At 38.8% G+C, this 288358-nt stretch overlaps 2 protein-coding genes across 6 annotated transcripts; one reads left to right on the top strand and one right to left on the bottom strand.

Moving 5' to 3' along the window:
- The first annotated feature begins 61666 nt into the window (after positions 1 to 61666).
- Positions 61667 to 153319, top strand: CLVS1 (clavesin 1). Its single transcript, XM_005152517.2, has 5 exons — positions 61667 to 62055; positions 88674 to 88848; positions 137097 to 137207; positions 138296 to 138531; positions 153232 to 153319. The coding sequence occupies exons 1-5, from the start codon at positions 61667 to 61669 to the stop codon at positions 153317 to 153319; spliced, it is 999 nt and encodes a 332-aa protein (XP_005152574.1).
- A 1140-nt stretch (positions 153320 to 154459) lies between these two features.
- ASPH (aspartate beta-hydroxylase) lies at positions 154460 to 266741 on the bottom strand. Of its 5 annotated transcripts, none has more exons than XM_034073132.1 (27): positions 266533 to 266741; positions 247619 to 247768; positions 245556 to 245624; positions 224494 to 224583; positions 223088 to 223162; positions 222443 to 222598; positions 221164 to 221223; positions 219698 to 219754; positions 219155 to 219199; positions 218258 to 218296; positions 216671 to 216709; positions 214876 to 214920; positions 214702 to 214743; positions 214060 to 214110; positions 212911 to 212955; positions 203400 to 203441; positions 190496 to 190584; positions 188415 to 188501; positions 186737 to 186887; positions 185545 to 185681; positions 180437 to 180535; positions 179750 to 179839; positions 176377 to 176514; positions 169209 to 169344; positions 168135 to 168226; positions 163384 to 163517; positions 154460 to 158708 (listed from the first exon to the last, which is right to left on the bottom strand). In XM_034073132.1, the coding sequence occupies exons 1-27, from the start codon at positions 266591 to 266593 to the stop codon at positions 158558 to 158560; spliced, it is 2370 nt and encodes a 789-aa protein (XP_033929023.1). In that variant the 5' UTR covers positions 266594 to 266741; the 3' UTR covers positions 154460 to 158557. The 5 variants fall into 5 exon arrangements, with proteins under 5 accessions (XP_033929023.1, XP_033929046.1, XP_033929078.1 ...); XM_034073155.1 differs by having other exon boundaries at positions 218258 to 218293; XM_034073187.1 differs by lacking the exon at positions 214876 to 214920.
- Between the last annotated feature and the right edge of the window lie 21617 nt (positions 266742 to 288358).

Raw genomic sequence — 288358 nt, 5'->3', positions numbered from 1 at the left:
AGTGCTTCTGGTCAGTGAATATCACATAGGCTGAGTATGTTTTTGATGATGCCAATGCAATCACATGGAATGACAATACCAAAGAATTAAATTTTGCCTCCTTCAACAGCACCCCTAGCTCAAACCCATCACTACCTTCATGAGAATCAGTCAGTGCTACATTCAGACAGGCATGTCTCATGCCATTTTAAATCCTCAGAGTCCTGGCACAGATGGTATTGGGCCCATGGGTCTCCAACCTGCTTGGACCATGACTGGAGGCAGTCTAGTATAGCCTGTTGTCTCTAAAATGATGCTGTACTCAGTCAGTTAAGTCCCACTATTGGTATCTTGCTTCATTTCAGTGAACTTCAACAGGGACATGAGCCATTTTCTGAGCAAACGGTTAACAGATTTATAATGCAAACTAGCTGTGCTTAGCAGAAAAATTAGTGATTCTGTACGTAAAATATCTCATATCAAAACATACATCAGTCTTGGAAAAGTACAGGGTCACACATCAAGGAAAGACTTGGAAGATTTTTCCCATAGTTTCTCAGGTGGATTAAGTTTTTGGATCATGGCATTTGATTTCCAATTCCCAACATGCAGCTGTTTCACAAAAATCCATTCTTACCAGGATGGGCAGGGAGGTGGAGGGTCAGGGTGGCAGCCTGCCTTGGATTCCTGTTGTGAAAGGAGCTTGGATTTTCACAGTATGGTATATCCTACTGTGTAAATCATGTGCCTCAAGTTTTGCCTTTGGGCCTTCTGGAACCTCTGTGTGTCCCTGAGTCAAGTAACTCAGCTTCAATCATCAAGGTACCTCAGAGAAAATTATAATAGGCCATCATTTTATAATTAAGAATGGAAATTCAGTCTCCCAAATGGTCGTGAAATTAATCCCTTTTCATCTAGCATCCTCAGAATGAGAAACCTAGTCTAATGCATCTCTTGACAGTAGCAACAAAATCATCATCCATCATTTTGCACCAGGGAAGTCCCTTCATTTGCTTCATTTTCAGTCTGGGAATACCATCTTCCCACAAATGAACGAACACCAGAAAAACAGCCCTTCAGATAAATTGCCTCCTGAGGATGTATATCTTTAGATACTGCATTGCATTCATATATTAGCGTTATATGCATTATCTTTCCCATAAGATGAATAAAGTTCTGTACAGCAGATATCACCCTGTGTATATTCACTTTATGATCCAGATAAACCTGCTACATTACTTTTAGTGTGGGAATTCTAATTGGAGACCAGGAAACCACTAGAGTAGAGGAAAATCTATTGCACTGCAAAGCAAATATAATGGAATGTGCAGCTGACAGCCCTGTGTAGACAAAAAGCTACTGTAACAGCCCTGCAGAAACACTAAATATACAATCCATTTTAAATAACCTTGATGTTGTCTCCATATGTTGAGTACAATAATGCAGTGATAAATGATATTGTAGTTGGGAATTTTTCTAGAGACACAAAATCAAATATCCTTCAACAGAGATTCTTAGCATTCATTCAGCAAAGAAATTTTGCTTCATGTTTATGAGGCAACTTATCACTCACTTTATTTTTGCTTTTGTAATCTAAGATGAGTACCAGTAAGGTCTTTGTTCCCCCAAACAATAGTAAGTAACAGATTACTGCAGTTGTAATTGGGCTTCAAATAGTCTTGGATTAAGGCAGAAAGGTGAATGAGGCTCAAGACTATTATCTCTTATTAGACTGTAAGCATTGTGTAATACAATACTGTCCATGAAGGGACCATGGCTTCAGTTGTATCACATCATTTCAGTAAAAATGCATCAAGTTGGAACACTTAATTTAGAGGAATGCAAACATTACTTTAGAGCAAAGAAAATTCCATAGCCTGTCCTCAGTGTTTGCTGAATGTATTTCTCCTCCCCTCTTGCAAGAGTTAAAAAAATCCTTACTGCTAGAAAAAAGAACCTTTTCTTCATACTGTATCTAGAAACAAGATGCTTCACCATATACACCTCTCACCACCATGAGATTCATTTTACTTGGCACAAAACCTCTGAGAATAAATTTATCTAACTGCATCCTTCCTGTTTCAGAGGCAGAAAAAGTCATTCTTGCTTAGTACCTGCCATAAGAGTTTCAGGCGTAAATAATATGCTGGAGATACTCAACTTCACTCATCTTAGAGAAAAGCAGGAGCATGTAGAAACTTATGTCCAAACACGTGGCAGACCTTGTTCATGTCAGCAACAGGGCTTCAGAGCTCAAATGCTTGCTTGTAATAGGTGGGTCAACATGGTCCTTGGGAAAAACAGATGAGGAAATGTAAATAGGAGGAATATTGTATTAGAGTAAAAAGTTTTTCTCTCCTTCATTCTATTTTATTAAATACCAGCTTATTAAACACGTGTACTGAATTGAATAAAAGAGACTCTAGTGGAGAGATTTTCCACATGTGGAAGAGAAAATCAGCATACAGTCAAATAATTTATCTTTCTAAAATGGGATGAATTGTTCTATGCAGTTCTATGCCATTGTTCTATGGCAGTTTTGATGCTGTGTCCTAGAGTTCCACTGCTTTGTTTGACAGTTGTAATGAGGCCTGTGGGCCCAAAGGGTACAATATTCACCTATTACACCCTCTCAGACAACCAGAATGCAAACCAAACATTTATTTCAGCTGTGGTTTGCATTGGCAGATACCAGGCTACATTTCACATTACACTAAGGGAATCTGGTTTCATGTATTAGTGGGAAGTCCAGCAGGGATGGATATATCACAGTATGAATTTGGTAAGCTGGGTCCATGGTACCTGCAGGACCTGAGTACATGGTGCCTGCAGGAGTGGGGTGGACTCTCCACAGTCCAATCCCTCCATCAGTCAGTCATTTTGCACTGGAGTTCAGTACAGATTTGGTAGATTGCATTATTTTTACAAGCAGAAATACAGGAGTGAACACCTCCATTCCTGTATAGAAAACTCCTCCTGCATTGAGGAAAATATTGCCTCTTCAAAGCCTTTATGTAAGGCATTGATTGCAGGGACCAACAATAAAACTCAGCTTCATCAGTTTGTGCCATGGCAATGATCTCTGATCTCTCCTGCCTATCCATATATAATTAAATGGTAACACCATTAATAATCTCGTATCAAGGAACAAGGTCTTCAGGTTTCTCATTCTGTAAGGGAGAAATAGATATTAAGTATCACTGGTTGTCTGAAACCCACTAAATCTTACAATTTACATAAGGAAAACCTAACTCCATGCCTCACTGGGTGTTGGAGAAACTCATGCATCACTGTAGCTGGGGAGAGGTCAGCAGCTGCTTTTTATACTCTTTCTTCTGGGGAAACATTTCTCTAGGCATCACTTTGCATTAAAGATACTTGGCCACATGCAACATTCTGCAAAATGTAGAGTGGGTATAATAAATCACATTACCAGAGGGAGATGCCACCACACATTACACTAAAGAAACGCTACCTCATAATATTGTTTAATATTGAGGACAGGTAAATCTTTCACATCACTTAACATCACAGGAACGCAGCCTGGCAGTGAGCAACTTGGACTGGGAGAAATATGAATATTTCATATCCTTAGCTAGAATAGCACAAGAATAAAAAACATGTAATTTTTTAGGTACAAATCTTAGTTAAATAATTTATTACTGTTACCCTCCTCTCAGTCTAAACAGTTAGCTCTGTTACACACTCTTTGTTATTCCTACCAGAGGTGTTTCTGGCGATAGTATTTTCTAATTAAACCATGTAATCTTGCCATGCTGATAGGGCACAGGGTGAAGTTTTATTGCCCAGAACACAGGAACATTTTTGTCAGCTTTCTGATCCTAGCCTCCTTCCTTTATAGGCTCTATAAAGTTTTGGTTCTTACTCTAACTGAAGCCAGCAAAGTAATTCAGGGTTTATATTAGGGCAATGATACTAAAAAGCTTTCACTTGGCATCTGTATCCTGATGAGTTGCATTTGAGAGGTTTGTCTTGAACATTTACAGATTTTCCCCACTCCCATTAACTCTCAGATCTTTGAGATAAGCCATGATGTGATACAGTCACCTGTGGAACACCTGAAAGAGATGTGGTGACAAAGTGCATTCACATATTGGCTGAAACTTACTTAATTTTTTCATATAGGTTATAGCTTGTCTTCAACCTTCCAGCAACATATAAGCCCAAAGCTAAGTCAGTTGCCACCGGCAAGGAAGTGGTCAAACAAAACTTGCACTGCAGTAATAGCACCTTACAGCCAGTAATGTTCACTTGCACCTTAGTTCAGACAATACCTAAGCCTTTTCCTAAGAGGGACAGACCACAGGTATTTCTCAACTCTATTCCTTTGCTTACACCTACTTCTTTGTATAACTTCGACCTCGCTATGAAGCTGCTGAGAAGGAGTATTCAGTGAAGAAATGTTTGCTTTCCCCAGGGTACACTTCAGACCTCAACTGTTATTCAGCAATACCTGATGGCCCACATTCGTGGCCATGTGGGAGATGGTCATAGATGTCTGTTAATGAGTTTATGATTTCAGATTTAGTTTCCATCTCTTACTTCTCTATCTGCTGTTCATAATAATGAGCTCTGGGACATGATTCACTGGGAGGAGGGGGAGCCCTTAACATTTTTTTTCTCATTCCCACTAACAGAAGTAGTACTGGGATGTAATTGTGCATGTAATCTCAGAGGTGCTCCTGCTGCATTCTTTCAAACCAGCGAAGAGATCTTCAAAGATATGAGGAAGTCTCTATTTGTTTCCCACTATGAGAGAGGCAGAATGGTCTGAAGTCAAAAAGTTTTTACATCGTCCCTTTTGGGACACTTAAAGTAAATCTGAAACCTCTTTGAAGTTATACAAGTGTCTTTCAATGGAAGAGGTCAAAACCAGCAGAGAGCACGAACACATCACCAAAGTATAAATTAGACACAACTTTTGCTAAGGTTATACAGGGGAAACACACAGCTCTTAAAATGACATTAATTACTTCTTGCTTCAGCTAAGATCACTTGTATCCCTAGAGGGAAGAATGCCTGATATAAAGAGGAGGGCTAGCTGTATTTGTAAAGATTGCCATTGTTCAGAGTGATTCAAAAGATGAAAAGGAACCCAGTGTGAGAAAAACAAGAGAGATCACGCGGTCTAACACCACCGAAAAGGCTTAAGGAGGCGAAGCCGTGATCTCTGGGCATCATGCAATTTCTGAAATAACATCTGTTCCAATTAACCTCTTGTCCCTGAGAATCTGAGCTCTCCATGAGGTTGAAACACAAGGTAGTTATCAAACTGTCCCCTGGCTCACAGTCTGTGAGGTGCACAGCACAACAGTGGCCAACTAGATGGGCCCCAGCAAGGTGAGGTACAAGGCTTGCTATCAGTGGAGAAAGACAACAAGGGAAATAACAGCAATCACTAAATCAAACAGCACTTCTGAAGCATAAATCATCCAAAACCATGCCCCCTTAACAGGGCTCATTATGTGTCAGAAGAGCCTATTTGAGACAAGGCAAGACTAGATTTTTGATGCTATTTAAAAAAAAAAAACAACACAATGAACATTCTTAATTTTAGGAGAAAAAGGAGAAAAGCCATTTCTAAAATTAACTTTTGTCTCCTGTACAGTTTTGAAACATCAGTTTCAAAAGTACAAAATCCAAGGAAGAAGAAATGACATGCAAGAGAAAACTCTAGATTATTCAGTGTTTGACACAGAGGAGGCATTTAAAGGTCATCAGCAAACATGGCAGACTACAAGCATCTGAGAATTAAAAGACAAAAAAGCTCAATATGCTTAAAAATTCATGTTAGAGGTCATGACTAGCATCAGGATAACTGATTTATCAAATAGACAGCTTTTACAAGAAGATAGTGAAGGGATATCTAACTCATCTAGCACAGAATATAACCCTCTGAAATTTTTTATGGCTGCTCCTGTAATTACTTGGGAAGCCTTGGCCTTTACAAATACAAACTCTTGGTGTGTACACATGCTTAATACAAAATGTTAAAAAGGAAAACCTAGTATCCAGGTGTCTGTGGAAAGTTTCACATAAATTATGAAGGTGAGTGAGAAAGAACCTTTCCAATTTGGTATAATAATCTTTGAGTCCCCTGTTCTGAGTGACCATCCTATGGACGTCCTTCTTTTGTTCTCCTGCATGCTTTAAGCTTATGTGGTTTATGGTGTTTTGTGAAGACCCAGGCAGTTTCTCTCAGATACCCATCTCTAGCCCCTCAAGGAGGTGTTACAGGGAGTTTGTGAAGGAACATCTTGCCATTATTTGCTGTTTTTCGATCATGTTTTTGCTTCCAGACAATGTGGTTTAAAAGCACACTCCCATGATGTTGGCTCTCTAGGTGCTAGGCAAAACATGCCTCATGTGAGTCTATCAACTGTATTTCAGTAAGTGCAGTAGAAAACCAGGCCTGCTTCTTGCTGAATAACCATTTTCAGTCATGAGGATCCTGTCCTGGTGTGGTGTTCAACTTTGTCTGACACAAAAAACCCTATTGTGTGCCTTTGTTGAGGCAGAGAGGAGTTGCTATCCCCCTCCACTGACATGTTATGTGCAGGTTCTCACCATTGTGGAGATAACTAATGAATTCCAATATCTCTAAATGACACCTAAGCTGGTAAATGTCTTGTCTCCTTCAGCTTTGCTGCCTGGGATATGCAGCTGGGCTACTGTCTGGGCAGATTCCTTAGTCAAGACATACTAGAATGATGTAACAGAATCACAGAGTCATAGGTTAGAAGGGATCTCTGGAGACCATCTAGTCCAACCTCCCAAGAGATTTGCCAAACTGCAGTTGTGCTTCAGCATCATTTTGCTGTAACCGAAATGATAACATTTGCTCTGGGCATGCGCAGTGACAAAGAACTTCTCCCCAGACCACAGGGTTAAATCTGTCCACAAAGAGCACTTAAAAGTGACATTCACTCAGCACTTCACTCAACACTTCTTTCCTGCCTTCACTTCAGTACACACATGACCTGTTTCTGTTGATTTCCAGGTAGAACAGGGGTGATCTTGCTGTCTTGTTTGTTACAAGCATCTCAGGAAGAAGAGGATGCATATTTTAAGAGCAGTAGTAGTTTACCACAGGGACACCTTGCCCCTGTGATTAAACCAGTCATTGCAAATTCTTCCTTTTCCTGTTTTAAATCATTTTAATCTGGCTAGATCTCTGCATCCATCCTGCGGGTTTAGGTCCACTGGATGTTTTGCATCTCACGAGTTCTTGAATTTGCATAGGCTACTAATAAGTCACAGGTAATTGTTCTTGGTATGTTAACTTACAAATGTCTCTGAAATACTGTGTCCACATTTAAAGGTTTGGTATTGACTATGTAACTCATTTCTCTGGATGAAAATTTGAATGAACTATGTTAAGTTGCTATAATTGCTAACGCTGTTATTTTTACAAGTGCTAGTGAGCCATTGGCTGATGATAAGCAATAGCTTATGCACCACACAAAGGTTTCTGGGAACTGATGAGCTTCCTCAGGAAACATTATTTGGAGTCTGACAGAACCTAAGTGGAAAAGATTTCTGCACAATGCTGAACTATGGAAAAAGCGTAATGCAGATTTTGGCACCCCGACTGACCTTAGATAGCTGCAGCATAAATAACCAATGCATAAAAGCAATAAAAGCCAGCTCTCTCAGCAGCTGGTAAGTGTTCTTGTTGCTTAGCCTAAAGAAGTTAAGAGTGCCTGAAGCTCACATCCTACCTACATCTGAGACTTGAGTTTGATCATCTCAAATCACTCCCCCTATTCCTCTCAGTCAAATTGGCAGGGTGTTGTCTGCCCAGAAAGTGATTCTTCCTCCTTGCTTCTTGGCAGCAGTGCTGGATTTTATGTACAATATGTAAATACTCATTGGAGCAGGGCTGCACAGCTAGGACTTCTCCTTCCTAGCTGAGTGCTCTAACCTGTAGACTGTGAAGTATTTTCACTGGCACCATTTCCAGCAACAAGGCTATTTAATTATGCTGTTCAGACTGGAAGGACTTCAACCGGAAGACAGAGTCACATTCGTGAATGTGTTATACAGTCTGGTGATGAGACCATTTGCTTAAGAGAGAAGAGATATCAGATATCTGGAGGTAAAAGAGGGAGTTGAAAATAAGTGTGTTTTGACTCATGATGTTTCAGTGTCTGTCTAACCCAGTATCTACTAAACCGCTTGGATGAAAAAGCTTTTAATCAGTTCTGTCTCTTTCTTTGTTATCTGTAAGACCAGATCTGAGAATTCCTATCAGTTTTGGTCTACAAGCATTATTATTAACTTTTGACTGCTGTGGCTTAGGTATGAGTTAGCACTGAATCCTCTCACACTAATTTCAGGATTTCTGGGTATGTAAGTAGCTCAGCTCTGTATGTTCTGCACCTAAGATGAGCATCTAAGCATTTGGCACCGCAGCCCTGGTCCCCACAGTACTGAAGCCTTGTGGGATCTTTTTTGTCACCCTCTAAATAAGATAGTTGTCTGTGTCTATCAGCAGGAAATGTCTTTGGCAGAAACATAGACGTTAGGCAACTGAGAGGTATTTTTCAGACTTCAGATCTTAAAAAGGCAATGAGATGCCTATGTCCTTTAGCAGCATTAGACTCTTCAAACACAGCCAAGGACTGCAGAGCACAAGGAAGTGCCATGACCTGGGTCCCAGAAAAATATGTTTTGAACAGATATCTGATGCTTTCACTCAAGGTCAGAAAGTGTGAATAAAATCACAGCATCTTCTGCTAGGTGGAGAAAAGTCAAGCTGGAGTGTGAACTGTATACAACACAACTATATTAGAATCGCCCAGTGTGAAAACATAAGGATGATTCAATGGTGCAACAAGAGCCAGCCCTTAAAAGAAAGGAAAAAAAAAAGCAGCCAAAAGCCACAGAAAGGGGCAAAGCTCTCAAATGAATTTTAAGAAAGGTATGGCTTTAAGTCTGTCTGATTTCTGCATTTGAGTCACATACTAGGATACAGATGCCCTTGAGCTATGATGCTGATGATTATTCTTCCTGCTGCTATCAGCACATCCAAGATCACTTGCTCTGCTTCATCTCAGCTGGGTCAGGAAGGCATTGCTGAATCACCATGCTTCAAGAAAAGATAAGGGGGTGGATTAGTGGCAAGTGAAGTCATATTATCCATCACAGCAGCCTAAACCAAGGCCCTAAAAAAAGGTGAATGGCCAGTGGGTCCTTATGTCACTACCTAGAGCTTTGAGAGATCCCCCGGTAGACTTCTCCAATCAGTCAAGGCAGACAACCACCCAGAACAAAGATGAATGAGTATGCACAGCCCTACTGTGCCACTGCAGCGGGACAGTGGTTAGGTCTATGACAAACAGCATAACATGCTGTAGTTTTCTGCTGGGCCCAAACTATACAGGATTGGTCTGTTTTTAGGACTATAGCACTGAATATACACTGAGGACAGATCCCACTGCTGACTCTAGTGCTAGTGCAATATGCTGGAAAGATGGGTGCAGAGCAACAAAGGTTCCTTCCTGTTTTGCTTCAGTTTGGTTTCCTAGGTTATTCCCATTTCCTCCCATAAAATACCAGTGAAGCCTTGCACCAGGATCAGTCATAAGCAGCCAGATTTTTTTTTCACAATTGCATTCAAGTTCTTGTAGTTGATACTAAACCAAGCCTGTACAAACAAGTGGCTTATGCGGTTAAATTATCTCCTGTAGAGTGTTAACTCTCCCCAAAGCTTTTCCCACTCATATGACTCTCTTGAATGTGCTCTTAGTAGATAGTATTGCACATTTGCACTGCAGCTTTTCCTTTCCTTCACTAATTTGTCTGCCTTGCCTTTATTCAGATGCTGGCTTTCACAAACCTTGTAAGAACAGAAATGTAGTTGAGACTTGTACCCTTTTTTAAATCAGGTTGAAACTAGTGAGGGGTTTTGGTAGTCCTTAGGAGGACAAAGAACACAGAGATAGCAGGTCCTTGGAAGCATCATTGCCCTAGGAAGGCAGGTTAAAGGAGAGATTTTTTTTTCCCAGCAGTTCTTAAGGGACTTCATGGTGAAAGGACAGGCCTGGAAGGCTAAAGAAGAAGGAAGGCATCATGAACAGCAATGGCATTTTTCAAAAAATACAAGGTGAAAGAATTCCCTCTTTCAATCAGCTTCCATCTGATTGGTGATGTGTCACATTTATGCAGGGAAATAAGTCTCTGGAAAAAGGATTAGGCACACATATGAGTGATTTTTATAAATGGCTTCTTCCTACAGCCTCTGTGAGTAGATGATTAGCCCTCTACATACCATAAATAGAAGGAGATCTCAGATCTCTCAGGTAATCTCTCAAAAAAGGGACAGAGCAGGAGACAAGTGGAGCCTATCTGTGTGAACGGGCCACATACCTGAAGTTTAGAGTATTCACCCCTGAATGAAAGCAAATTAAAGCAGAAAACAGACAAATGGAAAAAACATTGATCTAATATGTGGTTTTAGAAGATTTTCAACCAAACAGTCTGTTTCCAGGTAATTATGTTGTATATTTCATATTCCCATCCTGTTGCAAAGGGAACAGCCAGACTCTTTAAGGTCATTTCCTTCCTAGTAGAGCCCTGGTTACGGGGTCTTGCTCTAAAAGTAGGATGTGTTCACATCTTACCACAAGCTTAACAATGTTAGTACCTCTGGCATAGAGGTCTGAAAACAGACCAGCCCTGACATTCATTTTTGTTGAGCAGGAAACTCAATCTCAAACCCAGCAGTATTTAATCTATAGCTTGGTGTCTGTGTGCAGAAGTGAGAAATTTTGTTTGCCAATGCATGTGTGTATCCATGCTCACAGGAAGATCAATATAGCCAGAGTAAGGGTACATTACCAAATTCTGGCACCAATCTAAGCTTTCATGCCGACAAAAACTGCCCAGGAAAATAGAACAACTACCTGCTAGGGATGAAAATAGACCTGAACAAAAATACAATGTTCTCCCATAGTAATTCAATTTCACCTATACCCAGCTTTCTTCTCTGGGATTTCACACCCCTTTCAGTGTCCCAGGACTGCAGCTTTGGCTGACCTCTGTCTTTGAACCAATGGTAACACACTGGAATAGGTTGCCCAGAGAAGTTGTGGATGCCCCATCCCTGGCAGTGTTCAAGGCCAGGTTGGATGAGGCTTTGAGCAACTTGGTCTAGTAGAAGGTGTCCCTGCTCATGACAGGGAGGCTTGAACTAGATGATCTTAAAGGTTCCTTCCAACCCAAACCATTCTATGCTTCCATGATGATTCTGTTTTGTAATTGACTTGTGAATAATGCTATAGGCACATGCTGATAACATCCATAGGGAGGACAATGCTCCTGGGGCTGGTGGGTTTTGCTTACTAAACCAGAGGTGCCAGAATAGCTTCCAAGCTCCTGAATCTGGATATAACTTGAACCATGGGACAAGACCAAAATAAAAACAGGCCCTTCCTTCTTTTGCTTCCTGAGGGAGCAAAATGGGCTGAGGAAGTCCAGCAGAGTCTGTGATATCTCCTAACTCAACCACTGGACACTTTAGCTCAAAGGGTTGTCAGCTGCAGCAGCAATGAATGCTAGTGATTTCACCCAGTGGTGGATCTGGAGTTTAGTCAGGCAGCTTCAATCACACCTCTGTCAGAAGTCCTGTTGCCTGCTGCCACTTACATTACTTGTGACTGGTCTCCAGGATTCCATTTTCCTCCGGAAGCACTCAGATTGAATTCCCTGATTTTTCTAAAAAGCATAGAAAATGCAGTGGAGTTTCCTGTACGGTGGCAGCTGTGAACCATGGGTTTAGCCATACAACAAAGAGTCAGATTTAGCTCTGCCTACCATGTCAGGATAAGTTTCAGACCTGTTAGAGAAAGTGACTGAAGCAGAGGCATGGTGACCTCCCCTTCATACCAGGCCTCATATTGGTCCCTGATACAAGCAGTTTGCATAACTTCCTAATTTTTTCACTGATCTTTCCAATGAATTGAACAAGAAAAGAATTAGATCAATCCTGAGGACTTGTGAAAATTGCACCTGCAGCATTGTGAGGAACTGAACATCCATTATGACTTAGAGAAAGGACAAATGACTTGAAATCTTATAGCCTAAATCCTTTTAAGACATAACAGTTCACTTTTCCTGTGTAGCTTGAGAAGATAAGAAGATTGTAGACAGCAAAATACATTTCTAAGTGTTTTGTACTTTCCTTTATCGATGCCATTTTAAGAGCTTTAGAGAGAAAGACCCAGGAAAGCCTAAGGGGACAATTTTGACAGAACTCCAGCTAGTAATTCTTTTAGGCTTTATACACTAGCCCTGCACTTCAGTGTTTGTCTTATCTGTGTGGAGGCTGGGGTATTATTATTCTATCTTCACATTTTGCTTTCCTCATTTAGATGTATTGATTTTTTTCCTGCTCTTCTGTGTGATTGAAATTACCATTCCACTCTTACCCCCAAATCCTAACACCTTTGACTTCTGCATTTGCCAGGTGTGGGTTTATGGGCCCATGCTGTTGAATTCTGACAGACGTTACAGAAACAGTTGAACAGCAGTTGCTGATCTATAAGAAGCCAGAGAGGTCAAGCTGGAGAGAAGAAAATATTGCAAACCCTATCCTGTAGGGGTTGCAGTAAGGGTTTAGCTGTAGGAACCATGGAGTCTAATCTACGGGGAGCTGACAGCTCCTTTTAAGGGGAGGGGTTCACTGTCACACCAAGTGCTCCACAACAGACACTCAATAATGCTGTGGTGGCTGCTGAGCTGGTGGTGACACCACTCATTACTACCTCCTTTTTACCATCTGCTGATTTTATGGATAGCTTGTCTTTTGCTTTCCACTAGGTTAGGAGTTTGGGGGGGCTAATTATTCTTTGGAGCCATTCTCCCTAACACCAGCAGAGAAAATTAATATTGATGGTACCTTTGTGGAGGGCAGTCCTCTGACTTCCATGGGATCTTTGCCAGAGGACAAACATTACCATTTGACTGTTCATCTTCAGATCTGACCAGAGATCTGAAAGTTAGGAAGAGCCTTGCACAAAGTCTGACACTAATGCAAGACTACAGGGTGGCTGGTCCAGGGCAGACTGCCCTTCCAGGATGGCTCCTGTTTCCTGACAGCTGGAGAGCTGCAGGCAGTAGCAGTGTTCTGTAGTAGTGTAGTATTATATATAGCAGGCATAATACAAAATGAATGAGTGTTTATCTTGGAGTGAGCTAATGAATTGTAATCCCAGATCCAGAAAATTTGGAGCTGGAGAGCATGCTGTGAAACTGTTAATAAAGAAATATGTTTGCTGCAAATGGCTTCATAGCCTTTCTTTAAAATGGAATGCTTGATATATTTGGGGCTTAACCGGATTTCAGATACAAAGCATACATCACAGCTTATCCTGTAAAAGCAGCTGCTAAGCCTGCCACATGTATACACAGATGCTGATTTTACAACACATGCAGTGATAGGCACCTGAGAAACTGAGATCAGTGAAAAACTGATAATGTGTTCTTAACACCACAGAGTGTGAAGGGAATTTACAGTGAATAGAGACAGTTAAAGTAAAAATGTAAGTGAATGCAGGGTTCTGAGTTAATAGCCATAGCATCTTCAGTCCTTTATTCTCCCCGAAGTAAGTAGGTAAGGAAGCAACAATAAGATGCTTGCTGGAGAGCTCATTAACACTAATGGCATTATGATATCAAGCAGAGCTGAAGGATGAACTTCAGAAAAGTCACCAGTGAAGGTGACTGGAAGGCAGTTTCGTTTCCTGGAAGCAGAATGAAACCTGAAAATTCAAAACTGTTTTCAGACTAAAAATCCCAAGATATTTCCTTCTAGGGAGACAAGAAACTGTGTTTCCCCAAATGAAAAGCATTCCCTGGGATCTCAAGTACTTCATATGTATGAGTGGAATAGAGCCAAACATCCCAGAAACTCTTGACTTCAGTCCATGTGACACCTGCCATTTCAGCATCCCAGCAGCAGAATCATGGGTGGACAAAAGGCATCCTCGCCTACCTCATCCTTCTCCTGTCAACCCAGCAGGAGGCAGGAGGGGTTCATTAGAGAGCTATCAGGGCTCCAGGCTCCCCAGTTTCAGGATTAGGATAGCAGATGGCTGTGGATGCAGAGACCCAGACACCACAGCATCCTTGATGAAGGCATCCAAGCTCCCAATGCTACAGGCTCCCAAACTTTAGGCTCTGATTTCAGGCTGCTGTGTAGCTAGATTTATGGAAAAAGCCTGCCAAATGTCCTCTCTCTGGTCTGCCTACCCTCCAAAGCCTGCCTGAGGTTGGTTGAAATAATGCAGGTTGATTTTGGTGAACTAGATCATTCCAATGAATAGTAGGATTGAGAATTTTTCTTGCCAGCTCTGCTTTCCAGCTCAGTTTGAAGACTCTAGGTGTGGTGCTCTGGTAGCTCTGAGGAGTCTGCAAGCAAAAAATATCAATGGATCTTTTGTTTAGACTTTATTTAGGCACATCTAGGATAAAATGAGAAGCTTTAGGGATATTGAGGTAAACATTAGAAAACAAGTTAGAATAGATTTATGGATCATGAGGTCTGGAGGTTTGCTGTGCTACAGGTTACTACAGGTAATAATTTAATCCTTTGCAAATCAACACACCTATACTGAAAACAACACCAGAACAGAAGAAGCAATACTACAGCTCTTAGAGACAGTTTGAGTACCAGGATGGCACTGGAATGATGACTACCTAGATACTGAAATATCTCTAGAAATCCAGGTTAAAGAACTTACTGGATTTACTGGTAGCAGGTTTTTGCTGAGAAAAGCAGCAACAGGGATTAAAGGTGTGACTGTGTTTTTTTTTGTGGGGCAGTTAGCTAGATTGAATTATTAAGGGCATTGGACTCCAGAGAAGAATGAAAATTACTTTGTAGTAAAGGTGATCTAAATGGAGAACTTTAATTTTAAACCCTTTGAACCACAGGAGTGGATTAAGGTCATGTTTGAAAGATTAGATTCTGCTGCCTCAGTTTTGGCTTTGTTTCAAATGACAGACCCAAGTATAGATAAGTTTCAGCTCTGGGGTCCTCTTAGAAGGACAGGCGTGAGTTCAGATTCATGGTGACTGACCACAACACTCATTGTGGAAAGAATGAAACAGCTGGTTCATCTCTTTCCCTGGGGGCCTTTGTCCCTAATATGGGGATGAACTCAGGTTTTTTTAAATCAGGCTGTTGTTTATAAAATGTGAAATACCTCTTCAGGCACAACAAACAGCACCAGCTACAGCACAGATTGAAATCACCTGAAATGAGCCAAACCTGCATGTGCTTAGTTTACTGAAGAGAGAACAGGCTCTGTTCTTCCCCCAGCATTTCTCAAGATGACAGAAGGAAATTCACCTTTACATACTCACCTACGGAAATCAAAGCTCATGTTCTATCATCTTCCATAAATTCAGAAACTTTTTGAGATGGCTGTGTTTGTATGCATCCACAGATATTTCCTAATGTTAAGGCTTTTATATCAATTTTTATGCTACAGAACTCATATTTTTTTGTTTTTAAATAATTGAAGGCATTGATTTTTATTCTATTAAGGAATGAGCTGACCTTTTTTAGCTCCTGTTTTTAATACTTCTGATTTGCTCTCTAGTGGCAAACTATCTTGAATAAAGTTTCTGGGGCTACTTAGTCCCTCATTGTGAAGGAAGTAATTTTAGATATGAATTGCCATTTTAGTTAAAACTCACTTTATTTTTTTTTGTTTGCTTGTTTTCCTTTTAGACCTTGGGTTAAGTGATTTTACTCTAATATACGATAACCCCACAAATATATTTTCTCTCAACTATGAAGAAAATCCCATGTCTCTTTCAACCCTTTTGAATATGTGAAATAATGCATTTGATAGCAGGATTGGATTTTAGGTGCCGAGACTGTACATATACTGCATTGAAAGGGAAGTTATATAGAAACTGTTGCTGGAAACACAGAAAGGGACCTTTCTTGCAGACTCCTGGGTAGTCTGTGGAAGAAGGAACTTATCTAAAAAATGAAGGAAAATCCCTTTCAGGGCTTTTAAAATATTTAAGGTGATTTAAGAAAATATAGCAACTTTTAAGCATTAACACATTAACAAGCTCTGAATGCCACTAGAGAGTACATTCAAGAGTTAAATGTGTCTTTCCCCTTACCTTTGTGGTCATTTAACAGAGCAGGGTAGGGAAGCAGCTGTGTAAAGGGAAAAAGCTTTTCTCTGCTGCAGCAGTGCTCTATGGGAGAGCTCTGCAGGCATCATCTGCTGGACTGAAATGAAAGAGGCCCCTGGCTTGGGAGGAGGGGACAAGGAGGCAGTTTCCTGAGTTCTCAACACATAGCACTCTGGGGAAGTATGTACTGGAGGTGAATCTCCTTTTTCAATGAGAAAAGGATGAGCTGGATGTCATGTTGCCAAGATGAGTGTTTTTCCTTTCTGGACTCTTCAGCTGAAATACTCTGTATCTATATTGTTCTGAATATGAGGGTCTTGTATCTAAGGTGACCATTTCTTTTCAACAAGCAATAAAGAAATAGCGAGATTATATGGGTAAGAAAAGGAAACGCCCAAGCACCCTACATTCACGCTTCATTGATCCCTAGCACAGCTCTGCAGCCCACTCAAGCTCAGAGACACTTGTGCTTTGCTGATCTACAAAAGAACTGTCCTTCCCCCAGTCTCCTCCTTCACACTTCGTTAACTGGAGATGCTGATGCAACACACCAGGCATCAGCATGGGTACTTCTGTGCCCAGCTCTGGATTTAAGAGGTGGTAATAAGGATATACAGATCCCCTAGCATCCTTGATCAAGCAAAGATTTAGCCAAAAGCCAAACTAATTGTGATGCTCTCTAGTCACACATGAGGATGCGCCTGCTCAGCCAGCTGCAGGCAGACCCCTCAGCATGCTGAGCTAGCCAGGTCAGTGCTGTGTCTGAACAATGTGTTCACTTACTTGGTTTCCCAAATCTCTTTCCTTGCCCTGTCAGAGAAGGGCAGAGCAAGCTTTGTTGTATCAGCCTTGAACTGATTCAATTTGGGTTCTTTTTCCTGCAGGTTCTGGAGCTTCTGTTCTAGCAGATGTTGATTCTGTGGGACCAGACATTTAGCTCAGGGGGTTCTGTACAGACTTGTAATTCATACATCACAATTTCTAAAAATAAATGCCATATTCAAAACTCTCAATATTCCAACGGGTTACATGCAAATGGTTAGTCTCATGGGTTCATTTTTTTGTGGTATGTAATGTGCGACACCTTTTAGCTTTAGAAACTAAGGTGGTATTCCTAATGTACTGTATCCCAGGACATATGAGAAAATATAACAACATTCTGCCAGTTCAGTAAAAATCAGCTGATGAAATACTATTGAAATACATGTTGAAACTAGTTCCTAAATAGTCCACGGGGCTACATCTTAAAATAAATCAATAATGAAGCAGATATGATGGCCTTTATCCAAGTGAATTGATTTTCAACTTAAAGCAAGCAGTCTGACTTATGTCTTCTTAATACAGTTGCAAAACCAAACACTATTCTGTGATCAATATCATACATGTAAATGATTTTTTGTATCTAAATGTGTGGAGTAAACCTTATATCTAGTGTAAATGCATAGATTTACTGGTGGGGGTTGGGAAGTGTCTCCAGGTAGGAACCTCTACAGATAAAACAAAGAAAGAAGCCCTGTGCACAAATGTAAGAGTGATTGAAACCTTGACTATATGTAATTATTCATATTCACCTGGGGAGCTAAATTCTAGAAATTACTATTAGCTGTAAGACATAACTAAATCTTACTATGTGAAAGCCAGATATAGTTATTAGAGTGTCAACACCATTTTTCTAGTACAGAAGATATGGAAAGGAAGAGCAGCCAGTATGCAGTGCATTTTTTAAATCATCCTTCATGACCTGTATCTTCAAGTAGTTTTGGAAACAAAGCAAGGTGAATATACTACTTTTTCCATACAAAATAAACAGCAATGAAAAGAACTAGCAAAAAAAGCAGAATATAGGTAATCTAACGGGCTGAATTTTAAGACAGAGTCCAACTTGAGCACATGAACCTACGAGAGCACCAGTAGCAGCTTGAACCCAGCAGCTTTGCTCACCTGGGCTGAAGAGGCGGAAACCTGCTTGGCAGTACACATTATTTCCAAACTTGATAAATTTTCTCCTTCTTCTTTTTTTACTTTCTACAGTCTAAGAGGAAAGCAATTTCATTAGTAGCAGCTCTAAGCTCCGTGCTCCTGACACTAGTAGTCTACTTTTTTTCTACTTCTACTGTAATTAGAGAGAAGACAAAGCAGACTTACTCTTCACAGGACTACTGGAGGATCAGAGAGCTCACTGGGGACACCTGTAGGGTGTGTTGGCAGGTGACATACGCTTGATGGCCTCCAGAGCCAACTTTGATCTTTTTTTCTCAGCTTTTTCATACTTTTTTATCATTCTAAAAAATACTTAGGTTAACGTCACAGAAAGAATGAGAGCCCAAAGTCTCTTCCATCAGAGTTTAAGACAGCCTTATGCTTTAGGGTGAGGGTAGGAGATACTCAGCTAGTCAAAGGCTCCCTGCACATTCCTCTGAAGACGTAGTCCTCACAGACATTTCCTTGGAAGCAGCAGGGCTTTTCCCTGTTGGAAACAGGATGCTGTGAGGGATTAACCTGGATCTCATCCACCATGGGAGTTTTTGTGTTCTTTTCTGCTCCAAGGATGTTTCAGTAAACTGTATCAGGAATCTGGGGCTAAATGAGACAATGAATCCTAAAAAAGATAATTCTGCATAGATATGCTACAGAATTTGCCTGTGGCCAGGAACACTGAGTGTGTTTCCTAGCATATAAAGATGAATACTGGTAGTGTATAAGAGAAAGAGGCTGATAGGGCTTGCAGAAGAAGCATCCTGAATAGAAGCACCACACATAGAATCATAGAATAGTTAGGACTGGAAAGGACCTCAAGATCATCTAGTTCCAACCCCCCTGGCCATGGGCAGGGACACCTCACACTAAACCATATCATCCAAGGCTTCATCCAGCCTGGCCTTGAACACTGCCAGGGATGGAGCATTCACAACCTCCCTGGGCAACCCATTCCAGTGCCTCACCACCCTTACAGTAAAGAATTTCTTCCTTATATCCAGTCTAAACCCCTACTGTTTAAGTTTCAACCCGTTACCCCTTGTCCTATCACTACAGTCCCTAACGAATAGTCCCTCACCAGCATCCATGTAGGCCCCCTTCAGATACTGGAAGGCTGCTATGAGGTCTCCACGCAGCCTTCTCTTCTCCAGGCTGAACAGACCCAACTTTCTCAGCCTGTCTTCATATGGGAGGTGCTCCAGTCCCCTGATCATCCTCGTGGCCCTCCTCTGGACTTGTTCCAACAGTTCCATGTCCTTTTTATGTTGAGGACACCAGAACTGCACACAATACTCCAAGTGAGGTCTCCTGAGAGCAGAGTAGAGGGGCAGGATCACCTCCTTCGACCTGCTGGTCACGTTCCTTTTGATGCAGCCCAGGATACGGTTGGCTTTCTGGGCTGTGAGTGCACACTGCTGGCTCATGTTCATTTCCTCATTAACCAACACCCCCAAGTCCTTCTCCGCAGGACTACCAAGAATTTCCTTTTTGCCCAACCTGTAGCTGTGCCTGGGATTGCTCCGACCCAAGGGTAGGACCTTGCACTTGGCATGGTTAAACTTCATGAGGTTGGCATCAGCCCACCTCACAAGTGTGTCAAGGTCCCTCTGAATGGCATTCCTTCCCCCTAGCGTATCAACAGAACCACACAGCTTGGTGTCATCGGCAAACTTGCTGAGGGCACACTCAATTCCATTGTCCATGTCAGCGACAAAGATATTAAACAAGACTGGTCCCAACACCGATCCCTGAGGGACACCACTGGTTACTGGTCTCCAGCCAGACATTGAACTGTTGACCACAACTCTTTGAGTGCAACCATCCAGCCAGTTCTTTATCCACCGAGTGGTCCACCTATCAAAGTGATGACACTCCAATTTAGAGACAAGGCATCTAAAAGGAAGGAAAACAAAAAAAAAGGGAAAATGAGTCTGAGTAAAATGTAATTATCAAAGGCAGAAGTTAAATTCTCTGTTTTAAAAAATATGTTACAATATCTTAGTGCTTCATGCCTTCCAGAACTTTGTTCTGTTTCCTTAGCTGGATTTGAATTTGTTTTAGATAAGTTATTTTGCCTCTGTTAGTAGAGAGAAGGTGAAGTCTTGCATTCAAATAAAATTTTAAATTATTTTTAAACTGGTATCTGCCTCCAAATACATAGTTTGCTTTTACGTGTGTTAATCTTAGGCTAGCATCCATAGCAACTGATAGTATTTAACCCTTGTTAACTGCCTAGCCTGATGTTATTTCTGCAAAAGGCTCTTCCCCAGGCTTTAGTAAATGGACTTTTTCTTCAGGAAAATGAACCCAAATTGTACTATTCACCTCTAAATCTCGCATATTGTATATAAAGCCTACCCTTTCACTTATTAGATAAAGCATGCTGCAAGCAACGGCAATCTCTGCTGTTACCCCTCCAGCACTGTTCTGTAGTAGGGATAAATATCCAGGCTCCCAGTACAGCAGCCTGTGTTGACTCTCACCCTTTTTTGCAAGTGTCATGCTACCTGGGTTTATAGGAAAAGCCCAGCTCCTGGATCCGCATGTTTGTGCTTTAGATGCCATTTAGGCCATTCAGAAAATATTCTCTCTCCTAGTCAGACAGCAAAGTTTAAAATGATGAATAAATATATTTGGAAACAAGAAAGATTCAATAAATGTAATAGGCATAAGGTATAGCCCTCCAGGCACTTGAAACAATCTCATACATATACATAACAGACACTGGATGGATTTCAGGTTCTAGACCAATAATACTATATATTCAAGGATCATAGACAATTTGTTTCCTTCTCTTTTTTTTTTCCTGTACAACATGGCATCCCAGTATGCGTTACATACATGATCTTGGTGTCATTGTGTACACTTCCCCAGGTTTTCTACCCTGAGTGATGGTACATGAAATCGTGACTGCACTGCTCCAAACATTTTCACATATGTGAGTATATTGGAGGGGGAAGGAGAGAGTCTATAAGGCTTGATCTGTCAACATTGGGACTTAACAGGACAATTGGATGCGCCCATAGATATGGTTATTGGTGCTGCTGCCATGCAGTAGGCAGCAGCTTCTTTGCAGGGTAAGCCACTTTGCAGAATTAGCATGTTCAAAATTTACCTAGTAAGAGTACCACAGCCAATGCACACCTCAATTATTTTTATTTTTAGTGAACCCCATCACAAAACTACACAGTGATGATGAATATATGGTACCTGAATATTATTAGAAGGAAAAAAAACCTAACCCTTTTCCATAATTCATTTTACCATTTCCATGATATTTTGGTATCCCATTTCAGTCATCTGAGATTCTGTCCTCACACACGGGGAAGCGGCACCATGCCCAGGAAGGCAGTCACTGTTGTTTAGTCTTTTGCTTACATGGTTTGGAGTAAGGCCACTAATAAAGCTTGCTAATTTGCATTTTGATATTTTTCCTTCCCCCATCCCTCTTTTCCCCTCCATTCCCCTTCTACTTTTCTTTCTCAGATGGAGAATTTCAAGATAGCTTTCAGGGGGGATTGTTTTCCATGCTTTCATCTCTACCTCCCTCAGCTGTGCTATTGTAAATGGTTTTGTTTTTCTTTAATGGATTTTCTTGTAGTGGTGAATAATTGTTTGGTTCACTGCTTCATTTTTCATGCTTCATTTGCTTCATGCTCAAACTTTTGCCCTCCCTTGAGCAATTCACTTTTGTTGCTTCTGCTTTGCTCTGCAGCCTGTGGCTAAGACAAGTGCTCAGCCTGGAGTTCAGGTTGGGGCTTCTCAAGGCAGCAGCTGTGCCTTGCTTTACTTCTAGTTTGCTGGTTTCTGTAGCATTAAAGCATAATTTTCCCAGCGGTGTTTTGTACTTCTGGCTGGTGAGAAAGAACATGGAGCAGGTGAGCTGTCCTGCAGCAGCTCAGGGGATTGGCAGCTGATGGCAGTAGAACAGGCAGAAATTTCTTATGTGAAAAAAAGCAGAGCATGAGCTCAGAAGACAGGGTAAGACCTGTGTGCTGATTGCATCTCTCTTCTGCTTGTCTTTAGAAACTACTTCTTTCAAGTATGACTCAATGTTTGCAAGCCCTTTCTAACATAAATGACCTTAATTAATATGCCACCATAACGTTCACTGGAACAGGAGAAAATCTTGACTTGGTGATCTTGACTTTCTAGATTAATTGAAAGGTTACATCTAGATGACTGGAGTGTGGGAACTCAGGGTGATTCTGGCCTCCACAAGGTGACCACATCATGGTCCAGGGTAGGGTTTGCACCCCCAGTTCCTTCCAGGCCATGTGCTGGGCACTCCTCCAATGGAAAATGGGGCATAGGAAAAAGGGATATGATCTTTGGTCATAATCAGAGGTAGGGCTGGATTCCTGATGTCTATGGTCATCTGGGCCTTGGGTGTGTTTCATTTCATTAAAGGCAAGCCTAGTTGATCCAACACAGTATGTAATGCCTTCTCTAAAATACAGTATTTTTCCATAAGTCACTGACTACTTGAGAATTTGCTCAGGTACTGCAAAAATGATTACAGAATGACATTTCACCATCAGCTTTTGCCCTTTTCTCCACAGTGTTTCTTGTAGCAGATGCCAACTCCAGGGAGAGTTATAGGTACTCTGTGTATTTGTTTCTTTTCCAGACACCATAGCCTAAATCATGCAGTTTAATCACTCTGAAGGGAAACAAAATAAGGATAAGATTCCAAGTAGATTTAGGCAAAAAGAACCAGCTATATGATTATAATACAGTACATTATGTGCCTGCTATTTTCTCCTCTATCATTAGCCTAAGTGTGACCACATCAGCGATTGTATTCTTGTATCTGTTCATTGTGCAGCACAAAGATCCATATTTTCATTTTGTAAGAGCAAAATGAAAATATGGATTTTTATTTTAACATTTGAGTTCAATGGTAGTATATATACAACAGGAAAATCCAATATTATGGTACTTTGGACAAATAGAAGACTTTCTAATAAACTGAGCAGTTGCTGTGATTTAGACTTTCTTATGAAAATGTCTGCATTTCAAAGTGATGCTTTGGTTGGTTTTACTTTGGATAAAATATTAAAACAACTCCCTGCAGTAATGTTGTCCCCAGCAAAATATGTGTCTTAAATCTTTCTGAAACAAATGAAGACAGCTAGAGCTGGCCATAGCCTGTGACCCACTGAGCTGGTAGAACCAGCAGAGAAGCCCAGATGGTAGTGGAATTGCTGCGTATGTTACAGGACTGTAAACGCAGGTGACTTGGGGCTGCTAGAGGGTGAATGGAAAGAAGGCTAAGTATCTCTTCAGTCCCCCTCATGAGCTGGCTAGAGAGTGGCATGTTCACTGTACTTCACATTCCTGTACCCAGGCAAGGTCCATATTAAACTGAACAGGTTCAAAAGCCTTTTTCTGACCCTGAGAGCAAATGCACAGATCACATCTGTGTAGCTTGCCCTCCTTCTATCCCCAGACTAAACCAAGGAAACTGAAGGGAATCTTCATCTGTTTATGAATATGGAGTATCCTAGGGTCTGCATCATGTTGCAAAGCCTTTCAGCATTGTATAGAGACTGCAGTTTTCATGGGCCAGTCAGTGCCTGAGAAGACAGAGCACATGTGACAGAGAATTAAACAGTACAGGGTATTACAAAAGTAGCTTGAGCCTGTGCCCTGTCTTGTTTCATTTCCTAGTGCACAAAAACCTGTATGTCCCCCAGCCAATTTAAGAGGGTACTTCCAGTCGGGACCAAGGAAACTGTAGCACCCAGCTCTGCCAGCACTTTGTGCTTGGTAGGGGCTTGGTGAGGCTTTGCGTGGAACTGAAGAAAGTCTAAGGGTAGGAAGATTGATTCTGTTTTGAAGTCGTTACATATTTAGGTCAGTGTGTATAAGATATAAAAACTATGAGGAGTGAAGAAATTAGTGTGTTAAATACAATGACTACATTCTTGGAAATGCTCAGGGTGCTCTGTTGTTCATACGAAGTTGGCTACTTATTTTTAATGAAGGACATTTTGGGAATAGAGATGTAGCATATTTCATGATATGGGAAGTTAGAAGTTTACAGAGGAGAAAGTCATCATTTTATTACCTTTCTGTTAATCATCATGGAATCATAGAATAGTTTGGGTTGGAAGGGACCTTCAAAGTTCATCTTGTCCACTGTTCATGCAATAAGCAGAGGCATCTTCAACTAGATCAGGTACCCAGAACCACATCCAGCCTGGCCTTGAATGTCTGGTTTCTTCTGGTTTCTTAGGAAATTTTTTTGTACTTTTTCATTAAGAACTCAGCCAAAACAGTAACAATATGTAACCTTTGATCAAAGAGAAATAGGACTGCTGACAGAAAAGCATATTTTCTGCCATACAAATCAAGAGAGAAGGAGGCTGAAGGAAAAGATAGGGAATAATGCAAGAACAATTGAATGTCTAAAAAAAAAAGCATCAGATAAATGCAATGTATATGTGTTATTCTGGAGAACTCCAAGATAATATTGGTGATATCATATTAGGCTAGAAAAGGGAAATGATGTTGCCTTAGTCATAATTTGAACATTATAGAGTGATCCCATGTTTCCAAGGGAAGCACAAACATATTGTCTCAGATCTTATCTCATTCAGCAAACTGACTGATTTAATTTCAGGCCAGACTGTACATCAGTTTAGTTAAACCAGAGATAAGGTTTGTTCAAGCACTCTTTGTTCAGTTTATCATGTGGTTTTGTAGACATAGTCTAAGGTGATATACAAGATTAAAAGAAACCCAAAACCTAGGTGAGATTGAAACAAATATCTAAACAAAATTTAAATACAGCTTTAAATTAAGACCCAGATGCATGATTGACTTACAATGGTATACCCATTTATAACCTATTGGTATAGTAACCCACCTCAGCAGCCACTACATCTGCCAATACACACTCCACTGTAACTCAGTTATGTATATGCCTGAACCAAGTTGGCAGAAATGAGTACCCATGTAAAAGATCATCTACCTTCAGGGTTGCATTTCTTCATGATTAGCTTTATTTCCACCAGGGCCATAATGCATAGAAGTTAAGGCCATAGAAAGATTTCCTTTCCAACTTTTCTTTCCTGACTTTTTGTTGAGGTTTTTTTCTTTTTTTGTATCTTGCTGTTGAGAGTGGAAGGCAAACAGGAAAAGGACAGAAGCAAGAATAGGGAAGGAAGCCACTTGTGTTTCCCAGAGTGAAGCAGCTGCAATTCTTCTTGACCTTCATGTGGAGCATGCAAAAGAAAGACAAAATTACCCTCCCTCCATGCCCTTTCAATGTTGTCAAGGTGGTGGTCCAATTAGTGCTATGTGCTAGGCATACAGAATGGCAGGGTTTTATTTAGTCACAAACATCTTCATCTCTGCTGAATGAACAGCAACTAATTCAGACTTCCTGAGACTGCATAACCAGTTCCTATTAACAGTAATTAGAGTGAAGTATGTGCATTGAAGGAAAACAGCTGTAAATGATGAAGCCTCATCCCATTCCCTCCCAGATAGTTATCCTCACCTTACAGCTTGAAATATCTGCCTGCAAAACATTTTTGAAAGGGTTTGGAACTTGCTTTTGAGAAGGAAAATCTTCAAAGAAGTGACACATCTGCTGTTGCAAAGCATTTGAATGGACTGGCTATACTAGATTCAAGGGAATCTTCAGAATATGTCATCATAAACAAACAAAAGAAGTTAAAAGACCCTGAGAAGAAGAAAAAAACACTTTTGAAAGCCACAATGTAGGGTTACGAAGTTTATTTAAGTAATGGATACTGCATGATTTCAGAAGTAGTCAGAAATAAGATGGAGGCATAATTTTTTGGGGAAACTTCTAGAAGTCATACTATAAAGTTGTATTTCAGCTTGTTCATCACCTCTGTAAATGCATGGTGCACATTTAAGGGTCATATTTCCCTGCAGGGTGGTAGCAAATTCTTTCCTCAAAAATATTTGAGTGGGGCACAGTTGAAATTTTTACTCGGCAAATTTGGTTATGACTTGATAATAGCTGTGTTTATTGATTGTCAATACAAAATTATGTCCTCTGGAAGAAATACTCTTCTTGTTTCTCACTTGGAGTTAGCTCAAGCCCACAAAAGTTGACAAAAAGGAAATAGGAGATAACTTCCAAAATAGGTTTCATTTTTGGCCATTGTAATTGCAGTTCTGAGAAAGCTCTCAATTAGTAACTATTTTCTAAAGGAAACTCCAGTAAACCACTACTAATGTTTCTATTTTTATCACTGGAACTAGTCAATGTTATCCAAACAATAAAAAGATTGAGTAGCCTTTACTAACTTTATGACAGTTACAGCTCATGGTATGATAGAAAATAAAATATTTTCCTTTTTCTCTTTTCAGGGCACTACAAAAAAACTTCATTACTCCAAACCCAAGGAAGAATTTCTGCTGCTCTCAGTAAAAATTACTTTTCCAGGCCAACGTGTGGTGTGAAAGATAGCTAATAACATGAAAGATGTTGAAAGGTCCACAGAAGGATATTTAAGATGCTTTCTTGTCCTGTCCACACTCCCATCCTCTTCTCAGCTTATAATAAAATGGTTAGAAAAGAGAGGATACCTACATGATGGAGAATATTTAGCACCTTAATAATAAAGTTCTCCCTTTTACAACTTTTTTACTAAATGTTTGGTATTTGTCCTATTTAAGACAATGTTGTCTTGCATGTCTGAATATAAGAGACAGGTATTTTTTATACAAAATGTCCATGATACTTGCACTAATACAAATTTCAGAGAAGATTAAATATTTCATTGGATTTTTTCTCAAATTACTGCTTCTGTTACCAAAGTGATTATATAAAAAACACTAGTGTGAGCAAAACTTCTTAGCCTCCCATAACACAATTAGTTTATTTCACTAAGTCTCAGTAAAATGCTGAAGAAACTTGATTCAAAAGTCATTAACCAGCTAAAAAAAAAAAGTCACAGGTGTGGCTGCATTTCAACATATGAGAAGGATAAGAATAATGATAACAACAAGGATAAGGATAATCTCACTATCTAAGGTGATGATGGAAGGATAAATCACCCTCTGGACATGATAACTCAGAATTCATGCTTAGATTTTAGTTGCTGCCATTGCTTCAGACAAATACCAGCCTCAGTTTTTAGAAGCTGGTATCAAAGGATGTATACATGTTTGATTTTACCCCTGAAGTGCATTTGTCTTTAATCTTGGTTAGACTTTCTGCATGGTCTTTGGAGGAAGAAGCATCCACATGTGCAGTTACCTTGAAGTCCACCAAGAAGACAGTCTGACTTACATATTAGCTGTATATTATGAATGAGGTTCTTTTCTGTTGAAGTAAATGATCATGTCTATTAACATCAACAGGGTCAAGATTTCATCCTAAGCCTGTTCAATGCTGCACTTTTTCAGGGTTACTTTCTTGAAACAAAGAGGAGCCATCTGGTTCAGAGTCCATTTTTTGCATGTTTCAAATAAAAGGGAACATAAACAGACGTGCTGGACAACTGCAGCAACAGCACATGAATAGGTTTAAAGGGCACCTTCTTACCTTGGGTAATCATGTTGAGTACTAGGATGTCCTCTAGTAAGCTAACAATAAAGTCTTTTATTGACATCCATTTTTATCCCAGTAATGGAGGAGGTAATTTGTAGACAAAATTCGCTCTCACCTTACACCTGCATAAGAGCACAATGTTATATGACAAAATAAGACTCAGGCCTGCTTTTTGAAAAAACACTGGTCTGCTTCTTTGCTCTTGCTGTCTTCTAAGTACTATAATTCAACAATATTTTTACAAAAGTGCTGTTTCACACAAGCTCTTAGTGCTTGAGGATCAATGAGAGATGCTGGAAGGTGAAATTTAGACTGACAGAAGAAAAAGAGGGCTTTTGCAGCACATTCCATTATTTTTAAATAAATGACCTTAATGCATGCGTTAAGCAGGAGCTGGCCTTGAAGAATGGCAATGGTAAAAGCACTGCCAGCTGGACTGGAACATGCGTCCTTTGTTCCAAATATTGCGTGCTTATTCTGGATCTAAATGAATATGGGATTCTTTTTCCACTCTTCTAATAATGAAATGAATGCCTGTCCCCCCGTGTCCCCCCCCCCAGGGAACTGTCACTGGCCAAGAGGCAAGCAGTTGTCAGACACTGCCTGCAGCAAAGCTTACAGCTGCTCCAGATCAAGCCACACTGAAGAAAAGACTATTAGGTCTCTGGGGACATAGATAATAGACAAAAATGATAATGTATGTGGACAAAAGTAGAGGACAGTAGTGCTTTCTGGGATTAAGATGCAGGGGAAAAAATGGTTTTGTTGTACCCTGCAAAATGATTGCTGACTCTCGTTTTAAGGTGACCCCTGACCTGAAGAAAAATAATGGATGGCCCATCTGCTTGATACACAGGGATCCTCAGGCACCATTTTGTCCAATTATGTCAAAACTGGTGCTAGAATTATGAATTTGTTACCATTTGTCTTTCTTTTTTTTCATGAAACAAAGGTACCAGATACTTAACAAAACTCTCCTTCCCCCTTCCAAGTATCCCTCTCCAGGCACAGAGATGAAATAGGTCTTCCTCATGCAGTTTTATTTCTCACTCTGTTTCCATCACAGAAGTGGGCATCCATCTCAGCTCAGAGAATGCATTTCTTCAATGAGCTGTGGATGGCCTGAGAACTAACCTAATAGGATATGGAGACTTTCATTACTGTGTTGGTCATCTGAACCTGGGCCAGCTGGGAAGAGACTGAAGGACATTATTGTTTATCAGCTGTGTGAAATAGTTGGGGGAATCTATTCTACTGCCCACCTCATATAGTCAAAACCATTTCCTGCTCTCAGCATCTGAGAAAAAGATTTGCAAGAATCTGAACTGCTTCCCCAGTAGTGGCACTGTTCAGGCTGAGGCTGGATTATGCTGATTGTGCTGGTGTTCCTATGTTTTGACTCTATTGTGCTAGAAGGAATATATACAATTCTGGGGCCATCAAACCTTGGGCTCGCATGAGATACTGGAACCAGAATTTTTGAACTGGTGCTTACATATAGCATTTCTTTCACAAATTGGAGTAGGGTGCCTACAATTCCAAGCAACTCCACTGATGTTAAAAAGGATTGTTTAGTTTATCTTTATAGACATGAAAATACAAACCTAGAATTAACAAAACACTTATCCTTGGATAGTAACATTTACCAAAAGCAGGAAGCAGTTCTTGTATCGGTGTGGTTTTCAGAGCATTTTTGTACTTGCTTTCATTTATTATGGAAAAGTTTTTTCTCTTCGCCTGATCCAGGACACAAGGAGGTGGTAACGCTCATACAGAATAACAGTGATCTGCAGTTGCACATTGCTTGAAGCACATTGCCTGAAGTGTTCCTATGTTTGTACTTTCTACACAATCTGTTCCTGTTGGTACTGTTGCTGGGCACATTTATACTGATTATCTCTTGCATGCAGACTTCATCCTGTCCTTTGCCCTGGAGCAAGCCTGGGCAGATAGAGGTAAATTGGCTCACAGATGTAATCCCAAGCCTTGTGAGTCTCCACCTGGTTGCCCAAATGCACCCTCCAGCATCATCCAGCACCTGTGAGGAGGCCGTCAAAGATTTCTCTCTAAGGAGAAGAAGAACCAGCATGGATTTGAAAGACATGGCAGCAAGGCATAATCATATCTTCCTAGTAACAGAGAGAATTATTATTTCAATTTGCTTTTAATTGGGAGCAGACATGTTGCAGAACACCTTTGCGTGATGCATAATGCTAAAATCATCAACACTGACACAACAGCGCTTGCTATTAAGAAACTGTGTTGGCTGTTGATGGGAAAGGGAAGGCAGCATAGGAATGCAGCTCCTGGATTGAGCTCAGCTAGCATCTGTGATGCTGCTTCATCAATGTGAAAACAGCACTTTGTAACTGGCCCAGTGATCTTTGAGAACTGTTTGTAGATGACCTGAGAGGTTAAAAGAGTAAGACACAAAAAAAAGACCCTCAAATAAAAAAATGGAGAACTTCAAGGAATGGTTCACCATGCTACAAACCTGGGTAAATATGCCAAGCTGTATCTGGGATACCAGATACAACTGTAGGAGAATTTATCTGAGATAAATTTCCCCAGCTATGATGCCACTATGTAATTACATTTATTTGATGACAGATGACAGCTAGAGAAGTCTGACTCACTTGTAGGAGCTTCAGAACAGAGCTCAGTAATAACATCTTGCATTTACATAGTAGTTTTTCATGTCTGGAACACAGAATCCACTTTATGATTTAACATCATCTTCATTAGGCAGATCCATTTTGCAGGTGTGGGGATGCATGGAAGTTAAATAGCTTCTCTGAATTCAGACAGGAGCTCTGACTCAGAGCTGATAATGTAATTTAGAATATCCAAAACCCCATCTTGTTTTTAACCACTAAACTAGAATCTGTTTTAAAATACTTGTTGCTTTTGGATTAAAAGATACAAACTCAATTTAATTTATGATATGTAGCTAACTTGATTTCAGTGAAAAATCCACAGTGTCATTCAGTTGTTCAACTGCCTGAGATAAATAAAATGCTAAAAATACTCCTGTCTTTCTAGTGATCTATAGGAATATGAATCACAAGCACTAGGAAGGCGTGACATGCGTGCTGACATTTTAATACATTTCCCAGTAAATACTGAATCCTGTCCTCCAGATCTGTGAAACCACAGACAAAAGCTGTGAAGCCATTACAAAGCAGCAGTTCTTCCATTGTAACATCTGCCCTTCGACTGTAGCTCTTCACCTTCTTTCTCTGTTGGTCCACAAAATAAGAACTTTTCCCCAAAACCCATCTGGCCTTGGATTGATACCTCAAAGCATGAGGGTTCATAGTTCTTATCATGTGGTCATCTCAGGCTGAGCTGCAGATGCTGCTCTTTTTGGGATGTCCTAGCCTACTTCTCTCAGTAGTATCCTGTGGCGATGAACATCATGAGTTAATTGTAAATGGTAGAAAACGAAGTACTTATTTTAGGTCTGTTGTGTTGCCTGTCAGTATGGGTATTTCTTGTCTTTGTGGTAATCTAATGGCCAAAGTAGGCTCAAAGATCTGTTTTTCATGATATCTTTTATTTTTTTATGTATTCATCACATTGCTTCTTTTGGTTGTAGCTTTTCCTTTTAAAATGCACCTAGTCCTCCTCATAGCTTTAACCTCTACATTATTTTACCATAGACATTTTCAGCATTTGATAGGTCCTTTCTGAGAAAAAAAGTGATTAACAGGGATTATAATATTTACTATAAAGCTCTATTGATGCAATATCATTCTAAAAACTGCCATTGACTTCAAAAGGGCTTTGTAGTAGGTAACTGTGTATTCATTGAAACAGATTTTTTCTTTATTTTATCTGGTTATTTACTCTATATTTGCTTTTCTAGGGATTTCATAATCCTCTATAACTGTCTTTTCTAATTTAAATAATGCATGATATTTGATAAATTTCTCTTTCTGCATTTATTATTTCCCATTTTCTGGATACTTAGCAGTGAACTCTGAACTTATCTACAGAGCATCACAAATGATCTCTGGTTCAAAACTGGTTATTGATTCTTACTCAGATGCTTTTCAACCTTTATGAAAACATATATTTTGCTTTTCCAAAATGGTGGAAGTCTTTAAACCTAGCATGTAGATGCCTTAAACATCAGCTAGTATTTAGGCAGCTCTGTTCAACAGCACACAAATGTAAAAGCAAAGATAATTGACAGTGTCTATGTGAGAGCATACATTTGTTCTTCAACATGGTCAAAAAGCAAGATTCACTTACCCAAAGGTTGAAACCATTCTTATGTCTTTTAAAATATGATAACTGTATTAACAATCTTGGCAAAGAGTACTTCCCGGGGATTAGTGGCTGACTGGGATAAGTGGCCTTGGCCTCAAGTGTCAACTCTTCCCACTTCTCCACCAATTCACTGAACTTGTCCTGCACCTCTCCTGTTATTGCCAAGTAGTAATTATTCTTTTAATGTTAATATATATAACTACTCATTTACAATGTACTAAATTCATGACATGAAGCATGCTCCAATTACTGTTTAAAATAACCACACCATAAAAGTGATCTTTCCATAATAATTAATGACTAAAATATTTCTACAATGAGAGATAAATGTTCGTGTGGTTACATGAAGTAATATGTTTCCTTTCCTCTTTTAACGTATAGACTCTGCAAAAAAACAATATGAGAAAATGGAACAGATGTTCTCACTTTTGATTTACCATTCACTCCAGATTTATGAACAAATCAATCACTCTCAAGTGTAAAACTGGAATAACACATAAAGGAACCCATCTGAAATCTTCAAGCTCCTCTGTTCTTGTTTGTTTGCATTTGTTTTGTTTTGAAATTATTTACATTATCCCCAAGAGCTTTCATAATGAAAGCAAATTGATTTAATGCTCACAAGAAATCAAGATCTAGTTAACAGTCTTATCATAGATAGGAAGAAAACTGATTCCTCTCAACATAAGCAGATTAGCGAATGTAAATAAAAGTTGTCTTTTAGAACCCATTTCTATATCTGGTTCTTGTACCTTAGGTACAATGACCTAAGGGTTTATGCCTTGTTCTGTGAAACTCAGTGTTCATAAGATCCACTGTGAAACTGAGGGAGCAGAGGTGTTCACTGCTGCTACAAGCAATTGGGCAGTTCTTTGGAGCAACCTGTGATGTCATTTGTTCCCCCACCTGCCCCTATCCGTGAGGCCACCATTAATAACACACCACGTTGAAAACGGCCTGGTGCAATGATATTTTAACACAACATACCAGAACAGCTCTTATTTTAGCTGCTGAAAGAATGATAGTGCTTTCTCTTCATTTATCATTCACAGTGAGGACTGATAAGCAGCATTCAGAAGATTCTAACTTATCTCAGCATAAATGTTTCTGTAGTTTTTGGTGTTCCAAGTCATGCTTAGTTCTGTGTGCACTGCTATACACATCCCTGCTCAGTGCTTTTCTGGCAGTTGTGTAAATTTACACCATATTGAACAAGCAGCACCTCTGTATAATACATGCCATACTGGCTGGTTAATTGACTGTTATGAAATAGCTAAAACTAGATAATGATATAGTTAAGACTGCTTCTTATAGTCGCTTTGGTGCTAACCCAAAGGGACAGCAAGCTGCTCATACTGCAATTTACTGACACTTCACATGGAAAAAAACTGAGAACAGGAGGCCTGGAGAAGTCAGCAGGGCACTATCATGCTTATATGTTTCATATAAGATAGAAATTTCTAGTCTGCTTCCTGTCAGACTTGTGAAAGCTGTCAGAACTCATTAAGTTTTCTTTTTCTATATTTAAGAGAGAGGTAGAGGCATCCAGAATTTCATAAATGTTTTTAATTTAATCATTAATTTCTGTAGTGAGTGTGCATGCCTTATATCTTCATGGCTTCTGCTAAGGTGTATATGCTTGAATATTCTGAATTACACATTACTCATTACTTCATGCTGACAGCTGGGTTTGATCACCCCAGTATTTGTCAACAGTCATCTGAAATCAATTCAACAAAGATACACTGCAGATGCAGCTGCTTTTCAGCTGTTGAGAATAAGGATGTTGGCATCACATGGGGAATGGCACATCAGCAGGAGTCTTTAACAAAGCAAAGCCTTTTGTGGCAGACAGGAAGGGAAAAAAGTGTTTCTTCTTTGTCCAATCCATTTATGTGTTGTACCATGACTATGTCAGGGAAATAGTGGTATAAAGCAGGGATTTTTGTAACAGAAGGAAGCAGTCATGAGCAGGCTGGTTACCTGATCCAGTTTTTTGCTATATTCATGTCCTGCAGTCCATTTGATCAGATGACACTGCACTGGTGCTGTAGTAGGTTTTAATGGTACCTCCCAGGAGATGTTTGATCTTCTGAGCTGAAAGCTTATCACCTAATTTAGTTTCAGAATCTGCTGTTGCCTTTGTGAATGCACCATCAAATTCTTCTCACATATTTTTCCATGCTCTTAAGAAAAAAGTATATGGAGTTACGTTATTCCAGGAGTGCATCTAGAGGCCATATCAGACCACCCCTGCCTGCTCTCTACACTGGATCTTAAGATGCCTTAAAGGTTATGTCTTAATCAAATGGCTCTCCAGATGTTTGGTAATGCTGGATTTGGCCTTGGTTTTTAAGTAAGTTTGCATTGCTGAGCAGCCCCATCTGAAGTCTCCTGCTACCTCCATTAGGCCTCCAAATAAAGGCTGTGCCTCCAGAGTGACCACCCATCTTTCAAAACATCGCTGGATCTTAAGGGCATGTAAAACCTACAGCTGACTTCTGGTCTCCACTTTGGAAGTCTTCTTCCTAAATAAGAAATAGTTTACACGGCTTTATCATTCATCTGGCCTTCTGCCATTCCTAGGTGTGTTGTCAACCTTAAACCACTGCCTGCCATTAATCTGGTTTGAAGATTTCTCAGTTCTACCAAAACTTGTCCTGGAGTTGAGCAGTCAGGCCAGCAGAAAAAGTAGTTCAGCAAGAGCAGCTGAATCAGGCGGGTTGTTCAGCTGCTGTACCAGGTGTTCCAGCAATACAGCAAAACAATCCTGAGACAAGATTCAAGTTCTCTTGACAAAAAAAAGGCTTGTTTGATAAATATATGTAAGAGATTCAGATACACATAAGTGCAACAGTGTCATCAGTGCAAAGAGACACTGCTGAGCTGATTTGAGCTGAGTAACAGCCTTCTGTGATAACCTGCCTAGGTGTTCCCAAATTTTGTATCTCCTTTCCTGTGTAGAATACTAAGGTGTATGTTATTTTTAAAGGTGTTTTTATTCTTCACTATACTTTCCTCAAGGCCAGATAAAAAGTGCAGGTCCATTCAGAGAGATGTCTCCTAGAGATGTAGACAGGTAGCAAAGCATCACATTGTAAGAGGAAGCCTCATTCTCAGGGTGTAAATTTTTAGTCAAGATGTAGCATGGCATTAACTCAGTGCCCTGATATGCCAACACAAGGTCTTTGTTAACCAATGAACATCTTTTTTATTTGTGGGTTTTGATTTGGTTCAGTTTGTTTTCAGAAAAAAATAATAAAAAAAAAACCAGAAAAAAAGAAAAAGAGAAACTTTTTGGTTTGTTTTTTTTTTTTTCACTGTGGTCTTTTAAAAGATGCAATTTTCTTTAAAAATTTTCATTAAATATTGTTGTGCCTTGCTTCAAATAAGCTCCATAATTTTGTATGGTGGTGGTATCAGGATAACCAGATTATAGATGCTGAAGTCTTCAAACCCCTTTTAAATATGAGGACTTGACTGATAATTCTTCCATCTTTTGTAGTGCTACATTCTTTGAGTTGTTTAATCATTAATGTGCTGAGGAAGATCCGTGGCCACTTCCTCTTTAATTTAGATTATCTGCCCTTCTTCAGCAGATTTCTCATCTTTCTCTATCAGAGACATCTCCTTTATCCAGTGTATCATGTGGGATGGAAACATGCTCATGCCTTATTCCAAGTGCAGAAAAGAAACAGCTATCAAGTATTTCCCATCTCTCTGAGTCAGTATTTATGATTCATTGAGTGCAAAAAATAAGGTAGAAACTGAATGTGCTTGCCTGAAATGAACACAGCCTACATTTGGGAAATCCAGTGATAATATTAGCTGTAAATGTCTATTATATAAGATTTTTAGCAGTTTCTCACTCCTAGCAACAGTCTGACTGTCATAGTCTGAAGTACCCAATATGACACTGCGTTTCTGCAGTAGCAGTTTTTCTTTTTTCTCTTCCCCTTCCACAGATGCATCACTTGCTCTTTGGTATTCAGTGTTGGTCTGGTGTTCAGTGCTGCCAGAACCCTAAGAAGGATTGCCACTTGCCCTTCAGAGAGGTTTGCCTGGTATTCTCCAAAGCAATGCTGTCTCCTCCTGAAAGAGTAGCTGTAAGCTTGATTGTTGACTTGACAGTCCCTCCTCAGGTTCTTCAGCTATGTCGATCAGGTCCTGCAGCTTCAGCAAAAGCCACCTCTGTGTTATTGAAATCTGTCACAAAGATTTCAGAAAACAAAGTGTCGTGGAGGGTTCTGCCTGGAGTATTTACATTAGAAAATCTATAGGTGAAACTTCCACTTTTTTCCTTCTTACTATTTTTCTAATGCTCCAAACCTCAGCTGTATCAGTCTGCTGTAAGCCCTCATCAAAAAGAAATCAAAAGTAAACTCTGAAGTTCTATGATTCTTAAAAAGAATAAAGCAGCATTTAGTTATTTCTTTAACTTAACATTTAATGGAGCATTTGAGCAAAATACAGCAATGACAAATTGGTAAAATATGCCTTATAACCTATGACAGGAATACAAGTGACATTTGGCCAATGCAGTCTTTTCTCTTCATTCACCAAGAGATGTCAATCAAGTTGCCTTGCTCCCTGACAGATCGTCCATCTACTGCAAATACTTAAGAAAATTTGGATCACTCTTTTCCCTGTGTTAGCAGCATCAACAATGAGTTCTTTATTTAAGGGTCAACAGGTCACTAGCCTGTCAACTTGGATTACTTGTTGTTTCACTCCAGGGTCCTGTTTCCCTAACCAGCAGCACAGCATGCAGGCTAGATTTGTCTGGGGATCTGTTCTGGTTAGTAACAACTGGGTATCTCTCAAACAAAACGCATGAGTGTTTTGATGCTTAGATCAACCAAAGGCAGTTCCAGTAGGTGCTATGGCGAGGGTTATGCCTTTCTGCCCAGCTCAGGCCTCCAGCAGGTACCCAGTATGATGGATCTTTTTATATGTTGTAATTTCATAGCCTGCTATATACAGCCCAAACTCTCAGCAGTCTGCTGGAAAGGTATAAATGTACCACAGGTGTCTCATTCTCCAAGCATATTAAAAAAAATAAATAATTAAAAAAAATTCTGTTAAAAAAATCACCATCAAACCAAAAGTGAAGTGTCCAGGACAAAACAGAAGCTTGACATGGCCCAGAGGAAAACTCAGACTCTCATATCTGAAGGAATTAAGAAATCACAGAAATGAGGGACTGGAAGAATTTCCCTATTTATCTAGGGGGAGCAGCAGTGTCACTTCATGGTAAGAGGTTTGAGGCTCAAACCAGGCTGTGTGGCTCAAAATTAGAAAGACTAAAAGTGACTCATGATGAAAAACAACAGAAAGCAGACAAATAATGTCTGTGTTAGAGAGGCCATGGGTCACTAGACACAGGTGTGTGGGCACAAATGCTTATGGGACAGTATTTGAGCCAGGGAACTGTGAAGGGAGCAACCATGGATAGCCATGTAAATGAGCAACTATGGCACAGTACCAGAAGTTCAAAGTCACTCTTTGTAGCTTATGACTTGGCATCCTCTTACTAGGTACTTGAGGGGGGAACAATTTCTTAAGACTTTGGCACCATCACCCACAGTGTACTTCTTTGGAAGACGAAGCAGTGTGGGCTGGAGAGAGGGGTTTGTCAGATGGGCAGTCATGTGGGTTCAAAATTGGCTGGATCATCAGCTTCATAAAGTAGTGTTCAAAAGCTCAGTGTCAAGATGAAGACCAAAAAAAAAAGCCAGAATAACCTAGGGGCTGATACTGAGGCCCATTTGCTGTAAAAAGGAACATGGGTTTATGCCTTCCAAATGCCAGGGAGAAGCAAGAGCAAGCAGCTCTTCAAAGGAAGGGGAGATAGGGGCAGAGGGTGATGACAAAGCAGGCAGGGTCTGTGGCAAGAAGTCAGGAAGTTTAGACAGCCAGGGTCAGGATCAGGTCCAGGGACAATGATCAGAGTCAACCTTAGTCCAGTGACAGTCCTGCAAATCCATTGTGATGTGGCTGGTCCAAGGTCAAGCCAAGAAGTAATTCAGTCTGTAAAGATTAGGAACAGGGTAGGGGTCAGGATTGAGGAGGTATTTGGACCAGAGGCATAGCCAAGCTAAAGAGCTGCAGCTTGAAAACAGCTCCCAGGGGAAGACTCAGAGGACAGGACATTGCTTCTAGTGGTTCTTCACAATAGTTCTCATTAGTGAGGGAATTGACTTTGGATTCAGTCAAACTCTTTAACTTAGTCTAATAGAATCCTGCCAGTGTGGGGGGGAAGTGTACTCAGGAACCCGAGACCAGGGGGATTCCTGCCCAAAGCTCAGCAATCCAAAGCTGGAGGAGGAGAGCTGGGAAGAGAGCTGGCCCATAAGTCACTAACCACATCTCAGTAACAAGGAAAACATCAATTCAAGTTAACAGGTGTACATCTTTTCAGTAGATATTTTAGCAAAATGAATGCCTAAAATCCGTTAGAAATATCTCACACTAGAACACTGGCAGATCCACCCCATCCATCCAGACTCTGTCATCTGTGGCTGTTTAATCTTTCTGACACGTCAGCTGGCTTGACTACCCCCTCATTTCACAACAAACATAGCAGTAGTCAAGGCTTAGCTAAATATCACTGATATTGAAAGCATTTCCTGAACTTAAGCTTTCTTTTCTTCTCACTTTTGCAGGAAGGAGTTTTTGGTGTTGTGCTTATTAATTTCCTTTTGTGCATGTGGGGTGCCTTTCTCCTAGCTTTGCAATATAGCAGGTTTTATTTTTTTAAAACATGTATTATTATTTAATACATACTTGGCTTTTTATACATGCTTAATGTAAATAACAAAATGAAAAAGGGCTTTCAGTCTGCTTTAATGAAACAGACTCTTTCCACCATTTTTATGGGGTTTTTAGGGATCCAGGGAACGTCACAATTTCCAGCAGCCGGCATTCATGGGTGTGAGATCCTGCAGGTCTTCAGTCAGAGTGTGTAAAGACAACAAGGGGGAGCTGAAACACAGCAACACACAGCCATTACACTGGCCTTTGCTGGAAAAAGCTGATGAGCTATACAGGAAAGGCTGTGTCTTGTAGTGCATGGAATACGACCAATGACTCAAAACTGGAAGTAGGCAATAAACCCCTGCATCCTAGCTGCATCCACAACAAGAAGGCAATCCAAAAGCAGTGATTATTTAAGAAACTTGTGCTGTTGGTTGTTTTAGAGCATTCACACTTTCAATTAACACATGTTCAGTTGGCCAGTAATTGCTGGCTTTGTGTATTTGTGGTCATGGTTAATTACACCATGTGAGGAACCAAAATATTCCCACAGAGTACAACTGTATTGATCCACAACCTACTTCTAAATGTCATGGAAATACCTTTCAAGGGGCATCAATGAACAACGTTTTTCTGGAGGAAATTTGGTTTGATTTGGCAGCATTAAAAGTGTTTAAAAATGACTCACTGAGCAATCACAATGTTGGCTGTGCTCATCTTGTTGAGGTTGAAATTTGTTCACCTAAGGAATGATACACTGAGCTTGCATGTGTAGCTGGAGGTTAGTCACTGGGATAGTCAGTGGGGCATAGGGGCATAAAAGTCAAAGGATGATTGTTTTCTTGCAGAATTATTATTATTATTTTCTCAGGACCATATTCCTCTCAGTAGAAGTATGGCATTGTCTGCCAGGGCCAATAATTCCAGGAGACAAGCACCTTATGGCTATGTGGACTTGTGGGGAAAAGCTGATTTAGGAAAATCACTGTTTAGTGAAGAAACCTCATTCTGCTCACTCAAAGACTATATGCAATGGAGCCTTTCATTTCAGTTTATCATGCTCGCTGCTTCATATATCTGGCCTTTATTGCCCTTCCAGCACAAGCTCAATAGACTTAAACTGGCGTTCATCACTGTCCTCTCACTGGAGCTTTAGCTTGACAGCATTATTGTGAGACACCTTCTTCTGTACTGCCAGGTGAGCAGGGATGATGTGAGGCAGCAGAAACTTGTCAGATCCCATAGCTAAGTACAACTCAGATTTTAAAGCCAGAAAAATAAACTCCTGAATGGCTGTCATGCTTCGAGGCTGAGAAATTCTCAGTTTAAAGCATTAGAAATGATCTTGGCTCTGTCTCAAACCCTTTTTTTGTGGTGTCACTTCTGACTACTATAAGACACAACAGCATTTGCTTTAGAAAAATGGTTGTTTGACAATTAAAACACTGTGTTTTCAAAAAGTTAAGTATAATTGAATCATCAAACATTTGTAGCCTATTTGCTGCAATAATATTCTGGTCATCTTCTACACTTTCTTTGAGTATTCAGAAAACACATTATCCATAATAAAGTATTAGGACCTATAGCATTTCCATGCTCTAAGCTAGAATTACCATTGTCAGTCTACAGAGCAGAAAATTTAAGGCAATCACAGTAATGATTTTGTTCTCTGTCATCTAGCAGATATGCGAGATGAATGGGAATAAGACACAGATCTCCTCAGTTGCAGAACTCCAGTATCAGTACTTCAGGATTCTCCTTTTACTATCAGAAACAGTAACAACTGGCACTGAATTAGCAGAAACTATAATGAGGACTCATGCACTTCCTCAGACTATGCAAGGTAGCAGGATATTGAATCAGTCATGTGTGCATTCTCAGAGTGCTGCATCCGTGAGGTGTTGCTCTTCTATTGAGCCTTAAAATCAGTGCAAATAAGCTAAATTAGTACTGAGTATATTCATATCCCGTATGTTAGGGTTCCTCTGCTGAGAGGTGGCAACTTTATATGTTTGTGGCATATGTTCAGCCATCCCTCTCAGTCTTGAATATAAACCAGGGATTTAATTTTGCTGCTTCAAATCTGTCACACCAATGGGTTCCCCCAGCAGTTTCCAAATGCCCATGTAGTAGCTGCTGTACATAACGTGTTCTCATGCACTGTAGTGATATGTCTGCGATAAGTAACTTCATACCAAGAGCAGCAGAGAAAAAATGTTGATTCTGGGATACACTTTACAAACCTCAGACACGCTGACACGTTTGAAAAGGTTTTGACTGATTTCAATGAGACCATACTTCTTGTCATCCCATCCTTACCCAGAAATGCTTGCTCGCTCTGCCCCACTTCGGAAACAACAGGGTGACAGGGATCCATGGAATCTGCAGTTCCCTGCTCTCTGTTGTGACAAGGCAGTGACAACTGCTTCTGAGATCGGACGAGTTTTCATATGTCTTCCTAGTTCTAGCCGCATGAACAAGGCAGACCACTGATCTCACTGAGGATTATTAAAAAAATTGATGAATGAAATGCACTAGAAATAACAATGGAGGGAAGCACTGTCTGCCATTTGGAGCTGGCAAAGGGCTCTAATCCATGCTTTTTGTTAAAAATTAAAGCACAAGATTTATGAACTGCTAAAAATCAAGGTTAAATTTTTGCAACTAAAATTAGAAAAATTAGTGAAAATCTTTTGCTGTGCAAATAAATAAGGAAATGAGTCCACTGTGTTAGTGAGGATGGGTGAAAAATGAAAGATAATAATGATACATTTCCAGATCCAAAATTAATGCTTCCCCTCATTTTTCAGTAAGAAAAATGATGTTGATATGATGGAAGCAAAAGCCAAATGGTTTATGGAAGTGAATGCACAGTGATAGAAATGACCACATCTGGGTATGAGAATTCTCACTATTCTCTTTAGAAAAACAAGGTAATTCAGACACTGAAATCTGTAAAACATCCTGTTTTTTTAATGGAGCATGGAGGAATACCATCTGACTAGAAAACAGCAAGCACACTAAAATAATCAAGAAATTAATCCAGAAACAAGAAATTAATCTGAATTAGATGTAAGATTAGCACAGATATTTAAATTGTGGGTATTTAAAAGCTGGAAATTAAGTAAAACCCAGGATAAAATGTAGCATAAATTTAACAGTGGTAAATTGATCAGATGGTTGTTATACTTTCTGATACCACGGATTACTGTAAAATATAGAAAAAACACCACTAAAACCCAAAGCTAAATATCTGTACTGTAGCTAGCTACCAATACCTTATAGGAAATTATTACATGTAGAGGTTACATGAAGAAAATAGCAAGAAATAGGAGCTCAGAATCAGCAAAAGAAGAGAAAAAATAATTGGTCTGGAAAGAACTGCCATTAGTGGAAAACCTTAAACATTTGGGATTGATTTTTTAACATCTTCATTAATGACTCTGGGATAAGAATTTGGCATGTATTAATGAAGTTTGGTGATGACACAAAGCTCAACAGACAGGCAGACTGTAATATTGTACAGGAAAAACTAAATGACCTTGAGAGTAGAGTATTAGTAGTGGGACGAAATTTAATTGCATAATGTGCAAAGTCATGCACTTAACGAGCTTATAACATGAACTTTTGCAAATTGGGAGTTTCAGATGAAAATGACAGTGAAGGCGGGAGACCCTGGGGCACTTACTGATTACAGGAGAATTGTGAGCCACCAGTGTAGGGTTGTCATGAAAAAAACAAGTGCCACAGCTAGAACATACTTTTCCTGGTATAGCCAGTAAAGCCAGAGATGTGTTTGTGTCACTGAGAGATAGTAATCAGAAATCATGTGAAATGTCACCTATTTCCCTTCTTCGAAAAGGACAGATTTAGTAATCCCTGGTATCAGCTACTGGGATTTTCTTAGAGCTGGAGATGGATTTTCTTCCATGGGAATGAAAGGCAACATAACCACGCGAACGTCCCTATCCTGCCCCTGGGCCTGGATCCGTTCCCTGCACAGTGCTGTGCCCTACCTGATGGATTCATCAGCCCCAGACAGAGCAAGCCCAGCATGCAACAGAGAAGTGTCCTCCCAGATGTAGTTTTCTTGGTTGAAAAAAATAAAATTAGCTAGAAACTTGATCACTTTCTATAAATAAACACTTGGGTTTGTAGCTGCCCTGTCCTCCCCAGGGGCAATGCTAGGAAAAACAACCAACACAGCAAACATGGAGACCAAAAAAATAAACTGGGGCTGAAAATAAAGAGAGCTTTGTAACCGACAGAGAAGAGAGATTTAGCTGCGAAATTATGGAGGAAAATAAACCTGCTTTAAAATGTAGCTAAATTTTTTTACTATCCTCTATTTACATTTTTTTCCCCAAATGAACCCAGAAAAAGTTCTTAGCCCCTGATTTGTTCTGTACCAGCATTACACCAACTTCTTGGCTTAAATCTACTACTTGTTAGAGAATGTGCTATTTTTTAACAAGTCATCTCATCAGTTCTTTGTGGATAAAACACATATTTAATTCAAGCTTTGGGTGTCAGTGATTTTTTTTTAAACAAAACTTGGCACAGTTGTTATAGAAAATGAAATTGAATTATTGGAGTTATTTTCTAGTTTCTGCATCATTTGCAGTGATCATCCATTGTATTTGTAAACATTTGTCTGTAGGAAGGAAAGTCAGCAGACTCAACTGGGCATTCAGAAACATGGTGCTAATTTCTAATGTGAGGAAGTATTTTCTCCCTAGACAGACTAGTCTTTTCACACTGAAGATGGTTCAAACGAGGCAGAATAAATTTTCCACTAACTGCTGTCAACTACTGATGCTTTCTTTACTAGAACACCAATTATACTGACAAATGTTCTTCATGGGTCTCTTTTGGGCACATATACTTCACCAGTTTTCTCCTTCTCCATGGCTTGGAGTGGAGTAGTTTCTTTGGAGATTTAAAGTACTTGTCTTCCTTCTGATCCTGCTAGAGACAAGTTACTGGCTGGCAATTTATAACTCCTCGCTAACAAAGTCCCTTTCTCTAAAGTCTCTGATCACTTCTCTCTGAAGACATTTAATTTCTTTGTATTATCTTTGTGCTCCATCCCTGGCAGTGTTCAAGGCCAGGTTGGACAGTGTCTTGGGTAACATGATCTAGTATGAGGTGTCCCTGCCCATGGCAGGAGGCTTGGAACTAGATGGTCTTAAGGTCCTTTCCAACCCTAACCATTTTATGAACCCCTGATTCTAGCTCTCATCATCATATGTGATTATGGAGATTAGTTTGGAATTCAGGAGGGTTTTTTACAAAATATACTTTGAATCCTACATGCCCTGCTGTTTTTCTTCATGTTTTATACTTGTCTATAACTTTCCAGAGATGCTGAGAAGCACATGGTTTTCAGCAGTGTCTAGGACAAGTAGATACTTGCCGTCTCTTCACATTCTACTGCAGCACCATATGAAAAAAAATACAGGCAAGAGGAGAGAAACTGCAAGTCTCTCACATACAAGTGCACATGTTGAGCTACTCCATCATCTGATTATTCAGCCATGCAGAGTATGTGACACCTCCTGAAGTGTGCTGTGGGAGTGGCATGTAATTTTCAGCAGCAGGACTCTGCTCTGCAATGAGATATCCAATGTTTGGAAAGGGACAATTCAGTTTAATTGCTGTTTCTAGGCTTTGCCCAGCACAGACAGGGTGTGCACCACATCGTAAGAGTGGAAGCCAATAATCTAACCTCAGCATTAGTGTGGAGCAAACTGCTGCATGCTCTCATGGGACTGATCGTAAGTCCTGTAGCAGGACTGGCCAGACACAGTCCTTGCAGCCCAAAGTTAAATCTTGAGCTTTCACTAAAGGGGAAGCAAGTCTAATTATGCCCAGCTAGTTAGGCAATAACTGAGCCTGAACACCTTTTTGAAGAGTTTCTGGGACTTTATGCCTCTCCCGAGATGATCTGGCAGCTGTGATAGACTCCAACAATATCTGAGAGTGAGGACTTGCTGCCAGAATCAGGTGTCCTTTCTAGCACTTTTGCAGCTGGTTACTGAAACCCTCTTTCATGTGTATACATAGGAAAAAGTGGGTATTTGCAGTAGTGTATTTTGAGACATGGAAAAGTGGCAGGGGAATACATTTTCTCTCTTATATATACACATATGCACACACACACACACATGCAGACATTTCCCAAAGCCATTAAAACCTCAGCTGAAGGGGAGATTTCTCAGGATGTGTGAAGTGACAGTCCTTGGCACTTCTCCAGCCAGCCCTCCTGCAGGTCTCTGCTTCATGAGAACAAGCTGATTAAGTTTTCTGTACCCTGAAGCTAGGGACACTTTAAGGGAAAGGGCTGTTTCTTTTATCCTACAGCTGCAGAGAGGGTACTGCTGCAGACAAGGTAATGAGAATTTTCCAATAGTCTCACCTTCCCCCTCCCAACTGTTTTTCTCACCCTTCCCCTGCCCTTCCTCCCTCCATCTCCAATGTACTCACTCATTAATGATAACGAACCCCCTATCTGCTACACCCAGAAGTGCAAAGCTGCTGCTGAACACACTCCGTTTGCCTCAGGATCGGTTGCTGCATCTCCTTGTGAGGCTGCCAGTCAGGACTGCAGATGATTTGAGAGGCTTTCTTATTGGGAGTTTAGTTAAACCTGCTGTTCACAGCCAGGTCTTGGGAGAAAGGAGATGAATGCACATTTTAATGACTGAATCAGCATATATTGGGAATCAGGATGGCAGCAGCCTCACCTCCCTGGGGGCTCACCAGCTATGACAACTGAGAAGCCTCCTGCCTTTTAAAAAGTACATGATTGCTGCATGCCCCTCTGCTTGATATATAATCTAGATGGATTGTGCTGGGGCTCCCCAATGGCATTAAACTACACCCAGTGTTTGCAAGATGATGGTGATGCTGTTTACACCCTGATTCCAGTGCTGCATCCCAGGAGGGATAAAACTCTACTGCAGAGTAGCTTCAGCAGATTGTTTCATCCTAACCTTCTTGTATGAAGTGGTAATGTAAAACATCTGCCTGCTGACAGGTGTAATAGTTGTTTTGTATACACACACTTACGCCCGTACTGGCTAGTGTAAATTAGCAAATCTGAACCACCGTTAGTGGAGTTATGTTGATTTATGTCTGCTGAGGACTGCAGCCATGATACTTGCCTCTACTTTTGTACATGTATGCCTCTCCCGAGATGGTCTGGCAGCTGTGATAGACTCCATTGAAAATACATTGAAAATACATTGAAATACTTTGGTTTTCAATAGTCTTCAGCTATCCAGAATAAGATTGTGTCCTCCATCTGTTCTGATTTCCAACACAACTCTCTGCAGCTATTGAGTCGCAAATGTGAAATTATTCTATATCCTCAGTGACATTAAGATAATTGAATTTATATTGCACATATGCTTGTTTACACATGCAAGAGCTCACAGTCATTATTACTGTTGCTGATTTATCTTATTGCTATCCCAAGCTGTATGCATTTATATACATCATTCATTTTAAAATATTTCAGAAATAAATCATCACATAACAAACTAAGCAATCAGATGAGTATCCTATTATTCCTCTCATCTCTAACTATTCCAGTCAAACTACCAGCCTTCAAATCCTTTTTTATCATTTCAGAAGTTATATTATTGCACTTTGAGCTCCACATTTCGAGCTATTTTGAACAAATGCATAGGAGAATGTTACAATTTGAAGAAAACATACAACAGAGTTTGGGAAGTTAAGGAATTAACTGGAGACTTAATATTAAACAGTGCATGTATTTCAAGCTTTTAACAAATCATGTCCAAGATCAGTATGTTGCATTCCTTATGTGCAAACTCAATTGATCCCAATATAGTAAGGCACCAGAAAGCAGCCAGGTTTTTCCTGAGAGGATTTTTCTGAATTAATTCTGTAACAGCCATCCTACACATTCTTGCTAGACCCATCTACTTTCTGGACCACTTGCCTCTCTGTGAGGATTTTTCTTTGTCATTCCTGCCTATCTCAAGTTGTCTTACTCTTGAATAGGAAGAACATTAGCTCTGACAGTCACTTTCTCCAGCAATATAAGTTTTTATGTGTTATTTTTAAAAGGTTATATCATCAGGTGCTAGCTATGCAAAACATGACATCTCATAATTTATTTCCCTCTGCAAAAGGACACTTAATGGTCTAACAAGGCAGCACCATTATTGTTTAGACAGAGTCACACTGACTTTGTGAATGCTTGAACTCAATAGAAGCAAGTCTCCAGGTGGTTTAAATCACAAGTATCTCACTAAAGTCAGCACAGTGAGTGCTGTCAAGTAAAAGCAAGGCCAAACCTGCACCTGACTTATACAACACATCTGGGCCCAAAGTCAATGTTTACAACACCCAAATGATTAGGCCACCAGAGAGACACTTGTTTTTTGAATGCTGATTGATCTTTGGTACCAAGCTTCTCAGGCTGGATCTACATGAGGAACTTTATGATCCCACAATAAGCCAACTATGGGACTTAGACCAGTTCAGAGTTAGGCAAGAGATGAGGGGGGGAAATTCTATGTCACAGTTCTGAAAGCTTGACTTGTCACAGTTCTGAAAGCTGGCCTCCAGTTCTGTGCTGGTTCTCCTTGCCAGCTCCTGGGACTCCTATGGAGATGGAAACATTTCTGCTCCAACCCTCTACATGCACAGTGCCTAAACTTTGCTTGTGTTCTAGTTACACGCTATTCTGAGGGTGTCAGAAGTGGCGATAGCTTGTGAACTCAGCAAAAGAATTAATTCTCTCCATCAAGAGTGAAAATATCAAAAACTGGACCCTTCTCGTTGAATAAATCATATGAACAACCCATTTGCATATGTTTTGCATTCTCGGGTATAAATTATTAAATATTTTAAAGGTTCAGAAAACCTGGGAGGATTTATAACATGAATCCCTCTGAACTGTGATCTAAGAGTTACTTCTCCCTTAAGAATAATGATTTATTGGGTCTAAGCAGTTTTAGCATTATTATTTTTTAATCTACTGGGGTTTTCAATGCAGTTACTTTCAAAGGAAATAAAACCAGATGGTAATTGTAGATTAGGGAAAAAGAATGAGCTGCCAATTAATTATTAAAATTAACTGTTAATTTTAGAAACTTGCAGCAAATTGTTCATTAAAGAAAATTTAAAGATACAGGAACATCCTATATTATTTCTGTTTTCTCAAATACCCTATTCACAAGGTGTAAAGAACATTTTAAATATTAGAGAAATCATGTTGAAAAAGTAAGTGATGCTAGATATATACTGAATTACACCAAAGATTTGTTTGTCTCCTTATATATGCACATCATTCACAATAATTCACACCATCACCTGTAAGATGCTGAATATCAATATGCTTTTGTGTAATGTAGATATAGATATGAGTTTCAGTCTAAAAGCAGTGACAACAGTTTTACACTTCTTTACTGTGATGAATTAAAATATTTCAATAGTTTTGCACTTTGTATCAAAGAGAAAAAAGTATCAGAGCTGAAAAAAATGCAAACTAGCTCCTAGCTTCATAGCACTTCTTGGGAGTCAAAAATACAGCAATGTCACTGAGTGAAAACAAAATGTTTTGCTGCAAAGACAGTGGATTCAGTAGAAATTATTTATCACACCTACACCATGGAGCAACCAACCACTCTGCTCTTCCATGGATCCTTTCTACTGGTGGTGAAAATATTCTCTATCCAAGTTTGTTATTTCACTGCTCTTCATTAAAACAGAGAATCAAGATTTGTGATGACAGGGAGGGCCAGGTTAGAATAAATTTAATATCAAAGTTCTAGTTCACTTTCCCAAAAGGATGCATAAAATATCCTCCCCCTTCCAAACTGATCTGTTCTCTCCGCACGTTCAGTCAGTTCTAATGTCTTCTGTGACAAACCATGATTACAGGCACATTTTTCTCCCCTTAGCTATGCATATTCAACACTGCAGATGAGAAAAGGATGCAGCTCCAGCCTGTGCACATCAGCAAGGGAGTTTCTAATGTCCCTGACATACCTTTATGAAACTGAAGGTTTTATACCTTCAGCACTGCTGTTTCTGAGATCATAACTTCAGGTGAGTGTAATGACTAGGGCAAAGAAAAGAATGAGAAGACCTGAAGCATGACCTCAGCATACAGAGAAGACTTTGCAGAAAGAAAGTGATGAAGTGGTGGTAAGAAAGAAACCTGAGAATATTTGCAGTGGGATCAATATAAGGCCCTGCTGTAATAGACTTGCTTCTACCATAGCATTGTGCTACATGTCAATCATCCAGTGGATCAGCAGGCACTGGTCACCTAAAAGCAACACAAAAGGTAAAAAAAAAAGCCAACAACCCCAACTTCAATTAACAAACCAAATAAAAATATTAAATTCATAAATATTAAGCATACATCAAATTTGGCAAGTCATTTGACTGCCTAAGGAAGCTGGTTTATAGACTCATGTTCATTCCACTTAATATTATTAACAATTCCCAGGGAAGTACTGCATAGTTACAGTAGCTAGTACATTAATCTTTATCATATGTTCAAGAGTGGAAGCTTGCAACAGGATTATGAAAACGGAGTGCTTGTTGTTTTATTTCCAAACTGATCTCTATGCAGAGAATAATGGTCTAATCAGACTACTTGCTAACTGACTACAAACTTCCCTGGGGCTAGAAATGTTCTCCCATCAAGTGCTGGGACAAATGCTCTTGTGAGAATGTTGAGCTCTGCCTTTGAGCTGTTGCTTTATCTCTTCCAGTCAATGTGATTGAGTCACAGGATGCAAACACCTTGTATGCCAGTTTCAGACCTGGTGTGGTTTAAATTAGTGGTTGTGTATGGAATTCATTCTAAAATCACAAGGCAACTTCCCCACAGATTCCTTTTGCCTTTGCTTATGAATATTGTGGGGTTTCCTTTAAAAATCAAGTGACTCTGGATGTATGCTCTTTCAAATAGGACAAAACCACTGGCTCTTCCCCTTTCGAGGTAGAGAAAAGCTGTAAAGGGCTCCTGTTGCGTCTACTTTGTATGTAGGAATATAAGAGCAGCCAGTACAGGTTCAGATCAAAGGTCCATCTAGCCCAGTGCCAATCTCCAATGGTGATTAGCAGTGGACAGCTAAAGCAAAGAATAAGAGCAGGGCAAGGATACAGCAATTCTTTCCCACATATGACGCCAGCCTTCAGCAATTTGTGGAACAGGGACTTCCTGAGCCAGAGGTCATGACTTCACGTTTAAAAGCCCTTAATGTATTTTTCTTTCATGAATATGTCCAACAAATCTCTGAAGCCTGAGTTCCTGTGGAAATGAGTTCTACAGCTTCACTGAATATTTTGTGAAGTATGCCCTTTGGTTTGATTTAAACTGGCCCCTTGTGAGTTTCTTTTCTCCTACTCCTTGAACTGGAAATGAGATTGAGTTATTGATCCAATTTATCTTCCTCATGCTGCTCATTATTATGAAATATTGTAAATTATGAAAAAAACACACCATCCACACTTACTTATATCTTTTTTTCCATGCTGAAGAATCCTACATTCAGCTATTTCTTATGTAGAAGTTGTTTCCTATCTTTATTATTTATCACCCGGTTCATTGCTATGCAAGATCTTTCAGTAACTTGCACAAGAGAGCTGTCCAAAGCAAAGAGACCAAGACAGTCAGATGACATTAATACACCACTTTCCAGGAATTATCCTCCACAATGTGGAACGAATTGGGGTAGCAGAAGAAATGCACTTTGCTGGTACATTTGTTTGCTGTGTTGCTAAGAGCAATTGCATGTGAATTTGGTTGCCAAAGCCATTAAGTCACCCAGTATCTTCCAAGTACAGCTTAGAAGAGATCTTATGAGGCTCATACAGAAAGTGATTTTTGGGACCTAACTTAATGAGACACCTACCCCTCTCCTGTCCTTTCTACCATGCTAGCTAAAGCTTAACAGATCTCTGTCATGAAAGTGATAGTTTGTGGAGTAGGCAGATGGCCTGTGGAGATCCTTGTCAAAGGACATTACAGAAGGATGTTCTAGAAATTTGTAAGTGTCCTAGGAGACCCCGTGAAAGTTCAAGGAGGATGAACTCACCCTAAAAACACAGGCACTACATTGCTGGGGAAATCCCTGAACTTAAAATGCTTGGGAGAGGGGCTGAGAAAGTGCAGGGGTGAAGCTTGTCCTGGTTTTATATTCTTCACCAGTTCTTTTTTGTGTCTGCTGCTGGTGATGGCACCCTGAGCTAGATGTACCTGTAGCCAGACCCAGCCAAACTTCTCTTACAAACGCTGGCTGCCATGTTCGTTAAGGCAGCCCATCTATAACACACGGTACATTAGGATTACCCTTTCTGTGGCTGCTGTAAATGCCGCAGGAGGTTCTGCTCCCCCCGAGTTTCGCTGGGAGAGGGGTGATGTGAGAAAACAGGCGGCGGAGACCATGCCACGAGGTGAAAGCCGTCGCTGCTAAGCAAGCAGCGGCCGGCTGTGCTGCTGCTGCTGCGGCTCTCCGGGCTGTCAGCAGCCCGCAGCTCCTTTGTCACCGTCCCTCGGCCGGGCAGCGCCGGGAGGCAGCCGTGCGGGCGTCAGGAGGGCTTAGGACCCAGGGGGACGGCAGCCGCCGAGTGGAAGGACCCAGGCTTTGGTGCACACGCCTCCTACCAAAAAAAAAAAAAAAATCATACCCGTGGAGCTCCGCTCGCTCATTCACAGTTTTCTAGAGAGATCTGAGCCTGAACCTGGGAGCCGGGAGAGCTTCTTACCCACCCAGCTCGACAGCAAGGACACCTACAGGGGGACAAAAATCCGACCGTCCCCCGCAGCCCCACGGCAGGCTGCCTGGCGCTGTGCAGGTATTTGCATTCGTCTTTTCTCGGTTTGCAGCAGGAAAGCTCTTCGCGATCCCGGACCCCCCCCCCCCCCCCCCCACCCTCCCCACCCCCCTCCCACCTCCGCGCCGCCGGGCCCGGCTGCGGCGTTTCAGCACCGCCGGGAGGACAGCTCCGGCCGCAGCCCCGCTGCGCTGCGGGCAGGGGCCACTCCCTGCCCTGCTCCCTGCCTGCCCTGCTCCTCGACTGCTCCCTGCCTCCCTCCCTGCCTCCCTCCCTGCCTGCTCCCTGCCTGCTCCCTGCCTGCTCCCTGACTGTCCTGCTCCCTTCCTGCTCCCTGCCCTGCTCCTTTCCTGCTCCCTGCCTCCCTCCCTGCCTGCTCCCTGCTTGCTCCCTGCCCCGCTCCCTGCCTGCTCCCTGGCTGCCCCTTGCCTACTCCCTGCCCGGCTCCCTGCCTGCTCCCGACCTGCTCTCTGCCCTGCTTCCTCCCTCCTGCCCTGCTGCCTGCCCCTCTCCCTGCCCGGCCTCCTGCCTGCCCTGCTCCCTGCCATTTGCCTCCTGCCTCCCCACTTCCCTGCCTGCCCTGCTTCCTGCCCACACTATCGCCTGCTTCCTGCCTGTCCTGCCTGTTTTTCTGCCTCCTACCTGATCTTCTTGCCCTGACCGCCTCTTTCCCCTGCTCACCACCTCCCCTGTCTCTATGTCCCATGCCTTCAGTTTGCTTCTCCTGCCTGCCCTGACACCCTGCTCCCTTCCTGTCCTGCTCCCCGCCTCCTCTGCATCATACCTGGCCTGCTCCCTCCCTGTTTCCTTATCCTGCTGCCTGCCTCCCCTGGCTGCCTCTTCTGCCTGTCCTACCTCACTACTCTGCCTCCCTGCCTCCTTCCCCTGCTCCCTGTCTGCCCTGCCTCTCTTTCTTGCCCTGATCCCTGCCTTCCCTTCCTGTCCTACTTCCCCTGCCTCTCCTGCTTCTCCTCCCTGCCCTGCCTGCCCTACTTCTCTTACTTCCCCTTCCTCCTCTGCTTCCCTTGTTTCCCCTGCCTCTCCTCCTTGTCCTGCTTCCTGCCTCTTACCTACCCTGCGTCTTCTGCCTCCACTTCTTGTCCTCCTTCTTTGCGTCCTGCCTTCCTGTTTTCTGCCTTTCCTGTCTACTCTCCTCCCTACCCTAGTCCCTTGCCTCCTTTCCTCCCCACCCCTGTTTCCCCCATTCCTCACTTTCCTGCCCCTTCCTCCCCTCCTGTTTTCCATCACCAGCTGCAATTCTTCCTGAAGGTGGGCATGAGGGCTGGAAAAATCAGCTCAGCAGCCCGGGATCAGGGCAGGCAGGGAAAAGAGTTAAAGTTGGAAGGGAAAGTCCAGATACAGTTTGAAAGGGGGGGGGGGGGGGGGGGGGGGGGAGGGGGGGATGGAGGGAGGTGAGAGGCATGGAGTGGAAAGCGTTAAAAGTTAAGGAGTTAAGGAATCAAGTAAGGACTCCAGCCAGGTGCCGGTAGATAGGAGCTTGCTGAACAGAAGTAGACACCAGTTGTGCTCCTCAGCAAATAGGTGTATATTTTGACCAGGTATATTCAACCCAAAGAGGACTGAGGGAATGTGCAGGGTCAATCAAATGTTTTGTTTTTCCAGTGACAAGCAGTGATGAATAATGGGTGTAGGGAAAAAGGTGAATTGTGCCTACCGTGTGGATCTTTTGCTGCAGGAAGTCAAGAATTAATTTGTGATCTCTGCAAGCAGTGAGGGTGTTCAGTGATAACTTCATACAGACAATAAACAGAAAGCAAATAATATCTGGAGAAACACCATGTGCGCTACTGCCCTGTACTTAGTTCTGTTTGCAATGGTTTAATCCTGGGAGCATGGGGAAGGTCATAGGAGAAAGGGAGCTTTCCCTTTTCAAAATTCTGATTCCTCAATCTAAACAAGCTCCAGGAATAATGAAGTAAAGGATCAGACGATTACTCACTGTCCATCACAAAACTGTGATAGGATCGTATTTGGAAGATAAAATCAAATTACAGAAAGGCTGCTTTCGTGTGCTTTCTGAGTAATAAAATGGTGACACGGATTTTCTTGAATACTAAAAGTTAATGCAATGGCAACATTTAAATGACATATTATGTAACAGTATTATTGCATGCGTTGCATAGCAAAAGTGATATAACGATCAGTCAGATAACCTTATAGAGCTTTCCATGGTTTGCAGCCTGTATTCCAGCTCAAAGTTTATAGCGGCAGCTTGTGCTGTTAACATAATCAGGTCTGATGTGTATCTGCTATAAAATGCTGCTGATCATTTTAAGAATTCTGTTGATTCATCCAACTGAAAAATATTGAGTATTTCCTAAAAATCAGGCTCTTGTAAGGCATATACAAACCAATTAAAGATATTACAGCCTTTTCCAAAAACCTTCTTCCTCTTTTACATCATCATTTATAGCTTATAATCCACTGCAGAGATCAGGTACTCAAACTGAGTAGCACTGAATGCTGCTGAGTAGTAGTGTAAGCTGTGTAATTGAGCTGAGCAATGGAGAAACTGTAGAATCCACCCATCACAATGGGTCATAATTCCTTAAGCTCTATGTGATTTAAACACAGAGGTGGCTTCACTGGAAGAACATGTAACAGCAGCCTCCTCATATTCAAGAAGTGGACTATGTCAGTTAAAATGCAAATAAGCAATGTCATAAAAGGCTGGAGAAAAATTTCCTTCAAACTAAGATTGTAAATAAATGCAATTGTTGATGTAAATATGCAGTTACTGAAGCAATTGTGCTATTGTTTGACAAGTGAGTATTATTTTCTCCCACAGCCCATTGCTGTGGTGTCTGCTACATACACAGACAAGATAGGACAATCAGGTCCTACTAGTTAAAAAAAACAGACCCAAAGCAACAACATCAGTCTTATGGAGTCAGAGATTCAGTGAGCAGAGCTCACATAGCTTTTGGCAGATGAGTTGTAAGTCCTTTCCCTTCTTGAGTGCTCTGAGGATTCAGTTGGAGTATTTCCAGACAGGTTTGGGGTTTTGATTTTTTTTCCCTTCAATAGGATTTATAGAAATAAACTCCTTAAGTCTGATATGTTCCTTCACTGAGAAAACAAACCCACAAGGTATCATCAAATTATATTAAACTTTATTTCTACAGTTTTGGGAGAAGCATCTGTGTGAGGCCTTTGTGCTCAGACTTCAATAGGAAGGAAAGAAAAAAACAGAATAATTTCACAGATTCCTGGGTGCAGAAATCTCTCTCTTTTTCATTTCTAACCTTCCTCCCTTCTTCCCTCCCTCCTTTCATTCCTTCCTTCCTCCTCTGCCTCCCTCCTTCCCCCCTGCATTCATTTCCTCCTTCCTTCCTTTCTGCCCCTGACTTTCCCTCTTTGATTTCCTCTCCCACTGCCACTCCACAGGATGCCATGGATGCCTTTCTCTGACATCATGTATAAAGCAGAAATAACTTGGTCACTAATAGGGCACTAATACAACACCATTGCATTTTACATTTTAAAAAGGAGCTTAATCTTTAAAATGGGGAGCAAATTACGTAAATGTCATTTTATTAAGAATATAGGACTAAATGCCATGACAATATGTTTTGTTTCTTCTGCATATATCTTTGTGCAGATGTTGTAACACAACTTCTACAGTGCATTTAGGGATTTTAAGGCACAATGTTATTATCCTGTGCTATCAGATTTCTACATACAGCTTAACTATGAGGCTTGGGGGGATCAGAATTAATGTTTTGCATGATGCTGATAATTTCTGCTGCAAGAAGCTTCTATATTATTGGAGAATTTTTTGCATGGTAACCTTTGGAGTAGTGTGATGACTGACATGGAAGTCCTTTGAAGCCTGCTGTTTCTTTAACATGCCACAGGTCAGGCCTCATGTTCCTCTAGGGCTTTGCAGTGGCTAGTGAATACTTGACTTTAAAATTGTGATCTGGATTAAAATCGAAGCAATGTTATTAAGTTCACAGATGTTTTGTTAAACCTTTTTCTTTACAAGTTAAGTTACTCTCCTCAGCATGTGGTCCTGTTTCTTAATATCCAGGTAGGCAATTCATTTTGCACATTTCAGGTCAAATGATAATGAGGCTCTTTTTACATCTATAAGAAAACCTTTTTGGTCTTTCCTTATGCCTGTCAGCTTGTAGCAACAACAGGACAATTGCAGGTTGGTGTTACAGACATGCCTGTCCTACATACTGTGCAGAGCTGCAAAGGCCAGTTGAATTGCTGCTGTGATTTGTGCTGTGCCACAGCTAAATTACCACCACTGGACAGATAGATGTGGCCTGAGGGTAGACTGTAACTGATTCAAGATAACAAGAAGACTGTTATATGAGGGGAGTAGGAATGTGCAATGTATTGTTTTTAGTGAGCTGAAAGAAATGTTACACTTTGTACTTGAGCAAGGAGATCGCATCCTGGGAAAGTGTGAGAAACCATCAAATTCCCCATGCAGCTGTTACAGTCACAAACATTCACTATTTTCATATTGATGAGAAGTAATAGCTCCCTAGTGAAGGTTTACAGGAGCACCAGGACTTGAGTGAAACAAGCTTATGATATTTAACTTGTTTAGATTCACTGGGAGAATATAGTACCTTAGAGAAGGGCTATAGGGAAGCAGGAGATGTTCATGATAGTCAAGACTGGTAAGGCCTGCAGTACTGCATTCAGGTATGGGCTCCTCAGTACAAAAGAGGCATGTACATATGGGAGAAAGTCCAGGAAAAGGTCACAGAGATGAGTAAGAAACTGGAGCATCCCACACATGAGGAAAGACTGAGAGATGGGACTATTCAGCCTGGAGAAAAGCAGGCTCAGGGGGATCTTATCAGTATGTACAAATACCTGAAGGGGCAATGCAAAGAGGTTGGAGCCAGGCTGTTTTCTGTGGTGCCCAATGACAAGACCAGAGTGAAAAAGCACAAACTGAAAAGAGGGAAGCTCCCCCTGAACATCAGAAAACACTTTTTCACTATGAGGGTGACCGAGCCCTAGGGTGGGTTTCCCAGAGAGACTGTCCCTGTTGGAGAAAAACTACTCACAAGCTGTCTGCATATAGTCCTGGGGAACCAGCTCTAGGAGGCCCTGCTTGAGTGGAGGTTGGACCAGATTCTCTCCAGAAGTCCTTTCCAATCTCAGCCATTCTGTGATTCTATAATAATCTGTGTGAGGCTATTTGACTTGGGATATGATAAAGACTTGTTGGGAACCCCCATAGAGGGATTGTTCTTTACAAAAACATAGAGAAATAATACACTTTTTGGGTCCTGATTGTGATCTTGAAGCCTAGGGGAATTATACTCAGGACACTGGGAACATTGCAGTCTACCTCTCAGTTTTCTTGTGTGCAACATGGCTTGACACCTTTCTTAGGATGCAGAGCATTATACACAGGGGGAAAGATTGCCCAGATGTTAACGTGTAAGCTTGTGGCTCAGGAGACATATGGTCTGTTCCCAACTGTGTGAAATGTGTCCTTGATAATCTCAGGCAAATCACTCCAGGCTGTACTTCTCCCCACTGTCTATGGAGGATGCCGGGATGCTGCAGCCAAGGACAAGAGTCAGTTTTTTCTCATCACCCTTTTGACATGAGTTCATGGAGCTGAGTATGTTCCTTTCTATGTTTGACCACTCCGTTTCTAGTGTGGGTTCCTACTAAGGTACCCCAAGGCCACAAAATGCCTTAAGAACCATTCCTATAAATACATCTACAGGTTCATCTTACCCTACCCTACTAAGCATAACATAGCTCAAAGATGTTTTCCACAGTTAACATCAAAATATTTTTTAAAAAGAAATTTAATGAGATGACACCCACACTGAGATGAAATCATTCTTGATTACCATTTTACCTCCCTCCCTGCCCACTCCCTTCTTTTCTGGCACGATTTTGGCAGCTAATATCTGTATGAATGCTAGGAGTTTAGGTATTATATAATGATACAAATCATAACAGTGATGCGTATCAATAGCAGGTGAGGATCAAACCCTAGTGCCTTCCCATTTAACTTTCACATGACATATAGCTTTAGATCAAATGGAAAACACTCAGTAGATAGAGGAAACAAAAATCTTTCTGGAACTGAAGTTGATGGGGAAGGGCCAAATGGACATGAGGACAGTGCTTCAAGAGGCAAATGGTGCTGCAGGGACAGCTAAGTGGGCAGGGACAAAATGATTCAGACAAGCGCCATCATTACTGAGAGAAGGTTTTGGCCAATTTTCCAGGGGACATAGAGCAAATAATTAGGGGTTGAATCCTAATCCAGAAGCTGTCACTGAAGAGAGAGCTGTAAAGCGTATTAAGATCTTCAGCACTGGAAAGTGCTGTACATGTTTCCTAAAGATATTATTTTAATGTTATTTGGTTACTAAGTATTATTATATATTTTATTATGAACTAAATTTTATTTTTGAGGGTCAGGCAAAAATAGAAGCTGTTAGTCCGAAGATTTTCAGTGTTTTACACGTCCTAAAGCTACTCTCTGTCCCTTCTCATTCTCTTCTTAGGAGTGCCATTAATAAACCAAACTGATAGGTGACATCAAAATTTCAGTGAAATTTCCTTTTTCTTTTTTTTTATTAATAAGTTGTTTTTCAAGCTTTTGTAATTTTCCTTGTTTAAAGCTGTATTTTCCTTTAGACAGATGATTCATTGTAAGTGGCTGTGGAAAGACGTTAGGAGAGCAAATAGTCCTTTGGGAACAAAGCCACAGCACAGAAAAACAGCTGTTGAGACTAACAGAGAGTCCAGTGTGCCAACATGCTGCAACAAATATTCAAGATAGGGGATAAAGGCCGACATCTTCATTGGAAAAAAAACCCATCAAAACAGAACAAAGATGTAAACATCTGAAAAGCAGGCAGATGGGTCAGAGCTGAGCATGCCACCAGAAGAGAAAGTGAAATTGCCATGTGTGGGAGGGGGTGAAAATGGAGAAGGTGTTTCTGTTGTACCTTTGGGAATCAGAATAAATCAGTATCATTTGGGAAAGCACAATGACAAACTGGGTAGCTATGGAGCATTACATTTGCTGTCAAGGTAAGCAGTGGGAGAACCATACTATCTACTGATGTAAATCAGATTCTTTGAAGTCAGTGGATTGCTAACCCCGTGATCTGGGTTATTCAGGTAGTGTCAACACTGCTCTCCTGTAAGCTGTAACCCATGGCTATAACTCAGCTCACTATCAGAAAACTCTGAAATGCATTTAAAAATTTTGTTTTTTTGTTAGACTGAATATTGGTAAATTGCTTTTTGACAGCAATATCTGACAGAAAAGGACTGTATCTCCCTCACCTTGGGGTCATCCTGGGTCATAAAGTGTGGTAATCCATTTAAATACATTAAAAAAAGAGGAAACTTTAATGAAAATAAATAGCATAACTTGTGACATTAAATGCTTTGGGATCCTATGAGAAAACCTGAAGGGACAGATTTTATCTCCTTGGTCTAATTCCATTTTCTCCTAGAGCAGACTGCAACTGACCTTTTGAGAATTTGCCTTATTTCCAATGAAGCATCTTAGTGGAGGCTGGAGTCATAAAACGAGCAGCAGAAGGGACAGTTTAACTTCCATAAACTTAGAAAATGAAGCTGGCAGGTCACAGCTACCTACCACTTGTCCTTGGACCTGCCACACGTGCTCCAGAGGAAGGTTACAAATGGTCAGAGAGCTGGAACACCTTCCCTTTGAGGAAAGCTTGAGAGAGTTGGATTTTTTTAGCCTGCAGAGCAGAAGGCTCCAGGGGACTTATTGCAACATTTCAGTGCTTAAAGGGGGCTTAAGAGAAAGATTAGGACAGACTTTTTACTGTAGTAATATCACAAGGGCTAATGGTTTTAAACTGAAAAAGGATAGATTTAAAGTGCATACAAAGAAGAAATTTGTTATGATGGGGTGATGAGACACTGGAATAGGTTGCCCTGAGAGCTTGTGGGTACTCCATCACTGGAAGTGTTCAAGGCAAGGTTGTATGGGGCTTTAAGAAACCTGACCCAGCCAAGATGTCCCTGCCCACAGGAAAAGGAAGTTGGATCAAATGACTTTTAGATGTCCATTCCAACCGAAACCACCCTCTGATTCCAAGTTTTTGTGATTCTATGTCACAGGAACTCCAAAGCTGTTCCAATTCATAGTGGGCCCTGAGCCAGAGCCCATGCAGACCCCAGATAAGATCCTTGCTTCCAGTCTTCTCCTGACCACTCCTGAGCACAATCTCCTTACTGTATGACCTACTGTTAAAGCTAGGGAGGCAACCAATCCTTACACTACACTGCCACAGTGACAGTGTCACACTTCAATACAGCTAGCTCCCCTAGCTAGCCCATAGAAGCAATTGTAACTAAAACCATGATTTATGCAAGAGAATGCTAATACCACCATTAATTTGAGATCTTAAGCATAAAATATTGTCCTGGTTTCTCAATGGCCTACATCAATTTTGCATCACTGGAGTTCAGTTGATATCATCAGAGTTACCCTAATATGGTCTAGTAAATGCAAGAGCAAAGGAAATAGCAGTTACTTGATTGTTATATCTGAATTCCACCTTTAACACAACTGTAATTTGTTTGAGAAATTAATAACCTGGACCCATAGATTACTCCTCAAAACTTCAGGACTTGTTTTTCTGTAGTGCTTTCCTTTTCCCAGGTTTTCCTAGGCTGATCAGTCACCAGATACTCTGCCTTGCAGGTAGCTCTTCTCATCTCCAGCTCCACAGTGAATACAGAAGGAGACTCCTTAACAAACTCTCCTTTGTATCACCTACAGACAAGTATAATACACATGAAAAGCTTATCTCTTGTCACAAATGTCCTTTAAGCAAATATGCAGAAACTCTCTGTATTCAGATTTTGGGATCTCATCCTGGGGTTGCAACTGTGCCATCTAAAATGTAGCTTTTATCAATGCATGAAATGCAAGCTCACAAAACAAGGAACTTGGGCATCCCTTGTGCTGATTAACATCCAGGTCCTGCAATGTGACTTTGAGCAGCCCCTGGACAAAGGAATGCTCTGGCTGCTGCTCTCCACTTTGTCTAATCTGAAAATGCTGAACCCAGAGAGTGGCTGAGTGAAATAGTTGTTTTGCTATAAATAGTTCATAACTTTCCAAACAGCTTTCTTTAAATGCAGCATGTCATTCACTGAGGGATTTCCTTTTAATTTTTAAAACCATTTTTTCTTTTTCAGAAGTTAGAGAGATCAGTTAAGTGGTGTTTTTTTGATAGCTTGTCTGTTTTTGTGATAACTGAAAAATTGGATGGTTCTTGATCTTTCCTCACACACATGTCTCTTTGGAACAGACCTTGATCTTAACTCACACAAGTGTAACTATACAGACATCGATGACAGCCTCTTGCTAATTATGTCACTGAAATGTAAGAGATACACTGTACCATTTTGCTCACACATAACAGCTTAAGCAGCTTTTCTTCCAGCACTTCTAAAAACAAGTTCTAGGTAAAGTACAGGAATAAAAATTAAATTCAGAACTAGGTATTCAGGAAAGCAACAAGATCCTGAATACTTTTATTTCCTCTTTTGTCATCCTGGCCTTGATGTTATGGGATACTGGAACTCCCACACTTCAGTAAGATAGCTTTGGAAACTGTAATCATAAATTGATGCAGCTTAGTATCAACTGACAATTGACCAGATTTTCTTTCTGAAAGCTTGAGCATATACATTCAAGATGCCAGTGACTGCCTTATCTTAAATTCACCCATTCTGAAATAATTTGACTGGTATACTCTTACATATGAAGCACACAAAGTAATTTTATTGCTATATAAATTTCAGAAATTCATTCCTGTAAGCTTTACATACATATTTAATCTTTCTTTTATATATTTGCTTTTTCTTTTAGTAAGTGATGGAATAAACAGCACTTTCCTTTGGATGGATTACACTACATGTGAACTGCCTGTTACTCTTACTGCAAGAATAAGAAAAGCCATTTGCTTTCATTTGTTAAATATCAGCTTGACAGCAAAAAGCTTCTGAATGGTTCCCACTCACAGCAGACCATCAATTGAATGGGATCAGCACTTCTCCTACTGAAATATCTGAAGTTAAGGATTTGGAAAAGAGGTTTTTGCAGAGATGACCCATTTACAAGCTGGACTTAGTCCAGAGACTATAGAGAAAGCCCGCCTGGAACTGAATGAAAACCCAGACATTTTGCATCAGGATATCCAGCAAGTCAGGGACATGATCATCACAAGGCCTGATATTGGGTTTTTACGTACAGATGATGCCTTCATCTTGAGATTTCTCCGAGCCAGAAAATTTCACCAAACGGAGGCCTTCAGACTGCTGGCTCAGTACTTCCAGTACCGCCAGTTAAATCTGGATATGTTCAAAAACTTCAAAGCTGATGATCCAGGAATCAAACGGGCTCTGACAGATGGGTTCCCAGGAGTACTGGAAAATCGTGACCACTGTGGCAGGAAGATTCTTCTGCTTTTTGCAGCCAACTGGGATCAGAGTAGGTAAATGTAGATAGTGTCCTTATCTTTTTACATACACTCACACTCAACTTGTAATGGAATATTGGTGGCCAGACTTGAAGCAGCAAGGACATTTTCATTGAAACATTTTGTAACTATGAGTCCATTTCACTTAAACTTTCTTCTGATCTCACCACCTCTCATTCTTCATCCATAACACCATTGATGCACCATATAAAGGGCGTATCAGAGTGTCAGATAAGTAGCTCATGGTTTTTTTTTCCATAAATATTTCCCAGTTTTAACCAGATAGTGTCTGTTTGCTATAAATACGTTAATGCTTATTGTGTGATTACTTCAGCAATATCACAGCCCAGCCAAACAGGTTGACAGAGAGCAAACATCTCAAAACATATGGGGGTTCTCATAGATCTTCTGGTGCAAAAGAAACTGACCATATTTATTTTGCCTCCAGACTTCTTAACAGATAATCTGTTTTTTAACCATTTCAGGACTTACAACCTGTGTTATGAGATTTGCAGACACTGGATTACAATTTCTACACATTCTTGATTACTGTATACGTCATGTATATAGTCTGATAAATGGGAGTTTCATGCAAAATGTATTCTCTGTTCAGGTCATTTCTTCACAGAATGGTATGAACAAAGATATCTCCCAGCCATTATTATAAAATGATGTCCTTAAATGTTAATGTGATTAGTCAGCCTTCACTACCTATTTGAAATAATACAGAGAAAAGGGCCTAGTCCAGGAATATCGTGTTCACATTGTCCTTTTCACCAGTAGTCATTCTATTTCATTTCCCCTGTCTTCATGGTGAGAGGGAGAAATGGAATCAGCTGTAGAATTGCCACGTGTTCTGCTGAGTTTTGATAAAAATCAGATCAGAAAACAAAATTCAGATTTAGGTTTGCAGTATTACAAATTCTGTTGAGTTCCAGATAGGGTTTTGTCTTGGCATGGTCTAAAGTTTCCAACAAAGTGTCTCATCTTTAGGAGTCAATTGATTAGAACTTTGAATTTATGTTATGGAAATTATTACAGAACAATATACAATATATGCAATTTTTCATATTAGTTGTTTTCTGGGAGAACATTTCATTTCCGTGTGAAAACAGAGTACAAAATTGTTTTTGATATTCATTTTCATGTACAGATCTGGTAAATAAATATACAGAAAAAGTTACAGAAATGTAACTCTGCATATACAGAAGCATTTGGTGAAATCTAGAACTGAAGACAGTGATAAAAGTCCTATTGACTACAAAGGGGCTAGCAGTTTATCTCCTGTCTTTTTGAATTGTGAGCTTGCTTTTCTTCCAACCTCAAACCCCTTCCTTTAGCAATTTGCCTGTAAAGAAAGACGAATGAACAGGTATCTTGAATTAATAGAAAGTATCAGCTTTAGACGACAGAAGCTCTGTGGCTCTGCTGGTTGCATTAAGGGATTTAGGTATTACATAGCGCCAGCTTTGGGTTTCTGATCCCTCAACAAAATGAGTCCTTGTGATTAACCTCAAACACTGCCTTACTCTTTGGAAGCTGAGAGTGCTGCTGTCTAAGGCTCCTGTAAAGAGGTTTTGACAGAACATTGATTCCTGGAAGATTTTGGCTCAAAAATTTCTGTGATGCTTTAATATGTGTCCATGTATACGTGTGTATGTGGGTTCAAAAGCCAAGGTGATCATGCCTGCAACATACCTCATTTCTGAAAATGTAATTTTTACCTTCAAAGAAGAAAAGCTGAGGCAAATAGGATAGGATATACATTCCTAAGTCTCCTCATTGAAATTAAAATTCACATGCAAATTTTACCTCCGCTGAGCCACTGAAGCTTGACTCCTCTATGGATTCATTTAATTTCTGTGGGCTTTTGTAGCACTCCAAGTGCAACAGGTATTTGGGACAGGATTTGGACTGTAAGCAAATAGAGGGATGACCTTTTCCTTTTCCACTGTTTAAGGGCATTAAGAAGAGAAAAAGCTTTTAAGAAACAAAAAATGATGAGTGCAACATCTTGTTAAGCAGCTGGGAAGCAGTTTATTGGCCAGAGGAAATGTATATTCATATGCCTTTCACAAAACCCCTCAAACAAATAGGCACTGTGTATGTCTTGCATACATGTGTCTCAGGCAACCTTTCTGTACATGTGTCTTCAGTGATGGCAAGATATGTACAAGCTTGTATTTCAGTTGAATGCTAATGCAGTTCATATGAGGCTGTGATGCTGACATGCATATCATCATGTAAGAGTGACATGCACATCACCATGTAGGAGCTCAGTCTTCAGCATGCCTTTCCTAACTTTAATCTCATTTTCAGCTAGCCATGCCTTCTCTTTCTGTATCATTAAATCATAATTTATAAAAAAATAGTAACTGTTGCAAAAAAATTTGCAAAAAGAATTTCTTAAAATCAGCATGGCTGTAATCCAGAAACTGATTTTCAGTCCAGACATTCTGACTACCAGCTATACTCCTGGGAGTAACAGTGGCAGGTCAAGGAGGCAGAATCAGCCTCAAAACTTTTTGGTCTTTCAAATGTGTTGACTTTTAAAAGGAAATGTCATTATTTGTGTAGTGTGACTGCTTGGACAAATTGAATCAATAATGTTCTTAAGGGATTCCCCATACCAAAGTTAAAACTTCCACGTGAGCTTTTAGAAACACTTGTGATTTTATCTTCAAGAATGTAATTTGATAGATCAAACATCTCTAGAAAACTAGGTTTCAGATACCAGTCTCCATATTTTCAGCTTCAGCTTCCAGCTGCTGGATTCTGTTAGCTTAAAAGAAGCATAAAAATAAAAATGACAGCTTCACATGTTTGTACTTTTGTGTCCTGACCACGTCATCTTTTAACCTACTTTTTAATTCACTGAGGATGCAGCACTGTAGGGTAGTTTACTGTTAGACAGCAAGAAGATAATACATTAGCTACTCTACAGCAGTGATACTTGTGTTCACTTGGGTTCAAACTAAAACAGGGGAAGTTCAAGTTAGATACAAAGAAGCTCTTTACTGTGAGGGTGGTGAGGTACTGGAATGGGTTGCCCAGGGAAGCTGTGAATGCTCCATCCCTGGCAGTGTTCAAGGGCAGGTTGGACAGAGCCTTGGGTGACATGGTTTAGTGTGTGGTGTCCCTACCCATGGCAGGGGGTTTGGAACTAGATGATCTTGAGGTTCTTTACAACCTTAACCATTTTATAATTCTATTCTATAACCAGGGTAAATGCAAAACAGCTGCCCTCTTTTTTGTTGGGGAAAAAACAACCTTGTGCTGTCTAAAAGGTAAAGAACATACTTGTGGACAGACAGGAGAGCAAAGATAATGTTCTGCAAAGTATTACACTAGCTTAATGTCTTGCAATACATTTATGCTTCCAAATCTTAAGTAGATTGGGCTTCTTTACTCTCAGAATTAGGAAGATTTTCCAGCTTGCTAAAACTTTTTGTCATTTTCTTCTGGATCTTTCCCATAATTTTAACATTGTTGCTAATGTACAGATGGATGAACTGAATATGAACTTTCATTAATAAACCATCTTTTCTGCTCAGTAGTCCCTCTTTTTAGATATAAGATTGTCACTGTTTTCTTAGCTACTCTATCACATTTTGAGCTCATGTTCAGCTCAAATCTGCTTCCAAGTCACTGTTGCCTAAAATACAAACACCACTGTTAAATGTGTCATACATTCCCATCCATAATGTGGGCATAGTCTAGCATGTGATTCACGCTCTTCTGCAGTGCTAAACCTGTCCTCCTCATAAATTATCATTGCATGGGGTTTGTGACAGCTGCAAAGTTCACTGGCAAGACTTTAATTTTTATCTCCACATCACTGAAAAATATAATGATTATTGTTTTGATCAAAACCTCCTTGATGACTAGGAGAAAAAAAAGGAATGATAATTCTTAATGCCAATCACTAGCTAAGATCTATTCATGATGCCAGGGTTTCATTCATTTAGCATGTGCTGCATTGATTTGATTTTCTACTTTTTTAGACAGATTTTTTAGAGATGGTGTTAACACTTTCTATCTAGGTCCTGCATAGTATATTTTGGAACTCTAATCACATATGATACAGAACAGAAAACTTCAGAGGTATTGAATAAGTTAAATGAGCAGATGGATAGAAAAGGATCAGATTGGTTCCACACTGAGGGAGAAGAAAAATGTTGAGCTGTATTACTGTATTGGGCCATCCACCCAGGGGATGGTCATCATTCACTTCTTTGATCAGAGCTCAAGGGGTGAACTCACTCGAAACCCACAAAGGCTTCACATGTATCACTGCTTACAGAGCACCTTATTTTTAAATGGTAATTGTGGAGTAATACAGGTAGATAAGGATGTCAAACTGATCTTGTCAGGAACTTTTTTAATGAAATAATTTTCATCATAAAATATCCCAGTTTGTAAAACAAATACACGTGTGCATACAAATGTACAGTTTTGATGAGACCTGGATTTCTCATAAAAGCAAATGTGCCATATGCTGCATTGCACATACTTTTTCTCCCAGTTTTTCATTCCATCAGTCTCACCAAACCTAAGCCTTCACTCATCTGATGCACCTCCAGCAAAACTGAAGCTTTTAAAAAAGTCTGATGAGAGGGTCTTTTTGACTGTTGGATTGAGGAGTCTTCACTATCACAGCTGTTCCTAGGTCTGCTATTGCCTTCTAATACATCCTGCTTGTACACTGGGGAAATGGAGATTTGGGTGAACAAGTAACTCAGCAGAAGGTGTTCATTAATCTTTCAAGTAAAGATATTTCCTTCAAGGTTGTTCAACCAGAGTAAAATTTATTTCTGTGCAGGGAGGCAGCAGAAGGGCTACCTCCAATCATGATCATCTGGGAATAGGGGAAGGGGGCAGGGGGGCAGAAGGTTGCCATTGTCATTTGCAGTAAAATGGTAGTTAATTTCTGTCTTCATGTTTGCACTGTTGTGTCTTAGAAGCTGTCACATAGCTCCAAAAATTCTGTAAGTCAGTCAGATGGAAAAAACCTGCTGCTGTGTATACAAAATATATTCCCAATATATCAGCTTCTAGCCATAAATTCTCCTTTATCAGCCAAGAAATCACAAATGCCAGATACTTGCCATTCTGTAGGAAAGTGTATTGAGATAGGCTAAAGGGCAAGGAAATACTCTGACATAGTGGTAAACCAACAGCTATAAATATTTTCAAGGATCACAATAGAACAAATGATGTCCTTGCTGAGAATGTTCATAGTTGTGTAACTACAAGGATATTGTCATCAGCAGATGCCGTTGGCATAAATGAATATGCCTCAAATGCTGATTATTCCAATATTTTTTTTTATTATCTCAGATGTTTAATAGAATATGAAGGAATAAACATCTGTTTAGACTGATATATAGTCACAGACAAACTGGCAATAACTCATCCTCACAGCTATTTATTATGAGAGATTGCAGCTGAAATACAGCCAGCCCTGAGACAAGGATTTTTACAGAGCAAGTCTTTGGGTTTGGTTAGGAGGCAGTGCTTCTGTGTTGTGAGATGCTTATGGTAATGCAGACTGAGGTTGTGTTTCAAGCATTGCATTGACCAATGAATAGCATAGAACCACACTGTATTAAAAAATAATTCATATTACATTATTACATTACTGAGCTAAGTCTGAAATGGTAGCTGAATTCAGGGTAGGAAGCATAGCATAAGAAGAGTACTCATTTAGAGGAGTAACAGATGTGCAAATTAAATGTTGGACAAAGAAGGCGAAAAGGAGCTCTGTCTTGAAATGTTTTAATTTGCTTGCAGGCAGCGACTTAATTTGGCTGGTGCCATTTATTATGGAAGCTGCATTTGGGAAGGCAATTGTAGTCCGTAGGAATGGCAGAAGGATGACATGCACAAATGACAGTCCTGGGTAGGGCTGAGAAGGGAATCAGAAGTAAAATGTCTGAAAAAGCGAAAGAAAAACAGCAGCTGGGGAAGTTATGAAGCATATGTTGAAGACTAAGAGAAGCCTGACTCAAAGGGAAAAACAAAAATATCAATGGGGCCTGTGGGATAACAAAGGGAAATGAAGGGCAGACTAGAATGTTGTTCTGTGCCATCTCCCTGCTGTGGAGAAAAAACAAATTCAATGCCCAAGTTTTATGAACCAGAGTGAAGAACAATTGATTAAGAAAAGTACACACAGTCAAACATGTACACACCAAATACACACACACACATGCACACACCCCCCTTTCCTTCCCAGACTCTCAAAAGACCCAAATTTTGTGTGAGGTTTATGACTAGGTGGCAGAAAAGACAAAATGCATAGTGTTGGTAGCACTTGTCCCTTGTCCTAGAAAATAACCCATGCTCCTACGTGGCCTGTATATGTCATCCTCACAGCTGGGTTCTGCAAAACAACATTTGGACAGATCTATAGCAACAGAATAGTACGAAGTCAAACAATATGACCTCCCACTCAGCTCTTTGTCCCGTTGACCCTTAGGAACAACTAGTAACCATGACTGAATGCTCTTATAAAAAGGAAGTTTTTTTGAGGCAAGACTTTGTAGGGAGAGGTAAGAATATTTTTTGTTGGAGTGTTTCCTAAATCAAGTTTTCTAACTATCCAATATACCAATCAGTTTCTAGCTTGCCAACCTAATTAAAAGGAGCTAAGGCAAACTCATGCATCGCAGCAGGAACAGACTGCATAGAGTCAGTAGAGGAAGAAACCATAATTCTCTGACTAGCTATTTAATAGGCTGCATACAGTTGGAATGTCAGAAAAGAGTGGAGATATTGAGATGGAATCATTAAATACATTTTAAATTTTAAAATTACATTTTCTTGATACATTATTTCCCTAGGCCATGATTCATTTTAGATTCTTTCCTCTGAACTCTGAGCCCTCTCTATCAACTGCATTATACATAAAAATATTTGTCTTTTTCAGCACACACTGGTAGGTGTTCAGCGTCTTCTGCTTCCAGCACCCTTAGATAAGCACAAGGGATATTTAGGAACTGGGACAGGTCAGTAGGCTGAGTGATCCCAGAGGAGTTACAGCATGAATTTGGTTAGGATGTTCATGGTATGTGGGCTTGATCTCTCTAAAATGGCTGAACAGCATGTTGGGGTAAGTTCTACCCTGCCACCATGGTCATACTGCTTCAGAGTGCTTGTCTGCTGTAGTGAGGCTGGAGGATGAGGGAGATAGATAGATAGATAGATAGTACCCATGGTTGTACTGGTGAGAGTGATCTGACTGTGTATCTCTGAGATGCTCTTGACAATGTGAGGAAAGAAGTAGTACAAGCACCCGTCTGCCACAGGCACCTAAAAATTTGACAGAGCAGACAGAGGTGGAGACCAGAATGGAGGAGTAAAGAGGAAGATGAAGGAGTAAAGGCATTGCAGTAAACCAGCCTAAAAATTGAATTGTTAAAGCTCTTTCATAAGAGATATTTTACATATTTTGACATGGGTAAGCCAATAAAAGAGGTGGAGCATACTAATTAATATGCCATGACTTGATTCCTAAGGAAAAGAAAACAGAACCACTCCCTGAGGAAAACGATATTTTTTGTCTTAAATTCTGACTGCACTCTCACAGTTTTAGTAAGTGCAGCAGCCACAGAGGCAGTAAAAGCAACTATCATCTGCTTCCAGGCCATGATAATCTCAACTCTGGAAGCTTCCTGAAGAATCCATTTGTAGCAGGGAACAGAGGGCAAAGCCAACCTTGTTAGACTCCTACTGGAACTGTTTCCTATGTAACAGCCTATTTTATGCCCATGCTGAGCAATTTTGTGTCAGTAAAGATTAATTTTTTAGGGAAAAGTAATATGCAAATGTTGTCATTGGTGCTTTTCCTTTATTGAAATATGATATCACTTTTCCATTGTTCTATTGCAGACACACAGTGGACGGTACATGCCTGAGCATGCATTAACATGTGTGGTGCCAATTATATATGTATGTAGTAAAAATCACAGCACCAAGTAATGTTATGATGCCATGTGATCAATAACGACGTATTTGAAAATTATATGGATTATCTCTACATTATTCCATGATGCATCTTTAAAGGGCCAAAAGCTGTAAGATTCTAAACTACTGACTACCATGTTTTTGAAGTTAACATATCAATATATATAAGAAATCTGTGTTTTTCAGAGGCAAATCAGTATGTTTTCTGTTTTAACCTTGTCAACCAGCTGTGTGTCAAAACTCTTGTTAGGGACTTGCTGCTGGCCACTATCACAGTGAGGACTTGGGGGGAGAGGAACCCTTGGTCTGATTCAGTAGAGCCACTCTCACATGTATTTTGCAAGGCACATACTTTCACATGCTTAACAAGACACGTAGCTGATGGTCTGAATTAACAAAGCAGGAAGCTGAAGACTTTTTTTACATGTTCAGACCAATATGGCTTTCTTCACTGAGTTCCAGTTGTAAGCCACCCCCATGCCTTCCTTGTTCTTTCCCATAGAGAATGCTGTGCTACTTGCCACAAAGCCTCTTGGGTTTATATCACGTCAGTAGAGGAACTGAATACTGTACATTCAGATATGAATGAAGTAATAAAGGTGGTGACAAGCACAAAGCCATTGCTATGGTGTGATCAGCAGCTAGCAGTCCCCACACCAGTGCTAAACCTTTCACTCTTTCCTTCCTTCTGGCTTCCTTTCTCAGCAAATCCCAGAGATGCCAGTCATGTATATTAAATATGCACAGATCGATCTACTGAGTATATGTGGTGCCTACACCCCTTTAGAGTGCTAGAGTATGTGTTAGCACACAAAATTTATTTCATATAGGTATTTCTAAAAGGGAAACTTGACACCAGAGTGTGATGACCTTATCTAAGGCATCTCCACCCTCCACTGTTATCTTGGACCTGTGATCCTCTAAGCTGTTCTCACTTTGAGAGGTTTCTGAATAAGAATGCATTGCCTTGTTTTCCCAGGGATAATCCTACCCATCTGTTGTGTAAGTACAAAAGAAGAAATGTGATTTATATTGAAAAAGAGACTGCTGAAAAATCCTGCTTCCAAATGCACAGCAATATTCATTTGAAAACTAAGATAAAAAAGGAGGAGGAATAAACTCTGACCTAGGAAGAGATGGTAGGAAATCTTTCTGTTTCTTAGGTTCCCATTTACATGTAAGCCACTCTAGCTGGCCACTGCAATTTAAATTCAGTTTCACTCTTATAAAGACTTCAATTCTTTTTGAATAATAGAGCTTTGCAAGTTTAGAGAAAATGTCAGTTTGTGTATGCCTTAGCTGGCACTGAATGCCTTTCCTTTTTCCAGCATCTTATTATTATTCTCTGCTAAAATGTATGTGCAGGTAGATGTATATTCGCTTTCTTTCAGAGAACATTTTCCATGATTCATCTAAAAGTAATCTAGGTTCATTTGGGGGTTTATTTCATAAAGGCATATCAGATGTAGGCTCCATGTTAAAAGCCAAGGAGACTTGTGAGACACCAGATGTAGCCCATTTGGAAATAGTTCTCCAAAGGGGTCTTTCTGATATGACTTCAGTAAAAAAGTTCTAAGAATTAAGGAAAATATTGGTGAGCAAATACTCTGTCAGGAGTGCACAGATGCAGCGAGTGAGAATGGTACTTTCTGGTGTTTGTCTTATTTTCAGACATTTTCAGAGTTTTCCCATGGGAGGAAGCTTGTGAAGTACTGAGGTTGGCTGTGAAATGTCACAAAACAGGCATAGTGTTGCCTACATGTTCATGGAGAGAATGCTCTAGTTGATGCACGAGCCACATGGGCTGCCTTGTTGGCTGCTGTCAAGGAGAATAGCACAAGTAGGGCCCTCAGAGCTCTTGTTGGCCCTGCTGATCAACAGCCACAGGAAATTTAATTAGTGTAAGGCAACTTTCATCTTAGCTCTGAAACACACGGGGGTATGGTACTGGCACAGCTTACTGAGCATGTAGTCTCCAGGACATTAAATGCTGTTCTTGAACACTAGTGGACCTACCAAGCCCAAAATACTGTCTTAGCAGAGTGGGTTTGAATTTTAAGAGGTTTACTGTGCTATCTCATTCAACTTTATTAAAGTCAGGGAAAGACATCAAGTAGCAAAGGTTATATTAACATATAAGGCAGAGAGTTAACCTACAGGCAAACGACAAACATAATAAAATGCATAGATTTAAAATGCAGCCGCATCAAAGCTTTTACTCAGTCAATCCAGACCATGGTTGTTGAAGTGGCATGATGTATCTAAGTGGATATTGCAAGAAACTGAACTGGCCTCCACTGACCCACAGAGACACTGCAGTCCTGGTCCAGTTCTTGGATGAGGCTAATCAGGACAAGCCCTTCTACCTACTTTTTTCTCCCCCAAAGAATCACAGAATCATAGAATAGTTAGGTTTGGAAAGGACCTCAAGATCATCTAGTTCCAACCCCCCTGCCATGGGCAGGGACACCTCACACTAAACCATATCACCAAAGGCTTTGTCCAACCTGGCCTTGAACACTGCCAGGGATGGAGCATTCACAACCTCCCTGGGCAACGCATTCCAGTGCCTCACCACCCTAACAGTAAAGAATTTCTTCCTTCTGCCTAATCTAAACTTTCCCTGTTTAAGTTTGAACCCGTTACCCCTTGTCCTATCACTACAGTCTCTAATGAAGAGTCCTACCCCAGCATCCCTGTAGGCCCCCTTCAGATATTGGAAGGCTGCTATGAGGTCTCCATGCAGCCTTCTCTTCTCCAGGCTGAACAGCCCCAACTTTCTCAGCCTGTCTTCATACAGGAGGTACTCCAGTCCCCTGATCATCCTTGTGGCCCTCCTCTGGACTTGTTCCAACAGTTCCATGTCCTTTTGATGTTGAGGACACCAGAACTGCACACAATACTCCAAGTGATGTCTCACGAGAGCAGAGTAGAGGGGCAGGATCACCTCCTTTGACCTGCTGGTCATGCTCCTTTTGATGCAGCCCAGGATACAGTTGGTTTTCTGGGCTGTAAGTGCACACTGCAGCTGGCTCATGTTCATTTTCTCATTAACCAACACCCCCAAGTCCTTCTCTGCAGGGCTGCTCTGAATGCAGGGCTACTCTTAATAAAAGAAGCTCTACGTCTCGCAAAGGCCAAAGGTATGGCTTACTGTGTCTACAAATGCATCTTCAATTAAAAACTGGTTATTTTGTTATCCTGAGGTACTCAGAAAGATAAGGAGTGTTACTATACTAATGGTATGTTAAGAAAACAATCATTAGCCAGGCTGGTGGTGCTGAGCAGTTAAGAAGGGCACTCAGGACTAATTTCTGCATGCAGGAAATTGCTCCAGTGTGACTACAGCCGGATAATAGAAAATGAAACAAAGGATGAAAATGGAAATAGTTATGCTGGAAGAAGTGCCCAGCATTGCAAAGCACCTTAATTAGCTGTGTCATCTGAGGAGAGGCTCTGGCTTGGACCATAGTAGTGGCAGGGTACAGGGTGAAGTGGTGCAGACACTCAGAGGGAAGGATGGTGTTCATCAATGCCCTGCTCACACAAGGTCCCACAGTGCCAGCGCTGTACTCTGTCTTGCAGTTTCCTACTTCTGTAATGAAAAATGGCTTAATTCATGCCTACAGTCATGTTGTGGGGCCTTTAATAAAAGTAGTGTACATGAGTATGTCAGAATAGGTGGACTTAAATTCTGTTTATGACTTGCCTGAAGCTATGAGTTAGAAGATTGCATGACTGAAGCCAGAGAACCTCCTTATCTTATTCTTTCAAGGTATATATGTTAAAGGCTTCACTCATTTCCAAAGAGCAAGAAGAAAAGTTTCTTTCATGAAATCTGATCCAGCAATGTATATGAGCAAGCAACCCCAGGAAATTCAACTATGGAGACAAAATGCAGCAATGAGAATATTTAAATGCTTCACATTGGGCATTACTTAAGTACCTTATGGCTTAATATACCTATTGTGCAGAAATAAACCCAGTGAATTTACTTGGCTGTTGAAGATTGTTGATTGATAATAAAATTGAAAAATAGTAACCTAAGTTAAGTCAACTGAATGTAATGGAATGGAGTGTTGAAGAGTTCTGCCAGATCAGGGAGAAAAAAAACAACACAGAGAGACAGGAATCTCTCCACTTTTTGTGCATTTTTGTGGAGTGAAACTAACTGCAGCATATTGGGATTCATTTTGCGAAGACTTGATCACTTGTGGTTTTTCCTCTGATATTGCCATAAGGCCTTCTTAGTAATGTATTTGTGAAGTCAAAGCATTGAATAATAAGAAGTATGTACTAGTATTGTTTGTAAGCACACAAATTCTGCTGTTTTAACAAATGTAAGGTTGTGCTTTCAACACAGTTTAAACTGTGAGACAAAAACCAGACAAAAAAGGACACCTGATGTAGTATTAACCCTGTAATTTCAACAAGTCATCCCTTGATACCAAATTGTAGCTTTTATTTATTAATTCTTCTGAATGCTTTGTCTTCCCTTCCTCCTTTCTGAACATAAAACCAATTAGATCTCAAGGAAAATTATTTGTGACTTTTGCGTTTCTTTGTAAACAAGCTTGTACCAATCACTGCATGCAACTTTTTTACAGAAAACAAAGAGGATATAAATAACAAGGAGTGACATATTTGTTTCAGGCTTCCCCATATTCCTCAAATATTGAAGTTTTCCTTCTGGCATTTTTCTCAAGGCCTTGTAACTAGCCTTGCTATGTCTGCTGATCCTTTTTTGGCCTTTTTCTTTCTCTTTTGACAAAACAGGGCTTCCCTACTGTCTGGATCTCTATTCAGTGATCCCTACTGCTTGTGTTTGAAGATCTTGGTTGTTCCAACTATCTGGTTCCAGAGCTGCCTCCTACAACACTAATGTGGGGTCTGGCAGGATGCTATTGTGTATTGAGTTCAGAAGCACTAAAAATTTGTCTATTATTTTCTGTACTTAATTATTACATATGTCACTCCATGAGCAATTATATAAAATTGAATGAGTAGTTCAATTAATCAAGTTTATTCTCTGTACTATGTCAGAATTCTTATTAGAAGTATGAAAAAAGTTTTTAATTAATTACATTAGCTTTACAATAAAAAGCAATACAAAGGGAAATAGAAGAGTATAAATCATTACATTATCATTGTACAGTTTCCAGTTGTTTAGAAGCCTGTACAGCCCTTGCCACAGAAACAGCAAACCCTGAAACAGTGGTTTCCGGAAAACAGAGAAGAAACATCCAGACATAGAAGCATACTCTGTTGTACAGAGGTTAGATTGATTTGGGAGGTTGCTGGTAACTTCTGTAATACGAAATTTATGAAACTTTTATTTCAGAATCCCTAACATTGCAATTCACATGAAATTCTGTTTTCAGCTCAACTGATTTTCAATGGTTTATAAGCCACTTAGATTGTTTTTCACTGGCAATTCCTGAGAAAATTTGATAATCTGCCAAAATAATAACATAACACTACTACTCCAAGGCAAGGACCACACTGTACCTGCAACACTAATCTGCACCCTAATGGGAATTTCTGGCACATACCAAAAAACTTGTACTGGCTTTAGGGAAATAAGGGATACCATTCTGGACTTCCTTTTTCCATGACCATATATTCAATACAATTCTATTTCTGCCATATGGGATTTCAACTTCATCCCATCCAGGAAAAAGCCTTCATGCTGTTAGGTCACAGAATTGGCAATCTTTGTTAAAAGGCAGTGTTTGCTTCAGAATCTCAAGGTTTCAAATCCTGACAATAGAATAGAAGTAAAACATTGATTAAAAGTTTACAGTAGATTGCCTATTCTTTCCTTTTTTCTTTTCTTTTCTTTTCTTTTCTTTTCTTTTCTTTTCTTTTCTTTTCTTTTCTTTTCTTTTCTTTTCTTTTCTTTTCTTTTCTTTTCTTTTCTTTTCTTTTCTTTTCTTTTCTTTTTTCTTTTCTTTTCTTTTCTTTTCTTTTCTTTTCTTTTCTTTTCTTTTCTTTTCTTTTTTCTTTTCCTTTCTTTTTTCTTTTCCTTTCCTTTCCTTTCCTTTCCTTTCCTTTCCTTTCCTTTCCTTTCCTTTCCTTTCCTTTCCTTTCCTTTCCTTTCCTTTCCTTTCCTTTTCTTTTTTCTTTTTTCTTTTTTCTTTTTTCTTTTTTCTATTTTCTTTTTTCTTTTTTCTTTTTTCTTTTTTCTTTTTTCTTTTTTCTTTTTTCTTTTTTCTTTTTTCTTTTTTCTTTTTTCTTTTTTCTTTTTTCTTTTTTCTTTTTTCTTTTTTCTTTTCTTAAATGAGGAAATTATGTACCATGCTGCTGCATTCACAGAAATTGAAGTACTCGCAAATTATGAAGAATCAGTCTGGAGTTTTAAAATACGCTTTCCCTTTTCCCTTTTCAATCATGATATATGAAATCATACTTTACAAATTTATTGGAGTGTATTTTGTCCACTGATCCTGCACAGGGGGCATTTTGAGAACAACTGTAACCCTGGTAGTTTCTAATTTTCAGTTTTCACCCTGCATTTTAATATTTTTGTTCCATGATTGCTTTATCTGCTTTGAGAAAAGCAGTCTAAACACACTTGTATTTGTAAATGAGCTGCACCATTCATGTTAATTTGTTCAGGTTGCTCCTTTGGAAGAATTTCAGGGGAGTCCTTCCAAGGTCACCTCTTTTCCTTTTGTCCTGTAATTCTGTCAGAAAACCATATTTTGCAGCTTCAAGGGAAAAAAGAAAATAAATAAATAAATAAAAGACCATTCCAAAGGACTATTTTGTCAAAGAAACCCCATACATCCAAGGAAAGTCTCTGGATCTGAGCAATTTTTGTTCTCCTTACCCAGCCTATTCTGCATAAGTGTTAATAAAATACACAGAAAAGGAGTTTTGTCTTCCTTTAGGCAGACCTCTTTTGCTCCATTGCTGTCATCCACACAAAAATACACTTAGTAAAAAGCTAGTAATGCTACCTAATATAATGCTGATGACACTTGATTTCTGTGTTCAGCAATTGCCCTTTAAAGGGAGCAATTACCTCACTCACTGGAGTCATTACAGAAGCAGTTATCATTCATACTCCCTATAGAATTAAATTTCTAAGGTTTCTCCTACAATGTAGTATGATTCAGACTCATGGAGTCTTCCATAACTTCTGTTTTCTACTAGCTACTTATAAAATTCATTCTATATCAGTCTTTTGTTGACTGACATACTAGAGAGTCATGTGTTTGTGGAATCCAGATGTCCCAAAGAAACTGCTGTCATCTGTTTTCCACATGGGAGGTCCAAAACCCAATGAGGTCTGAGACAAGCCTGGACAATATGAGTAAGAAGACATACCTTTTTCTAATGCCATTGGTGACATTTGACCAAACTCCTTATTATTGCTTTGGTTGCATCATGGTTTTATCCCATTAAAGATTCTGTAAACTCTGGGTTCTTCAACAGATTTGGTTCTTTTGCACCTTCCGTATGATTTCTGGGAACGAACAAAATCTGTTTTCTTAGGAGGAATGGTTGTTGCTATTCATACCTTCACTTTCTTCAATGAAGTTGCATGAAACACGATGCACTCAAAAGTGGCTAGGGTGAAAACTACTCATTTTTCTTGAGCTTCATGGCACTGCATATCCTTTTCAGCATAACTGCAAAGAAGTTTCTTTGTGTCTGGCAGCACCATGATCTAATACACATTTAACAGCCTATTTCATAAATCCACACAGGTTCGTTTTATTTTCTGGTTCTTCTCCTGTGCTCAGTTGAATCATTACAGCAAATTTTCTTCACTGTTGTTTCTGAAGAGATGTGCAGTTAATTTTACCTAGACTGCTGTCTTATGAATCTTCATAGCACCTCCTTGGAATTCCCCAACGACCATTTCTACACCAATAATACAAGTTCCTCCATTTTATCAGCTATATCAAAGTTGCCTGTTGTTTTAGTGGGAAATCTCTTTGATATATAATGCTTGACAGATCTTTTAATTTGCTTATAAGAAATGATTAGAATATGTCTGTCCTTTATATACCCTGAAGGGCTTCAACTAAAATAATTTATAACCCTTTTTGAGATTGATATCACTTTTATACACCTTTTTAATGTCAACTATTTTCACTGTCTGGATTTAAGTACAAGCATAAGCACAGATATATGCTTATTTGCCTGATTTAATAGCCTTTTTAGATATTTGATATGATGTGCTTGCATTTCTTTTATTTGTCACTTCTTCTCATGTCTTGATAATCTCTTATCCAATATCTCTAAAGAGATTCAGCTTTGATTATTTGCCATTGGTGATGACATCCAACATGGCTTCATCAGTCTGTTCTTGCTGTTCTAGTAAAACCCTATTATGCTCTCCACCAAACAGGCACAGGGACTGCTGAGCTTCTCCAACCTTTTTAAAAACATCATTTTTACATGATATTTTATATTATGATAGTTAAAATGTCATTTTAGCTGGAGACTGTGATTTAACTTAGAGACTGTGATGTTTCTGATTGATTGTTTTCTTTGCAAATTAATCCTTATTTTCACTGTGGCATTGCTGCTTACTACCCATACTTGCTCTGTTTTTCTCTTTTATTCCTTCTGAAAGGAGAGACAAAACATGGTTTCTCTGGTTCTCCATTATACCTTGTGGTGATAACAAAATTACTTTATAAATCTGTACGTGGAGATACACATTATTGCCACAGGATGATTTTGCTGATGAAGATGCACAGGCCATTTTCCAACATCTTCATGTGAACCATTTCTAGACCTGCTACTGCTGAGAGGTCTGCAACAGTCTGTGTGTGTATTCATTTCACACAGGCCAAGGATGATGTCACACTGACTGAAAGGCCACTGAAATATTGTATTTTTCTTTTTCTTCTTCATGTTCTGCTTTTGTTAGGGAAATAAGAGTGCACAACTGTCACCTTCATGCACAGTGCCTGAAAATTCATGTCCAGGGCACTACCCATAACTAAGTCTCAGTTTATTGTGGTTTTTCACCATAATCAGCTCAGATCTGCTCTTTCTACTGGATAATCATTATTTCTTGAGCCTGATGGAACCTGCTGACAGACCAGGCTCACTTGATTTTCCAGTTTTCCTATGAGTTTTTCTGACTTTTTTTTCATACTGTAGAATCAAATGTACCTCCTATAGTTCCAAACACAAGAAAAAGGGACTGTTCAGTAAAATTTCTTGCAAAATATGAAATGCTTTCGCAGACATGTTTTAGCTTTAATCTTTCAAGCACACCAATTTTACACTGGCTTTGAAAATCTGAGCTTCAGATGGACCAGATTTCTCCTCTGACCTTAGAGCTTCATAGAGATTTCAGATTAGGTACTAGAAGGATAGAGGTGACTTTGCACAATACCTTTGGGTTCATTGTCAGTTTAGGATTACCAACTGAAAGTTCATTACTGTAACTTCAAGTGCACAGAAGGAGTCTTTTTATTAACTGAACAGCTAAACTTTCCAATGGAGATAGAGAAAAGTGGGTTTCTGAATGAAATTCCAGGCATTCTGCTACATTTTTCAAATCTTTCTGGATTGGTAAGTGCTGTGTGAATAACCAGGTGCCTTCTGAATAGCCACAAGCGATTATATGATTTTTGTAGTTCTGAACTCAGCAATCTCAGAATATATGCATTGGTAAGCAGTTATTTGGTATAACCTTATGATTTGATCAAGTTATCAGTAAGGTTTGCTGTAAGAATGACTGGTGTTAAACAAAAGGACAATTAGATGATTTTATTAGCACTGCAGAAGTAAAAGGCTTAAGTATTCTATCTAGTTAGTTAATAAAAAATCTTCCCGTGAAGTTTGTTTTAAACTCTTTTCAGGGAAGTTAATAAATATGCAGATGAATTCTTGCCTTGCACAAAAAAACGGCACTGATACTTCAGGTATAAAGCAGGATTCGTAAGGGGCAAAATTATGTTAACATAATATCCAGCAGTAATGTTCTTTGGGTGGTGATGTGACAAAAAGTAAATGGAAAGTTGTGTCAATTAGTGAAGATTAGCAGAAGTTGTGGAGAATTCTAGAATGACCTATAAAAGCAACATTTAATACGCAAAGAAGTCTAAGTGCAGTGCAAGAACAGGTTGGATTTTAATATGTTGCCAAATCTAGCATGCAGATCCTCTCTTAACTCTATGCAGTTTCTTCTGGGTTTTCAATTACTTTTAACCTTTTAAGAAAAACATCATGTCATTATAGATAGCACAATTAAGAAGCATACTTATTGTGCAGAGGTGGTCAAAAAAGTTAATTAGATGTTAGGCTGCACTAAGAATGAGATGGAGAACAAATAGGAAAAGATAACACATTCTTTCATGTATGTTGGTATTCCAAACTCACCTTGAATACTGAATTAATTTTACATTGTATTATCTCAAAAAGAAGGGGATATAAAAAATAATTGTCAAAAAAAAAAGAAAAGGACAAGGCAAGGAATTCATTAACATTATGAACAAGGGAGGTAATCACATCAGGAGGAAGCAAAAAAGTCCAGGGTTAGTTCAGATGGAAAGATGTTGAAGATGCCATAGAGTTATGGCTAGAGGAGATATAGTGGAATAACATAGAGAAACGTGATAGCAGGGAGACTGAACCAGTGCTGCCATTTGTACCTTCTAATAACAGAACAAAGCAGCTGTGTAATTGCTTTCTGTGATTAAACAGTAGCTTCATAATGTTCAAAAGAACATCCTTTCCCTTTCAGTAATGAAAAATTAACTTGTGGAACTCAGTGGTGCAAGAAATAGAGCAAATAGCTTAGTATGATGCAAGGATGGATTGCAGTGCTAAGAGAGAATAAGGCTATGCAAACACACAGAATAAAGTAGAACAACAGAGGTCATCAATCCTAATGCTTCTAACCATAATCAATTCCTGTACCAGCATTCATTTTCTTCAGTATTACTGCAGATGTGTTTACAGGGGCCAGTATCACAACAGTAAAATCTCAATAGGAGAATAAAAGTTACCTCTCTAGCAGTGTCTTGAACTGTGACTAATCAGTCTGTTCCCACATGTCTCCAGTAACAGCGGAGACCACTAACCTGAAACTCCCACAGACTCCCTGACAGTGCTCATTCTGGAATGCATTCTCTTCTCACCTTTCCCATGCTTCTTGCAGGGGACATTGCATTTGGGACTATTCAGGCAAATTATTGCACTGGCTCTGCTGTAGAACTGATTTATTGATTGGATTTAGGGGTTGTAGCATAGGGCTTTTGATAATTTCCACAGTATTATAAAACACTGCCTATGATTGTCATTTACACCTTCTCAACAGAGAAATTTGCACAGTTTGCAAGCAGGACAGTGCTCTAGGTACAATAAAGTCCAGAAAATCACTGTTGTGTAGCTCAGAAATACTTAACTCTTGAAGGAATAAAACAAATCCATGGCTGAAGGAGCAGTTATGTTGCACCTGAGATTCAGTTCCTGTCTTTCCTTTCAGCAGCAGGTTACAAAGTAGAGCTGCACACTGCTCTCGAGAGGCTTCACCCTGCAGGGCACTGAGCACTCAGACTGGAGCCCAGCCAAGCCGTTTGCCTGATGGCTGAGCAGCACTACTGTACCCGTGTGGACCCCTTAGGAGCAGTCTGTGCTCTGACAGGTTGCAATCGTTTACCTGCTTCATTTGGGATCAGGTCCCTGGAGGGCTCAAGTAGGGATTTTCTGAACTCTCAGGAGTGCTTTATCTTGGTCCAATTCCCTGCTAGACAGGGTGACACCTCCCTGGGCTGAGGTGAAACAAAGAGCAGGTGTCACCTCCCCGTCCCCTTCATAGTTCTCTGGTGGAAGCTGGTCCTACCATGGGTGTTAAGAGCCCCAAGCACCTGCACTCTCCACCTGCAAGCACAGGGGCTGTGAAGGTCCCTGTTTTTCAGCCAGATTCCACATAAGAAAGGGTCCTTGCACAGTCACATTAACATCAGGAACAAGGTATTCATTTGACAAGGATGCCCACAATATGAATGAGTGTATGTAGGAGGAGATTCATAACGCAGACTTGAATGCAGAGCATTCAATTCAGGGGCTATTGGTTGCTATGGAGTTCAATTGAAGTGGAAAGTGACAGCAAAAAAGCTCATAATACTTGTATATAGAAGAACCTCCAGAGAAATATAACAAGAGAAATAATTTTATATCTTTAGGAAAGACGCAGAGGCAAATTTTGCATGATAAAAGAATAAACCGATGCAGTTTCTTTTTGCAGGCTGGTACATTTCCTCTTCACTGGCAATGACAGAGGCTTCCAGCTCACTCCAAACACTGGAATAGGCTGCCCGGGGGGTTGTGGAGTCTCCTACATTGGAGATATTCAGGGCCCGCCTGGACAAGTTCCTGTGTGATGTACTCTAGGTTACCCTGCTCTTGCAGGGGGGTTGGACTAGATGATCTTTCGAGGTCCCTTCCAACCCTTGGGATTCTGTGATTCTGTGAATTCAAGGCCAGACAAATATCTGTGGGTGACTGGCCTATGTTCAGTTATAAGCTAAGCAGTAGCTTTCTAATGTTAAACACAGTTCAGGTCTCAGCTTAGTCTATGCTATTCTTTGTATCCAGTGCATTGTTGCATTAAACACTTCAGAAATAAAAAAATCAGTACACTTATCTATCCAGTCTGTTATCCTGGATGTAAAGTTACTTGGGAATTTTATTTATAGACTTACACAGATGCTGTGGGGAAAAACTTGTTATCTTTTCATTACAAAACAGGAGAGATGCCTGTCTGAAGCTGACATACTGGAACAACCAAAGATAGCTACACTGGATGTGACAGAAGAATAATTTGGAGCTATGACATTAACTTGATGCAACCTGTGCTTTACTCAGTAGGAGTTTTATGTGCATATATTCTGGTTCTACAAAGAGATAGAAAATTCTGTAAGTTAACTTGGCCGTGACAAAGAAGAGGTTGGTACCCTACCAAATAAGACAAAAAAATCTCATAGCATTGTGTAAGAATTTCCCCATTTTGGCTGCTAGTGAATTGTTCATATTTTTGCAACTAACAAGTTTAAATGGCTTTGGCTTGTTTTATGAAGGATGTTACCTGTGGCTGGTCAAAATACTTGTTATGAATGTTTGCTGTGAATTAAACCCATTTTCTCTGTGAATCGCAGAAAAGCCCTGCTAATTTCTGTGCACATACGTGCTATTCAGACCTCACACAGATGACACAAACAAGCCCTTTTCAGTGCATGAGTCAGCTGTGAGCTCCTCTGAGACATGCATCCCCAAGGACTGTATGTCAGTAATTTCCAGTGCTTTTTTTCAGCTGAGGTGAGTTTTATATTTCTAAAATAAATACATGCATTAAAAAAACCCAAATGTTTTCAAAGGACACATTAATAGATGTTTGGATTTTCTTATCAATATTTGATGAGTAGAAAGGAGAATTTAATCTGCTGGAATAAATTACTTCATATGAACAACAGATCAAAACCCAATACTGACTGGATTCCAAGGGCTTTTCCATGAATAGCATAGCTTGTCTTTGTGTGGGAGCAAGTTCTATAATGTGAGGGTGGTGAGGCACTGGAAAAGGTTGCCCAAAGAAGCAGTAAATAGTACCTCCCTGACAGTGTTCAAAGACAGGTTGGTGGACCTAGATGATCTTAAAGTCCTTTACAACCCGAACTATTCAATGACTCTATGATTCTATGATTCTATGAGATATATTCCTTCCTGGCCTCTCTCTCATCCACCAGCACTGATCTGCTGTGTCCTTCACATCTCTCTTTCTAAGGCTTTCACAGAATCATAGGATCATTTAGATTGGAAAAGACCACAGAATCCAATTGTAAACACTGCAAAGGCCATCATTAAACCATGGCTCTTAATTGTTGCATCTACACGTTTTAAGTATGTCCAGGGATGGTGAGTAAACCACTTCCTTGGGCAGCTTGATTCAATGCTTCATAACCCTTTCAGTGAAGAAATTTTTCCTAGTACTCGATCTAACCTTCCTGTGGTGCAATTGGAGGCCATTTCCTATGGTCCTGTCCCTTGTTATTTGGGAGAAAAGACTGACACCCACCTTGCTACAACCTCCTTTCAGGTAGTTGTAGAGACATATAAAGTCTCCCCCCAGCCTCATCTTCTCCAGGGTAAACAATCCCAGTTCTGCCAACTGTTCATGATACTTGTGTTCCAGATCCTTCACCAGCTTGTTACCCTTCTTTGGACATGCTCCATCACCTTAATGTTTTTCTTGAATGAGGGGCTCAGAGATGAACACAGGATTGAAGGTGCAGCCAGCTTCTTCAGCTTGGATTAGCTCAAATAATTTGGGCAACCAGAAGGTGTTTTCCTAGTCCTTCTGTTTTCCTTTTCCTCTTATGTGCTTTACTCCCAGTGGGAATCCTCCTTGCAGGGCAGTATCAGCTCTGCCTCCACTAAAAGCTCTTCATTGGTGTGATTTATTTTCTGGAGAAGAAACAAAGAGAGAGGTGGACTCTTACCTGATTTGCATCTCTGCCATGTTTGCAGTTTGCTGAATGTTATTCAGCTTTGGCCACCTTTTAAGTACATATGGGGAAGAGACTCTTACTGCATACTAGCTCAGGAATGTTCAGTCGACTTTTCTGCAGCTGCCAAGATAATGACACTGGTCTAAACTTTGTTAGCCTGCTGTCTTGTGGGACAGTCAGGATTTGTAGTGACAGTTTGTTTTTGCTTACTGACAGACTAACTTAATGGCTTCAGCTGCCAGTACTTCTGTATGTTCATACTCTTAACCATATGAATAATCCAATTAATTTCCCTAGCATGCCTAAAACAAAGCCTGCATGAAACTGTTCAGAGTAATGTCAAAAGCCTTTACTAATGTCATCTTCTCCCAAATGTATTGCTTTTTTGCAGTATATCTTATTTGACCCTTTATTTTCCAGCAGTCCCTCAGCTTTATTATCCATGTATCTCTTCAAAATGACTGGTGGCAGAGACATGCAGATAGATCATTTAATTTCCCTGCAATGTCTTTATCCCCTTTAATTGTTCCCATTGCTCCCTGGTACTCCACCGAGCCTTTTGATTCTCTCACAGCCTGCTTATGCCTCTTATAATTAAGTAATTTCTTCTTATTTATTTTCGTGTTATGCCTTTGGCTAATCTCTCCACCAAATCCCTCAGCTAAACCATCTTCATTTTTGTTTTACATTATTGTTCCTTACCACTAGCTTCTGTTGGTCTAACTTCCCATTTTCCAAAGGATATTTGAAGAGCTTCTTTTGTGGTACCTTTCCATTCAACCAAGGCAGATAGGCACTCTCCCTCCCTCTTCCTTTTTGTCTTCCTGGAGCTTGTGCAAATCTTTTGTAACTCATTAGTGGCTCACTCCAGTAGGCTCCATGCTGAATCCTTATAGCACTTTACAGATCTCCCTTTATGTAATAGTAATTTATTTCACTTTTTTTGTGTGTGAGAGAGGGTTAAACTGGTGGAGAAGGGTTTGGAGGAGGGAAGGGAATATTAAGCAAAGGAACAAAAGAGATGGACTAATAGAAAGTGGTTCTGTGTTCATGCATAGAAAATTATTTGGATGCAAATCAGTCACACAGCTGAATGATTTGTCTCAAAGCCTCAAGATTAGGGTGCAGAGGGCTTCAACCTCAAGTGGCACTCTTTCTGATTTCTATCCAGACCTACATTCACAAAACAACATGCCTGCAAACAGCCCACCTGGAAGACCTGTGTGCTGCTTTCATGTCTCCTTGTCCTCATCTGAAAAACATCTTTGTGTTCACTTTAAATTATTTCCTACATCATGTCTTAAAACTGCAAATACTTGTGGGATTGGGGAGGAACCTGGGCAGGCCATAGCCAAATAATTTACACACTAAGAGAACTGAGTGCCGTATCTCCTAGGCAAATAATTTCTACTGAAAGTACAGGTGAGTAATTGATTCATATAGTGGTAATTTATGTAGACACCCAAATAAAGTCTGGAATTCCTCAGCATAGAGTCTAAGAGGAAGATTTTGCACTCAGTCAAATAAAATATTTCATTGTGATTTAGAGTTTAAGCACATTACATAGGATGCCTTGTAAGCACTGTATTTATACAGCCCTATTGAAATCATTATACAGCCTTTAAAAGTATGACGAATAGCAGGATCATGAATATGAGTTTGAATGACCTATCTAGGTTTTTTCAGTGATATCCAGTGGTAGGACAAGGGGCAATGGGTGTAAACCGGAGCATAGAAGGTTCCATGTTAACATCAGGAAGAACTTCTTTACTGTGAGAGTGACAGAGCACTGGAACAGGTTGCCCAGGGGGGTGTGGAGTCTCCTACATTGGAGATACTCAAGGCCCGCCTGGACAAGTTCCTGTGTGATGTATTCTAGGTTACCCTGCTCTTGCATGGGGGTTGGACTAGATGATCTTTCGAGGTCCCTTCCAACCCTTGGGATTCTGTGATTAAGAAAACTTCTTCCCACAAATGAAGGATGAAACTTTTTCTTATTACAGTGTGACCTTCAGTAATAACAAGTGTTCAGTTCATTTTCAGGTTTGCAATTGTGCGGTTAAATTGAGCTCTGGATTAGTCCATCTTCCCCAATCTAGCCAGAAAGCCAATCATGAATGATGACATCATTGTGTGTTGATGCCACTAAGAGGGTAGAGAAGGCTGGCATGTGTGTGATGACACTTTTGGAGCCACTGCACAACCACTGGGAGCTTCCCTAGGGCAGTTCTTGTGGAAGGGTGACCCCCTTGTATAGGGATGCTGGGTTAGAGCAGCATAGGATATATTAAGTAAGGTCTAGGGGTGCTTTCACTTCTACCATCACTGAAATCCTAGTAATCTGGTACTGCTGCTTGAAAATCATCACCAGCTGGGTGATGGGTAATATATCCATATCATAGTTTTTGGAAATAAATTTAGAATAAAAATAAATATAATTTGCCAATCCAATCAGTACGCCCTCACCTTATGTTGCTAAGGAAATTACTTTCAGCTTGTCTGTTTGGCACAGTTTCCCCACAGCAGTTGAAAAGGTCAATCTTGTGCTGTTACTGCAAATGAGAGAGGGGTAGCCTGGTACCCATCAGCAACAAAGTTAAATCTTTAAACTCTGTGTGTTGCAAGTTGCTTCAGCAATTGCACTTCAGAGGAGCTTCTAACTTTTGCAGAAAGGCACAGTTCAGAAACATGTTTTTCAAGGGACCGCGTCTTTAGACAAAGGTTCCACTCAAGACCTGATGAGAGAAAAGAGAAGAGAAAGAACAGGAAAACACTTCACTCAAGGCCAGGTTGGATGAAGCCTTGGATGATATGGTTTAGTGGGGGGTGTCCCTGCCCATGGCAGGGGGGTTGGAACTAGATGATCTTAAGGTCCTTTCCAACCCTAACTATTCTATGGTTCTATGATTCACCATTTACTTCTAATAGAAATCTCTCCTGTGTTGCTGCTGTTCAGGAAGAGTTCTTGATGGTGGAAAAGTTTGCTTTGACTGCACATAGGTTTTTTCTCTTGGGCAGAATTTGAAAAACCACTCCTGAAGGCTTCAATGACCTGTTTCAAATTAAACAACAGAAGAGGATTAAATTAAAATCTCCATGGGAGAACATGGTGCAAACCTCCCCTGTAATAGAGCTCAGGCCTCATCAAAATTTGAGAATTATGCAGAAGTAAAGCAGACTGCAAAAGCAGTATGTTACAATCTCATTTTAGACAAGGTTAAGCTAAACTTTCTGAAGCTTTCTTTTCTTGTTCCTTTCTTAAAGACTCTGTTATTTGTAAATCATCTTAGTGAGAAGGACAGATCCGGAGACAGCCTGATTCAGCTTACTCAGGTGTGAATATGGAATTAGTCATTAAGTGTCTACCTCTTGCTTTTGTAAAATGCATGAGATAGAAGTAGAAAGCGGCCCAGGCTTCTCTGTACAGACTTCCACATGAAAGTAAAACATTTCAGTGTTTTCTTCACTGTCACTTTCTATCTCCTTCAGGGCCTCCTTCAGGGCCTTCTAATTATTCTCCCAGAGCTGAGAGAAGCCTTTCAGCCAGCCTACTGGGAGCTGCTAATTAATAAAGAGTTCCTATTTTGAGTGGATGCAGCTATTTTTCGTATTGAATTTGGTTTGCAGAAATAAGGCAACAATTAAAATTTGTAGTGTAAAGCCTTGAATCATTCCCTCCACTCAAGCAAGAAGCCAAGGAACCTGGCTGTAACCATACCACTTACATTAATATGACACTGATTTATTTCCTTTTCAGATTTTCCTCTTTCTTATAGAAAGAAAAGAAGGAAAACAAACAAATAAGCATATTGGTAAAGTATATCCAAACGAGCAGGGATTTAAACTGATAGCCTGAATCTGTTTCATGTCACCACAGACAAATATTTCCATGAAGTAGCTTAGCTAGAATCTATTGTAAGGAATGCCAGAAGAATCAAAACAATTTCATTCAGGGTTTATTTTATCCACCAGTGTGCAGGACTTATCGCACCCAGCAGAAGGATGTGAGTTTCAGGGAAGGAGCTCTTTAGTGACACCTCTGAAACAACTCTCTTTTCAGGAGAATTCTACCAGAATAAATCCCCATCCCTCCCTCACACCTCATCTACAGCAAAGCTGCGTATCGTGAGGTTTGACGATAACTGCAACCATTGATCACTTTTTTTTCTGCTTTGGCTTTAGGAACTCCTTCATAGATATCCTCCGAGCTATCCTGCTGTCCTTGGAAGTGCTCATTGAAGATCAGGAGCTTCAGATAAATGGCTTCATTCTAATTATAGATTGGAGCAACTTCTCCTTCAAGCAAGCCTCCAAGCTTACGCCATCTATCCTCAAACTGGCAATTGAAGGGCTACAGGTAGGTGGAGGGTAATACATGTACTTGCAACTCTTATTGCTGCAGACATTGATTTTTGCCTCATCAAGCGGTGGGCAGAGTGAAGGATAGAGAAAACCCACAATGCTTTAGTGTCCCATCCACTTTCAAAATAGATTGATTTTCAAATGTTTCAGTTTGACTGTCTTCCACTTTTATTTCAACTGTAAATCAGTGTAAGCAATATATGTGTTGCTTACAGCAGCATTAAAAGGAGTGTTAGAGATTTAAGACTTAATCCATCAGAGAATTCAGGATGATTAAAATCCAACAGTGTCTGCTTTCTGGGGTGTGCAGTCCACACACAAGCACATCTGCATGCAGAGAGAGGGTGGCAGAAGAGAGTAGCTCCCTCAGCAAATGGAAGTGTGCTGTTGTGTTCGTGTGAGCACATTTTTGTTGGACAGAAATAAGGAAAAGGGAGGACAGGCTCCCTGTTGTGCCCTCATTCTGACTGCCTTCATTTGTCACATAAGATCCTGCTACATTATGATTCAGACTCTTCAGGGGCTGTGCATACAGTTGGTGCTTGCAAATAAACAGGAGCAAGCTAAACCACGTGGTGTTACAGGGTTAGGATGAAAATGAGGACCAGGTATCTGGGGCCTGATGGGGTAAGTTGAGGGTGAGGGTAAGCTGTGGTGCTCAGAAAGCACTTCAGCCCTTTCCACTAGAGTCTGAACCCATATCTGCTACTGGACCCAAGATGGATTCTTAGGTTTGAAGCAGCCTGACACAACCTTATTAATTGTGGGCATATGATGGGATACAAAGACTATTTATGTTGGAAGGATGTCTGGAGATCGTCTTGTTCACCTGCCTGCTCAAAGTGGGGCTGACATAGTCTTTGACTAGGTTGCTTAATGGCGACAAGTTTCATGTTGTAGCTGCATACTTAAAAGGAGAGATTATATAAGCTGTTGGGTTTATTCTTTTAATTTTATTTTTAGTACTTTTCAGGTATCTTGCAGTCACAAATACCTCAGGAATAATCTTCCCTGGAGTGTGTGTATTCTAACTTTAACTTACAGACTAGAAAGAACAATTTATTCAACTAGTTTTTTGACTAACAAATTGTCTACAATTAGATGAGAATTGTCTCTACTTTGTGTTGTTAAAAAATGAGGTAGAAAAATCTGCCAGCAGTTTGAGTCCTGTGCTCCCCTTCTAGGGGAATTTTCGTCTATTTAACAAATTAGAAAGTCAAGCTGGGCAATTAGTTTCTAGGACAATACCTTATCTTCTCCTGCTGATACTATCACTTCATCTGCCTTCGTTCACAGAATAACATTCTGTGGTTGAAAAAACCCTCCAGTCAGAAAGAAGATAAGGCCAAGTCACATTCACAAAGAAACCAGATGCCAGCAAGGTGTCCTTGTGCCTGTCCAAATTTTGCACTTCCAGCTCTCCAGTAAGAGGCCAGTCCAGCCTACATCCCATATGATTTCTGGACATGGCACTGCAAGGTTGTCTGCCTACATTTTATTTGCAGTTCTTGGCATCAATATGTTTCTGAAAGTACCAAAGCTTGGGAGTACCAAAGCTGATTTTATGATTAATCATTAGCCTGACTTCCTGTGCTGGCAATTTAAGGAGGTTTCCTTCTTGTTGGTGGGCGGACATTTAATTTAATTTTATTCTTCTCTGTGATAAACAAAAATATAACTCACTCTCTAAAAAGTATAGACTGGGATAATGTGCCCTAGATTTTCTAACCACTGGCTGGCTTGAAGAGCTGTAGGAGTTGTGAATGCTGTACTCCAATTTGCCAGGTTTAGAGGAGCAAGTCATTCATGCTTAAAAAGCTCATATTTAGCAAATAATATTGGTGTTGGTTTATATTAGGGGTGAGTATTTTTTGCTCTCATAATTGCTGTTGAAATGTGTTCATTAAGACTTCTTTCTATTATTATTTTAAAAGAACTACTGCTATTCTAATGCAAAATTAATGTAAAATGTTGAAATGCAAGAAAGACCTGCACACGGGAAAGGAAGAGTCACAATATGAGTTGCATTGGAGGTCACTGGAAGCAAAAACGTCAGGTTCTACTCTCATGAGATGATGATGTCTGAAAATAAAGGAGATTGTTTTAGTTCCTTATTATTTCTCACAGTTAAGGCACTGTGCATGTACAGATCCTCAGACAGGCAGATTATATGGCTGTCTCAGTCCTCCATTCTAAGGAAAGCTTTTGCGTCATATTAAGTCCTGTGTAAGTCTAGTGAAGAGGATGGTATGAAGATAGTTCTCTCTTACAGTTTCTAGTGGAGTTGAACCCTTATTTTCACATGTTGGTATCTGACCCAGGAACTTCTAGTCTCTCTAAATGTAATAGTAATTTTAATGTCATAGTTGAATAATTTTCCCATAGCTTTGTTTAGCTCTCATCTGATTCAGTGTCTTAGAACATAACTTTCTGAAATATAGAACTGCTAAAAAATAAACAGTAGTGTATTAAAAAATTCAAATTTATGCATTTGGGTTTTCTTTTTTTTTTACTTTCAAATTGCTTTAAGCCAATTAATGTATTGGCAGCTTATTTTTTTCATTTGTATTTAATTTAATTTTTATCCTCAAATTGCTGCTGTAGTACATTTTCACCAAACTCAGAGAATAAACATTACACAAGTGCATATATTAATTCATCCTGCGTTGTAAGACCAGCACTAAGCAAATCTAATAGACTTGTCTGTAGAGATTAATATGTTCTGATTATATAAGATGCTTAGTTCCAAACACTGTACAGTCTGTGAATGCTCAGAGAGATGAAGTATGAATTACATCACCATGTAATATACTCCTCTTTATTCTGTTTGGATTTCTGCATGTATAACATAACACAAGATAGGTCATTATAACTATGCTGTTTTTCAGTTATGTTATTTAATTATCTAAAAGTAGCCTTATGTCTCCACTTTAAACAAAAGTTCTGCAGATGCAAAGCAAGTATTTGTACAGCATGGCAATTTACATTATGCCACAGCAGTGCAGGAACAAATGTTTTTGTAGTGACTAAACCATTTCTGACTACTGAGTTCTTTTATCACAAGACAGTTGCTACTGTATGCTTTGAGCTTATACCATACTCCTTTCTACATTGCATTGATGTTTTGAGTTTTAACACACTAAAGAAAAATTTATCGTTTGGATGGAAAGGTGGGGAAAGACATGTATAAAAGCAATCGATTTTGCCAATAACTTAATGAATTTTAACTTCAGATCCTTATTCTTTTAACATGAACAGCTTTTCCCATTCACAGTGTGTTTCTCCCCTCTGCTCTCTTCATCTGTGAAGTTATAATTCTCTGTATCATGCTGATCTTATAATTATTTTATGATGGCAGTCAAAATTTAATCATAGCTTAAGAGACTAACAAGATGACTACAGACTAACAAGTTAACAAGACTAACAAGCTAATAAGATACTGATCGTTTGGTGTTTTATATAACAGTTTAGAAGCATCAAAGTCTAATATCAAACGTAAGAAACCCATGTTCCAATTTTGAAGCAGGTAAAGCATGTAAAAATGGTCCTTCTTAGTATGCAAGATGTTTGTTACTGACCACTGCATTTGATGACCTCTGATAAACATGGGAATTAGGGCTGAAGTGTAAGTGTTACATGGAACATAGCCTCGGTGTCCAGTGAAGTCTAGACTACTTTCTTAATGCTAGTTGGGTTTTTTTCCAAGAATTTAGTTGCTTTGCCTCCAGACAGGACTTTTTATTTTAGGGTGAATACAGAATACCAGTGAATACAGAAAAACGCTGTTTGCTTCTGCTTTATCCAAAGCAGGATGTATACAGAGCTATGTCCTGCAGTCTGTGCGCATGCATGCACATATCAATTTAGAAATTCCCCCAGCTAGCACTATGAGTTGAAATGCAACAACTTCTCCAATAGCATCCAGAAAGAGTTCAAAACTTTCAAAACAGCAAGAGGTTGGATCTCTCCTGTCATTGCTTTAGTGAAAACAAAGCCAGAAGGCCACTGTCTACCAAGACTCAGCTGAGTGACTTATGGCCTAAATCAGGAAGCTGGAATCGAAACTGACCTGAAGATCAGGTTTGCACTGCAGCATACCTGGTACTACCTTACATAAAGTCTAACTTTCCCCAGGGCTTTCTCAAGGTACTAAAACAAGTAGGGTGAATGGTTATATCCTGGCCATATTCTTCTTTCTCTGATGATTCTGTAACATGTAGTTGTACTCACATATGCAAGGACAGTGAGTCTTAAAGCCCTATACCTTCTTCGTAACAATGATGAATCACTGCAGGAGTGATCTTTAGTGTTCAACAGGGCTTTGATTCAAATTTCACAACCATTGCAGCAAATAGCAGTAACAGTAGGGAATAATCAAGATCTGCAAACAGGAATTTGTCCCTAGATTTTCACTGCTAATAACTTGACAGAATTTATGACCAGCAATGTCTATTAAGAGATCTATTAAAATTCTTTTATTTTTTTTAATTACCTTCAATTTATCATCATCCAGTGAAAATCCAAAACTGGCATTTCTCAAAGGAGAGGAAAATGGAAAGAAATCAATGATGTTTGGCTTAAAAACACCTTTATCAGATACTGGTACTGATAAAATTCTTATGGGAAAAAATAAATCAAATAAAGGAAACTTGCATAAGCTTCTCTTAGAAAATTGCTCAAGGTACACTTGTCCAGAATAGCTCCAATGCTGAGATCAAGCCAGCTAATCAAACTAACAGGGTTTTTTTGACATTATTGGAGGTTATCCCATTTCAAAATCTGAAATGAGTTACCACGTTAGAGAAAACTCAGCCTGCTTAGAATTATAAGCAGCTCTTCAATATTTAAGATGAGCAATAGGTTTAAAAATTGTTTTGGGTTTTTTTTTTAGTTTTGTTTTTGTGTATTTTTTCTTATTTTCTTCCCTCTGTAATTATGTGGGATTGAGAAACCTAATGTCAGTTAGATTATAGCAGCAGATTATTTGTCTCTTGACACTGTCTTGTGCAATCAAATATTTTTCTTGTTGTGCTTCAGAAGGAAGAGCTAATATAAAAATTATACTCAAAATGCAGGCTATAATGTAAGGCTTGAAAGAAAAAAGTGTAATTCAATATTATATCAAAGTGTAATTCAATATTATATCAAAGTGTAATTTTCTGGGGCTGTTTCTTTTTCCAAATCTTAAACAAAAGATATGAGTTTTCAAGCTGATAAAGTTCTCTAGTTGAAAATATCTTTTTCTGGAACAATGCCATTTTTTTTTAGAATAAAAATATTATGGTGAAATATATTTTCAAAATGCCCTTGGAAAAAAAAAAGTCTGTAAATGTGCTTGTTTTCAAAATTTTCATCTGGAAATCTAAATACTTACTATTCCGCTCTATTATAGCTAGTGAGAAGCACTTGACTTCTGTCTTAATTGTTAGAATTTCTTGCTTTTTCAAACTTGAAATCAAACTGAGATAATGGAACATATTTCAGATCAGCATAACCTGGGTTAACTGGTATGATCAAATATTTGTTATGGTCAAACTGTGGATCTGAACAGAGCCCAGGCAGGTCTTGTGCATCTGGAGACTTTGCAAACTTGATCTTTCCTTCACCAGCCTAGACCATGGGGCAAGGAACTGACTCTTCTTTCCTTTTTTAAACACATCTGTACTCTGAAACCCGAGGTAGATGTGATCTCTTTGACTTAGTACTTCCAGTTGAACTCTTTATTAGTCACGTGAAAGATGCAGGATATGAGATGCAGTAGAATAAGATACAACCTTTCTTTACATAGAATTTCTGAACGTAATACTATCATTACTTGAAAAGGTAAAGTGAGTAAAAATCCACTTTATAACAAACTGAAGAACACTCTAAAGCACACTATTCTAGCTCAACCTTTCTGTAGAAACCTGTAGTATAGGGAGAATTCTGTCTGTGTTATAAATATCCTATGATACTGTTGTGTCTCATCAGGTATTTATAACAGGTCGTATTAACAGAAAGAGAGCTCTGTCATTGCCTACAGAAGGCCGAACAGATCAAATATTTATAAATAGAAGCTAGGCAAGTAAAACCATATATAGGCACATCTATATACCAGTCTGGACAAGGACAAGTGAAAAAACCCTAGCACCTAGTGTAAAAAGCCCCTCAATGTAGACCCTAAAGCTGTTTATCTCTGGGAGACTAAATGTACTCAAAAGTCACTCATTCATTGCTTCAAGTGCTCATCAGTCCTTCAGGTTGAAAATCTTGAAATACAGAATCAGCAGACAGCTGAGGCCAGTTGCTGGAGTGGTATAAGTGGCTGGGGCTCTGTGCACATCTGCAGAATAATACTGATTTATGACAACTGAGAATGGGTCTCTCTTTCCCTTCCCCTGTTAGAAAGAACCCTACTTGAAGGCAGATTTTATGTCTAGAATTTAAAGATATATAAAAGATTAAGGGAATATTTATGTTTTGAATTTTGTGCAAAAGTCTTTCCATTATCTTTCCCAGGATAGGGAAACTGAAGAGAAAGGGATATTCTAGGCTGGGTTCTTGAGAGTAGATAACTGTTTCTTTAGCAGTGGCCTACCAGAAGATAGGCATTTCCTCAGAATATAAAAGCACGTGTGTTGCTGTCCTGTGTCATAATCATTGTGTGTTGATAAGACCAAGAGGCGTATTATAGCTTCCCAAGCTAGAGTCCCTGCTAATAACTATAGAAGATCTGCTAATAACTCAAGCTTCTGTTCATAGAGTCAAGATTATCTAGAAAACATAGGTTTACTTGCAGAGGGAAACAGATCAGGTCTGTGAAGAAAATAGAGAACTCCTTCCAATAAGAATGATTTAAGTGTTTCTAAAAAGAGACAGCTTCAAGATCTAATGATATTCAGCATCTGAAGATGGCTACAGATCAGAATTTAGCAGATGCTATATAATGCAATGGGATACTCTTCTTCCCAAACATCTTCAGCAAAAAACTTCCTTGATTTCAAATCTGCTACTTGTAAGAGATGTAAGTCTACACATTTACACAGATATCGGGATTAAACCGTTTGCAGTATATATACAGAAAAAGCGTACCAATTTTTTTTCCATTACAGGTTGTCTCAAAAGTTCCCATATCTGTTCTGTAGTTATTTGTTTCCTCAATATTGTAACGTGCTTCATGTTAGAGACCTCTGTTGAACTGCTGAACACGAAGTCGCAGCTAAAGATGAGCACTTAGTATCCATTGGAAGAAGGTCAGTTTGAATCATTCCATAAATGCTCACGCTATCTGTCTCCAACAGCTGTTGTGATATGTAGAGTGAGCACTTTGAGCTGTCAGCAAGGGTGCCTTTGCAATTATAAGAGACAAGAAAAGGGATTGGCTCATTATATATAAAATTAAAGTAGATAAACAGACTTTGCTGTCTGTAAGAGAAGGCCTATGCTCATTGTGTGCCTATCGTCTCTAGGGATTTCACTGGAACAAAGAAAAAGAAAAGCATAGTATCTGTAGACTTGCATTTGTCATTTGAAAATTGGAATTAGCTGCATAGTAGAATTGATCAGCCCAGTCATGTTTGCCAGCTGGAGGCTTTGGGGTTTTTGGCTGCGAGTAAAGGATAAGCTGCAATGTGGACAGCCTGAGAGACTGGATATGTTAAGTAGAAAGTCTTTTTTTAATGCCAGTTATTGTATTTTGGTAAAGATCTCATTAAGTTGCTGAGTTAGACAGGAAGAAAAGAAATTAAAAAGTTTATTGCAATAAGTCTTAGAACAGAAAGCAGCTGTTTTTTACTGGTAGCCAGCAAAAAAGCATCTATAGCTAAAACAAGTCATCCTCAAACCTTCCCACCAGCAGATGTGTAAATAGCTCATGTTGTATCATAAAATGTGAACGTGGCCAAATGTACGTGCATTAATTTACATTATTCCTGTCCTCCTTAAGTTTGCAGAACTTCGGGAATGATGCATCTGCAATAACTATGTAATTTCTTTTACAACCCCAAAAGTCTTTTCCTTTTTAGCATAGAAACTGAGTGAAAGCTTCCTGAAGAGTGTGTGTACTACAGATACCTTCTTGCTATGAGAAACATAAAAAGTAATTATGTAAAAATGTTAAAAAGACTGTATTTACAAGACTAGACCAAAAAGATACAGTAATGACATTTCAGTGACAGTTATGTGTCAACAGAGGCGGAATGGGTACTATTTTGTTTGTGATGTGAGGTAGTGCTGGAGGTACCTGTGGCTAGGGAGGTGAAGGCAGTCACAGTGATAGTAGGAGTGATGATATCCCTGTACACTGTGCTATGCAGCATGGATTATCTCCAGAGCACAGGCAGGTAAGGTCTTGGGTTTGGGAGAGGGCTCATGCTGAAGCCTTGTTGACAACGTCAGCAGTGAAATTCATGCCCACTGGGAAACCAGCTGTGGCAATATAGGACCAGTTGTCCCTTTACACCTCTGGCTCACAGTCCCCTTTTTAGCACACACCTTCGAGAGTGTGCTGCATCAGTGGAACTGGCTGTGGGTCTCTGCTGTGCAAAAGCAAGCAGCTCAGTTTGTGTGGAGGCAGGAGAGCATTCTGGCCAGGACTCTGTGTTCACACTGTCCACTTTGCTGCTCTAGGCAAGGTCATAATTCCTGATGCAAGTTTTTAACCAAGAGCTAGAGACAGTAACATTTTTACATTGTGCATAGACAATGACTTTGAGAAATGTTTGACTGCTTATTCTTTGACTCCTGTTATGTACAGAAAACCAGGACTTTTCTACCACACACAGCAATTCTCTTGAAAACCTCTATTATTACTATTTCCTCCTAAACAAAGTAACTTCTAAATTCCTTCATACTTTGTATGGTCAAACATATTTCTATGGTCAGTAGGTTTATGATCAGTATGGTCAAAAGGGAGTACAATGTTTTCAATGTTTGAGGTGAAATTCCAACTGATGTGAACATGATTTTGCCATTGCCTTGATGGAGCCTGTAATTCCAACCCTATTACACCCTGGTAGGAAGTGATTATCCACTTTATAAGTTTACCAGACTTGCAGAAAATTGCCCTCAACATCCAAGAACTTTCTGGAAATTTTGCACATTGACTTGAACTTTTTGTCTGTTGATCTTGTAACATTCAAACATTTTGTTCTCAAGCATTTTTATGTCTCTTCTGAACTGTGTAGAGCTTAACACTTGAAACAAGCATTCCTGAATAGCAGGGGCTCCTTGATGCAAAAATGTCAACATGAAACATCTCAGTCTTCCAAGGAAAGATAAAAACATCAAGTGAAAAATTCATCCTACTTCCTTCTCCCCTCCTCTCTACCCCTTGCCCCCTCCTAAGCTTTGATTTCAACAAATGGGCATTTTCAGAGGAAAAAATTTCAGTGGAAATTCCTCCAGAGGCTGTACTGCCCTGTAATTCAAACCTTCCTATGATTCTTTCAGGATATGTTTTACATCTCTTTCTGGTAGACACGTATTAGCCCATTTGAATGTGCATTCTGCTTTTCATTCTGAGCACATTCCCACTGTTTCAAACTATTTGCAGAAGAATCAGTTTAAAGCATGGCTGAGGTGCAATAAAAATAATTTCCATTTCAGAAGAGGCTTTCTGATCAACTCCAATCTATATGCAACTAAAATGAGGTTAGGAAAAAGCATCGCTAACACAAATAATTAAAATGCAAATATTCTACAAATAACAGGTACATTTGGAATGTCATCAAATTGACAGTTTTTCAGAACAAATGCAGAAGCATGAATATATATGTGATGAGTGAACTACTTGGTTGGTGTTTAAGAATTATGGATGATAACAACAGAACTTTCAATAAATCAAAAATAGAGCTCAGGCTTGCCTAGGCTTATAGGGTAATATAGATCTTATTCTTCTGTTTTCCAAGAGAATGTAGGAATATCTTTGTATCAGTAGAAGTAGCATGTGTGCTCAATGTCTGGAAGAGATGGTTTCTGGTGGGTTGGTGGGAATGTTTATGTAAATGGACAGCTGCAGTAGTTACAAAGAGTCCTACGCTAAATTCTGTGTGAAGTTTCATGAAGAGTACCTCTGACAATCCTAACTTTATTTGGTTTCATTTAGAAATAGAGAGAACCTGAATTTAAAAGTTTGTCTGGAAATACCATCTCCTCAGTATAGCACAGAAAACATTAACCTCCTTGTGATAGTCCTTTCCTTTGTCACAGCATTTGACATCAGTTATCAAACTTATTGCTAAGTGTGAGGAAAGCTGCAAGCAGACACTCCTAAAAAGATAAGGATTCCTGAATCTGTACTGTAACTGAAATTAGTGAATGCTTACAGATAAAGATTCTGACTTAAACTATGTAAGTGGGTTTCTGCTAACACTGGAAACAATGTTTACTACTCATTCTCTCTGGAAAAAAAGAAAAAAAAAGTTTTTTTTAACTATGCCAAAAAATTACCTTCCATTTTTTCAGACAAATTCTGAATATTTTTTATCAAAAAGAGAACATTTGTGCTCAAAATCAGTCAGGCAAACCTCAATTTCTGTTGTTGAGCACTATGCCTAATCTGAGTCAATGATCACTGCAGCATGGAGACTGTAGTCATCATGTGTGAAAGAGCCACTTGGACAACCAGGTTTAGAAAGGACTAAGAAAGCAGAAAACAGTCCTGGTCCTGCTTTGCAGCTAAGCTTTCTTTATGAAAAGTCAACATTTTCAATGAGAAGGCCATGAAATAAACACAGAAATTTTCACACAGAAATAAATGAATAGTTTGGCCAGAAGAGCTGTCTCTTGTTGAAGTTGAGAGAAACTTGGTTTCTCTGCAAGATTCTACCTTACATTCAATAGTCGTATCACCCCACGTATTCCTACCCAGTCTCTGCCATGGATATGTGGAGCTCTGGTCATCTAATGGAGCTCTGCTCATCTAATAATAATTGCTGTCCATAGCAGAACTACTGCAAATATTAGATTTGTTCAACCACAGCCATCAGATCAGCTGGCTATTATCTAGGTTTTCCCACTTCCCAACATCCATGCTCTTTCTCTGTGTTTGATATTGCTTTCTCCTCTAAATATTAAAAGATGCATAAAGCTGTGAGGGAAACCAGGTGTGCTAGGTGTGCATTTTGTGGTGCTGAGCTCACATGGTTTACACCATTAGATATTCAAACACACAAAATTTAATTAACTATTCAAGAAATTTCCCTCTTTCAATTTGTTATACATGCCTGAGTGAATGTTAATGGGGTCACATAGCTCTTTGAACTGCTGCTGACAGAACAATAAAGAGTTCCTGTGGTTTTCAAGAAACAGCACAGTATAATTTTGCTTGCTTTGCAAGGGCATTTCTTAATGATATCATTATACACTCTAAACTCCTGGTCCACTCTCAGAAACTCACAACACTTCAAATGACAAGTTACCTTCTCTTCTCCCTGGGAGAATTGAATCTCAATTATAATTTATAATGTGTTACTTACTCAGTGAATATTCTTTTCCTGTGCCTCTGAGAGGTGCCAGCTCTGGTATTTTAATGAAGCACCCCCGTTTTATAGCCTCTCTCCTTTAAAACTGGAACAACAGCATTTAAAGGGCTAGTACTCTTATCCAGTTTGCTGAGTAAAGAAAGGAATAAATTTCATTTGAATTGCCTTAAAAGACAATGAAAATAACTTAGATTTGTTTCTGTTCCAGAGAGAAGTTATGCCTGAACAATATTGCCTGTGAATGTAGAAATAACCTTAACAAATTCCTGCCATCTGTGATAAAATTAATTTAAATGTTTGAAATATTTACTTTTACTGCTTACACAATTTTTAGTTTTGTGTGGGTTTTTTATTTATTTGGGGTTTTCTTTTGGTTGATCTTGTTGGTTTTTTTTCCAAATATATTGTAGGCAGAAAAAACCCCAAACAAATAATTGAGTGTTGTGATTAACTTGAGTAGATTTATTTGGTATCTACATCTAAGGACTGCCCAGCTTTGTGTACAGGAAAAAAAACAAACAAAACCACCACAAACCTTTGTAGTACTGCATTCCTTTTCTTTGAAGCTAATGCAGAAAGTACACCTGTAGGATTACAGATATAGGCTAAAAGAAAAAAACAAACAGAGGAAATAAGTAATCTTGTATGCTTATAGGAGATTTTGAATTAGTCCTCTGCACTAATTTTCCTTAAATTTGAAATTACAGTTAATTCAATTTCAATTAAATTACAGTACAAGTTCTGTAATAATATCAGAACATGCTTTTCAGAAATATGCTTTTAACAGCAGAGAGTTTTGTTGGGCTTGCACATGCTTGGAAATTAGTACCTAACTTCAGAGTGCGTCTATACAGTTAGTTGTCAGGCTGCAGTTTTCCCTCAGCAGCAGTAAGCTCAGATACTGGGTCTCCTCAAATTGCCCCAGACCACTCAGGAAGTATGCATGCCACTGATGTGAACAGGAGCAACTGAGCAAAGATTTCAGTGTAGTGAATCTCCAAGTATGTTACCAGTATTATTAGCGTGTCTGTGTAACCACAAGCGAAAATCAATGTCTCCCTTGTTTTGTGTGTATTTGTGAGGTTGTATCCAAGCCCAGAGAGCAACTTCATGCCACCACTCCCTAGACCCTTGTCGTGGTTTAAACCCAGACATACAGCTCCTTCACTCACTCCCCCACTTTCTCCCTGAACTCCCGAAGAGCTGGGGAGGAGAATCCAAAGAATGTAGCTCCCACGGGTTGGGATAAGAACAGTTTAATAACTAAGGTATAACACAAATCACTACTGCTACTACTACTAATAATGATAATGATAAAGAAAATAACAAGTGAAGAGAATACAACACCTCATCACCCGCTGACCTGTAACTCACCCCACCCTGCCCGACCGAGTACTGACCGATACCTCCTCCAACCCCCCAGAGCACCAGCCCTTCTGGGTAACTCTCAGTTACATCCTGGTATGACGTGCTATGGTACAGAATACCTCTTTGCCTAGCCTGGGTCAGGTGTCCTGTCTCTCCTTCCTCCCGGCCTCCCTTCCTCCCTGGCAGAGCACGAGGCTCAGAAAGTCCTTGGCCAGAGTAAACATTTGAGCAGTAACTAAAAACATTGTTGCTATCAGCACCGTTCCCAGGCTGAAAGGCAAAAACACAGCACTGCACCAGCTAGCAAGAAGGAGAAAAAATGACTGCTACTGCTGAACCCAGGACAACCCTGGAGGTCATGCTTTCAAGGCAAAAACCTCTTTGAATCTGGGTTGGTTGGCATATTGAAAGAAGATATGAAATAAGTCTTGGCAGGAACATATCACTAAAGATGAAACATCTGTTGATTTTTGTGTGTATTTTATCTTTTTGAGAAACCTGCCACCTCAGTAGGGAACAGCCTTGGAAGATGCGAAAAAGGTAAACCCTTCTGATTTTCTTTGCTATTCAACTGTTGGAGCATGTGAAGCAAATATTGAGTCCTTTAACTATTTAAAAATGTCGTTTGCACATGCTACATGCAACAGACCAACAGCTTTAAATTAATTTATCTTTTTGTTTTGATCTGTTTTTCTGCCCTTTCGGTCAAGAGCTGACATTTCCCTTGCATTTCTCCAATTGCTAATGCACAGCAGTGCTTTAAAAGCTGAAGAACTTTCACACTGCCATGACGGGAGGTTTTATGAAGCAGAACAGCTAGTGCTATATCTCTCTTTTCTTTTGTCTTCTATTTTTTAATTCCCCCCCGCCCTGTATCAGAATTATGTAGATGATCTCAGCACCACATGTTACACATTGAAAAGCTTCTATTCAGGAGGTGGTACTGGAAGGATATTTACAATCATTTGCTTTGCTAAATATATCAGAAAACATGCCTTTTCACTGTTTCTTTTGTTGCCACATCTCCCATGTTCTTTGTATTATGCCCTTTCTCAGATAATTTCTGACTGAACTTCAAGGTACTGTCTCTTTGTAGATGTTTCTATCTACAACAAGCAAAGCTCAAATTGTATTTAATACTTTTACTATCTTTAAAAGCTTTATAGTAGTTGTAACGTGGGTGGGTGGTCACTTTTTCATACTAGACACTTTTCCAGGGTTGGTATACAACCAGCACACGCTGAGATGCTATAGGAATGCAACAGAAGAGCTCCACAAAACCCCATTCATTTCCAGCCTGCAGCAAAAACTAAAATAAAAACGGGGACAAATTAAATAAAACCCGAGTTGGCCTTTAAAATACAACTGTCTGATTTTTTTTTATATCCTGGGGTTGCAGGCAGAGAAGCAATAAATATATTTGGGCTCGTGAAACAAGAACAATTCCAAGGGGTATGTGATGCCCCCAAGAAGTCCAGTTGTTGATGGTGCATTTAAAAGCTAGATCCAGCAGAAGTAAAGCTTTGAATGAGAATTCATGGCAAAACCCTTCTCTATTGCCTTGATGCTAATAGCAGGGCAGTAACAACTGAAGTCTGGGAACTATTGCTCTAAAAAATTAAGGAGGACAAGGCTGATAATTTGCCACTGTCATTAGTGACACACACTACTTGTCACTAGCACAAGGACAAGGAGGTAACAAATGAAGCTACTAAGAGCCAGGTTTGGAACAAATGAAAGAAAGCAACACTTCCTATAGTGCACTGTAGACCTGCAAGTCCTTGTCTTGAAGGATATGTGGATGCCACATGGCTTCAGGAGACACTGGACAGGTTATTTTGAGAGAAATACAGTAGGGGATTCTGAAAATAACTGAAGGCTGAGACCATGCTGAATGAAGACCTGCTTACCTGTCAGTCAGGCTTACATATTCCTCCTCTCCCTCAGCAGCTGTATAGGATAGGTGGTCTGGAGGAAGGATACAAGGCCAGATGGGTCTTTGGACTGCCTGCATGGCTGCTTTCTGCTCCAGAAGCAGCAAATTTTGCATCTATCCTCAGTGATTCCTTCAAGTACTGCCTAGTTATGGTAACAGTTATAAAGCATTTGCCTCCAAGAGTCCAAAGACACTAAGCAAAAATGGTCCTAAATTTTCCACTGGCATACAACCAGTATAATTAAGATAGTGGGCTGCAGTCATGGCTCAGGAGCAGTCCTTGGCACTGTAGGACTTGGTCCTCCTCTTGTCAGTGCAACTCAGTGGTGTCAGGATGAGCGTTACTGGTTTATACTGAAATTAACGAAAACAGATTAGTATTGACCGCTATGAATTTAGAAACAACAGTTTTCTCAGCCAGTGGCTCTGTTACTGATGTCACTGGCAGAACAGCATATACATTTTTTCTTCAAAAACTATTTATCTTTAACTATCTAGCATGAGAGAGGAATTTATAAATACGATCTTCCATGTTTACTAAGTAAGTAAAAATCTGATTTTGTTCAATGTGGTTAAAATGAGCAACCGACCAACCTTCATCTCTCCCTGATCACCTTGAAAAGAGGGAAAAACCACATCCCAGAATGAAATAAAATTATCTGAGCCAATATCATGTAAGACAACAGGAAATCATTAGATATGTACTGCCCACTCCTTCTACCTCACCCCCCAAGCTACAGGTTTCATTTTGAAACAAATCTGTACTTGGAGGCATCGGTAACTATTTCCATTTATTTTCCACTTCAGTGATATGTAAAGCTGCAGTTCTGATATGGTTTGCCAAAAGCCTCCATTGATTTACATAAAAGGTTCACAGGAGGAAGAAATATTTGCCTGAAGGATAAAAATAAACATATTCAAGCAAAAGAGATGCTAGTAAAAATGCAGTGAATTATGAAATTTAGTGGAAAGCTGATTGTATGTCTCCCTGTGCTTATCTAAGCATGACCTCAACAGAGTTTGGTGGATCAGAAGCACAGAACATTCAGCTGTTCACATTGATCCATCACCTGTTCCTAACCAGCACTGTTGCCCTCCTGGTGGGCTGACTAAGGTGGGTGAGGGAAGGAGCTGCTGAGTTGAAAGTCTGTTTTCTCCTCTCGTGATGCTGAAGTGAGCACTGCTGGTGGGAAGAGCAGAGAACCACAGAGCCTCTTTCTCCACCCTCTGAAGGAAACCACCCCTCATGCTGTGCTGGGGTCAGGTGAAACAGTGACTGTGAGGATGAGATAAAAGCTGGACTGTGACACTATGGCTCCAGTGTCCCACGGAGCACCCAAAGCACAGCAAGAGTAAAGGACCCCTGGATTCCCCAGCTGTGCTCTGGCACAAAACCATGCAGTCTTCCCCAGTGGTTTTAATTTTCTTTGCAGGAATTTTGCATAAACCATAGGACTCAAAGGGTTGAGAGTTTCATCCAAAATCCTTGTGCTCCACCTGGTTCTCTTTGAGGAGTGCATGGAAACCTCACAGAAGGTCCTCAGGTGGGCAAGAGACTGCCAGTCAGGGCAGCTGCTCCATAGTACTGCTACAGCCTTCCTCTGGAAACATCCAAAACCCCCACACTCCTCCTCTCTTTTATCTCCTTAATGTCATGATTTATCTTTTTTATGGAGATGTAAGTGCAAACTGAAAATTTAAGACTCTTTTGCATTTGCAGTCTAGGTTTTGAGTCTCTGAGGTACATTCAATTAATGTCCGCAGGATTTTGTCTGCTACTATGAAGCCTAGAAACATTTTCATTTTAATTTTAATGAAAACTCAGCTTTAAAGCAACACCACAGGAACAGCAGCTTGGGCTTTAAGGGAAACTTTGAAAATCACAATATGATTGATTACCAGTGCTGCTTCTGTGTCTCCACAAAACAGGAGGCTTACATATGCTCTCATTCCCTTTCAAGCCTCAGTTGCGACCTGGCTGCTGCTGCTGCCCTTACAGAAGAGACAGCTGTGTTGAATATGGCTGTGATGGCAGTAGAATGGTTTGGCTGGATAGAGGAGGGATGAATGAAAAGGCACTAGCTCTCTGAGCCAAATGACACATAGCATCTGTTGCACTAAGCAAGGTTTGGTAGCAGCTCCAACACCTCCCTCCTCACCGAGTCCACATCTAAATGTTTCCCATGGAAATGCTGTTTATTTTCAGCTAAAATGATTAATTACTAAAGACCACCTCCCTCTTCCTTTAGATACAGTCAAATGAATTCTTTGTGGTATACAAGATGCACAGAGACTCTAATTACTTAATTTTGCACAGTAACAATGTGGGATCTTTTTTTGCTCAGAGTGAAAGATGTTATTTGAGAAATCATATTCTTCCCCTTCGAATCAGAGTAATGAGGTCTACCTTGAGGCTGAAGAGCTATGTTGCCACTTGTTCCCACTAGCACTTCAGAATCAAGCCAGAAAGGGGACAGCAAGCTTGATTTTACTACCACTCCACACCCCTGAACTCCCATGAAGTGGGGAAGAGTGAGTGAGGAAAAGCTTCACGTTATTACTGATTACAGGTTTTAGCTAGAAACACCCCCCCCCACCACCTCCCCATCTTGTCCATTGCAAAATGGCCACAGTTTGATTTGGAGACCATAAATTCAGAAAATTATTTCAGTGATTATTAGAGAGCCCTTAATTGAGTTGTCGAAAGACCAGTTCTGAGCAGGAAACAGGTCTCTAATTAGTGATGTGTGCTAACAACTACTACAGCATCTCATCTAGGAGTACGGTAAAACTTCCACTATCTGAGGTATGTTAGTGAAGGCTTGATGGTCTTTTTCAAGTTGTGGGCTATCTCTAGCTGCATTTCCTGGAACAGTTTGCAGCAATCACCTGCTGAAGATTTAGTGCCTTTTGCTAAACAGTAGCCCAAACCAGATTTCCACCTTGCTTCATTCTAGTCTTTAAAGTTCTGCATGGCTGAAAAATGGGGACTCCTATTTGTCCCATTTCACTGAGTACCTTTTCAAACTCACAATGTACTTTTACTGCTCTAAGTTCCCTTGTAACTTGATTTTTGGTCATCTTTTTAACACTGGCATCAGCGTGAGTCTGTGAAGCAAATTAACATGTACAGTTTACAAGGAAGCACACATGTTTCTGTACTGGAACAAGGAGGTTTGAATAGGAAAAGGTGTAAATAAGGCACCTAGCAGGGTTTTGTTATTCAGATTGTCCTTGTGCCTCTTCACCCAGGTATTTAATCACAAAAAATGGATGAACAGAGAGTGCTGATCCATAGCTGCATCTTCACAGAGTCTGGCAGGAATTAGTGCACTATAAATGTAGGAGAATTAAGTGTTTTTTTTCAAAGGTGAAAACAGGTTTAATAAAGTGATTAATTAAATAACCTCCTATATTTTGATTGCAATAAGAAATCTCAATGGAAAAAGAGCGGTTCAGTGAGAATGAAGCAACTAACACTGCTCCATCCAAGAGAAGGGAAGAACAGGTAAGCACAATAGAGGCAACACCCCTGGTGCAAGTGGGTAGTAAAACATAGTTTGAATTTGGTGGAAAGTGACTGTGTGTCATCAAGGATTGGTAGCGAGTTTTTTTGCGCTATGCTTTGTATTCAACCCATGATGGTTTCAAAGACTGCTGTAAAAGGAGATGATTTTTTGCTGATGCAGCAGTCTGTCAGCAGCAGCTGGGCTTCAGGGCACTCAGTCAATGGTACTGCAATTATTTACAAAGAAGAGCGAGTAACCTCTAATTCTTTGGATCTTAGTCCCCTTTCACCTCCCCCACCTTCATTTCAAATACATGGCTAAAGAGAGGGAAATAAAGGCAAAAAATGCTGTCTGGGGTTAATCTGTTTGCCAAAGAGAGGTAAAGGAAAGATTTAAAAGAGGGGAAAAATTACATGTGCATTTTCTCTGGTTTTATTTGCCAAATCCTATAAAAATGGAAGTTCCAGATCTAATTGCAGAGTAAAAAGTAAAGAAATAAAGGATCTAAATATATCTGGTTTTCCTGAATTAGATCTTTTTTTTGTTCTTGTTCTTTGTATCCTTTTAAAATGCATTGCTGGGAACTGCAGCCTGTATCTAGTTTTCAGAAATCCTTGTGAGACGCAGTAGCTGGGCCTTTCCCTTAGGGAAAGGGAGGATGACGAGGAAGGAGGTGCTGTGATGAAGGAAGGTGGGCTCAGCTCATTGCAGTGGGTGCAGATGTTGGCAGATTCTTCAAGCAAAGATGATGGGGTCAAGAGATGTAGAGCTGAGCAGCCATCACTGCTGGGAGATTAGCGTTTGGGGGTCCTGACCATGGAACAGTGAGAGGTGGCACCAGAGAGCCTGTGACAGAAGAGCAGGGAAAGTGGGGAGTTTGGGCAGAAGGATGTTTGGGGCATGACATGATGAGATTTGGAGTTGGGTGGTGTTCTGGATGGCTTCTGGGGACAGGGGATGGGTGGTCTGTTACGCACTGTGAAGTTTTGGGAAGTTCTGATCTGAGACAGGTAACTGGAATTAGAAATAACCATGACTGGGATTTTCAGAGTGACAAGAGCTGTGGCTGCTGGAGAGGGCAAGAGGTCTTCAAGGCTGTTAGATCAAAAAGGATGAAGAAGCTTTAGAGGTTGTGAGGGGATAACTATTGGGCATTCTTGTGGTGATCCTGGTTTGGGATGAGGAGCATACACAGATGTCTATAATACCACCCTATATCTTTCAGCAAAGGAACCCACCTTTTGCATACCACCAAGGCCTGCAAGAAGTCTGCAAGTTCAATTAAGCATTTAGTCAGCTTTAATAATTCATAGCACTATACAAGGCCTGTATCTATGCCTTGTTGATAGGCCAAAATATGGAAAGCAGTGTTTTATAAAACAAGGGTGGTTAGCCTCCCTTTCTTACTCTCTGTTAACATGTGAAGCCAGATGGATCTTATCACTACATCCAAAGGAAAATACCAGTAGTATTTTAAGTAGGTAGCATCCATATGAAAAGTAAATTCTTCTCACTCCCCAAAGCTTTTTCTGGCAGGAGCACTTAGTACCAGCTGATCACTTCTGGGAGTCTCTTTCTAGTACCAAAACCTTAGAGGATTGTATTTTACCGAATCATCATTTTTAGTACAGTTTGTATTCAGAGTATTCAGACATGACAGTTCTTTTTAAGAAATGTCAGGGCTATGATTTTGAGTTAGCTAATTGGAGTTGAAGGCAGTGTCAGCTCCAGAGTAAGTTCCGAAGATAACTGTGCGCATGCTTCTTATCATTAAAAAGCCCACAACTTTGCAAGCCACTTAATGTAGTAAGGTACTGGTATTTCTCTATATTTTACTTTTCGCTTAATGAGATTGAAAAAATTCCCCTTTGAAATCTCAAACCCCACAGTAATTGGCTATATATGCTTCTCTATTCTTAAGATATTAGTTTTCCTCACCTGCTGGTCTGGAGCCTTCTCCAGGTGGTGGTAACATACAGGTTAAAACTTTCATCTGACATATGTTTATTGTAGCTGCAGCTGTAAAATACAGAAACAGTATTCTGGTTCATTGTTTAATCAATACCCTTAGCTCTTCATCTACATTTGAATTTTAGAAGTAGAATTGTCAGTACTTTGGTGCAGCAACATTTCTTTAAGTTTATTAGAGGATTTGATGGCTATTTTAATCTAAACTTGTTAATACTCCTTGTGTTACAAACAAGTACTGTATCAGACAGAGCTTTGGGTGACATGGTCTAGTGTGAGGCATCCATTCCCATAGTAGGGGGGTGGAGCAAAGACCCACTATGATCTTAAGGTTCTTTCCAACCCTAACCATTATATGATGCTATGATTTATTTTGCTCCTCATATAATTCAACACAAATCTCTGAAGTCTCTCTTTATCCCTCTCTTTTTCCCTCCCTCCCAGCAGTACTCACTGCAGGGGTCTTTCACAGGGAGCTTGAACATGACTTTCTAAGCTACACACATACCCCAGACTGCAGAAAAGATGGTCACCACATAGACTTGTGAAGTTTTGATTTGCCTTGCAATGCTGGAAAGAGATTATATTTTCCATCTTGTGAATTAATAGTATGAGGGGTAAAACTCAAGATCCATTTTACAGTCATGGTCATGCTGCAGGAACCCTACTGTAAATTTAGTATTAATCTCCCATACATTTTTAAACCTTCCCACATGGCTCATGAAATGACACTATAGCAGTAACCTTCCTGACAGCAGTAGATATTGTTTGAATATTTCTGTTTAGATATTTTTGCAAATATAGGCATATGTACATATATACGCATATACATAAGGTGATGGTGGCTAAATGGAGGTCTCTTCCAGCACTGCTGGCTTTTTTTTCCCAGTTGAGTAAGGTCCTAATTTTGGGACAAGACCCGCAGATAATTTCTATGTATGTATGTTTTGTTTAATAAGAACTGCAAGGTTTTGCCTTCTGAAGAAGCAGCACAGTGGAAATTTTGCAATAGACTTTACAGTACTTACACAAATCTGTCTCAGATACAGTTTTAGCACAGCCGACATAATTTTCAGTGAATCACAGCTTATGATTTTATGTATATATTGAAACTAAGAATGATATGCACCCAATTTTCTTCAGGCCATATATAATTCATTCAGTCATTTCCCAGTTGTTTTCATTTTAAAAGTTACAGGTACTCCATTACACTTGGTATTTTAGGCAGCCCTTTTCTCCTTCTTTGAAAAGATACCCTATAGGGAAGGAGGCAATATACTTTAATTTATGAGCTATATTTTGTGATAGATGCAGAAATATGAAATAGAAACTTCCTATTTTTTAGTTCCAAAAATCAAGGGCCATTTTCTCCTGGGCCATTTTGTCTTATTTCCACTAGCTTAGAGATTTTGCATCTATTTGAATTTTGCCAACAGCAACATCTGATGAGTGAGTGTACTGCTTACATGAATTCCCAGAACTGACAACAAGGGTGAATCTTTTGCTGACTTAAGAACCAAGAATTTCAGCCTAGTGAGTCATATTGAAGTATTTGCTCTTCTCAGAGTTTGTAATCACAATGGTTTGGACACAAAAGTGGGAATCCAGAAAACTACCGCTACTGTGGTTTTGAGCTGCAGGTACTCATAATTTCATTGAGTGATGCATTTATTACAAGAGGAATATTTCACATCTCTGGAGTTCATGAAGTTCAGGCATTTTTTCCTTTGTTTGCTAATACCTGTCTTTCTTTCCAGCTATAAATGACACAGCAACTTGCAAATACATGAATATTTCTGAAATATTACTATTGTTATTTTAGCTACATTTACAGCTATTCAAAAAGGAGCAGGAAAAAACCAAAAGCAAACTCAAAGCAATTCCATAGCCAAACTTTTTTATTAATGAAGAATCTTTCACCCTAATCAGATAAGTGCTCTTTCTGCTACAATGTTTTGCTTCTCACCCCCTTACCTATTGATGTCTTATAAGGGCAGGGTAGAATAGCAGGGGTGGAGATGTGCATGAGAGAGCAAAGTAAAAGGGGAGCTGTAAGGCTGTAAATAGTTATTTCAGAGATCGGATTGTCCCTTTTCTCTGTCTCTATTGAGTCATCCTATAGGAGCATGCGCCTGTGAATTTAGGGCTGGTGTTTTGTCTGAGGGCTGTCTTCCAGGGGAGGCAGGTAGCTTGTTGCTTATGTTCAGCACCACAAACTGGACACAGAATGAGGTCTGAGAAGGGCTGTGAGCATCTTACTGGGAACAGAGGTGTTGCCAGTTCCAGGGTGGAAAACAGAAGGAAACCCCTTTAGGGAAACCCTGAGGGAAGTTTCTAGGGCACTTCTTAAGAGACACCCACCACATTCACTGCCTCTCAGCCTTTCCCCTTGTTTGTTGGTGCACTTTCTGGGGTATCTACCTCTCCTCAGAGACTTGGAGGACATGATTAAAAAAAAATGTAACTCCTGAGAACACCAATGTTCTGTTTTCAGCATCATTTGCTGATATTCCTACCAAATGCTTTGTCATTTCCTGGGCAGATCTCGAGAGGGCTGAGTTCTGCTCATGCAGCCTCTTTTGTGTTCAGTCCTCCTCTTTAGCTGGACAAAACCCCTCATTTTTGCTTGAGGCTCATTAACCTGGGTTAATAAACTCTCATTATCCAAGGTTTCCTCAGTCGACTGCTGAACTGATGACGAGCCTTCCAATACATGGCTACATCAGAGTGAGAGGTTTAACAACATGTAATTAAAATCCCCATTATTCTAGCATGAAGGTGACTGAACTGACACAGAAAATAATGATGTAGAGTGAAAGCAATCAGCACTTCTCCCATGCAGAGGGTCTCCCATCCCTGTGCAGGGCACAGTTTAAGGAACTTCAGATGCTGGGAGGAACAAACAAACACTTTAAAATTGGAGACTGAGTCAGAGGAGGTGCATGGTATAGCTTACGTATAATGCAAGAGAAGGGGCAGAAGATGTATGTGAAAATCAATTTTAGAACCAGTAAGGAGCTAAGAGAGATGTGAAGGAAGTAATACTGCTTCTGGTATGATGTGGCACATCCACTCTGCAACAAGTGGACTTATTTGGTTGCATGTAGTCCAGGCATGCACTCTGTCGTGAGGTGTAGGTATGACTTTGGTACCTTTAGACTTGTTACGTTGACTCATTTTCTTTCCTTTAACAAGTTAAATTGTTTCTCTAAATATCAAGTATATGGTACTGTCCTGGGCATGTGTCATGCTTTTACTAGTGAGGTTTGAGGAAAACCTTCCTTTTGGAGCTGTCTTTGAGAATGGCATATTATAAAACATTCAGACACAAATAATTAATTTAACCAGTACCTCTGTTACCTTTTTCTCCAGATTTTTAGGTCTTTGTGTCTTAAGTAAAGACACATGGAAAAATATTATGAACGTATTAAGTTTCCCAAGCAAAATAGTTTTTAAAGCAAAACAGCCATGACAAGAAGGAAAATGAAGATGTTTAGACATGTGTTCATTATATCAGAAACTGAACTCAATAGGGGATGGTACAGTTTTAAAATTATAATAACCAGCATGATTAATTTAAAGTCTTCTTATAATAGTGATAACAAAGGCAATATTTCTGCACATGTCTGAGCAACTGATTCTGGTATCAACAGAGAGCTTTTAAGATTTTTAAGTGCAAGTTTGCATTCATTTCTAATCAAGGTTATTTGCGAATGGGATTATGTGATTGCTCAAGTCAATTCAACCAAGCAACTCTAAAATAACAATTTAGAAACTTAGACCAATTTAAGAATATCAGTTTATTTCACAATTAGTTTGTCCAGGTAACACAGCAAAGCTGTGCTGCTTCTACACATGGGACTACTGTATACTGAAACAAAAGTGGGACTTTTCAGGCAGGAACAATTCCAACTTCAGACCAATCTGTGCTATAGCTTTCTCAGATAAATGAGATAAACAGGGATAAAAATCTTCTGACAATTTCTTATCTATGTGGCTTCCCAGTTCCCTAGGTCCTGATGTCTCCCTCTCCCCTTGTATGACTCAATATGTCCCTGTCACACAAGCATACTGAAGCTGCCTTTATTACATATTTGAATGAGAAGAAGATGTGGCATTTGGTCACATGAAGCCCACATTTCCAGCCATTAAACAACACAAGGGTAGGTCTTATACTCTTCTGGGGTCCCTATAGAGGTTACATGGCATACGCTTTTCTTTTAATAATTTGGAACATGCTAATGGATTCTTCAGTAAGAGCTAATTTCTTAAGATAAATGCAACATTTGAGCGTTGAGTCTTCCCCAGCCTTATGGTCTTGCCACATTCCATTATGGTCTCTCTCTGCCTGGGTATATGGTATAAAGAAAGTTTTATATTTTTTATTCAAGTAAGAGGATCTGGCTCCACTTCATAGCAAATACAGTTTCCAGTGGTGGTTTACAAATGGGCTTGAGGGCCTTTAGCCTGGTCCTGTGAGGAAGGAGGAAATGATTTGGAAATTTGTTTATTTCAACCCTCAGCCAAAAGATTTGGGTCAACCACTGACACCTGACCCTGGCTCTGCCTTCTCAGTCACACCCAGGCTGCATCTTCACATGTTTCCAGATTAGTTTTCAAATTACAGAAGTGTTTTCTATTCAATTTCTGTTCACACTCACTTCATATAGGCCAGCTCTTGTTTAACACTTTGTTTTACAACACTGAAAACAAAAGGAGGAATAGGATTGCTTTCCACTTTCAGAGGTGTTCAGTTTTGCATGTCTGCTTAGCACCAGTGATTCACAGCCCATGGCACCTCTGTGTTAAATGTCCGGAACAGCACTTATCCTTTGACATGCATTCAAGTCATACACCTTAACTCTGCTGAGGGTTTCTGGTTTCTGGATGGATTGCAAATATATATCAGTCATACAGGTGTGAATAATAGCCATATTTTTGGTATCATTACTAAAATCAGTAAATGAGAGACCTTATCACAGAATACCAGACAAGGCATTTCACAGGTCCAGTCTAATTCCCTCTGTGCTACTGTGGAAAAAGTGATCTGGAACACAAATAATAATTTTATGCAGTACATAGCAATTTTTTTTCATGTAAAATATATGATCCTGAGTTTAATTATTAACATTATTCTATACTGTGTCTAATCAGAATTCATTCTTAAAGTGACAATAGGATGCCTGCAACTTTTTAATATGGGAGACATCTTTGTAATGCAGAAGAATCACACAACTGACAGGATGATGCACACACACCCTTCTCATATACCTGCTTTTTCCCCATTACTTTAATGGACAGTTCCATACAATCCAGCAAATGTTCTTTGTCTAGACAGTTTTGATAAGATTTTGCCATGAAGAAATATTTTAGGTGCTCAAGAAAAGTTGAATATTATCTTGAATTATGAAACTGGTTTCTGAAACACTGAAGGCATCTCACCTGCACTGCAGTGATGAGTGTTATTGGATGTTCATTAGTTCACAGGCTGAAAATGTAAATACCATTGAATAAGTTGTTTATTGAATGTGCCCAGAATCACACTGAATGCCCTGTTACCCACTGAAAGACTGGAGACAGAAACTGATTTTCTAAGTCTTTGTCCCAGTTTTAAAGTTGGAACAGCAATCACTGTGGGTCAAACCAAAACAGAAAACATCCAGTTCATTCAGAAAGGCTTTGTGTAATTCTGAAAGGTTTATTTCTTCCTTTTCATGTCACACCGAAGTTACATATCAAAACAAAATCAGAGTTCAAAATAAAAGCTGGAAATGCTTCCGTTTGTGCATTTGCTTTATTTTTTCCTTCATTCTTTTTTTGGTGAGATGCTTCGTCAAATAAATACAAGTCATTTCAGTCCATCTTTTGTTTCTTCAGTGAATAAATTGCTTTCTTAATTTTTGGCCTCATGGGCCTCACCTCTATAATTGAGGCAGACAAGATGTCGTGTCACCCTCACTTGCCAGTACTAGCCTGAAAATTGGGTGACTACTCTGGTGACAAGCACCTGAGCTAAGAAGCCTTCTTGACATGAGCTTATATACATTACTTTAAATATATCTTCATGTCAGTGTATCTGTGCAGCTTTCTCAAGCAAGTTCGGACTCAGAAAACAAATACTTGATATTGCCAGAACTTGTCCTCCAACAGAAATACTTTTTCTGCTGTAGTCCACCTGTTATTACCTGAAATAAATGATAAAAAAAATTGTCTTGTCTTCAAGTATTAAAAACTAGATAGCACTGGATGAAAAGCAGACATCCCTCACCGGGGGATGTAGGGTTTCAATTTGGTCATGTTGTCAGCAAAATAATTTCTTGTTTACCTATCTAAACAATTAAATGGTCATGTAAGAATGCTTAAGTGTTTATAAAGGGCTTCCTGTGGTTTCCCAGTCTGGAGCTTGTTTACTTCACAGAACAGATGGTGTTCCCAGAGCCAAGGAAGAGGAGTATTTAAGTGCTTCCTGCAGACTAGGCAACAAAGAGAAATCCCTAGGCAGGGGGTTGGTCTATGGTGAGGATATTCACATCTTGATTCTAAGGGAAGGCTGTGCACAGGTCTGTATACCTTATGCAAGCAGAGGAGACTATACCTCTTCCCTGCTTTTAGTCACTTTTTTTTTGTCAGGGACTTTTACAAGCATTGTGACTTTCCAGCATTCTGGATAGCTGCAGTGAGTTGCTTCCACTAACAGGCTGAATTAGACTTCATAGATTTTGTGAGTTGTAGATTTTTTCCTTAAAACCAGAAGGCGTTATGGACAAGACATTCTGTTTTACATGGACAGACTTTTTTTAATGACTGCTTGTTTCTGTCTTCACCTGTTTTGGTACTGCCCGGAACATATTTTGAGTAGCTGTAAATGCACAGTGTTTATTAGTTTGATGCTGTGGAAGTTTTAGAACATAGGCTTTATTGCATTCACAGGAGAAAAGACAGCTACAAAAATAAAGAGAACAGGAATGAGGGATATATTATACCTGCTAGAAGAAGCTTTAGTCCTTGTGATCCCTTCAGAGTCAGTGTTTTACTCAAGCACTCTAGACAGCTAAGTATAACAAATTGTAAGGGATTCTTAAATATGTCATATTTTGGTAAACCAAGATAGCTTTAATACCCTTTTTATCACTTCTACTCTACACTAGCAACTGCTAAACACTTGGCAATATCAGGAGATCCAGAAGTACTGCTGCAGAATGTCATAGAATAGCAAAAGCTTCTGGATGAGGTGCTACTGTTCTCATCTTCCTTGGAAATGGTTTTCTTATTATCAGTCATCGCCTTTTATTCAACCCTTTTTCACCTTAGAAATCCCACATGCCTCAGGCTTAGAGGTGAAGCTAAAAAGGAAATGTCGACTTAATGAAAAAAAAACAAGTGTTTTGGGAAGTCAGGAATTTGTACTTGGAAGTATTCAACATGAGAGAGTGCTGAGCCAGGTCAGGTTCTCAGGTAGTCCAAGGAGATCTGCTAGCATATGGGTCCTTAGGTCATCATCACTCTGCAAAATACACTCAGCAGGTCTCAGCTGCAAGGATGACTTGCAAAGTTATCTATTGTATAAAGCAATGTAACCAACATGATCAAAAAGATCCTGCTTTTGTTTGTTTGTTCATTTTACAAGTCTTTAAGCCTTGTTGCTTAAGTACTGCATGAGAAAGCAGAGCTCCCACCATATTCCCTAGTATCCAAGAAGTGCATGTAAAACCTTCCTGGCTAGCACTGAAATGTTCCTGGAGCACACATGGAGTTATACACAGGATGGTACCTGATCTGAGACATGGAGAGGAAGCAGCTGGAAGGACATTTTGCTACAATCTTTGGTATCCTGATTCATGGTCTCAGGATAAAATAATAGATGTGACCCCTTCCACAACAATATTTTTAGCTATTTATCCCAGTGGAAAATTCTCCTGCAAGACACAGAGAGTCCCCAAAGAGCCTTTCAGTGAAGCAAGTAATGAGCTATTGACTGTGACAATGCTAAAATATGCTGAAAAAGCAAAACCAGAGAAACAGAAATCATTATGGTATCCTCTTCTTATAATAAAACCTGACTTCTAGAGACAGCTTTGCATTTGGCAGGCTCCTTCCTGTTTTAGTAAGGAATGTTTTGATAGGAGAAAGCTAAACTTTGCAATCTATTCCCAGGCAGGCAAGTTGGACATCCAAGCATCAAAGTTCCCAACACTTTAGTTCATTCTTTGCTTTTTTTACCTATAGATTGGAGAATCATGATTGAATTTTCATTATAAAAGAGATGGCTTTGGGGACAGAAAGATCTTTCAGAAAAAGAGCAAATTCAGGAAGCTGTTAACTGGAGATAGTGCTCTGGGAACATACCAGATTTTATCCTGTTTTTCTACTTCTTCCTGGCTGTCCATCTGTGACCATTGCCAGAGACAGAATATTGGGCTAGCTGGATCTGACTCAGTAAGGATCTTCCTATGCTTTTAAGAAAGGTTTTTCAAAGATGGAATTTCAGCAAGGAAGTGTTGTGTTCCTGAATATTTGTCCTGTTGTTAATAATTCAGATGCAAAGAAAAGGCAAACAGAGTTCACACTGGTGTCAGCAACCAGTTATTAACACAGGCAAGTGAGGTCAAGGGATGGAAGAGAAGGAAGTGATGTTAGGTCCAGTTATGGGATTTGGGGAATTTCCTGCTCCCCCATTTCCTATTTTCACTGATACAAAAATACGAGGTAACATTCACGTACCAAACCTGAGGGCACCTGAGTCATCAACCAGATATGGAGGTCCACCTTCAAGTGTTGTCAGAGCAGCATGTCCGCTGAAGGATATCTCATTTGAAGAGCAAGGAGGAAATGTGAGGGGAGAGGAAGATGGTAGGCTTAGAGAGGAACCTCAGAGAGTTACCCTGAGGTGTCTGCCAAAACATGGCCTCACATGAGACCTCACATGAGATCACTGAGTGCAATGGAGAGGGGTTGGGATTGCTAAAATTGCAAGGCCATGTTCAATGTACAATTTTATTCAATGGAAACCAAAGCAAAGGGTGAGCAGATTCTCATGCAAATGTCCAAGCTGTCAAATCACTGTGAGACTCACCTGTCAGGCATGTTTGATGCCCTTTCATGCTGTCTGATGAATATTCCCCCTTGAGACCTCACATTAAGGTGAACTGCCAACTTCCCTTTGTGGGCTTCCACTTATAAACACAGTCCTTCAAGATAACACACAATCAGCATTCAGTATTACTTCCATTTAAATGTCAGATTGTTTCATCATCTCAAACCCATGTCAGTGAAGGCAGCTTTTAAAATACACTGCACTTGTTTCCGCAAAGTCTGATACCATAGAGTATGAAAAGAAGCTTCGGGTTCTTTAGGGGGGGTGTGTGTGTGAACCTTTTGCAGACACAGCCAATGCAATATGTTTAAAACACAAAGAAGTATCTGCTGTCTCTCCACCATTGCAAACCCATCTGCTTGCTGGCTGCATGTGTCAGCATGTCTGGAGTCAATGCACACAATGCTGCATGGCACAGCAAAAGTGAATGGCTGAAATTTTCCCTCTTGTGCTGCCTGTTCCACGGAAAACATACCTGAGTTGTACTAGGTATTACAAAATAAGTGTGACACAAAGCTGAAACAAAGCCTAGTGTGGAAAATTAGAATTCATGGAAAAGTTCCTAATTCTCTTCAGTGGAATCAGACCCTTGAGGCCAGAGTCATTCAGAACTTTGTCGTGTGACAGACAGTTCTGTAATCTGAAGCCATTGGAGCTGGGACTGTACTTTGGAGCTACATTTTCTACTGACACGAAAATCTGCTGTAAAGCCAAGACACTCATCGGACAGAAAAAAAAGCTACCACACAGCAAATTACAGTTCTTCAGATACTCACAAGTGTTATATTCAGAGTCTCTTCGAAACAGAGAAAGCATTGTCCATACTTTTATACGTAGAATGCACAAGTGATAGGTTTTAACCTTATCTTTAATTATGTGGCTTCTAAAAATCTTAAACACATGAAAAGGTATTTTCTAAGCAACTGAGAGACTAAACATATGATTGAAAGGGTATATACTAATAAGGCTTTACATGTTACCATGTTTTAATTGGGGGAGGTAAAAATTGGCAGTATACCTGCTGTTAATCCACCACAATGCAGCAGGGATTAATTTAAGAAACTCAAACCTCATGAGTGTACACATGGAGGAGTACTCAGAATGGGCAGATGGTAGTATCCAGCTCTCATCTTGTAGTTTTCCACAGCTGTGGACCAGAAATACTCTTTGATGTCTCAAGGTGAATATGTCAGGTTTACTTAAGGCATCCTGGAAAGTTTTATTTGTAATGAATGCTACAGGGACTCTCACAAGGTCCAGTTCCCAAAAGGATGGCAACCAGCAGCTTGAAGGACATTATTAGCAGTGACAGAACAATAACCTCTCTTGCTTGTTCAGAGCTACACCCCTGTTCTCATGTGTTGAGTTTCAGCCCACAGTAAATTTTCCTGTGTCTCAGCAGAGGCAAGGCTCTTCATTTAGTCTCTATGTCTTTAGAATCACTCAGAATTGCTGTGTGCAGGCAAGTGCTGTTTTCTTCAGCTTCCAGCTGGCATTGCTAGTTTCATGTTTTGCTAGAACAATCAGAGATTTCTGTGGTATGTACTATTTATTTAGAATACTTTATAAGCAGCAGGGAGCAATGAAGCTTTTGACCTATGGCTCTAAAAATACATGAGAAGTCAATCGAAATGAAAGAGAAACTGCTTATTGTCCAGGATTTTGCTTCAACAAACTTGTCTGACACAGGAGAGGACTATGGGTGATGGGAAGAGTGAAGGAATTGCAACAACAGGGGAAAAAAAGGCACAAAAAAGGCAGTTCAAGAACATTAACATCAGATCATGGTTTGCAGTCTAAATTGTAAAGCCTTGCAGCACAACAGAAACAAATATTCCTTATCTGCTATACAGGGACTTTCTTGGAGGAGGAGAAAAAGGCAGCAGAAAGCAGAGCAATGGAACTTGAGTGTCCCACTAACCTGCACCTCTGCCTCCAGCTCATCCACATCACACTGGCAGCTCAGAGACAAGAGGCCAGAAGTGGCCAAGGGAGAAGGCCAGAGAGAAACTGTAGGATTGTAACATGCAAATGTATGCATCCATGAGCATAGGACAAGTCCAGCCACACAGCTGGAGCTGGGCCTGTGTTTTTAGCCCACATGAGTCCATAACCTGGGATGTGTCCTGTAGAGGGTCAGACCTGCCGCAGGGAGCTGAGTCCTGGTATAAGCACCAGGGTTGTGTATTCCCCTGTTACTGGTATTAAACATGGCTGATACTCTTATAGCAAAGACCATATGAGTACTTTAAACTGTCTTGTATTGTATCTGATTCCAGAACACAGTAATTGCAGTTGTGCTTTATTGTTCCTCTTATTGCTGGTAGCTTTAAACTTTTGCAGGATGCTTAATTATTTGTCTTGTATGTCTTTTTTTTTGTTCTTTTTATAAGAATGGACAGGCTAAACTATACAAATTTCATCAAAATGTTTTTAAAGAATGGAGAAACAGGGTTGAAAATGAAACCCTGTTTACTAAAATAAAAGAAACCCTGCAGAGCTGTGATGTGACTGGATGACTAAACCAGCTATATTTTCCTGAAGTGTGCTCTTTCCATGAGCAGATTGTTTCCTATTATAACCAGGGAATCTGAAGCCAGAAAAATTATCCAGTTGTGAGAATGCCATTGGGGAGAACACGTTTCCTACCTTCTTCTTCCTCCTTCTTGTCATCTCTTCCATATTCCTGTTTCCTATCAATCTCGTCTCTGTAAACAGCGTGGGAGACCTTATACTATACCCTGAAAGGGAAAAGAGACTGCTTCTGCTACTTTTAAAGGATATGCAAAGAAAGTGGTGTTTCACATTTCCACTCCAAGTTGTGAGCATAGCAACAATGTGGGTAATAAACTTTTCAGAGCTAGACTAATGGAAGAAGGGAAGGGATCAATAATCATTTATTACCAAATGGCTTTTTTAAAGTCCTCCTGCAAGTTCTTCATTTTCCCACAACTTCTATTTCTAAGAACACCATCACTGATTTTTAATGCAATTCAGAATCTCAAAGACCATCAGTTATCACTGCTCAACTAACTCCTGAGGTGCGCCGTACTATGACATGGAGCTTTGGATCTCAGCTGTAATATCCATGCTGACATTTCTGCCATTGCCAGGTCCCTCATTTCCTACTTTTGCATGTCTGGGGCACAGCTGCTTCAGCTGAGAAAGCCCACTCCACCTTTGATTGTGTCCATCTGGTGCAGCAGTGTCTCTTGCATCTGGGATGAGTCCACTGCACATTGGCATGACTGCTTCCCACCTTCATTACTCCTAACATCATTTCACAAGCCACACTGGACTTGCTGCTTTGCTTTATCTGTCTCAAAACACTTTTGAGGCCAAAGCTACTCCGACAGCTGGCTGACAAGCACAGGCATCTTGTCTTCAGAGTTCATGTGACCTCCAATACATCACTGGTGCCACAATGTTAAATACAGACCTGGTTGTGACCTACCCTTTCTGCATGTATCTTTTCAGTATCCTTCTCCAGTTGCTAATGCAGGCAGCTTGACTAGGTGAAAATTTCCTTATATATCCCCTGTTTGAGGGGTTTGCTGGGGGAGGCTTTCCCACGGGGTTCTCTGGAATATTCTGTACACTTTACATCCAAATTTGTTTAGTTTGTGTCAGAATTTGTTGTGCTTTCTGAGTTTCTTGAAGCCGCCAGACAGGATTTTTTATACTTCCCCCCTATATCTAGCATAATTTATGCATAACTTAGTACTGTCTGCACTGTCAAATGTGCTGGATTTCCAAGCACAAATTTTCTGGCTCCAAGCACAACCCAATGGCATTCTGAGAAAATGGTTTCCTAAAGAGATAATGATCATGCACAAATGGATGTCCCAGTTTCATAAAGGTCACCTCCCGGAGTGTTACTGTCCTTTCAGTTTCTCATTACAGACATTGCAATAGATGCCATTTTTTAGGTCATTCATATGCAAATGTAATATTTCAATGTTTTTGCTTGATTTTTAACTGATCTGTAAGAGCACTACTCTCACTTATTCTTAGTTATATTTTTCTCCCTAGAGCAAAACCCAGATTATTGTAGCCTAGATTATGGAAACATAACTTTCCTGGGTAGATGAGCCATGTACTGTCTTGACCCTTTTGTCTCTATTCCATACTCTGTTGAGGGTTCCTCTATTTTCTAAAAGCATCTTTAGTATCTCTTGGGTTGCTATCAACAATTGTCTGAACACTGAATTAACTGACTCTCTTAAATTCAGAAGCTGATATCTCAATAATATGCATCTTTTTTCCTTCTGGTACTGTTATAAATTTTAACCCATATTTTTCGTTATCACTTTCGTTAACACTTACTGGCATCAACCTATAATGGAATAAAATTTATCTCTATAAGATGAGAGTTTTATTGACTCCTACCATCAGTGATTTGCCTGTTGATATTGCTGTCCCTGATGCACCTAAACACCATGGAAAATTAGTTTGTGTTCTATGGGCCTTCAGGTGGACAGTCCACTCAGCTTCTCCTGTTCTGTTTTGCATGACTACTATGAAGAAGTCTGCTTTTTTCCTTTACAGATCTCTGCTGATGCTTGTAAGAGCCTGTTCAGTGTTGTGATCCTATTACAAATTAAAGGTATTATCTTGTGTGAGTTGTTTGTCCACTCTGGATTTCTCAGAGTCTTGGGCTCTGTGGACTCCCATACTGACAATGTTATGCTTCCCTGCCTCAGACTCAGTCAAAGAAACACTGTGAGTTTATTTCCATGTCCACAACATCAGAACACCTCCGCAAACTTCTGGCAAGTCCTTCATTGCTTTAGCAATGCTATTTCTTTGCTGTAAGTTGATTCTGGGTATTTCAGTAGACAATTCCTTGAATTAATCTTCTCAGAGTCTAACTGTGATCTTATCACAAACTGAATTTGATTTCAAAAACTGAAAAAATATTTTTACTTTTGATCAGTCACAAACGTGCTTTTATTCTTGCCAATCTTGTTTGTAACGTCAGTTTGAAAACATACATCTGACATGTCTCACCTTACCTTGACAGTAGTGGTCAAATTGCTGTGATGACCGTTGATAATTAGCCTCATCTCCCTAAATTAATGGGAAAGTATTTTTAACAATCAAGGTGCCTCAGAACTTTTCTGTCAGAAATTAAGTTACCCTTCCAGTGACACTTCTGGCTTGTGGATACAGACTGAAGTACTAGGAAAGTTACACCACTTATGTTCTGCAGTCTGAAGAATTTTTGGTGCTGGAAAGGCATTTAACACCTCTATTTTTCTGTTCAGGATATTTTCTTGTTCTTTATTCTTGGGAAAATTAGTTGTTCAATAACCACCTCGAGTGAAGAATTCACTGTGTTCAGTCATGGATTTCACATGGAGCAGGCTTTCATAACCTGAACTGATTCACAACTCAGGTAGTTCAAACAGCAGGGCCTATTTAACAGAGCAGTCTCTCCCAGGTTGTGCAACACAGTGTGCCTAAGCTTTATTTTAACCTCTATATTGAAACAATATAGAGCCTGGTGCAAAGAATTATGGAGAAAAAACAACAAAGTTTTGCTAAAATTTATGGGAGAGGATGGTGCCAATAGGCAGTGAGATGACTTTCCCAGACAAATCCCTAACAGATATTAGTGCAACCTCTGCATTAAAAGTGTGCTGTCAGTGGCCTTGTCTTGAATTTTTGTGCGAAGATGTACTGTACGTGCACACTACTGCATTTACATGACAAAGTTGTGTCAGTGCCAAAAGAAAAGGAGAAAAAGAATCCCAGGCCAAGCATCTGTAAAACGTTCAGCAGTACTATTAACTTGCCACTAACGTGTGCAGACAAATGTCTTCTTTGGTTGCAATCTCCAAATGTTTTCTGAATTGCTGGATTCCCAGAAGAAACTGTTTATTTACTGCCAGAAATAACCTATCTCTATTGTCTATTATCAGTGGACAGCATAAATGAACACTGTTTTCTAAGCTCTGACACCTTTTTGTGCTATAGATTTCAATAACAGAGAGGCTTTAATTAAATTGATGGACATAAATGGGACCAATAAGCATTGGGGGATGTGCATAACAATGTAGCAGTTAATAGGCAATGCAGCTTTTCTGATGACTTCTGTTCACCCAGCATATTCCTGATAACAAGGAAATTCTTCATTCTTGGAACAACAGTTGAATGCAGGGAGTTAGTGATACAGATTTTCTTCTGGTCTGAACAGATTATTTTATTTCATTTATTGCTGTCATTTATGCTCCTAATATGAGTTTTGTGATAAACCATATCATAAATAAGACTTACCTCCCTGCCCATTAGTCTGTAATAAATTCTGGGGCATATTTTAAAGGTGATAAAAGCTGTAGCTTTAAATGGAAACTGCAACTTGAAGCCCTGGAGTAACCAGAGATCAGTCAGCGGTAAGTGTGGAACATGACTAAGTAAATTACAGGGCAGGAACAGGCTGACAAGTTCAGATGCACACATAGAAAATGCAGTAGAATCCAGGGATATTTAAGGTTGGAAAGCTATCTCTGAAAGTCATCTGATCCCATTCACAGCTTAAAGCAGGGCAAAATTTGGAGTTAGATCCAGGTCTGAGTTTAGATTGGGTCACTCAAGGTCTGCTCCAACTGAGATATGAACATCTCCGCAGGTGGGGTTTCCCAGCAGCTCATCTTTGCAGGCAGTCACGATCTGTCCCTCTAAACAGGGACTCTCTGTCTTAACCTCCAGCATATCATCTGTACTCCACAGCCTGGTGCCATTGGCAAAGCTTCTGAGGGTTAGTTAATCCCTAGCATCACCCAGGTTATTTATAAAGACATCAAGTTGTACTGGCTTGGTATCAACCCTAGAGAAAATATTTAAGTCAATGACCACAGGGGAGACTTTGTACCTCTTATCTCAACACTTGAATCCTAGCATCCTGATTGATTTTTCACCCACACTGTATACCACTTCTCCAAATAAAATCTCTCCAGTTCACTAGCGGGAGAGCCAATATGAGCCAATGTGCCTAAAGCCTTGTTAAAATCAAAGTTAATGATACCCACTGATTTGCAAATGCCCTGGTAGTGAAGCAAGGAACAGCAATAAATTGCTTGGATTTTAAAGAGGAGGATATGCTGCTGCATGCCTTCAGGTGGAAACAGTTCTCGATGGGGAGCCTTCAAAGGAGAAGGTACGGACTGACTGCATCTATCTAGCAAATGTAATGACCTCCAGGGATATGACACCACATACTCCAAGCCTCGGGATTGAAAAAACCCCTAATTCATTTAAGATTCTGTGTAGCAGTACTTAAAGTGTGACTTTAATCCAATACAAGATGAAAAAGGAAGAGGGAAATTTGTATGGCTTTTTAAACTGAGGTGGGTGAGATAGAGGGTCACACCTTCCTGCTAGCTGTAGTTTTAGCAAGTTCAGTGAAGTCTTTATCATTTCTGCTCTTGGCCTTAGCAAACACAATCAGAACAAATTTTTAAGAGTAGAACAGGAGAATGGAGGAATCATTAGCTTGCAGATTGATGCTGTGCTGCCTGAAAACACAATTAAGAATAACCTTTCTGAGCAGGCAGCATAAGCACTAGTTGGCCAGTATTCTTAGCTGGTAACCCTCAGAATCCTCTTGTTCAGGGACTGTAGTGGGAGCAGGTGATAACATAGAAGAGGTCAAAGGACTGAAACATTGCCCTGGAATTATCCCTGTAGCCTGATATCAGTGCTCAGCTGATGATAACGAAAAGGCTGGGATGCTACACTGATTAGGTTCCTGCTTTCCTTGAGCCTACACAGACAGCAGGAATATTTTTTCTACCACTACCTGTTAAAGTTGTTCTGAAATCATATTTAAATTTAGATTAAAGCAAGGTAGTGAGGAATGAGAAGTGTGAACTGAAGGGAAGTTGTGTCATGGAAGTGAGAGAGCTGTTGCAGTGTATAAGCATGTATTTTGTGCAGCAATGAGTACAAAGTTTATGCAGCATTTAACGCTGACAGACTAATAAAACCCTGATTCTGAGTGATTATGTGATGAGCAGCACTGACTGTCACCCAGCATTGTTTTAGGTGGTGAATACAGAGCAAAAAGAACATTAAAATGGCAAAGTCATGCACTTAGAAAAGGAGAAATCCCAGAATTAAATTACAGCTTCAGGGAGCCCTGACTATACCATATCTCTAGGAGTGGCCACTGCAGGGAGAATTCTGCCTCCCATCAGTGGGTCAGGGCTGCAGCTGCTCTGGTGGGAGAATATAGAATCATAGAATCATAGAATAGTTAGGATTGGAAAGGACCTCAAGATCGGTTCAATGTCTGGCTGGAGATCAGTAACGAGTGGTGTCCCTCAGGGATTGGTGTTGGGACCAGTCTTGTTTAATATCTTTGTCGCTGACATGGACAATGGAATTGAGTGTGCCCTCAGCAAGTTTGCTGATGACACCAAGCTGTGTGGTTCTGTTGATACGCTAGAGGGAAGGAATGCCATTCAGAGGGACCTTGACACACTTATGAGGTGGGCTGATGCCAAACTCATGAAATTTAACCATGCCAAGTGCAAGATCCTACACCTGGGTGGGAGCAATCCCAGGCACAGCTACAGGTTGGGCAAAAAGGAAATTCATGGTAGTCCTGTGGAGAAGGACTTGGGGGTGTTGGTTGATGAGAAAATGAACATGAGCCAGCAGTGTGCACTCACAGCCCAGAAAGCCAACCGTATTCTGGGCTGCATCAAAAGGAGCGTGACCAGCAGGTCAAAGGAGGTGATCCTGCCCCTCTACTCTGCTCTCGTGAGACCTCACTTGGAATATTGTGTGCAGTTCTGGTGTCCTCAACATAGAAAGGACATGGAACTGTTAGAACAAGTCCAGAGGAGGGCCACGAGGATGATCAGGGGACTGGAGCACCTCCTATATGAAGACAGGCTGAGAAAGCTGGGGCTGTTCAGCCTGGAGAAGAGAAGGCTGCGTGGAGACCTCATAGCAGCCTTCCAGTATTTGAAGGGGGCCTACAGGGATGCTGGGCAGGGACTATTCATTAGGGACTGTAGTGATAGGACAAGGGGTAACGGGTTGAAACTTAAACAGCAGAGGTTTAGACTTGATATAAGGAAGAAATTCTTTACTGTGAGGGTGGTGAGGTACTGGAATGGGTTGCCCAGGGAGGTAGTGAATGCTCCATCCCTGGCAGTGTTCAAGACCAGGTTGGATGAAGCGTTGGGTGATATGGTTTAGTGTGAGGTGTCCCTGCCCATGGCAGGGGGGGGTGGGAACTAGATGATCTTGAGGTCCTTTACAATCCTAACTATTCTATGATTCTATCATCAAGTTCCAGCCCCTTATCATGGTCAGGAACACCACACACTAAACCATGTTACTCCTTCCAGCCTGGCCTTGAACACTGCCACAGATGGAGCATTTACCACTTCTTTGGGCAACCTGTTCCAATGCCTCACCATCCTCACAGTAAAGAGCTTCTTCCTTATATCTAACCAAAACATAGCTAGTGATCTCTAAGAATTCTGGCTGATCGTAGGTTTTAATGAAAGAGGATATCACTATGACTAATCCATCTTATGAAGCATCTCAACCTCCAAACTTCCCTGAATGAGTTCTGGCATATGAACACATTGAGCTGCAAATTCATACTGTGCCAGTAAAACCATGTGCAGTAGGAAAACTTTATGTGAAAGGTTGGGTCCATGTGCCACTGTCTCCAAGCTTTAAATCTCCAGCCTCCAGTATTCATAGAAATATGTTGAAGTGCAGAAAACAATACTTTTTCCTCCCACACCCACTGAGAAACACTCAAATCGTGTCCTTACCTCCACCCTGCAGCCCCCAAAAGTGTCCCCATGGAAATATGTCTAGCTCCGTGTTGAAACTTCTGGGCCCAAACTTTAAACCTTTGGCAAAATTGTAACAAATTGCTAATGGAGCATCAGAAATGTCATGAAACTTAAAATGCTTATGTCACTGTAAAAACAGCTTTCGTAAAGATGTATTTTTTACAATGCATCTTTATATCTTTCCACATGCATTACTCATAATTTTATTTGTTCTCAAAGCTTATTTCAAGGACATTCAATTAAGGTCAGGTTTATCATTACCAAGGTACTCCTCCATTGCTAAAAAAAATGAAAACAGGGAAAGAGATCACAAAAGGGCAGACACAGATTATATTCTATTGTAGACCTGACACTTCGGTTTGCTCCTGCCACGTCACCCTTGTGACTATGTGGGACAAATACATTAAACAAGTTTCCCTTCAGCATGGAGGGATAAGAAAGTTAAGAAGTCTTGCTGAAATTGTAACAAGGACAGAAACTGAATCATGTGACTAATAAAAGGTATTTTTTCCCCCAGGCTTCTATTTTGAAGAATAAGAGGTTGTACATGAAGCAAAGGTGCTGCTGCTGTCAGGCATTTATCTAATACATCCCGAGTTGCCTCGTATTGAATCCCTGAGACTTGGGTTTCCACCGTTGTGCAGTCAGCAGCATTTTGACTCTTTAAAACAAAGGATGTCACAGGGTTTCCTCACCCACTTTCACAGACACACCAGATTAAAAATAACTGAAAAAATATCTTTACCATGAGGACATACGTCAGAGCACATTTGTGTTGTGCGAGAGCTAGGTGAAGGGCATCCTTCAGTTTTAAAATGAGGATTCAATCGCAAACAGATTAGGGTTAAAACTTGAGTTCTTAGTGAAATAAAATGGGAATCTGGCTTCTGCTTAACAGATAGCCTTGAGAAAATGGGTGTGAAAAACCAGTGATACCTTCAAGAAGATGTGTGGAAAAGGCAACACAGAGATTTTTCTTGACTTCTTGCTAAATGCAGAGAAATTTACTGGAAAAAGAATAATCTCTGCCAAATAGTTTATTTCAGTCAGTCAACAAATGCCAATAAAAAAATTGCTTGATCATCTTTTTCTGATCCTCATCACAATACTATTTTATAATCTCCTTTACATGCTGCTCTGCATGTGAATGCACATGCACAAGCTTTAAGATGATTCCATGCTTTGTTCAAGCCAAGCTACAGCAGACTTGTGTTCAGCGTCAGATAGGTTGCCTAGCACTATAAATAGCAAAATCTCTTTTTCTCCATCATCAGCTTTCAATCACAATGCAAGTGTAATAAGACTGTATGATTTCTGTGTGACACCTTGGCACTTTCATAGGCAAGATGAAACGCTTTTCTGCAAAGTCAATAAGTCTCCCGAGAAGAAAGGCAAGTGCCACAAGACCTTTTTTAATTGCTTTTCTTTGGTTGACTTTAACTAATGCTGTGGGCATTTGTCCTCACCATGGCAGTTTGGCCTTTATTGCCCCTTCACTCAGACACAGGGCTATTTTGGCAGAGAGCAGATACACAGATACAGCAAGTGGTGATGTGAAGAAAATATAGAATAAATGTCTTACATACAGGATGTATGCATAACAATGCATACCAAAAGAGGCAGTCTTTGTACTGGGTTTTTTGTTTAAAATCCCAGTATCTAACAGGAAATCAGGTTCTGTACTTCTTCCTCTTCAGGGCTGTCTTTTTGCATGCACTTGAGAGTCTCCTTTTAATAGCCTTTTAAATCCTAGTGGGCTTGCCTCAGTGTGATTTTCTTCTCCCTCCTGTCTCCTTTAGTCCCTGTGCTTTCCACCACAATGTCCCACAGATCTATTACCCTTCAGGATGGGTGCAAGGCAAGTCTATGGAAACAGAAATAATCAGGGAGAGGTTTAAGTCAGGCCAGCTAAGGAAAATAGCAGATTTTGGCTACAGTGGTTAATAACCCTAATTAATTTTGTTTAGAGATTAGCTTTGAAAAAATACTTAAAAATAATCTTTAAGTTGCTCTTTTTCAAAAAGTGCATCTTAAAAAAATTTAACATTTTAGGGGTAAATTTTTCCATGCCAAACTTTTTAACCCCAGTGTGGCTGGGTGGATTCTTTTTCAGCTGCAAGGGAATCAGGGTGGTCTTTCCTTAAAGCTGTCTTAATGCTAAATTTTACTTCCATTTCTGGACTTGTTTACTCGGCTGTTGACCGTTTTGCGTTAAAATCTGACTACAAAAATACCCACTTCTTTATCACACCCCCAAAACTGAGAGCAGCTCACACCACACAACCCACCAATGGCTCAAGCAGACACAAACAGCATTGCTTTAACTTTTGGTGGTAGGGAAAGGGTTGGAGAGAGGTCACTTCTTCTGGAATCCTGACATTTGCATGGAGACTTTCTTCTCATGATGATTTTGAATGAGCAGCTCATAGGTCACAGCCAGCCAAGGGAGTGTGAAGCATCACAGCTGACCTGTGGTCACACACTTCAGGCAGCAGCACCTGTGTTCATCCAGCAAGCTTCCAAGCCAAGCTTGCACTATGCCCATCACATTTTGCATTTCTAATTAAACCCTAAACTGTTTTCAGCTTTGGTGATCTTTCTGCTGCTTTTTCTTCCCCCACAAGTAATTTCAAACGTTCATGTTCAGTGAGATACAGGAATAGAAGCAACTCAGCTTGCAGTCACCCTCACTTCAGGAAGCTGGATATAAATGTGTTACTGAGCTATGGTTTACACCAAAATCAGGACACTAGAGACAATTCAACCCACTTTGCTAGAGGTGGCTGCAAAGATCATAGCAATTTCCTAAACTAACTGTGAAAATTAGCCTTCAGCTAATTCATGCTCCTTCCCATGGTGCTGCCTGTTCCTGTGATCCAATCTGCCCCTCCTTAGTTTAGCATTTAATTCACTCTTCCTGCTCCACCAGAAGCCTGATCTGGCCTTGCCTAACCTGACCTAATCTAGAGCAAACTGTGGCACCCCAGTCACACACATGTGTGGGTTACTTCCAAATCAGTGTATCAGTGCTCTTTGTATTATTATTTTTTAGTCACATCTTGAGTTCCTCTCTTCTCTGCATACCTCCTCAAGCAAGCCCCTGCATGAGCCTGCTGTTTCTCCATCAATATAATTTATTAACCTTTTGCTTTGGAGGGAGCCTCAGTCTGTATCTTAAGTGTGAGAAATACTTTGAAATCAACGGGGGCACATTCCAAACAGAAAAGCAGCACCATGGTGTGGAATGTATCCAACAGAGTCACTGCTTATGGGAAATTTTCTGTTCCTCAATTATTCCAAGCTGGTTTGGCAAAGGGTTTCTTGCAAAAAGGTAGTGAAGAAATCCCCTTCTTGCCCGAAGGTTACGAGTTTCTTTGTTAGACCAGATGATACAACAGCATGATTCTATCAGGACAAATCAAAGTTTACTGAGCAAATCTGTGCTCTATAACCTGATTTATTGGTGCCATCTGCCAACACCCATGAGCAGATTCTCTGTAGGACCTCACTAATGTGCAGTAATGACTGGAAGGAACCCACTGTAAATGGCTGGATTTTAAAAGTTATCGAGTGTAGCAGGAGAGATAACAAACATAATGAAAAATGTCTAGGAGAATGCATCCCAGTGTTCATTTTACAGTTCCACTTCCTTGACAGCAGTACTTCAGAGTGTACTCATCTACATGTGTGGGTATGTGGTGCAAAAATAAACCAAGAACTCATATTTTCCTGTGATTTTGCTCCAATCCTTTGCTACTGTATGCTTCAAAGAAAAGAGAGCATTTTGGTGCGAGCAGTTACAGTCACAGCTTACTCAAATGAATGAGCTCTTCCCGACAGCAAAAAATCATTTTTAAGGTCGTATTTGAGCAGGTCAGGATTGCCATATTGCTAGCACTAAAGTCATTTTTTAAATGGTTTTCCACTGCTCTGCAGTTATTTCCAAGCCCTGTGTACTCTGAGGGCATGCCAAGGTAGAAGCAAACGAGTTTGCAATTATTGCCACCAGCAACATTAATTTTGCATGCCCATCTTTACAAAAACACGGGGGAGCAGAAAGAGAACAGAAAGATGAGCAACTCGCCCGAATAGAGGTTTGAAATGTGCCTGTGCTCAGAGCAGGGACCACAGCAGGTGAGCAGGAGCAGCCCTGACTCCCGCAGCCCCATGGACTCCTCGGAGAGGTGCGGGAGCATCCCAGTCCCACAGTCCCCATGGTTCCCAGGCCTGCTGCTGCATCCCACCTCCTCCTGCCTGTGGGATTTCCAGAACTAAGCATTCATCTCTTAGGAGCTGCATTAAAATTAGAAGCTGAAGCTGTAGCGATGGGGGAGACACTTTACCTTCTCTCCTAGCACACACTGTATGACAGCCTGCTCTGTCCACATCAAGGGCATTACTTGGTATTCACATCCTCAGGAATGTGTTTTTGATAGGCACAACCTATCCAAAATCTGACAAAGTTGTAAAATCTGGGGAAAACAACTTTCAGTCACTGCCACTCTTCATTTATAGTGCCAATCCATTAAAATCACACACTCACGTAAACTCTCTGTGGAAAAACTATCACTGAACTATTAATAAAATCTTCCTGAACTATTAATACAGTCTGTGGGAGCTTTAATCCACCATAGGGACTGGTTATGTAAGTGCACAGGCACAAAGATGCTGTTTTTATCCTCAATTTAAATGACCTTTTATTTTCAACAGTTTTGTTTCTGAGTGAAGTCTTCCTGAATCTAAGGGAAATTATTTTCTTTCAAAGGGAACTATGTTTTGATTTGCAGTAAACCGGCAAGTATGGTTGAGATTAAAATGTATTTGGTTGGCAAGATGTGTGTTTGCTCTTTTGATTGCAAAGGGTATGATTTATGAAAGGATTTTTAAATCTGTGCCACAGAATTCAGACATCACATAACCTAGAAATACGCTGGAATTTAGTTTTTGATCTTAGGTCATTGGTCAAATGAAAAATTGTCTCTCATTCACCTCCTAAGCTATAACTCCTGAGCTGTTTAACAGCACATTATGTACTGGGAGGCTTCAGTCCCATACTGAGTTCAGAAATTCCCTTGCACAGGATGTCTGAGCAGAGAAGGGAAGCTATGACCTTTGTAACATTTTGCTTGGATCTGCAAGCTTGAGGGTTCTCCAATATGAAATAAAAGATGCACTGAGGCCTGTATTGGACTTAGGGATGCCTGTGACAGCTCTTCTGTGGCACTCAATTGTTCATTTCTTCGAGCATAGGAAGGGAATAACTGAAAACAGTAAAGAAACAGATATATAAAGTCAAAAAAGACAAATCAGGCAAAAGAATAGTCTCATCTATGGCACAAATTACATTAAATCAACATGAACAACTAAAACCCTGTGTTTGGACAATTTTCAATCTCTCTGTTAGCTTACACTGCTTTGGGAAGGTGCTACTGCAACATAGTTAGATATAGTCCTTGCTTTAGTTCACTTCAGGTCCCAGTGAAGAAGACCTGATCTGATTCTGGCATGATCTAGCTGCCCAAGAAGGTATGTGGAGTCCTTTCACTATTTCTTCTCTTCTACTGCTGAGTAGAAGTTGGCTAGATTAGCACTGGATTGGATATATTTCTTCATGCTGCCATTTCATCTCTGAGCAACATTGTATCATAGAATCAATTAGGTTGGAAAAGACCTTTAAGATCATCAAGGCCAACCATTCCCATGCTAGTATGTCCAGCCTGTTTTTCAGAGAAAATGACAGTAGTGCCCACAGATAAATAGAGCAATTCCTGTGTGCTGTATTTTATTTATGCCATTGGAATAAAATGTAAATATATCCTCAGGATTGGGTATTTTTAACAAGGAATCAGGTTAAGGGAAGGCTCCATGATCCCAGGGTCCTTTTCACAGTAGGCTCCAAAAAATGTACCTCATTATAAAATACAACTTCCCAAGGAATCACAAGACATGAAAAATCAAAAGAGAATTCCTAAAAGCAAAAGCTCTCCAGCAGAAAATCAATTTCAGCTACTTTCACCTTGCCCCAGGGAAAGCAGCAAAGACACTAAGTGGGGTGTGGGAAACGTCTCATACATCTTCCTGGAACTGCACAAGGCAGACCTCCAGACGGGAGCTTTTCTTTCCAAGGCAGCTCTGCTCTAATTAGGGACTTGTGCAGGATTGGTGTGTTGCAGTTCCAAACAGTGTCTGGATGATTCCCAGATCAAATTTCTTTGGTTAAAAAAAAAAAAAGGAGAAAAAAATTGTCTTTGTCCTTGCTCTAATTGACAGCCTTACAGATGCAGGTGGACTGAGGGATGAAGGTCAAATAGAGCTTATTGTGCCTAATAGGGCAGGGAACAAAAATCAGCAGAAAGTTGCACACAAAAAAAACCCTGTTATTTGGTGGTTGTTTTTTTCCTTGGCCCTCATGTTCCCTTTTCAAGGGTATTTGTGCATTTTCGGGTGTACCTTCAGAATGAAAAGAAAGTAATTGCCTTTAAATAAAATGGTTATATGAGGGACTTGCATGTAACAATTAGTCTACTGATGTACCAGACAGAATCTAGTTTATGGGCTAAACAATCTATGTTGGGTGGACATAAAATTAATTTTCTATATAGGAAAGTACATCCTGCTCCTTAGCTAACCTTTTCCAGGGGCTGTCTGACAGTTTAAACCTCTGTCTGCTTCCTGTAATTCTCAGCATTCAGACCTTTCTGGGTAATGTGCCATCATTAGGCTGGTCTACATGTTCTAAAGACAATCCCCACAGTCCCCTTGGAAATGAAGTTTGACTGACATTTCTAACTGAAGACTGTGATTATCATCTGTGCATTCCAGTGAGAATGCAAAACAATTTTTCTTTCTCTCTCAGGTATAAATCTCTTTGTCTTAAAGTTTTTCCCCTGCTTCTCATCTTTCACTTCTTTACTGTCCTTTGCTTCAGACTCAGACTTTGTCTTCCTTGCTGACCTATGCTGCTATGGTACAGCCTGGGACAGCTGTGGCAGCTCAGCCCCAAAACAGAGTCCAGAACTTCTCCCTTAGTGATACAGCTTGTGGGATGGCAGCCAGCTTGACAAATTAGAATTGAAAATTTAAAAAAGGCAAATATGGAACATTCCAATAGTTCTTAATTATTTTTTCTTTTGGAATTTTCTGTGAAAAGCTTCAGATCTTCAAATTTTCATTCCCATGTAGGAGGAAAACAACTGAATATGTGAATTTTGCATGACTTGGGCATTTTTGGCTCTAGTCTGCTCTACACCCCAATTCTAGGTTATCACAGGGTAGAAAATCACTTTGGGCTTCACACTTCTGTTGATCAGTGTTTTTTTATTAGGAAGTCTCAGTCTCCATCTGTTTCTCAGCACAGCCCGGCTGAAGTCACTGCAACCTGCAGCACTGCAGTAGTTTGTGTCAGTCAGAGTTGCGCCCTTAAACTCTAATGAATATTGCAGCAGCAATGGAAATACGGTCATCTTTATTGTGAGTGAACACCTCAACAGAGCACATACCACCTTTAAAAAGCTAAGTTCATTGTTTATTGAGATTTAAACTGCGATCACTTGTTACACTGTTTGGCACCCTGCCTGCTGGCTGGGCTACCCACTAGTCTTGCACAGAGCATCCAATATTAAGATTTGTAATGATTTCAGGTCAGCTGATGTACCTGAGGTGTGTCTTATCCTACTGTACAGCAAAAGAAAAAGGTATCACTTAATGCCTGTGGCTACTCACGAGCATTACCTAAGCATGGTTTAAAATGACTGGCAGGGCAATCCATGGCCAGTGCCGAAGAGCATGGTAAGTCCCGCTAAACTGTGCAGGGTGTAGGAGGTGGTGGGACACCTAGACAGATGTGAAATCTGGGGGAAAAATGACCTTGAAGCAGAGCAGGATCCATACCAAGGAAGTGTATAGGGGGATTCTCCATACCACCTCACAAATCCACTTCATATCCTCACCAGCTGTGTTCAATCTCTGATGCTCCAGAAGAAGGTAAGAGAAAGCCCCAGGATGCCCTATGCTAATTGTGGGGGGAATGAACCTGCCTGAGTCCCAGAGCCAAAGCCCTGAAGGACAAGACCTGATTATGCCCTGTCTTTCCATGCTGAGCCATAGGGGTTAGAAGCACATGCAGGATGAGGACGGCCTCATCAGGATCTCCCTTCACGAGGGAGAGACAGGTACCTCTCCTCTCACTGGAAGCAGATTTGCACACAGGAGCAGCCGTCGTCCCCCGTTTATGCAATGTGAAAAAATCCTGGGCTCTTCCCTGCCTGCCCGACGTTGTTAGATGAGAGTGTAGGTACAAAATACCCATCACAGTATACAATAACCTTTGAAGACACGCCAGCAACCTCCTCTTTTATTAAAGCGTGCCAGGCTGGCTGAGCTGAGTAGGACACTATTGCAAACACCTCCCCGCGGGACACTACCTGCATGCTAATGCCGAGGGTGTTTGTGCACAGCCCGGCAGCGAGAGCTGGGCTACGGCAGTTTCCATGGTGCTGTCATGGTGTGCTCTCCCCACACCTTCACTTATCAGCATTTCCCACCCATCCTCCTCCCCATAATATGCTGCTTGCTCACCCCGAAAGGTCAGCCATTGTAATGATGATTTTAGCAGGGGGGAGGCAGGGAGGCTGAGGGGTGAAAAGGTGAGCTGTGTGCAGCTATGTGCGTGGGAACCGGGGCTTGCCTTATGCTGCACAATGAGAAATTAGAAAGCTTCCCCTCAAGGGAGCAGGGCTCATCAACCCCCTCTCTCTTCCCATCCCAGGCAAGTCGGATGCCCTTGATGGAGCTAAAAGATGTTCATGCAAAGTGGCTGGAAAGCCTACTTTAAATCATCAGCAACTGATGTGTTATTGTGTGAAGGGGAGACGAGCCTGCCTCTGCTAACAGAGGAGACTGATACAAACACTTCCAGGCATCTTTCTTTTTTCCATTTCCCTCCTGCCCCCTCCCAGTAAGCCCAGTTCTTGTTTGCAGATGGAAAGACGCAGGCTCCTTCCTCTGACTCCCATCCTTTTGACTGCTGGACTAAAGCACTGCATCTGTTAACTGCCTTCCTTTTCTTTCTTTCTTCCTGTAGGACAGCTTTCCTGCCCGTTTTGGAGGAGTCCATTTTGTCAACCAGCCCTGGTACATCCATGCCCTGTACACGTTAATCAAGCCGTTCCTCAAAGACAAGACAAGAAAAAGGGTAATTAGACAGGGATTGGGGGGGGGGGGGGGGGGGGGGGGGGAGGGGGTAGGAAGCTGCAGCAGCAAAGTAGCCTTGTAGCTGCTGTTTTTTCTTCGTTCTTTTTCTCTTTGCATTTTTCATATGGCCTCAGAGAATTGCTGCTGTTATTAAAACTTGGAGTTTGCAGTGGTCTGGATTGAATCAATAACTCAGCCAGAGATCAGAAAGCTGTTATCACTAACAAAGTTTAGATACATTTTAATGGGACATGCTCAGGGATAGAGAGAATAGGCAATGTGGAGGAATTATCAGGCCTGGCTGAGGTCACTTGCAGCAAGACAAACTTCAGCTCAGCTCTTTTTGTGAAGGTAAAATTGCTTATTCCTTCAGCAAGTTGGCTGTTTTCACATGGTGAAAAGCCACCTGAAGGCTGTTTGCTCACACTGCAGAAGAGGTAGGGCTTCCCCACTGAAACCCATGCAGTCATCTTAGCCATTTGACCTCTGCAGTCTATCAACCAAGCACTGGGTCATCCCTCAGGAAGCTCAAATCCCACGCTGGGGTCTGTCTGACCAAGCAGAGACAACAGTAGTATCAGTCCAAAAGAAAAGATGGATCAGATAGGCAAATGTCGCTGAAGCAGTGCAAAGTGGCAACACAGCCTGATACACCCCTGGGAAATATCAGTCCTGGGGAGCAGGGCTGGATTGCCTTCTGGACACTGAATGCCTGCTCTTCACATCTTCTTTCAGTAAGCTGCATTATCTCCCTGTTCTTGGTACAAGCCTCTATCTTCATACAGTGGTCATTATTACTGACTTTCACTTTCCCTTATCTGGTACTTAAGAAAGTGAAAGTGTCATGTGCCAAAAGCATGTAGTTCCGAGTTTTCAGAAGTGTTTATAATGCCAGCCTAATTCCCCAGCTGCACACCCCAAAACCTATCTCCACCCTGCTCCCCACCCCAGCCAGCCCTGAGTACTTCAGGAATTCCCACCTGAAACTCCAGTGTCAACTAAGAATGTTGCACACCTCATTAGTACTGTTGTTACTGTACTTAACGGAGTAAGGAATCTATGATGACTTTGAATTTTCTTTTATCTAAGATCTTTCTTCATGGTAACAACCTGAACAGCCTTCACCAGCTAATACACCCTGAATGCCTGCCCTCTGAATTTGGGGGCACTCTTCCTCCATATGACATGGGGACATGGGCTCGAACGTTACTCGGTCCTGACTACAGTGACGAAAACGAGTATACCCACACCTCCTACAATGCCATGCATGTGAAGCATGCATCTTCCAACCTGGAGCGGGAGGCCTCACCCAAACCCATGAAAAGGTCAGTACTGCCTTTGAAATCACCTCCTACATTGGCTTTCTGAGCAGGTCTGCATGAGTCTAGCAGGAAGGGCTCATCTGACTCAGAGAGGCTGTGATTTGGCAAGTGTTGACGGTAAGGAGCATTTCACTCTGGACTGGGTTCACGGTCTGGTGGGAGAAGGGAAAACTCTCTGTGGAACCGTAATTATTTCTCTGATTACTATGCATGACAATGAGGGGAAATTAATGAGCCCCTGCACAGAGCATTACAGAAAGTATATCAGAGTGAGACACCCTTTGGTACGGTATAGTGAGGCAGGCAGCACCACTTCAGTGCTGGTCCCTATTGCTTGCTGCTGCTGACCCCAGTTAACAATAAGGGTTTTACCTCATCGGAAATGCAGCTTTTGTACGATGAACACCACTGCCCTCTAAAGGGAAAATGGGTTAGTCTCCTCAGCTTCTGCTCCTGCTCAGTCCAGCCCTGCTAAAGCAGCAGAGCTGTTCTGTTAAGGTCTCTGGGTTTAGATCTAGTGGTTGTGCATTCAGCTCTGAATGCTTAAAATTAAGCTTCTCGAGAGTATCACCCTCAGTAATTTGCATTGCTTGCAGGGATGGAGGGAGGAGAGCTGTATACCAGGCACAGGTCTGTGGGTAGTATGGCAGAGGACCATCTGCACCATCTGCAGTGAGTGATGGCTGCGTTGCCTTCTCTGCAGGAGTGCAACATCTGCACTCACCTCACCCTCTGTGCCCCACTCGGCAAAACTGCTTTCCACGCAGATCGCAGTGATGCTTTCACTCACTGCTGCCACTTGATGAGTATGGTGCTCACAGACACAGTGTCACTCTGTGTGACAGGGAGCGGCCATCATTTTGACAGAGCAAAATCAAAGCTGACAACACAGACAAGCCATAATGCCATGCAATTAATTTCAAAAGTCTTTCATCTTCAGAGGAAAAAGAAATGCGCTCTTGATTCACAGTTCCTTCTCAGGTCAGAGGGGTGCCAAGCTGCTGGAGCTGCAGAGTGAAGCCTTGTGCTGGAAACACAGGACTAACAGGGCCATGCAACTGTAGAGCTATGGCCCTTTGCAGGGTTGCAGGCATGGCACAAAGAGAGGTGGTCATCTACATAGCAGTTCTCACTACTGACTGCCAGCCAAGATGGGAAGCAAGGATGAATTTACAGAGCTGATCCCAGAGAGCTGCTTTTAAATCAAGGTTGTTTTTCTTTAAATATTAGCAGCAGAACACGCTGAATGATTTTAGAAAGATGCTAACTAAATATTCCATTCTTAATAGAATGTGTATCAAAATCAGACAATTTATAGTTTTATAGAAAGAAATCTGCAGTTTTTAAAGCTCTAAACTGTTCTTAACACAGGTATGCACAAGTAAATCTTTGCTGAGGATCAGATCCGTGGCTGTAAAGAAGGGACAGTCTTATCATATCCTCAGGAGAGAACCTCAGCTTGAAATTGAGTTCAGTGCCAGAAAACCCTGCCTTGAGGCAAAGCCTTCTCTTATAATCTGCTCACTAATACAAAAGTGCATTAATACAAATATAGCGAGTGGATGAATCTAATTTGTCATGTTGCCTCTGGGCAGACTAGGTCTAACTTTTAGCTTAATTTCGTTACTCGGCAGTTAAGTGAACCATCTGATCTTGTACCCCATGGTCATCACTAGCTCTTAGAGGTGAAAAGTTCACTGGTTCAACAGATTTTCTCCTATGAGTATTTGCTTTGATTCTTCTTCCCCTGAAATTAGTTTGGCCTAACGAGGTAAAAGCCTATGCTTAAGAAGCATAATTGTGTGCTTTATTGGATTTATTAGACCAGATTTATCTCTAAGGCCTATTGAAAGGTCTACAGATTTCTAACAGCATTACCTGTCTTTATATATATCCCCCCTTGCCTCTTTAGATTCATACATCACAACAAGAGTCTCAGGCCATGGCTGAGATTCCTGGATACTGCAGGAAGGTTTATGCTAGGCATAGGAGATTTCCTAGCATTAGTTTTCATCTCAAGTATAATTCCCTCACAAATGCCCTATAATCTTTTCCCTTATTAATGCGATTTTGCAGTTTCATTAGAAATCTCTCCTTCTTCACTCACAGCATAAAAATCTTTACATGCTTGAGTAAATGTGGTAATTTTGTGCTTCTACGTAGAAATGTTTGGTTTAACAAAAAAAAGGTGTCTGACCTTTTATTTGGCATTTATGTTCCTCTGAAAGGGGTAAATATATGAAGACAGCCTTCTTGGATTTCTGCAATTTAAGGATGAAAAGGCTTGCTGAACAATTGTGGGTCTTCCTCTCTTTGACTTCCCAGGTATCACTGCAGGTTTACCTGCCCAGTAATTAGCTTCAGAAGAAGGTAGTTCTTATGAGAGGTGAATGCACCTCAGAGGCTCGGGGACAGTGGTTGTTCTACTCTCCGACTTGAGGCACCATCCTGCTGTGTGACAAGGTGTAGGGTTATGGGTTGCCCCGCCTGGCTCTGCATCCCCTTGCTGTACAGCCATACAAGCATGTCCTTGCTAGAACTGCCACTGGACCAGTGCTGTATTAAAGCTTTCTTAATGTTGGAGCTCAGTGCTGCTAAAATAGCTTAGAGTCTTGTACTGTGACCGCAGAGAAATGCCCTTGTTAAATGCAGTACTGCCATCCTACACTCAGAGACAAGCTCACCATGTGCACAAATACAGTGTCTAGTGATTTCAGTAGTGGAGATGCTGAGAAATCAAGCCAGGTATTATAGATCTCGAAGAAAAATGACAGTAAAAGGACTACTTTCATGGCCATTTAATCTATGTTTGAAAACGAATGCAGAAGGGAGAAAGAGGGCATTTTAAAGATGCGCCTGAGACCAAACTGAAGGCATCACCTGAAAGTTAAAATAAGTCTCCAAATGCAAACCAAGAGAAAATGCAGCACCCAGCAGCAGTAGGAGGGAGTGAAGCTGGAACGAGTATGTGCCCATACTTTGGCTTCGGGATGGACAGCACTGCTTTGGCTCCTGTCATTAGGCAGAAACGGGTTCACCTGAGAATTGTGAGGAGGCTGAGAAGAGTGGAGAGCATATTTTTCCAGCAAGAAGCTATAGAACATAGTCATTTATTCAGTCTCACAGAGCAAAGGCTGAAATGGGTATGATCATTTTCTACAAATACAGGAAGGAATAAAAACTGGGGAGAGAGAACAGTTATTTGACAACCTAACTGATACACGAGTGAAAGGTCTGATATGAGGTGGCTACCACTGATCGTGGGAGACCGCAAGAGACTTTGCCCCTCAGATTCTCATTAGATTCCAATTTCTGCTTCCCTTAACAGCAATGGAATCAAACATTATCTTCTCCCCAACTACAGGCAGGGGTGTTTTTTTTTCCCTGTGACTTGAAATTGCACAAGATTTGTTCTCAAAAAAGAGTCCTTGTTTACTTCAAAAAATGGAGGCATTGTAGATAGGGAACAGATTGAAAATCCTCTTAGAAAAAACCTGGCACTGACTCTAGTTAGCAACATGATCCTGAAAATCTTGAGATTTGACAAGTTTCTATAATATGGAAAATCTGTAATCAGAACCATTGCAACTGGCATTTTCTCACCAGTGGCCACATGAAGCTCCACTGAGGCAAAATCAGCACAGTGGAAATTGTACTCCCATCTGCAGTATTATCACACACCCTGGGAAAAATCCCAGAACCCAAGTACTGTATGAACAGATGGGAAACAAAGCAAACAAGCTGATGACTCCACATAATGAGTCTTAATGGCCAGGGGAAATAAAACCCACAAAAACAACGATAACAAAAATCCATTCAGAATGTATCTGTTTATTAAGATTCAGCTCAGTGAAGTTTGAAATGGGCCAGGTAATAAACATGCAAACCAGCATTAATACGGTAATAGTAAAGCTGGTTCAATCCAAGGGATTGGCTACATCCATTTGATATTCGTGGGAGCAGCAATGCAGCAGACACTTTCTCTGCTTGGGCCATGTCTTCTGAATGGTCTGCATCCATGCAAGGAGCCTGTCATGAGCTGTGTGATTTGAGAGCAATGTAGATGGTGTGAAAAATTCACAGCCCAGCGAAGAAAATCACCTCCCTTTCAGCTGTGGCCAAACCTTCAGCGAGATCTGATGGTCAGAAAGGGGCCTTGGGTTGCTTCAGTCAAGAGGGAGCTGACATAAAAGCAAAACATTTGCCTGAGGCTTTTGTTGACAAGCTGTTTTTTTTGGAACAGCTGGAGGTTTTATCTGGATGTGCAGTGTAATGAATAGCTATGGTGGATGGCTGAGCATAGCAGTTAAAGAGGCAGAGACTGCTCTCAACATATCACTGTGCAATAGGGCATAATCTTTTGGCCAACCACAGTGGGAGAAGCATGACTGTAGCTATTTGGGTACCTAACCTCAGTGAGCGAGCATCCCTGATAGGAGAGATCGATTTAGTGACTAGAGAAGATATGAAGGAGTTCAGTTCTTTGAAGAGTTTCCTTTTTCCCTAGTATCACCCTACTCTTACTCTTGGGTCCAGCAGCAGCAAGTAACCTGCAGTAGCACATTACCTCCCTGTGACTTGCTTTCCCTTAGAATATCTGCCCTTCTGCAGCTGCATCTGGGTCACTTTTTGATGTCTGAACTTGCAGTTCAAGTAACAAAGACTGTTCTCTGCCTTCTCTTGTTCCCTGCGCAGTCACCAAGCACAGCCTGGGAGCTGAATGTTCCTTCTCTGCCCTCCCAGGTATCAAAAGAGTGCTTGCTTTTAAGCTACTGCTGGTGCAAACAGATCTGAAAACCTAATGCAATTTAAAATTTCCCTGCAGAGAAAGGAGATTTTACCCAACAGTTACACGTATGTTCTGGCCAAACAGCCTGTGCTCTTTAATAATATTTATTTAATCAAAGTTTAAATAAGAGTAACTTTAATCAAATTTAGGGTTCAAAATTACTTTTAGGATAATATGGATTGAAGAGAATTGTTGTCACCAGGTTGGGCTCATTAGATACTCAGGAAATGCAGAGTAAAACTTAAAGTAGAGCCAAGCAAGCTAATTGTGAAAATACACAATTTATGCATCGAGACACCATTACCTTTACCTGCTATGAGGTAGAAACTTACAGAATCATTGAATCATTTAGGTTGGAAAAGACCTTTAAGATCATCAAGTCCAACCATTAACAAAGTCCATCAATAAACCACATCCCTAAGCTATACATCTACATGTCTTTCAAATACCAACACGGATGATGGCACAACCACTTCCCTGGGCATCCTGTTCCAATGCTTGACAACCTTTATGGTGAAAAAATCTTTCCTAATAACCAGTATAAACCTTTCCTGGCACAACCTGATGCCATTTCCTTTCACCTTAAAGGACTTGAACACCTAAAGGTGCAATGACTTGCCTAGTGGTTCATCAAAAGCCCCTGTATTTAGGCATTCTGAAAATGCAGTGAAAAAAAAAAAACATTGGAATGCATTGCCCCATGTTGTTGAGCCAGAGCATATGGGATTTTATGCCCTAGATTAGAGTGAGGATTTTAAAGTACAGGTTAGGGTTTGCCATTATTGCCTCCTGATGTGTGTGCTTTCAAAAGGATTGATCTTCGAATGAACTTGCCTGCTGAAACTAATTGTTGGTTCTCAGAAATGGGATCCTGCTCCCAGCAGGAAGGGTATCCCAACTGATACACACCGATGCTGACTGGAACAGCTTTAGATCCAAAAGGGGCCATCCATTGGGGTGACTTATGTGAGGGTTTTATTTATTCAGACTGGTTTCTCCATATTCCTGGCTGGGCTGTGCAAGGCAGAACTTTCTAGTTGTTATCCTTGTTGTGACCTTAATGTTTCTTCACCATATGTTTCTGCTTTTATGGGTCATGTTTTATGCTGGTTCACAGTCAGCACCAATTTATTGCAGAAGTAGTAAAATACCAGCAAATAAAAATCAGTATGAAAATGTGTGAAAATTTCTCACTGCCCCCAGATGGCACCTGCCTTGCTCTGCTTGCAGCTGGGGTGCATTTCCACATGTGTTGGGGAAAAGGAAAATACTCCTTGTTAAGCTTTCAGTTAAAATATCTCACTGTAGTATATGAGACCTATGGTGCAAGGCTTATATTCACTATTTTATTATGACTTACTTATTTTGAAAAACAGAGAATTCTTGACTGCTTCTGCAGAAATGCTTCCCCCATACACAGATTATGAATGAGACATGCCTTGATAGTAAAGCAGGTGTCCTGGGGACATGCATATCACATAATGTATGCATTATCTAGTAATATAGATCATTAGCTGTTGAATGGTTTTATACCTTTTGATTGGAGTTCTGCTAATACATCAGAGACAAATGGAAGGGAGCCAGTGAATCTGGCATGTTAGCAGGTCCCAGGGGGATGATGCAGAATATCCTCAGGAGCCCGAAGCGAGAGCAGCTGAAGGGGAGATCAGTTGCAAAGCCACAGCTGACCCAGTTACAGGAAGGACAGGCAGCTTGGTGCTGGTGTCCTCTGGGACAAAGCAGGAAATCGGTTGCTCTCTGAGAGAATTGATAGCACAGGTTTCATGTGCTTGCAGCACTCAATTACCAGTGCATGGGTGCACAAACACAGGCTGGAGGTGGGAACTGTAGAACCAGTGCTGCTCAGCCTGCCTAAAGTATTGCATTGTAAATTAAATCTTCAGCTGGCTATAAATTTGCCAAAAGTTTTGTAGTTTAGATTAGAGACATGACACTTAATAAAACAAATGGTTTTACAATGCTTATGTCTTTTGCTGTCCTGTGAAAAACCCACCTACATCTGGCTGAATTACAAGCCTTTGAAAAGGCAATTCACACATGCTCTGTAGGAGCATATTTAATTTCAGCATTTAATGACCTCAAGGACTGCCTTGTGTTTTAGCTCGGCTTCCCAGCATAAATAAACTTGTTCAGGTTGGGCTGATGGTTCAATGCCCACAACGTGCATCTCCTGCCTAGGACATAGGGTACAGAGGGTTTTTGAAATTACAACTTCTGCTTGTGATCACAACCTTCCCTGCACTAGCCCAGGCTTTAGCAAGGCAAGGAGCTAGGATGTGAAAGACTGACAGCCCATGCTCTGGGAGCTGCATCTCTTCACTGTTGTCAGGAGAACTGGAGAGGATTTAGTACTGAACCCAGCTGGGATACTGGGAATTTGGGTCACTGGGATAGGCGCCACAAGGCGGACTGAAAGATAAGGCAGGCATAAAGGAATGGAAGCAGCTGGGCTAGGAAGTGCACTTGATGGACCAGCAAACAAGGATGGTAGGGGGAGGGCTGATGTAGGCCAGGAATGGAGCTTTGGTTAAGCCTGCTGGGTGCAGGCCTGGAGAGGCAGATCCTGCTCTCCTCCTCTCCCTGAACCCCTACATCGGCCTGGCAAATCAGTTTAGCCAACCTTCACACAGATGGTGGGATTGAACGTTGCTTATTTTCAGCTTGCCAAGCTAGAGACTCTGGGGTCTAATTTCCAGAAATACTCAGCGCTCACCTGCAACACAAATCAAAGGACATGTGCTTTGAACACAGAAGCTGCCACATAATGCTGAGCACTCTGCAAAATGAGACCCTCTTGGCGCTGGGAAATGGGCACCCCACATTAGAGGAATACTTGGATCCTAATCTAACTGTGCTTCAGCTCTCCACATGTGAAATGGAAATGGAAAAAAATGCTCACTGTCGTGCTATGGCAGTAAATGAATTTGCATTTAAGAGGCACAAAAGTACTGTGTTGATGAACTCCACAGAAAAGCTCAGGAGGGAATTAACAAAGGCTATCTTCAGACTGAGGCTTGGAATAATAGGCAGCAAATGTGTCACAGAGCCACACGCTGAACTGCTAGGAGAAAGCAAAATAAATAGCCACTTACCAGCTTGGCACTGAATACCCTGAGCACTGGGGGAGGAAAGAGCCCTCCAAGAAAGAATAAGGAGTGCTCCTGGGGCTAGGGCACACTCTGGAGGTCACGACACCCCCACATACCTGGCCATTTTGGCTCTTTCAACTGTGTTGGTGCTTGCTTTCCAGCCTAAATCATAGATCTGCAGGGTTGCTTTCGTGATGCACTGCTGTTCTTGTTAAGGACAGGAAATTTCTGATGTAGCACAGGAGGGTAAGAATACTGACAGCATTTGCTCTTGGGGTTTCTTCTTCCCTTTTATTGCAGAAGTGAGGAGACTGTGATTCAGTGGCAAATCCGGTTGAGGTACTGGGAACTGGAGTCACTGGAATGGGAGCAAAAAAGGCAGAAAAAATATGAGGCAGGTGTAAACATCTAGAGTGTCTAAGCAGAGAGACTGGAAGATGTTAGGCTAGAAAGAGTGGTTGGTGAGCAAAGGAATTAGAATGATCAGGAAAAGCAGGAATGGTGATGGAAAATGCATGTGTGTGAGTAATACTGATAATGTGGGAGAAGAAAATTCTCTTCATTAGTTGGCCTGAACTTTGCTGGGGTGTCATATTCTGTACAGCTTTTAGCAGCTCTCACTGAATCTGCTGTAAATCGGTGCTGACTGCTGCTGCTGTGCTGTCTTTATTTGGCCCCATAACTAGGCTTACATACAGCACCCTGGGGGATTAAGGGTTTCCAGGAACTTCTGTCTGAAGCAGGTGCTCCTATTCCTTCTGTGTGAAAAAAAGCATGTAGATGAGTCAGACTACAGCAGAAAAAACAGGCTCCCACCTGTGTCTTTCCCATCTCCTGGTCTTGGGATGTGACCAAAGCAATATATTGACACAGAATTTCAGAGCATTTAAGAGTGAGAGATATCAGGTACAACCATACTGATGAAGAAAAGCAGGGTGGCACAGACTGGCAATTCCTGTCTGTACTGATCAGGATTAGCATCTGACAGAGTAGCCTGGCTGCATTTGGCCTACATAGTGCCTGCTCTTGCTCTCCTCTGGGTCTCAGAGGACAGGGTGCAGAGCTGGCTGGGCCATGGTTAGAGCCAAATGTGGTGTAATATCATCCTTACCACTATTTGGTGCACAGCCTGCAGCGAGGTATGCCCAGGGTTTGTGGTCAGGAGAAGCAGCTGGGGCCAGCTGTTGGGGAAGGAAGGGCCTGGAGAGAGCTGAAGGGCACAGAGGATGAGGGGTCTCATGCTGAGCTTCACTCTGCAGCAGTCACATCTTTAGCAGCACAGATGCACTCACACAGACTTCACCACACATGGAGTTAAACAGAGATCTGGACCATGGTCACCCCTGGCTGTGATGTGCCAGGGCAGACAGAGACCTCTCCCTAGGATGTGCTAACCATCAGCACAAAGATTGTCACTACTGCCATGGTGGCCACAAAACCAGCTCCCATTTGGGAAGTGCAGCAGCTTGTCACCATTGTCCTGTGGGCTAAGCACTGGGCTGGCATAAGGTTAAGTCAGAGTTTTCACACTTTGATTCACCACATTGGTGTATCACTTAACCAGCTCAGCTGTGCCCCTAGACACAGATGCTGCTTCATCTCCTTGAAGTGCTGTGGTTTGTATATCAAAGCTGCCCCTCCAGGCAGGTCTCTGCTGCACAATGCCACGCTGCCTTGACATCGAGCTGTGAGACAGTGCAAGTGCAGAAGCTGCAGAGCTGCATTAGCAAGAGATTTGAGCAGGGCTTATTAGCCGGGGCAGAGAGCCACACTTCATTGCTTCTGGGTTGGAGTTGTGCACTGCTGAGCAGAGCTTGCCTACATCTGCCTGCACCACTCGCAGGAGCATATATGTCTTTCAAGATGCCTTCTCTGTGCATTTCATTTTCAGGTGCTTTCAATAATAAAGGAGTACCTTTAGCACAGTTACTACACACATACACATCTGCATTGTTTCTGTAATACTGGGGGGAAATCCTTGGTTTTGCCACCTGATGAAGGCATAGTCTCGAGGTGTGTTGCAGAGCACACACTGGGGTGCTGCACCCACTTCTTTAGGCTGATGGGGAGTGAGGAAGGTGAGAAAGAAATGCCAGTCAGACCTTGTCATTACAAACATTTACAGGTGTGATCTAAAAAAATGCTTATTATGATCTATAAAGGCAATGAATAGTTTGGAGATGAACAGCCCTGAGTTGCTGCTGAAATGGGAAAGGAATTAGAGGGAAATGAGCAGATGGGAGGTGAGAAGTGGATGAATAGAGTCACACAATGTGGTCTGATTGATTGGCTGCAGTGTGTCACTCTGACAGCTTGAAGCCTCCTGCACATGGGTAAAAAAGCATGCCACCCTCCTCTTTCCTCCACAAAACCCTCCAAAGGAATCCTAGCACAATGTAATATGTCCTTGCTCCTGTGGGCTGCAGCACATCAGCATTGTTGTGATGAAAAAAGCATAGAATGAGGAATCAGAGAACAGGAAAATGTCTTAAGGCAAGCATGGCATGGTATGCTGACAGTAACTGTTAGCTCAGTGCACAATTTTAGCATTTGATTTTTTATGGGAAACAAAACTGATACCCAACAGACATCAGCTCCTGTGAGCTGATTTGCTCCAGCTGTACTTTGACAGGAGCCTTCTGAAATCAGCGCAGCTAGAAGACATGCATCCAGTCTTCTTAAATGTTTTCTGACTGAATTTGAGATACTTGCATTCAAATGGCCACCCACATAAAGCCATCTACTCTCTTAGATATTGATGTACATACCTATGCAGTGCTGTCATTTGAAATATATGGCTGACCTGCTGGAGAAACAGCTGGGTAGTGTTGATTTTCCAGACTTTCAAATATTCTTGCTGAACAGTAAAAACAACCATGGGGGGTTTGATTGACACTTTAAATGGAGCACACTCAAATGGTATTTAAGGCTTCAGAAAGAGACTGAGAATTCATTTCTCTTTCCATTTTCACTTTGCTCTCCTAAGCAAGGTTACCTAGCCTTGGAAATTTCACTAGGAATATCTGTGGGCATTGACTTGTCTATTTATTACTTCAGAATTAGCCAGCTCAGGGCCTGGCACAGTGACTGTGATATGTGATACAATTATCTACTTGTGTTTAACTCAACCAAACCCTCTACACCCAAGCATCTTCCAAACTGATTATTGAGAATTTTTAGCTGAGAAAGGAGGAAAACCAGAAGGCTTTGAACTCAAATATACTAATTTAGAATTCCAAAGTTGCAGCAAACACAGGGAATGTGCCACATACCAGTGTATGTAGCACATACACTGTAATGAAGTATTACTGGGTATCACTGAGAAGAGTCTGGCTTCAGGTTCATATTTTTACACATTAATATTTATGATTTTAGATCAAAATGCCTTAAACTGTAGTAAAAGAGGGTGCTTTGGTGTTTTTAATGCAAAGATGGCTGCAAATTAAAAGGACTAGTCAGGGGAAAGGTGCTTAGGTGCCTGACTGCAGTTTATTTTCCTATGGGAAATTAAGTTGGAGTTAGATACCTGAAGACCTTCCAAGCACCATGATCAGATTCTACTTAAAAATTAGAAACATAATTGTAAAGTTCTCTGAAGAAAATGTTAATGCAGTTAAACCAGGGAGCAGCGTTTTTATAACAGAAACTAGTCTTAGTCCTAGGGTCAATACTAGTCAGCATACAAATCCCACTAAATACTGTGTAAACTTGCACATACCTAGAATATGACCGCTTCCCTTGAACCAAACGTGTGTTAGATGCAGAAAGGCAACATATAGGGTGCATTCTTTCAAATAGTATTTGTCTTATATTAATTTCTACAACCACAAGATATAGTTACTGGTCAGCTGAAAATGGTTTCTGCAACAGCGGCCTATTGCAAATCATCTTTTCTCTGTCATTAAATAAAGTATATCTATGGAATACATATTCCAGGATATTCTAGGCCCATAAAACATATCTTTCACATGGAGTTATTACATTAGATTGTGATCTGCATTGATATATACTGCCAAAAAGCTTTTCTGAGCATCTACATTTTTAATACTTACCATAAATGAAGAATATGGAAAAATTGTATTCAGATCTTGTTAAGAATTAAGTAACTTTCTCTTTTTTCCTATATAAACCTAAAGTTTAAAACAAAACTGGGAACTTTTTTCAGCAGAGCAAAAACTGATGCATTTGGAAAACGGAAAACACAACAGTAAGTCCGTTATTGTGAGGTCTTAGAAAATACCAGTGATTGTTTCAATCACAATTGTGACCTTCAGATAGAAGTCTGAACTGTTTACTTTAGGATAGGGGTCTCAGAAGCTTCTAGCAGAAAAAGATGAAAGGTTGTTGGTTCAGAACTTGGGAGATAACTAAAATCTCAGCTGAATCTCTCTATTATTCACAAGGGCTGAACATTGCATTTGAATCATTTGGCATCTTGAGCTTAGATTTCAGGTGGGCTGCAATGCATTTATTTGATGCTCCAGCCATTTTGTCTCTGAATGAAAAGGAACAGTGTAGGACCTGCATACAGAGTTTGGGACTATGTTGCTCCCAACGTGATGTGCATCTGAGCACCGGTATGGAGAGAAAACTGGTATCTTGCTATTATAGATGCAAGAATATATTTTTTTGTGTGTGTAATTATATGAGAGAGGTAATCAGCAGTCAATATAAAATGTAAAACTGAGATTTTCACGTGTCTTAGAACAAAATTTCCTGCTGTTCAGCCTGGAGAAGGCTGTATGGAGACCTCATAGCAGCCTTTCAGTACATGAAGGGGGCCTATAGGGATGCTGGAGAGGGATTTCTTATAAGAACAAGTATCAATAGGAAAAGGGCTTCAAGCTGAAAGAGGGTAGATTTAGATTAGACATTAGGAAGAAGTTCTTTACTGTGAGGATGGCGAGAAACTGGCACAGGTTGACCAGAGAAGCTGTGGCTGCCCCATCCCTGGCTGTGTTCAAAGCCAGGTTGGATGGCGCCTTGAGCAATCTGGTCTAGTGGAAGGGGGCTTAAGTATATGATCTTAAGGTTCTTTTCAACCCAAACCATTCCAAGATTCTGTGCTGGCAAATGCTTCAATGGATCTGCATTGTAGAGCAGTGGATCAGACAGGAACAATACATTGGTAACAAGCATTAATAAGGTACTATTTAAAAAAAAATTAAACTGGTTGTTCAGAAAAGAAAATAAGGACCTGTTGATGTACAATTTGTATCCATTCTGTACCAGTTTCAAAGCCACATGATGTTTTTGCTGCCACATACTAGAAATATGTAAATTGCCTTTTTGCCTAATCTCCTGAACCAGCTGCCTTTCTATATTAAAATGCAGTCATAAACATCACGCATGTCATGTTACTGTAAAAATACACTGCAAAAACATTTGAGCAAACATATTTTCTTTGAAAACTTTGGCATAAAATCTTCCCATTGAGCATCCAGTTTTTGTTATCTCTCTTTGGAGACATTTTTTCAAATGAAATTTTTTTATTATGCTTTAATGAAAGCTCCAGGCATAAGAATAAGAAAAATAATCACACAAGTTATTCACAGTCATGGTATTCATTCCTGATCAAGTGCTGCAGTTACCAAAGGATGCAATTTATTAATGATTCTTATCAAAAGAGAGGTGATATCTAATCTCATGAAATAGCTGAGGCTTAAACTGAGGATACCAGAATGAACAACTGGGAATTACAAACAGATCCTATAGGGAATGAGAGCTACCCATAATTCTAAAAGCTATCCATGAGAAAACTGACTCTTTAAAAATATATTATGCACTATGCAAATGCATGGGCTTGAAAATGCTACCCCTATGTTTGAAAAAGTTTGCTTTTTAAATCTTCCAGATACACATTGCAATTTTGCTCTAAAGCTTATTGCCCACTCCAAACTGGGAGGCAGCTCCTAGCCTAAGCCATAGAAAATGGAGGATAACAAATCTCTAGCAATAAACTCAACAGTTCCTCCTTTCACAGCACAATGAGCAAATACTGGAGCACACAGACCTTCAGAAAATGAAATAGTCTTTAATTTTCCCACTAGTTTAAACCTGTTAAGTATTTGTCACTACAAGAAATCATGATGCTCCACTTTCTCTAGTGTTTATTCATTTATATACTGGGTCTGGTTTATAGTTTTTTCGACCAGTAACAACAAAGGGTAAATAATGCTTCCCATCTTGAAGACAGAAATTAATTTTAAAGAGACTACCCCTGTATAAAGTTCTTCAAGGGCATAGGCAGGGAGATGGATAAAGCACAGGACTGGGCACACCAGAAGCTCCTTTGTTATTGTATTAACGTTGGCTTCTTCATTGATCTTGGGTAACTCATAGATGTTTTGCTCCTTAAACCTCTACATCAGTAAAATGTGATTTATCTGCTTTAGGTCTGTAACAAGCATGAGCTGAGACTCACTTCTGCAAGCATTTGTACAGATGTCTTTGCTTTCTAACAAGCAGTTGCACGAGCAGTTTTGCCTAGGAAAGTCATTAAGCGCCAACAATCTCATGGTATCTCAGAATCAGGCCTTTAAATTGCTAGGTCCGTCCAGTATTATGTATGGTAGCTAAGCACTAAACTATAAGCATTTGAGATCTGCAAGGAGTCATATCCCTCCCTGCTCATATTTAAAGGAATGTTTCTCAAATTCAACATGAGTTCCACAGAAAAGAATTAAAAGGCCATTAAGATGAAAATGGACAAAAGCAAAAACCATAAAATGAAGCAAAGGGACTCCAGGAAGGTGAATACTTCTGCAGCAGCCTTCACTAGCATGCATATCTTCTTGCTTTCAGGTCCCAGTCTGTGGTGGAAGCTGGCATGCTGAAACATGAAGACCAGGGAGAAAGCGAGAACACCCAACCACTGCTGGCTCTGGACTGAGCTCCCACGTGCTCAATATGAACATATACATCAACAGACTTACACCATACCAGGAACCCACAGAGCACACAACACACATACTCATGCCCGTGTTTTGCTTGAGAACAAGTCCTTCATGTTTCTTGACAAGTAACAACTGTCACCAGCCATCTGTCTGTGAAGCCAACACTGAACAAAAACTGAGAAGTTTCTGTTGACACAGGAGTCTGTCCATAGAAAAAAACCTTTCTGTTTTTGACTTATGACATTAAAGCATTGGAAATTATGGGACTGCATTCTCTGTTCAAAGAAACCAGGGTGTGTCAGTAGCTTTTCTGAAGACTCCAGCAGGGATGCTCAGTTTTACAGAAGCAAAGGTTAAGTGTGTTCTAAAGAGAAACTATTCAAACTTAAACTTTGCACTGTAATCATCAGTTTAATCTGGCATACAGGGCAGAAACAGCAGCATCTACAGAGTACTCAAGTTTTACAGGAAGATTTTGCATTAAGGAAACAAAATAAATCAGTGCCAGCATAATGCCATTCAACATGACACTTTGTGACCCCCTCATCCATGCTGCTTACTGGGGGCCACATTTCAGCATCTAGCAAAAATTACTGTTAACTTTCAAAGCCCATATGAAACTGTCGGCTAAGTGGAATGAGCTGTGTGGGCAGCAGACGCACGCAATCTGAAATGCAATTATTTAATTTAACGATGTGTTTTTCCAAAGGCAACTCGGGAGCCTATTAGAGAAGTGTGTGTGTGCACGTCTGTGCGTATGTGGAAGGCGGCTGCTAGGGAGACCCACTGGACACATTCAGCAGTGATTAATGGTTCAATCCAGATTGTTTCATTTAGGTCACAACAGCAAATATAAGCTTGGCAGAGCCATTTACCCCCTCCCATCATGCAGTGTAGTGAAAGGTGTAGCCAGAAGGGTATGGTTATTGCAGATGCGGGCCATTATTAAAATGAAAAAGGAAAACTTTGAATTTATTATTCAGTACAAGCTTCTGCCAGAAGGAAATGTGGATGAATAGAAGAACTGAAATGCCAAAGATCAGTTTGTTATTTCTCTGTTTGCTCTAGCTGCAAAGACAGCCCCATCCCTTCATTGAAATGGAAACCAGATTAAAGAAATAAAAGAAAAATCGTTATCAAATCGTATGTGCAGTGACTTTATTTCCTAAAACAGTTACGACCACTGTACACACCTTTAGTCTTCAATTAAATTGACATATTTTGACAATTTACTAGAACAAGCGGTTGACAACAACATATCAAAGATAGCAGTGTAAACCATATATATCAATGAGATGATAACGGGCACAAGAATTTTTAATGTGCCTCTGGAACATCCATTGAATTCCTAAGTGATACACTGAAGTGATCATATAGTTCAACTGGAGACAATCAACCCTAAAAATGGACTAACAAAATACTGCCTTTATCTACAACATTTTATGCCTGTACAGGGCAGAAAGGACACCCTGCCAGATCCTATCAACACGCCTGGGATTTACCCTCCAGTATTTGTACTGGATAGCCTCATTCAGGCTAACCCTTCTTCTGCAGCAGCATGTCATTGACACAAAGCCTGGCCTCCACAGTAGACAGCGAATCTGTAAGGCAGTGAATGGTCCCAGTAAGGCAACACAGGAGTCAGAAAAAAGCAGCAGAGGCTTGTGGGAACATTAAACAAATAAGACAACTGAGCCCATTTATCTTTGGGATTTCTTCCATTGACCCTCCCTGGGTATGGTGGCTTTACCACCTATTACAGAAAACTAGATGGCAAATCCTGGTAAAAGGACACAGCTCCACCTCCCTTGGCTCATGAAGTCTCAGAGGCATTTGGATTTGTCATAGAGAACTTGCCTAAAGCAGGAAGTAAAAGACCAAACAGACAATAAAAGGTAGACACTGATTATTATACTGCAGCATTAATGAAGAACACTTTGGGTTACAATTTTTCTCTGTTAATACACTCACCACTGAATCTTTGTGATGACCTGTTACAATCATTGTTCATTCAAGTGGGACTTGTTCTGCCCAGGAAGTGCAAATATCACTGAAATCTTGTCCTTGAGGATTAAACCTTGCAGAGGATTATTTATTTTCTTTAGCTGTGACATGAATACATACATATGATGCCTTGTATGTAACTGTATGATGCCTCTATTTAACTGTAGGATCTTGTACAGACTGTGCTTGCAAGCAAGGTAACTACAGGCAGGGAGGAATCTAGCTCCTATCATTGTAATGAGTATGTACTGCTTTTAAAGAGGAGACTATATTGCCCTTTTCTGGCATTTCCCTCTGCAAATAAATCTAAAGGAAAGAAGTATTTAAATCGCAATGGTTCTCCATTTTAAAAAACATTTCTATTCACTTCTTCTATTGGCATTTCCAATGTTGAAAAGCTTTTTCAAGATGAAATATTATTTGGCAAACAGGAATACCTAAATAATATATGACTTATTCAAGGCATGATACCTGTAGTTTTCTATATCATCCTCCATGTATATAGCTAATCCTACAACTGTAACTAACAAACAGATATGCTCTCAGCTCCTTGACAGGCAGGCACAGACTAGATTCACTTCAGTGTTGCAGGAGCTATTCATAATAAACTTTGCTATATTCAAGGCACTTAAGATTTTAAACGGCCAATATATCACTACACAATTTAATAAACAGTGCTACTGCAGCACACACACATCTTGGGTAGATTACTTTTATCTATTTGCCAATTTTATCTTTTTGCCATTTGCAACAGGAAAAGATAAAGTATAACCCTTCAAAGGAACAATGAAACAATGTGAAGGATGGCATGGATTTTCATAAAGAAAGTCCCAAAGCTTTTACCGCTCATTTAGTATTTCCTCTGAGCTATAGAAACTAAAATGCAACATTAATAAAAATATTCCTAAACCACAAATTCTGATTTAAACAGTTCTTGATTCCTTCTTTACAAACTATGTCTTTATTATAGGGAACTACAAAATACTTTATAATTGGTACTTCTTGATCACCTTACAAAGATACACCCTGTGACTATACAACTACCAGGAGATTTAATTTCTTATAATCTTTCTAATACTTTACCCCCCACAATAACAAGCACCTTGTTTCCACTTTAGCACATGATTCTCCTAAAGCTCTGCAAAAGCATCTCCAAATATTTTATGTTTTCATTATGATTAAATGGTAACTGTTACTTTCCTGTATATTGTGCATAGTCTCAGAGTTATTTTTGACACAGACAACTTGTTAAAGCTTAATTATCACAGCTGTCTAAAACTGACTTAGACCAGAGAGGATTTTTCAGTTTAATATTCAAAAAGGAAATTAAAGTGCACACCTCCAGAAACCGGTTACACTAATTTATGGTGCATCATAATCATCATGTGTTACACAGTACTACAAGATTTAATTACCTAGCAAAATACAAAATCTGAAAAGCATTCACTTTATGGCAACGCAAAGCTCTTATCTGTATTTTGCTCCCTCAAAGGTGGCATTCTGGTTGTGATACTTAGGTACCGTGATGTAGTCTCAGTAGTACAAAACCACTGAGTGTTTACAAATATGATGACTGTTCAGTGTCTTTTGGGCAGCAAAGCTGAAGCTGTGGAGACTAAGTCACCTCAGTGTCTCCTTGCTTAGTGTTTGTCTCTCAAAACCCTCAGTAATGTTGCCACTGCTCATGACAAGCCCTGAGCATCCTAGCACACCCATCCACACCCAGCTAGTTTTGTGGGAGAACAGACAACAGCCAGTCATAAGCATCAACTGTGCAACCTCAGGTCTCTCTTTCCTATTAGTGTTCTTAGAAATTAACAGTGAAGGGTGCTGCACCCTCCATCTCCCATTTAAATAGTACAGATCCCCCCAAAACCAGCTAACTGCTTAAATATCCAAACAGTTCTTGAAAAGAGGCCTTTTTACCATAGTGTAAATGCTGTTATGGCAAGTATAGAACATACAGTGAACAGTACTGGGATAAGACTACTTCAGCAATATGTCATACACTTCAAGACAAGGAAAACACCATTAGGTCATTTAAAGGATCTTTCTAGCACTCTGTAGGATGCTGGCAGCAGAAGTTAATAAAAGTTAATAACCTGAAGCTCTTTGTCTGCTCTGCATTCTGGCAGAAAACCAAGCCAGATCTTGTCCTTCTCCCCAGAGCACAAGGAGTTCTTCATGTACATTTTTTTTCTGCTGAATGAACACCTAAGGACAGCCTAGAAGGATCCCCTGGAAGGAAGCGTCCCAGACTTCTGCTGGGTACAAAACAGATATCACAACACACACTTTTCTAATGATAGGAAAAACAGCAGTTCACCACATAATCCTAAGAAGTTTAAGGTCTGAACCTACGGATGTCACATTTGCTCAGTATCTTCCAAAGTCACATTATCAAACTGAAGGTTGCTGCTAAATAAGAGAATGATTTTGGTTTAGAAGGACAAACCTTCCCTAAGCAGCTGGTTATGCAAGTTTCAGTTTGCATTTCCAGGTAGGCAAGAGAAGGCTACACAGGACAAACATTAGATCTGATCATATGTAGTGTTTTCCTTCTGCTAATAGCTAGAGATGCACTTACATATATGTTGTTCATTTTAAAAAATAGTGGTTGACTAAAGAAGATTTGTTCATAATTATGCTAGAAAAATACAGTCATTATTTAGAAAAAAATACAAACACATATAACCCATTCACATTATCTACAGTTGATAACATAGGGACATGTTCTAGGCCTAAAGCAGCTAATGTTAAAACTGCATACTGATTTTCAAAGTCGGTTGTGTGCATATGTTTGTAAATATCTTACATGTCACTTCCAGGATAAAAGCCTGGGAAATATTTCCCAGATAGAGAATTGCAAATATTGTGCCTGAACATGGTTGGGTAAATAACTGACTGGTTTAGCATGCATAATACAGGCATGGCAAAAAACATCTGCACATTCCTTAATTTGAAAATCCAGACCTATTGTTCTTTGGCTGACAAGATTCATATTTTCAAACTTCCATCAGTGCTGTACCAGTATGAAACAAAACATGGCTTTTTTGTTTTTCCTTTTTTTTTTTTAAATCAAGTCCTTCATGACTGCAGGATGTAGTCCTTATCTCTGCTAACCCTTACAATACTTGTATTCTTTGTATGCTGGATAAATTAATCCTATTCGCATAGGACAACCTCTCCAAGGGGGTTAAAGCTCCTCTGCTCTGCACATCAGGAGCCCCTTAAATAGCAGGAAGGGTGCGTCTCTGTTGTGCTGTTAACTCAGGATGCCACACATCCACAATGAATATCAGGCGATAATCTTCAGCATCCTGCCATACTTCATGTTCAAAAGAGTCATCAAAAATAAGAACTTTCCCTTCTTCCCAGGATCTGCAACACAAAAAAGAACATGATTTTGTGTAGTATTGGAAGTGCTATGGAGAAGACAAGCTATATATCAGCTCTGAGGATGCTCTTTCACATACCAGAATGATTTAAACAGTATATATTGCACAGTCAGGACTTTACTACCTAATATAGAGACTGAAGGATCAGGGTTTTAATTAAAAGAAACTACAGAAAGATCAGTCTAATGGACCTTCTTATTACTGAGGGATTGTTTCCTCTTACTCTGCCCACATACACATTCAGACATTTATAATATTTGTTATTTACATACTTTTAATGAGTTGAGTCCAATAAACAGGAAGCAAGTATTAATAACTAGTGTAGTAATTGACTTTTCTCCTTTTCTAATCAGATACATACATAATGAGCGATGGAAACTGAGGGAATGACCAGTAATCTGATTTTATGGTTCAAAACCAAATTACATTGAATCAATCTGCTTTTTCTGAAAATCAGAGCAACAGAATCGGATCACACTAAATATTTCAGAGATTTGAACAGTCTTGTCCCATAAATCCATTCAAAGCACTGAGCCTAAAGATTTTTCTTCAGAGGAAGGTTGCAATGCCATGGTGTACACTGGGTTAACTACATTGTCAAAATGAAACTGAAAGGATGAGACCATGTAACTCAGCAAGCCCCTCTGCTTGCTAAGTATTGCTTATCAGAGCAGATGTAAAATGATGTAAATACCCTGGGTGATTGTTCACTACAGCATGGAAGAGCTAAGTTTTAACAGTGATACTCTTCCAGGATCTGTATCTTTGTTAGGCACAAAAAGGAATACACATAATTTATTCAACATGGCTCGATTTTGAGCACCTCCATCTTCTGATAAAATAACAAAATTACCAGATTTAACAGAAATGGCAAGAGGCAGTTTAGAAGGGAGATATTAATTGTTGGAAGAATCAGCGTTTCTGTCAATTTTAATTGATATAAGTATAGAACCACAGAATAATCTAGGTCAGAAGAAACCTTGGCAGGGCATGTGGTCCAAGCCTCTGCTGCCAAGTTAGCTCCAACTTTGAAGTTAGATGAGATCTCTCGGGTTCTTGACTAGCTGATTTTTGAATATCTGCAACCACAGACATTCCACCATCTCTTCCTGTGTTTCACAAATCCCATTGTAAAAATTTCCTTTTATCTAGACGGAATTTTCTTCACTGTCACTTGTGTCCATTACCTTTGATGCCATAACCTGGAGACTTCAGAGGAGCCTGGCTTTGTCTTCTGCACAGTCACTCACTAGTAACTGAAGACAGTAATTAGGCTCCTCTTTGGCTTTGTCTTTTACAGACTCCAGCTTTTTGAGATTCTCCTCATGTGTTACATGTTCCAGTCTTCTATATATCTTTTTCCATCCTTTGCTGAAGGCCCTCTAGTTTATCAATGACTTTTTTTTTGTACTGAAGAGCCCCAAACTGGAAACAACACTGCAGAGGCAGCATCATGAGTGTAAAAGAGAGGGAAAACAATTGCTCCCCTCAAACTGCTTCCCGTGCACAGCTAGGCTTCATCAAGACAGAAGCACATTAGGACTCATGTTCAACTTGTCCCCTAGAATCCTCAAGTATTTTGCTGCAAAGCTGCTTCCTATGCAATCATCACCCAGTCTGTTCTGTTGCAAGGTGTTGATCTGTTGTTATCAGTCGTAGGGCTTTGCATTTGCCTTTGTTGAATTTCTCCAGCCTGCTGAGATCTGGATTCATAGTTTTGAAAAGAGGTTTAGTGTCTGATTAAATGTATTTCTGACACTGCAAAAAATAAGCAACTCATCAGTGACCACTAGTGATAATGTCACAACATGTGAAAAAGTCACCGTGCTAGTCATTTATCACTGCCCTCAGATCTCAACCTTACCCACAGCATTTAGACACTGCAGCCAATTCCGTTACATGGTTTGTCTATTGTAGAGACAGGCAATTTACTTTGCATTGCAGCAGGACAAAAGCACACCTCTCGTTATCCCCCCAGCTGAGACTGATGAAGCTTCTCTACGATGACCACATAAGATTTTTAACGGGATTCCTTAGGAGCTGAAGCAGTGCAAAAAGACGGATGCTCTTTAAGGGAATAAGAACTATGAAATAAAAGTCTTGCCATCAAACATGGAAATGCATTGCTTAGCTTATTCAACGGTGTTCACTCACAGAGAAAACAATTTTCTTTTTCAAAAACAGGGTGCAAATGAAATTTAGTATCCCAAGTAATGTCAGTATTTTTAATTCCACAACAGCAAAAATTAACCATCAAAATTTACAGGGTTGAGCGGTAATGTTCTGAAGAGAAGTAGAAACAGAAATTGGATCATTTCAACTGAAATGCTCATCTAAACATATTTTAAGTAAGAGTACATAAACCATAAAGCATAATAGAGTAAAAAATTCACACTGGCTTGCACATAGACATCAGCCTTGAAGGTTCACATAATGAGCCTTTTGCAGGCTCCAGCTATAATGATGCTAGTTTTCTGCTACCATATCAATTATCTGATAATGGGAACATTTTGTGCCTTATAGGCTCTGAATCTCTGCTACTGCACTGAAGTATTATCCAACTCAAAGGGAATCAACCACTTTCAATGCTGTAATGCAGTAAGAAAATCAAGTTGACTTTGGGTTTTTTTTTTGGGGGGTGGAGGTTTTTTGTGGTTTCGTTGGTGTTTTGGGGGTATTTTGTATTGGTGGCTTTTATACTTTTAATGGGGGTTGCTGGCTTATGGGGTTTTTTTGTTTGCTGTGTTTTGGCTTCAGTCTGAGAACGATGCTGATACCACACAGATGTTTTTAGTTGTTAGTAATGCTTACCCTGATCAAGGACTTTTCAGTCTCATGCTCTGCCAGTGAGGACAGGCACAAGAAGTCAGGAGGGAGCAGAGAGAGGACACCTGACCCAAACTACCCAAAGGGGTATTCCATACCACAGCACATCATGCCCAGTTTATCACTTGTGTTTATTGGCAGTAAAGGGAGAGTGAGTGAATGGCTGTACGGTTCTGAGTTACTGGCTGGGCTTAAACCATGACACCCCTTTTGAACAGATTACAAACCCCACCATTAGCATGCAAATAAATATTTTCTAGAAGCCTTCATGGTGTGAGAAACACTTCACAGTGGGACTACAGGGACGATATTCTTCTGGCCTAGTGTTAAGCCACTTTGGGAGTAGTTTCTATATCAGCTGCAGGGCTCTAGTGTGACCTGTTACAGGTGAGATCTTGGACTGGCTTCTGAATAAGGCTGTAATTCTGCACTTTCATTTTAAAACATGATTACTTTGCCAGACATGATCAATTTTGAGAACTAGATATTATTTACCTACCATTTTTTGTGCATTTTACCCTATGCTTTACAGTGCTGGGACTTCAAAATGTCCCAACAACCTAAAATTACTATAGCTGTACTGAATATTAGTGAGGTATACGGCTCCCAGCAGCTGCAGAAAGACTCTTGTGCAGGTGAAGGAGTAGAACACAGTACTAGACAGAGCTCAGCTGCCTGTCCATCAAAGGATGAGTAGCATTGTAACACTGCCCTTCTAAACACCAGCACTGGGTGACACAAAGGTAACCAAGCACAAAATTCTCATTGTTTCTGTGTTCTCATATACACAGCAGTGGAACAGAAGGCCAGAAAAGGCATGACCTACAATAAGCTTCATATTTGAACCAGAACTCCTATTTGAAACCACCAGTTTACCATGGCTCTGAACCACCAGGAGGAGAGGAATGACCAAAAAATGCCTAAGGTAGGATTTCCTCCTGGCACCACTCTCTTCCACAGTACTTCACCCCACTCCTCTTTTATGGAGGAAGTGACGTAAAAAAACCCCTTTCATTGCCAGCAGTAGACACACTTTCAGTGCTTTCAGGGAAAATCCTGCCTTTGATTCTGAATGTACAGCTCTTGCCAAAAGCAGCTAAAGTTAACACATTACAGCACAGGCTTGAATGTTTTATCCTTTCTTACATCTCCTCATATTTCTTAGGGGAGCACATACCCTGACTGTAAATGTATAAGCTGTTGAATCTTAATTTGGTTTTTGTGCCAAGCAAACAGAGACAGAACTGGCCTTCAAGTCAACGTAACTTTTCCCTAAGAGGTAAGAACTCTTACTTAAAATGCACTTTAAAGAAATCTGCTACCTCTGTAACTAATTGGGCCAAACACTTTATAGATGTCTTCAGACTGAAATCAGCTTCAACTGGAATATTTTTAACTGAATTAAAACAAATAATACCAGCTAAGAAGGAGGCTTCTGACAAAAATACAAGAGTGTTCCATCATGGTGGTGAGAATGGAGGTACATACAATGAAATCTAAGCCCCCTCAAATCAAAACAAATAGAGGAAGTCTGCTGACACTCTATTAGACTGGCACTGTAAAAGTAAACACAGAATCTGTGGACTAAACCCACTGTTATTTCCATGCCATAGCAAAGAAGAGCAGCTCTGTCTCTGAAGATTCTTCTGAGAACTGATATTTATGTTTGCACTAAGAGTTAGAGTGCAAGTTTCTGGTTTAAGGAAACACATTACATCTCCTGAACAGTCAAATACCCCCTACTTTTTTTAATTTCTTTAATTACATGCAATCCCATCCCCTTTTCAGCCTTGAGAGAGGTAGAAAGAAAGAAACCAACAATCCAGCCATACCTGTTCTCTTGGGCACACCGAATCCTGCAGCCTTCCTTAGGTATCACCAAGCCCAAATGCATCCTTAGCCGACAATTGGTGGGCCCTGTGTGTGGCCAGACGTGAGTCCCCGGGTGCATGATAGAATATTTGATCTGCAAGAAGAGACAAGGCAGGCTTTCAATGCATTCAGCTTCACAGCCATACTGCTAGAAGTTCAGGACTTCATTGCATCTCATCCTTGATGATGGGCCAAAAGTGCAATGTCATCTTTTGTTATGGTCTTAGCAACAACTGCTCATTCTCATATCCTAACCATATTCAATACTATAGGAAAAATGTCTTGTGGTGTGTTTATGCATCCAGGTGTGTGTGTGAAAGTCCATATTTTTCATGTTGCTTAAAATAAACATTATTCATATTTCAATCTGGAAATAATTATCTCCTATCTACAATCAGAAGAATTTACCTTTTTTTTTTTTTACTATGGGAAGGGTTACAGCCACTCTTGTTTAAAAGAATGGAGTACAGGAGAAAAGGCCTGTCTTAGCCAGACTGGCCAGCCCTTCTCAGATGACAAAAGTGATGTGAAGGAGACTGTAAGCCTTGTCTGGAGGAACCATGAGATGGTGGAATTCAGGATCTTGAGAGAAGGGAGAAAAGCAAAAACAAGATTACCACCTGCAACTTCTGAAGAGCAGACTTGGGCTTATTCAGTGATCTGCTGGTAAAAATCCCATGAGATACAGTGCTGGAGAAAAAAGGGGTCTAGGACAGCTGTCCTAGACAAAGTATCACTTTGTCCAGGCTCAAGAATGGTTCATCCCCATGTGCAGGAGTCATAGAAACTCAGACTAAATTGAAGCACAAAAAAAGAAGCATACAAGAGGTGGAAGCAGGGTCAGGTCACCCAGGAAGACTGTAGAAACATTCCCTGAGCATGCAGGGATGACATTAGGTAAGTCAAAGCTTTCCTGATGTTGAATCTGGAGATGGAAGTGAAGGGCAACATGTGTTCTACAAATACATCAGGAGATCTGATGATAAAGGACATGACAAAGGCTAAGGCACTATATGCCTTCTTTTCCTCAGTTTTTACGAGCATGACTGACTTCCAGGAATTCCAGGCAACTGAGACCAGTGTAAAAGACTGGAGCAAAGACAGTTTACCTTCTGTGAAGAAAGATCAGGTTAGGGCATGTTTAAACAAACTCAAACTGGTCCATGGGTCCTGATGGGATCCACACTTCAGTGCTAAGGGAGTTGGACAATATTGTGAATCCACACTCAATCATCTTTGAAAGGTCACTGAAACCAGCAGAAGTTCCTGAGGACTGGTAGAGAGTAATGTTGTTCCTATCTTCAAGAAGGTCAAGAAGGAGGATCTGGGGAACTATAGGCTAGTCAGCCACACCTCAATCCCTGGGATGGTGATGGAGCAAACAATCTTGAAAATCATTTCCAAACATGTAAAGGAAAAGAGTTTGACTGGGAGCAGTCAGCATGGATTTATGAAGGGGAAATTGTCCTTTACTAGCTTGGTAGATGAGGAGAGATTGGTGGATATTTTTTATCTCATCTTTAGTAAGCCTTTCAACAGCCTGCCATGAACATCCTTATTGACTGATGAAATAGAAACTTGGTCAGGTGACAATGAAGTGTATTGAAAACTATCAGTTAAGCCAGGCTCAAAGAGTTGTGAACAGATGCACGAAGTCCAGCAAGAGGCCACTCATCAGAGGTATACTTCAGGGCTCAGCGCTGGGTACAACACTGTTTCATTGCTTCACAAATGACTCAGATGATGGGACAGAGTGCATCCCTTCAGCAAGTTTCCAGATGATAGAAAACCGGAGAGCAATGGCTGATACACTAATGTTTTTCCTCCTGCCATTCATATGGAACTTGTCAGGCTGGAGAAAGCAGCAAACAGAAATCTTATGATGTTCAACAAAAAGAAAGGTAAAGTTCAGCAGTAGGAAGGAAAAACCCCATGTACCAATACAAGCTGATGCACAATTGTCTGGAAAGCAACTTCCCAGAAACGGACTGTGGGGTCATCATAGACAACAATCTGAACATGAGCCAGAAATATGCCCTTGCAGCAAAGCTGACCAACAGCCACCAGGGCTGCAGTAAGGAGACCTTTGGCAGCAGTCTGAAGGAGGTTATCCTTCCCCTCTACTCAGATGTGGTGAGATTTATTGAGTGCTAGGTCCAGTTCTATGCTACTACTATGAGACAGACATGGACATACCAGGGCAAGTCTAGTTAAGGGCTATAAAGATGATTAAGGGATTGAAGCATGTGACATGCAAGGGGAAGCAGAGAGAGCTGAGACTACTCAGAGAACAGAAAGCACAAAGGGGGGATCTTATCTATGCATGTAAATACCTGATAGAAGGAGCAAAGATAATGGAAGCAGGCTCCTTTCAGTGGTACCCAGTGACAGGCAATGGACAGGTATTGAAAAACAGGAAACTCCATTTAAACATTAAAACCAATTTTCTTTTTTCTGTGCACTGGAACAGGTTGCCCAGAGAAGCTATATCTCTATCCTCAGAGGCATTCAAAACCTGACTGGTCCTAAGTAACCTGCTCTTCTAGTTCATCAAGCTTTGAGCAAGCAGTTGGACTAGGTAATCTCCAGACATCCGTTCTCATTCCTTCTTCCTGTAATTCTACAACTAGATCAGGAGGAAGTGCGAATAATGTACAGCAGTGGTGAGAAGCATCTTTTTAACTGAGAAATCTGCACATCTGGCTGGGATAGGGTAACTGATAAATCTTAGGGTTTAAGGTGTTACTTGCTCTCCAACTGTGACAAAATCAGTAGAAGACAGTGTGTGCCTAATGTTTTAGCTGTTCCCACCATCAGAGAATGGTTCAGCTTACCTGAACCTGATTTCACCTTTCTACACTGAGGTGCATTAACTCGATTGCCCTGTCAGACCCATAAGTGGCTAGGCAGGATAGTTACTAATATCCCAGAAAACCAATTTTCTTAATGCTAATATACCAGCACTTCAGAATGATTACTGTCATGTATTTTATCTGTCCACACAGATCAGCCTGGATATGCCCATGGATTAAATGTATGCACTGTCCTCAAGTACTATATATAAATATATATATATAGTCCTATTTATAGGACTATTTGCCAATCTACCAATAGATTACACTATGGTTGTAATTTAAAACTCAAAAGAGATAAGAAACAGTCAGAATTAAAACTCCCTGTGCTACTTTTATTTTACTGTTATTTTTAAGAATGACATTTTTTAATAATATGATCACTTGTTATTGTTCTACACAGTCCTCAGCAGCACTAAGCAAGTGATTATTTTACATTTTGTTAACCTTTGTCAGTACATGACATGCCCAAAGCATCCTAATAGTCAATCCACCACACAACTCCCAATATCCTGATTTGTTCCCATTGTTTCTGTAGGTGAGTACAGACTAGGTGATATTTTAAACTTAATTTACCAGTAAGAATCTGAGGTATGGATACCATAAGATCAAAATTGTCCTACGCACCCCCCAATAGTGTATGAACTCAAGACTTCTAGAGCACCATTTTTCATATAATCTTACATTTTATATGTTCAAAACACATGACTACAGATATAACTGCAAGTACACAATGTCTCTGAAAATCAAATCCTGGTGATAACGTGTTGGGTGCTAAAAAACTATGAACAAAATAGTAGCTCTCAGAGAGACTTTGCTCCCTTGGATAGGTAAATTTTGGCTATGGATGCCACAGAAAGCAGTTTTCCTGCTGTCAGCCACACCGTGTTAGGACCTCTTTCATCAGTTATATTCACAATAATCAGACTTTGCAACAAATCAATGAAACAATAGCCTTGTTAATTCCCAAAACAGTTGCCATCTAGTGCACTTCTGCACATCAAAGGTACTCGTCTGGTGAACACCTACTCCTAAGGCTCTGAACTAGGATTATGCTAGCACTGTGTATTCCAGCTTTTGCATCCTTAATTTTGCAACGTGATGGTTGTTCTCATGTAGTTATTACATATAAAATATAGCAATCTGGAAAAAAAATATGAAAAATTCTGTCCTACAGATTCATGTATCTGTGCTGGGCCATTCATTCAAACACATATGTATTAATCCATACCATATAAGTCTACAGCATGATTTAACAAGGTTAATTTGTAGCCAAATAGACCAGGCACTTGGGTTGGTACCCAAGGCCACAGCTCATGGGTGTGAAATTTCTTTCCTTTACCTTTAGGAAAGAAGCATGTGACAGCATACTCGTTTGGCTTCCGTGAGGTGATTCTCCTGTCTAATACAACCAAGCTGGGGTAGACAGAGAGAATCTGGCTCACTGAATGAGTCTTGTAAAGTTAGGTTCAGATCAGAAAAGAAAAAGAATTAAGGTTAGAAAGGACCTAATCCAACCTCCGCTCAAAGCAGGATTAGCCATGAGCCAGATCAGGTCACTCAGGGCTGGAGTTTAGTGAATCATTACTAACTACCATGGCAAATAACTAACTACCATGAGCTCTCAAGAACTACAAGGTAAAATGGCTTAGCTAGAGTCCATAGAAAGGTTTCAACTAACATATTTCATCCTACATTTACTGAGGGCTAAAACTGGGCATATTTTTACTGTTAACTCCATTGTGTGCTTGAGGCATAATTAAACATACCAAAGTCATACATCTCTCCATACACATTCCTCAAAATCCTCTGCTCCCAGTATTAAGAATTAGTAAAAAAAGAAGGAATTTGACAGGTACCTGCCCTCTTCTGCAGCCAGTAGCTTCTGGGAATCTTTCCAATAAAGCACATGTATTCGGAACACTTTTACAAGCATTCTCATTTTTTCTTCCTAGTGAAAATAACAACCAGAGCATTGGTAAGGGCAACAACCAAATATTTCCTTGTTTCCTGCTTTGCAGAAAATAACAAAACAATCAAAGAGCTGACACTGAAAGACAGGTAAATATTATTATTCCCATTTTACAGATTGTGAAACAGAAGTAGTTGAACATTGTAATATCAGAGCAGGCTGCACATCTTTGCTTTTAAGTTATTTGTGAAGACTAGGATTTCCATCATTTTTTAAACATTACTCAAACTATAAACAATAACAAGACTGCATAGAAAAAACAAATGCTGCCAACAGCATACGTTTTCGAAAACAGATTATATCTGGACATAAGTTGCTTTTAATATTTTAAGCATGATTCTAAAAGTATAAACAATAATGAGACTGCATAGAAAAAAAATTATGGAAAAAGCCACCAACATTATTCTGTTTCAACTCCAGATTATATTTTGATATAAATTGCTTTTAATATTTTATTTTACAGAACTCTTTCATATGCAGTCTTATATAACATTATGATTATAAAAATAAGTCTCTTAGAAGAGACTTAGAAGTCTTGGGCCTCCCTCTGCACAGCTCAGGGATAGGGCAGCAAGCTTGTAAGTCATATTCCTTTGCTCATACAATTCCTCACCTCGCTGACAATACAATATTGAGGATGTGTCTTCTCCCACACTCCCATCTTCCCTGAGGCTGCTCTTTACTATGCATCACCATGCAAAATGTTGGCAGCCTTGTATCACTTGAAGGAGTATTACCTTCAAGCGATTCTTAGAAGTGCTTCAAGACAACATGGTTTAGAATAAAGAACTCTTGTTCACTGTCACAGAGATCCCAGATGCTATTTTATTAGTTCCCTTCTTCTGCAGATCCAGTGATTACATAAAAGGTTCTGGAAAAAACTGTGTTGCTACTCCTTATTACACTGTATTAATCTGAGAAAATGAGATGGTCGAAAGAGAAGAAATACAAAATGTTTCACCTTGTTGCCATAAGGTAAACTGGCTCCAGTCTCCTTTTTCTCGTAGATTCTCATCTTCAGGCAGGAAAAGGCTTCTTTTCTTATCCATCACAGCAAGCCCCTCATCTCGAATGAGCTTCCAATTTTTCTCTAAGGACTGTAGTGAAATCCAAGTTACTGCACTGAGAACTTACTGCGTTCAGTTTTAGTACTGTTTTTATTTTTCCCTGCCATTATTAACATTTTTTTTTAATTTAAAAGCACTAAAAAAAAAGTGCTCATCATCATTATCAAGTTTCTTTATCCTCATTTCCCTTCTGACATATTAAAGCAGTAAAGCCAACTGTCACAGCATTCCTCAGATTCAATTACATTTAGATCGTAAAATTTCAATAATCCCCAGCCTCTTTGCAGGCTAGGCCTCACTTTGACTTGTTTTCTGATTAGCCTAAGGGCTCTTTAACAGCTCATTTAGTACTGCAAGCTAACAAGTGTATTAATCTTCTTAAACACTGTAGACCTTACCTGGAAGCACTCCTGCAACTACAAAACCACTCATAACCTGGAACTCCAGGCTTTGGCAGAACATTCCGGTTCAAAGAGGACAAAGGTAAACACGCCACTTAAGCTGAAAGCTATGATTTAAACCTTCAAAAAGGTTTGCAGAGATTCATTTGCACATGCTGATGCTATTGAAGAAGATCAAATAGGACTTGAAATGTCAGGTAATGATTTATGGACACAACCATTCAAAATGTGTAAGCTGCCTTGTACTTCATACATACCAAAACCACAAAATAGTACAATTAAAATTTCTGTTCTCTGTTGCCTCAGGACATTACATTTGTAAAAATCAAATAGATTAGAAAATCTTTTCTTCTACCAATTATAAATCATTTTAATGTTATAGCAATATAAATGAAAAATCACAGTGTAACAACAGGTCTGGATAAAAGTAACTTCCATTTCCCAGCTGCTTACTTTGCTTACTAAACCTTATTTGTGTGAATAGCTCTTATTTTCTCTTTGTGCTCTTGGACAAAGCATTTCTGCTGCTTTGTCACCTCTAATCTTTCACTAAAGCCCAGGCTGAAAATTAAACTGCAGAGATGGGTGTTTGTCCTTGCACTTTAAAGCTTCTTCCCCAACCTACTGGCTACAAAGTGATTTGAACACATCATTGGTTTTGAACTAACTCCTCACTGGTTTTAGACATAACTTCCCCTGAGATCAGCAGCATCTCTGTACTCCTGAAAACCTGATCCCGTCTATAAAACACACTGATAGTGCTTTACTATGAGCAATAGGTAGCTCCTAGGTAGAAATGAATCCAGAAGATCAAACACAGCTCAGCCTTGATCTCCCTGATTTTACAGACTCTTAAACATACCTTGGATGGTTAAAGAATGCAAAACACCATTAAACCATAATGACTAAGTCCATGTCTTGGACTTACAGCTCTTGACCTGAGAGCCGTTACCTACAGCAAAAAGTTAAATATGCTTATGCTTCATGGTATGTAGGGGTACATGCCTCAGGTTAGAACTACAAATTTGTATTATATTTGGTGCAATATCCTGATTCCATATGAAGAACTAGGTTGCAACCAGCATTGAGAACATACATGCTGGTTTCCTAGCAGGTGATTCCCATAAACCTCCATATGGCTTTTTAAACACAGTTCCTAACAATAATGGAAGTTCACAGTTGCTTTACATCTGGCAACAGTGTAGATTTTATTGGCAAAGGCATTACTACATTTAAATAGGGATTTTTTAATATTGGTTTATTTTTATGAGTGACTATTATATTAAAAGAATCCTTACTCTGTGCTGTCAAACCCTTTCAATGCATAACTACTGACTGCACGTCCATTTTAATCCACTGGACTATAAAATTAAAAAATGGTGTAGATTTTAATCTACTTCTATTTGTTACTGAAAAAGAGGAGGAGAGTATTCATGATCAGTTACTGTGTCTCTGCTGGGGAAACACTGACAACCTCCAAGTAAAGAGCAGTATTTTAAACCTTTCAAAATAGATTCATTGCACACATTAGGTCACTTGCAATGCTTACGCATCAGCACTTGTACATATCATCTCTGCTCTTTCCAACACAAGGCTCCCCTTAAAGCATCCAGCCACACTTTAAATGCACATTTCAATTTAATTTCTCTATTAAATATGAATGTTTAGCTATTATTAGATAAACCATTAAGCCCTAGCTGTCACTTTACAGAAAATATTATGGATATGTGGTGCTGCCAGTAGCTTAATTCTTTCGGGCTTTTCTTGCTGCACTTGAAACTTTCAATTAATAAAATCTAAGCCATCAGAGAAAACTGACAATACAAGATCTACTTTAATCAATCATCTGTTCACTGTAGTACATTATTGGCAAAGCATCTTCCAGGTCCTTTCCAAAAGTCAAAGGACACAGCATGAGGAAAGGACAAAGTTACCTAGGTCATTACCTATGTATGAATTTCAGGCTTGTGAAAAGACTCTAGGATCCAATAGCATTTTATCCTTTCATTATTTTTTAAAATGAGCACCAGAATAGAAGAGTAATGCTGAGGTTCTACAAAAAGTACCAGGGAACGATGCAATGACTTGGTAAGAAAGGAAAGCTAATTGTCCCAAGGGAATAGGACAGGTTTTCAAAGGTAAAAGAAAGGTTTTCTTTTAGCTGAGCTCAAACAAGAAATTTTCTTGACTCTCCGGATCCAAAGGCCTGAAATACCACAGATCAGAAACATCAGTAGAACATTTCTATATACATCACTTGACACTAAACTAAAGGTTTGTATTTTCTGCTCTCTGTGAATTGCTAAGGCATAACACAAAACCCCTACTGCCATTCACTACTACAAATAATAATGATACAGCAAACAGCAAGTGAAAAGAATACAACACCCCACCAGCCACCGACCCATAACTCACTCCACCCTGCCCGGCCGAGCACCATGTGCTCCCTCCTCCATTTTCCTCCACAGCTCTCCCCTCCAGCCTTCCCTTTCCCAGTATGCATCCTGGGCATCACGTGCTATGGTATGGAATACCTCATTGACTAGCCTCGGTCAGGTGTCCTGTCCCTCCTTCCTCCCGGACTCCCCCTGGCTGGAAAAAAAACCTTGAACAAAAACACCCTCAAAACATGCTCAAACCATGACATTATCCACCCCTTATTCCATACCATTCACGTCATGCCCAGATCCCACATTTCCAATACACAATCACTCTTAAGTCCACCCCTCGATCATGAGACATCTCTATGTTGCATCTCTGGACTGATAGCTTGAAGTATCTGGGCCCACCAAAATCATTCACCGTCCCCTTCAGCAGTTCTACAGCTTGCTGCTGGGGACTCCATACAGCTGCCTTCCACCTCCAATGCTTCCAAAGCACTGGAGGGGCCCAGTGGATCAGATACCTGGCCATACTGTCCCACATGCCCTGCCACTCATGACTGTCCAGCCTTGGGAACAGTCTACTGGTGCTCCTATGTACTTGTCTAAACTTAGACAAGACCCAGACCTGACTCTGCTTAACTTTTGGGATCAGACAAAATGGTTGTGGGTAGAACACACTCTGTGTGTGTGCCACCATGCCGAAAACCATCACAATCAGCAGGCAGGTCCCAAGGGCACCCAAAAGCCATTCATAACCGTCAGAACTCTCAAATGATGCTGCTGCACTTGTCACTGGGGCTGATGTAGCTGCCGTGCTTGCCAGCTCTCCCACTATCAGCTTCTCTTCTCCCGAGTCCAGATCTTCCTCCTCTGCCTTGCTGGGAAGTGCTGCCTGGTCTCCTGCCTCCTGCTGGGGCTCGGCGGGCGACTTCCGGGGGACACTCTCGGCCGTCGGAGGGTCGGGAACGGCGGCGGGACTCGGTTCCTTCACTGCCTGATCCTGCTGCTCAGCTACCGCCCTGCTCCGCTCCTCCCCCGCCTGCTCCCGCTGCTCTGCCACAGCCGTTTGGCTCCCCGTGCCGCTCTCCCTGGCAGCCTCAGCTGCCGGCAGCTCCCGGGGCCGCTCCTTCCTGGCTTCACGCAGCTCCACACAGACGACGACGAGGATAAGGACAAGGACGGCGAAGAGCAGCGGGACGGCCTGGTACAAGTCCAAGTCCACGGCCACGTCCATCCCCCCCTGCTGCCGGAGCCCCACCGTATTACAAGCCTCCGACACAAACACAAACACATCCAATCCATACACCAAGTACCCGGTAAAATCCCGAAACAGCGAGATCCAGAGAAAAACCTCTAAGAGCCAATAAATCAGCATTGTGACAAGAGACCATAAATCCGCTCAGATCTGTTCTTATCTCAATCCCTCGGGCCCCACGTTGGGCGCCAAAAATGTCGTGGTTTAAACCAAGTCCCCCAACTCCCAGAGAGTTAGGAAGGAGAATCCAAAGAATGTAGCCCCCACGGATTGAGATAAGAACGGTTTAATTGCTAAGGCATAACACAAAACCCCTACTGCCATTCACTACTACAAATAATAATGATACAGCAAACAGCAAGTGAAAAGAATACAACACCCCACCAGCCACCGACCCATAACTCACTCCACCCTGCCCGGCCGAGCACCATGTGCTCCCTCCTCCATTTTCCTCCACAGCTCTCCCCTCCAGCCTTCCCTTTCCCAGTATGCATCCTGGGCATCACGTGCTATGGTATGGAATACCTCATTGACTAGCCTCGGTCAGGTGTCCTGTCCCTCCTTCCTCCCGGACTCCCCCTGGCTGGAAAAAAAAACCTTGAACAAAAACACCCTCAAAACATGCTCAAACCATGACTCTGTGAAACCAGGGAGAAACCGTTCCTATTCTTTCAAGGAAACTACAACAAAATTAAGCCTTAATGGGTCACAGCTAGAGAGAAGCAAAGTACCACTAAGCAAGATTTACCACTATCATACATATCCTGGTAAGTATTACTGACATATTCCCAGTCTCCCCAGACATCCAGGCAAGTATGCAATAGAGAAGGAAATAAAGTATGAGACTGTCATCTTTAATCTTACCCATCAGACAGTTAAACATCAAGCCTAAATTAATTGCCTAGGCTTCATTTTTTAGTAAATCAGTGGGAAAGTTAACACCAGGAAGGGAGACACGGCATCCTTAGACAGTTATTTAACATAGTAAAAATTAATCATCCTCTAGAAATACTTTGATACCTATATACTAGATCACTGGAAGACAATATGCCTCAGAAGGAATATCCTCAGAAGGAATTCATTAAACTTAGAACACTGAAAAAGGACAATCTTTTCTTCAAGCTTTTGGTGGAAAAAGCATTGTCAAAATTCACATCTCTGTCTCTACCACCAAGAAACTACATGACCTTTATAATAAAATCAAGCCAGCTCTGTGCTATAAGATGCCACTGACCACAGGTGTGCTGCTTAATAGAATGAACTGAACAAAGCTGCAAGAGTCTGGTTTTAGAGCTGTCTCGGTTAACCACAAACAAATCTTCAGTTAGCATTGTTAAACTACGAAGATATTGAGAATTGTCCATCCACATTTAATAACAAGCAGTGAAACACGGGGAGAGATGGTCAGGGCCTTCAATACTTCATACAACAACTTTCCATGTAAAATTTTATCATAGGAATTTGGTAGCATTTCCTACACAGATGTAAGAGGAATGTAATGAGATGAAGAGGTAAGACATAATGTTGCTTTGTTGTTTTTTTGTTTTCGTTTTTTTTCTATTAGGACATGTACAGAAGTTGGAATATTTCAGAAATTAATAAATCCAATGTCTTCAATGATCTTTTGCTATTTTCTGGAGAACACTGCTTCAAATTCTGCTTTCAGCATTGTTTGTTACTAGAGTCAAGCCTGCTTTCCTCCAGAACTTTCTTGAGCTATGGGGGAAACACAGCAATAAAAATATTTTTTCCTGATACATTTAACTTACATTTTAGGTTTATACTTTCAACTGTGAATGTTATCTTGCAGAATGCAAATCTTACCATCCCCCAATTATGACACATATGTAAATAAATTTGCAGCCACAATTTTGACCAGATTCAATGACACATTGCTAGTAACATAGCTAAAAAATATATCACAGAATGGCTGGACTGAAGAGGTATATCAGGCTTTCAGATAGCCAGTTATGCTGTGGAGGTCAGGGGTGAATTTCCATCCTTGTTTGTCTTCTGAACAGCTCTTCTAGGAGCCACACAGGATGCTGATCCAGATCAAGAGCTCCATATATTGACTGATCCATCTGAAAAAAATCCCTTGCAGGTGGAGCCCTGGCAATTTTATAACAGGAAACTGAACTCTTTCAGCCTTCAAAGCTGACTTGTCTCCTCATGCCAAGGGTAAGGAGACCATTACCTTCTGCAATTTAAGAATTTGAATGGCTTACTGTAAAACATGACTGCAGATAGCTCTAAAACATCAATAAAGTAATATATATTCTTTCCTTTTTGTTTGGCAAAAGTATAAGAAGTTCCCCATTTCTCCATCCCTCTTATGGCAGGAAGTATCTATTCCTACACATACTGCAAGAATGAGTTCACTAGATGACCATTTCAGATCCTCCCAAATACCAGTCCATAAAGGTAATTGCTTTTTGTGTGCAACTAAGATAACATTGGAGAATCACACTTTAATATAAATTTCCTAGCCTTATTTATGCTGCCATCAAAATTATAACAAAGAATAATCTTCCTTTTGTAATTTCTTTTTAATAAAATAATCTTTTTATAGGTTTTTTTATCATGTTACGTAACTAAGTCTAAAAGAAAAAACAACCACTGAAAGAACTTCTCTTGCAAATAAATTATTTGTGTAGAATAATTTTGCTAAGCCACATACCAATAATTAAAACATACAGGGAAAAATGTTCTTCCCCCATTTTAATTCTTACTTTTTAAAGACTGTTATAACCATTATTAAAATATTAAAAACTTTGCAACTTGGGAAATGAAACCTGTTATTATGAATAACAACCAGACTACTTGCTTTGCACTAAATAGGAAAAGAACTTTAAAGAACTGAAATTCTATGTTATCTTTTGTTAAATCCACCTCTGGGCATCTACACTTGCTTTGCCTACCTTACAGATTAGCATTTTCTCTGTTTAATACCTTAGATAATAGTTATCATTATAAAAAAAAAACAAATAAATTCAAAGCATATAGAAACAAACTGCCTTACCTTCACCAGTTCTGTATAACCAGTTTCTCTTGCTGTCCACCAAGGCTGAGCTTTCAGTCCCTTGACATTGTAGAGGGAGCGCTGCCACACTGATGCGAAGTGACCTCTTTGGTATCCAAGTTCATACCACTTGTATGCCTAAAAGATTACAATTGTTAACAACCAAATTCATATCAGCCAAGCTCCTAGACCCAACTAGCATTCCCAAAATAGATTCATTGTCCAAGGCTGTCCAATCTATAAGCAAGCTAGGATAATCTTCTCACAACCATTCACACCAAATATGGGTCAATAATCTAGTTGCTCCTCTTGGATTTGGGACATCCAATTGTTTCTCATTTTGGTCAACTCTGTTTCCTCTGTTTCAATTATCAACCTATGAATTAAAGATGACTGCCTTCTGCTGCTAGTAGAGATGCTGTGATGATGAAAACGTTGCTGACTTTGTGAATCTAAATTGTTATTTAATTATTTAATACATATATGCACTTGAATTTCTTCAAATGTTAGTTGCCACACCAGAACTGATCACATGGTAGAAAACTACTGAGGTAAATACTGCATTTTCCTTTGTCTTACTTTCCCTTTCCACAAGTTGGTTTACCCCTGTATAGCAGCAAAACAAGTTTCTGCAAAGAAAGAAAATGAGATGCTTGGAAAGAAAAGATCCAACATGAGTAGCACTGTGAGGAAACATATACAGAGAATATTATGTATAGCTGCCTTCTTCCTGTCCAGCACTACTGCTAGACCTGAAATATTTTAGAAAACACAAAAAACAAAAAGGAGATGACAGGACAGATAAGGAGAGAGATATGAAGATAAGTCCAGAGCAGGCAGACTGAAGCATGCAGCAATTCCTGCCTCAAACAGAAACAGTCCAAAATCCTCTTTACTTGGAATCATGCACAGAGTCCCTCTCTAGCTACAATGCTTGAAATTCACTGTCTACCAAGCCTGCAATGTATGAAATTCACTTCCACGTAAGCATCACTCACCCAAACTTGGACCATTTTCTCACACTCCTTTACCCAGCCTAGTATCAGTTCTTACCTCACTCTACCTCAAACAGTGTATCATTTCACCCTTGTGCTTCCAGTTAGTAACACTCTCCACATATCTTACCATTAGCTTCTTTTCCTGGCTGTGCATACCTCCTTGCCAAGTTCTCCTCAACAAACCAAACCTTCCACTTTTGTTTCCAGCAGGAGTACAGAAAATCTGAAGATGAACACTTTCCCCAGGAGCATCCTGGTATGGTAATTTCCCTGCATGACTATTTAAATCGGGTTTTGTTTTTTTCAAAGAGAGTCATTTCTTCTCCTATAACTCATCAGCATATGACAGTTGTCCATCTATCTGCCCACATTTAACATTAAATCAAAACCAAGTGTCTTGCTGAGAGAAAAACCACATTGCTAACTCTTAAGATGAAGAAACATTTTATGCATGTGGTTTAATAGAAAGCAAAATATATAATCAAATAAACACATCTTAGAGCAACAATTCATGTCAGCTTATTATTAATGTTTACCTTGAAGCCAGTACACTAGAAGGAAGAACAAATTTTTTTTGATACAAGTTCACCATGGGAACAGTTTGTGACTTACTAAAACAAACAAAAAGTGATTGGAAATTCTTCACGTAATGGATTATTCTAAAAATGTCCAGGTGTCATCTCAGAGACCTTTTATTTCGCAGATGTAAGGTAAGAAACCATAGAATCATAGAATAGTTAGGGTTGGAAAGGACCTCAAGATCATCTAGTTCCAACCCCCCTGCCATGGGCAGGGACACCTCACACTAAACCGTACTACCCAAGGCTCTGTCCAACCTGGCCTTGAACATCGCCAGGGATGGAGCATTCACAACCTCCCTGGGCAACCCATTTCAGTGCCTCATGACCCTTACCGTAAAGAACTTCCCCCTTATATCCAATCTAAACTTCCACTGTTTAAGTTTTAACCCATTACCCCTTGTCCTGTCATACAGTCCCTAATGAATAGCCCATCCCCAGCATCCCTATAGCCCCCTTCAGGTACTAAAGTACTGTAAAGAATGCTGACCTCTTGAGTACCCAGTCAGCAGAAAGTTCTCCAGTATGAACTGTGTAGATAGCTATGAGCTATAATGAAGTCTGTGTATGTGATTTTTCTCAAGCCTAGTCCATCAGATTAGCTTTCTTTTTCAATAAATCATGGAATTTTTATGGCAGTAACCTATACATACAGTAGATTTATAACACTGAAATGTAGTAATATCTGAATTTTGTAAGCTAGAGTGTTTTCTCTGAAATATTCTTCCAATTAAGTTGGGATTTTTTTTTTTATTTAAAAGTTCATTAGTGTAAAGTGGGCCTCACTTTACACTAATACACAGAGTCTGCTTGCACATGTTCTGTCTCTCTGACTATCCTTCTCTCAACAGAAAACCAAAAAGGAAGTCCCTGTATGCTTCCTTTCCAACCCTAACTATTCTATGATTCTATGACAAGATAACTAACTAAAAAGAAGTCAATTTCATGGCTCTTTTCCACTATGCTTTTTTATGCTTATTCTCTTCCCATTTCCCATTGAGGAACCTGAATGGGTTTGGGTTTTTTTTGTGTTGTTATTTTTAAATTCATACCCATACTGACGTTCATTAATAATAACATTCTTTAACAAAACCCTTTGATCCCCTACCATAACAGGAGGGCTAATTCACACATTCAAATTTGGCTTTAAAATTAAATACTGTTTTAAATTAACATATTAGATATTCATATGGCTTCCAGTGGCATATGTTTGTTTTCACTGGGCACACAACAGATTTGTTCACAAATTTCTGCTTTTCTGATTTCTTTGCTAATTTACTTATTGAACATATACCATCACTCAGCCCACACATTCAGTCCTCTCATGGTCTTTTATTACATACTTGCTGGTGCTCAAGGTCACTTTGGGAAAGAAGAAAGGTTTGTGAAACACTCTTACACCAGAGATATGACAGAACTTCTATACAGTGATATACATATAACTGTATTTTTCGAAGTCTGGTTAAAATCTTTGTTTTAAGTGGTAGGAGCATAAAACAGTCTCTAAAAAAACTGTCACTGAATTGCTGAAAGATTTCTGCTCCCTCAGTTCAAACTGCTCCATGCAAGCTTCAAAAGTTTGGGTTAGTTCTAAAGCAAGTGATGCTAAAAGGTCTTATTGCCACAAATGGCAGATTTTTTGCTGTTGCTCATCTTGACCTCTATACACATATACCAGATAGCTGTTGCAACGAACTACTCATGTTTTCAACATTGAGTCCATCACTGAAGGTTGTTCTGGATTCTGCAGTCTCTCAGAGGTTTAGACTTTGAAGCAAGAACACATTAAATACATACGTCTTTGTCTCCTATTCTCTGCAAGGCATCACCCAGATGAAAATAAAAGCGTCCATCATCTGTGCCAGGATCACCAGACTCTAGTCCTTCCTATTAACAGAAACAAAAAATGTGTTAGAGAAACTTCAATAGGACCTCCACAAGTAACCTGGAACTTAGGCTGTATGAATACAATACTTCAGCAAAAAGCTATTGAGAAATGTTTTCCAAATTCAATGGCCCCTCCGCTCAGTCCCTCCAAGACAGAGGCGAATTCAAAGATGGACACTTACCCCATACCCTATAAACATATACACAAGTGTTTTAGAAAGCTGAATTAAGGCTTTATTTTGTAGCACTGTCTTCCCAAACACCTAGAAGTATACACAAGCCCTCTCTGGATCTTTCAAGAACCTGAGGTTTGCAGCATACTGCCAACCTCAGCACAACCACAGCTCACAGTACACAGCTCACAGCTGTGTACTTTGGGTTAACAGCTAATAAAACAAATACATAATACTCAAGAATTGATGAGTCTCAATGTACAAGCTTGCTCCAGCTCACAGACAGTGATCCAGCAATGTAACTCCAACAAGTAAACTTACACTGTGATTTGTAATTCATATGCTCCTAGCTTGACATGTTACACATTTCAATTATATTTTTTTACTAGTAAAACATTTCCTGTGGGTGAGAAAAGAAAAATACCTTTAGATAGGGTATGCTCTCTGCTATCTTGTTTTCTGCCTTCAGGATGAAGCCATAATGTACTTTGGCAAAGCCATTATTTGGAGCCAGGCTTAGAACCTGCATGAGATCAAATGAATTAAATTCACACATGTATGGATCTATGCAAATTAACACACCTGTGCACATATTACTATTTAGTAATGCAATGACATTTTCTTCCATCGCTGACTCTTAGATGAATTCTTGGCTTGGCTGTATTTTTTCACCATTCACTTCTGTGCTTCTCCAGAAAAATCTACTACAAACTGAACTTTAAAGTCTCAGAGTAAAAGTATTACAACCAGAGTCTCTGAATTGCTTTTTGGGTTAGTTGTCTGTCCTTCTCCACCCTCTCTTTTGGTGTACAGCATGCTACATTACACAATTAACACCATTCATGATAGTTGTGTGCTACGCTCTTTGACCAAGACCAAGACCTCACAAGCTAAATCAAGCTAAAAGATTTTGTACCCTGAACAAGATTTAGACACTATTGGAGTTATAACCTAGCTTAGTTTTGCAGGAAAGGAAAATGCATAGACAAACATCTAGAAAAAGATATTTCATGGGGACTATGCAAGAGAAAGATGTGAGTAGAGGGACAGCTGTAGGAAAGAATCAGTTTGTGAGGGAGTGTTTCAGGGAAAGGTGTGAAGCTGGCTGCCCTGAGCTCTGAAAACATGTACTCCCAACATTACTGGGGTAATTCAAGTGCATTTGGTCTGCCTCATACAAGGTGGAAATTAGAGAATGTCTTGATCTACTTTCCAGGTCCACATTTCTATGATGTATATATTCAATATCATTTGCAGTTCAATGTGATATCAATTACAAGGTCAAGTTAATCTGTTACCCCTCTTTTCTTAAAATAAGGGTGGATGGTCTTATCAGGATCTGTGAGGATCATCACAAGAGCCTGGTAGTTGGTGCAATTACAGAGGCTGATACCTGCTTAATGTCTAGCACAGCTGCTAAATACAAAACAACAGACAGGTGAGCAATTGCTCTTGCCTGAATCTGTTTTTGAAGCTACTAAACTTATGCCATGGATAAAATGTCTGCATGCATTTTAGCTATTTCCCTCTGCCTTTTCCAGTTACTGCCTAACCTAATCTTTCAATCAAAGTAGTTGATTGAAAATAACAAGTTCTCTGGGCCAAATTCTCTGCTTTCTCAAACCTTACTACCACATCTAAGCAAAACCAAAATCAGCACAATGTGGGTATAAAATGTTGAGTTAAAAAAGCAGCATTTAACTTTCTTTTTTTGCAGAAAAGAACTATTATGAAGGATCTATCAATTTGGGAATCTATCTGAAGTCCATAACATGACACATTATTTGCAAAAAAATGAACCTGGCAAGTCAAGAGTAAGGATGAACTTGGCCCCTAGTACAAGAATAGCATACCACCTTACACATCTTCTGCCTTTTGACTACAGCATTCTGTGCATAATTATTTTGATCCAGGAATCTGTACCTGCAGGGTGAAATAAAATGACTGACAGAAATATTTATTAGCCATATAATTTTGTTACAGCTTCTTTAACTATAGGATAAAGCTATGTGATTAATTAAGACAGAATAGAATTTTCTGTATTACGGTTCATTTAAACTATGCCGAGTTGCATTAAGGCATGATCTACATTCAGAGCCCCTAAAGAGAAGTGAAGAGATACAATCAGCAGAAATTACACTGGAAGTATTTAATGTAAATTGTATTACTTTGTTGCTGTTGCTGCATGCAATATTAATTATGTTTAGAAATAAGTTTTACTAAACTGCTCATAGCTCATTAAATATTAATCATGAATATAGAAATTAACCTCTGGGGCTACCAATGGCTAATTAGCCAGGGCAAAGTACTGTGCTAATGTGGGTATTCTGCTTTTGGTACCTGAGATAGCTCAATCAGAGCTGGCTTATGTACATCTGAATAATGCTGCACTGAGCCATGCAGACATGCCTCAGCATGGCAGGCAGAAAAAGTGCTATTAGCAGAGTAACTGGTCTTACTATATTCTCTTCCACTATATTTTATCATTATCTGTAGATCCTTGGAAACAAAAATAGCTCTAAATTCCATGAGGACTACTTTAAATATAACGTTTTCTTTGAAAATAAAAATAGCTCTGAATTCTAGAAGGACTACTTTTAACATTATGTTTACGTGTCCCTAAGTGTAATGTTCAAAAGAAAATGCTCTAATATTAGAGGCAAAACTGAAATTGTCTCCAGCTGGACACCATTTTCCATCTGTGGTTCAGCATAAATTCTGGCAAATGCATACTAGAAAAGTGTATTTGTGTTAGACTATACCACATTATAGCTCTAAGTACAAAACTCTCTTGATCTGAGGTGCAGTGTTTATACACATTACTTTCGCAGCTAAAAGAAGGCACATATTTAGAATTTTGAAATAAAAATGTGATTACAATACTTCAACATCTGCTAAAACATAACAGATTTGCAATAGAAAATAACAACTGAATAGAAAATAAGTAAACTGGCTATTAGATGTAAAGAAGGAAGTTTCATTCACTAGGATTTGTTGTGCATTTATTCCAGTTCCTTGGAGATGATGCAAGCTGGAGTTAGTCTGGTCTGAAATGGTATATCCCAATGTAGGGGACAGTGCTCATGAAGGGTCCAGCTAGTTGTGCGTGCTCAGCCCAAACTTACACTGAATTAAGATCAAAATGTTACAGCAGGAAGCAAAGGACAAAACTGGTATATTTTGCCCACGAAATGGGAAATTTGGAGTCCAGATTCTCCTGCACAGGAGAATGTTAAACTACTTGGGAACTTGCCTGAGGAGCAGAAACAAGGACCACACACACAAGAAGTTAGACATCCATGAGGAATGGAACCAGAGGGAAATCAACAGAAAGCTGAGCCTTTAGTCAAACAAGGGATGTGTTTTCTTGATGACAAGTCCTGTGCTCTGCTCTCTCTTTCTAGATGTCCATGCCTTCTGTATTAAAGAACACTCACATAAAATGTACAAACATCCTTACAGCGGGCACCAGAACCCAGGATTTATAAATATTGGAGGCATCTACTGTGCAACATTGAATTCCTGCTTTCGTCTGTGCTCTCTCATGTTTTTCTGTCAGAAGTCTAACTTGTCCTACACTAGGGAGAAGAATTCAGCCACACTACAGAAATCTCCCTGTTTTTTTAAAAAATCATGTGAAGAGGAGATATCTCCTGAAAGCCCCCATAACCACCCTTCACAGCTTGTCCTTCTCCTTATTGACTATACAGAGAGCTTGAGTAACTATGGCTGGAGCTCCAAACAACATATCAGTCAGTTTCTAAACATGTATTGCAACAGCTAAGCGAAGCTGTTAAGAGAAGACCATACAGCCCCTGAGCAATCTGCCCAAAATCATGTAAGAAGCCTTCAGCATAACCAAGGATAAAAGCAGGTACACATGGGCTTCTCTCTGGTTCTTTGGCTATGTCTCCTTTCTTAAAATTCTTCATGTAAATTTATCCTGAACTACAAGAAAGAAAAAAAAAAAAAAGACATTGCTGTGTTGGAATTCAGCCTGACAAACAGCCAGAATGATTTTTAAATGCAATAAATCCAGCTCCTTTTAAAAGGTATTTATTTGTTGCTCTTTTACAAGGACAGAACATCACTATGATCTACACTATTTCAGCAGTTAGTGAACTGCAAACCAGAGTAATTACAGTGGATAAAGACCATGGAAGCACGGAAAAGAACATATTAAAAGCAGACTAGTTCTTATTTTGCATATCTGTTCTTAATCAGAGTAGTTCTGAAGTATATAAAACTTGATATCAAAGTAATTATATAGCAAACTCATTACATTCTTACACTTACAAAAATTCCTGTGTTTATCTATACTGAGAAATTCTAATAACTATATTGTTTGCGGAAAAATAGCGGAAAATTGCAAAGGAAAATCTTGCTCAAGAGGAGTATGGTTTTGTTTTCAAGTTCCTTGCAGCTTAAGGAGCAGGTTCTCTTAATATAGTCTATCCTTAAAAGCTGATGCTTCCAATCCTCTGAGAAATTCTGACAGCAGGCCAAAGATTATCAAACAGAAATGTTTTATGGAGGGACCTACAAAGTAGCCAAAGGAGCAAAGCAAACACTATTCTGGCAACATCTGAGGAGCTTGAGGAAAAAAAATGGCATTATCAGAGTTTGGCTTCTGCTTCCAACCATGTGGCCAAACATCCTCTTCCTCTTTGAGAAACCACCTGAGATGAGAATCCCCTCAGACTTGATGTAGGGGATGGGTTTATATTCTCAGAAGGTGGTACTAATCATGCTGACTCATATTTGGTCTATATAACCAGTCAATAACAGTATCGTGCCTGTACTAATGAGTGCTGCAGCAAGTGTGCCAACATCAAGATCATCTCTGATCAGGCATTGACAGCTTGTGCTCTACCAGTGACATCAAGCTCCACATCTGTCAAAGTTTCCAGATGTTAACAGGGTTTCCAGATAACAGGAGCAGGGTGGCCATTCCTGGCAGTGAAGTTTCCCCAGCCCAAAAACCATAGTGTAAGATGGGAATACAAATCCAATGAACTGTCCAAACTACAAGCATCAAGAAAGAAAAACAGAATTCAGGCTCCCTACAAAACTCATGAAAAAACAAAGGTTAAATGCTGTGTGAGTTCTGAAATACTGCATCATGTAATGAGATGGAATGTTTCTGTAATGAAACACACTCACTTTTGCTTTCCACATCTAAGATAGCTTTTTAATACTATATATTACATCTGTGTTGTCAATATATTCCAAACCTTGCTACCACAAGGTATAAGAAATCAAATATTATAAAGCATATGAAAACCATCTGCATTTCTCTATGAGGAAAAACATGTAGCATGGCAGTATCAGGAAATCTGAATTAAAATTAGAAGACATTTAAAAATGGCACTAAATAAAACCCCAGAAAACCAACAAACCATATATCTATATCAACCTTTCAAAACCTGACATGCAAAATGTCTAACAACTAAAAACGTTAAAAGCAGGCAGTCTTTAGAATGAACATATGAGTGTAAATAATATTTTTCCTTAGCTAGAATAGCAACTCACCTCTTCATACACTTTCTTGGCATTGCTGTTATCTCCTATCAAGAGGTAACCAACACCAAGATCATTCTTGAATGAAGTATCACTGGGAAACAGCTGAACTAATTTCTGCAGAGTAACCAGGGAACCCCTCATGCGACCTAATTTGATTGAACAAGACTCAATTACAATTACATATACAGGTAACGGTAGCAAGATGCTTACACAACATCTAAGAAAACATAAATCAGAGGCAGGTGTTGCACTTTCACTAATGATCAAGAAGCAGAACTTGAAAAAACCCTTGTGCAGATAGGAGCAGATCTAGCTGCTTGGTTGCCAGTGCGGGTGTAGTCATACGCGGAATATTTCAGGAAAGCAGTGCAAATGCGTATCAGGTGGTGTTATGGTAACCTCTAGTGGAGAACTGTTCACAGTGTAGCAGTAACAACATTATTGAAGCTTTGGCTGCTCTTTCATACACAGATCTCAGAGTGCTCAAAAAAATTAGGTAAACATATGAAAATAAATGTAATCTTAACTGATTACATAATTAAAAGCATTTCTACTGTTATGCGATAGTTCTACCATATTTCCATTATGGAATTAACTATGCTTTACACACTTAAAATCAAGTCTGCTCCTCGACTTCCTAGATGAGGTCTGTCTGAGGAACAGCAAGATCAAAACAAGTTGATAACACAAATCCCACCGACTGGGACAGAACTCTTTTCTGCAAAGTTGGCTGTGCCTCATAGTTCAATCAGCATTTCTCATACATCCCAGAATTGAGATCTAAACTTCCAGATGTTATCTCCTGAGTTCAATTTCATTCGTCTCCCTGTTCAAAGAAAGTTTCCTCTGGGTATGTCTACTCTGTGTAAGTCATTAATTTCCTCATAAGTTCTCTCAGCTTCAGTAGAAAAAGAAGATGATTTTCTTCTTCCTCTGTCAATAAAAGGTTTTTGAGCACCTCCCATCATAGTTTCTCATAGGACCCAGTGAACTGCTGTCCACAGGCACTATCACCACACAAGTAATTACTTCCCTAGGAAACATTTAAAGAATCTTAAAATATTTTTTGTAAGCATTTAAAAGCTTAGGATCGCAAATCCTACCAAAACCAGTGCAACTGGCACTTAATAAATCCTTGGGGATCATCTGAAAGTCTTGCTGACACAACTTCCAAAACATTCACACCACTCTTGAATCTTACCAAGAAACTGCTGCCTGTCTGCTTCTCTTTTCAAGCTGAGTTTTATCAGATCTGAAGGGACATTTGGCAGACTAGCCACCTCATCATAGGTGTTGATAGCTTTTTGTAACATCTCATTACTTCTCATTTTCTCAGCTAAGTCATCTTCAGACTAGAAAGAATCACAAAACCTTTATTAGAACACATAATAATCCATTAGGCTTAAAAATGACTTTGCTCTCTTAAAAGACAAACTATACAATTGTTAAGATTATGGGAATAATTTTAGAACTGCCTTTAATCTGTATAATTTTGGCACAACTATGAAAAACTTTTTTGGTTGTGCTTTATGGTATGGAAGATCAGAATAACTGTTATTTCTTGTTTCCTATGGACTGTTTGAAAGCATGAGAAATTTTGCACCTAAAACATATATTAACATGGAATTTTGGTTATTGTTCATAGAATTCATAATTTCTGCTTTTGAAAATAGATGAAGCAATCTATTTTAATAATATAGAAGATGTGCAAATTGGTGACTATGGATTATTCGTATGCTAAGCCTCACACTGGCAACAAGACAAAGATCAAAACACATCAACAAATATTTCTTTCATACATTCTGACACTAATTTATTTACACCATTTCTTACAAAATTAATTAGGAGTTGACTTTACTTTTGCATATGTTGACAGAATATCTACCTTACAAGTCTCTCAGAACATAGATTTGTTCAAGTTGAGGAGCAGACTGAAGGATACTATGAGATCTCTACTGTGAAATTACAGCTTTGGTGAAGCTAATGGAAGCTACAACTGTTTTCACCTGTGGTATGGCATTTTTGTTATTGGTTTCTGAAGCTGGAAAAGTAAGACTGTACCTCAAACGACACATTTTTAAAGCTTTAGTTTGAATTGTTTACACAAATGCAGGCATTTCATATGTTCAATGCATTTTTCCCAAATACTTTAAGTTTTTTGGTTTACATTCATTCTTATGTCAATTAGCAGAGCAAGGTGTAGATGCACTGCAAGTGCAGAAGGTCTTATTGGTCTGTTTAAACTCACTGTTGCATCAGTCATACACTTTAATGAAACAGCTTCAGCTGTGTTAGCTGCATCTGCTGTAATAAGCCTCTGGAATCTTTTTGTACTTCTGTCCTTTACCTTTTATCCTTGAGCTACTTTGAAACTGAATACATGAAAAAACAAACAGCATGGTTACTCAGCCAAACAGTTGATCGACCGATGTTCTTTATCCTTTTAATACTCACTCTATAAAAACTCCAAGTCTCCTTCTCTACTCCCACTAAGCAAAAAGCAGCATTTAGCCCATAGATGACACGCTGATTTACCAGCTGCAGCAAACAGTATGTAACAGCTAAGTTCTGTCTGTTGTTCCTGCACTGGGACATTAGCTGGGATTTATCACTTACCATTCATCTGACAATTTTCATGAAATATACTGGACGGATCTTATTTTTGTGTTATTTACAATACTTTCCACTAAAGTTAGACAAAAGCTCCCAAAGTAATTGGAGAAGGATAGAGGCCTGAAATAGATACAGTATGACAGATCACATAATTCTGTTTTTCCCTAGGAACATCCCTAACATTATAAATGAAGTCTGACTGGGGTTTAGAACTCCATTGTTAAAAAAGGTTTATCTTTTTTAATATTATAGGGATTTTTTGATACCTGTGCTTTCCCGTATCTTGCTCGAGGACTCTGTGGGTATTGATTCACTAAAGCCTCAAAGGCCCTTAGAGCTTCTTCAACTTTTCCCTGGAAAGTAAAGATATTTATCAGCACTTTTATCTAAGAAAAATGCTGAAGGATGTACAGCGTAACAACAGTTCCCCCAGTTAAATACAAAATAAAGAGATGGATACAATCAACAGTTTTCATTCATATTTTTGTTGGGATTCATGCTTACTTAAGACAAATTTGTTATTATTATTTATGAAACAATATTATCTATTTTCCATGGTTAAAATGAGTGGCTTTGTTTTTATTTGACTTGCTTTCCCTTTGTTGACTGGAAAGAGAGCTGAAATGACAATAACCTGTGTATATAAAAGTGTAAAAGTTCTATTGTTAAGAACGAATTCCAAACTGAATGTAACAGAGAATAAAACAGAAATTCTAGACATGTGGAAATTTCCTCTCTGCATACCTGACATGATGAACAGTATTGTAACTACAATTCTTTTAGAAGAAATACTGTTTTGCAGAACAGTGCTCCTCAGGACACCTCACAGGTGCTCCGTGTCTCTTCCCTGACTCATATAAATTCCAAATGTAACTATGATATATTCTCATGACTGATGCTGGCTAACAACTAAGGATGGAAGTTGAGAAGAACCAGCCATGTTGTTTAAATGGGAGCTATACACTGCTTGGCAAAATTTGGCATCATATCTTGCTGCCATTTCCAATGCTTGCAGCTTTATAAGTATGATTAGACTATCATAAACAACTGTCTTGCTATCTTCAAATATTCCATATCTCTTATTTGCTCCTAAATTTATCCTGCTTCCTACAAGACAAGCATGATTGCCTGCAACTCACTAAGAGACACAGGCAGGAAAAGAGAGTCAGCCAACTGACCCTACAGGCTCATCAGAAGTTTCTGTTGTGCCCTTCTCTGATCAACCAATTGTTTTAAGTCACAAGAAGCACGAAAATGCTTTTTATTTTTGTATTCTAACACATAAACAAGGCTCCGAGTGAAGAGCAGCAGCAGTGGCAGGCTGAAGTTAGTGCTCTCTAGGTAGTAGCCCTTCAGCCTCGTCAGACCCCAGGGCTGCACAGACAGCAAAGTAAAGCTAAAAATGCATAGTCAGTCTTCTGAAAATCAAGACTATTCCTACACCTGCAGTAACCAGAATAGTTTTTATTGTACTGTACTGGAAATGAGTTCAAGCCATGTCAAACCCAGGGTACAGACCTGAAGGTGTTCTCCATGTGATAGGACTGTACGTGAGGCATATCAGTTTTTACAAGATTTACATCCAAAAGACATAAGGTCTCTCATTTCTAACAGTCACATAGCCTTGCTTCACTATTTAACCTCAAATCTGTAAAAGGGACATCTCTGCAAAAGTCTTTTCTGAGACACTCAAATAATGAATAAAGTTGGAAGTTATCAGAGGAGATGACTGGAGAGTTTTTATTGTTGGGGGTTTTAATTTGTTTTCATAGTCAAGTTTTTAAATTCATAACTACTAAAACTGACTGATGTTAATGCCTTGCTGCCTCTGGTGACAGGCAGGAAGATCTGCTTCATGCTCTAAGGAGCTCAGACACAAAGGACACACACTGAATTGCAACAGAAACAATGGCTACTACAAAGATATGCACCTAATGCTCATGAAGCATATGAACACTGAGAGAATAACATGCTTATATCATTTAAGTTCTTTGATAATATTTGACTAGTCAAAAGGACAACAAGTGATAGGACAAAATTAACCCTGTTCCATGAGATTAATTTAAGCATTTTTTGATGAAAGGAACTCAACAGTTATGATAAATACTTTCAAGGTCAAAGGTGAGCAAACATGCATGAACAGACATGCATTTTTGATTTCAAAAAAATTAAACTAAATTATGCAGCAGAAATGAAATTTGAAGGACAAATACGCACTGTTCAATTTTAAAAAGCTAATTTCACAGAAACTAACCTGAAAGTAATTTTTTCTTTTTCTAAGTTATTTTTCATTTTATTTATTTTTGTCCACTGTCTACGGTCCTGACTGAAACATTTCAAAACTTACTTTTTTACGTAGTTTTTCTGCAGCATCTAGTTCAGCCTTAATGGTCTTATCAAACTTGTTTAAGAGCTTTGGCTTCTTCTTCTTTTTAGCTAGAAGAAATTTAAAAACCACACAGTTCGTTACCTTTTTCATATTTCACATCAGTTGTTTAGAATAATGCTTAATTACTGACTAGTACTGTGCTGGTAAAGTGCGTGATTTTCAAATAAGGCAATTGAAATTGATTTTTTTACTTATTACAATCACAAACTCCTGTATGAAAAAGCAATCTTCAGTCATTCCAACTGAATAACTTTGCAGTTGAGTTTTTGATAAAGGATTTTTCATCTCATATATTCAATGACATTTTTTTTTTCCAATTAATACAATTGAAATGGAAGAATAAAGAGAACAGGCATTTTTTCACATTCCTATGGTATTATGAAAAACATAATTACCAGGACATGTTAGTAGTTTCCAAAGTTGTGTCTATATATGTCTACTTCCTCATCTATAGCAATTAAAAGAGTTTATAGAAATCATAGTTACTTCAGGTAGGAGGGACTCAAAAAGTCAGGTAGTCCAAATCCCTGCTGAAAACATGTTCAATGCTGAAATGCCTGATCAAGACCTCTTAAAAGTGATCAAGTTTCCACAGTTCAGCATGCTACCACACAGTAGCAGAGCAGCAGCAGTATGTAGCAAACCAGCCTTGAAGTAAATTGGTTTTGAAGCAAATTGAAGTAAATTGTGTCAACTTAAACAGTCATTTACTTCATAGCTGCTCACTCTTATACAATGTCTATTTGGTTGCATTAAGTAGATTAGATGTTAAAAAAATGCAAATACACTACTGAAGGATATGACAGTACACAAGTGCTTTTCTCCACATTTGCTATAGCTAAACTCGGTTTCATTAGGAAAAAAACCCAACCTTTTCTGACATAAGGAAAATACATATTGGTTGATACAGATGACTACTAATTATGTATATCTGTAATTAGTAGCACATATTGTTGCTTAAATTATGCATCACTGTTTTCTTTTTCCCCTGTATGGAAAAGAAGTCATTAACAGCATGGAAAGAGATAAAATTATTTTCTTTGTAGAAGTTTAAACAGGGAATGCTTTAACTGATACGTGTAAAGTTGAACCCAAACACCATACAGCTTCACATCACAAGACTGCTGCAGTGCTGTAAGCAAGTATTTTGGATAACAAGGTGTTGCAACTAGCCATGTTTTATTCTGCTTCCCAAGTCCTTGGGTGCATGCTTCAGGAACGACGAGAGCCACCCACATGCTACTGGAAGCTGTGGTCATGATTCATTAAATGGTACTTTCTCTCTGAGACTCTGATGTTACACAGAGCTTTAGGCAGACAAATCACCTCATCTACTTCAAACCCCAGAGAAAAAACAATGCCTTAATGTCCTGTGTTCATCAGTAGCAGTCATTTTCCTTCTTAGTAGCTGGTGCAATGCTGTGTTTTTGACTTTCAGCCTGGGAACATCACTGATAACACTGATGTTTTCAGTTGTTGCCAAGTAATGATTACTCCAGTCAAGGACTTTCTCAGTCTCATGCTCCATGAGAGGAGGGGAAGCCAGGAGGAAGCAGAGACAGGACATCTGACCCAAACTAGCTGAAGAGATATTCCATACCACAGCACGTCATGCCCGCTATATAAACTGGGGGCAGTTACCTGGAAGACCCAGACTGCTGCTTGGGTCAGGCTGGGTATTGGTCGGCAGGTGGTGAGTGGTTGTATTCTCTTCCCCTGTTATTTCCCTTATCAGTATTATTATTGAAGGTAGTAGCAGTGGTTTGTGTTATACCTTAGTTACTGGACTGTTCTTATCTCAATCCATGGGAGTTACATTCTTTCCACATTCTCCTCCCATCCCTCTGGAAGCAGGAAGAGGAAGAACAGTGGAAGTGAGCGAGTGGCTGCATGGTTCTGAGTTACTGGCTGCGTTTAAACCATGACACTTAGTTATTGCTAAACCAATGCTAACCCCATCCAAGACTAGAGGATCTCATGATCTCATGAGTCCCGAGATGCTTCTGTACCAGATGAAAAAAGAACCAAAACCTGAAGCAAAGACAACCATCAACTTGGGTACCTGTGGTTCTTTCTGTGCAAGACCTTACTGTCATTATCAACACTGAATTCAGACAGCTCTGCATGAAGAGAGGTTTTTACATTACCTGTATAAACTACTCTGCATCATTGGTATGCAGTTATATAGATGCTATTGCTTTTCAGGGGCAGGGGGTAAATAGAATTTAAGCAGGATTGAAGTTATCCTACTAAATTCCATTTACTTATTCACACAAGTTGTATGAAGCTTTAAATATAAAAATATATTAAGATCTATAAAGGAAAGGTACTAAAGAAGCAATGTATAAAGATTATTATATCCCTGTTGATCCTTCTTATAGCAGAAATTACTGTAATTTTCCAAGGCATTAGCTACCAAGAAGTTTAGAAGGAAAAAACCTCCTGGCATACAGGGCTTTACTCCTTTTTCAAGATAAACTACCAAATAGCACACTTTAATATATTGGTTTTGCTTCCCTAAATACTTTAGGAATTTAGTTATCATGAAGTTGAACTGACCGAAGAGATGCTTTCTTTGATCCTTCTTTTTTTTTCTTTTTTTCCCCCAATATAGTAATACAGATGCCTTTAATGTCCCTTATTCATTCCCCACAGATAATACAGTAGAAATGCTTTTCAATCTGTGGTCAATTCCAGTCTTGCTGTGTCTTACTTTAATATTATCTGTTTCATAGGAAATTGATGTCTTTACTGCATTTTCATGCAGTTGATGAGAATCAGAGTGGTTGAGGCTGGAAGGGACCACTGGGGGTCACCCAGTCCAACCTCCCTGTTCAAGCAGGGACATCAAGAGCACATTACTCAGGACTGTGTCAAAACAGCTCTTGAATACCTCCAGAGAAGAAGACATGACAACCTATTCTGGGCAACCTATTCCAGTGCTCAAGTCATCCTCACAGTAAAGAATTTCTTCCTCATGTTCAGCTGGAACTTCTCATGTTTTACTCTTACCTGTTGTCTCTGGTCCTGGCACCACCAATAAGAGTCTGGCCCTGTCATCTTGACACCCTCCCTTCAGATACTCAAATACAATGACCAGATCCCCCCCAAGCTTTCTCATGTCCAGGCTGAACAGACCCAGCTCCCGCAATCTTTCTTCATTGGAGTGATGTTACAAAATCTTCACCATTCTAGTAGCCCTTCACTGGACTTGCTCCAGGAGCAACATTGTACTGGGTAGCCCAGAACTGGACACAGCACTCCAGATGAGGCCTTACCAGGGCTGAGTAGAGAGGGAGGATCACCTCCCTTGACCTGTTGGCAATCTCTTCCTAAAGCAGCGCATTGGCTGCAAGGGCACATTGCTGGCTCATAAACTACTTATTGTCTACCATGACCCCCAGGTCTCTCTCTGCAGAGCTACTTTCCAGCAGGTCAGCTCCCAGCCTGTACTGGTACATGGTGTTTGTCTTGCCCAGGTGCAGGACCCTGTACTTGCCCTTGCTGAATTTCAAAAGATTCTTCTCTGCCCATCCCTCCAGCCTGTCTAGATCCTTCTGAACAACAGCACAGCACTGTGGGTATCAGCCACTCCTTCCAGTTTTATATTGCCAGCAAGCTTGCTGAGGAGGTATTCTAACCCTTCATCCAAGTCACTGACAACGACTATGGAGTATTCCACTGGCTCTGTTCCAAGTGTTCATACCCCTTGAATCCAGCAAAACCCATAAAAACCTCTCTTATCACGACAGCAAGTATCCCTCCACCCCGGACTTGAGTCCACAGTGACTGACGGGTATGGCTGGAAGTTGCTAACATAATGTCACTGGGCCTGAAAAATAAAATCTGTAACATGCAGAAGGTTTGTTGGGTTTTGTGATTTTTTTTTTGTCTTTTGCCTAAAATATGCCAACTCAGTTTTCCAAGAAACCATTGCTACTTCTAAGGTCTGGCTTGCTCGACAGTAGGTGTGGATGAACACAGAGGCATCAGCCCAGAGAGCCAATAAAAGCAAGTGTCCCTGAGGACTTTTAGGTTGGTTGAGTTCACAGCTGCTGACACTGTGAAAGTGTCATTTCTTGTTAGCAGGAAAACTAAGGCATGTCAGTTCCTGTGGATACATGATGTGGGGAGCTTCCAGCTGGACATCAGCATGAAACACTTGGCTTCTTCCTATTCTCCAAGTAGGAGGCCGTACATAAAAGAAATTATGTAAGTCACAATTAAAATGTCAATTCTCAGTTTTTGTGGCATGAATAAAAATCTTTAGCTAAGAAATTGTGCATTCAGTAATATAGGAAAGCTATCTGTCAGCTTTCTAACTTCCACTGTTCATGGAGAGACAAAGAGTCCTCAAACTCAGTATTCGCAGCACCAGTGAGATTCCCCTGACACAAAAGAAAAATGTTTTTCCACCAACCAAGAAACTCTTACTGCCTATGGGACACTGTTTAAACAACTCCTTTGACATTACAAGGAAATGAGACAGAAACAGCTCAGAAGAGAATGAAAAACAAGTCTGTGGCACAAAGCTATGACATCTTTCCCCTCATATCTAATTTCAATGATGCATTGGAAGAACCGTTTTGCAACCCTCCATTACAAAAAAATGTATTATTTTCCTATTTTCAGTGCAATTATATATCAGCTCTAGAGCAGCAGGAGATCAATATGAAAAGCTGGAAAGGAGCTGTTAACATAAATATTATTCAGCTGCTAGGCACCAATATAACACAGCAAACATTATATAATGAGCAATCATTTTCATCTTCCATTCTACTCCTATGTTAAAGGATTCACCAGGGAGCTTTCAGTGTAACCATCAAGCATTCCTCTATATTAACCAGATAGCCTGCTATCTCTCTGCAGGGATATTTTAATAAATTATCCATTGCCTCCTTCCAGGGTAATAATCTTTTAGCAGATGTGACCCAATATATTACATTCAATGTTACAAAGAAGTTATGTTTTCAGAAGAAAAAAACATGCAGTTTTTCTTTAATGACTTACAGATTTCACCATGTAGGTGAAGCAATGCATGATCACACAACTGCTAGGGTGATTTGTAGTCCAAATCTGGTTGAGCATTAAAATGGTAATAATTCTTTTATATATCATACTATGGCTTGCAAGAGTAATACTGAGAATTTTCAATAATGGCTTTGTATGTAAGGATAAGCTTTCTAGCTGAAGACTACCTCACAGAAAACAGTTTCCACTGTCACAGCAGCAAACTACAAGTATTGTAAGAAACTCCACACTTTTTTTCTGTTGGAGAATAAACAACCGTCAGTGCTGACAAGCATTCTCATACCTTCCTTCTATATTAAGGTATAGAAGGAAAAAAAAGCCCAAACCAACAAAGGAAACCCAAGAAGAAAAATATTTTTGAAGTGGTTATGTATTAAACGTGCAATAAAGTTAACAGCCTCCCAAATCATCCGATAAAAGATGATGAAATAGCTGTTTTATATACTTATTTTGGAGCACGAAAACTAAAATACAAGGCATATTTTATGTTTTTATGTTGAAAGGCACCTTGCCATCACCAAAGGCAGTGATGGTCTTTTCTACAAAGGACAGAGAAATACCTTTTGAAAAAATAATGAATACACTGCTAGCTACCCTTCAGACTCCAAGTCTGAAGTCACATAAGAAAGTAACCAAATGCTTAAAGGTGATTAAAACACTTACTTTTGAAGAATGGTTTAAAACCATTTTGTTAGGGGTGGGGGACAACATTTACATCTGAGTAAGGAACAACAAAGGGGGTAAACATAGTAGTAAAGAGTTTGCTGTTGGAAGAGGGGCACTCTGTAAAAAGTAGCTACAGAGATTAGAAGAGCAAATGATTTTCTGTACTACCATACTCAGGACAAGCAATAAAAGACTTAAAATTGCTAGAGCAGAAAATTTGGATTGAGCATCCAGAACCAGTGAAAGTACGGTAGAACAGATTGCTGAGAGTAGTGATGGAATTCTAATTCCTGGAAATTTGTAAGAACAAGCTGTATAAGCATCTGCTAGGAACAATGTATTCAGTTGATAAGATCTTTGGTCAACAGAATCAGACATAATAAGCCTTAGGGTCCCACCCAATCTTATTTTCTACCATTTCTGTAATATACCACTATACATCAATGTGCTTTAGTGCTAAGGCTATAACTACATAGGAAACTTCCATTCTCTCATTTGTTAATTAAAGAAATCCCCCCAGAAGCTCACTGTGCCAGTCATCACTGTGACAGAGACTCCTCCTAGCCTTAGGCCAGAACAGAATATCAAAGTTCAAAACTAAATGGATCAGTTGCAGATTATCTGATTTGTCTAACAATCATGAGTTAATGTTCTACAGCTTCTACTCATCCACTAAGCTTCTGCTGTTGATCTCCTTTCCCTTTCCTTCTCCCGTCATCCTCTTGTTGAACCTCTTCCTTTCTCAGCCTTGATGCCCTACCACATTTCTTCTCTTTGATTTCTACACTTGCTCTCAGTTTGTTGCTCAGTCCAGCTCGTCCTATTATGCCCAACTTGTTCTAAGAGAACTGTCTTCTTCCACACATGTTGCTTATGCCCTTCTTCAAGGGCCTTTTCCCCAAATCCCAGTTACTCACCACCTATTATGCTGCTACTCTCAGTCTCTGCTGTGTACTTCAGAAAATTATTAGGGCTACAAGCAGTCAAGAGAGTGACTCAAGGAAAAATGAATGCAAGTGACAAAGCCTCTCTGCTGTCCCATAATTATATGTGCCCCATACCAAATGGTGCTGACAAGCTTAAGTATCCCTTTTCACCCATTTCTAGGTATGATGCAGGACTGTGTTAATTACCTTCAAATTGTCATAGCTTGAGCAAGAAGCAGTATAACTACTCAGCTCTGCTGCAGTACCTGATGGTGCAGCTGTTTGCTCTCTAGCTAAAAGGTCATTCGTTAGTCATCAGTTGAGCTTGTCGCCAGTGCTCTGACAGCTTAAAATTAAGGCAGCTAAGTTTAGGTATCTATGTAGACACCTATACACTGCTGCAACCTTTAGAAATCTAGTCATTACAGCCCATGGAGTCTAAAAAGTAAGATCAGCATGAAGTAAACACCTACTACGTTATCAGCTGAATGTTCCACTGACTGTACTGATGGCCACTGTATACAACGTAGTTTGGACACTAGACCAGAACATGCACCCACATGTCTTGATCTGGAACCGAGACCCATCCAGGTTGTTCTCCTTATTCACTGACATTACTGTTAGATGCTAACTCTTACTCTACAGACTGTTTGGAAGCCAACAGTGTGACTGAGGAAACAGTTCATTCCTTCCTCTCAGGACCTGATCTCGTAGAAAGTTCAGAGCTGCAAGGAATGGCATTAGAGGAAATCTTCTCAAGTCTGAAAATCTAGATCAGAATATGCCATCTGCTTTGAGACATGTGGAGATACAGCAGCAAAGAGGGATTGGCAGGCGATGGATAATGAAATATAGAGGCCAAAAGGAAATGTGTCTCCACTGATTATTAGCTGGCATGTGCATGCGTGAGCTAATATTTTATAGCTGTTAATACTACATGTTCTTGCAAAGTTAAAAACATACACTAAGTTCACAAGAAAAGCTTTTTCTTTTATTTTTTTTCTTTTTTTCATTTAAAAATTGGGGGAAAAAGAAAATATCAAATAAACCAGTGCAAAGTACATCCTGGGAAGAAACTGAATCTCTTTCTTGAGACCTTCCAAAAAAAACAATTTTTAGAAAGACATTTTCAAGATGAGCTTTCCCAGGGGAAAATATAATTTTAGGAAAGCTACAAGTGACTAAAACAATGCATTGTGAAAGCACTCTGAATTACTGATGCTATTATTAACTTTTGCTCTAAAACCAGAAGGCCAGTAACATTAACAATCAAGTTCTGTAGATCTTCATCTGAAGCAGATCTTTATTTTCTTTTAAGTAACTGTCCAGGCAATCTGCACCAGGCAAATAATTTTGCAACTTTTATGTTGATTTTATTCACATAATTATAAAACAAACATGATTTTGGGATGCTTTACAACTTATAATACAAGAAGATACTTAAGGAAATAACAATTGAGAAATTAAACTTTTCTAAAATTTCTAGACAAATGTTTTCAAATGATCAAGTGTTTGTATGTTCCTGTAGAACTGAGCAGAACACAAGGCTGGAAGTTGGTGTAAAATGCCAGGTAAGCCAATTATGTTAATGTGGTAAGTGCATTCAAACCAATTACATGAAGTACCAGGGGAAAAAGCATATGGAAAGTAACAGTGACTGGTACATGGCAAAAAATTAATTGCATCTGATCATAACTCAGAAACAATACAGAATAAACTGGTAGAAATATTGTAACAAGCTTGTAGAAATATTATATCAGAAATAACTAGTAAGAATACTTCTGTAATGGAGTAAATGAACCACTTCTAGCCTCTTTTGAAAGGGCGGCTAAGGAAAAATTCATTCGCCTAAAAGAGGAAACACCTCTGAACAAACTGCTCAGACATCAGCCTGATATCTCAAAAGAGTTAATAATTTAATTAACAAGCACAGATCAAAAATATTGAATACGATCAACTTTCATGATCAATACACTTTATGTCCTAAAGTTACACTATGCACTTGGCATTTTAACAGCAAGTTATTTTTAAGTGGGTCTCAGATATTGTCTATACTGTAAAGACTTGAATTAGTTGTTTTCTGAAAAGATCATTTAAAGGATGGGATACCTTGAAAGCTCTGATTAAAGGACACATGCACGTTTTTGCTCCTGAGCAAAGTAAGTGGGAGGCAATATCACACTGCTACTAAAAATCTCAACAGTTAGTGCTTATCTCTAAAAACCAGTAAGCACTTCCATACACTTAACACAATCTCTCACTCTTGTGCCTGTAAAAATTTGGGAGCAGATATTCTACAATTCCGTGATCTGATTCTGATATGATAAGCACTGTCAGGAAGAAAGACACCACAAACAGTGAGCTTGTTAGCTGATGTGCAGCTATGGCCAGGAAGAAATCCCAACCGGGACTAGCTAAGGCCATTTTACACCCATTCTTGCTGCCCTTTTCTCCTCTTTCTCCATCTTTTGCTCTCAGTACTAATGCCTTTCTTAAGTCCTCTGCTCCCTTTCTTATGTTCTGAGTCTCGGAAAGTGGTAGAGTGGGAGGGCAGGCTTTACGTACTGCACTGGAGCTGGCAACTTGGACCTGTCCCATACATTGATAGTGATGACTGACATCCTGGTTGGTTCAACTCGGAGGTCTGGGAAAAAGGGTGCCTTCCACATCAGCTAAATTGCACTGCTTTAATGTTTGGAAACTAATGCTGTAGAATTCATAGTCAATGGAGAGGGGCAGTACATTCCACAGTGATTATGAGTCCATATTACACAATTGGCATGAGGATTTCTTCTTAAACATGTCTTTAATTAAACTTCTAGTTCCTCAGAAATAGCAAGACCATAATGTCACAGTCTCTGAGGGTGTGGGGAGAGAAAATGAGGATAGAGTGACACTGCTTCTTTTCTAACAAACCACCTCTTAAGTGGGATTTAGCTCTTATAATTAGTTTTTTTATTCCACTTCTCATTATAGTATGTTAAAGGAGCTTTCCTGGCAGCTTCCTCTATCTTGCATCTGCGACTACTGGCATTCAAAACAGAAAGCAGCTACAACTCTGGCTTTTAGTTAACTACTTCATAGGCATAAGGATTCAAGATAAACCACAGTCTTCACAGCCACCTTGAGGAACACATGGTTTCCAGGTTTTGCACTGAAAACTACACTGAAACATTCCTGCTGCACTAACTCTAAGCTGTGCTTATGACTAACAGGTAAGTTTTATTTAAGTTCTAAACTGTAGAGGTCATAACCATACAATGATGTCTCTGTTTCTCCCTCACATTGACAAAAGTAGACAAGTGGGGGGTGCCATCTCAAAGCCTGATCTGAAATAAAAATCTTCTTAATGTGATGTGGTCTCATAGGCACTCACAGCAAAGGCTCCTCCTTCCAGTTCTCCTTCTTAAACCATCAAATTCAAAGGAAGCCATTTCCAGGGGAGCCATAAGCTTGGTTTTCTAAACACCCTCCTGTCCCTGCTGTGATACAAATTCAGTAACAATGCTCTTGGCAACTTGTGGATGGGTGCCTTAAAAGACAAAGGTAACTAGATAAAGATGATCGCTGCCTGTAATTTTTCCAATTAATTTTGTGACCTTCTGTTTCACTAATTCCCCCCAAACCCTCCCTCAAATACTCCAACCTTCCAAGTTCCAGTTTCAGTTATGGGCTGAAAAACATGTATATACACATTAACCACTTCTACCCCCAATTCAAAATTTACCCAAGTAATTGTCCTCTCTCCTCATACTTGGCCCATATAGTTACCCAAATTAGTTTCTGAAATTGTGCTGCCTCTCAGTGGGTGCTCAAATGAGAATTTGATGATGATGAAAAACTCCTGTCACTGTCCTGTTGTTTGGGAAGCTCATTAGGTGAGATACAGACAGTGTAGGTGATCCACTTGGTTTATGGACTTCTATAAATGATAACTTAGAAGGTATAAAAACAAGTAAGTGCATCTCAACAATTTAAAGCCAGTAGCACTGCAATAATTAAAAGATCCTTCTAAATTGTACTGGCAGAACAGGCAATACCTCTATAATCAGTTCATCTGGGGAAGCAATCAGACAATAAAAACTGAGTCATTTTAGGGACTAATAAGGCTGTGGAATCTAATGACTATAATAAATCTTTAGCTGCAGTTATTCCAGAACAATTTCCCTTGCAGTAAAAAGTATTCTAAAGGGTTTTCTTCTGAAATTACTATTGGTTGGTTAGGTGCCGATTGTAAGAAAACAATTGTGGAATGATAATTTTATTTTTGGCATGCATTTCCACCATTCACCTCTCTTTCATCATGAAATCCTTTGGCTTCATTCAAAGGTTAGAATCAAGCAACTGTTTGACAAGACCGGGAATAAATTTTTTTCACTGACTTTCTGTACAAAAATACATGCTAATATTATGAAGTCCTATACATTTAGCTCAGGATGGTGTTATGCAGCAATTTTGGATTTTGAGAACTACATTTCTATGGAGTACAATATTAGTCATTCTGCCCAGAGCTCATTTTTGATGCAGGCTACAACTAAATATGTAAGTAAATCAACAGGTAGCATGTATAACCTTAAAAGTAGAGCTTACAAGGGTGGAACTCAGTCCATCTAACTTGATGTGATAATGCTGGAGGTGAGCTAAAGATGATCCTGCCCCTCTACTCTGCTCTCCTGAGACCTCACTTGGAGTACTGTGTGCAGTTCTGGTGTCCTCAACATAAAAAGGACATGGAACTGTTGGAACAAGTCCAGAGGAGGACCACGAGGATGATCAGGGGACTGGAGCACCTCCTGTATGAAGACAGGCTGAGAAAGTTTGGGCTGTTCAGCCTGGAGAAGAGAAGGCTGCATGAAGACCTTATAGGAACCTTCCAGCATCTACAGGGATGCTGGTGAGGGACTTTTCATTAGGGACTGCAGTGATAGGACAAGGGGTAATGGGTTGAAACTTAAACAGGGGAGGTTCAGGTTGGATATAACGAAGAAGTTTCTTACTATAAGGGTGGTGAAGTACTGGAATGGGTTGCCCAGGGAGGTTGTGAATGCTCCAGCCCTGGCAGTGTTCAAGACCAGGTTGGATGAAGGCTTGGGTGATATGGTTTAGTGTGAGGTGTCCCTGCCCATGGCAGGGGGGGTGGAACTAGATGATCTTAAGGTCCTTTCCAACCTTGACTGTTCTATGATTCTATGTAAGCTCTTCCCATAGCCAGTGGAGCTCTGGATAAGGTTCTCAGTCAAGTTTAGGTGGCAATTCATCTCACCCTACAGCAAAAAAAAACCCCTACATTTAGCCAGAGCTGCATATAGCCTCCACAAGTTATGCAGGTTATAGGTACCACTCTGGAAATCCTACATATCCCATGGAAAGATAAAGACCTATAGTAAACCAAGATGAATGTTGACGCTGGTATTAGAATGACACTTGTGGGGCTAGTTGTGGAATGACATCATCCTAAGCCTGGCTTATGTGTACCTCTGTTCCTGACACAACAACTGTGCACTCCAACTTCATTTTCGCTTTCATGTTTTATCACTTTTGAAAAGTGAAAATTATTGTAACTACCTATGCTGATGTTCAGTGTATGAAAGAAACATGCTCATCAGGAAAGAATGATTCTTCCCATTATTATATAAATTCTTTACTAATATAAATATTCAATATATGCCAATATAAGCAAAAATCAGATACAAATTCTGATCCCAGTGAAGGAGATTGTGCAAGCTCCATGCAGTTACAGGGAATGCATGGTGCTATCACCAATGTGATTGTAAAGAGAACAAATTCACAAATACTCTTACCAAACTTCACTTTTCCACCAAACCTGTCTCTGCATGTTCCTAAGCCTTCCCGAGTTGACAGGGACTGTCTCCCCAGGCTTAGTAGTGGCACTGCTGAACCCAGCTTTTTTGGCTGGGCAGCCCAGGTTGTCTCTCGCCTACAGATGCAGGAGGAGGTTGGTGACCTCCTGAGTCCTAATCTAGGAGTATAACACTGAACATTTGATTCCTAAAACAGCAGAAGTTTTTAACAGTAGCCTGTGACAATGTAAGAGGAGAATATCTTGATGTCAGCTTTGGAAATGTCTATTCACTTACAAAAGCAAACACGCTTTGGATGTTTATTCAGTTCTAGTTTATCTACACTAGCTTCACTGCTATTTAATATGATTTAAACCAGTCCTCCCAGAAAGCATGCTTTTGAATTTCAGAAAAACAGAATGTTAGTTTCAGACTTACCTTTTTCTATTTTGTCTTGTTCAGTTTCTTTTTCACTTTTCCCTAGAATATTAAAAACATTATTTCATTGAAATAAATTTATGTTAACTGTTTATGATAAGAGATACAATAAAATTCAGCTGACACACAAAATATCATTGGGCCCAAAACTTTTTTATTTTTTGAAGTAACCATAGATTACTGTCTGAACTACAGAGTTACATAAAAGCTCTTTCTCTACAGATACATCAAATATTACCTTGTTGCTCCTGTCACAAAAGATTTGATAAACTTTTTCCCCTTAGATATTTGGTAGATTTCAATGATACACATTTACAATGCAAGCTATTTTGCAAGGAATAAAAAAACCTGTTCAATAATTAAAAACTCTTGGGAACACTAGTGTACTATACATATATACAATTAAAATGTACAAAATATTAAAATCAATTGGGAACCCAGGTCTCATTTTCAGAAGTGACTTGGGAACTAGGAAGCTTTGGTCTTGCTTCACCTTTTAAAATAATTTAACCCGTGAATATTGTAAGCATCTGTATGCACATTAACTAAGCACAAGAGTCTGTAGCAAAAGGTAGGTTACATACTGTTCCAAAATCACATACGCTTATATAGTGGAGGTAGTACGTAGACACAGGCTTGTTCTCTCCCCTTTTTCTCCTCTCTCAGCACTTTTTAATCCTGCCCTACTCTATAACATTTAAAGCATCTTGCCACACAATTCTAATATTATTATTCTGTTTCCAGTTTCATCCCAATAAACTCAAGCAAAAACACCAGAACAAGAGGCCAGTTGGCTTTTCAGTTAGTTATTTTCCTCTCCAACATATACTCTTTAATTTTGAGGTATACTTATACCTAGAAAAAACATTTTATTTCATTCCTAAGTCAATTAAAGACAGCTTGTCGGGATGTTCAAACTTCAGAGTGTTTTTTTAAACTGACTACTCAGAAGCTTTATATTGTGAATACACCAGATATAAACACTGAAAACCTTTGCTTTTTTTCCTGGAGAAACTGAATTATACGCACACAAGAAATCAAACTATTTCACATTCTAATTTGACCCTTTACTACAAGGTGACAACTACTACTACAGAATGTGCAGACAGTACAAATGATTTTTATATTCAGCACAAGGTGGAATAAGTATTAACTTGATTATGACATGATAAATTAAATAAATATGGCCACATTGGAAGTAATTCACCTCTTCAATTGCATCATAAAATCCAGATTGTAAATTAAACTGAAAGAAATGACAAAAAGATCTACGAAGTCAGTTCCATACTATGCTATAACCTGGAGAAGGAATATTATTACTATAATGGTGTATTAATGAAAGCGTGTTTCAGTACTTGCTAAAATACTGGCTTGGTTATTTTGTTTGTTTTGGTTTGTTTGGGTTTTTTCTTTTTCCTCATATACCACACAACACATAAAATTGCCCTGCCCATGTGCATGGCATCAGAAATACAGTATTTTTAAAAAGAGCAATAATACAGCTCCAGATGAAACACAGTAGTTTATATACTCATGTTTCTAGTATTTTTACCAACTAAAAGTACATGAACAACTCATGACAGGATAGTAAACCATTATATAACATGCTACTTAGCCACCCATTTTCTCCGAGTCTTTTCCCTTATCAGCAACAGTTGATATTCTCACCTGACCTCTCCTCTTTAATTCCCTGTACTCAGGGACCATCTTCCACCCATCTTGGACATTCATGTTATTTCTGTAACTTCTCTTCCATCACAGGAAGGACAAGGTATGAGCTCATCACTCTATAGCCTGCTACCATGTCCCATTTCCTGCCTATCTTCACATTTCCTTACTGAGGCTCACGCAACATATAACCTACAGTTCTCTGCACCTATTTCTGTACTAGGATCTATTCTCCAAATTCTCAGAGTTTTTTCAACCTGTATTCTGCTAAATTAGCATCTGCTATTTCTGACAAAGGTTTAAAAATAGGCTCTCTCAAAGAGGATGTGATAGTATTATATGTAATCTTGATACAGGGATATGATAGTAAATCTTGAGACCATTTTGTCATTCACTTAAACAAAAAAAAAATTCTTTCATTTTCATCCTTTACTCAACTTCCGTTTCCAGTAAAATTAATCTAGTTCAAGATCAGACAAAATTGTTTTAACCAATCCCTGCAGCCTAGGACTGCTATCACTGTGTAACATATGCACCAGGTATTCCTACAAAAGTTTCTACTATAAAGAATAAATTTATCTTTCATATAATAATGTCTATAAATATTTGTGAGTGCATGTAATCATAACCCAAATGGGTAGACAACTAAAAATAGTTTCAGACCTTGTAGCAAGAAATCAAATCAACATGGTAAGTGTACAACACAATTTGTTATTTAAATGTACATAATTTTTGAAACTCAAAATTACATTAAGATATTCAGTAAAAATATGACATTTTCCAGTCTCTTTCCTATATTTAACCTTATCAATTTACTTCATAGAAAGAACGGGTCATGATATGATACCTTTTCTATCACTAAGAATGCAAAAGTCACTTAAATTTTCAATACTAAAATTAAACTTTAGTATTTTATTTACATTTGCTTTCCTTACTAGTATTTCTTCCTGTAATTTTCAAAAAAGCAACTGAATCCAAGATTTCACAGATTCAGTGAGATATAGCAAGAAGCAATGTAGCAATGTGAAAATACATAGATGTAATCTTTTACTTTTCTTGAACTACAGTTCTTTATCCAGCAGCATTTCATCATAAAAATACGGAGGTGTTTGAAAACTGAAAAGGTCAGGGAATACTTTTGTTTTAAACCAGAGAACTGCACAGACATAATGTCCTTGCTAGATTTCTGTTTTAACCTTTGGACCATAACCCAGAATATTTCTCTATGAAAGGTAGATATCATACTTCCCCCACACATTTATGTCTGTTAAAGAGTAGTATCTCATCCTTTTTAAGTTACAAATAGAAATTATATACCATGGGCAGAATTCAGGCCAAGCTGGTTGCCAAAAGAAGAAACACAATATAATTTTTGAAGATGCAGACCTTAAAGAAATGTCCATTTCCTTCACATAATACCATCCAAAAGTAAAAATTTCTTCTACTTGCTATATTTCTTTCTCCTTGTAAAATAGTATCTTTCAAATATAAACATTCCAAATTGTAACTTTGAAAAACAATAATGTTCATCAGTAGATGGGGCAAGTATTTATCCCCATAATTAATATCTACCACATTTTAGAAAAAATGACACTAGAAAGACAAATATATTCTTCTGTGTTTTATTGCAGCCAAACATTAAAACAGATTAAATGTACATTTTTAATAATTCACTTGACCTTGCTCAGCTTAGCATATTTTTGTAAACATGAAGCACGTAAAATCACATACCCAGTTACAAAATACTTAGAAGTTGATCACAGCATAATATATTCTCACAGTCCCATAATTCTACAAACAGGCTGCCACTGTTATATAAAAAGTCCTCCATATACCATTCTAAAATTATTCCCAAGCTTCCTGACAGAATATGGCTTTGTAAAAATTATTGCTCTGCAATTCACAATCACAGGTAATTTTACCAGGATATCCCATCCCAAACCATATCACAGTCTGAGAGTATTATTGCTTTCCTGAAAAGTCTAAAGAAATCACTTTGGGACATCTGTGTTTGTTAATCAGATGTACCACTCACTTAAGTGGAGTCTTACTGAAACCCCAAACAAAAAAAGGCAAGCATATATGATGCCCCTTTCACTATAAATGTAAGCAACTAAAAACCTGACTTCAAAACAGTACTACCTAAGTTTAAAATTTCCTTGTCAACCAAAAGGCAACCACTGTTAGGGTTACCAAACTGATTTTTATTTTATCCTTCAAAATTTACCTTATTTCTTCCAAGCTCCCATTTCAGGCTTAGCAGTTTCCTAAAATCATAGCAATCATTCCTGAGCCAAAAAGGAACACATGCAAAATGCAAACAACAAAAAAAAAGTCTTTGTAATTGCAGAACAGCAGCACAGAACAGGTAAAAAGTACACCTGTTACATTAAAACTCTACATCACTTGAAGTCTAAATACCAGATGTACCGTTTACAAGAGCATTTTTGATGTTTGGTCTTAAATTTTGATTTCCTAATTTTCAATTTTTTTAAATAAAATTTACAAGTTGTATTTAAGCAAACTTGCTTAAAATAATTCACTGTATATAAAGCTTACTAAATTCAGCATTATGTCTTATTATTTTTATTATTTTACTGAATTCAACTTGATTCCAGCAACTCAGTTTCACTGCAATGTACAGACTCCCCAGCAAGCTATTATGCAGTTCCTATGCATTTTTGCTTTAAAAATCAAGCCTGAATAAATAAAAAGTTCAAATTCACACATAAAAGTTTTCTGAAAAAAGTAATTTAGTAAACTGCCCTTTTACTAGCATGAATTAAACACACACATTTTGTACCTTATTAGACTATTTTAAAAATACCTGAAATTCATGTAGTGTAACTGTTGACATAACATCAGTGCAAAGAGATACAAGTCAAACTTCACAGCATAGTGTGTGCCTGATTTGCGTTTTCACTAAAATGCAGTTGGGCTGTATGCTATATCAGCAGTTATAAAACATCTAAAAATTCATAATATTGTATATCTCATGTGACCAAATTGCTCTGTACATACTGTATGAATCCACAACAAAATATATATATACTAAAATCTGGAAAAAAAAATGTACTTGCTGCTGCATTATAAATAGAATATTAACAATTGCTGGAACAGCACATCCGAAATGTAGCTCAAAGTCGCAACTCCATCACAAACACAGAAGAAAAATAATGAATTCACTAAACTTGACCAAGGGGGGAGAGGAAATCAGACAGGAATGTAAATTAAACATCCAAGTGTTAAAAAGACCTTACTAAAAATGACAGTTGGCTAAAACCCATTTACAGTATCTTAGTGTTCATTGCCCAAACCCTGAACTGCTTGGTAATTACATCGTAAGATCTATTACAACCATCTGTTCCCCTTTTGTAGCGTATGGTTAGGGCTGGTCCTCCTGATGTAGGGACTTTTCTTTTGAAGCTTTAAGTATCTGAAAAAATAAGGGGAAATCTACATTAAAGGACCAACCAAAACACAACTTACTCTAAAACAACCACAAAAAAAATCTTAAAGGCTAAAAAAACGCAACTTTGTATCAGACTAGTTAATTTGAAAAAGCTACCATTTCTAGGAGCTATTATAATGAATATGCACAAAGTTGCTGTGTAAGGTGGGAAATATAAACTTTTACATATTTACCTAAGCAGTAATTTTTTTTCTCAGTATATGGCACTTCGTTTACCTTATAAAGGAAATCCAGGCCATGGCACAAATACATTAAACAAACTGAGGTTTTTCTTAAGTCAAGGACACTCAAAATGGGAAAAGACGAGCCAGGGAATGAGGAAGGGTCAAAGTTCTAAAGCGGAAACTTCTCTACAGGTAAGGGATTTCAGCAGTAAAATAAATGCAGATGAAGTGGGAAGGGGGTGGTGGAATAAACCTTAGGTATTTTAAATCTGAACATTTACGAGAGGGATCAAAACACTAAGACAGAGAGAGTAAAAATATCCCAAAACCTATAATATGACTCCCTTAAAATAGGCCTCCAGCAAATACCCCCCCCCCCCCCAGTGTAAAACAGGATTAGCAAAAAATCTTAAATAGGAAATATTTCAAGCTGACCCCACATACCACTTAGTGCATTAGATTACAAGAATACAATCTATAACTAGCTCAAATAGCCTCCTGCTGAGAAGAAATACTGGTAACTGTTTTAGAAGTAAATGTAAAGAATTGGAAAACAGTACCTACAGATACCTACGGGTACAGTCGCCTACTGTGTTTATTTTGTGCTATGCCCTTAAGTCAGCAAAAACCTCAACTGCACCTGGGCATATTCAAGTCCCACACCCAATCTCCTCATTAGGGATATGAAAATGTTCCTCACAACTAAATTCATCCTATCTCCTGTTTTCTTTCCAAAACAAGTAAGATCGTACGTTTCAGATAAAAATCAAACAAAAGCTTCTAATCTGATAAAAACTGGTGCCATCATGCTTCAAATGAAGTTGCATGCATTTATACTACTGAAGAATAAGGACTCTATAGTGGTATTTCTGAATATCCTTTATGCTGCCTGAAGTTATGCTTATTATATAAATAGATAAAACCTTTCATATATATGTAAAAAGCATATATATATGCATATAAATCTGTTGTTCATTCAGAAGAGAGTTCTCAACTATCTGTAGTACAATGAACTTTTGTATTATTATTGCTGACATAACAGGAAATACTAGCTTTGAATACCTGAGAAATGAAATCACATGAACAAAGAAAAGATTCCTGTTAACAAAACCCTCTCATACTGAATCCTCCATCACAAATAATAATGACCATCCCAAAGTAATAAATACAAATTTTGTAGTATAAGAGGAAAATGCGAGAATAATGTTGCCTTCAAACTGAATTTGTCACATCCAGAAAAGGCAGGTAAACAACTGATAGCAGGAAAACATAATCATAGTAGTAAAATTTTTATTCCTGATCAGTAGTTTAATTATGTCTCCTGTTTCTTTTGTTAATTTTCAGAGATGCCATTTGGGTTTTACTTCATGTGCCAAAACACTGAGCTGTTTACATAAACTGATAAACAATTATTCTTCTGCCTTCAAAGTGGTTCCCATGTAACTACAGAAATTACTACAGATTCTTGAGTATGCCAGCACACTGTCGCAGATTTTGTGCTGATCAAATTATTTTCATTTTCTACTTGCTACACAAAGAATCACGTACGCAGAACTACATCTAGTAGTTAATTTGTGTTTAATAACTGAATAAACAGCCTGGAAGAAGGCTCAGGGGAGACCTTATAGCAGCCTTCCAAGTACCTAAAATGGGACCTACAAGTAATCTGAAAAGAGACTTTTTACAAGGTCATTTAATGACAGCACAAGGAGGAATGGCTTTAAGCTGATAGAGGGGAGATTTAGATGACACTAGGAAGAAATTCTTTACTGTGAGGGTGGCAAGATACCAGAATAGGTTGCTCAGAGAAGTTGTGGATGTCCCATCCCTGGAAGTGTTCAAGGTCAGGTTGAATGGGGCTCTGAGCAACCTGATCTAGTGAGCGATGTCCCTGCCCATGGCAGAGGGAGTCGTAACTAGATGATCTACATGGCCACTGCCAACCCAAACCATTCTATGATTCTGTGACTGATTCTTTCACTTCTTCCCCATGAAGGGAAAAAAGAAAAAATGAAATCTAAAAAAAAACCTTTCAAAAGGATCAGAAATATATACTATTTCAGAGTAATACAAGGTATTTTTTTATTCTAAATGTGTCTGAAAACAGTAAGGACTCTCTTTGTATCACAATGCAATAAAAGGATAATGGATAACTACGTTCAATTCCACCATCTTATTTGAAAGTTCATCTACAATTAAAGGAGTGACTGTCCTGTTGGACTCTGCACTGGTGAGGCTGCACCTTGAACACTGTATTCAGTTTTGGGCCCCTCACAACAGGAAAGACATTTTGGTGCTGGAGCAGGTCCAGAGAAGGGCAACGGAGCTGGTGAAGGGTTTAGAGCAAAAATCTTACAAAGAGCAGCTGAGGGAACTGGGGGTGTTTAGCCTGGAGAAAAGGAGGCTCAGGGTAAACCATATCACTTTCTACAACTACCTGAAAGGAAGTTGTAGTAAGGTGGCAGTTGGTTAAGTCACCATGTCTGGAGTAATTTAAAAGACATGTACACACAATGCTTAAGGACATAGTTTATTGGTGGACTTGGCAGTGTTAGGTTTATGGTTGGACTGAATGATCTTTGGGGTCTTTTCCAGCCTAAATGACTCTATGAATCTAAATGGAGTATTTGGAAAACCATCCACTACTGTACAATACACTGAAGTTTTTATGGTGAAGGTAGGAAATGCATTTATTGCTACAAGACCGAGCCGTAAATTGTAGCGCAAGAAGTGATAGGAACATGCTCCACAAAACCACAAATTAAAGATTTCAAGTTGATACCTGGGTTCTGAATTTAGTTTTAAAATAGTGTATGTTAAGTATAAGTATATATAAGTCAAGAGATCATCTCAACATCCTCATATCAATACAACTGACACTGCACTTTCACTCCTACTGAAACTTTGCAATCATCCTGTAATGAACTTTTTGTTATTTTAACTTTAAGCAGCACCGTTTTCTGCCAGAAACATCTTTTCTTCTTCTACACTTTCAACTTAAAAGCACAATAAATCACCTGAACACTAACTTTGTTGAACTTTTTGCTGTGCTGTCATAGGTAACTACTGCTTGCTCCCATGCTCAATATGAGCTTTGATTAAAAATTTTTCTTATTAATTATGAAACAACATTTTTAGACAGTGCACCTATTAATACGTATGACTTCAAACATTTCAACACACACCACGATAAGATAAACAGGTTAGAAAGACCTCACAGACAGCACAGTTACGTATTGAGTATTTCAAATCACCTCAATAAAGGTTTAGCATGTAAATTAAAACATGAATTAAACCATGCCTCAAATCTGTTCTGGGCAAACATAAAGGCCTCCAATGTTTCTTCACTTGTTTGGCTATTTTTGGTATACCCAAGAACCAAATATAAGTTTCCTTTCCTGCAAGGAAAAACAAAACCCCACAGAACTACCTGGCACCACAGCACACGAGAGCTTCTGCATATTGCAAAGATAGACTAAGCCAGAAAGGTGCTCAAGCTAATCAGAACAAAACAGAAATATACTTGTCAGAGCTCTTAGATTGTAGCTTCCGTGATATCTCAGCCCAGAGATACAACTCAGTGTTCCATTAAACACAACTGCTCGATTTTGAAGAACTAGCAAATTGCACAGTTATCTCCGAAAAGCAGATGAAATGTAGCAATACAAAGTCTTCAAATTTAGACGCAATTTGTCTAATCTAAAAACAGTTTGGTAAACTATGTGCTTACTACTGTCAAGGCACAGATGGAAAAGCTGGAAGTGCTCTTGTTCTTAAAATTGATTATGTCAAGAAAAATGTGATGGCATGACAAAACAGTCCTGTTTCCAGATCAGTGCCCACAGAATGTGCCACAGTCAAACTCCACCAGATCTGATACACAGAGAAGTGACAGTATCACCACCCATGATCAGTTACTCTAGAAAGGATATACGAACATATTTTGAGACCCGAAATTTTCTGTTTCCCTGTGTCGCAAGAGTACTCAGCTCTGTCTGAAGTTTCATTTGGAATGATAGCCTGGAACTATCATCAGCATTTATCCAGTGTAAGATAAAAACTATTGCCTCGAAACCAGGAAGTAACTTCAACTGACAATCCTGATATTCTTCTACTCCCTTCCAAGATGTAATTTATTTACAATCTTTCTATATAGTTATAGCTACATTTCTTTGGGGAAAAAAACAAGCATTTAAGATAAACTTACCCACTAGATTGTCATTTGAATAATCCTCAGCTCGAACAGGAACTTCTGTAAGTCAAAAGCATACAAACAATTAAAACTGGACATTCACTAAATATTCACAAAATTATCATTTTCTCCCTTATGCTCAAAATAGTGACCTATCAAGACTACTCGGTAATACTTTTGCAGAAGTGGGATGCATATTTTCCTCAGCTGAATTTTTCCAGGGGAAAGATTAATACTTAAGTAAGCAATGAGTTTCAAATACAGATACTTCAAAATTCTGAAAGTAAACTATTTAAAGCACAAATCTCCCACAGTTTCACATGCTATCACAGTAAGGTCTTAGAAAACATTCATATACTTATTATGTCCTCAGCTGTAACTGTGAAATACTTGACCTCAAAATTTAGTTCTTTCTTTCCATATGTATGTTTAAATTAGACAAGTCATATGTCACTGAGTGCCATTACTGCTGATAAACTAAAGGTTAAACATAGCTCCCTGTTCATGCATAGAGGGAATCAGAGAAAAGTATCTGCAATAGCCAGGATGCTGGCTCTAGTTAATAAGAATCAAAGAGAGGAAAATATATTCTCTGACTTTGTAAGTCCATAAATTAAGTGCTCAAAACTGGATAGATTCTCCATTTTATTTCTAACATATACTGTCTTGCATGAGTACGCAGTACTGACTAGCTGGTAGAAAACAGAGCATAGCAAAGAAATCTTTGATTTTATATGATGTAATATGGCCATTTTAATCAATGTAAGTTACGTTTTTCTGAACTAGGAGCACTCTCAACTTCTAAAACTGATGAGTGTGCTTGTCAGTAAGCCATTAAAATATTATCATTAAAAAACCCAAGATCTTAGATTCCAACACCAGTTATGGTTGTCCTTAAAAAAGAAACTGCAGGAAAAGTTATGATATTTTTATCATAACTGCAATAAAAATATTTTTTGTTCTTAAAATCGGTTATGTCAAGAAAAACGCGATGGCATGACAAAACAGTCCTGTTTCCAAATCAGAATACAGATGCAGATTCAATTTCAGATCCAGATCCAAGAAAAATATTTTTATTGCAGCACAGACTTCCACTCTATCATATCTATTACTCTTAAATTTTTTTTTTTAGTAACAAACTCATGCAAAAGATAATACACAAACCTGTTGCCTCTGGTTCAGTGGCCACAAGATCTTCTGTAGGCTCACTTTCTACTGGTAGAAAGAAAATAAGTGTTGAAAAATATGCACAGTATGTTTACAATTTTTTTGTTTCCCACCAGCCACGTATTCAATTTAATATCAAACAAAAATGAAGGCTTGAACTGCAGAACACCTAACTACAATAAGACTAGAAAGAAGGCACTGAATGCATTTCATGTCCATAAGTTTAGCTCCTCTTTGTTATTGACATCCATTCCTATTACACCCCCAGAACCCAAAAGGGATTTTGGCTAAAATTGTTGGTTGTGTGAAACAGTATTTTTTTTCCACACATTTAATTATACAAGTGCACATTTTTCAAATGGATAACCTAAATAAATATGGCATCCATCCCTGCCCCATCCCTGGAAGTGTTCAAAGTCAGGCTGGAAGGGGCTTTGAGCAACTAGGTTTAGGGAAAGATGTCCTTGCCCATGGCAAACGAGTTAGACCAGATGAACTTTAAATGTCCTTTCTACCCCAAACCATTTTGTGAATCTATACACCACATTTTTCTGCTTTTTCATTCCCTTGTTTTTTTAAATTTTATTAACAAATAAGTGGAAGATTTCTCTTTCTTTTCCACAAACTAAAACCTCATACCTGACAAGTCTTTACCAATATCAAAATCTTCTGATATCTCATCTATAAAAGAAAGTATAAAAAAAAACAAACAAAAATTACATAATGTGTTTTTTTGTTTGTTTGCTTTTACATTTACAGTTTTCATATTTGTTTTGTTAAAAAACTTTAAGATAACAATTACAAAATACATACCTGGCTCTGTGGCTTCATTCACCTCCTCCAGAACATCCTCAACAGCTAAGAACATGTTCAATTCAGAGCAATAATGAATTTAAACCCTCATCTGATGACACTTACATACAACACAGAAGAACAGAGCTAGCAGACAGGCATGTTTAACTATGAATAGTAAACTGCTATAAACAAACAAGATCTTCAATGAATCTGAGGTGAAAAAACCCCAAACAAGTTACTTCTTAAATTTCCTTCCCTGTTTCACTGAAGAACTGCTGCATTCATTAGGTAAATATTTAAAAATTCTACCTTCTGAACAAATGTTATTTGTATTAAGACACAGTAACTTTAAAACCTGAAATTTTGAAAACACTTCTTCATCTTTCTAAGCACAATCAGTACTCCAAATTTAACCTTTTGCAGCATCAACTCCATCTGCTACACATTAAAAAATGTTAAAAAAAAAGCCCTCTACAAACTTTCCCTTTAAAAATCTTTCTTTTATTTAATAAACATGCAATTCCCTAGGGTCAGTCCTACTTTCCTTCCCAAAGGACAATGAGCAAGTTCTTCAACTTAAAGTTATGGATTCCATGGAAAAATAAATTATTTTATTTTTTATTTGAATATGGCACCTTCTAATTTATTTGACTGTCATCTTAAACTTCTGAGCCCAAAGGTGACAAAACAGGTTTTTGTCACGTATGTAACATTTATTTACACTAAAGAATTTCTTGACTTCATGTTAAACTACATAATCATATCTTTTTCACACAGCAGTTTAAGAAGACTGAGACTGTAGTCATAGGACAAGGGGTAAAGGGTTAAAACTTAAACAGGGGAAGTTTAGATTGGGTATAAGGACAAAGTTTCTTACTGTAAAGATGGTGAGGCACTGGAATGGGTTGCCCAAGGCAGTTGTGAATGCTCCATCCCTGGCAGCGTTCAAGGCCAGGTTAGACACAGCCTTGGGTGATACAGTTTAGAGTAAGGTGTCTCTGGCCATGGCAGGGGGTTGGAACTAGAGGATCTTAAGGTCCTTTCTAACCCTAACTATTCTATGATTTTATGATTCTAAGACTGTCTTAAAAAAAGAGCTGGTATTTCAAGACCACAAAGCACACAGGACCCAGAGAGAGCACTGCAGACAAGAAATTTTTAAATGACTTCTGCTTATTACACAAAGGTAGGGGCAAAAAGTATGCATCAAAGCAGACCTAGTATTGACAGCCTGTAAATTTTGAATCACCTTAAGTACTGGTTACAGGGTTATGAGCAAAGCTCAGGGCAGGCAGCAGGTTGAGTGTCTAGGCAGAACTACTGTGTTCTAAATGTCCATAAAAAGCCTCACATATGAACTTTGTTTCATTTGAGACCTTAGAAATGAGTCCTTAAGAATGGCATATTAAATGAAGGTGTCTAAGTTCATAGTTAAAACCCTAACTTTGTATCTACGCTGACTGTAATGATCCTTTGGTACAATTGTCAATATATCGTGATTGAAGATCACAATTACATATTTCAATACACACACACACATATATTTATATATATAGAGAGAGCAGGATTATGTTAATGACTCTCATGCTAACTCAACTAAAATATTTCTTTGACTTCAAAACCAATTTATATTCTACTAAAACTTCTTTTGGAGGTGTTTCTACTTTAACTACATAGGAAAAAAGCCCTAATATGCTCCATACATATAAATAAATAGAGATGATGGATGTGTGTGGGAATAAACACACACCCTGCCCACAGACACATACATACACACACATATACACATTTATATATATATATATGTCTATACCTGTATCTTGAGCCTCAGTCTGCTCTTCATGTTTTGGTTCTGAAAGGAAAGAAAAATAAAGTTTATGAGTGGACACTTTACAGAGTATCCTACAAATTTGTTTTTTAAGCATTTGGTTCATTACTGCTAAATGAAAAGCTCTCAAAGACTTTCTCTAGTTTGGGGGCCTGAATAGATATATGAACCCTTAATGGAGATTGTAGTAAAAATTCTATACAAAACCCAAATATCAAATTTGAACATAATGCTGAAATTTGAAGCATTTCTATCTACACAGACAAAGTATGGAAAAAAAAGTACAGCTATAATTTTGTACAGTTATAAAATTCACCCACACTCCTAATCTTTGAGTAAAGAGCCAGTCTAATTTTTGTAATTACGAAGAAATAAGAATATGCGTTATTTTACTTCAGCTTATATCTGAAAACAGACAAATGCTATCCATTAACTGTCTGAATTTTCACTATAATTATTGTGAATTTTAGAACTGAAGATGTTCAATGTTCATCCAATGTTTTGGCCAATTTCATTATTGGAAAAGGTCCTAACCCTCATATGAAAAAATTATTTACATGAGATTTATTTTTTAAGTACTAAAAAAGTAAGAATTCCAAAATAAGAGTGATTCACTGTTATTGCGCAGGACCACCACAAGAAACTGCAGAATAGGCAATGATTTTGGAACTAATTCTATGAAAAACTGATGCAAATTACTTTGGAAACCTCCATGAATATCTTACTACTGAAGCAGTTACAGGTAACTCTTCTTAAGGGCAGGAACTATGTAAGTGTTCTCTGTTGATGTCACCACTATGTATGAAGGAGAATGAAAAGTAAAGATTAGAAGTTGTACTTCTCATTCATATATAGGTGTGAGAAACAAGAGAAGTGATTCTTGATTAGGAACCAATTATAAAATAAGTATCTCCTGGAAAGGAGAGTAAATGATTAGCTCAGGGAAAAACCTAGGTCTGTTTTACTTTTCCATCCTATTGAAGCTGACACGTTTTACCAAGGCAACCATGGCTGAGGCAAATAATTCTTTTCTGTACACTGGGACAAACTTACACTAAGTGCTTAAATACACCTTTGGACCACTCAAAGTCCTACAATGGGATTTTGACTTTTAAACAAAAGGTGGATGTCAGATTTTCCTTCCAGATGACAAAGAATAAACCTGAAGGTTTTCTGCCTGAAATATTCTGAAGTTTAGAATCTCTGTTCTTTGTTCAGGTTACATAAACATGGAAAATAACCAAGAGTACTACCATTCTATGTTGAAGACTTGACATGTCTATGTATGTTAAAAGAGGACCAAAATGGTAATATAACCTATATACATACTCTACACTTGATTTAATACACTTGACTCTAAACCTGATTTACACTAGATTTTACTCTATACTTGATTTAATTAAATTGTTTACATACACAGGGGATTTGAACATTAAAAAAAAACCCTAAAACCTTAACTTAGAACTTGCAAAGTAATGTGACAGCATAGAAAATTTTAAGACAAAGTAATTTCACTTTCATGTTAATGAAAGACTTGATACTATCTTTTCACCAAATAAGCAGTTGCGTTACCATGGTCATCCTTATAATTGCTGTGCACTCCATCTTCTGCTTAGAGAAAAAAAAACAAAAAACAACCCCCCCCCAAAATCAGTGTAAAAATTAACTGAATCTTAAGACATTAAACACACACAAATAATAATCTATGGTTTATTCAGACCAAATATGATAATCAAAACTATAGTATTTTATACTGTATTAAAGTTATTAAGAGTTCAATAAAGGTGAAGATGTCTAAAAGATCATGTAGGAAGAACTGAAACATTTTCTGGCATCATGAGACAGACTTAAAAAAAGATAAAACACTATGAGTAGGCTTTTCTTATGCAGTTCATAAACTCATCTACAAATTACCTAGAATTCAGAATGGAAATATTCTAACATTGTATCTATACACAGAAAATTTCTACAATTTTAGAATCCCCCTGTTATGACTCACTTTTTTTTTTTTTACAATTTTTTTTTTCTTCAGGTACTACCTTTTTCCTGACATTTATCATGCCAACTTCAACATCATTGGTAAATTCAATTTTTCTTTACCCACAGAAATATTTCTATGCAATATAGATTACAAAGTGGAAATCTAACCCTCAAAATACAATTCTGCCCATTTGGATGACATTACAGAAGTATTTGGGTAGGTCTTCCCATTTTTTCAGAATAGAAATAGAAATACAGATGTAGTAACTCATTATGGAACTGATGCTATCTACGAGCTCCAGGAGTTTGGTTTTCCTTGTTTGGGGTTTTAGTTTTGTTTTTTTTTTTTTTTTTTTATATTGGGGGTGGGGGAAATGGGTGGTTTGTTTGTTTTTTTCTTTTTTAATTTTGGTTTGATTTTTTGTTTCTCTTGGTTTGGGGACCATATTCAATGAAACTTCAATAAAAAGAAACAAGACTTTGAAGTACCTGCATAATATTCCACAGCATCTTCTAGCATTAACTCAGAGTGACCTTAAGTAAAAATATTTAATATTTAATATTCCAATCAAATTTTTATGCAACAACTAAACAGCACAAGAGAAGTTTAAAAGATCACATATTTAGCTCAAGAATAACAGAACTAAATGTACTGAGTTAATATTATGGTGGTTTACTTGGAAATGACAGCTGGATTGTCAAACACATTCAAGAAGCTATATTGTAAGTCACACAATATAGTAAGGTCCATGGTATCTGTATTTACATGTAGGTCTTTGATAATCCATTGATTAGACAGCAAGATTCCTGACAGAACAAGGTATTTATGTATTTCTGGGTTGGATCTGTGGAGTGGTGAACTGACAAATGTAATAGTAACACAGTAGGAAAAATGAGGCTTATTCAAAACTAACAAAAATTATTTGAAAATAAAACTGATGAAACAGTCAATATGACATTACTTCAAAGCATGTTTAAAAATATAAGCACAAGTCATTACATTGTCACCTGAAGCCATAAAAATTTACAAACCTGGAGCTTCTGGATCACTTAATGTATTTTCCACATCCATACTATATTCATATGAAACTGTAAATTAAATATGAAAAAAAGTATTGTTAAAATAAAATCAATTATTTAACTTGCATACATAATGTGTCTGTCAATAGCTATATAGCTCCTTAGCTGAAAACTGACAAAACCGTACAAACACTTGCAACTTGACACATGGCAATCTAATGGAAGGTGTTGGGCCAGTCTCTTTTAGTCATCTCTTATACTCTCTGTATGAAAACTAGATCCACGAGAACCATTAGCCTCCCTCAATTTTTTAATAATTATTTTAAGAATAAAAAAAAACAGGAATCTTCCCCTATCGTCAAAATTCTAAAGGAGCTTCTTTACTGATGTCCAGAAGGACCTATTGGTGACGACCTACAGAAGACAAAAGCCAGAAATCAGACCTTGAGAAACATGCTAAATTCACTTCTGGCATCACAGATCTAGAGCAATTTACCTTTTTTTTTGTTGTTGTTGTCTAGCTAAATATGTGGATTATTTTCATCTGTGACCACAATTCTTTGCAACGTTATTAATATGCTCAGTACGATGCATCCGACAATGCATGGTACTGAAGGTAAAGTAACTGTTCTTTCACTTGGAGCCATCACAGCTTGGATCCTAAATTGGTTAACTGGAAAGCAGCAGTCACCCACAAAGATAGGGATAAGTAGTTTTAGATACATCTAACAAAATTATTTCTCTTATTTGGCATCAAACAGGACTGTAAAGTCCAGAACTACCATGAAGCCAAAGATAAGAAGCCTACAGCAAACAGAAATCAATGACTAATGTAAATAGAAGAGGCTGCCTGTACCATAAACAAGCATTATTAACATCCAGAAGAAAATACTTGGCAGATAGCAGGGAAACTGTAATATCCACCTTATGTTTCTTTATAATGGGAAACACTAACACACTGTACGCGACATCAAGCACAATGCAAAGATGAATAAACTAACTGTATTAGTCCAGGCAAAATTCCAAAAAGGTTTAAAGATTAATTAAGGTGTACAGAAAGACAGTGCAAAGCTAGTTCAGAATGAAGTCCTTGGTGCTGATTCGCTCTTAGTAGAATTGGCAATAAAGAAAGGAAATGTCCTGAAGGTTACAAACTGGATGCTTCTGAAATGTGACAGGATCACACACGACAGCCAGGAACACACAGAAAAGTAAAATGAAGTTTCTGCACTAATGAAGACAGTTTCCATACCTGTCATCATTCTTTTTAAGAAACATTTGCAATAGCAAAAATGCTACAGTCATCTCATTCAATGTGAAAATATCAAAGACAACCAAGAATAGCAAGTTGGAGGGAAAAAAAAAAAAAATTAACTATTTCTAAACCAGTCTAACCTTTTTGGTTTTGCTTTCTCATATAATTTGCTAAATTTAGGCTGAAAACCAATATTGCCAAGTTTGGAAAAACAAAATTATACCTGGTGCTTCGTATGGTTCAGGCTCCGCTGCTCCAAGGTCATCTTCCAAAAGATCAGTATCTAAGAAAGAACATGTATTTACAAAACTTAAAATTTTAAAATCAATATATGATACTGCAAATCCTTTAACAGAATATTATACAAGATTATGTAAGTCTAATTAAATATTTAAGCAGATATTTTAAGAAAATTTCTAACATCAGCAGGATACATTTATAGATTGAAATATTTTATTCTTATATATGGCAGCAGGTTGGAACTAGATGATCTTTAAGGTCCCTTCCAACTCTAACCATTCTATAATTCTAAGGTACTGAGAATATGTATACACATATAAACTACACGTATTTGTTAAAGAAAATTACTCTCCACAGAAATTTCTGTATAAATGTAAAGGAAGTAGAACATACACTCTGCCTTCCTACTAGTAATTTAAAAGATTTAAAATAATTGGAATTTTACGTTCTCCTCTATTCCCCTATTTTAACTTGCACTGTGGATGAATAAAAGAGATACAGAAACAAGGACATATAACAGACACAAACTGAAATGAATTAATTTAGTTGCAAAGAAAAAATCCCAGTGTATTTCTAGCAATCAAAACTTTTAGATGATCAATTATATTTTTTTTAAAAAAAGGTATTAAGATATATGTAAAATTTTCAGTAGCACATCTAAAAAAGCATTCAGAAACATTTTTTTCCTAAGTTGGATTTAGATCATATGATTCTTCTTTAATATTTTGACTACAAATAATTTGTATCATACTGTCAGTGCCCCACAGCAGCAGAATATGAGCATCTTCCTATAAAATGTTACGTTCTCAGCAGGGCTTACAATCTAGTTCATGAATAACATTCTCTTAGAACGCTATACTAGAGTCGCTTAAGCCGTGACAGAAGTAGAATGAGACTAAGTGTCTATAAAAGGCTGTGCTAATAAACTTATAAAAATTTGTTTGATAAACTAGGAAGTCCAGAAGCAGACTCCATACAGATATTAAAGAAGTCTCTCTTACTGGGAAGAGAATTTGTTTGGTGGAAAGCCAGTACAGCAGTAATTAAACAACAATATATAGTTATCTGGATTCTAAAACTCGAGGCATTAAAATATCCCATTTTGATTCTAAAAATATTTTTCTAAATAATACTTTCTGTGGTTGACATTTGTTAAGTCTCTACTGCAAGCAGAAATTATTAATCAGATTTTTAGTGAGACATTTCCATTTGTCTGTTCTTATTTTTGATAGAATTTTTATTATATTTAGTTATTCAGATACCTTTCTGAACTGAATCTGGTGTCTCATATGCTTCTGGCAGTTCATTCTCTAATTCTGTGAGCAAGTCATCTGTTGTAGTAGCTTCAAGTGTTTCTCCATGTATTTCTTCCTTCACTTGGTCATTTACACTTTCATCTACATCTTCATGTCTCTCTCCTAATCAATCATATGGATTGTTAGAAAATAAATACATTGGTAAATTCTACCACCAGCAAACATTCAGTCTTCAGCACACCCTTCATGTTTTTCAGCTGGTTTCCAAAGGGGATGAGGACAGATGACTTGTTTGCACCTTCCAGCAGTATAAACCCGAAGTATCTGCACTGACGTGCCAGTGCCTTCTTTGCCCATAGTAAAAACCATCTCTGCTTACCTACTCTTACATTCCACCCAGTATTTTGAAGAAGTTTTTGTCAAGTGACTGATTTGGGCTACTGCTACACCCTGGGGAAGAGCGCCACAGTTTTAGGATTTGGTGACTGAACTTCCTGTATTCTTTTGCAAATAACAAATTAGCTGACTATAATGTTTTGTGCAGGCATAAGTACTTAAAGTACGTGCCAAAACCAGACTCTGAGATTCTAGAGTCTAGCCTACAGTGTTATTTATAAATTCATCAGTGATTTCTAAGCATTAATGCATTACCAGGCTGAGAATGGAGAGCTTCATGAAGAACAGACTGAAGTTCTTCTTCCAATTCTATGTCAGCATTCTTGTACTCTAAAAGAATTATAAATTACAGTGAAGGTAAGTACAAAAGGCAAAGTCTAAACACTAGGTCAAGGATTGCAGCTTTCAGTACTTTCCTACAATTTAGGCAGCAGAACTAGGATGTCACATTAGTCAACAGAATGTCACTTGCAGAAGTAGAATTTTGTTGGCTTCCTAAGCAGGTAAAATACATAGTAACATTACAGTATCAAGTCACACCAGAAAAAATCACAAACTGATTTCAGGGACAAATTATTAGCAGCTAACACACCAGCCCAGGACACAAAAGGAATTTGTATGAATTGTTGCCTTCATATAAATGTCCTGAAATTAACACCGAGAAACCCAACAGCATAAAACCAAATAATTGTATTTTTCAAATAAAGACGCAAAATGGTACCAAGTTATGGGGTGGAAAGAAATTTTTTAACTTTGCATACTTTATAAATTATAACTTAAAAAAAGTAATGTATTTTAAAAACAAATTCTATATAGGACAAGGGGTAATGGGTTAAAACTTAAACAGGAGAAGTTTAGACTGGATATAAGGAAGAAGTTCTTTACTGTTAGGGTGGTGAGGCACTGGAATGGGTTGCCCAAGGAAGCTGTGAATGCTCCATCCCTGGTAGTGTTCAAGGCCTGGTTGGACAGAGCCTTGGGTGACATGGTTTAGCGTGAGGTCCCTGCCCATGGCAGGGGGGTTGGAACTAGATGATCTTAAGGTCCCTTCCAACCCTAACTAGTCTATGATTCTATTTTATCAAGTAGGAATAGCTTTTTCAAGGAACAGGAGAAAATACGTACTCTCTGAGTAACACAAAAATGCCAATCACATATATGAAATCTGACATATAAAAGTATTTTTTCTTGAATTCCTCTTAAACCTTATGAATTTTACTAATGCTGTGGGGCTTTTAAAATGTTTAAATCATTTTTTTTCTATTTACTGTATTTATGATATATTACTGATTTTAGTGGAAAAGTGAGTATTTGATTAACCTTATGAAGTTGACTGTTAGTTTTATGTTTGGTTGGCTGGTTTTGGGCTTTCTGAGGTGGAGAATTTGCTGTTGCATATACACCAAAACCACAACAGTGCATCAACAGAAAGTTATTCTGATGTGATATGGTTCCAGTGATAACCAGGAGAGCTGACAAGAATGCCTTCTGTACATTTAAATTACAAGCTTTTCATGGTCAGTGATTTATATAAGGTTATCAACTATGATTCCCATTAAATCAACTGAAGTGGATAAGTAACACATAAAATCAACAAAAGAGTTATTTTTCTACCCAAAGAAATAACATAACCAGTTAGCTTAGTTTACAAAAGGTCTTACCTGATTCAACATATGATTTCTCAGCAGGCTGGATGGTCTCCTCAGATGCTGATGATATTGGCTGTGCTGGGACAGATGTTTCTTTAAGGCCTGCATTTTTCAGTTATAAAGTTAACTTCATGCTCTTTTTGATCTTATTCAATTATAAACTAAGAAAGCTGTTTCAATTAAATTAACTGAACTCTCCAAAATGTATTCAATTACACAGCTGTCCTGATATACAGTGATATATTCAAAGACTAAAGTGTATTCAGATAACAAATATGTTTTGAAGACTAACATATAATGAGGAGAAAAAAGGAACAGAAATTTAAGCACATGCCTTTATTTCAAAATAACTGAAAAAATTACTATCCTATTCTCAACATCAATTCAGTATCCAGAAGAAAAGTAGGCAACAGGTTTTTCTCACCGTTTTCTCTTTGGACAGAAAGTCAAATAAGGTTATTTCAATCTCCAATTTCTTTGGACAACTAAAGTACTACAGAAAAAATATGACTGATGGCATCTTACCACTAAATATACTTACTATTTATACCACTCTTTCTAGATCAAAACACAATGAAAAGAAAGGAATCAGTAACAGCAATAATTAACATCCTTGTAAGAGATAGTTTATAGCCTTGAAAGATTATGCCACATTTTAAGATACATCCTCAAGAAAGAATGTATTGATATTAACGTAAACTATTCTCCAGGAAGGTTTAAAGCAAGACTTAAACAACAGAGATTCAGACTGGGTATAAGAAAAACAAAAACATAACCAAAACAAACCCAAACTTACACACACCCACCCCATGAGGACAGTCAAATTGGTGGAAAAAAACAGCGCAGAAAGGTTGTACATTCCCATTCTTGGAAATTTTAAAGGCCACACTAGATAACGGCCACTGTGACCTAATCATATCTCTGAGATGACCACATCTTGAGCAGGATGTTGGAATAAGGATCTCCTGAAGACCCTTCCAAATGGAATTCTCCTATAATCTTACACCATTTTTCTAAGGTTCACATTTAAGTTTCAAGGTCAATAAAGATGAAGATAAAGATGAAGTGCACAAACAAAGTAGTTTCTCAAGACCTGTATGCACAGAAATCAGTAGAAAAATAGTATTTAAGAAAGCAGAGGCTACACTATAATGAGCACCCCTGACTGCTAACAGTCTTGGAAAAGTAACTTTAAGTGGAACAAGTACTATTATTTCAAGTCAGTAAAGCTTGGTTTTTTTTTTTGTTTGTTTGGGTTTTGTTTTTAATTGCATGTCATGCCAGAGTCAAACATATCTCAATCTCAATAGGATCAGAATGCCTCAAAATGACTTTATGTAAACTAGAGAGATTTTATTATTTTATGCATCATGAGAAAAATATATATTTAATCTACTGCTCTATGTAAATAATGGGAACAGAAATAACAGAATTAATTCTACTTACACCTTTTTATATTATTTGAGTTACACGAAGATAAGTAGTTAGGCTGTATCTAGAAGTACTGTAATCAAGAGTCCACTACTATGGAATCGAGGTAAGAAGCTAGAAAAAAACCCACTCAATTTAGACTCCATTTTTTGCCATTTTTTCTCTGCAACATTAAAAGACCCTGAAACATCAAAAAATATTATGAAGACTTACATTAATCTTTCACTGCATTAATATTAACGGCTACAAGTATAAGAAGTTACTTCCTTCCGCAATCATCTTTAACTACATATTGAGATAAACTCAGTTACTTTTACAAGCCATTGCCTCACACTTTAGAATCTTTAAGCAAAGAAACTGCCACTTGTTTTCAAAAATACAGTGCCCTTACATATACACCTCTTTAAATAAGTCCTCATATTCTCTGACAACCTGCATCTCCAATTGCAGACAATCGCTTTGCTTCATGAATAAATGGATTCAAAGTATTTCAAAAGATACTCAATATTTCATAGCCAACCAGAGTGTTGTGAAAGGAAAGACTAGAAAGAGTATTTTTGTTGCTTTGCCTGCACATTTCTCAACTTTGCTTTCAGGCTTTTATACACATCTATGATGGGTTTTTATCAACAATTCTTATTCAACCCTGTCAAGTATGTAATATGTTAAGTCATTTACTTTTTGCAAGATACTATTTTGTCTCATTTTTATTGAAATAAAGTTGCACTCAGTTTTTACTTGTGTGGTGCATTCTTTGAGCTTATGTGGTAACCTGCTATGTTAAGTTAAATGACAGTACTATTTCACAGAGATACACAACAGCACAACAGACACCTGGGGCAAAAACCTCATTTTATTGTGTGGCTATCCATAGAGCCCGGTGTGCTGCTTAAACAAAATGAAACAAAAATTAAGAGGGGAGGAAAGAAAAAAAAAAACAAAAACCCACAACAAAACTTTTTCTTAGCACCAGCTAAACTTTGGGTCATAGATACAATAATATGTTAATCAGAAAGGCAACTCATTCGAAATTCACTCCCAGTTACTTAAGTGTGATTTGAATACTCCTCTGTTAAATAGCTATCTTAGCACTTATCAGACCAAGGATTTATAAACACTTCTATCATCTTCACAACCTAAAAAAGAACGCTCATTATGCAAGTACATTTATTAGATCTTCATTCTGTCGATTTTTGCTAAGCATTACAATGTTCCTAACACACACCTTTTAATTCCTTCTTCACACATATATAAATATTTAGAAAACAGCTCAGTATATAATCTGCCAAATATCACAGCTGGAATCTTAATCTACAGTACTATTTTCTACAGGTTTCATTTAAACTGTTTTTCGTAAGTTTCCTCTAAAATACCCCAAGAGATTAGATCTTACCCTACCACTTTTTATACCAGTAGGAATCAAAGCATCTTACACAGACATGTATGTTCTTTATGGAAAGTTTGAGTTAAGTGTATTACCAATTGCTATAGACAAAATTTAAGCAAAACTAGGAAAAGAAGCAACCATGAGGACCCTAATCTTACATCACCACCCACATATACATATTTATGATCAATCTCACTCCTTAGTTTTCTTTAAAATGATACTGCAATATAACTATAATAATAATACTACTTTAATTTTAATTACAAATTTCATTCTGATTCTTGTGTAATTTTATTGTGCAACCAGTATTTCAATGTACCAATATTATTTGTCTGGTAAAATTAGAATATATTGCTTTCCCATATAAACATGAAAGCAAGTATAGATTCAATAACATACTAAAATATCTCTGCAGAAATGTTTTGTAACTTTGTCTATTTTAATGAGACTACTGGATAAATCATTCTTTTGTGCTAAAAATACAGGAACTATAAGAGCAAGCTAACATGGGAGCTTGCTTACAGAAGTATCATGTATTTGAAAACTGCTGTTTGTATAATACAGTAATTCCAAAATAAGTAAGGTGTTCTCTAATCAAGTCCAACCAGAATACACCAGTAGTAAGCAGTGCATCACTTAAAATGTGACTGGAATCCAACAATATCCATCAATGGTTAAATAAGTGGCCTAATTTTCAGAAATGTTCATTACCAGAAGCTTAGGAAACTCAGAATAATCAGGACACAGTAACTGAACAGTGACAATGAGTCCAGGGAATCAAGTTTTCAGACCTAAAGATAGCTAAAAAATAAATAAACGAAAGAAGAAAGCAGAACATATTGTCATAGGATCAATAAGCAAAAGTATCGCAACATTTTGGTTGAGTAGACACCAAAGTCTCAAATTAACACAACACTAAAGTTGGTTTGAATATGTATTAGTTTTCTCACAACATGCTTAGGGAAAAAAGTTTAGTAGGGAATAATTCACATTTATTTGCTAGGTTCCTATGACAATACATTCCATTAATACTCCTCTTGGTTGTTTTTATGAAATAGAAATCTATTTTCTTCTTAGTTTCCATTTTAGGTGTCCAGAAAATCCTCTTAATGCTGCTTTTAAACTTGCATTTGATATACAACATTACATTTTCATCCCCACATCAAGAAAAAAGCATTTTAATATGAGGAAACAATGAAAGAGCAAAACAACCCAAAAGATTCAGAGTATGTCTGAAGTAATTTGCACTGATTTCACATTTGATTGTTTTCAATACACACTGTTATGCAGGCATATTCACATATGTACATATTTGAGATTCATAAAAGACATTTTTTGTTTTGTGTTTACACTGCAAGAACATACTTAATAGTTTTCTAAAAAAATTATATATAGCCTTTGTTCACACTTATTTCCAGAAAATATTATGTTCTTATTGCCATATTTACCACATTCACATAAATATGCTGAATTTCTCACTCGTCAGGTCTGTTCCTTGGTAGCAGAGCTGATACTCTGTTTAGTTCTTCTCTTTCTTGTCTTCCTTGGATGGGTTTTTAGCTACCTTTTTTGTTTCTTTCTCTTTTCCCACCTGATTAGTACCATCCTTTTCACTGGCTGATTTTTTTGTAGCCTCCTTGGATTTTACAGTTTTGTCTAAGCTTTTTTCCTTTTCTCTGTCTCTTTTAGGCTTGTCAGAATCTTTCTTTAATTTATTTGTGTCAACAGCTTTCTTGTCCTTTCGATCAGTAGCATTTTTTCCTTTCCTGGCTTTCTTTTTTTCTTCCTCATTTTTGTTATCCTCCTTCTTGGATTCCTGCTTCTCCCTTAATTTCTTGAGTGATTCTTTAACAGCTTCTTTTACTTTTTAGTTTTTCATTTGAAAAAGAGGAAATGTTCAATAAGAAACCATTCTCAGATCAGAAAACATCTTATGAACAACCATCTAAAAGCTTTTATTGAATTATTACTTAATGTTTGTTAGGTGCCAATTTAAACTTTTATAATTAATTATTTGAGCTTTAAGCAATTTAAACAATTAGTTTTGGCTTTCAGCAATATCTCACACCATGCAACCAGCCAATAAATAACGTCAGCTTACTGCAACTGCATCCAAATAAAGCATTAATCCATTAAAAACCATGCCTCTACTAGCTTACTGTTAACTAACTTGTGCAGAATGCTAAAATCAGTTTTGCCTGTAAGTATGAAAATCACAGGAGATTTTGAATCTTTGACAGGAGATTCTACAGATCGTACAATGGTAGGATCTATAAGTGTCAAGAGCATCACCAACATAATTCTTCTTCCAATTTTCTCACCTTTCTAAAACTATAAATGCAAGTGTTATAACACCACAAACGTATATTATGTTCTACTGACATTGTTACCTCTGATTAAGCCAAGATTTAAAAATGTATCTGAAGCATATATTTCACAAAAATAAGAAATAAGTACACCATAAGTAAGAAGAAACAACAATGTCCTGCTGAATTAAATGAACTCCAAAAAGTTTTACTTGGTTTACACATACGCAGTGAAATCAAAGTAGCAACTGTAAATGAATTCCTACATTTTCCATATGTAGTGTTACTAATAATACTTTTACTTGCTTCACTTTTGGAGTTGTTTTCTTTCTGCTTATTTTCTCTATTTCAAATGACATTTGGCTGTGACACAGTAACTAGGTAATACATCTGAAGAACAGTCAGAACAACATCCTTGGAATTTAGATGTTTAATATTTACTTCCACTTTGCCCACAGTTACAAAAATACGTGTCAGTAACAGCAGCATTCTCCAAAATAATTTTAACTCAATAAAATTTACAGATTTTTCCATAAAATCTCTGTATGCAGCTGTCCTGGATTCCACCAGCAGCATTTGCATTTGATTTAAATACAGTATTTACATTTAATTTTAAAATTAATAGTCTCATATTAGTGAAAAAGCAATTACAATTTCATATATAAAATATGACAGCTCTGTTTTTATTGAGACTTCTGAGAGAAATCACAGTCTGTGAGGTAAAAAGCAGGCAAGTGACATTTCTCCTGTAACATCTGCCTCTAACCGCTGCGTAACATTTCTGTGGAATGAACAATGCAGTCACACAGCTTAGACTAAAGGAATAACATCATATATTCTTCCAAATGTTTTTTGGCATAAAGCATTCGAACTGTATCATACCATTTCTTCATTCTTATATCAAACACTGACAAATAATGAACAACTCAGGAATGACTTGCTAAATTACATTTATTACATTCTTAGAAACAAGCAATTTGCAACCAAGTCATACCAAGCACAATGTGGAACAAATGCTGAAAATTTCAGCTTGCACAGAAGATGCCAAGAGAAGTCACATTCATACATGAGCATGAGAGCTTCCCTCAGGACATGCGCTTCTTCCCCAGTGAGATGTTAAACTATAAAGAGTGTGCATTTTTCACATACTGCTAGAAAAATCACATTAAAGTCTAGATGTCTTTAATGAAACAAAGAGACTGTGTTCTTTACGTAATGCCACGCTGTGTGGAAACAGCTGAGCGTATCTAAGAAATTAAGTACCTGAACTACATCTGGTACCTTGGTGTTCTGCTATTGCTAATTAGATTTCTTAGTCTCTCTGTTGCACTGAAACATTTAGACCATTATGTCCTGTTCATGAAGAAATGTAATTATAACTAAATATATGGTATAAATTGGTTGCAAGCCATCCTAATTGAAGCTTTTGGAAAAAAATCTAAGTTTCCTCACTGCAATCAATCCTGCAATGATATTAAAAGGGAAGTTATTGAATTTTACCTAAATGTTTCCTTACATAAGAAAGAAGGAGATTAAACTATTTAAGTACAGACTTGAGCAGAAATTAAGGTGCTCAAGTCCAATTACAATATAGTAATAGCATTAAGAATTCAAGTAAGATAACTAAAGATGGTTTTCACAGAGAGTAAAAACTGCATATAAATCAGAACTTTTTTTCTTTTGTTTTTAAACACATGCATAATATGAGGTTACCATAAACTACTTGTAATCCAAACAAAACAACCCTTGTATAAAAGCAAAGAAAAATTGCACAAACAAAATCTCTAGTTAGGAAAGCACTCACATTGCCATTAAATTACAATCAGCATTAAAAAAAAAATCCACCAAAACAATGAAAAACGGGAAGGATAATAGTTTGTTGTACCATTAGACAACACTTAGCCAACATAGCTCGTATTAGTAAACACTATTATAATCTGCAGTTTGTATTTGCAATATGCATGCATTTCAGACATCATTATCTGCATAAAGTTCCACAAGAAAAAGAACTTTAAGAATACCTTTGACTCTAGTTTTTTTCTTGGCTACCCCTCCTGGCTCCTCACCTGATTTGTTGCAAAATGGAAATAGGTTATGAACACATCTGTGCTGTTCAACAAACATGACATAAAAATTTTGACTTTGTTATGCTACGTAAAAAGCTATCTTTACACAGCACACTGCAGTGCAATGGAGAGATGATATTAACTCATTAAGAATAAAGCACCTTCAGTAGCAAGACCGCCACAAGTACTGAGATGGAAGCCTAATAATCCAAGAAAAGTATCACATTACTAGATCGATGCTATTTAAGATGCTTCTCTAATTTCATAGAGCTAGATCAGCTCAATCCAGACAGTGTGATGCCACATAATTATGATGAATAACCCAACTGATTTCTCTGCTAGGTATTGAGTTCTTTTGCAAACCCACCAAATTATGTTTCAATATGATTTTATAAATATTTAATAAACATTAACTTAAAGATCTTTAAGCACACATGTAATGTAGGTTATATAAACTGAGTCTTTTCTTACAATGAATTACTATTTGCTTATTTATCAATGAATTACTATTTGCTTATTTATCAATTATTTATCAATTGCAAAATGCATGTTTTGGCAAAGGTACTGCTCATATTTCACGGCCATTTCATTTCAGCTAAAATACTGTTTTGCTTAAGGCTATTGAGACTTTTATTTAAAAAAAAGCCAACCTTACTCTCCAAAGCCAGGAGCTGCCCTATTTCCCCATTGTAACTAAGAGAAACAGGCTATTCAACACCTTGACTATGTTTTATGCATAGATCCACAAAAGGTTTGGAGACAAAAGCCTTCTACCCACCCCACCCAAAAAAAGAAAACCAAATTAGCCTTATCTTCTAACATCATCAACATATACAAGATTATCACCATCATGCTGCTGTGGATTAAGACCTAAATCATAACAACAAAAATCTTGTGCATTGCTACCCAAAAAAACAACTAGAAAGTTAACAAAAGTTGTTATATTTTTAAAACTCATAAATAAACTTGCAAAATTAGAAGAGATATTCCCATGTCACATAATTAGGCTTCACAATCAGATATATAAAGCACCTACGCCAGACGTCTGAACCTCAGTCCTAGGTTTCCAGCAACAATATACATCAGAAGTTACTCTTAAAAACCAATACAAACCCCCCACATTCTACAATTAAAATAAATAAATAAATACATTATTTTAAGAATGTAGCCACTAAAGTAATTTCAATAAACTTGCATTTAATTTCTATCTTGCAGGTATTGAAAGTACCAAACATTGACATTACGGGCAATATTTCTTTAAAATGGGTTAGCCAGGTAAAAATACAATTTTTACAATAATTTCCTTACAAACTCATACCTGGGATATAAAAGCCTTTTTTTTCCCCCTTGCAGATTACAATCACTGCTTAAGTCCAGAGTTCTAATACAGCTAAATTCATTACTCAATCTTATTACTTATAGGCAGTGCATGGAAAAATAAGTAAGCAATTTTCACATATAAAAGGAAGAATAGATTCCAACTTTGTTATGCTACAGCATTAATGAAACTATAAACAATAAAAGACAATCAGCAAAGCTGCACAAAGACATATTTAAGTTCCCAGCTCCTCCCCTCTTTTCATAGTAAAAATAAATGTTACCGAGTGTTTTAAAATACACTCTTCAAAGCACATCTTCTCAAGGAAAATACAAAATTTTACAAATACCTGTACACATAAAAATTATAATACATATGTTTGAAATTATTTTTAAATAAAAGTAAATGTACTACACTGGAAGATTACGAAATACCTTGTTTGCTGATTATTGATACTTCACTTGTTAAATATTCAGGCAAGCAGTAATTTCTTTCAATCTGCTTTTATACAATGAAGAGTTTTAAGATTCTTGGTAAATTACCAATGCACAAAATAACTCTGTAAATCATGCCTACTTTAACATACTATGAAGAGACTAATTTACAGGAAAAGTATTCACTTTGAAATTAATATTTCAAAATCCTAATATCATGCAATAATCACAAGACAGAAATCCTGCTGCATCTTGATTTCCGCTTGGGACTGGGTCCCTACAGAAACTACAACACAGGGATGTCTCATTTGTGAAGCCCAAAGAGCCTGAAGCAGACATGAGTGCAAAATCACTTCACTTTTACAAGACAGCAATGTCCTGAGGCATGTGATAAAATCTGGCACCTGAACAAAATGATTGGCAAAGACGTAGGCTCTTGCAGTCTTGGGAGACAGAAATCGTCCAGAATTTTATAAATCATGTAACTGAGCTTGTGAACCTTAATTCTAAGTTTCAATTCAAGTGTCTTCACACTTTTTTTTAACTATTTTTTTTACTACATTATAAATGACCAGAGCTGGCAATACAAAAAGAAATACAGAATTTATAATCACAAATATGGGTATGATAGAACTTCAGAAATGGCTACTTATTGGAGTCAGGGAATTAAAAAGTAGACTTCAAAGTTAACATAGCTGAATTGGCTTCCAGTATTTTCCAAAGAGCTGTTTTAAGCAGTCATACTAAAAATTAATTATTCATGTCTAAGTGGTTATTTTTACCTGATGCTTAATGCTACATAATATCTTAACAGATTCTTTGAAATTTAGAACATTACAAAGGATTCTAATTCTGCAACAAAATCCAGTCATTTCCTCTATTTTTACCTCAAAAATCATCAAGAACAACCTCCACAAAAAGAACCTCCAAGTGAGAGCACAGCTTTAGAATTTCAGCATGAAGGCAAAAACATGAATACTATTTTTATCTGGAAATACAAAAGCAGTGCAAAACAAAACCAAAAGATAATACAAAGCACTCAGGTCTTTTTGAGAAGTTTCATCAATGTCGATAGCTAACATTCACATATTTAGCAATACATTGAGAAACCTGACATTTCTTCTTGCATATATAAATTTCATATTATTCATTTAGTAATGCTGAAAACTTTGATAGCCTTGCTATACAAGAGGTTTTGACATGTAAAATAAAAATCCTATAAATAACTTCACCACATCATCTCCCAGTATAAATCCTCTTAAGCTAGAGCATCACACAACAAATGCAAGCTAACTGTTGTGTCTTACCAACTTACATGTGAAAAGGGAAGAGGCTACTTCACATTTACCATAGAAAGGATACGGTCAAGGTTAGCACTATGCAGCTGATAGACAGAACTTGCTACCCTTCTTGGATTTGTGTGAAGCCTTGGTAACAAAGTGTCAAGCTTTACAAAGTAGGGCTTGTTTTCAGACTCTTGTTTAAATCACGAGATCCTGTCAAAAACTTCCTTCATTGTACAGAAAACTAGTGAAAGATGTTAAAACTGCACAACTAAAAATGGAAATAGAAATCTGTAAGCCAAAACCATTATTTACCTTTTTTCTCTCCTCTTTTCTTTTGCCAGAAGTGCAAGCAGAAAAAGCTGATTGCTTGCATATGTACCTGCACGCAACTATTACTCTGCATTTACAATATTCTACATTGGATATACAAGGTCTTCTGCTAAACAAAGTATCTTACTGAGAAAGCTAGCACCCACTTACCCTAAACTTAACTCGTTACCTGTATGTATACCAAAGCCTGTAACTGCCCCAAATGCAAGGGCAAATGTAATGCCTTTTTTTTTTTTGTTTAGTTCACACGAGCATTAAAAATAATAAAATTACTCTCAATACATTCTCAGTAACTTGCTTATTTGTAATTGCATAATTTTAGAACAAAAACCTGAAGACATAGGGTAGAAAGCATTTTCTTTTTTCAAGTCACAAATGCATATGTTGCATTTTGTATGAGAACATACAAGAAACCAATAGGCATGCCTTGCCTTTACTAGCCTCATCTTAAGAAATGTGTCATGACCAGAAAGACAGTATTTAGCGTATTTCATGCTGTTGTGTGACCATTATGATAGCTGTTTAAATGATGGTAAGTGAATAGAAAAAAGATCCCAGATTACTACACTGTACACAACAGCTTTCTCCAGCTCTCAAATACTAATGAAATACTTTTTACAATATAGGTGGTTCCTCCACTCCATCTGACTATGAAATGAAATGAAAATCCTAATGCATCAATCAATGCATCCTTCTTCTACCCCCTAATCCAACTGTAGCCTACATGAATAACTGCAATAAAAACTCAAATTTCTTCTAAGACCAGTCAATCGAGACTAACTAATAATGCAAATTAACCATAAACCGAAAACTACAGGTGCCAAGCCTTATTCACTGACTGACCATGAAACAAATGTCAGGAGCAAAAGATTGAACACCTTCTCAAAGAAGATCATTATGTATGCGGGGGTGGGAGAGCACTGGCAAAAAGTTGTTGCAGTAAGACTTTCAACAGATATGCAAACAATCATGCATTTATTTTCTTCAATTCTAAATTAATTCTATAAATTATGAACACTGTGATTTCCTGCCCCCTAAAACACTGTCTTACTTTCACATACTGTTGAAGGTGGCCACAGAAGTCTGGGGTTCAAACCTTCCATAAATTCTCAACCATTTCAGACATAAGGGTATTAAGGTTTTTTCCTTACAATTTCCTTACATTAGTACCACAATAAAGCAAGGCAGAGCCACAAAGGTTAATGCAGTATTTTGTTTAAAGTTTGTAAACTCCCACTGAAGACTGACAGTTAACATATCAAACATTTATCAACATGAGAAAATGAGAAAGCAAAACATCCCACTTATATCTAAAAATGCTGGACAAACTGGAAGACTGTTACTTTAGACAGACTTTTTAAGTCTGGAGCTCTCTAAAACTTAATATAAATAACCTGTAAGGAATACGAAGGTAGCTAACGAAAGCTGCATGCCCAATTTAACATAAAATCACTAAATTCTCATTCTTAACTAGCTACAAAATCTAGCGAGTTCCTGTTATTTAAACAATGTATTTTCTTCATTAAAAACACTGTTTCCTACTAATTTGCTCCTATTTTAAATTCTCAAACTGAAAAAGTGCAGGTAAAAAGCAGCAGCTTTGCCTCTAAAATTCTATCAGAAGGCAAAGCTGCTACAGCTTTCTAACTGCAGTTTAAAACCACATTAAAAGTTTCTTGCACTTCTTTTAAAGCATTAATATACTGACTGTATTTTATATAACTGATAGTTGTAAGTCAAACTAAAAAATTAGGTTTCAAATTCCTCAATTGATTTCAAGGACTGTGTGGACTTGGAAGCAAGGGTTGAGATACAGTACAGTTTTCCTTCTTCACGTGTATGTCATACTCAGCTTAACCTTTTTGCTGTTAAATTGCTTAAAAAAAGCCAACTAAAAAACAACCAACCAAACAAAAAACTCCACAAAAGAAACCTCTGTCATGCTATTATAAGCCAAAGACTCATTTAAATCTTATTATTATCCTCACTAGCCAAGTCCTTCTGCTTGCAGTTAGCAACAATTAATCTAATACATTAAAATCAAACACTTTAGGATAAAGTTTGAGAGCTTTGACAGCTCTGCTCTGTCAAAACCACTGGTGAGTGTTTAACTGTCAACTCAACAGGAGCAACACATGGCAAGAATGAACACTCCTGGAAAAAAAAACCAAAACCAAAAACCAAACACCTACATTCCAGAAACTAAACACTCTAGGAAGTTTCTTACTGTTAATATTTCCTCTAGCTGCATCCTATGTCCATCCACTCCCTGCTCTCCCACTCCTTTTACTCCTAGAAATTCTTTATTACCATTATAATTATGTATTTCCATTCACTTAATAAAAACAAGGAACTTCCATGATATCAAAGTAGAACCTTCTTGGTCTGCATTTTATCTCCACAGTCCAAGTTAAATTTATTTACAGTTTCCTGATATAACCATTACTAATTTCAGTGCCTGCTTCAACTACTTGAAAGCTGCAATCTGTTTATTTCACTTGAAATTTCACCAGATTATCAATGTATATTTTAACTATTTGGTATAAAATTCATGACACAGAATCCACATAGTAGATGTTTACTCCTCTTCTAGGATATCTAGCTCTGTTAGTGAAGCATCTACAAAAGAATTATACATTTGATGACAGTATTCCCAATTCACACTGTTATTATCCCACAATAGTGATGAAACTCTTATTTCTAATTCAGATCAAGCCTGCTTATTTCCTATGTGTCAGATACTTCACAGGTTTCTTCCACTTGCTAAGAAACTTATCACTAATATTCCACAGATCTACTACCACTTATTTTCATAATGTACAGGGTTCCCCCCCCCCCCCTTTGCTTTATGCTTCATCTATATCATCCTAAAAAACATTAAATTTGCATGGTACTTTCTTATATCCAAATCCTAAAATATCTGGAAGAAAATGTGACTAATGTTCTCATGGCTCTATTCCATTCATAAATCTCAAGCAACAGTATTAACATGTCCCAGTGTTGTTGGTTTGGGGTTTTTTTTTTTAAGCTTTAACTTGCTTAACACTAACACTTCTTTTTTAGTACTTTAAAAAGATTAAGTAAAACCCTGAGTTGGATGACTTACTGGAAGTTTGGGTTTTTTTCTTTAATCAGACATGTCAAGTTGTCATGCCAGAACAAGTGAAAATTGATTTAATATAAAAAGATTAAAATTTCAGCCTGCATCCACCAGTGTTAAAACTTCAGTATAAACTTCATATGGGAAACTGATATGAACTTAAGCATAGCAGGCATCACAATAAACAGTAATTCTAATAATAATCTGATCGAGTACACTATTCATTTGTTAAAATGAGAGCCTGGTTTCAGCTTTTAGTATCTGATAGAAACTGCAAAACACTATTATAAACTCCCCTTTATAGACCAGTAACTTTATGATAGTGGACAGAATTTATGTACACTGAAAATATTTTTAGAACAACTATCATACAACAGTTTCACAGGAAAAGGCTTAAAATTTTCAAAACTGCATTAAGCTCTTGAATTTAGCAAGGAATAGAAGACAATCTTATTTCCGATTTGTCTTTAATAGATTCAGTATTACATGAGAAACACACAATCACAGCCTCCCACTTCCATGAAAGGTCCACTTAAAAAAACCCTCAAATTTAGAACAGCCCTTCTGATGCAATTGTTATATTGAAAACATTACTGAAAACTTAGTTTGAAAATAGTCAAATCAATAGGAACAAACCATCTGATGACATCATATCTTCTGAATACAACAGATAACAGCTAACTTAGAAATAAATGCTTCTGTAAAATTTTCAAGCACTTTTAAATTGAGTGCTTTTATTCAAACAAGTAAAAAGAATCTGAGAAATCAGTGAATCACAAAATAAGTTATTTATTAAAATCATATTTCACAAGAGAATTATCATTGTCATGTCTATATTAAGGATTAACATATAAATATGTATTTACATAACGCAGTCATGCTAGAATACTTTACAATTAAAGCTGTTACAAAACGCTTCAGTTAATGTTTGCTAGAAAGACAAATGTTACAGTGTTAATAGAGGTTATTACACTCAGCTTTGTAAGCTTTGTGCACAAAATGCACAAATCGAAGCACATACAGAAACCAACTACACAACCACAGATACATGTTTTATTCTACATATTTACACAACTGTGTAGTATGTCATCCTGTCACAAAAATGGAAAGGTAACTAAAGGCTTTCAACTAGTAAAACTACATTGTGTAGCTGACTTCAAGTTCAATCTTTATAGCGTCCAGTTGGGAGTTGCCCCTCAATGCCATGAACTCTTGTTACATTAAGACTGACGATTTCATGGACATTTTTGAAAGCCAATCAAATTAGTCTCTCAGTCACTGGTTCTGTAAATCCAAAATAACACAAGTCTTTTTTCCCTGAACCCCTTCATTCTGTGACGTACCATCAACATCATCTGCAGCTTCGCTCTCTTCTTCTTCTAGTATTTCAAAAGGAGTCAATACATCATAGAGAAATGAGAGAAAGCCATAAAACCAATCAGAGCTTTCCTCTGCTAAAATATTAAGGACTTCCTCAAGGGAATCAATATTTTCATTACTGCCATCTTTGGTCAGGCCTACACAAGAATAGAGGAAAGAGAGAGAGAAAGAGGGAAGGAAAGAAAAAAAAGAAGAAAGACAGCAGTTAGGTGGAAAGAGGAAACTGTAAAAGGAGGATCTGTGAAAGACATCTCATGTCACAGACAGCAGTCTTTACAGGAATGCTAATCAGGAAAATAGATGTTAAGAAAGCTGAATCTTTCAAAGTACAAACTATAATTTGGACAATAAACATGCACAATATTATGCCAAAATCTTAAAACAATGCAGCAGCTTTGCTTTCCTTTACTCCTAATCCTAAAACCAAATTCATTTATATTCAGTTTTCTTGCCATGGCATTTACCTTAATGCAAGCAGTTCTTTAGCATTTATCATCACACTACTTAAAATGATCCAATTGGCCCTTTTCTTTTTAAACCCGTCATGTTCAAATTTGAGAGCTTGCAACTGATAGCTGAAAATAACATCCAAAAGCAAACAGTATTTAAAAATCTTGTCACAGACATACTATTAAAGATATCAGTTATTCCACCATGCAGAATTTTGATTTTGATAGAAATGTGGACTCTTAATTGCTGGGGGGTGGTGTTCCGCAGTTTGTTTGCCTGCTTGGGTTTTTTGAAGATGCTTCTCAATTTTTTTTTTTCTATGATATATATTCTACATGATATACTTGCTCCCCAGGAATTACTTCCAAACCTGAGGACATGCAGAACACTAGATAAAAATGAATACATAGCCAATATGAAAGTGTGTATCGTTACACAGAAGATCTAAAGCAGGCTAAAATCAGATGAAGAAGAGATGGTCAGAGCAGCAAAGAAAGAGCTTGGCACTTTTAAACTCTCTGATACCAGCAGTTGCTATAAACTAGGACTATGAAATTCACTGATCTAACTGATGTTTGTAAAATACCAATAAGCCATAATTAATGCTTTTTTTTTTCCTGTCTGGGTTTTTTGTGTTGTTTTTTATTGAAATCCACTGATTTATAGTCAGTACTAAATAATATTTCAACATTTCCATTCTGAGAAAGGCACAACAGAAAGACCAAGCAATGACAAACGTCGAAGCAGAAGAGGGAGGAGCTTGCCCTACTTCTAACCAGAACAAACCTTGGTTTGTGTTGGAAGGAGAAGCAGAACAGTGGGCTAAGGGTGAAAACAAATTGTTGAGACATAAGATTAAGTGAAAACATTGCACATGCAGACTGCAAAGCAATATTAGGTGTAGGTTAATGAAACATTCAAGATAGAGGAGTTCACGGCAGAGACATTTAGCACATTTCAACACATTTTTCTTACAGCACATAGTGAAAGTATCAATGATAATTCTGAGGAAACTTCCAAGTCCATGACGTTCCACATCCTTGTACCTGGATGTCCAGAACCTCTACTTGAGTGACCAGCCATTCTCTTTAATTTTTTCACAGGATAGCTCAAAGTTTTAAAAATGAGAGACTGAATCCAGGAGGCAACCAAGGTATTACAAATATCCCTCTCCAACTTCTTCCATGGCTTAGTTCTATAAAAATTAAATTTTTAGACTTAACTTTATGCATGGTAGACAATCATCATTCTAAGCTGTTTCTGAATTTTGGCCCAAGTGAGAGGTAAAGACACAAAACAAAGTAAGTACATTTACTGAAGAATGAAATCTCAATTTAAGAATTGAAACATTAATCTAAAAATAGCAAGTTAAAAAAACCAAGTTATAAACAGAATTCAAAATATTTTTATTCTATTCTGCTGGAAACTGGCATTAAAAAAAATCAATAAACAAAATGCCATTCAAAAAAAAGACTCCAAACTTTAGATAGTATTTCTGTAAGCACTGTGAAGAACTATATAGATGTCCTTTCACTAAATCAAGAATAAGACCCTTGGGCAATTATCTTTGTAAAATGTAATATGGACTACACCAGCATATTTTCTTTGAAAAGATTAAGTAACCAAAGGAAAAGACAAACTGGAAGAATGTGTCTTACAGTATTTGCCATAAAAAATATCCCACCAAACAATCTCCGCCAAAACCTTTTCTTTCAAATTCTTTACTAAAACTGCCAAAGATTGTATTAATGGCCTCTGAATCTAAGGGTTAAGAACACAAAACACTTCAGCTTGAGTTACACAAAGTGACACATTATTTCATAAACTTACCTTTTTTTTCTTTCTTGGAGAGACTTACAATAAAAAAAATCCTAAACTAATTAATAGTCAAACTGCTTTTCATATTCAGTCATTCCTATGACCAATAACTGCTTTTTGACGTAAAACTCAGGTACCGATAAGCACAAATAAGCATGGTAAGAAGTGCCTAAAAATGGTGATAAAAATGGAACTGCCCAATGAATACCATGCTAAATCAGTGACCCAGATGAAATAACTAAATTATTTCAAGAGAAGTCTAAACATTACTATTTAAACCCAAGAGTGATCAAGCAAGTCAAAATCCTTATCTACTCACAGTGTTGCCACAATCAAGGGGGCATAGGGCTTGCCTACATTCATTTAACAAGTCAAGGCCCTTCTCCTGAAACATCTCTTTTATGAGAATGAGCATATACATGCCTTAATATTTGAAGGTGCTACAGTAGAACATGAGAAAAACAGAGAAGAGTATGAAAATTCTCCTGAGCCATATAAAAGTGTTTTTCAAAACTCCTATTATCTCACCACAGATTTTCTGAATGTGCAATCTTAGTGCAACTGCTTGAAAACGTATTTTTCTGCCATAGGTGAACCAGGGAAAAAAAGTTGGTTTACAAAAGTTTGAATTCTACTGTTCATTCCCCTTGGTTTGCTAATACATCAGGTTGTTTTGGCAGGTATTTTCCCCCATTTTTTTCCTTAGGCAAACTACTCTGAACTAAACACACAAGAACAGTATTTTGACGACTTTCTGTAGCTGCAGTTCCACAATTGCTAACTACTGCAAGCGTTTCAGTAGAATTTCTCAGGATATTGCTGCTTGTTAAAAAAGGTCCAAAATATAAAAAAATGGCTTGGCTCCAAAGATAACAGACGCTGGTAGTCTCTACACGATTTTTGGGGTAATACTACAACAGCCACTGTTTCTCCGTACAGAGCAAAGCAAGTACAGAGATGCAACACTCCTCCTAAGAAGAATAACAAGTTCCTTCAACGAACAGTTAGAGTGAAGAGGGCAAAAAGTAGGAAGAGAGTTATCAATAACAGGAGCCTTCAAAGGAGTAGATTAAGCCTCTCTTCCCATTACCAAATGGAATTCAGTAAACAGACCTCACAAATACCTCTGGAAAAGAATCTCTAAGATAACTGCAGGCTAGCTTCAACAAGTTCACACTTCCACCCTGGATAATTTTTATATAAATGGATATAAAACTAACCAACAAATATAGTTGGGGTTGAGCAGCTGGCCAGGTTTTAGGTGGGGTTTTGTCTTCTCTCTCTTACTTGAGGATGGGGAAGCAGGGAAGAAGGGAAGAACACATTTCTTGTACACCACTTTTAGAATTATACTAATTCCTCTAGAGAACTTAACCATCAAACCTCCTTTGAGTTCAAGAAATTAAAAAAGAACAGACCCTATAATAGCTTATACATAGAAGAAAAAAAAACAATAAACTGTAATCCTTCTATTTAGGTGTGCCCAAGTAGAGAAAACTACTAAGTTATCAGCTACTAAACCATTCTTTAAAATATAAACCAAACTTAGGCTGGTAGAAGCATTTTCCAAAATTAAATTGACTTAAAAATATAGTTTTCATCGATATGTATATTAAATCATAACATTTGTATCAAAACCTAAAGATTATGGAAGGTGACAACATTAAACTATTGTACATCCCACAATCTCAATACACAGTAGTTTACTAATAGCTAAAGAGCAGAGAAGAAAAAAGCATATGACTTCCTAGAGGTAAACATCAAACAGTGGCATCTCTTTTTCAAAACAATACTAAATTAGCAAAGAAATCACTTGCTGTCATCATAGTCTGACCCACAGAAATACCCTAGAAAGTAGCAAGTCTTCACACACCCCATATATACTTACAAAAATCCTCAAAAATAAAATACAAATGGAGTTATGCATTCAATGATACCCCAGTGCAACTGAATATAGGCCTACAATATGGCTTTCTTTCCCACAAAACTTTAATTTTGCAAGACAAATTTCTCAAGAGGGAATCTAATCTTCCAGTTTCTGCACCAATAAAATAATTTTAGTCTGCACAGTGGTGTTCATTTTTAGCTCATGTTAAAAGCTAAATACAAACAAGTAAAATATTTTTCTGGGAACTTCAGTTCATAATATTATACGCTAGTTATTAGAAAAAAAAAATTATACTCAATTTTAACCAGTGTTGTAAAGCTTTTCAACAATTACCATTTCCTTTGTACTGTATTAAGTATTCTGTAATGAGATAAAATCGTGATTTAAGCAAGTATTCAAAAATTAATAAAGATAACTTCTGATCTGTGACCTTTTAATGTCACATTTGAAGTACAAGGTTTAAATGCGTGGTAAGACAAGCTTGTAATAGAAACACTGTCATATACTGGCAGAATTCCCAGTGTATCAAGTGACAGAGATGTCACAAAGCTGCAGCATATTTCTACCACCTTGGCAATCTGACTCCAACTAATATGACGCGCAAGAAATTGATATCTGCTTTCTATACACTACATAGCAGACAGAAAAAAATAGGATTATAACTAATTTTATAATTATTTATAACACTTTATATATATATAAAAAACACTATATATATGTAAAAAAATATAAAGTGTTATCCACCATTTATAATTAACGCCCAATCCATAGGCTCTGGAGTAGACACTGGAGATTCTTTGGAATGACTCTTGCATTCACATAACTGCAAAGTGGTTCTGTAATTTTGATTGCATGGGGTTTCTTTAAACAAATGAGCCCCCCCCCCCCCCCAAGAGTTGCTTATTCCTGCAAGCATAGGTGAGAGAAAAATAAACTGACTATAAACCTCTTTTTTTTAATGTAATACAAGTTTCTAATAGCAAGCCATAAGATCCTTATACAATTGACGATCTTGACTAGTCTGAGACATTCCACTTTGCCCTCTGCTCAAGCTTCTATTTACTATGCTAGGATTTCTGTTGTTTTGTTCATTTATTTAACTTGTTAGGTTTGTGTGCCCAGAATAAGTTTACACTTGAACAAATGAAAGTCAGCTTTCTAACATCACGTATGCAAGAAGTATCTATCCAATGCCTGACAGCAAGACTGAAGATGTTAGTGCTTTTAACTGGTAGAAGATGTAGGTAGAAGGGCAGTATCACGAAGCATGTCTGATGACTAAAATTTCTCTCTGAAGATACATAGAGAACAGAGAGACATTCTCCCACACTACAAGGAACAGAAACCTAAAACCAGCATTTCAACATCAAAAAAGATAAATCTATGTCACGTAGGATTTCTGAAAGGCAAAGAAAATGAATAGACTTGTGGAGAACTCAGAATAGAGGAAAGACAGTACAAAATATGCTAAACAGTCATTGAAGAAGTACAAAGGCCTGTTGGAAGTAACTTTAAAATTGATCTGGCTTAACATGTTACCACAGTGTTTTAACTCCTGAAACATCTTAAGCTCTTATTATTAATTAATAAATTAATAATCATAAACATCTTTCAACAGTTGATACAGCAGCATCAGAATCATCCTTTAATTAAATGCTTCCCAATTACATTGCTATATTAGTAAAAAAAGAACACAACTTGCTGCAAGTCGCTCACACAATCCCACAACTTGCATTAAGAAAAACCCCAACCACAATTAGATCATTTTAAGTTCTCTAATTGGGAAAAAAAAATAAATCCAGAAATACTGTTTTGACATTAAACAAAAACCAAACATAAATTACAGTTGTATATATTTTTCCACCCATGTTTGTACTTGCCTAGCAATAATTTAGCATCTTCAACATCAAAATCTCCATCTCCATCAGCATCATATATCCCAAGCTTGCCTAGAAACACAAAAAGAAGAGATAATTAGGGATTCAGATTTTGTTCCCAGTACAGTATTTTTGATGTGCAATGGTTGACCGGTGATGCTAGGTTGTTACCATATATTTTAAAAATCATTTAGCCATACTCTTCTTATCTACATTTTAAGTTTCCTTTAAAATTTTACAAATACTTTAAGTTCCTTTCTGCAATTTCTAGACTTTAGACTGAACCTAAATTAGTCTTTTTTCAACACATTATTTTGGTACTCACAGATTTAAAATAAATCTATAATCAAGTGTTGCACTTTATTTGAACATACTGTGCTCAGAATAAAATCTCAATTCACAAGGAACTTTCAACATGTTTGATGGAAAAGAAATAACAAGAATTAATCAAATAATCACCATTTGTTTTCAGATTTGTTTCCTGCCTTTCTAAATTCTTGAACAGAAAAAAAAAAAACAGATAGATACCTTCTATTAACTTGGCATGAAAAATTATGTAAGTGACATACTTCTTGGACAAAGAAAAAACATTCATAATTTTTAATCAACAACTGTATAACGTTTACTGCAGATAAAAAAATTTGTCAACCCTCTTATAGGCAACTAATACATCAGACTTCTCTTTTCTTTTTTCTTAAACTGCAGCTCTACCAGCCCTAAGCATACACAGGAGAACCCAGTTTCTACCTAAAAAGAATTTTTAGCATAGAATCATGGTATCCAGGATTAGAAGTGCCCTGGGATCACCATGTGAGTAGTGAGCTTTCTAATTAGTTCTGACAAACTTCAGACATAACTTTTAATAGGATTGAAACTCTGCACTCTTTGCAAAAAAAAAAAAACTTTAAGTCCTTACAGTTTGCAGTACATTATTAACACTTGACATTCTCAAAACGGAGGCAGAACTTAATTACAATTAAAATAAATACAGTTCATAACAGGGTACTTAGAAAATTATAAAACAGTTTTGTGGAAGAAAAGTTCAGACTTGGGTCTAGAATGGACAAAAATAAGGTCATCATTACTGTATGGAAGCAATCAATTAGAAAGGATCTTTATCAGGTTATGGTCAAACACGCAGGCTGGTGGAATAAATGTAATTCTCCAGAAATAAGAATTATATCATCTTCAAAACCATGAAGAATAAGACAGATGAGAAATGACTGTTTCATGTCAATGCAGAATATTAATTCTCAAAAAAATTAAAAACATAAAAAAGCAAAATTTTCAGCTAAGAGACTGCAAAACAAGTTTATTTCTCCAATATCCTACCTTGTAGGACCTCTGACAAGTTATAACGGAAATCCTTTGCTTTGGCTGCATGCATGGTAAAAATACAGAAACCATTAATTGCATTACTAGACCCAATTAAGTTCCAAACCAGAAGTTTCTCTTAAAATCAGTCCAGAACAAAAGAAGCATGCACCAACAGATTTGTAAAGCTTGTAAAACTGCAGTTGCAAAAGCGCATGTTGAGTCCTACATAATCAGGGTCCACAGCTCTACCTACAGACACATATCCTGAAATCTCAGGTACTAATTTTCACCCTTAGATATTATATTAGCAATACTATTTTAACACTGACATATTGATATACAATAATCATCTTTATAAGCTTAAAACTGAGGTCACTCAACAAGTCACTTATGGGAAGATGACTGACCAGTTGTCCTGACATTATAGGCAATGCAATCCATCAGAGAACTGCTAACACTAGCCTTTCAAACGAACTGTTTTACAGATGTTACAAAGATCTAGCCTCAGAGACTTCTTCAAGTCTTTAATAAATGCAATATGTTAATAACTTTTTTCATTCTTATGAGAATCCCATTTTAACATCATAATAGAGTTCAGCATTAAAATATACTTTTTGAACTACATTGCCTATTTTTATCATGTAGGTCATTTGCAAACACTTCAGTAGTCAAATCAGCTATTTAAAATGGCCTCCATTTAATGCATATCATAACCATATGAGAAGTATCTTAATATGTAGAATTCTTACCTAGAACTTCTTCGTAATCTACAAGTTCAAACCAGACAACTGCTACTGATGTCCACACTCCCAGCAAAGCAATTACCATAAACCAGGTGAAAAATGAGCTTCCAGAGAGGCCTTCTTTCTTCCCATTTTTACCTCCTCCATGTTTGGTCTCTGTAAAAATAAGGCAAACAAACAGGAAAGATGGATTTGCATAAGTTAGAAAATTATGATTTATGATACAATTACAAATATTGTTTCTTATGACTACACAGAACACAACATTCGAGTAACATTTTTGTGTTGTTTTTAAGCTTCGCTTTTTGCTTGCTTTTCACATCATTGTGAATTACAGTAGAAAGCTTGATGATTGTCTAAGCAAAAGCCCTATAATCAACTGAACACCAAAACGCCAGATGCAATTTGTCTTAACAACTTAGTTGAAAATCCCCCCTTGCTCCCCTTAAGTGTATATTTATACAGAGCTTAACATTTTTGAGATGCTTTACATTTATGCCAACAGTTCTCAAACTGCCACCAGAGGGCAATATGACCAGCAGAAACAGTTTGGAAGAACAGGCTTTCTTCCGAAGGAAGTCTCAAAGCTAATTGAATTAGCTCACAGAAACAACAGGAAGATTCAAATAACCTAAGAAGGCTCTAAAATCTAAATAATGTTAAGAGTAAGACTCCATCCTCAGCTACTGTACCAGCTAAAAATATCTCCCCTGCTGCAAGAAACAAGCTGAAAAATCAAGAAGAGATTCACTACATGCCTTTAGACTCCCAGTCTGATGGAAACATACATGTAAAAGGATGACAGAGACTTAATGCAAATCACAGCTTAATTTATAACTGCACATATGAAAAGTAAATGTGTACAAAAAATACAGTAGCTACAAACAAACCACTGGGAAAGACCTCAACCTAGTATATGGGTAGGGGGATTAAAATGGACATCAGGACTAGAAAATAAATTGCTTGGTCCATTCCTTTAGGATCATTTACAGGAAAGAGGGATATATGTAGCAAATAAACATGCATCCAAAAAAAATGCCTGTGGCTTTCTACAAAGCTCAAGGTCTGCTCTCTTGTCTCCAGATACAAGTACTTCAAAGGTTGACACTTGGGCACAGTTCCACAGCTACCAACCTATTTTACTCCATTTCCTCCTAAGCACCAGCTCTTTGCTTGTTCAGCCCTATCCAGTTCTAGTTATTTAAGTAAAACTATTTCTTATGGATTTTTAAATACTTTAAGAACTTTGCCATGAATATTGTGATAATAAAATAAAGTAGGGAGACAAATTTATAATACTTCTTTGCAAATAATGTTTGATGCCTTTATCAACACTAATCATAGAAAAAGATGAAAAATGCCCTGAAATATTAACACTGCTCTGAAAGATGAGTAATGAGACACTGGTGACTGATTTACTTATTTCTGTAATAAATATTACCACAAGTACTTTAAGACCCTGCTTGCCATCAGGTTCACAGCTATAATAAACTAACCTTTTATTACATTTACTCTGCTACACAGAAAATTCAGACCAATCAAATGACTCACAACAGCTCTTATTCAGCTCAGCATTTTATAAAAAGACTAAAAAATAAGTTTAATTATTTTATTGCATACTTTGTGCAAAGATCAAATGCCAACTATTTAGTTTCCTTTCTATATTAAACACAAAATTGCCTTGGTATAGGCTGTCCAAGAACACTCAGAAAGAAAGCAAGACAACTTAGCCTCGCTTTAAGCATGTATCACTTGCTGCTGCACAGTATCCTAATTACATGTGTGCAAGCCTCACATACATAATCATAACAACTCTCTTAGAAAGATGTACAGATAGCCTGAAAATAGAGGCAAAGTCACACAGCATGTGCTACTACACTCAGAAATAGGATCAACTGTGTATGAAAACTCTTTAAAGTGCTCTTGAGCTGGAAATGTTAATATTCAGAAATAAACAATTATACTTTGTAAAAGCAGAACTTTGCTTCTCTTGTGTTCCAATGCAGTCAATGGACGCTTTGTGTGTATTTAAAATTAAACCTTAAGGCTGAAAACATTTTACATTATTCCAGATCACAACTTTGTCCTGTGCAAGCTAGGCATTAGAAAAAGCAAACAGAAAACAGATTCTTATTTTGTTTCACTTACTCATTTACAGAAACCTTACTGTTTTCTACAGTTTACTGCTAGTTGCCTCTGAAGAAAGGGGCTTTATTTATTAGAGGAAAAGAACAGGAAAATGAAGGAAGATACAACTTTAGTAATCAAGCATAGTCTCCCACATTTTTTCCAGTCTACGAGACTGCTCATGGAAACCCCTCAAAACTAGACCCTGCTATAAAGATATCATTCACAACAGTCACAAAGATACATTTTTATGCTGTGGCTTCCTATCTTATAGGACCATTACTTCCAAAACTCTTGAAAACTTCTCTTAAGAATTCAACCATGGCAGCTTGATCAGGCCATGCTTTAATATAAATGGAAGTTATGTAAGGTAACATTTAACCATTGCCTGCACAAATAACCGTACACACAGGGTTAGGACAAAACATTGCAAGGACTGAAGCTGGCTCAGCACTCATTCCAGACAGTTAATTCTCAATTCAAGCCCTTTCCCTGCACATGCTGCCAGCCATGTCAGAAGTAGGTCACTTGCCATATCTGGTAAGCCTGTGCTTACACCACCAGATGTCTTTATGCAGACATCAGAAGTCTTAAAGTGCACTCTATGTCTCAACGGCAAATCTCTGAAAGTCCTATAACTTTCCTACACTGCATTAAGAGTCACACCTAGATAAAAATGTATAAAATTAATTCCTTTTACTTTACCTTCCATTAAAAGGACACCTATTAATTTCACATACTCCCAAAATAACTTGAAAGACAGGTATCTGATGACAAAACATGTCTTCCACTAACATGTACCCTACTCAAGCTAAAACTAAAGTTACTATTAACCGCCTGCCATAAACTAATTAAATCCCACTACTCCAGAGAACATTTAATCAAAGAACCGAGGCAGCCTGTATCACAGACTAAAACAGTAAACAGAGGACGAAACATACCACAGTAAGCCAGTTATCTTGCTGATTATAAAATCAGACATAGCCAGTATTTGCAACCACACATTTTCCATTTGTTCACAAAAAGATTAGGATTATACCTGTGTCATCGGCCATAACAATAGCTCTTGATTTCCACGGACAGAACAAGTATGCTGATATCTCCAAAAATTAATGTTGAAGGCAAAATACGAAAAAAAAAATTTATCCTCACTAGTCTTGTAACAGGAGCAAACAAGTTTTCTAAAGCCAGCTCAGCGGGAACCTGAAACTGGACCCAAGAGAAACCTCTCCTCCAAATCTATTTTTAGAGCAGTTATCCTCAGGAGCCAAATGCTTTTCAGAACGCATATGGCAATGTAGTTCTGACGACAATAAAATTCATTTACTCCTCCAAACAGAGCATCCTGGGTAGCTGATCCTTTCCCCTCCCCTTAACCCTCCAACATCAAACACAGCTGCAAATGAAACTGAACACACTGCACTATAATATTTTTTCCTGCAAGGTATGCCACAGTGCCTGAGCACTGAAGACATTAAACCCATCAGCAGAAGCTGAAACACAAGTCTGAACAGAAAGCTTGCCTGCTTGCATTTGTTAAGTTGGCCCTCACCCAAGAAACTTTCTCCATGTTGGCACTGCTCTACCAGGCTTCCCAAGTACTCCCTGGAGACTGCTCATTTGAAACTTTTTAACTACTTTAAGAATAAAAGACAGTTAATTTCTCTGATGTAGTTTTGAGTCTTAAAAAGAATTACTTCAAACCAACCACACACATTCTTGTTAAAGATCTTTCAGATCAGAACTCTTCCCCTGGTACACCTCATATTTGCTTGTAGCAGACCCAAAGAAGGGTTACTGATGGTTTTTGCCAAAGCAAATCCCATAAAGCTCAACCAGGAAAATTTTCTATTGCTTGTTAAGGGGAGCAGAGGTGTTGAGTCTGGTTTGCTGCCCTTTGTTTCCAGAAAGGAGTAACACTAACTCATCTCACTCACTCCTTTTAATTCTGACAATACACACCTAACCTGTGCAACTTAAAGCTAACACACATTATTAATTATAAACATACTCTCTTCTTAAGAGCCAGAAAAGGAGGAAAAAAACCCACTAATACACAATTTCATTTTAACAAACTATTATTTTCCCACTGCATTTCAAACAAAAGCCAGCTCCTTTTGGGTGGGAAGAAGACAGAAACAAACTCATTTTTCATTAACAGCAACCCCAATAAAAACTTTAGGATCTAGCACTATGCCCTTCTTCCCCCATGCTTCTTTAAATATAACCATCAGGTAGATGGAGCGAACAGCAGAATCTTATGGCTAATTTGAGAAACAACATATACCCCCTGTGGTTTTAACACCCAGCAACTAATTACCAAATGCAATTCCCCACAGCTCAAGGGAGAAAAAAAAGTAAGAAATAAAACCTGAGTTTTAAGGTTTTAAAACGGATGCAAATGAACCACAGACAGCTGATTCTATAACTAGTGTATCTTTTAACTATCTTTAAAGTCACCTGAATATGTCAAACAGAACAGATGCTTTAAGAATGCCCTCCTAACTAGCACATTTCAGCAACTTACGTGATGTGCAAGCAATTTAAAGCAAGATAGGAAGAAAATTTAAACAAAGAGTAAAAGTCACCTAATACAGAGAGAAATCAACAGCTCATTAAGGAAGCAATTTTACATGCAATGATATGTAGTGTATTGAATATAAAACCTACAGTGTTTCCACAGGCAGGGAAATTTGTTGCAACTTCAGGGGCACCTGCATTTGCAGTTACTAGGTCTACAGAACAAGTGGATTCATAAAGCATTCAAACGATGCTGAGAATCTGAAGTCAACCTAACACATACTCTGGGGGAATTGCCCCAAACTAGATCTTACCTGGCTGAATGCCTGTAAGTGGTTGCAGCATATCTGTTTTATTTCACTCAAACCTAAGTAAGTATATTCAGGGACAACAGCACACTGCATAAAAACAAAGCGAGGGGAGGCAGTAAAAAAATTCTGTTCAAATATACACTCCTAGTCTAAACTAACACTTTAACCAAACACCCACAGTCATCTTGTGCCCTTTAAAAAAATCAACTGATCACAAGAACATGTCCTCCCAAGAAACAGCAAACGCCTTTCTTCCTGAAAGGGGAGACTACAGCTAAACCAGGGAAATTCTTCAGCCTCATCAAATATAAGATGGACCAAAAAGAAGACGGACCCACGGGACTCAAAACTGACTACACATCAAATGTACATCATACATTAATGCACACCTTGAAAAATACAGTTTATACATATATTCATCTGAATGCTAGGGTACTAAATATCAAACAATAGAATTTTGGTTAGTTCTGTGGAAGACAAAAGGTTAAACTGAATACATAATATAGTTAAAATACAATTCAAGACAGCATGGACTTCTTGCAAGGTCTCATTCTACTGCATTCAAATGCCATGACTACTGGTTTGTCAGTTTTTGAAGCATTTCAAATTGCTTCATTAACACTCAAAATTACTATTTTCTCAGCTCACTTGCATAACTGTTTCAAATTTTAAAACTATTTTCAAGTTAGCTTTGGTACAACTATTTACTCCAGGGTATTTGTAGAAAATCAAAATTGACAATCAAAACTAGCAATATTAATTCTAGATGTAGATTATTACTAATATGCAAGCAAAGAAGCTTAGAGGAGATTAAAAATGTCAACTATGAATACAAAACTAAAGGCAGGCTTCAAAACATCAAGCTGAACTTTGTAATGTGTATAATTGTGTCCCACAAAGGTACATTAGGAATTAATATAGAAGCAATTACATATTATCACATGAAGGGAAGGGTGCACAACAACAGGCAGCTGCTTGAATTTAAAACGCACACTAAAAGAAAAAAGACCAAGCAAACCAAACACCTATCTCAGAGAAGTATCTAAAAGTTGCATTTCAGAAGTAAAAATTATCAACCAGATAGATCACAGAGAGACAGACTTTAGAACAAGCTTCTTTCAAAAGCAAAATGCAGAGTGATAAAGCAAGATACGGGAGAGACTAAAAAACTGAAGTTACAGCAGCAGCACCATCACCAGCAGAGCTCAACTAATACCAGTAGAAACACAGAAAACAACCTCTCTCAGTTATTTTGTCTCATGCATGAGCATGGCCAACTACATCTTGACATTTTTTGCCAAATTATCTTTTCCAATATGATTAACAATTAAACAACTTTTGCAAGTCATTCTCAGTAATAAAATTGCAGTTCACAAGTTTTTGACTTTGACTGAGGTAGGGTCACAGTAACAAGAATTTTGAGTAAAATATCTATTAAAGGGAAATATACAGCATTCTCTGTTGACACTATTTTTCCCCTGCCTATTAAAAAAAAAAAGGAGCTTATTTGTTCTCTTCTCACTACTGTAGTATAGGTGTATGCATATAAGTACACACAGGTTTGTAAGAATCAACATGCATTTATGCTGAACTGCTCTATTCTGAGAAATCTAAACACCACGATGATTACAAGTACTATTCTGAGGTAAGACAGATTTTCATGTTTTATTTTCATTCAGTGTACCAATAGTGGAATAATACAATTTTAATGAACAAATCTGCACTTCTGATGAGTTTTTACAAACACTCATTTTTAAGGGAGACAGGATTATTGTTTTCTCTCTGTTGTTTTTACAGATAAGACATCAACTTTTAATGAAATAATTGTGATTCCACATACAAAATATTCCACTCTAAAATTTTCACAAATATCCACACTCTTGAAATTTTGGGGTTTTTTACAAAAAATCATGACAGCAGGGTCATTCAAGAGCTAAAGTTTAAGATTTACTTTTAATAAATTCAATATAAATTCTTTGTGATATGAAATTGATTCTTCCTTTTGCTGTCTTAAACTTCTTCACCACTGCAACCTTAATGGAACCGGGGGGGGGGGGGCAGGGGAGATGATCCAAACCTGGCTTTTTTGTTATTATTATCCTCATTAAAAATTAGATATCTGCTCTGCACTTTATATAGAATCTTAGAATAGTTAGGGTTGGAAAGGACCTTAAGATCATCTAGTTCCAACACCTCACATTAAACCATATCACCCAAGGCTCTATCCAACCTGGCCTTGAACACCGCCAGGGATGGAGCATTCACAACCTCCCTGGGTAACCCATTCCAGTGCCTCACCACCCTAACAATAAAGAATTTCTTCCTTATATCCAATCTGAACTTCTGCTGTTTAAGTTTCAACCCGTTATCCCTTGTCCTATCACTACAGTCCCTAACACATAGTCCATCCCCAGAGTCCCTATAGCCCCCTTTCAGATACTGGAAGGCTGCTATGAGGTCTCCACGCAGCCTTCTCTTCTCCAGGCTGAACAGACCCAACTTTCCCAGCCTGTCTTCATATGGGAGGTGCTCCAGTCCCCTGATCATCCTCATGGCCCTCCTCTGGACTTGTTCCAACAGTTCCATGTCCTCTTTATGTTGAGGACACCAGAACAATACTCCAAGTGAGGTCTCACGAGAGCAGAGTAGAGGGGCAGAATCACCTCCTTCGACCTGCTGGTCACGCTCCTTTGATGCAGCCCAGGATATGGTTGGCTTTCTGGGCTGTGAGCGCACACTGCCAGCTCATGTTAAGTTTCTCATCAACAAGCACCTCCAAGTCCTTTCCCACAGGGCTGCTCTGAATCTCTTCTCTAATAGTCTATATGGTTATGAAGATACCTGTGCACATTATCAAAGGACTTTAATAAACTAAATCTGAAACTTTCTAGTGAAGAACAGAAAACACAAAAAACAGAACTTAAAGTCAAAATAGTAAGTTAACCAAACGAAAGGCAATTTTGTCTTTCCTGCTGCCAACTTGACTGATTTTTACTTTAGTATTTGAAGAATTTTTCCTTATTCCACATATAATCAGTCCTCACATAAGCCTTTAAGGTGCTTAATTTTCAGTCAGATTTCTCACAGTGAAGCATCTTACTATGCAAACAATCAAAGAACATAAACATTGAAAACAAGCAAAGTCATAAACTCAGGATGTGACAACTAAGCAGGCTGACTGTAGAGATGCTGCTGGTGACCAACTGAATGAGACAAAAAGATATGCATAAAAAAATATGTAAAGGTATTGTAGGATCATAAGTGCCTTGCTGAGCTTCCCTAGTGAAAGGAAGCTCCTCCCTTCAAAAGATGAGGTGATTCCATTGAACACCCCCTTGAATTCAGCACTTAATCAGGATGTGAAAAAAATCACAGATTCAGTTTTCTCCTATGAGGAACAGTGTCTGAATTTCTTAGGACGTCTAAACCACATTTTTAAGCATGCCCAAGGGCATGAGAACAAAGCCATTTTAGTCCTTCATGATGAAGCTATTTGATCATGCATAGTCATTATCTTAAGTGGCCACAACAGGAATTTGTAAGAGAGAAGCTCTGCAAAACAGAGACTAAAGCACATTTCTTCCCCTCCTTTCTAGGTAAAGAAGGGGACTCCAGACATAACTGGCTTATCCCCATGCTCACCCTCAGCAGGCTGAATCTTTCGTTTCACATTGGATTGGAACAGTTTTGACAACAAGAATTTAAAGTATACGCTCTCACTTCTGTTCAAGTATACCACATAAACAGCAGTTGCAAAACTGGAAGTCTACCAAACCTTTTCTTCAAGAAGAAAATGGAATTAAAACTTTTTCTACTCTATCCTGACTAAGAGCTTTGATTTATCTAAGTATATTTGCAGAGAAGTACAAAGCCACTCTTTCCAACTCTATTCTACACAGCATCAGCTCCTCAATCCTATTATCTGAAAATACACTTCAGGTAAAATAGCTGATATATGTCGATTTTTCTTTTTTATATTTAATTCATAAAGAGAGATGGTCAATAGTTTTTAAAAGTTAGCCTATTTCTGAATATGTGCTGTTAGAAGTCAAAGTATTTTTAAGCCTATAGATACCTTTCTGGTTCACAGGAAGCACCACAACATTCAGAAGAGTTTTTTAGTTGCAAACTAAGGTGATTTGTTACCAAGATGGAATTAATTATTCGTCAGAAAAAAAATCCAGCACACATCAAGAATCAGATTAGCATCAGGCTGATTGATGTCAAGGATCATTCCAAGGATAGCGATTGTTTTAATCATTATTCTTATGTAATACATGTATTCTGTCTTACAAACAGCTAACAAATCCTGATTGCTTTCCATTCAAGTGATTCTTGTACTACATACACAATAAAAATCAGAAAATTTATCCACAAGTAATCTACTCATAAAAGAAACATCAGAAGAATGACTAGCTTCCTTGGTTTATCTTTTAAAGGAACAGACGTTTTTGTATCTAAAATACAAACAGACACAAATTAAAGACAAAAAGAAACTTAATGGGAAATTCTGTCCTGAAAGGTTACATAGTTTCATAAGACTTGTCAAAGGCATTTCATCTAAATACATCACAACACTGAATTCTACTTGCGATGCCAGCTCTGCACTTTTCAGTGAGGTTTGGAGAGACCAGCTGTTTGCTACCATATGAGCTGCTGCTGTTACTTTCCTCTGGAGTTCTGTTTATCTAAGCATAACTGCTGAAGTCAGAGGAGGCAAAAATTAATGCACAGATACATGTTAATAAGAGAAAATCCTGAACCTGCACCTCCTTCTTTTCTAAACATGCTAGAAATATGACTGCTTTCAAAAGCCAGTCAAATTTTCTCCAAGCCATGTTTGGGGTTTTTCTTTTTGATTATCCAGATGAACATCTTTTTTTACTAGTTCTTCAATTAGGATTTATTACAAGGAAAACTACACACAGATGTGCACATAGTTTAAATGGATAAAAACAACACTGCTTACAGCTTCAAAGAGTTTTATAAAGAATATTATCAACAGGAATGTATTTACAGCAGCATTTAATGCATCCATCACAGAATGGTTCGGGTTGGAAGGGACTTTAAAGCTCATCCCCTTCCAACCTCCCTGCCATGGGCAGGAACACCTTCTACTAGGTCAGGTTGCTCAAAACCGCATTCAACCTGTCCTTGCACACTACCAGAGATGGAGCAGCCACAGCTTCTCTGGGCAACCTGTGCCAGTGTCTCATGCTCCATTACTATTCAGATATCATACTTTGGATTACTTCTATTATTTTCTATAAAACCTTTTCTCCACAAACTTAAAGATACCATAATAACAGGCTTAAAGATTCAGCACTTCAGGAGAGACACATTAAGTCCTTTAAAGACAGAATAAAAATATTGTGTGTTATCTATTTACTCTTCCGTACAGATCTATTTAGATTAAGTACACTTTCCTACAGTCTGATATTTGTCCCAAACACTTGAGTCAATTTTCTGAAGTGTTATTTTCTATGTATACAAACACAAAAGAATCATAGAACAGTTAGGGTTGGAAAGGACCTTAAGATCATCTAGTTCCAACCCCCTGCCATGGGCAGGGACACCTCACACTAAACCATACCACTCAAGGCTTCATCCAACCTGGCCTTGAACACTGCCAGGGATGGAACATTCATCACCTCCTTGGGCAACCCATTCCAGTACCTCACCACCCTCACAGTAAAGAATTTCTTCCTTATATCCAGTCTGAACCTCTACTGTTTTAAATTTTAACCCATTACCCCTTGTCCTATCACTACAGTCCCTAATGAAGAGTCTCTCACCAGCATCCCTGTAGGCCCCCTTCAGATACTGGAAGAAATAGAATTCGCATTCAAAACTGAATGCAGAACTTGGCTGTTATAAACTTACTTGAGTTAAACATCAAGCCAAGAAGTTCCAGGGTAAGACTACAAGCTTATAAAAAAAAAATTTAGCTTATTTTCAGGATAAACATATATGTATCAACTGTAACACTGACAGACAAAATTAATACCCATTTTAACTGTGTAGGTGTCAAAGATTTTTAATAGGTGCTACTTTGATTAGCCAACTCTCTCCCACAGAACAGTTGGAAATAAGGTCTAAAATTAAACAACTACCCATCTTGTATTTGAATGATTTAAGGCAGCCGACAGTCCTACATAATTACTAGGCTAATTAAATATTTGGTGGTATTTAGGCCAGAGCAGAGATCATGAAAGGTAAATGTGGAAAAGAAACACAAGAACCCATGCTTAAACCCAGAACATGCAAATTCTGTTGGTAGTGACCTTTAAAAGAGTTTCTATTCTATCAGGTTGAAAATCCTCGTTCTGTGGAGCACACTGGAATTAATTTTAGAGTATTTTTAACTTGTTTAATTTTCCTATCTTGTAATATGGGACAAGTTGACTGTATTGACAAATATCAATTTGTTTTAGCAACAAGTCCCAATTATGCTACAAAAGAAAGAAAACAGATTATATTGTTTCAATTTTTCACATGATTTGAGGGAGTTTCAAATAGAAGCAACTAAAACTCTAGTTGCCATGCAAGTACCTACAACTCTTGCTATTTGCAGGTTTCTGCTCACAAAAAAAAAAATACAAAACAAAAAAAAACCAAACGCCCTACATCAAGGTAACTCTAGGTGTTAGTTCATAGAGGTACTATGCATCTGCAACTCCTACAGAGTTCAAAAGTGTCTCACACCTACAGTTTTAAAAATGTTTGTTAAAATACATTTCTAGGAGATCTCAGTTGCAAAAATATTGCTCTTTTCACAGTTTTCTTGTTTCAAAACATATAGCTATCCCCTTCAGTTACTATGGAAAGAAAGAGTTCCACAGTTACAAACTACTATGTGAACTTTTTTCTTTTAGTATTAAATAAAAGGCACAACACAACCCAAACTTTAAAAAACACTAGTGTAAAAAGTGAGATTTGTTACATTAGTAATTAATTGTCATTCAACAGAGCCTCAGGAAATAAAAATGTGAAACAAGAAAACTGCTATGCAATAGTTACAAACCCCCTAGCTATTAAATACTTTATAAAGAAAATCTTCAAACTGCTTGGAAGCATTTGTTACTCTGGGTAAGTACATGCATAATAACAGTGCAACTCCACATGAAGGAGACTAAAATTTGTTTCATTTAAAAAGTTCTAACAAAGCTGAACCACACAGTCTGTTCAAACACAGTATAGGTTTATCTGCATACTTATTTCCTGTGTGTTTAAAGACACATAATAGAGTTATAGTTTCCACTTCAAAGCATAGCTCAAAACTCTTCCATGCAAAGAGCTAGCCCATAGGATGCAGTTAAGAAATAAGGTTGCTGCAGGCTATTCACACAAATTACCAGTTTGTGCTCTTCATCAGGAAAGAACCACTTGGAGTAAATCAGAACTCCTCTGCTCAAGTTCTCTATAATGAAGAATTCAACATAAGAATTAGCACAAGAACAGTTATTACATGTTTCAAAGTGATTCAGAAATGTCCAGCTGAAAATGAAGGTTTTGGGTTTTTTTGGGGTTTTTTTCAGACAGGTGATCGCTAAAAGGGTTTTGAGTTTAAAGAAACAGCAATATTGGAATCTCACCTCTTTATGCACTCTGTAATTAGAAACAATCTTCTACTCCTGGTAAATTTTGTTGTCTTTACTGAAGTCATTACACATCCAGCCATTTCATTAGCATATCCAAACAAACCCTTCACCTTCTATGTTCACACTACAGCTTCATGATGACATGATCAAACATAAAACTCCAGATTCAACCTTACCCTGCCCCAATGTCCAGCCACACATTGTCATCTCTTCCCTTCTACCTAAATGACTTTCCATAAAGCTGTGTGCTGAGCCAGTATGGGGGAAAAAGGAGAGTCAGCTTTCAACTTGTCAGTTCCCTGTGTGGTTCACCTATGAACTCCACAACTCCTAATTCAGGTACAGAGAAGGGGAACTGAAAAAACGAAGATCACAGAGCAACTTCTGACTGGGTTAAGTTGAATGCATACATATAGCATTGAACTGTAAAAAAAGTTAATGCCTTAATCACCCAATCTAATACACATCCCTGGAGTCTAAACCTAGTCTAGCTCAGATGGGGAATTTTCAAACACATTCTCAGAGTAATTGCCAAAATCTGTCTCCCTGGGATTACTTTAGTACTTTAGGTCCTCCTCCTAGCATTTTAAACAAGTCCTATACTCCAAAGGCAATTGAAAAGGTTACTTCTCTTGCATAACATTTAAACTCTTGATGAAATACTTCAAAAAATATATGAACACAGACATTCTTGCAGATGTCAAGTATAAGGCTCCTCCATATTGAAGCACCGTGAGTAATAATACCTTTTAGCCCACAGTGACTTCTTGCATGCAGGTAAGATATATTAGACAATGGAGCAGGCCCGTGATTTCAGACCACACTAGATCAAAAGGGACAGGAGAACTTTCCTTGATATCTTTATCAAGCAGGAGCATCTCTAGAAGCATCTACCATTGCTCCAAAATTCCCAAGAACAAAAACTACTGACAGAGGGGAAAGGTTCAGTTTGGTTTTTATGTCAATCTTGCTATACTTAGGTATCAATCTTAAAACCCAAAATAATACTTTAACAAAAATCAAAGAGAACAAATACCAGGGAACATGGAAGTCATTTAACTCCAGTTCTAGATGAATGAACAAAGAGGTTTATCAAAGACTCACTATTCCAATGCAAATCTGTTCATGTATACAGGGGAATACATGTGTTTACAATTTTAAGAATGTTATCTACAACACTTTCATTTAGTCAGAGATAAGAAGACTTATTTGAAATGGTACTGCCTTGAGTTTTGTACAGGAGAACCGGTAATTTCAATTATGAAACTGCAGCAGCATACCATGTAAATTACAGATGTTTGGATCACTACTGTCACTACCACTACTTAATTTGGTGGATTATTTTACAATATGTTATCAAGTTTTCCAGAACTGCCATCTTGAGCAAGATGCAAGGCAGACAGACTAATCACAAATAGGTGACTCCCTGCATTTCACGGTTTTGCACTTACATGCCATTAAAATTCAGAGATCTAGTATTAGTCTCACAAATCATAATTAACCTCCCTGATTAAATCCATCTTGTTTCAAATACAGACATGTTTTTTACCAGTCTGTGCCAAACTGTTTAAAAAAATAGCAATATCTGACACTAATAATAATTCAAGCTCTTCAACTAGTTGTAAGCAGCTAAATTAGGCAATAGGATAAGCTCAGTGAAGAAATCACTGCAACATTTCTAGAACAGTATATAAAGATTCCACCAGTGAGACACAAAGAATTTCTCATCTGTCTGCAATAACCTATAGTAACTCTAACAAAGTAATCACATTCTGTTGCATACACCTGAACACCAAAGATGTGACACAAAAACACTGTAACACTGAGTTTAAATAGACAAATCAAAGTACTGAGCAGTGTACTAGCTGAATTCATAATGATCTGTATTAGTCCAGCAAACACTAGGAGTTAGACTTGGACAAACCAGTCAAAACGTTTGTGAAGCCCCACAGAGCAACTCAAATTTACAACTCACTTATGTACTCCAACACCTTAATACCCTTCTTCCTAAGGATTACAATTAAAATTAAGGATATAATAGATAAATTGTAACACAAGAAATCAGAGAATACACTACACAATTGCAGAGTCAAGAGCATAAAAACAGGCCCACTAGCTCAGGTCAGAAATCAGATAGACAGAATTTTTAGATAGATGGGAGCATCATATTTACATAGAATCCACAGCGTAAAAAAAATGAGATGTTATACCACAACACAGGTGGGTAGCTGAGAAACCAGAGAAGGCACAAACAGTCGCACCTGCACTGGAAGCAGTGATGCAAAGTTCGACACTCCCAAGAACCAACAAAAGAGCAACCTGTTTAGCCAATGAACTTTTGCTGCTCTTTAAGTAAATAAAAAAAATAAAAACAACAACAAAAAAACACACACTAATGGAGAGTCTCACCCAGAGAGAATACACTATAAAGTAGTCTTTAAAATAGAGATGAGCTAAAATGTCGAAGTTGAGGCAAATTAACAGACAACTATTTTTCTAGAACTGATCCTGTTAAGTAAAAAGAAAAAAGTAACATTTTTATCAAGTCAACTTTAATGTATACAACATAAATATATAATTCAAATTTGAAGAGAGTTGAAAAGCCAGAAATTAGTGAAAGATCTGGATTAAGGGACATTAGGAGGTCCAAAAGCTGAGTAAAAGGAGTTAAAAACTTGACAGTACCTTTGTATTTAGATATATAAGGAAGGTACATGGTTAAAACAAGAAAAAGTTAAATCAAACACGTGGGATCTTGCAGAGAAAAGTAAGAAATGTCAGAAGATGATCTCAATTATTACTACACAGATTAAAGAAAATTTATCAAAGCAACAGTAGATTCTTTGATTTCTATCTGTCATGATAACACAGCCTCAGAACTAGCACAGCTAGGACTTTTTTTTCTTCCTTTTAATATAAAATACAGCTGTCTGTAAATACAGACAATGCCTTGTGTTGGAAATGTAGTTTGTGTAGTGTCCACCTTACTGTGGTGTCCACTCACCCACTTGTTAGAAACACAGAGAAAACATACAGCCATTGTTGCACAACTACATGATCGGTGATAATTATGTTTAAGTGGTGATAATTATGTTTAAGTAAGTCTTTGCTTACATACTGCAAGATAAAAGACACCAATACAGCAACATAATGATAGATGCCTTATCATCAGTACTCTTACTTCTACAGGTTAGGATAGCTTACAAAGTAATCCATATTCTTTTCAGCTGTGTGTCCTGGGTTTCGAAACACCCAACACTGTGTTTCAAAAGCAGCTGGGCTGCCGATCTTCACTCTTATTGGAAGGCTTTTCTACAAGTGCTAATACCAAAGACATTTCCAAATCTCCCATCTCATGAGATTTGAGGGAGTTAATTCATGACCAGGTGACACGCATTTGTTTCTGTACCAAAACTGTCCTTTGTCTAATGAAGCTTTGAGTAATATTCCAGCAAGTATCTGTTATTTCTAGCTGTCTAAAACTGATTTTCTTCCTTTAGGGATGCCACAGTTTTTACAATAGATTCTGGAGGCTAATGACAAGAAGCCAAACTTTCTAGTAAATAACAAACACGTTTCCCTCTCCATGTATCCTCTAACTGTCAAATTTTGACCTGGTTTTCACTTTTGTACTCCAAATATAATCATTGCCATATTTATTTAATTCTGTGTCACTTTCAAAAAAGCATCAATCATAAACAACACAAAGCTTATATACAAGTTTGAGCATTTTTAGTTAGGACTGATTTGACAGCTTCTATAACATGATTTTATAAAGTAAAAGGTAGAGTTCTATTTCTAAAAAAATATTTAGTTCCAGTCCTGACATTTCAAAGAACCTGGAAAAAAAAAACCAAAACAAAAACAAAACAAACAAAAAAACAACAAAAAAAAACCCAAACCCTATATACACTAGAGTTAGATCTATTTCAGACTTCATCTATTTGTAAGATTACTGTCAACATTTTCTGATGCAGAAACCTAAAAGCAGATGACCACAATCAGATGCAGGCATTGTCTTCAGCAAACAGATTTTTAGATGTGCTGTCAGCATCAGCGGTTTCAGAGCTATGAGCAATGGCTTGGCAAGAAGCCACATCCTCTCCCAGACTGCTGTGAAAGTGAATACTACAGTCTCAAACTTCAGGTTTCTATATTTCACAGTCTCAATTAAAAGCAGTCTCAAAATTACTTCCTTATCTCATTTTCACTTCCCTCAGCTGTGGAAGGCTTACTGGCTGCTCTGAAGACTCTCTTCCACTAGCTGCTCCTTTATTCACACAGGAGTAATCATCCATTACCTCCTTCTGCAGCTGCAACTATGAAAACAGCATCAGCTTCACACTGTCATTTTTACAGTTGCCCAAGGGATTCTAACTAGGAGTTGCTGATACTAACAAAACATTTATGTAAAGCAGTTACATCTTAGGGGAGTGCCTAACCCATTACTCATACTGCTTCATCCTCTCCTCAATAACAGAAAATAGAATCCCCTGTGCAATTACACAAAACAGACATCTTTAAATACAGAGAGATAAAATTTTACTCAGATTTAAAATGAAAACCAATAGAATATTTTTTACTTAGTCAGAGAGGCAATTTCCTGATAAAGTTATTTTTCAAATGTTGATGAACCTTTACAGTGATATTTGAATTAACAGACCTATATTCAGTATTTAAAATCATACCAGGAACGCATATTCTCAATGCATTATAATTGAAAATTTGTATTTAGAAGCTGAACACTGGACGAGGATCAAAGCACTTCCAGTCCAACCAAGAAAAGTGTAATATAGACTCCGCAGCATAGGCCAGCAATAACAAAAGCTACCTTTAAAAAAATAAAAAATAATAATAAAAAATTTCTATGAATATTGTAATATAATTGAAATACAATCTCTAAACTCTTTCATGCTTAAGTATATTTGAAATCTTTTTCTCATAAATTCATCACATGATAGGTAAACTAAGCCTGTATGATTCATCCTTTCATTAGAATCACAGTATGGTTTGGGTTACAAGAGGCCTTACAGATCATCTAGTTCCAACACCCACCTCCCCACCCCCACCCCTCCATGGGCAGGGACACCTCCTACTACACCAGGCTGCTCAAAGCTGTCTGATTGGCTTTGAACGCTGCCAAGGACGGAGCAGCCACAGCTTCTCTGGGAAACCTGCACCAGTGCCTCATCACCCTCACAGTAAATAATTTCTTCCTTATATCTAATACACACCTACCTTCTTTCAGCTCAAAGACATTACCCCTTGTCCTACCACTAGATATCCTTGTAAGAAGTCCCTCTCCTAATTGACACTGTTCTCCATGTTACTGCTATATTCAAAGAACATCAACAGATTATTTCAGTGTTACCACCACATTTCACCACTGGAGCTCTGTGCATATGAAGCTCAAACCCAAAGAAATTACATATAATGAGCAAACATTCAATCTCTAATAAGATCACTTCCTTTCTTCAGTGCAGCGCAGGGTGCATGGTTGCATAGTGACTTCAAAAGTATATACTTTTTTCCTCTTTCTGCTATGCTTAAAATAGCTACTACACATAGTTTTCCCTAGCTAAGCTGTCCACACACAGTATTTTATTAACAGTCAGATTTGCTAAAATGTCCTTTATTTGGGGCAGCTGTCTCAAAAAACCTTACACTTGCAATTTTCTTAAGATTATTTCTCTTCTATACCTAGAGAAACCATCATCCTAGATGCTACAAGAAAACTAGCAACTTTAGACCAGTGTTATTAAACAGGTCAGCCTAAGGACATACTCCAACATCCAAGTTCAATATAAGGATAACAACGACTTCACCAGCATCAGATGTTGGGCATTCCTGTTCTATCACAGGGTTCTGGAGGAAAAGGCCTGAGCGGACTCTCCTGGAATACCAACAAACGTCGAGATCCGCACCGGACCAGCCCAGCAATTCTGGGAAGCTTTCGAGGGGCGTCCCCACCGGCTAGGCCCAGCCGCCCAAGCTTCTCCTCCACGTGAACTCCCGATACGGGGGACGACGGGAACGCAAGGGACAGACAGACATCGGCTATCGCCCCCTCTCCAGCCCCCCCGGCGCCGGAGGAGCTCAGGGCCGAGGAAAGGGACGGATCGGGGAGGCTACATCTCAGCCCGCCGGGAGGGACGAACACAGGAAAAGGCGCAGCTCCCTCTCGGTTCGCCCGGGAGCTCCCCCTGCCCGCGGTGAGGGGCGGCATCAACCACTTCCCCTCCCCCAGCTCCGGGGCTCCCCAGCCACCGCCCCGCCGCGCTGCACCCCTGCGGCCGCCTCTCAGGGTCCACAGGAGCCCCCGCCCCTTCCCGACGAGACACAGCGCAGCGGCCCCGCTCACCTCTCTTGGAGCCGGGACTGGGGCTGCCGCCGGCGCCTCTAGAACCCTTGCGTGAGGCCATAGCAGCTCCTGTCACGCACCGCCAGACGACGGCGGGGCGGAGCCGGTGCGGCTACAGCGGCAGCGAACCAGGAACCGCTGCCACCACCTGAGCGCCGCGTGCGGGAGCGCCCGCGGCCACGGCAGCGCAGCACCAAACGTACCGCGGACCGGCCCGCCCGCCACCAGCCAATCGCGGACCGGGCCCGAAAACGAGGCGGGGCGTCCCTCTGCTCCGATTGGCGGGCGGCACGGGAGGGCGGGGCGGTCGTGTGCCGGGCGCGCGTGTCCGACCCGGTCCCCGCCGCCGGCGACTTTGAACGTGGCAACGCGGGAGCGAGCGGCGGCCTCTCGCGAGGGTTCGGCCGCGCGCGAGAGGTGGGGCTGCTGCTGCGGGTTCCCTCATGATGGCCGGTTTGGGGTCACAGTCAGCGGTTGCAGTAGCTCTGAGTTGAGGGAAGGAGGCCCCTCACTTTGTTCGTAGCTTGTAGGGAAAAGGGCTCGGGCCCCGCATGCGAGAGAAGGGAGTTGAGGTGGGCGAGGTGGTGGCTGCTGTCGTGCGGCGAGGGGTTGTGCGGCCCTGGGTCCTTCTGGGTCTGTGAGGAAAACAGCAGGAAGTGGGAGGGTGCTGGGATGACCGTGTGCCTGAGCCGGGGGGCATTTGTTTCTATGGAGACTCCGCTTACAGCATCCTACACTGCTTCTTAAACCGCCCTCCGCTGTGTTCAGGCGTTCATAACGCATCCGGTTAAATGCCCAATTTGAGTGAAACGGCTCGTTAAGCGTTTCAGAGAGAGGTTTTCTGTCAGCGCGGTGACTTTGAAATGCTTTTCCGCCAACGGGTGAATCCTTAAGCTTTTTGCGGCTTTAAAATAGTCTGTGACAAAATAAATCTCTTTTGCACAGGAATTCAGGACGCTGCTTTTTACTTACTTAGATTGAGACTTTTAAAATAGTAGTTTGGCATAACAGTAAAAAAGAAGCAAAAAAAAAAAAAGAGAAACCCCACCTTTGAGTCTTGACCGTAAATACCTGTATTTATTATTCAGATCAAAATAAAGAGGTTTGGAAATTTGCACCTTTGCAAATGGATGTGTGGGGAGAGAGGGCTTTCTCCCGAACAAAGGTGGCACTGTGTTTTGAGCTGAGTAGTGTAATGGAGCTAACCAGAAATAATAATCTACTGAAGAGCATTAATCAGTAATTTTGAATGAGATTTGAACTGAAGTGCTTAGTCAGGTAACAGGGATAGCAGTGTGGGTACTTTAGCCAGTAGAAGTAAAAGCTATTAGTTTTGTGAACGCCATAACAAATAAAGCCGACTTATTGGTACTGAGTGTCCAAATGATGTATAAGTACTTAATATTTTTGAGACTCTCTCCTTTTGTCTAGTGAGGCTGAAACTGCCAAACAAATTCAAAAGCTGACAGGGAGGAGGAGCTGCACTCATAACCATGTACAATTTATCACAGAAAAGCTAACAGGATAAATTATTAGCATTTCATCAAATCAGAAAGTACGATGGAAGGAACAAATTGTCCTAAGGAAAGCAAGAAAAAAATGGATAATCTGTACCTCGGATTACTGTATACATAAGAATTAGTAGAAAATAACTGCCTGTGTGGCTACGTTCTTGCGAGTAGTGACTACTGTCAAGTAAGTGGTTAATGTGGGATACAGTTTCCTGAAACCACTATGGGAGGTAGCAGTTTGATTAGGAAAGATCTTAGGAACATTGAAGCAGCTGGGTGAGCGGTGACACTTGCAAAGGATTTTGCTAATGATTACTGTGTAAATGGACTGTAAAGTTCCTTATCTCTGTTTTCATTGGCACACATCTGCCAGCATTTCGGTTTTGGTGTATTCAGTACCTGCTTGTATACTCTTCTGTCCAAGCAGACTTTTGCAGCATTAAAATATACACACAGGTGCAGATGCTCACAGCAGTGTTGTATCTTATGCTGATCACTAGCCTTCTGCATGATCTTCTTATTCAAAGGTTTCTGTTGATCTCCTGTAGCATCAGGAAGACTTTTTCCTCCCAGTCCACGTATAACTCTAAACTGAAGAGGAATGTTAAATAAAAGGGGCTGTTGTCTTCTACTGATAAGAAAGTCTTATATTCTTGTCTGATCACATATTTAAAATTTGATTGTGCATGGTTTTGGAGCAAGCAGCCTTTCAGATAAATTTAGCAGAAAGCAGGAGATCAGATTTTCCTACTGGGATCACCTGAAGATAATCCACACAGGATCTTTGATCCATGTTGTACCATTGAAGAAGCTTGGGACAGTTTGATGTGTCTTATTCTAGTGACAGTAATGCTTAATTTGATTTAAATTTGCAAGGTGACTGTTGCAGCAAACAATCTGATAATCCCTTCTGATCTGAAATGTAATGAAAACTGCAGAAATTTCTTTAAATGTCCTTGTGGGAAAGATGATGGAAAGGAAAGCAAGCAACATGGGTAGGTGAATGTTCATGGAAATGGCTTGTCATCTTTTAATCCACTCAGTTGTTTGAGAGCTTTATATTTGGTACATTATAAGGGCATGCTCTAATCCACAAGAAGATGTGTATCATTGGTTTTGTTTGTAGAGGAAAAGAAACAGAGCAGAAAAATAATGTAACTGTGAGAAAGGGGCAAGTTCGTCAGGCAAAGGAGAAAACCAAGAAAAAACAGGAGGAACAGAAGCAGAAGTTAGATAATAAAGGCAAGAGGTATGGGAGCCCACAGCAGTCTGTCAACTTAGACCAGGCTTATTTAAAACAGAAAATAAAAAATACCTCCTTTTGGCAAGAATCACATTTACCCCCACTGCAAACTTTTCTAATTGCTTGTTGAGACTGCAACTGTGCTAAATTTTAATTATACCATATATCATAAATAACTATATTAGAAGAATGCCATCAATTAATGAGCCCTAGTTGGAAAATAAATTAATGGTTTTACTGTGCCTTTTTTTGCTTCCATAAATACCTTAATGTGACCATTAATGCAGTCACAGCTGTTTTGCTGGCCTGATTCATTCAATATCACAGTGACTCTGCTTTTTGACAGAAAAAAAAAACAGCCCCACATTCAAGATGATAAGCAGAAGCAGCAATGAAACAGGAATGAATCCAATGAAGAGGTTTCAGTCTCTAGTCTTCTAATTTCTAAAATAACAGCAAATATATGACCTGCCTGTAGCAGGGAGAAGAGACGCTGAGTAAAACAGGCATTATTAATAGGAAATAATCAGTGACATCTACTTAAATCAACTATTAATTTAGCCTTTTATTTTTCACTTCCTATATCATAGCTGAATAAGCCATTTAAAATTCCCCTTCACCTGTGCCAAATTCCATATTATAGTTTTTTGAGTTCAAGCTGGGTGTTGACAAATTCATTTTGTTTTACAGTTTTTATCTGAAATGGCCATAAAATCATCTGTTATACTGCTAATTGGCCATGAAATTCCTTGTATGATAAAAGTATAAAGAATAAGTGAAGGCTTAGAGGACTCAGACTTATTCTGATAGTGTTCCCTGAGCTAAACTGTTCATATGTTTATTATTCTAATGTAATTACAGCTGTCTGTTAGATTATGCACATTTCCCATAAATGAGTTTCAGTTTCATCATTAAGGGAAAGCCCATTCTCCAGCTAGAGGAGAAAAGTATTTTTATGACTTAACACATTGCAATGAAAAGACATAGGGAATTTGCAGGATGTGATAAACATAATATGTTAAAAACTCTAAGATGGTTGACTCTGTTATCAAAAATGTGCCTTGGGTGAACTCAGGGCAAAGAGGGTGATGAACAGGCTTTGCTGTTTGTTTTCTGGATTATCAAATTGACACTTGAATTGATGATCAGCTTTTTGGTTTCTGATGGCAGAAAGAAGAAAGGCAGTAGAAAGAACCAACATCCAGCCAATTGCATTTGTCAGCTAAAATTCAGCAATCACTTAGGGAAAAGCAGAGATATTTTGGGAAGAGAGGGGGGAAAAAAGAAGGTAAAGAGTATCTGTTATCCAAACCTAAACAATGGCATTGTCTGTGATGGTATTCCGCTTATAGCTATATGAACTTGCAGCAAAGAAAGGTGTATTTGAGTTGGTTATTCTTAAGGAAGAATTCCCTCTATTTATTTTAATTATACTTTTATGGCAGTAGACATCTCTTACTAGATTTGTGCATTCTTGTATAAACTTAGAACACATCACTGGTTATAGTGACAAATGGAAAGCAGATGTTTTTTGGGGAGACATTCAGAAGGATGAAATTACCCCAAATATAAGGAAAGCAAAGAACTTCAGCCAGGTGAAGCACGGTTTGTTCAGGCAAAGCTGAAGCTGAAGTTTGGTTTAAAATTGCTAAGGTAACATGTAGGCTATCTATTATAAACTCTAGGTCAAAAGCTTCTTCTCCTTGATCTCAGCTAATTTGCATTGACCTCCCCAGATAGGAACTCACATAGCATTTAGCCTTCGGGTGAGTAGTATGGCCTGGTAGTCTGGGATATGTTGCAGCATTACTTGTGTTCTGTGGGTCTTACTACAGATTTTGCCAGGTCTGATTCAGCTAAATTGATCCATGTGAGTGTAATTACAGCTGAGAATGAAGTGAACCTCTCCAAGCAAAATTTCTCTTTCTGAGGATTAGATTTTGCAAATCTAAACTGTGAAAGATTATTTGGAATTTAAGTGAGGCCTTTTGTCATGTCACTATGCACCAACACAGGGATATGTGGATTTGTCTCCTGCAGCATGAGAGGCTCAGAAGAAAAAAGGAAACATTTCTTTGTGCACCTCTAACAGTTACTTGTAATGTGTATTCTTGGAAGGACAATCGGAAACGAGCCTTGAAAGATCTCTGAACTGTAAGTCATACCTTCTAGGTGGATTGAGAGCAACTGATAGAGCTCAAATAGAGCAAAATACAGGATGGCTACAGATGAAGACTACAACAAACCAGAATCAGTATTATTTCAATTATCTTTGATTAAAAAAGAAACCTCATTAGAGTGGCAGAAAGAGAATGATGCTTAGGCTTGTTTGTTTATAAAAGTCATAAATTAGGATGTTCTTAAACTTGGAGAATGTGCAGATCTCAGCAGAAATAGCAATGCACTCAACAGGTTGTCCTGATGGGTTGTACTGACTGACTGTAACTGACTGAGCAGCTTTCCAGAATCAACCTCCAATGTTCTTATCAAATCAGCTACCCCCCATTGCTGCTTATCACAGATGCCTCATCTGAACTAGCCTTCCTTTGCCTTCACATTTCATAATATAATAGTTTTGTAGATTTTCCATCTTAGAAGAGAAAATAAATTGATGAAAGAGAAACTGAATGCATAATGACTAAATTTCTGGAGACTTGTTTCTCAAAACTCTCTCCCACCTCTGCTTCAGTGCCCTCACATTTTCCACTGAATACTGTGATCATCTGCATGGGATGTTCAAATACCATGTGCTGTCTGGTTAGAGCAGACCTGCAAGGCTGGCATGTTGTGGCATGGCTGGCCAGTACATACTTGCTGATTAGTCATTCTGTTGGCAAATTAAAAAACTGAGTGCTACCTAATACTTTCATTAAAAATCTTCAGTTAAAAATAAATACTGAAGCTTATTTAACATATGAAATGTACTGCAGCCTTCAGAGGCTTTTGCGCACACATGCGCACATACATGCACACACAGTATGACTTGGAATTGAGCCAAATTCCTAGATAGATTAGCTAGCATTTCCAGGACCTTCACCTGCTCCTTAATTTTACAAGGTGAAAGAATGTACCTTTAGGTTACTGTTTTCCTGAAGTAAACTTTCTTTCTAAGCCTTTAAAGCCTGTTTCCCTTTCCAGTGATACACATAGCAGTTGAAGAAATGTAGCTTAATCATAGGATCTTGGCATCTTACCCATATGCATTAGGCAAGTAAATTTCAGAGTTAAGATGTTCTGAGTCTTATGCATTATCTTTGGAGCTTGATAATATGAGGGGGGACATGGGCAGGTTTGACAGGAGCTGTCTTAAAACTCATGGTATTTCAAGACTCCTTTGAGACAGAAAATGAATGTTCTCCTGGATGTATCCTGTCTGATTAACTTTCTGTGTATTACTGTAAATAATGTATTTGAATACTTTTTTAAGTTGTAGGCTTTTTAAGTGTTCTTCAGTAAGCATTGTCTCCCAGATGTATGCCTCCATTAGCTCTACTTCGACTTCCCACAGGTATGTCTTTCCCACTGGAGCAGAACACATTCAAGAATGGTTCATTTTACCATTTGTTTAAATAACCATTTTTTATTGTTTTATTTTCATTCTTTTGTGTATTTCACTGTAATAGTCACTGAAGTTTCTACTAAAAAATTATACTGGACTGATAAGATTTATACCTGGTTGCACTTACTGACAAGTGAAACTCCATTTGTTGCCAAACTTTTCAAATTGAAGGAGCTATTGCTTCATTTATTTGAAGTAGCTAGGCATGCTAGCTCTTGTTTAGGTGCAGCACAACTTAAGAAAAAAAACTTGGCTGTACTAAACGTTCAGTGTACCAGTATCTACACTTATTGTATTATTAATCTTGTCTCCCCATATTGATGGAATTACATATTTGGTAATCAAAAGAATGGAGTCTGTGACATAGAAATGTGTGATTTCTTTTGCTTGATGTGACACAGCCAAAGCAGGAAAAGTAGGCACCTTTTCTTTTTTCTAGAAAAAAAAAGGTGCTTTATTTCTCTCATTCTGAGTAATAATATTTCTGGACAGGACGTTTATTGCCCCCATTGAACAAATGGGAAGCAAGGTCTTTGGCTAAACCAATGTAGTTAATATTTGCTGTGATGAAATATGTAAATATGAAAAATACTATGGGGGTGTGTATTAAGCAGTTTGAACTGGGCCAGGAACAAAGACTAAATCCAAAAGCCAGCCGGGGTGGGGAGTGGGAAACAGAGGTGTTTGGTTTGAATGGAATGGGAACAAGAAGCCAGAATATGTGTGTTTATAGTCTATTTGCAGAAGGCCTTCATGGGGTGTTGACTTGCCAGATGTCAGTTCCATCTGTCAGGTATGAGTAAGTGCCTTCCTCTTGAGAGCAGGTGGTAATAATTCACCTTACAATTTAAGTATCTGGTAGGTGTAGTGGTCATGATAGTCTATCCTGTAGATTATGAGAAGAGACTTTGATTTGCAGTGGAAGCACACCATCATCCTAACGAAAAGTTTTCTGGTTTGTGGATATAGAAGATAAGTTTGCATTGACAGGTTGTCATTCACTTTTAATAATTCATGCGATCATGAACTTCAAAACTGTTCTTTTTTTATCAAATTAGTCAAGCTGGCCAGGTTCAAGACTAAATCCAAAGACTGGCATTTAAAGCAGCAAGTAAAAATAAAATCAAGGAGGACTTTAAGCAGAATCTACCAACATTACACACACTAAAGTTACTTCATTTTTCAAGGGCCTTCAGCTTTACTTCACTGGCTTTGCGTGGAAGGGAGGAAGGATGCCAAGTTCTATATATTATACAGGCAAGAACAGAAGACTAGTTTTCAGAGTGAGTGGGTCCCACCTCCACAAGCTGACAGATGCCTGTCATTTGTCTGACATCTGACTTTCCATATCAGGATTAAAGTTACTGTTTCTCATGCTGACTTCATTTGCCCATATGTTGAAATTTATAATAAGCACTGGTGTACTTTCTTCCATGATCTCCTTTGTTTTTCATATTCCAACTTAAACCACTTTTGTCCACAAAAAGGAAAAAAAAAAAAAGCCCACAGTAAGGACTGGTGCACTGTAATTAATGGGATGAAACTGTTTCCTAGTACTCCTTGTCTGTCAGTATGTGGTCCTCTATGCTGACTTACAGTATGGGTTCCATCTTTTATTGTGATTGTATAATTACTGTCATTCTTAGCTGCTAACAGGAGTGAGAAATAATTGAATGGAGTAATGCCAACAACAGAATTTGGCCTGTGTTGTTGCTTCTCTGAAATTCAGAAGCATAGTTCCTGAAATGGCTTCAAAACAGTATCAAGTGGCACATAAAGCTGGATCATACCAACTGTAACTTTCTTGGTTTCAATGAAACCTTACTGATTTACCCCTGCAAAGTCTCTGGCAGACTTCAAATTATGTTAACTGTTTTGGAATGAACTATCCTGTGGAACCAAAGAGAAAACTACCATTAGGTTTTCATTTAGGATAAAGACAATTCTGATACTTTTTCCTCAAAGTTCTTATTATGTATTTCTCTGATGCAAGCTCAAACAAACTTATTTCCGAGAAGTAAAATTTCCACTGACTTCCATTTACACAGTCAGTCTTTAAATTTCTGATTTTATCAGGCCATTTCTTTCTTTGTAATAAGCTGTTTTATAAATTGTGCCTTTTACCTGTTGCCAATAGGTGGAAGGTGATGTTGTGAAGGTCTCTTTACACTGCACTAGAAGACTTAAATGCAGATGTACAAGAAGACGGTAATATGAACCTACAACACCTATCACAACACATTAACTGAATTAGTGAAGTGTTAAGCCTAGTGTTGAAAAGAAAATATCTTATTTCAGGAGCCTGTTTGCTTTACTCATGACTGGTTATTAAAATGACATGAATGCTAATTTAGAAAAACGGCCTGTGAACCTTTTGCATGCTGGTGCATTTGGAATAAAATATTTTAGTAATAAAAAGGTATTTGAATTTTGGAATAGAATGGAGAAGGGTGGGATGCAGGGATCGAATAGGTAAAGAAAGATAGTAAGCATAGTTAGAGAATTTTATGTGTTTAGGCAGGTGAACATAGTCCAAGCGATTTCATTTGCTCAAACCCAATTATACATTACTAAGTGGATTTAATTGGGGTTTTTTGTTTGTTTTTTTTATTTGTTTTTTCTTTTTTACAAAATCTGAGGCTATGTCATACATGGAAGTTTCCAGAAGAATATAAGGTAGCAGAGAGTTCCTGACTCCAAGAACTTACTTATACATCGGGAGGACAGGTGGTAAGAACTAAGAAAAGAAGTAAAACATACCCACATGCAAGATTAATGTGATGCTAGCAAACATGATGTGTTCAACTGGATCTTGGGAGAGAGTTGGTTGCTGTTTGAAAGGGAAAATAGTGAGACAGTGAAGGGAGTGTGAGTACCAAAGAAGTGGCATCTGACAAGTTCACATGGAGTGAAGCTGAGGAGAAACTTATACTGATGACACTGTTCTTAGTTAATCCAAACAAAAGTATTAATAAGCATTTAACATTCCATTAGACAAATAGACCCATCAACTCCATCAGTGACATGGGTGGAGGGTTTTGCTATGACAAAAATGTAAGATAAACACATTGTCTGCCTGCTCCAGAAGTCCGTGGTGTTTCTTTCTTATCATAAATTCATGTCACAAATTAGACCAGTCTAGAGGTGGTGGGTTAGCCGCACAAGCAGAACTGAGTCCATATTTTAAAATTCCTATTTATGTAGGTCCTCCACTTCTAGTATCCAAGCATAGACCCGCCAAGTTCATTTTCTTCATAGTAGGCTGCCATTTCCACTTGGATTAATGAAAAGGATGGAGTAGCATGACTGTAATGTAGTGACAGAATTGGGCTGGGGGATCCCATCAGGGAAGGTGTAGGAGCTCAGCCTCTGTGGAAGCAGGTAAGGCTTTGGAGTTTTATTTCTGAAAGAAGGGGAATTGTTTGCATGTCTACCTGGAAGATCATTCCGTTGTTGCCCCATGGAGGAAAACTGCACAGAGGTCAAGTCAAACAAAAAACTCCTTTGCATGCTTGGAGTGTCTTTCTTCAGATGAGTCTGCCCACTTTTAGCTTTGCTTCATCGCTGAGTCCTGTGGTGAAGGAGGGATAGCTTATGGCTTAACAAACTTTGCCTTCAGAGATCAAATGCTTAATGATTCCCAGCATTTTTAAAGTGATTCACATCTTTCAATGCAGCCCACTCCAGGCTCTCACTTAAATCCTCCTCTGCCCTCTTGCCTGAGGTCTGTCAATATTTTCTGTTATTACAGAGTGCAGTTACTCTTCTGCTAAATAAGCAGAAAAAAGCTGACTGATACAGTTTAAATTAATCAGTCTATTTAACAGTTAACCTGTCTGATTGACACTGAGATGACAAGTTGGCAAAAATGCTGATACACTTAAACTTTTGACCTTTTATTTGTTCAAATAAGTGGTTGTGAGCTTACCTTTGTAAAACTACTGTTACTGATAAGTAATGCTGCATTTCCAGTGCATTTTAGTCCTGTTGTATGAGTAGCACTGTACCAGTTGGGAGAGGAGCCTAGGAGTATGCCTTTTCAGTTCTGCTCCTTCCTATTCTAATGTTTCCTTGGCTGTAAGAATCATCGTCTTTCTGTACCAAAATTGATTCACCATTAGTTGTGGTCACTTTCTCTTTCCATCTGTTTGTTTAGGGCATCTGTTTGTTTATTTCAGGTTCTGTTTGTAATTTGATTTAAATGTCCTACTGAGGAAAAAGGAAAAGGAGGGAAAACTTGTCACTGATACATCTGCTTTATTGTCAGGGAGCTCAACATTGCTTGGAGCATAACTTTAAAAATTATTCTCTCTCTATCTTTCCATAGCTATTTTGTTCACATCATTCAAAAGGCACTGTATAAATACCATTTGTTTATTGTATATAGTGGTTTAGTGTGTATGTATATGTGTGTGGATATATATTTATATACATTATGTGTGTATACATAGTATATTAATCTTTCTATAAACAGACTGTTGTTAAGCCTTTTCTCATAGATCTTTACAAGTTTTTAAGCTGATGGTAAAGTGTTCATTTTGACCTACAGATCCCAAGGTGTACCTGGGAATGTTTCCTGTCTCATGCTAATGTATATTGCCAAAGGAGGAACCTGATCTAAGGTGTGTGAAATATCCAGTCCTGGACTGATTGCAAAGCTGGCCCTTCTGCTTAACTCCATGACTGTGAGTAGCTGGATTTTTAGTGGGGGTTGCCAGTGGCAATATTGAAGCCACAGGGGGTAGGAGGGTCTGTTTACTTTGTTGTTACTGGATTATCTGATTTGGCCCAAGGAGTATTTAGTATCTTGTTTATGTATTACAGGTAGCTTTTAAAATATTAGCAATGATGCCTGCAGCTTTAATGGGTAACTTAAATCATGTTATCTAGTAAGAAAAATCCAATTACATTATATAAGAAGCATATTTACACACAAACTATAGCCAAGAAAGTATTTTGTATTTTTATGTATTTGAATAGCTTTATAATACTGAGCTTCTTTGTCTGAGTGTAAAGCTTGTATTTTTATTGTGAATAACATGCTCATTTATAGTGTCTGGTGGATGATGAAAATAAATTTACATTTAATGTACATTTAATTTACATTTAATGTAAATTAAATTACCTTGGAAGAGGTCTGCATATTGAAGTATATAATGGGACCATTTTCTTTTTCACCAAAGCAGCATATAATACTAAAAAAGAAAAGAGAATAGGATTTAGTATGCAAGGTCAGTTCTGTTGTACCCCTAATCTAGAAATGCTGATTTAGTATTCAAGGAAAAGGTTAAAAAGCAGGCATAATGATCTGTGATAAACAGAGCCAGCTATTCAGGACTACACACATGAGGAACATTCCTTTCTAATCTCTGTAAGTGATCAGGTTATGCCCTGACATGGGACCCTGGAGTGCTCATATTACCTTAAACTGACTCAGCAAGTGACTGTTCTTGAGTTGTCAACTAATCATCCAATAGCTTAAAAAAATCTTACAATCCATATGTGATGTATTCATGTTGTAGGGAATGTGATGTTACTCATATAAATCCCTCATATGGTAAATTTGCTATCCTTTAGTTTGAAAGGCAATTTTATTACTTCTAATGCCACAAAACAGAAGTCTGTTTTCATTAGGAATGTCATGATTTTTCTGGAAATGTAGCTTCCTTCTCTCTTCCCCACCCCCCCAACCCTCACCCCCCTGGAGAAATTCTACAGTTCATTGGTTTTTACTGTAGGAAAATCTTGTTATTCCATTGGCCTTATTTTTGGTCTTTTCTCCTGTCAAGCCTTTACTTATTTTAAACTAAAATAACTGCAAGGACTCTAAATGTTTTCAACAGACTTGTTTGTTAATATGTTTAATCCTCTGGACAGAAACATCAAAGCAGGGAGGGAAGATTAACTGTTTGGCATCAAAGGAAAAAGGGAACATCCTACTGTGTCTAGCATAATTTACATAAATCATTGTGCTATTTATTCCTAATTCCACACAGTGCTGTTTTCTTGCTGCTTTAGATGATCTGGTTAGGCTAATATTTTGTGCTAATGACAGGACAGATATAAATGTTGTGTTTTGTTTCAGGGTTAGAGAGTCATCCTGACTTATCAGGCAGAGAATTGTGAATGGAGAATGGTATTTAAATTTGACAGGATGACTGCCAAAGTTCTCTTCGAGACTAATTTTTCTTTCATTTTGAGGGAAAGGTGTGGAGTTCTGTCCAAGAAACCATGAAAGCTTCTCTGAAAAAAACAGGGCAACCCAATGGTAGCAGTCTAGACTAGCATTCTTGTTCTGAATCCTTCATCTGGAGCACAGCAGTTGTGGTCCATAGGTCTGGAGGATCTGTTTTGATCCCTGGGATCCTATGGGCTTGAACTGAAATGGGGCCTAGAAGCAGTTACTGCAGCACAGAAGGGATTTTCACTGTCAGGCCGAGGAAGATGAGTTGTAGTTGCCTGATGATAATACTGAGCTGGTTTGCAGGAAGGATAGGTAGTCTGAAGTGTAGTTGTGCTGCAGTGCAAGGAGTTAATGGTTTCTCTTATGTGAACAGGCACTACAGACCTGAACGCCACAAAGTAGGTAGCAATGGCAGGGTTTATGTCACAGAAATTAATCGTGTCAGAGCACACTGGAGTAGAACTGTGTAATACATATGCTGCTGGACTGAAACAGATGTGAAAAAAGAGCCAACTTGAGATAATGACTCAGTGGACCCACAGGCACAATTGTTTCATGGCTAAATTGTAGCTCATTAAACCAGATAGCATTAGGAATGCTATTATGACCATACTTCTGTTGCGCAGTAGATCTTGCTCCTTTTATTAAGTGTATTGCTCATAAAAGTGCACATTTCATAGAAATATGATTGTGTGCCTTCTTTCCTCACTCCTCTTTTTGTTAAGTACTACCAGCTTCCAGTTTTCTGGGGGCTGGATAAAGCAGAAAAGTGATAAATGTGATTAATAGACAAGCTAACCTAGCAAACTATAACACAAGATATGATTGTGAAAAAGAGAAAACTTAATTGGCAATGGAATACAGAGATGTTCTAACAGAGCCAAACTGGTAGGTGTACATAGTGAAAGTGGCCTGTATTGCTTTTAGACTAAAGCTCTCCTTTTCAAGACACTCCAGATGACTGCTTCCAAGAATGTCATTGACTCACAACCTAAAGTCACCAGAGACATACTGAACTGTCAAGAAAATGTGTGGGTCCATGCTTATGAAGATTGTCAGGATTTGTGAGTAAAGGTCAGCAAGGGAGGTGATTTAGCTTCTCAAATCCAGAAGCACAATTCTGAGTTGGGATTTAATTATCTTTTCTTTTTGAAGAGAGCCTCTAGCAGATTGCACTTCATCTTTATTGTTCTAGCACTTGTATGAGCAATATTTATATGCCTTACCTTTTCACTCAAGTATCTGGTTTGATCGTTGTGTAAAATGTGACACAGTAGTGTTATAGAGAACGTGACATCCCAGTAGGATAGACTTTCTTAAGTGTTATGTGACCATAGCACCCATATAAACAAGAAGTAGGTCTGGGAAGACAGCTACTGCAGCATCTTGGAGATTTGGGGCTGCTCAGACCTCTAAAAGTGACATATAGGCAATACTCAAAGGCTGTCATAAATGAGAACAGTTCTTACCTGACTGTCAATGTAACTAAGCACCAAAGGAGCTATCTCTTGATTTGTGCCAAGATAAAACAGATGTGGATTCAGATCACGCAAGGGAATGTGAAAAATCTATAAAAGACACTCATCACAGAAGATCTGTACAGTAATACCTGCACATACCTCTGCACACTCAGCCACTGTATTAAAAATGTCTCATCTTTTTCAAAAGGCTATACTTTAGTCTTATAGTCTTATTTGAGCGATTACTTCAAGTACCTGTGAGGTGCAAAAAAAGACCAAAAAAGAGACTATTGTTATAGTCACATACTTTGTATTAGTAGAAAGTTTTTACGTGGAGCTTTTGTATGAATAGGGATAAAAGGTCAGTTTGTTTTCTGAGGTACAGCTGTCTATGTGATGCTTAGATTGGAGAGTTGTTTTGCACTTCCTCAGACCTTGGTTGAGATCAAAGGGGACATCCAGTTACTGAGAAGGGGCATAAAGTGCAGAGATGCAGTCTGATGTAGTAGGTTCACAAATACAGTCCAGCATTTCACAGAATTAGCAGCTCAGTTTTCAGGACAGTGTGTGTACAAATGAGCTTAGCATAGTTCCTGAACTAATGAGCTCCGACTCCTGCTACTGCACAATAACTGGGGCACAGAGCTGCACTAATTCAGCTTTGTTGCTCCATGGCCTGGAGTTGGCTTATGGTTCTTAAATTCCTATGCAGCGTTCTGGGCCCTGCATCATGTTCAACAGTGACAGCCTTTTGGAGTTAGTGCAGAGTGATTTTGGGACGTTGTTTTCAATATCCTTTAGATGAGTTCTAGATGAGTCTGGCTGTTCTGCTCTGTAGAGCTTCTCTAATAACTTTTTGGACAATAAGTGGGATGTTCTTCAGGCTTGTGATTTAGCAGCATTTGATAAAGAATAAAATTGCTTTGTTCTAGAGAAAGTTGAATTGAATACACCTTACTGGATTCTGAACCAGTGCAAAAGCTGGTTTAAACTACTGGGGTTACTTGGGGGTTGTTTGGGTTTTGTGGAGGTTTTGGGAGGGTTTCTGGGTTGGATTGATTTTATTTCTTTTTTTGGCCTTTCAATACTATTAACACATGTATGGATGTGCCATTTTGACAAGGTGTCATTTTCCAGTTCACTGCTTTGGAATGCCATGTGAAAAATGTGCATTTGCATTATGAATCACTTTAGTGGGTAATGGGGTAAGTGCAATTTAATGAGAGAAATGAAATTTTTCCGATCACTGTTTACATAATTCATCATTCAAGAAATTATCCTTATGTTAGAACATAACATTAGGGGAGACAAAATAGAATAATGAGATGAATAAATTACCATGTACTGAACATTTGTGTTTATATGCTTTTTCTTCTTTCCAGTTGTGGCCATTCATAATGCTTTTGCAGGAAAAGAAAATCATAATGGGGCAAATGAATGCTTAATAGAGGCTTCCATTTTGCTTCAGTCCAGATTTTGACAACGGCTTCTTTGCTAGAAGTGGCTAGGTTGTCTTCTGTCTCGAACTTAGAACCCCAGCGCTCTGATGCCCAGGTTCTGGTGTACACAACCTGACCCACGGCAGAGTCCTGAGGACTTCTGATGTCACGTTCAAGTTTCTGCTTAAGAATGGCTCTCTTAAGAAACATGGAAAATATTCTTGGACCTCCTGGGGATTAGAAAAAGAAGGAAGCTTGGATTCATTTTGTCTGGCTTTGATCTGAGCTGCTTATATTCTAAGGTCAGAAAAAGACTCTTGTCAGAAGGGAGAAGGTTTTATCTGAGATAATGATGGGTGGAGCTGGTTGCCTCCATGGGCTGGCAGTGGGGAGGCTCTGGAAGAGGAAGGTATCAGTCTGAGTGATCACTTCTGCCTCACAAAGTTAGAGGATATCTTAAATTTTCCTTTGATCCTAAGAGTGTTCTGTCACTGCTGTTAATTAAACATTAACTCACCTCTTTTCCCAAAACAATATTTCCAGAATTATTTCTGTTTTGTGCAATGGCAGTCCTTTTGTCTAGTGTTCTGGAATTTGTACTAGAGACTACTAAAATAAAAAGCATAAGCCAAAAAGTCCCTTTCATACCTCAGAAATGGAGACAGAGTTGTACCTATTACAGACTGAGAACAGAAGGGGGTTTTGCAGCAGCTTCTCTAGGGAATGACGTACTACCCCGCTACATAGGAGACTGTTGACAGGGTCAAGCTTGCACCCTATAACTCTGTCCTAGGGTAGAACTCTCCTTTATGTGATTAGTGGTTTCAGTTCCCAAAATTAAGTACATGAGTTAGTTTGAGCTTAGATCTGATGTAACTAAGAACTTTAGCAGACTGCATGTATTCTTCACAGGGCATTGAAATCCCTAAGCCACGTTTGCATTAACACTCTGTCATTGTGTAATAAAAATCTATATGTAATATGAAACAGTGTTTATCATAATTTTTGTTTTTACCTCCAAGGAATTTTAACATCTCATCTACTCTTTAGCATCTCACTGAGACCTGAGTCACTACCTTGCAAAATTAGTCTGTCTGCTGACTCTAGGGCAACAAATGAGTCCTATTTATTCTAACTGAGCATGTGTTTACGTTATAGGACACCTACATAGTACTGCTTATGTTTTAATAAAGAGTAAGGTTGAAATGTTATTTATCTTGTGAAAAGTATCTTGATCAAGAGCTTTTACAATATATTAATATGAATCCTTTCGGATTGGTTAACATAAATATTCACCCTTACTGCAGACAAAATATGGAGCTTTGGAGAAATATATAAAAACATTATATTGCTATTAAACAGTCTCTAAAAACAAAAGGGGAATTAACTGTTTTGTTTTTCACAGTCTCTTTAGGAAAATGTCAAAACTCTGTAATGTAAGTTATATCTTTTTCCATAAAGAGCTGTTATTTGTAGTAAGAGCAAAATTGTTTTTTTGTTATTTTCAGAAATATATTAGACGTTATTATCCTCTTTGTGGCCTAGTTATTAGATATGTTGCACATATCTAACATTCTTCTGTGTTAACTTTTTAGTTTGTGCTACTTACTTGATTTTAATCTACTATTGATTTTGTACTTACTTAATTTTAACAATGATAGTTTTGTGCTATGAATATGGGGTTTATTTTTAATGGAGAAAAATAATTCAAGTTTTTGAAGTTGCACATTTGCAATTACAATTCCATAAACCCACTCATTTGTTTTCTGTCTAAAATATTGAAGAATAATTCTGAGTAATTCCAGAGTAAAAAGTAATTTCAGAGTAAAAAACTCCCTGAAGATTCTCTGAAGAGATTTCTACCCAGAAGTAATACTCAATTTGAGGTTCAGGAAAGGTGTGATTCCCTTTTTGGTAGTTTAAGCTCCTGCTGAGTGCAGTGAGGTTGCAGACTTGGTAGCTCCCAAAGCTGGCTCCAAAAGTATAAACATGACTGCCATGGTGAAGTGTTGGTGATGCACAGAAGCACAGAGACCATAACACAGTGACCATAACAGTGGTGTACTGCTGCAGTTGTGTAGTCCAACACTGCAGCATTAATTGGAAAGGGTTAATTTGAGTGATAGGTCTGACAGAAATCTCTGTCCAAGTCTTCCTGCCTCTCCTGAACAGGCAGCATGAAGGGAAAAGAGTGCTCCTGGCTCCTGCTGAATGATTCAGCTTCTTTCAGTGTCTGCTGTGTAGGCAGAGAGCTCATTAATATGTGTCTGCAGTATTGTTTGTCCTTTTCCCAGCAGCATAAGTAACATGCTCCTTTTTCTATGACTTTTGTAAATCCTCGATTTATGCATAAGTTTAAAACTGCCTATGGCCTCCTCAATAGGGAGAAATTATTATGCAGTGACATGGGGAAATTAAAACTCAATAGCACTTCTGAGATAATACCCTGTTAGGATGGCTTACTCAAGAATACAAATATTTTCTCCAGTACAGCGTTTTGTTACTTCAGAAAAGGGCAAGCAGAACTTTTTGTGCTAGCTGTTGCAAAATGGCTTTTAATGCAGCATCTGCTTTTGGTCAAGATTGCTGTGTGTTGCTGGTCCAAAAGGACTGTAGCCACAGCCCTCTGGGGGGAGTGCAGCTTTACCCTTGTTTCACAATATTTTCTTTGAAAGTTCATAGGACCCAACTGACCCTGTGATTCACTTGTGCTGGTATTCTTCTGTCCAGCCTTAAAAACAGCTTCTTGTTCTACTAATTATTACCAATGTATTTGGGGAAATATTATGTTCTCATTTGATCTTTTCCATGACAGCTGAAAATGTTAAAACTTTCTCTATGTTTTGTGGGTTTTTGTAATTATTTTTATTTTTTAACCCTGAGAATGTCATTTTTGACACAGATGAAGACAGCAATTTATAAAATATAGTAATTTTCAGGTATATTTCCTTGAGATTGAATTGCTTATTCCTTAGAGAGGGGAAAATTGTATTAGACTAACTATAAAAGACTAAAGCTAGTGAAATTCTCCTGGCTTCTGAACTGCGGATGAAAGGATGTGGGAGTCCTGGAGAAATGCCCACAGTTAGACGGCATTGTCAGTCCCTGGATATTTGAAGTTGTTTGGGACATGGAAACATTTCTGTTTTATTCTTACCCTTGAATGGAGGTTCTTTCAATATCATGTGAAGATAGCTGCATAGTTCAAAAATATGATAACATTAATAGACTGTTAGAAGATGCAATTGTAAGAGCTGTTAACCTAGGCATTTTTACAAGACTGTCAGGTTATACAATAGCAACTATGTTATGACCTAGGATGAGGGGTAAACAGCCACAGAGATGACTGGGAGCTGGAGCACCTCTCCTGTGAAGACAGGCTGGGAGAGTTGGGCTTGTTCAGCCTAGGGAAGACTCCAGGGAGACCTTATGGCAGCTTCCAGTACCTAAAAAGAGTGGCCTACAAGAAATCTGGAGAGTGACTTTTTACAAAGGCATGTAGTGACAGGACAAGGGGGAATGGCTTTCAACTGAAAGGGGAGATTTAGCTAAGACATTAGGAAAAATTCTTCACTGTGCTGATGGTGAGACACTGGTGAAGGTTGCCCAGAGAAGCTGTGGCTGCCCTATCCCAGGAAGTGTTCAAGGCCAGGTTGGATGGGACTTTGAGCAGCCTGGTCTAATCAAAGGTGTCCCTGCATGTGGCAGGGGAGTTGGAGCTAGATGATCTTTAAGATTCCTTCCAACCCTAATCCTTTTAGGATTTCGTGACATGCACTTAAAATAAATACTAAAACTGAAAATACGTTAACCATCTGAAGACTATGTAACAGTTTGCAAACGTACCATGGTTTTCAGTGTCAAGTGGCTGGCATTCCTCATGAGCAAAATTCCTGACCAGTCAAGCACATACCAAGGGAGAGATGTGTGAGGCTATTTCAACAGCGTGCTATTTTTGCACTGTACTACAAATCTGCTTCTCACAAACACTCAGATTTTACTGTATCCACATACGGTTTTCAGGCCTGATTACAAGAGCACTCTGGTCTTTGAGTGTTATGTCCTATGTTTTCAGATTTGGCTTTAATCTGCTGGTATATTTGAAATTTTACTAGTTAACAGGGTTTAAAAATACCATGTCCTAGTTGTAGTATATGTCCCTCTAGAAAGCAACTTCTTAGGAAGAATAACCCAGTAATGCCTGCAAGCTTACTCTGAAAAGATAAACCCTTACGAGTAAGAACTTGTGTTGCTACCACATTTCTCCTGTATAAAGGGATAAGAAATTCAGGCAATGTGCTTACTGCTCATTAGAGGTCAGTAGTGAAGCACGACGGAAAGGAAGAATTGAACAGTCGTTTAGAGAGCTCAGTTCTCTTCTGTTCCAAAGTTATTTTGCTATATTTGAGACAGGAAAAAGAAAAAATCTGATTTCCAGACATAGAGTTTAAATGAATTCTCTTAAAAGAGATTTCAGGTTGCATTGCATGAGGATATAATTTCTGAACACTGGATTGAATGTATAAGTCACTAATTCTTTGGTAATATTTATTTTATCTGATAGTAGAGTATCAATCATTTGAATGCAATCTAGATGATTCTGCAGGAAAAATCAACCTATTTAAATTACAAATTAGAGGTGTCATAATTATCTCACAATGCCTCCAAACCAAGATAAACTATATGAGAGAAAGTATTAAGGACAGGCTGTGTGACTGTCACCTTCAGTTCTAACAAATCAGCTCTGCAGATATATGGTGAGTATAGTCCGAAAGTTTTAGACTTTATGACATCAGTTGTATTTTAATGTGGATGCCAAATGTGCAAACACACACAATATAAGACACAATTGGTCATCAGTGTCCCAAATGTTTCAATATGCATCATTAAGACCCATCTCCTCTAAGGTCCATTATGGCCCTAGTCCAAACCTCACCATTGTTAAGACACCGGTGCCTCCTACTGACTTTTTGTCAAGACCCTAAATAGTAGTATCCAAGAGATTAGCATCAGTGGAGATGGTGAAGCAGTTTAACAGTTTCAAACCAGTGCTTTTTAACATTCTTGAATAATTTACATAATCTGAAAAAAAAATATAATTCCTCTGCAGGCACCTAATTCTGGAGTGAAGAATAGCTGCAGTTTTCACTTCGGTCTTGGGGGCAGAATTATTAATGTACTAAATCAAGTAAATTAGATATCATGCAAAGCTGGGTTATTTTTCAGGATTTAATAATGCATAATCAATAGAAACATTTACTACTTTCTGGTGCTTTCTCTACAGACTGAGACAATTTTTTAAAGCACAATTTTTCAGCATTTGGGCTACTGTGAACTGCTGCCAAGGCAGTTCCTTGTAAACTGCTCCCAGAGGCCTCTGCTGTTGAACATCCTCCTTCTCTCCCTTCCCTTTAGGTTTTGCTCGAAGGTGCAACTGAACATTTCAGCCTTTACTTATAAGAATAAAAATCACAGTCAGCACAAACATGTGCCTCTCTTATGAAAGTTCAGGGCCTCATTTTATACTTTGTGAAGTTTCTATGAGCTTTGAGGTAAAGATAGGATGCCATAAAGAATTCAAAAATCCACTCCTTGTCTTCTCCACCCCATTCTCACACCTTGGCCAGGAGCTGGGCTGTTTCCTACTGGAATCAAACAAATCCTTCTTAATGGCTTTTCCTGGAAGTTAGAATTACCTCTAAGAACAGAATATTCCTTCAATCAGTATCAGGGATATACACCTGTTTCCATAAATTTTCCTTTCCAAGCTACCCCACTGCCATCATTAATAGTAAAATTAACAGAATACCCTATTGTCATTTTTGCTTTTGAGAAAGTATGGCTTGTGTTAAATATGGTACATAAAATACCTGAAGAAATCAGACACTCAAAACTGAAACTTGCTCTGATAGGCAGGATGGAGTTAACTGTTTACTGAAGTACCAGGAAATCCATGAGCATATTCTGTTGACCATTCTAGCAGGAGAAAGTTTTGTTTACCAGTCCCAGGGACATCCCAATTTTAAAGTGAAATGGTGAATGTCAGTGAGGTAAGTCAAGTTCAGCTACATTTTTGAAAGAATCTCAGGGACTGTCTATGTATGTTTGGATGCTGGAGTTGGTCCTACTCAGCAGAATATGGCCCAAGATGAAGGTTTAATTATGGAAGCATCCTAGCAGGGAGCTAGCTAAATAAAACAAAGAAAAGTGTTTGAGATTTGACCTAATAGATGGGCCTCAAAGGTGCGAAGTAACTGCATATGTTTCTAGAGAAGCAGATGCACATACCTCTCCCCAGGAAATCTGTTGACGCAGGAGTCACAACGCAGAGACAATCAATATGATCAAATGATTGCCAAAATTTATTCAGATACAGTGCTCTTTTTATACCCTTACACCCTTAGGTTTCTTATGTAACAGCCTTGGATAC

The sequence above is a fragment of the Melopsittacus undulatus genome, chromosome 1 (assembly GCF_012275295.1).
Source record: "Melopsittacus undulatus isolate bMelUnd1 chromosome 1, bMelUnd1.mat.Z, whole genome shotgun sequence".
NCBI lineage: Eukaryota > Metazoa > Chordata > Aves > Psittaciformes > Psittaculidae > Melopsittacus > Melopsittacus undulatus.
Note: the sequence above shows the minus strand (reverse complement) of the source record. Positions and strands in the feature narration are given on the sequence as shown.

Bases quoted from the DNA above. Each gene is read 5' to 3' on its own strand.
- CLVS1 (XM_005152517.2), top strand. From the start codon at position 61,667: ATGACCCATTTACAAGCTGGACTTAGTCCAGAGACTATAGAGAAAGCC. The intron at 62,056-88,673 runs GTAAATGTAGAT...CTTTGGCTTTAG, and splicing joins GCCAACTGGGATCAGAGTAG to GAACTCCTTCATAGATATCC. The intron at 138,532-153,231 runs GTCAGTACTGCC...TCTTGCTTTCAG, and splicing joins TCACCCAAACCCATGAAAAG to GTCCCAGTCTGTGGTGGAAG.
- ASPH (XM_034073132.1), bottom strand. From the start codon at position 266,593: ATGGCCTCACGCAAGGGTTCTAGAGGCGCCGGCGGCAGCCCCAGTCCC. The intron at 216,710-218,257 runs GTAACGCAACTG...CTTTCCTTTCAG, and splicing joins CAATTATAAGGATGACCATG to AACCAAAACATGAAGAGCAG. The intron at 168,227-169,208 runs GTGAAACATTTT...TATTTTCACTAG, and splicing joins GTTTACCTTATGGCAACAAG to GAAGAAAAAATGAGAATGCT.